At 36.9% G+C, this 244,751-nt stretch overlaps 2 protein-coding genes across 3 annotated transcripts; both read left to right on the forward strand.

Annotated features, from left to right (window-relative positions):
• Positions 1-11,583: 11,583 nt before the first annotated feature.
• LOC137669632 (connector enhancer of kinase suppressor of ras 2-like) lies at positions 11,584-207,950 on the forward strand. Its single transcript, XM_068411826.1, has 25 exons — positions 11,584-11,624; positions 12,502-12,575; positions 83,294-83,457; positions 105,488-105,690; positions 107,031-107,118; positions 114,657-114,698; positions 119,285-119,404; positions 127,991-128,050; positions 131,817-131,885; positions 144,600-144,746; positions 152,834-152,967; positions 153,540-153,745; positions 158,522-158,607; positions 160,055-160,309; positions 171,474-171,508; positions 180,762-180,810; positions 184,370-184,418; positions 185,805-185,980; positions 187,460-187,533; positions 194,679-194,750; positions 203,948-204,018; positions 204,771-204,874; positions 206,315-206,822; positions 207,150-207,349; positions 207,735-207,950. Exons 1-25 carry the CDS (start codon positions 11,599-11,601, stop codon positions 207,948-207,950), a joined length of 3,228 nt encoding a protein of 1,075 aa, XP_068267927.1. The 5' UTR covers positions 11,584-11,598.
• Positions 207,951-215,810: 7,860 nt separating this feature from the next.
• Positions 215,811-232,316, forward strand: APOOL (apolipoprotein O like). 2 transcript variants are annotated; one of them, XM_068412071.1, is made up of 10 exons: positions 215,817-215,863; positions 218,984-219,049; positions 221,782-221,886; positions 222,500-222,619; positions 224,125-224,179; positions 225,122-225,220; positions 226,366-226,457; positions 228,148-228,234; positions 229,899-230,055; positions 231,832-232,316. In XM_068412071.1, the coding sequence occupies exons 2-10, from the start codon at positions 219,047-219,049 to the stop codon at positions 231,927-231,929; spliced, it is 816 nt and encodes a 271-aa protein (XP_068268172.1). In that variant the 5' UTR covers positions 215,817-215,863; positions 218,984-219,046; the 3' UTR covers positions 231,930-232,316. The 2 variants fall into 2 exon arrangements, with proteins under 2 accessions (XP_068268171.1, XP_068268172.1); XM_068412070.1 differs by lacking the exon at positions 218,984-219,049 and having other exon boundaries at positions 215,811-215,863.
• Positions 232,317-244,751: the final 12,435 nt, after the last annotated feature.

The following is a 244,751-nucleotide window of genomic DNA, read 5'->3' on the forward strand; positions in this document are numbered from 1 at the left end:
TTATGAGCCTAAAGGATTTTTTTACTCCAGGCAACAAAATTCTTCACGGACATAAATGTAACCTTACTATGGCAATTTTTAATATAGAATTATATTATTTTCCTAAGCCAACTAGGAAACATGATCCAGCGAAACAACTGTAAGAGAAGGGACACAACCGATTAGGAAGGAATCTTCTAACAGTAGTTATTGTTTTCTTACCACAAGACTGGCACAACAGGCCAATAAAAAGTGAAGACCTAAGTTCTAGAGAATGGAAATCTAATTCTGTATTGTTTTCTAATGTCAATCCTCTCCCTGTCACATCAGTGTGCTGCAGAGTTGGCCCGTTAAATCTTGAGCCTTGTGCTCTCGTTAAAACACTTTTCTCTCAGTTCCTGAAGTGGAGAACTCTCAGACTTACTGAACTCAGGCAGTGGGTAAGCAGGTATGATGCCCCGAAAGCTTGCCCTGATTTTGCATCACTTGATAGGCACTACACTGGCAAAGCGCTGCACGGAACAGGATATTAAAATTAAATAATATTTTAGAGCTATTAACTTGATACAGCTAGAATTGTACAAAGGGGAATGTTTTATTTGCCTGGAACATTTTAATGTCGAAGACATACATTTGTGATAAGTTAAAGTATTTGAAAATGCTATCTCAACAAGCAGGGTCACAGCCTGTGCCTGCAGTGACCCATCCTACATCTCATCAAGAATAATAATCTGGATTTGGTATAAAAAGGCAAAATTCTTCTGTCAGTCAACAGTATGACTGGACCATTGCTGGTTGCCAAAAGACCCCTTCAGTTCAGGAAAGATGTCACAAGACTGTCCTTATGAGCCACACTGCTGGTGCATACGAGTATGTACAATCTCATTTTGTACTTACAAAATGTATTTGTGTTGAAATATATGTGTTGAAAAGTTGCAAAGGCCAGCCAGTGGCCTCGTCAGATACTTCAAGGCAGATTCTGCATCCTACAGCACTGCGCCAGCTGGGGAAGTGTCCAAAGCCAGAATATTCCATTATCTTTGCCTCTCTGTCAGCATTGAAGATGTCCTCAGCAGCCACTTACGCTTGCATCCATGGCTCACAAAAAAAGGTTTAAAAAATTTAGATAGAAAAGCATTCTTCCAGCTCCCAAATTATCTATTTAAAATACTTGGGCAGCATTTAGATAAAATACATAGATAATATTCAGTGCAATTACAAAAATAATTGCGCTGACAGAATTAATTGCTGTATAAAGTTTTCTTTAGGCAACTCCAACTACCAGCTCTCAAAGACTTTTTTTCTTTCTCTGACAAGGTGACTTCAGCTATTGAGACCATGGACAAGTTCATCAAAGATGTATGAGCAACCAGTTTACATGGCTATTTGCAATAAATTGATATATTTCAAAATTAATCTTTTTTATCTCACTTTTTCATGGCTCAAAATGGTACATATTGTTGTTTAAGTGACAAATCATGTAATTTAGAATTTTAGGGGAAAAAAAGCTTTCAACGAAGCTTTCAGCCTAAACTATTTTTAATCCTAGCATTTTCTGTGAATAAGTAAAAATATGAAAATGAATTGTGTTGTGAAAAACCACTAAAACAGCTTTTCCTCTAGGAGATTATAAATATCTGTATATATAGGCAGAGCATTCAATTAACATGAAAAATGTTCTACTAAGTTTCGTGATGATGTAGTGCGAGAAAGCAGCGATACAACAAAATTGGTGAGCTATACAAAAGGTGTAAGAACTTTCTCAGAAAGATACACGATTATAGAAATGTAGGCATTTATTAAAAAGATATGATGCAGAAATGTTGGGAATGTGGCACTTCATCAGTAAAATGTGCAGGCGGCATTAAACATAAGCGACGGTGTGTGTTTTAGTTTAGAATGCAAAATGAATTTATAAATAATAGATGGAACCAGTATTAATAGTTTTACAGAGAGATGAATGGAATCAATATTTTTCCTAACTCTTTCAAATTAATTTAAGACAGCTGCACAGTTACTCCCCTTCAGCGAAGAGCTGAGGATGTTAAATGGGCAGCTTGTATGATGAAAAGTTATTATCCTGAGATTAGCCTTGGAGGAACTATGATGAAGAGTGAGATAATATTGGAATATATGGCTTAGATTTTTATTTAAACTTGAGCTTGGTGCTGCAGGTGTGAGTGATGGTGCCTTCAGCCAGCGCCTTTTACTCCTCTCTGCAGCACCGTCGCCAGACTCACATCACCCGTCCCAAATGAAAGAGGAAATTGGCAGCGAGTTGAAAGTGAGCGAGGAGGTGGAATAAGAGCTGAGTCAAGCAGCGGGAGACCTGGTCTCAGCTAAACCTAGTGAGAAGTTTTTGAGCTACATTTATGATGTTCTAATTTAACCTCTCTAATAATAAAAAGCAGACCCAAGAAGGCACAAGGACTGGAAGCTGAATCCACTCTGAAAATGAAGTGAAATAGTCACTAAAATCATCGAGCTCTTCCAGACAGAAGGCACAGGGCCTTGTCTACAGGAACCGTGAAATAAGAGTCAAGTTCTTAACAGGTTTCTTGTCTGTCTCACCTTTGCACAGCACTGGCTCACAGTGCTAACCACCTACTGAGGGGTTTTGTAGCCAAAAATTGCTGCTGCTGCTGCTGCTGCTGCTACTGCACTGAACTTAGAAATAAAAACACAACAACTCGAACTGCAGGAGATGTTTTCCTTCAGAGAAAACCTCTGTACTGCAGCTGGTGGGCTGAATTCGACTGGAAAACTAACAGAAGCTTGAGGAACAAAACTAGTAAAACTCATTGAGATGGGGAATTGCTGATGGACGTGTAGCGAGGCTCCAAGGGCAAGGCTCGGTCATGGCTGTATCTGTGTTAGAAGAGTCTTGGCTCCTTTTTTGGCATTGGGTATTTTGATACTTGCAGCCATTAGGGAGCATTTTTAATCATTCTTATAGGCAAAACACGAGCCTCATTAAGAGAAGAGCTAAAAATGCAGGTTTCTCTCACTCTGGAGAGTGTGAAAGTGAAGACGGACTCCTCATGGAGACCTGAAAAAAAAAAAGCTGTTATAAGAACTTGGAGAACAAGGGTCCTAAGGAAGCACTCAGTAGTTTGGCTATCATCAGAAGGTAGAGAGCATTTAAAGAATTGCTTCAACTGCTGAAGACCCCTGGAACAAGGCGAGATGAAAAGACTGTTCCCAGATTTCAATGACAGGGCTGTGGATAGTCTTTGTTGGCTGAAGAACATATTGTCGAGACTGTCCTTCCCTCTCAGGGAACAAAAGGACTACGTCTGGCTGCAGAGCTGTCGAGACACCCGGCAGAAGGGAGGAAACGCCGCGGGCTGGGAGGAGGAAGGTGAGGAGGAGGTGCAGATGGCAGGGCGTTTCTGACAGCTATTGGTATGAACAAGGCTTCTGAAGGGCAGGTCTTTATTTTGGAGCTCAGCTCATGCAATTTGTGACTGCAGGAGAGTGAGAGAGAAATGAAAGCTGACCCTGAAACACAGCTACAGAGCTTTCCAGTTCTTGGTAATTAGTTTATACCTACCTTGGCTTGATCAGAGCACTCCTTGTCACCATCTAAAAAGGTTTCAGGCTGTCCAAGTGCATTTTGAAGAGAAAAGGAAAAGATGATGTTGTTTGCTTCCCAAGCTCTTTAAAAATAAAACTACCGTTGCATGTAAGAGAGAGCAGAGCTGGAATGGAAAGAGCAAAGGGAGAATCCTGACAAGTGAATTACAGGAGGAAAACTGGTTGCTAATACAAAGGCTCCTGGTTAAGAGCAAAGAGCATGCTGCCGGGATGTACTGGAAACCACGACAGGACATATCACTGTCATCTTCTTGATCTCTTTAAATATCAAAGCAAGTAAATTTGGGGAGACAGGCTGAAGGGAAGAGACCTTTTTGTTCTGCATCCTTCTTTTGTATTAGTGTTTTACTGTGTCAGTGTATTACTACAGAGAGGATGAAAATCTTCCAGTTCTGCATTTAAACCCAGTGTTTCATCCACCAGTCCTTCACAGACTTATCAAGGGCAGTATAGGGAGCTTCATGTATTAAATTCTCTGAAGTAAACATGGTGAAGGCTGCAGCGGATGTTTTGATGTTAGGCTAGTCTGGCAAGTATTAGCAGTCTACATGAATTTTCATTTTCTAGTTTACAGATTATTGTATCTCTTTTTCTGTTCACAATATTAAGGCAACAACAGATTTGGCTCTAGTCAAGCACTGGGAATATCAATGTAGTCACTGCACAGCCAGTCCTCCAAGCAAATATTTAGTCTAACTAAACATCGTGAATGAAGAGGCTATTGGAGTATAAAGTAGGAGCATAATCTCCGAGGTATTAACCAAGGCATTATTAGAAATACGTAATAATAGCAGGGCTTTGCAGAGATACTAAGATAAAGAAAAAGCCATCTTGAGAATGCCTTCAAGAAAAGCTTTGCCTGTCACCAGTCACTTGGCAACATTAAAGACAAGCTTGGACTGAAAATCATGCAGAAAAATGAAGATGGCATAATAATCATTGTTATAATTTTATGAATCTGACATTCTCCTTGCCAGCATATCCTGAGTGACCCCATCAGATATCTCTGCAAGGCAAAATGACTCTTTTAATATTTAAGCCCATGTTCAAATATTTCTGTAAGGCAAATTTTACTATGGGATGATGGAGAAGATGATGATGATGAAGCACAAAAGAATAAAATGTCTTTTCGCAGTGGAATACTTCTCCACATCATTGCCTGGATTGCACTCCAGTGCTCTCCTGTACGCTTGAACTTGAGCTCGTCTCTCCTGTACCAGCAGAGTGTGAGTGTCCCTCAATGGCAACATAAGTCCCCTTTGCAATGTTGCTGGACTGTTTTCTTCAAACAATAAATGTTACACAGAATACACAGACCGAGTTCCCTGAACACATTAGGAAGCTCAACAGGCGATTTTGTTTCAAAGCCCACTTTCCAGCCAGAAAATAATGAATAACAAGGGAATCTGGTATCGATAGTTTGGAAGTTTTATTACTGTTGTCAATTTTCCCATTATTATTGTTTTTTCCCGAAGTTATATGGTTTACCTAATATAGTGAGAAGCAGATGGTTTATTGCTTATACGATTCTTGCAGAGGAAGTATATTGAACACTTTCTGGTTTTATCAAATAAATTTTTTCCATTTATTTACTAGAAGAAGGGGAAAGGCAAATATAAATTATATTGTATACAAATGCATATGGAGATATTGACAGGAAATGAAATATATTGTAGCAATAAATTTTCTAATATTTTGTTTTCTTAAAAGGAAAGAAGCTAGAGTTAACAGCCGCTCAAATTTTAAAATTCATAAATGCAAAGATTTTAGGGCCAAAAAGAGGAGTTATGAAAATGTAGTCTGATCTAGATAATACCTACATAATACAGGCCACTGAGACACCTGTAATAATTTCGGCATCACACTGACAGTTTCTGTTAAGCTGGAACATATTTTGGAAAGAGATTGTCAAGTTTTGCCTTCAGAAAGTCTCATGTTGACCCTGTGACTGTTGATACCATAAGCCCTGTGTTTTGGAAAACTGAATTAAGAGAGTGAATCTGTTCTGAGCGTAGAATTGTCTGCCCAATGCAACAGGATCCCCTCTGAAGGTAACAAGTTGCATGTGAGACTCAAATAGACTTGCTAAAGATATTTTCCTGTTTCTCTTTAATTTGGGTACACCACCCAGGCAATTCTGAATTTAGCAGAACTTTATAGTTATTCCCAGAGGAATTCTGTGCAGAAAAATTATAACAAAGGATCTTCTGTACTTTTTCCCTGTTTACCAAACTGATGATGGCAAACTGAAGAGATAATTATGCAGATGAGGCACCAGTATTACCAATGCTCTCTGTTTTCCAGCAGCTAAAATTAAGTCTTACCCAAATATCTGCATCCTCATGAAGTTTACTCTTCTGCAGGAAGGAAGCTGTGACTAGTTCTGGTGGTAAAAGTCTCTGTATCAAAGCATCCTTTTCCTTGGCAAGGTAGAAGCGTATTTGACAGGCACTTCTTCAAGGTGCTTTTTTCTTGTATCTCTGCTTTGAAGATTGTCACAGTGATTCACAGGTTTGAGCGTGCCCTCTTATTTGGAGCTGTTTGGAAGACTGTAAACATGTTGGCGATATTAGCAAGCAGACTAAAAACAGACGATCCTGTTTCCATTAATATGAAAACATTCCAGTATTCTCTGCTCAAAAGAACACTTGCAGTCCCAATCAAAGCAACACATAGTACGTCTTCTGTGGGAAAAATTTATTCGTGTTGTAACTTCACAGTGTCTTCACTGAAGTCAATGGATTTATATTAGAGAAGAACTATATTCTTTATATTAATTTTTTGTATGATTTTAGATACCTTTGACATTAATGCACTTAGGGTACATTTAGAACTCTGAATATGGCTGCAAAAAGTGATCATTTTTTCCTAGAGGTATGTAATCTAGAGAATCCATCTTATATAAACCACTACTGATGTCAAGGAATTGTAAAATACCTAAAGGGCAATTTCTGAAAAAAAATAGATGATATTATGATAATAGTGATGGCAAGATGGGATGAAATTTGCACTGCCTCTGTCCATACTATACATGTTTTGTGGCTAAATAGAGGACTTCAATCTCAAGAGATGTCAGAACAGGAGGTTTTGGGAACACTAAAATATAATAAGCAAAAAGCGCTGCACAAAAACATCTCAGCAATGTCGAGACATATTTTTTAGCAAGTGATTATGAAATAATTTCTCTATAGTCCTGAAAAACAGAATATTTATTGCATTTTTGCAATGTTAGCCCTGATTTCCAAACCATTTGCTAAGGGTGTTTTAATACCAAATAAATGTAAGGTATCATATATTATCAGTAACAGACATTAATAAAACAGTTATATCACTTAACGGGGCATGAGAAATATACATTTCTAATGAAGCTCCATGTAAAAACTTAATATTAATACAATACCTGTGACTGAATAGCAGAGACTACAGTGGGTTCCTATGGAAAAGACACTATAAAATGTTGTAACACTAAACATCAGCAGTAAAAATTAGCTGCGCGCTTCCTGTTCTAAGAGGTAAAAGTTTCTTGCTTTTGAAGTTTGATTAAGTTACAGCTTAATCAGGGGAGAACAACCTGGTGGGTGACGGGAGCTGCGCGGTGCCGCCAAGGGCGAGGCCAGGCCCGCGGGCAGGGCCCGGGGCTCCCTCAGGGCGCTCCCCGCCGCGTGCTCCCTCGGGCGGAGCGCGGAGCGCGGGCCGGTAGATGGCGCCCCAGAACGGGGAACGCCGGCCCGGGGCTGTGCGGCCGGGCCGGGCCGGGCCGGGGCAGCCGCCCCCGGCAGCCCCCGCAGCGGTGCCACGGCCGGGAGGCCTGGACGAAGGAGAATACGGGCTCGTGCCTCCACGGGGCGAAAGTACCCCCCCGCACCAGCTGGGGCGTGTGTTGGAGAAGACACAACGTGTGCTCCCTTAGTGTACCCAGCCTATTTTAGCTAAATATTTAGTACTAAATAGGTAAGTAGCTAAATATTTACTAAATATTTAGTACTAGAACAGATCTATCGTATTGCACTTGTTGGGAGCTGGCAGTGGCCTTACCCTTTCCTGACAGCCCTCACATGGACTGCCCAAAGCATGGGAAACCTCCTCCAGCTCTTCTGAATTTGTGTGAGGACAGTCAAAATCCAACCCTTCAGCCTGTAAACTCAGGGTTAGGTAAGGCAAGGGTTTCTGTGAAGATGGGCTGAGAGAGTTGGGGTTGTTCAGCCTGGAGAAGAGAAGGCTCCGGGGAGACCTTCTAGCACCTTCCAGTGCCTGAAGGGGCTACAGAAAAGCTGGAGAGGGGCTTTTTACAAGGGCAAGTAGTGACAGGATGAGGGGGAATGGTTTTAAACTGAAAGAGGGGAGATTTAGATTAGATATTAGGAAGAAATTCTTCCCTGTGAGGGTGGTGAGACACGGGAACAGGTTGCCCAGAGAAGTTGTGGCTGCTCCCTCCCTGGCAGTGTTTAAGGCCAGGTTAGATGGGGCTTGGAGCAACCTGGTCTGGTGCAAGGTGTCCCTGCCTGTGGCAGGGGGTTGGAACTAGATGAACTTCAAGGTCCCTTCCAACCCAAACCATTCTGTGGTTCTATGATTCTAAGAATGTCTGCTGATCTCGATCACAAATGTAAGCTGGCGTTTTACTTCCTTATCACACAAGCTTTACTGATGTCATACAAATTCACCAAAGGCATTTTTCTTGCCCTCCATCTTTGAAACACAAGAGCCTCGAGAATTAGGATGCAAAGAAGAGATTGCCTGAAAGCAGCATCAGCCAGAACCCAGCTGAGAACAGAGCTGATCACAACTAATAATTCAGCTACATTCTGTTTTTTAAAAATGTTGTTTTCCACAAAAAGCAGATGTATAATACGTGAATGTTACATGATAGAAAACCTTAATGATAACCAAGAGTTCAATAGTAATTTCCTTAGAGATTTTTGCTTATATCTCCATTAATAATATAAATTATAAATGTCCTAAGTTATAACATTACATAACCACTTTTTCAGGGGATTCATGACTTATTTAACCTGAAACTGCAAGCTTATGTTTTCCATAAGGGCTATCAAATGCAATGTCAAGATTTTCTTAAACTAACCTGCTTGTAAAGGACTTAGTTCAGAACATATGGGTTATTTCTTCATCAAAGAATATGAGAATAATTGTTACCAAATGAAAACTGCAAGGAATATATTATTGCCCTAAGTGTTATACTAACTATGTTACCAGGTTTGAGCATAATCATTAATTGGCAAGTTATCACTGGCCATGAAATACACAAGAACATTTAACTGCCTCCCACGGTGACCATGAAAATACAGAGAATGATGGTTTAATTAGTAATCCCAGAGATACCAGGCAGTGCTCAAAAGCTAAAGAGCTACCAGCGTTATTGCTGTGAAGAAGGAGGGACTTGAAACCTTTCATTCAGCCTTAGGCCTTTGCTGTCAAAAATGATAGCAGTGATTATGGCCTGAAATTACCAGATTATTTTATATAGGCCTTTGACAACAACGCTGCATCATATAGTGAAAGGTCTGTTCCCTTTCTCTGTTTCAAATGCCTTATTTTGCTCCAATGCCTATGCAGACTTCAGTCAGAAACTATTTCTCATTTACATGACCTAGATAGAATAATAGTGAGAAAGATGTTCCTTGATCTTTTTCTCTGTTGATTTGCTATATTCAGCCTGGAAGGAAAACATAATCATGGGAATGCATTGTTTCTTTCATGTCAGTATTAGGAAGCAATGCAAGGTGGATTGGGGGATAGATCTAGGCAGAAGCCTGGCAATAAATGGACAGAAAAACACATGGAATAGCTTTAGGGATTACACAGTTTTGCTTATTTTTTAAAAAAGTTCCTTGTTTAGTGACTTTTCAAACTTGATTTTACTACAGTGACCTATAGCTGACAATAACTGTGAGCTAGGTGATTTAACTCTAGCACCGCTGTGTTTAGAACCGTGTCAGTAACAAGGACGATAGCTCAGTGCAATGGGTGGCTTATTGCATGATTACTCATTTCAGAGTCATTGCCTCAGCTGGCATACTGGACAGCCTATATTAAAAAGTGCTGTGAACTGACTTGAACTGTGGTTACAGAAATAGTCTGAATGCATCTGGACTCCATCTGGCCTTAGCTGTTGTCAGTTGTGTCCATTACTGTGGTCAGTCGCAGGTTCCTTTTCTGATCTAGACAAGGCTTCCCATGTTTCTGTGGTATTCTCATATGGCAGCGTGTGAGAAATAAATCTTTCTTGAAATAACAAAGCAACAAGCAGAGGAAATACCCAGGTACAATCTCCCATGGACTGCCACGATGAACATACCCGCGAGATAAGTTAAAGGAACATTTGTCTGGGTTTAGAATGATTTGTGACAAACCATGGCTATGTGCACCGGTCTGTGCAACGGATAATAAAGCTAAATAAATCATCTGCTCAAGAAGGAGAGGAACAGAGTTACCATTTTTAACAACTTTAAATATTTCATTCCAAGAAATAGTACAAAAAGTACTACTTTTTATTGTACTATTTTTTGGACGGTTGTCCAAAAGGTTGTAGAATCCCAAATTACAAACTGTAACTAGTAATAACAGAGAAGAAAACAGGACATTATCTAGTAGTCAAGATCTTTCAGATAAATTACAGTTAGTGCCTGAACTAGCACCATGGTGGTGAATAACAGTATGAATAAAAGAAAATGCAAACCATCTTTGTGGTGAGGAGCCTCAGTAACAGGACATGAAAAAGTTTTAAAAAGTTCTCGTTCTGAAAATGGAAGTGCTGATTCCAAAATGATAGTTTTGGCCTTCTTTTGTCATCCAAGGACAATTAAAATGAATGGAAGTATGCCCACTGACATTGATGGGCTTTGAATTCAGGCTCCATCCTCTTTCAAAAATATGTCAAAATATTAAAAAAAAAGCCTGCCCAGTCAAGCACGGGTAGGAAATGTGAGACAAAAGGGCATTGACAGAAGGTCTGTCAACTTACAAGAACTGCAGAAATAGTCCAAACAATCATGAATGAAGATTATTTCATGTAATTGTGTCCAAATGCTAAATTCATACACAACGTAGCTTATCTCAAATCCTTCCATGCTTGTATTGAACTTAAAAGAATTTACAAGAGGTGATCATTTTGTGAAAATAGTTTTAAGAAAGCATGGCCTCAAAGCCAATAGCTCGTACAGTTTCCAATAGCTAACAGAAATATTTATTTATTCTGAGTATCTCAATTCTAGTCCACTATTCCCTAAAAAGAGAAGTATTGTGTATTTGAAATCTCTGTCATTATTATGTCCATTGTAAACAGCTGCTTAGACAGAACTAAAGCTATTGAAAGTGGTCTCCCAAAACTCGTAGAGGAAGCTGACATGCTGTTCAGCTGGAAGCAGCCTTCTTGAAGAACTGATGTGAATCCTTTGTAAAGGAGATCTGTGCTCTGAGCACTCAAAATACATCATAGAATACTAATCACACTACTTCCCAAAGTGAAAGGAAAATAAAAAAGGATAAGAGTGCATCACTGAACTGAGAATGGTACATCTCTTTGGAGACATTTTGAGGGGGAAAAAAAAAGGATGCGTGTGTGCATCCTTATCTATATAGACTTAAAGAAGAGCCCTGAAACAGTATAGCATAAATATTCCATTTGTCTTTTATGTTCCCCCATATGAGAAAGAGAGGACGGATCTCAGCCTGGGTAAATTAACACAGCTCTGGTGGAGTGAGGCAGGCATGGTAACGATGTCGTCTTCTTACCCTCATGTGCTGGTGGAACTTGGAGCAGCACAGGAAGAAAAGGCACAGATGAAATATTACTGAAAGGAAAGGTGGAACTGCTTTGTTCTGTCTTTTTTTTTCTGGAATCTGAGTTTCTCCCCCTAAGATAAAATAGTGGGGCTGCATATCTCGGACAATGGATCAAACAGAAAGCACGTATCTCTTCAACCACATGATGTAGAACGCGTGCTGCATGAGGTGCAGAGAGTCACAAAAGGGTCCACAAAGCGCTGTTTGGCACATCTCATTAAAATGTTTCACCTTCATCTTATGCAAGGGTAGTAAACTTCAGTATTAGGAATATTTCAGATGTTTTTCCCCCCCTCCCTAACAAAAGAGAGAGATTGACTAGTGGTCCCAGTGCTTTGAATCGAAATACTTGCTATACTTGTCTGTGTTAAAGTGCTGTAGTAGTAAAAATTGACTCTTTGATGCTGTCATTCTTTCACTATAAAATGAGCAGCTCATAGGAGGAAATATATTGGCTCTGAATGTGGCCAGAAAAAAGAGTTTTCTTCCCACAGTTTTTTCTTGGGTAGGACTTTTTATACTGTGTTTGACATTCTGAATTACATGATTACACAGTATAAGACTCCAGCAACATTTTGTATTGTAAAGAGGGAGATGCTCAGCATTTTGCCAGATGCCAAGTGATATTGTGATATTTCTATCTTCTCTTTAAACTGAGTGACAGTCAGCATATTCACAATGAAGCCAAGACAATCTGCTATCAAGTTACAGTGCTGATATTTTCCCTGATGAAGATCCCAGAGCTTGTTGGAATAAAGCTCCTTAAAACTCAGTGTCTGGAATAGCTCCAGCTTGAATTGCTCTCTGTGTAATATAATTTTATATTTGTGCCTGTCTAATAAGTAGATCACTGGGTAGAGGCTTTTGTAAGTAAGTCTATACGTACTGCACCATTTCCTGGCTCTGTGCTCCAGTGTGTTGCAGGCTGTGTGCAGTGGGGGAGGTGCCAGAGCTGATCAAGCAGTGTAATTTTATACATTACTGAATCAGTGCAGGAGAAACCTGGAGGGACAAAGCATCATCTTCTCTTTGGACTGCACTGTAAAATTCTACAGCTCTCTTAGCCCAGCCATGCTCTGATACATTTTTTCTCTCCTTTTTCTGATTTTGGTGTGAATGATAAAGTGATCTGATGATGGCTCTCGTTATGGAACCTATTAGCAAGTGGACGCCCAAGCAAGTAGTGGATTGGATGAAAGGTAAGATCATTTATTACCATGTATTGTCTGTACTTTAGATCCTTGCTATTTACATATCTGCTGTTGTATTCTCTGTTTTGGGAAGAGTTTATTCAGTTTTAATAATCCATATGCTGCTTTGCATAGTAGTTTTTGAGACACGACTGAAGAGAGAGGCTGTTTAAGCTGTGCAGCATGTTGTTGGAATCTCTGCCGAGAACTGAGTAGGGATCATATGCGTTTGTTGGTAAATGCAGACATAAAGTGTGTGTGTCTCATGGCTCCATTATGCACTGCACAGTGTAACGTTATTATGTTTGGCTGCTTTAAATTTGCCCTGATTAGGTCTGTTTTGCTCATATCAGGTGATCCGATGCAGTGGCTGTGCAGCACTTGTGTGTAGTTTAGGGTACCACAAGGAGCATACGGTGCCAGTGACTGGTCTGAGGAATTCTGCTCCTTTGGTGACATGTCCTGATTTGTTCAGGCTTCCCAGCCGCTCTGGCTCGTGCCGCTGTTGTGTCCAACGCACCCCCGTCCCCGTCCGTCGCTGGTACCGTGGACAGTGCAGCCCGTGCCGTGCGTGGGGCGCGTAGGGGGGATGCGCAGGGCTGAGCACGGCTTCGCTGGGGAAACTCTTCCCGATAACTTGACAGGAATGATGATTTCCCTGCACACTGGCAGTTTCACAACACAGCCATAAGCTGTGACATGTTTTGCCTTACAATGCTCGGCTGTGCTGCAAACAGATTGGGTTGGGTGGGAGGGTGAAGAATCGTTTGTGATGACAAGTGTTTTAAATTTCTCCAGAGTGAGGAAAGATGTATTTCCACAGTAGGATGCATTAGTGTTGTTATGCATTGCTTCTGATGAGCTGTCTGTCTCAGAGACAAATAATTTCTGCTACAAGGGATCTCCATTATATAAGGAGAAGAAGTGCAAATTTTGTTTGTACATTACTCATGGAAATAATTTCTGTAATGTGATTACTGAACTTATTGGAGGGTAAATTGGATGCCCACTGTAGTATCCTTAAAGCTTTCAATGTATTGTCATTAATAAGGGAATGGTTTAATTTCATTTTGCTGAGATACGTCTCCGTACTTAACTGAAATTGGGCTGTTTAGGTGCTCATCAGACACATGACAATTATGAGCAAACTATTCTTTTACAGCCATATAGTATCATGAAGCTAATGGTATCTAGGGGAATGTATGTAGTTTCTCAGCTGTTTGTGAACTGAGGTTAATTGGGAGGTCTTAAGCAGGTCATGGGGATGGATCCCGAAACCATTAGATAGAGGATGGATTCCCATACTCCTATGTCATTACTTGAAATCAATTCCTAATGTATGTACAGAGGAGGGTTTTCTGATCCACACCTTTATACATAAAAGATTTAAAAAGTGGACAGATTGTTATGCTATTTTAACTTATTACTTGAATTATAATGTAAATGAAATGTCAAAGTGTGTATAATACTTGTTGCTGAATTTAAAAATACTTCCTACTACTTTTTTGTCCTTTTTGCTAATTACATCTTGGGTAACATAATCCATAATGTGTAGTGCATACCACGGGAAGCAAGGTCATCCAAAGAAAAGGTTTTTAAATGTACGGAGTTGCCTGACAGTTAAATTTCTATACAAAGACTAGATACTGCATCCATAGGGGTGTCTGGAGTAGACAGTATTGTCGGTTGTGTGCCTCTGGGCTTAAGCATAAAAAAGTATAAGGCAATGAACACTGAAGTATTCACAAGATGATAGATTTTTTTCATGGTAACATGAGTGCTACAGATCCATGAACACTAAAGTTACACATTTGTCCATTTTTACCATGCTAATATTACCCCTTTTTTATCCCAGTGTTCACCTTTATAAATGCATACTTAATTGTAGCCAAAGAAAAGACTTAACACACACAAATGGAAGCATACCAGGATTAGTTTAAAACTACTTGTAAAACCCTTACTTTACAAAACTTGCCCAGTTGTGGCCACTGTTTACCTGTAATTGATGTTATTTTCTGTATGTGAGCTCCATTAGCTATAGGCATTCTGCTAAATAGCTATTAATGCATTAGAGAGGTTGGAGGTCTGCATGGGTAGCAATATTCAAGTGATATAGTAGCATTTACCTATGTCTTCTATACTGAAAGGCACACTTTGACAGCATTAAAAGATACAGTAAAGACACTGTAGAAAAATTACCACGCTATGAATGTGGAATATTATCTTTGCTATAGAAAGCAACATGTTAAACAATGTAAGAAATATTGCAAATGTAATATACCTTTTTTTGGCTTAAAAATATGTAGTCTATTAGCTTTATTTGTAAAGGTTGTAAATTATAAAATATTTCATAGGGAAATGATAGTAATACGTCTTTTTAACTTGGATTTATCATAATTATTTAAGCTATCATAACTTGCTTTTAAAAACTATTAGCAAAGTACATATTTTGAAATTAACTAGCAGTAAGTACCAGCAACATCAAATAATTGAAGAGAAGATGGAGGAAAGCCACAAAAAAGATGTTAATAGTTTGAGACCTGGCTACCCAGAATGTGTCCTGGTTGCAGTGTGCTATTATCAGGAGCAGCTGTAGCCGAAGTCCCCACCAAGAGGAGACACCCTTCTGTTCTTTTCCTTAAGGAAATGTTACTTGCCAAAAAAAGTAAAAATTGGTAGGCTTTAAGGAACATTATTATGACAAGTTGGCACCTTGTATTTATCCACAGTTCCTTTCTTGGGAACGCATTCAACTGGAATTCAACTTGGGAACTGCATCTGATGGCGTGGACAACCTGAAAAGGCCATGCAAGTCTTTAGAAATTGATTCTTGAGGCTTACAGGGGATCTAGAAGTTAAGACTTTAGATACCTCTGTGTTAAAGACATTGTCTTTACACAAAAATATTTTGTAAAGTTTAGCAAATACACAGCAGAAGGCACTGTGCTTAAAAAGAAAGTTTTCAAAGGAGCAGAAAGCATTAATTGTGAAGATATTTTTAACAACAGTTTTCAGTCACTATTCTTTTTTTTCCCAAATTTTCCAAAATTTTCTATTTCTCTAAATGGTTTTCACTTCAGAAAACAAGCAAGTATTTCTCCTGGTATGCATCCATTTCTTATATAACTTAAATGCTGGGGATATGTACTAGGGACCCAAAAGGTACTTTAAGAGAAAGAACTTTGCCTTGCTCAAATTCCATTATGGCACTGTTGGACAACAAAGATTACCCAGAAAGCTTGTAAGTGCATTAAGAATCAGAGCAGTTTTCAAACTTGGTCAGTTTTTCATTTGATTAATTCTAACATACTAACATGAGTAAATGACAAACTACCCTTCAGTATTTACACCTGTAATGCTTCTGCCTGGAGACTGAATGCTTTTTGGCCCAGAAACCCCTGCATTTACTGTGAGGCTCGGTGACACTTGGCAGTTGCAAACACATTGTCAGGGTGAGCACTCCTAAACGAAAGGCCATCTGATTTAATATGCAGGAAAGGAATCCTGTACACAATTTGGGGGTCTTGGAGGGGCAGAGGGGAGGTACGATGTCTTACTCCTGACTCTTACTTGCACTTAGAGTTAATAAAAGCATGATAGTTTGTGTTTTCATTGTAAGTAGAATCTAAAAGGTATTCTCTGTACTTCTACAAATAACAGCATTTAAGATTTTGTGCTTCCTAAGTGAAGCAGTTTACAAGTAGGTCATTTACAATGTGAACTCATTTACAGTTCAGTGACACCCCTGTCCAAATAAATACTAACTTTTCAAAACAGTCCAATGAAATGAAATTAAATACAATTCAATGAAATACAGCTGTGACTTTCAGAGAATGGAATATTAGACAGCTGAAAATTAAAATAGGAAGCCAGTTATTTCTTAAGTACCTGTAAGTAATAACTCCACATGGAGTCAGTTATTCAAAGTCTTGGGGACTGACAGTAAGGTTTGTCTGCCAAAACAGCCTGCAGTGGAGGTTTCTCTCATAATGAACGCTCAGCTTCTGATACTCATTTCGCAACCGCAACCCATTTTTTCCCCTTTAAACCTAGAATTTCTTCACTCTCAACAGGAGATGCAGACATGAAAAAATAAAAATTAATTCAGTTGGTAAACTGATTAACTGTGCTGCACTGATCCTGTGCAGAATAATTATATGTTTAGCTGAAGGGTTTTCCTTAGCATGTAATTCCCTGATTTCAAGCTGGCTCATAAAAGAGAAAGGAAGGGAAGGAGGGGGGGACGCTGGGAGCAGGGAAGCTGATGACGTGAGTGGACTTGTTAGCATTCATGTCACGCAGGGCTCCGGCAACCCCTTCTGAGCCTTCTTTGGCTTTTCATTAGATCACTACCTGTTCTGTAGCAGTATGTCATAACCAGGGAGTCTCCTCTATTGACAGAACGTAATATATAAAATCTTAGAGCATACTGGAGACACAGCTGAATATTATGATCTACTGCAAAGGCAGCCTCATAGGTACTGAGCTGGCTCATACTTAGCTTCCTTGATCCCCCTTCATGACCTTAGAATCGCATAATGCAAGAACTCAACTTCACAAGATGCAATTTGAAACTTGAGTAGACAACCCAGGCCATATCTTATCTAGAAAAATGTAGGGTTTATAACATCTTTCCAGTTCTTTCTGAAGACAAATAGGTTTGGGAGAGAACTGAGAGCCACAAATAGAGTAGCCCTCAGAATTAGCATTGAATTTTCAAGTAGTTCTAAAGTAAAGGTGTCATCAATTTCCTTCTACTCTCACCAATTTCAAAACTGAAGCAAACAGTTTACTGTTGTGGCTCCCCCTTGGATTGTGTTCCTCCAGTACCACATTTCCAGTTGTCGCTAGGCAGTCACTGAGTCAGATTTGCCTGCAGTTCCTCTCCGACTCCTCTTACAAGTTTCAGGCTGTAATACTTTTTAGTAATGTATTTTGGCAACAACTACTCTGTTGAATGGTGTAAACTAATTGCTTTAAAAGGGTCAGCAGAGCACACCTCACAGTTGACTACTTTGCAGTATAAGTGGTTAAGATCAGATTTCAAGAAGCAGGTTCCCAGTGTTAGGTACAGTTAAGTGCTGGAATAAGCTGTCTGGGAAGGTTTGGCCATTTCCTTTGTGGAAGGTTTCGAACACAACTAAGAAGACCTCAGATAAACACCCCTCTGGAATGGTTTATGTACCCAGCCAGTCGACAGCAAAATGACTTAACGTCTTCTCAAGGCTTCTGCCAGTTCAGACGAGATCTTGGGATGGTTTCTTGCATATGTATGACCCTCATCTTTGAAACATGTGAAATGGTCCCAAAGAAATTATAGCTCTGTCTTCCTTCTGGATATTTCATGGATTATGTTTTCCAGAATACCTGTGTGAGAAGGCTGTCCTAGCTGCAGACATAGGTAGACACCTGGGATGAATCTGCATTTCAAATATTCTGAGAACTAATGTCAATGGGAAGACTGGATTAAGGGGGCAACTACAACTTGGTTAGGAGAGGATATGAAAAAATCATACACAAACTGTAATCTAAAAGTTTAGGATCGCAGCTCAGTGTCTCTTGGAAAGGAAGTCTAGCACTGGTGAGTTGCTCTCATGATGAGTAAATATGTTATGAAGATACACTGGAGTTTTCTTCATTCTCTTTCCTTTTTTTTTTAATTTTCTCTTTATTTTTTTGAATTTATCTTCCATTGTCTCGATTTTCTTTAAATTCTTTTTAATTCTCATTTTCTTCTAAAACATTTGCATATCATTAAGAATCAGTATTTTAAAAAGTTACTGGCCAAAAGACCTGGCAAGCATGTCATGTTTTTGTTATCACCTATGGTACACATGGAAAATGAAAGCAAAAGCAGTTAATATTGACTATAAATTGTAAGTAATAAAGGTATATGTATAACTTTTAGACATAGCAGGAAAAATATTTAGCTCTAGTGAAAGCCTAGCAAAAGCAAGTCAGAAACAAAGTGTTTGAGATCAGATCAGTACTCTGTTCCAAGTGTCTAAAGTTCAAAATTCTGTTGAACTTTAATGTTGTCTTTAATTGTTGAACAATTAATGTTGTCTTTTATAAGAAGCTAATGGCATAGCCTCCTGAGAGCAGCAGACATGGTATTCCTCAGAGTTTCAGCATCAGAAGCAAATATATACCCATTCCACTTTTATTAACACTTTACAAAAGCCCTATTACTTTCAACCTGAGAGGTTAAGATATACAGAGCTCAGAAGCAGGATAACTAAGACCTGGTACCCTCAAGGCTTTGACTATCACCGCTTTCAATTCAGCCCGTGTACACTGGCAGCCTGGACGGCCAACAAAACACGCTGCTGAGTCCATTACTCCATTTTCGGCCTTCCCAGTAACCACGCAGCCATATTTAGTGTCATGGCATGCTGACCTACACGCTGAGTAAGGTGTTGTACAAAGACCTCCATATCTCAAGTCCAGCTGTAGTGTTCTATGGAAATGATTTGGCCGAGGTATTTCTGCATCCCTATTGCTATTACTTCATTTTTACTAGGAGCTTTTTGAGGACCAATTATTACTGGTCTATATATCTTCCAAGAACCAACTGGATTAGCACTATCTCCATAAAAGATTTCAGCAACATTTAGCAATTTAATGGTCTATATTTATTATCTGGAGATTTAGGGATCTAGTCTAAAATTTCCCTGTCTATAAAGCAGACACATTCAGACCTTTTAAATACATGTAATTCTGCTTGCAGAGAAAAGTCTGAGCTCGATGAATGTCTCTCAAGTCACATTTATCAAGCGTAACTAATCTTCCAGGTCATTATGTAAAGAAATTTATTTTATTATCTTGAACCTTAATACAGGCAGCCAGACACAATTGTCATGCATTGCTGTGTCTTGTAACCTTACCATATGTTCTTAAGACACATTAAGCAAAATCCCCAACTAACTTCAAATTCTGACAATTATGGGGACAACAAAGTGGCAATGCAAATTCAGAAGAGATCAGCCTTCTCCAGATCTCCATTATTTCACAATGTATCATAGTAGGAAGCAAAATTCAGAATAAATTGCATCCTGTGGATGACACTTTCAGATCACATTAAATGAGGCACTGTATGTCAAGAAACTGCAAAGATACTGGATTCTGCTGAGAAATAATATACTTCCATGGTTTCTTCCCAGACATAATCCTGACAAGACTTTCTTGCCCTACTAATTCTGGGTTCTAAATTTTTCCTTGCTTTGGCAGGAATGACACCAACACATGTACTATAACATTGAGAGCTCCATGTGTAACACTTCAGAGTTACTTTTACAAGTTTATAAAATGCGTTTTTCTTAGAAAAATAGCAGAACATCTCAGTGTTACAGTATTTCTGGCTACCTAAGTGGGAAAGCAGTTTTAGAAATGTTACACTTTGCAGAAAAATACATTGTGAATAGCATTTTAGTGTGTGTGAGAAAAACACTGTCTAGATGGTGGAGTGTCAAAGTTCTGCTCCAGTTCCTATGTCTCAAAACCAGTGGGAAGGCAGCTGCATCCTTTCTGGGTCTGTCCTCAAGGTAGTCCCTAAACATACACTATGGGTCAGATGGACACTTCATGTGCTTGAGTAAAAAAATATTCCTACCAAATGAAATTTCCAGACGTCTGTTTCTGACAGGTTTTATGTCTTGCATTTCTATTTGTAATGAAGGAAAAAATGCATGAGGCAGAATAAATATTACAACGCTTGCATATGCCAGGGAAGTAAAAAGTATGTTACAATTTGTCCTGAGGTGTTTTGCACAATTGTTTTAACACCTACAAAGGTTTAAAAGCTAAAAAGGAACAAACCTATCCTTTTAATGCCATTCTTTCTGAGAGCAGCTGTCCTGCTGTGCTGACAGAAATGGAGGTTGTAGTTCTACTGGTGAAATTAGTGACACTGTTGATATTAAATGAAGCATTGCACTTCATAAACTACAATAGTATAGACTACTGCTGAGCAATAATGCACATTCATCCTCTCCCCCCCGAATGATTTTGTAGATATCTTCTAAATGCTACTTTTGTAGTTTAGTTTTTTTACTCAACATGAAACTTTCCCCTGTTCCCTGACGCCATTGTAGTGATGACAGGAGTTGGGAAGATGGAGCTTCATGAGTTATCATTATAGGATTCAGAGAGAGGAAAAAATCATAAGGTTGTATTTGTGAAGAGCTCTAGTGACGAATCAAAATGAAATTGTTTCTGATTAACTAATACTCAAACAGGTCCCAACAAGTATCCTTGTTGACTTTCTATAGTGATGCACTCAGAAGAATTCAAGGCCAATGCAATGTTTGGTTTTACCTACTCAAATTCTCCACTGTTTTACTGTTTTCCAGTAAAAATGAATTATAAAAAGAGTGTGGTGCATTTTAGTTATAACACAGGTGATATGTTTAAAATAAAAATGTAGCAGACAGTAATTTTACAAAATACATTCAGCTTTGTTCCCTACAAGCGTGTCCATCTTTTTCATTCTAAACATCATAAAAAGCCTAGAAAAACTCTACAGATTTCAGGAGTTCTTAGGGCAGAAAGTGTCTCTTCTATAACTGTACTGAAACTACTACAACTATAGAAAGGACTAATTTGACACATCTGCTTTTTAGTTTACATGGAGAACTACCTCTGTTTGAGTTCAGACAGACAATAGTGTCATCAGCCTGACAGCTCAGACATAGCAATTATCACCTGAATGAAGAGCACGTTAGAGCTCGCTCTCTCCACCAGCTTCCCCTGTTCTCTTTTCCTCTCTCTCCTCTTGTTTATTCATATTATTCTCTAGCGGTATGTTTCTTGCCTTTTTCATAATCAGATGCAGAGCAAGCATCACTTTGTGAAGTAATTCGTTCATTTAACATTAAAAAATTCTAGCTCTGCCCTTATACATCTCAGAGAGGGTTGCAGTGATTAGGAAGTCAACTGCATTCAAAATCCAGGAGAATGTAACAAAGAGAGAGCAATGGGAGAAAAGAGGGGAAGAAAGAATGTGGGGATGATAAATTCCTTTCCTCCCCTCTCCCCAGTGTTCTCTGATCCGTGTCTGGTCCTGCGTGGGAGTTTTTACTGTCCTGTAGTAGGGAGTTCAGGTGTATGCTAAACAACAGAAAGCTCAGCTGCTGTCCTATGCTATCAGTCCCAAAATGTGAATATTTCTACTTTTTCCAAATAGTCATGTCCATACTAAGCATTATAGATAACAGAAACCAAGTGACATATATCAGCAAGTTTTGATCTCAAGCTTGGCAAACTAGGAGTGCTTCTGTATGTTGCAAATCTGTGCCATACCATCAAAATATTCCTTTATAAATAAAGGGTCACCATTTCGACAGCCTCAGATTAATTTGAGCAAGTTGAAAACCACCTGCCTAAAGAACCCTTGCGCAGCTTCTGGTGGCTTTAAGGTGTGGTTGGAAGAGGGCATATGTTGATGTTTCATTGATTCTACAGTAAAATCTACTGTGAATATCAAGGATGCTTCTAACTTCTCTTTCAGGCTATGAAATGTTGCTTCCCTGGAAGACGTGGGGGAGATAGTTCAGCAATGAGATCTGTTTATGAAATTCTTTGCAATGGATAGGAACAGAACTTGTACTAGATAGGAATGTGCTGCAGTGGGCACATTCCTAAAACCAGGAAAGACACACGTACACATCTGTTATTGATCACTCAGCATGAACAATGAGCTCATAATGAAAATGTCCTAAATTACAGAACACTAAGGAGACATTTTAATTGCCCATTGTCAAGAGATTTTAATTGCTTGTTGCCAAGCCACACTGAGAATTTTCCTTAGTTATATAGAAAACAACTTTATGGTTTACAGAGGAAAAAGACATTCAAAGCAGAGAAAAACCACTTTGAAACTGTCATTTGAATCATGTAGTTGGAGGGAACAGGCAGAGTAATGTAAGAGAAGTTCAGAACTAATAGAGAAGTTTAGAATATTCACTACTTGAATGTCATATAAAAAGAAATGGATCCATTTAGTGCAGTAGATCAGGGATGATATTTTCCAGAAATAAAATTTGGAAAATGAAGAGAGCTAGTGAATAATTCATCAAAAATACAACAAATAATTATCTAAGTAATAAAACAGAGAAATTATAACAATAAATAGAGAGACAGGAAATTTTCACATAGGCAATAAAAAGGCACATAAAGTTAAAGGATAAGTTTAAATAATTATAATTTTCTTAGAAAAATGGAGGAAAACACTCTGAGACTTTCAAAAGTAGACTTAAAAACACGAGCAAATGTGCTAAGGAAACTATCACATACTGAAAGAAAGATACACTGGGGCATCTTATTAGCTACTTCTTGTTTCTTTGATAATTCTCAGGATAAATTATCAATAGCTTTTGTGGTAGCAGCAGCAATCATTATTGGCATATCAGCAGTGAGGAAATACTTTAACTAGAAACCAAATTGCTCAAATGATCATTCAATGAAAGTGTTTTAATTCAATATCTGAATCATTCCAAAAGCCATCAATATCACTTAGAATGTGAAAAAAAGCTTTCATATTCCCTATTTATTGAGGGCTGCTCTTTGCATGTTTTCTCCACTGTTAAATTTCATAAATTTTACTATCTAAAGGTAGTTCTGTAGTTATTTCATTAATAACGTCTCCTTTATGAGGTCCTTTAGTGTCAAAATAGCATGCCTTATTCTTAAAATATTTTATATATTTCCATTTTCTATTATGAACAACTTTTTCAATGAAAGGATGTTGATATATGAGGAAATCTGGCATTAGAAATTAATTAATTCCACATAACCCTTGGCATTTTTTCAAAGGCATTGGTTTTCAAAGGTATTTAAGTATCCCATTAACATCTTTGATAGGTCTCCAGCTTCCATGTCATATGTCCAGGCAGAAATTCCATGTGAACCAAAGCTGCCTGGTTCTTCTGTGCAATGTCAGGCTGGCCTGCTGATTGCAGACCGTACAAAATGATTCACCCCAGTGCTTTTTTACTTTCTTTTGTCATCTAATGTCATACTTGATTTGAGCTGCTGAAATTCTCATAAAATTTGTTCATTCAAATCTCATTAATAACCTGTATTTTGAGGGGAAATTATAGACGATATTTCAATTTTTGCTTGCAAACTGGTAAGCTGTCACATAAAAGGACAATGTCACCAGTAAAATAAAACCTTATAGCATACTGTTAAGCCATGTTAATGCCATCCTGGAACAGTCTGTGTTTGTTCTCAGAATGAAGCAAACAATGGTGAAAGAGCAGAGGGAAATAAACTGCATCTATGGTTAACCCTAGCAGGCATTCATGCAAGCTTGAGTTAACATTATCTGTGCAAGTCACGCCTTGGACTGCTGTCTTCATGCTGTTAGGTAAGTTTTGTGAAGATGATTAAGACAAGGCCAAAATTATACAGAAAATTAATAAATTATGTAAAATACTAACATAATTATTATAATTTTGAAGCAGTTCAAGATATACCAGAATGAATTATATGCGTCTATCAGACCATCACTAATTCTTATGGAGCCAATGGCTTTCTCTACTCCACAGCTACCATCCCCAAAACATGGTAATGAAGCTCCATGACTAAGCATTCCCTAAATGACAACAGAATTTGCATGTTTTGGTTTTGGTGCAGAAAAAGAACACAGATTTCTCAGAAAAAAAAAAAAAGAACCATTTAGTGACTATGTTAAAATATTGGCCAACCTCTTACCCTAAAAAAGTATGTTTTGAAACAGAAACTGTGATTCTTTGGAGAGTTAAAAATAAACAAGTTTTCTAAATTACATCCAAGCAGTACAGAGGAGTTTGAAAGTAAGCTTATTCCATGTTATTTCAGTCTGAAGGTCATCTTACCACTTTCTGTAGGCAAGATTATTTGGCAAACTTGATTTATGTGTGTAGATGACCAATTATGCTCTGAGATAAATTCATGTGATGCCTCAAAATTATTGGAAATTGTGCATTTGAAGAAAGCATGTGGTCTTCCTTACGGTCCATCCCACAATCTCTTTATCTGTACTAATCTTAGGAAATGGGCATTATCTGAGATTTTTACTGAAAAAATAGAAATTAAGTAGCATTTCTAGGCTATGGATGCACTATCATCTGTGTTGCTTTCAATCTGAATGACTGTCAATACCACTTGTGCAGCAAAACAGAACAAGAAAGCACATTTTATTATTAAGTTTTCTGCAATAGATATCCTAAAGCTAAGTGAAGTTGAGCTCGTATTAGTGAATCTCACATACAGGTTAACCTGGTCCACAAGTCAGTCTAGTAAATGAGAGACAGCTATGCAAAAATAAATCCATTATTACAGTGTAGCACTCTTTATATGGAAGTGTCAGTAGATCTTGCAGACTGGCTGTTCTGGGTATGATAATAAAAATGATCAAGCAGTGCAATAATTAGGAAATATTCTTGAGGGACACTTTAGATCACAGTACAGTCATGCAGTGGTATATTCTCTTTTTTGGTTTAAAATTTATAGTGATCTACCAAGAGTTGTCTTGATAGAACCGACTAACAACTAGTAAAGAAGCAACGTTTATTAAAGCCGTGCTTATTTCCAATGTTCATTATCTTCCATTTTGCCTCTGCGCAATTTCTGTTTCCTGCTTCTGTGTTTTAACTCATTGGTTTGACTCTAAAAATAAATAAATGCTTACAGACAAGGAGGATACTAACAAGAGTTGAAAAAACCTGCCTAGAAATCCATTGAAAGAAGACATAGTAGTCTAGTGCAGTTGTGGGCAAATGCAGGTATGACTTCTGATAAAAAATGCACAGGCAATTACACAACTGCAACTGTTAATGAAAGTGAAAAGTACTGCTTATATACAGATGCACTGGCACTGGTTTGCAGATACATCAGATTGGAAATGTGTACACTAATGTAAAGGTAAATATGATGTTTATGATTCAGAAAATGATCATTTTCCTAAATCTGTATCAAACCAAGTTGTCATGGTGGCGTTTCCATTTTTATCCCGATGAAAGTACATGCTAATGTGATCTAAACTTGGATTCCAACAGACTGAGGTGATAGAAAGCAGCCAACATGCTTTGAAAAAATGTTGATACTTGTACCCTCATCCGCTCCTGTTGAAAGCTAGAAGGTAGATTGCACGGTCTGTTCTCACTGCTGTTATTGCGTGGTTCACTTCTGTTTTAAACAACAATCACATTTCAGTCCACAGCTGGCATTTCAGTTAAGGATAACATTGGCCTTGTGCAGCTTTTACAACAGAGTTTAAAACACAAAACTGTTGTTGTGTGGTTCGGGGCATTTGTGGATTGCTAAAGAGAATGCCCACAGTGACGGGCAGAGTTGGTAGGGACTGAAAGAGAGATGAGAACTTCAAACCAAGTATGATGCAGATAAAGGCTCTGAGCTTTACAAGTAATGAGTATTTCAAGAGCAACAACTCTTAATAGTGACAGGGAGACACAGTGAAATGCAGAGAAACGGCAGTTATTACCATTAGCATCTGTAGCACATGAAAGTTTCGTTTTGGGTGCTTGCACTTTAGAATCACAATGATTGTTCCACAGTGCAGGGAAACTGCTCCAGGAAAGAAGATCTGGCTAGCAATGGCTTCACTGGGGAAATCACATCTTCAAGACAGAAGTGTTTTTCTGCACACATAGAGCCCATTAATCAAGGGAAAAAAATTAAGCATATTATTCATCATATTTTCTATGTTTGGATTTGAAGTGATGAGAATTAAAATAATGATCTTGACTATTATTATTAAGTAATATGAAATGGTTCGTCTGAAGGAATGAAGGAATAAATACGATTGGGCCTGCGAAGGTTCAGACATCTGCTGCAGGCATATGTGTTGGGAATCATTAGCTAATTGTTACAAAAATACAACAAAAATGTCTGTTTAATGATAGAATCGAGACCTTCAAGAGGACTGCTCCATGTGCTTTCCTGTTGAACGAAAGCTCCTTACTGTCCCTGTTATGCCTCTCAGCTTTCCGTGAGCATACGCAATGCTTGTCAGATTACTGAGTTTACTTATTTTGGAACATGTTCAAAGTAGAAAATAACTTACATATCTATTGTCAAAACTAATTTTCAGAAAATGTTTTCTGTTGCACTGATTTTTGTGTGGTAAATTGCCTTCACTTCTAAACATGTGCATGTTCTGGACTCATATTGCACTGCAATGTCAAGACTTAGTCTGGATTTACTTAGTATGAACGTACTGATGTAAGATTTGGTGCAAATGCTCAGGTGTACACTTAGAAGGTGTAAGTAGGTACGTGACATAATGTAAGCTAGGGAAAGAACAGCAGCTCTGTTTTGTATGGTCCAGCAAGGAGTCTAGAGAACAGGGGAAAAGACAAATGAGGTGATAATTCTGGCATAGTCCCTGAGTCTTCCCTGCTAACTTGAGTTTCTCCTGTGGCCGTGCTTTGCACTCCTTGGGCACTTAGAGAGCAACTTGTTTTGCTGAAGGGACTACCTGTTACTACAAGTACGTGCAGCATGAACATAATGAATCTTGGTTCAGTAATACTCGTCTGATGATTCTTCACCTGATGATACTGTGTTGAGTTATCCCCAAGCCATGACGAAGAACCTTTTTCTTGTGTAAGGCCAGACAGCTCTTATAGTTATCTTTGGTAGATCACATACTAATTCATGCCCAAATATTAGCCAGGAATCATATATGGAAACAAAATCACATATTCCGGTCACCATAAGCCAAGTACTTTGTGAACCAGAGCCTATGGGAAAATATAATATTAATTCTCTGTTCCTTTTTCTTGTGTATTTTGATTTCATCTTTGATTCTGTTAAGCTGAAACATCTTCACAATTTATTCAACAAATATGACTTGCTGCAATCTTCTTTATGCTAGTAATTTAAGAAAAAAAGCCTTGGGCTGCATAGCATTATTAACATTGAGAATGCCTGCTGTTTCTCAGGTAGCTGTCAGTTGAGCATAAGGAAATAGATAATTATTTTAAACAGGTCAGTCAGGAAGAAATCTGAAATTCTACACACAGTTAGAAATCAGTGTCCATTGACTTCAGCTGAAATTTGCCACTGCAGAAATATTGGCTGGAAAAGAATCTATTGGTAAAAATACATACTGCCAATACATAACAATGTGATCTTATCAGGTTTGCATTAAAATAATGCATGCAAATTAGCTCCTTGATTTGCATTAAGATGAGGCTGAGAAGGATGGTGAGGAAAACAAGGAGGTGTGAATAAGAGAAAATAGATCAGACATAGGTGGGTAGATATCCTCTTTCTTGATATAACAACATTTTTCTACAAGAAAAGTGGATAAGAATTATAGAAAACTTCTCAGACACTGGGCAAGAAATCCTAAGTAATTATACTGTGATATCTTCTGTAGTATATTTTTATAAAATATTTATTAATTTTAAAAGGCTTAAATTACACTTGAGGGTGTCAAATCTCTTGGAATTTAAAGGCATTTAAATAATACAGTCTATTTACTTATGTTAAAGAAACACTGCTAGATAAAAACCTCAGAAAATTCTATAGAAACATTAATTTTCTGTATCATGTGGTGCCAAAACAAATTTTAATAAAGGGAAGTATTTTACTATCCAGTCTACTTTTTCCAGTGTTAAATGCTTAGCTTTGATATTTATTTGGAAGGATGCAACAGGTTAGACAATTTTACTTTGCAGCAGGTACAATGGACTTTTTAGTAATTACAGTGTATATATAGGAAAAACCCACTTATAGAGATGTGATGCCTCATTCTCCTACCACTCCTACCAATGTAAATCACCGGTACGTTCTCACTATGAATCACTGCATCCAACTGTTAATGGATTTATGCTACATTGCTTACAAAAACAGCGTACAAAAACAAAGTGGTTTAGAAACAAAATGAATTCTCCCTTATTAAATGTAAAGGAAAGTCCACTTTAGTTTTTCATATTGGATAATTAAAACTACTTTATTCACCTGCAGGTGCCATCAACAGCACATGCACTGAATGGTCCACTTAAATCAATAGGACTGCTTCTAGAATATAGTACTATTTAGTACATTTTTCTGTCTATGAAAAAACAAACAAACAACAAATTGATGGTGTTTGGTGGCACTGAGATGCCCCAATGGCAAAGGTACTTTTTTATCTTTTTGAAAAAGAGTTAAGGTAAAATTTGTAGACTTGCTGAGCCAAAAACCGTGTTGGCTCTGTGAACCTGAAAAGCTCTTGCGGTGATCATTTGTCTGCTCCTGTGTACCTCCAGACACCTATAGGCTTAGCTTGGCTGTAATCCCATAACTGATTCAAGCAGAAATTCCTTGACTCCAGCAAAATGTCATTTAATAGTGGTTTTACAGTTTTACGAATTTTTCAGCTGCATTAGTTCACATCTTCACTGCTTCAAGAGAAGAGTCAGATCCTCAGAGCTAAACTTGCATGTTAAACTACACATTAGACATATGCTTTTGTTATTTAAATATATACTGCCTGAATATATGTTTTAGAAAGAATAACCTTATATTTTCTTTTGACTGTATAAATGGGGTTTTCCAAAAGTAACTACATTCTAAATATGTCTTATGTTGCTCCAGTCTCAAAAGAGATGCAGATACAGCAAAAAAAAAAAGAAAGTTAATCCAGTTAATAAAAATTATTAACTGTGCTGCATTGATTGTGGCTAGACTGATTACACATTTAGTTTAAGGTTTTCCTTAGCATGCAGGTCTAACTGTATTCAAGTTGGCTTGAAAAAGGAGGGAGGATAAAAAGTACAGCAGGGAAGCCGATGACGTGAATGGGCTTCTTAACATTCACATCACACAGGGCTCCGGCAAACCCCTTTCAATCTTTGTGCTTTTCATTAAATCACTACCTGCTTTGTAGCAGCTTTCCTCAAACAGCGATTCTCTTACATTTACATAACAGAAACGCCTGCAATGTGCTAAGTATCACTGTGGGATTGACGTGCATACAGACTGCTTTGATGTTAGCCTTAAAAAAAATTTTACATCAGCATGAAATTCAGAAAGGAGGAGGAGCAGGCTGAGGAAGACATCAAATAAGACGGACAATTCTGGAACATTGTGTTTGAACAGCCAGCTCTTTTGGAAAGATAGAGCTGGGTCTTTGCGATATACTTTGTTACCTTGTAGAATGCATTGGCCTAGAATGTTGATCATTTTCGAGAAGACGCAAAGATCAAATAAACACCAACACAAAACAAAAAATCTTTCCTCAACCAGCATGTACACTAAGCTGATAAACGTAGGCACCACAAAGCAGAAGTAGAGCAGAATGAAAAATCTTCTGCTGTAGAACTCCCTGGACTGTACAAAAGCTCTAACTGTCATCATCTTTGTCAAAACTCTTTAGTGTTCCTTTTTATATTCCCTTTTTGCAAGGAAATACTGAATTTTTAAGCAGAAAATTATTCTAACAGGACAGCACATCTCCTCTGCCAAACTTTCAGTATTCCTTTCTGCATTGGGAATCTAACACTTTATCACGAATTCCAACCTTGAATTCTGAAACCTAACCAAGTATTTAATTAACTGACTTGCATACGTTTTGCCTGGGGTGCCACCCTTGATGTCACAGCAGTAGCTGAAGTCCCCAGGCCACGTGGATGCGGGAGAGGAGACACATGCAAGATCTACATGCCTTTTTGGAAGTGACACAGTTGCACTGTAAAACAGAGCCAGGAAACTTCGTTCTTGGGACAAGGATATCAGGTTATTTTCATATTTCCAGTGAATGGTATTTTTCATCACCATCGGGAAGGTGAAAATAATGGTTTCTTTGTGCATTAATTACAAATGTGGAACTACCAGAACTAAAGCCATGAGTAATGTCCAAAAACATAATGATTTCAGGGGTATGCTGCTTAAAACTTGTCACTTTGCTCATTCTCTTATTTCCAATCTTAAAACGTGGAAGTGAAGAACTGATGCTTCATAACCAGTCCTACACTCAAAAATGTTTGTTTTAGCAATTTAGTAGAGTAAAAATCTATGCTTAATTTCTTTTCAGTTCTGCACTGCACGGACCTTTAAGACAAAAAAATACACTCAGTGATAGGCATTAACTGCATATGTAAAGTTTGCTCATATCTCTCTTGGTACTCTCTGCATTATAGATTTTAATTAGTTTATGAATCTAGAGAAGGCACTTTTTTTGTGTGTTTCAGTTCAAAACAGCCTATCCAGCCTATGTCTTTTTTAATTGAAGAAGTGCATGTAATATTTTTTTCCTTTTGCTGTAATAAATATAGTGGAAAAGATTGCTGTTTCACAAAGACTACAGCTGTCTGCCCTACCGTGTGATGACGCCTCTGAGTCATAAGAAAACTCCAGGCAATCCCCTGTGTTTCTTCATATGCTTTATGATACCTCTAATCACAGAACAGATTTTAGAGGAATTTCCATCCCATTGCTCCCTCTTGATTCTATTTTTTCCTGGCTGATGTAATCGCAGATACTTCCTTTGCTCTTTGTAGGTAGCAGGGGAAAAGAAAAAGAAAAGCGAGAAATTATTCTGTCACTTTTTTCCAGGTTTCTACCATTTGACAGCACTTCCACTAATGGTTGTTACAAAATTAAAAGGCATGGTTAGAATGTGGAACACTAACACATTACATCTGAGTTACACAATTTTCACTTCAGTTTTGAACTTCTAACCAACCGCGCTATTTTAAGTGTTCCATCAGGAGAAAATGAAAGTAAGCAATTAAGGGGGAGGGGGCAAGGAATAAAATTATAATGAATTTGATTCCATAAGACATTCTGTTTGTTTATTTTACACAGATAGAGTTGCAGGCATTCCTTCCTCAGGACATTTTGTCTCAGAAGACTGGGTGCTTCAAACACAGGAAACAGCGTCCCAGAATGCTGCCTAAATGCGAACTGATGTTTATGTTCTCTTCCTAAAATGTGTGATCTTGCTCACGCTGAATTCAGTCTCCCTAGGAGTTCAGCTAAAGCAGAATCAACTCTTGTAATCACCAGTTCATAAAGGTCTTCAGAAATGCACAAAAGTCCAATTAAAGTCACACAATTTTTCCATTTTCTTGGACCAAGGCAAGAATGTCATCAAAGGCAAAGTTTGCATGAGAACAGAACCTAATAAAAACATGTACTTGCTCTGATAGGTGAACACATACATTATAAATGGGATCTCCACTTTGCAAAAGAGGGTTGCTATTATAAGCATCATAAAAGTGATAGCACAAAGCTCTAGGGAGCATCTACAGCAGAAATCAATACATGCAGCAAGTAGGCTTTTATGAGTGAAGCTGCTAAAAGAAATGACAGAAGGATCACGAGGGGAGGCACAGCCAAACAACTGCTGTACAAAATAACTTATCTGTACTGAGAATCCGAAAAAAAAGTGGGTTTCAAATATCAGAGAACAACATCTCTCAGAAATAGTACAGTATCTGGAGTTGGACTTCTCTGGCAGGTCTTTCGGACACTTGTGGTTGTCCCTTCTGATAGATGACAACTTCATGGAAGGTCAGTTCAGAAAAAAACGATAGAATGTACTCTTCTGTACAGGTTTTACAGCTATGTCTTTTCCTAAATCTTGAAGGCTTCCAGCTGACCATGCAATTTATCAATTCCAGAAGAAAACTAACAGATTTAAAGGTAACCTTCAGTACAATTATAATAACGCTTTTCTGTGAAACACTGGCAGGTAAAACAGTATTGTTTACTTCAGATACATCTGGTGCACTGTTGTGGGCAGTAGCTCTTACTGTGTATCTACAACATCTTCACTGTGGTGTTAATTCTTGAGTTAATTTGGCTCAATTAGGAACATTTACAATTCAAAAAAGTACTCAAGTGGTGCAGAAGAACTGTGTTACCAGAGCCCAGTAGCTCGGTCCCCACTGTGTTACTAGTGTGACTGTCAGCAACATTCAAGTGTCAGACCTACACAGACTGGCTTGCTAGCTTGAGTTTGGAGCATCTGGGTATCACAGGTCTTTCATCAGTTGTGGAATAAGCATGGTTGTTATGCAGTGAGACATTTACTACAGAAAAAGAATGGTGAGATCCTCAAAAGAGGTTAGGACCATCTAAGAGAAAAATGTTCCAGTCACGTTTTATGACGGCAGTCTTAATGTAATCTGGATCTTTAATTGCCTCGTGTTTTGATGCAGTCAATGTTATGCAATGCATGTGGTCAAGTATCTCTATCAAGTCATCCCATAACTAACAATAATCACCAAACCTTTTTCTCCCTGACAGCTAACTTTAGCATTTTACAGCCTCCAAGTATGATTTAGCCAATTTTCAGAATATAGACTGTATCTTTTTGCATGAGAAATTACCTTTCTCACCAAAAGGACACCGCTCCAAAGACATACCTGTGATTTAATACTCTCCTGTGGCATTTGGCTCATCTGCCAGGAAAATTAAGATTGGTTTTGCTTACAAGTTAAATTCCCAGTCATCACGTTACCAGTTTGGCAGTTATGATAACTTTTAGTGAATTAATTTCCATCTCCATTTTTCCGTACTTTTTAAGCTTGTTCTGGCTGCTGGCAAGAATTCAGTAATGCTTCAGACATTACTGTTTATTTTTTAAATAAGTTTGTCCTTTAGGAAAAAAATTTGAAGGTACATCTGATTCCTTAAACACCGTAGGTCTAAATGTTAAGTACGACAGCTGAGACCTCTCTTTTTAGTTTTATGCAGTTTAAATTTGAATTTGTTTAGATGGTTCTTGGCCAGTTAATTTGTCTTGACAGCTCTCAGGGTCACATTTAGCTTATCCCCATAGGTGCCTTGTTCTGTGGGAGAATAAACTGCATTTGTCTCATTCATTTGCCTTTGATTTCCATATTTGTGTGGATAACTTCAAAATCGTAAGAATCATAAGAAATAGATTAAATAGAGTGTAAAACAGATTAAATAAAATCCTGTACTTCCCTAAAGTGTTGCCTGAAAGATCCCTTGATGGACAAAATGACCACTGAGTAAACCAAATGCTGAAAACTTCTGATGTTATTGCACCTTTAAAGAAGGAACATATCTTCCTTTACTTTATGACCAGTCTCAAATATTTTCATAGAAATGCTTACATTACAGCTATTGGAACACCTATATGGGGTGGGAGGGGAAGCTCAATTTGCCTAAAATGATGATACCCCAGCACTGGAGGACACCAAGTTACTATAAAGGAAAAAAATCAGAAACCACATGGACTAATAGTAATTAAATTTAAATTCCTGTGGGCAGAAAGTGTTATGTTTGCTCTCTAAAATATATTGAAACCCAAACGAAGCTATGAGGTCATAGAAGATCTTTGAAAAAGACGTGCATGAATATAGCATCTTCTAACATCACAGCTGTTTGTAAAATAAAACCAAATAATAAGTAGAGTTACTTGAGCCCAGACATCGGATGAAGCTTGTGACAACAGGAAAAGGGTGACTAGAATGGACTGGGTCCACACAGTAACTTTGTAAAAATATATCCATATATTGATTAAAAACAAAACAAAGCAAACTGAACTTGATTTACCATACAAGATGGCAGAGGACTTTTCATACCATGTGTATGGAAGTCATTCAGCCACTGCACGCTGCAGCCTTTGCTATTACTTTCAGCTGTGTTCTTCCATATACAAAGAAGTATCATTGCCTGTGACAGCAAACTGCACATCAGCACATGCTATGTAAATCGCCTCCGTTTGAAAACCTCTCTCTACGTATAGGAATATTCAGCAAATCATCTCTCTTAATAACAGGCATCTACGGCTGCCAAAGAGGTCTATTATCATACAACGCTTAAAAGACTTCATAGTGTCTGCAAAGAAGGACCCATGGGTTTGCACGAGTGTCAGTGACACTGGGAAATACAGTCAGGGTAGAACATAAATTTGAATTACAAGGCAAAAAAGGCTTTAGCTCACAGCCCTTCCAACAGTTTTCTTTAAAACAATTCCACACCAAGAACCCAGACAGCTAGTGTTACCATCTGTAGATAAGAAAAGCTGTAAATAGGTTTAAGATGTATGAGTCCCCTGAAACTTAGTGGAGTTAAGGATCTTGCTTACACAGAAAACATGAACTTTAACTCAAGTTCCCACCAGCCTGAATTACACACAAAGTGAACACCTTTCACTTTTAAGCTGGAAGCAAGAGTGAGTGTACTTAATGAAGGTCAGTCAGTTCATATCAAGATCACTGCAGGAAGCAGACAATCCAGACTGTATGCCTGCATGTTTTAAGGGGGAAAAAAATAGACACTACAGAGGACAGACATATCTGGCATTTTTCCGGAATAAAGAAATTAGTAAAAACAGTAACATCTGCCAAGAAAAGGGAACACTAGATAGGTATTAAGAATATTAAAAGCAAGAGAAGCAGATGCATAATGCATGACTGTGAAAGGTGGTAGGCTTAAACCATGGAACAGTAATCAATAAGGTACTGAAAGAGTTGGCTGTAAAGGACAAAAAAAGCAAGATTACATCATGAGGGCAAGATCTTGGCAGTGCACCTAGGAGATTCTAACAGGATCATATTTGCAACTGGAAAAGAACACAGATAAGGTTATGCAGTTAATGCCTAAAATTATACTGCTGCATTAAATTATCAGCCTCGTAATTGAGAAAAGAATGCTATGCATAATACCGAAGGCAATCAAAGAGACAACTGTATTTAATAAAGCAATAATAACAGCTGACAATATCTGCCTGCATGCATTGGTAACTCCTATCAAGACAGACTTTACAGAAACAACTTTCCAGCATTTCAGTCCACTATTTCTTGAAATGAACACCGAGCCATCAGGAGAAGCTATCCTAACTCAGGAACAGGTAACATTCAGCGATGAACTGAAGAACTGCATTAACTTACTAAGGAAAAATGACCTTGATATATTTTATTTCCAGCAGGCACAGCGATTAACATAAAAACTTTAAAATGAGAAGCAGCATGTGAAGAAATACATTAATACTTCAGGGATTACATTCCACAACGGTAAATACATGCTTGTTTAAACCAGCTAAAGAGGAATACAGTTTTCAGAAACAGCTACATATCCTCAGGATCAGTTCCTGTGGAAAGTCAATTCTGCAAATTGTCTGGATTAGTTGAAACACTCTTTATGACCTGGAGTATTTTGACTAGTTAAGGAAAAACCATGCATATGCTTCTACCTAGAGATCTGATGGGGGAAGGATGAATAACCTCTGAAAGAGGGAAAACATGATGAAAACACGATGACCCACCTGTATGCTGGCTGGAGTGGGTGCCTCAATATGCCACTGAAACACCCAGAATTGCACGTCTGACTCTGGACTTGGATCCTAACTCATTTAGATGGTTTTCGAGTTTTACTTTGTTGTTCTAATGAATCTTTAGGTTTGAAGGCTGTTCACAAGCTTTCTGCTATTCATACTAACACTGAAGGTACCTGACCTTGCTGGTGGAAGCTTGAAGTCTGACAAGGATAGTCCCTAGGAAATAATATGGTCGTTTGGTTCATTTGTCTAGTATGTTAGTGGAGATGGGGAATTATTGCAACCACTGAGACAAAAGCGAGAGCTATTACAGGCAACAGTAATATTTACATAAAATATCAAAGGAAGGAGTGGGAACCCACAAACGAAGGAAGAGAGGAGGTGGAACTGATGGAGTCTATGCTGATCTTTTTTGTCAGCTTTCCAGGTAGCATCAGTTAACGAATTCTGACCAGTCTCAAGCTCAGCGGAAGAATGACTCATTGCGCTGTCTTCTCTTAAGACTACAGAAAGACAAGCATGCAGGCTGGCTTTTCAAGCAGATTTCCATGAGAGATGCTATGCACGAATATTATGGAGACATACCTCCTAAACTTCATTTGGATCCTTCAGTCTGACTTGATAAAGTGCATCTCTTTAGATAGCTTTCACAGGTTATTTCAATTCAGTCCAATGGTTTACACATGAAAATTGCTTGCAACAGCCCTGTCACATCAGAGTGGCTCAGCAGGCAGTCTCAAAATGAGGTAGTGGCTAGCAATCAGTAACTTGGTCAGGGCTACATGCCCAAAACGTGTTTCACAGGTTGTACTACCATTATTATACATTTATACCAATGGATCTTCACGATTTATCAAATTATCAGGTTATTCAAATTAACTTGTTAAAATTAAGTCTACTGGAAATAAATGGGTCAATTATTTTCTTTCATACTTTGTTGGCTTCAACCATGTTTCTCTGGGTTTTTAAGGCAATGAATGTAGGTGCTATGAAATGCAAATTCACATACATATGTGGACAATTTTATACAGACTATTTTTGCAAAGCAGAGGCAAAAGTTAATGAACAATTTGGTTTCATAAAGATGTCACAAAAGTAAGGGACAGCTAGCTAATTGTTTAATAATTTTAAAAGCCATTGTCTTCTATGCCTATGAAACCCAGAAATATTCTACAATATAGCCAAGTAGCTTGTAAAATAAATATTGTTTGAGAAAATGTAGTTTTCAAAAGAAACATTTTTTTCTTTCCTTTTGTAGCAATAAAATGCCCCACAGGCTCTAACAGTAAATTTTTACATGTTTACATTAGTTTTGGGCCTACACCCCCAAGACTGCCTTTGAATAGATCTTTTTAGTTGACAGAGCTTCAGGTGGCATAACTTTCAGGATCTTAGTTATTACATGTAATAAGGACGGTATTATTTGCCATATCCTAATGAGTGATAATGTAGAAAGTTAGTAATAAATGATGATCAGCAGGTGCAACAAAGACAGAGGGCATGATGAAAAAAGAGAACTAGAGCTAAGAAGGGTAAAACAAAATAAAATACTGAATTAATAGCAAATTTTTTATATCTTTTTTGTAAACTATTTAATACTTAATCTCATAAAAAAAACCCAAATGCTGCAACATGATAATAAGGCCAGTGTCCTTTAGGCAATAATTGCTTAAATTTACAGCTACATATCAGCAAGTCCCTTGAATAATGCTGAAGTTAGAAAGACCTTCTCTGGGTTAAATAATCTTTATGGAATAGGGTAGAGAAAACAATGAAAATTATGACTATAACTCATTATTCTGAGTCAAATAATGTTTGCTTCTGCTAAATGCAGAAAAAGTCTGGTGAAAAAGTAGTACTTTGGCTTTGATATACACACCAATAGTTAACCAAATCACACTGATAAAACAAAGAAGTTGAAGTTTTGTGGTTTTAACATCAGACTAACACTACACAGCAGCCATGGAAGCAGAAATTATTAGAGGTCAGTACTCAGAGAGTAGACTTATTGCCTTCAGTTGCAAATAACTGAAGGAATGAAATTCTACCTATAATTATCTTTGACCACAAAAAATGAGATTAAGTTAGGGGAAGCATGAAACCCTGCCCCAGTGATAATTCTATAATATGCAGTTCTGATATATGGATATATGAAACTTGGTAAAGGAAATTAGTCCTAAAGATTCATATTAAATTTAAACATAACAAAATAGTTGATAGTTCTCTAACATGACATTCCTTTTTTGAATTCTTTTTTTCTTTATAACCAGCTTTTTATTCCTACAGTGCACTGGTTCAGGTGCCCAAGGTAGAAAAGGAAAGCAAAAGAAGAACAACGTTCAAATAATGTGTCTATATTTAAAGCTATGTATATACAATTCACTCCTAGGTATCATTTTCTGATAAACTCAACTTATACAAAATATTTAATTTAATTGTGTATATATGTATGTCTCCACTCCCTAAGCAGTTTATACTTATGTAAGACTTCGGAAAAAGTGTTTCTTCAAGAAATATCGCATTTTCTACAGGAAAATTGTTTTCAAATTTTCTTCTTCATACTTAAATTTTATTTTATATAATAGTGTAATTTAGAAGAACACATTCTGGTAAACAGGTGGAGTCTTTTTCAGTGCCAAATAAGCACAAAATGGCCTCTAAGAACAATGACATTACTGTTTAGTGGAAAGATTGTTTCTTTTTTACCAGGCTCCAAAAATGTGAACTTCAAATTTTAGGTCTTCAGTCATGACCTCAGGAGCGTGCCAGTGGGAACACATATGGATGATATGGCAGTGACTGTGTGAAGTGCTCCATAGAAAGATAAATCAATAATTGTGAGATTGTATTGCTCCTTGGAAGATACTATTATCTGTAACTTCAATGCTTTCTGCGAAGTCCTTGGCCGTGGAAAAACTGTCAACGTTATTTAGCCGATGATGTATTTTTTTCATAAAACTAGTGGAGAAGTAACATTAAATATGTCTTTACTATTTTTGATAATGTCAGTTAGTATTCCATCTTGTTACTCCTGACAGCATATAAATATTTAATAGCACTCAAAAGGTAAGTTGTCTGGAAAGAAGGACCAACATAAATATATAAGTGAGAGTTGAGTACTAGGCTACCCAGTCTTTGGAAAAAGTCTTAGAGTCAACCTAACACAGTCTGATAATGCAGTCATGCTTTATTGATAACTTGCATAGTCATATCCATATCAGAAACTCAATTAATATCCTTAGAGTTGCACCACCAAAGGACATGTTTCTTGGATTCCTGCAAAGTTACACATATATGTGTGTGTGCATTCTTATATCTCAATAGTGACATATTGTGTGTTGACAGAGATTAATACACATATCCCTGTGATTTGATAGTGTCAAGTGTTTTATCTTCTTGCTTTTAAATTAGGCAGATTCAATTATAGACATGCTAGCACAGTCTGAACTGATCTAAAGGCAGATATGTTTGTATTTGTGTAAGTTTCCCACCATCATCTTTAGCATGCAGGAGCAATGACAATTTGCAGGTTTTACCTTTCTCTTTCCAGTACAATTCTTCCACATAAGAGAGATGGGATGCTTTTGTCTTTTCTGTTTGATAAATTCCTTTCTCCTGAGCTTCCTTCTCCCAAAATAATCTGAAAGCAAACGAAATCAAAGCAAGTGAAACATGAAAACAGTGTGTAGTCTCTATCTTATTTGCCTAGCACTATTTTGTGTCTTGTATGTTTTAAAGTTTTTAAGCAGTATTTTAAAAATCCAAGGAAAAGAAAGTCCATGTCAGGAGTCTGACAGCATTTCTGCATCAGGCTGAAGTAGGTTGCTGAATGGTACTCACCTATCAGCCATTAAATTTCCATATAACTGTCCATAATATCTATCCAGTATGTTGTAAATGTTAAAATTGGACAAATTCTAATTAAAAAGACTTGCTTATTTATTCGGTGTTTATTTTCTTCTCAAAAATAGATTTTGTTTTGATTCTCTCAGGCTTTTGAAAAGGATATGTCTATGTGCAAATAGTACTATTTTAAATATACAACCAAAATTGCTTGGCTCCAATAAACCATATTTTAATGATTATGTTGCACAATAGGTCCCAGACTAACACTGAGCTGCACTCAGGAAATACGAGCAATCTGCTCTGGAGGTACACGTGCCTTAAAGATCCAACATCCTGAGCATATAGACAAATTTCAGAGCAGAAGAGAGCCTGAAGATTATGAACCAGTTCTCCCTGCAGCCTTCAGAAAGCTGGTCTGAAAAAGACTCAAAAGTCTCTTTGATCTCCAATACACAGAGCAACCTGTGAGGGGACGGTTCTGTAAAACTCTCTTTTTCACTACCACCTCCATCTCTTTTTGCAAAAGCAGCAGCACTCATCACTGATTAAATAACACACTTAGACATTTAGTTAATTGTCTAGGTCTCCAAGATAAACAAGACCTCTTGTTCCTGATTTTTATATGGCTGTCAGGTATATGCTGGTGGACTTTTTGTGTGTATATAAAACATAATTTTCATTAAATAATTTACATTTTTTAAAAAAAAAATTATAGTATTGAACACTAAAAAATGCACATTATACTTACAGCAACAAGATGATGTCAAGAAAAGACACTTTAAATATATAAATCTAATATGAATCCCTATGGCCTCAGCATGCTTTTCCTTAAGATTTCTGTTCCTAAATAACCTATTAATGTGAACAATCTCTACGCATTTAGCTGTGCTAAAATATGCTGTATAGGATATGGAAAATACAATAGTGAGTATACTTCAGAAAACATAATGCTGTTTAGAAACTGGATCGCTCCATAAGCAGTTCCTGCCTTCTACAGTTAATTTCATGTTCGTGTTCGGAGAGAAGGGACCAACGAAGAAATTCCACGAGGCCAAACGCACACCTGTCGTAGAAACACGGTGATATTTCTGTGCCGTGTCCCTCCTGGGATGCGGGGAAATGGAGGCCTGCAGTTTTACCAGCCAGACTGCTCACAGGCAGAGGCAGAGGTGAAATTCGGGGCTCCCTTACCTCAAAGGCTGCGTCAAGGGTGCGATACAGATGGCCACCATCACTGAGGCCTTACAGGGACTTGGAGAGGGGTGTCACAGCCGTGCTTCCTGCCTCAGAGGGCATGTTGTGGACAGCAGCTCTGCCCTCTGTGAGGAAGAAGGAGAATGAGGAGGGGATTCCCCTCAGAGTGGCCTGTGGGGCCCTCACACCGGGGACCACCACCTGCTCCTCAGAAAATGGCTGCTCCGCTCGAGGGTCAAACCTGCTGTCACAGGTAGGCCCGAGGGGGCTGAGGCCGAGGCGGGGCGGTGGAGGGCAGGAGGAGAGGGCTGGTGCAACACTCGGAAGGTGAAGGGCGCTGAATGGTGGAGTGATGCTGTGGGAGGAGGACATGTCTCTGGCGATGGCGGGGGCCCACTGGGCAGTACAGATCGGAGAGAGGGCGGCCGGACGGTGGAGGAGAACAGGAATGTGAGCAAAATGGCAGGGCCTGGGGCAGGTGAGTCCCTGCTGCTCTTCCCAAGCTTCCCTGAGGCTTCCTCCTTGTGGTCTGGGGTTGAGGTTCGAGGGAGGAAATTCAGGTTTGAGTCTGAGGAGGAGGTGAATGTATATATATACATTAGCAGAAAGAATGCCAACAAAGTGTAAGGGCCCGAACTGTGCACAAAACGAGCAGGGAGAGCAGCGTAATGAGCGGCTGTGGGGAGGAGGCTTGGACGTGGGCCTGGAGCAGGGGGATGAGCCACTGCTGCGGGTAATGTGTACGTACATGCCTGTCTGTTTGTATACTGTGCTAAATAGATTTATGATGGAGCCTGCTTAGGATGAAATAATTCCAGCAAGTGTTTATGTGGGATGAACGCTCGCTGACATGAGTGGGTGTGAGGAGGACAACAGACGCAATGTGCTGAGACTGAACACATATTTGTGCAAATATGTGTGAACGAGATACTGCTGTTGTTTTCCAAATACTGATGAGGAACTGCTAAATCATAGTAGTCAGTCACATCGCTTTGTCTGTTTAGTTTCTTAAATTGAGTACAGATTGAGTAAGTACTGGCTGTTAAACAAAAACAAAACCCACAGTCACTTCTAACCTCATCTGTACCTTGATTTCCGACTATAATCTTCTTCCCAACAGTTTTATATGCCTTCTTCCAACGGAGCAGCTCACTGAAGTACTTGTAATTTCTCCCTTGGATATTATTGACTAAAAAAATACCTATATTCAGCCCTAGCATATTAGGTATGTGTCTGCTCATATACCAAGTACGAATAACTCCATAATTATCTTATGTCCTAAGAGAACGTATGCAATGAAATTCCAACTCACATTTTAAATTCCATGTTTGTTATAAATATGTGTGTGTATAATTTTCTAGAAAATGATGAGGTATATTCAAGTTAAAATCATATTATTTTTAGCTGTTGAGGAAAGCACTAGTCCATTATTTTCCATTCCTTTTCTAGTTCCTTACAATCTATATGCACTGCAGTTAGGCTTTTGTGATAAATAGCTCTGCAGAGAGTAAAAGCTTGCTCATTTTCTTTGATTTCATCTGCAATCACCTCACAGTTATTCAGGCTGCAGGTGCAGAAACATGGAGCTGGTTCCCCTTGAGCTGCGTGGGTGTGAAAGCAGAGTAGCTGTACTTGATGCAATGCTGCGATACGTGGCTTTCGTGACTTAGGTCAGTGCTCGCTGTGGGATCTCTGCCTTTGCAGTCCATGGCGTTCCTGATTCTTCTGTGCTTTCTGCAGTTTAATATGCATGTGTTTGTGAAACTACTGATTTTTTGCTTCATTTGTGTTACCAGAACTCTCAATTACTTTGGGTAATTGAAAGGTGATTGCATTTGGTGTTCTGGCAATTTGGTATGATTTTGAAACAGATTTTACAGTCATTCTCCCCTGGAAAACTAGTGACAGTTCTTGCAAATATAGGAGTTGTTGTAGAAGGTTTGAGGGAATTGAGCTAGAACATCTGTCAGAAACAGGTGTGCAGCTTGGTTTCAATCTATATTTCAGTTTCAGTGTTTAGCTCAGATAAATATGAATCACGTTCAGTCAATGCACATTGCCATTTTTGCTTCACAAAGAGGTTCCTGTTTCCAAGACAGTATTTTTTCCTTAAAAAGAAATTAAATATACTTTAAACATGAGAATTTAGGAAACAGTCATGTAGAAAAACAAATATTTTTGAAAGTGAGTTGGGTATTAATAGTAAGACCTGAATCTCTTTCTAACTGTAATAAGTAGTATAAATGTTCCAGGACTGACTCATACTTTGTATGCTTGCCAAGAATGACGTGAGTAAATATAACCCAAAGCCAGCTCTTTTTTCAGTAGGCTATTGTTAACTGCCATTTGATATATTACAGCAGCATTCATCACAACTCTTCAGATAAGGTTCAGTCAGGAGTCGAGTTATATTTGGGTGGGGGTTTTTTCCATTTTTTTTTTCAGACTGTCTCATTCAGCTTTGTTTACAAACTGGAGCACTTGACATGAAATGAAATAGTGCCACAAAATTTCAGGAAAATGTTGTTGTTGTAGATATCCACTTAAAGTGTACATGTTTTAGCATTTTTCCAGCCTATATAACTCAGTAGTAGTGAGTTTTTGAAGATGGGAATGCTATAGAGATTGAAAATAAGTTTACTTCATATTAAAGATCCAGAAGATAATTCAGGAGCACTTGTAACTCTATTCTTAGACGTACTTGGTTTCCAGGAGCTCCTGCTGGGGTGGGATTTAGAACAAGGTCTGAGTAAGAAGCTAGGCTACTACTTCACAGAGGCTTTTGGGGCAAAATGAAAAAGTTGCATGTTTTAAGTTCTATTCATGATGTGGAAGTGAAGCAAAAGCCACATATCTGAAAGCTTCTATTGTTAGAGAATTTCTAAAAGATTTTCTAAATTCAGAATTTCTAAAAGACTTCAGTTACAGCCTCAGCATTCCTGGCATGTTGAAGGTGATACAATGCTCTAGTAATATTTTAGGTAAATTATTGGTACAATATCGCTAAAAAGTATTTGTTAACAAAATGAAAACAAGACCTTTGTAGTTTCGGTTGGGGATTATAATATAAATATTTTGTGTCATTTGAAAACAAGGAGTGTTTTTATTTTAAGCAATTATTAAATGTAAAAAAATTGGCAACAGAATGCCAGCATGTGAAAATAAAGTGTCTGAATCTTATATGTAATTCTTCTAAAATTCTGTTGTTATTTCATAAGATAATGAGATGGTAAATCCTACCGAAGGCTGCAAACAATGATGTCAGTTTCCGACTCCCACAGTTACTACAGGAGGTTGTCAGATCTCCGGGCATCAGACAAGGAGCTCTTCTTTGAATCTCAGAGGAGATAGCTTTACAGCTGAGATGTGCCTTGAAGCTGGAACATTTATTCATGGATCAATGGGTGGCATTGCTTGAGAGAAGCTAGCAGCCTTGCAGTCTTATTCCTGTCAGTATGTTTTGATGTTAGATTGGAGGAGATTTGTCTAACACTTGAAAGGAGTCTTGGGATGGGAAAAAAAAAAGGGAAATGAGATCAAACAAAGGCCTGATTATATCTTGGTTAAATAGGAGCTTCCGGGGCATATATATAGCAGTTTTTAAATATTAATCTTATACCCATTATTTTTCTGGGTAAGTAAAAAGATTCTGTTTCTATAAGTAAACAAACAAGTAATGGTCCAAGTGAGCAAGGTGGAGGCCTGATAGGCAAGCTATTAATTTGATGCTCATGTGGGGGAGGAAAGGGCTGTTTTACCATGTGCCTTGGAATTTCGAAGGAACACATTACATTGGCCCAGTTTAAATCCTGGTTAGAGCTATAAGTTATTCCTTTTTATAGGGGCAACATTATCTGGATGTAATTTTTTTGTTATTCCGCTACAGAAAGAGGAATATGGAACTAAAGTGTGAGCACTTTTATAAGAAAATAACCTACTCAGGGGCTTATACCAGCAGAAGTGTTTCCAGCATAAGATCATGCTTTCTGCTGAAATTGGTACATCAGCACAAAAGCTGTGTCTGTGTCAGAGCCCCTGCCAGCAGTCCTGCCAAGAATTTATATTGGGATATTTTTTATTGGAGAAAGTGTATAACAAATAACTGGTCATATTTTGTCTGCAAATATTCACTGATAATAGGTCTGAATGAGAGTTACATAGGATATAAATGTTGCTCAAAAGTATTTCCAGATTTAGCTGTGGTGAAAATCTTCCAAATGCAACATAAGGCACTACTCTTTTACTGACTCTCTAACCATGCTGCTCAGAGAAATAGCTCTTACAAATCAATCTTAAATGGTGTACAAACTGTAAAGCTAAAATAGACAAATTTAACACTTTACAACACTATAAAAAGTATTGTTGACAATATCTTCTTCTGATCATTTCAGCTTGAACATACTGTTCTAAGACCAGTCTTGGCATTAGGGATTGCTTTTGTCTTTTTTTAGTTATTTTTAAAAATTTTCTTGTTTTGGTTTTTAGCATTGAGGAAGGAATCAGTGTAATGTAAATAAATGAAATGTCTGTACTGAAAACTGCAGCATAGTGCACACAAATCCAAAATGACTTCAGATAAATCGGCAGCCAGCAAAGTTAGCTGACCCACAACAGCTAGGTTGGCTCTGTTGCTCTAGACAGTTTTTAAGCTCACTCATTTTATTTCTAGGCTACATTGCAGACATCAGTGCAACAATTTCCAGAAAAACATTAATTATGAACATACAGATGTAGAGAATTAAGACTGTAGTCTTGATTTCTTTAGTCCTAAAGTACAGTTCTCTACCACTTGAACCAGAGGAAAGTTTTATTATCTTACAGTGGTAGTAATTTTACATCTTCCCTATGGATTGATCTGTTGGGAGTAATTTCACTTTTTATAATCAGAAAGTCATCTCATTCCTCCATGGCCACTTTTTGCCTCAGCCCTAAAAAATGACTGTGAACTCACAGAGTCCTAGTACTAATGTTGTTCCAGTCTTGCTGCGTGAAAAAAGAAGGTATATGGTTTCTCATGTGGAATGAAAAATTATTTTGAACAGCATGATGGTAACAAGCTTCTCTTTCTTATTTGCTTGGCATCTTATTCTTATGTTTTTACAGTCATATCTAAGAGTACAAAAACCATTTTAATTATTCAAGAGGTTCAGTGAATGCTAAGACACTCAATCAAATCTAGGTTTGGAAGCCTAAAACGTTTTTGGTTTTTTTTTTAATATTAAGAACCAAATGCATCTTGTTATTAGCATTCAGTAATTAGTGCTTTGTAAAACTTCCTAGTTATATAGCATAAGCAGTTATGTCCAATTTATTCCTTCATAGTAAATAAGGACCATTACATTGGCACAGAAATTAAATACATAAAGCTGAGCAAAACTCATTCCCAAACAGCAAACAAACTGTATTGCTGCTGGTTTTTTTTGGGGGGAGAAGGAAGAAGGGGAATAATCTGCGATGCACTCAGTGAAGGATAATTTAGCTGAATGTAAATATATACTTTGTGCTGCTTGATACACACAGCAGCAGCCACAGATGACAAACCTGTTTTAAAACATTAACTGATAGTTAGAAGCTTCGTCAAGCAGGACTCCAAATGACAGATGCTGACCTAGATATTTTCTGAAAGATCTCTCAAACTTGCTCCCAGTTAGTAGATGGTGGTGATGCCTTAATGGCTTTGTGATTCTAGGAGTTATTCATGCTCCAGTTTTTTCCTCTGTGTTCATGCCAGCAGCGTAGCACTAGTATTCTCTGAAGGGGAACAAGATTCCTATAAATGTAGGTGTGTTTGAAGCAGAGCTTTATTACAAGACCTTAAACAGGAGGAAACATGTAATCTTTATTGAGTTTTTTAGTTTCTCAATAGATATAAACAGAGTGAACCCCAAATTTAACTTCAATTTTCATGGATTATGGTATTTTCTCTATGAATATATTAAAGTAAGAAGGAAAAGAGTTGAGTTTTGAGTAGTGATGCGATTGTTCCAGTTGGTATTTTGACAGAGAAAATTACAGAGAAATTCTAAATGAAATGTAACTTTTCCCTAATCTCTTTTTTACTTTTAGCTTCTTATTTGAGCAATTTTTCAGGCTGTTAAAATAGCTTGAAACCAAACCAAAAAACTTAAATTTCAAAGCACATTGCAAACCATTTCAGATACGAGTTGGCTTGAATCTGAAAGGTTAGAAAGGGGAATGAGCAGATGTTTGATCATTTTAATGCATTTTCTGTAAGTGGACTTATCCAGAGCATAAAATATGAATTAAAAAATTTTACTAAGATATGCAGAATATCAAGTAGAATAGTTCTACTTCTCCCTGCTTTTTTTTTTTTTAATGTAAGCCATTTCTGGCAAAGCTATGGAAAACTGCTGAGTTTTGTTAAGGAAAGCAAATTACTTGGGCAGCTGTTGAAGGAAAAACAAATAACAATTAATACTGTGTAAAAGCAGTTTTTATAGTGTTAAAACTCAAAAATCAGTCATGGTGAAAGTATTATTGGCTGAATAAGACTTTCTTATCTTTTTAGTTGAGAGATTCATATATTTTCATTATTATCTGAGTTCTTGAATAACATGTAGAATCCAAATAAAGGAAAATAAACCTAGCACCTATTATATGCTTTTGCCCCCAAAGGAGAAAATATTCCTGAACCATATTTATTTGCTACATTTTTTTCTACATACCTATAATGTATTCAACCAATATGAACTAGTATTCAGGCTATACATTGTTTGTTTCTCCTGCCTGCTGATACGGCGCTTAATATTTTCAGACTATTTATCTGTCAAACACATAGTGTGGATCATATTTGTCAGGGCTGAATGTAGGATTATTTATTTGTTGCTACTGGAAACAACCATATATTTCTTTTGCTGATAACACTTTTAATTGTAGCCATCAGGCAGGCTGTTCCCCATTTGGAGGTGTTACCAGTTAAAAGCAGGTGTTTAAAGATGCCTTGACTGCTTCTCCACTTTAGAAGTTGGGACAGAAACCTTCTCACTCTATAAATATAACAGTCTTTGAGTTGCATGTAGACTCATTTACTATACCTCTTTATTTTTAAATAAAATTTTAGGATATAAAGTTTATCTTTGTACATTTTTATTATTGGCTTGATTAGTGGAAATTATTGAGTACCCTGTGGAAACAGAAAAATTAAATGTTTTAATTTTGTTGTTGTGAATTATCTACTTTGACTTAAAAGCAGAATAAAATGGTTGTAAAAGCAGATTACCTTAAGGAAAATTTCTGTTAGCTTTTCATAGTGTGTAAGTGATACAAGGCTATATTTTCACAGGGCAAAAAAACTTTAATTAATTAATTAATTAATAATTAATATATACCAGTGCCTGGCATTTATAGTGCATACATTCCCTTGCTTCTGGTCAAGCTGTAAGAACTGGAAAGGCGAATAATCTTGAAAAAAATATCATTCCTAACATATGAGAGGTGATGCATACATTTATATTTAATTCTACATAAATGCAGCAAATCATAATCATTGATAGAGTAATTGCCAATTTAATGTTCATAGTTGGAGCCCTTCTGGAGGGGTCTGTGAATCGGAAGGCGCTCAGGCTGACTTCAGGTACTCCTTTTTAAAGAGAAGAAAGCTTGTTGTCAATATGCTTTAGTGGACCGTACAGCTTTGGAATTTTTTTAGAAGTCAGCATGTAGAAAAGAAATTAAAATCACTGGGGTAGTATGAAGACTCTGGGCAATTTGATAATTTCAGAGGATTTGTGAAAGATTCAGCTGAAGTGGGGAATTGGCGTCGGATGTAATGAAGGAATTCAGGAAGAAAGAGCTTTTTCCAAGGCTAATGGGAAGTTACGAGTGAAAATAACAAAATAGCACAGGGAACTCTGGCATCTTTTCAAAAGCAGAGGAAGACAGGGGTCCTGGGTAATTGATTTTTCATGGCTGCATTAAATACCGTTTTGGTTCTGATTTACAGCCTGATTACATGGCCAGCAGACATCTGCAGACAATTTTGGCAAATTCTACTGACATTTGTGTCCCATATCTGAGGAATTCTGCTGGACATTAGTTTTAATGCACAAGCTGTAAAGCGTTATACTTTGGAGAATTCTATGATGATGTTTATGCAACATTTTCCTCCAAAATAAGGACCACTATGTATAATTTACCAAGTGCCTCATTAGATATTATATTACTCTTTTCTGTGCTTATTCAGACATGGAACTGAACCTTGATTTGTTTGAATACAGTAAACTCTTTCATTTTCCTGCTGAGATATTGACTATTTGGTTTTTGTTTGGTCTTTTTTTTTTCAAAAAAGCTGGCATGAAGTTAGCTTTAGGGATGTGGCTACGAGTATTTCAGATGAATGCAACAAGCCGGTTTTAGATCTCTCTGTTAATGAGAAAATGTATTCAGGAAGTGTAAATAATGAGCTTGCTAATAATGTAACAGGAAGGTTGATGTACCCACTTCTATTAAAAGTTTGAATATAATTTTTGAAATCCTGTTTAATTATGAAAGATGACATGCTAATGATAAAATCCTCCTGTCAGATCAGCTGGAGAAATTGCAGATGTGATAGAAATGAAGGACTGACCTTTCTCAGGTGCAGACTTTTGTCTCCATTATGTGGTTCTGCCTGATCTCCTTTTGTGAGAGGATAAATTCAGGCAATTCTTTGGTAATGGTTGGAACTGCTCAGGTGTTACCTCTTTGACCACTACTAAGTGGTTGCTTGGCTAGGCTTAGACCAGAGTATTTAGGGGCTTGAAGTATCAAGCCCTAAACATTTATATTATAGAAAATTTCATTTTAAAGCTGGTTTAAGCACAAAGCTACTTTTGATGCTAAAAGGGATATTTTGTAAAGCAGTTCCAGAAGGGTTTGGTTTTTTTTTTTAGTGTAATACTTTTTAAAAATACCTGTTTCATTTCTAGTAGAGCACTACATATATATGGCCATAAAGATTGTACTGGTTAGTTTAAGACCACTAGGGAATGCATTTGGTTTTTAGTGGATGATCAGATGAGTTCATAAACAGGAGGCCTATGCTACATGTTCTCTTAGCAGAAGCATATATAGTTCTTGTGATATTTAAAGAAGAAAACAGGTATGTCATGTTAAGTCTTATATGCAATATTCACTAGGATTTTCCATTTTAAATGCTTTTGGTTATGTTTGATAGTCCCAGCTGGTGAACAGAGTAAAGTACTTCTAAGAGATATTTTGGAAAAACTATGAAACTGTCAGTTTATTTTTGGTTAATCACAACATTGGAGTTGTGTACTTCTACAGAGTCTGGATGGATTTTGATCATTTTAATTAATACAATAATACATAATTTCATTACAATTTTTTTGTATCTCTTCAGTTTTAAAAGTTCTTTTTTAAATATACCTAATTTCACTTATTTATGACTTAGTATATACTAATATAGAAAAATCTGTTCCATGATTTTTGAGGTTTAAAATGGATAAATGTTCCTGATGGCTGTGTTTTAGACTTGTCCATGTTAGTTGTATATTCATTACCTAGTAGTATCCTTAAGTAAGAAACTAGCCTTAATAATACATAAAATCATCCAGTATTGCAATTCAAAAGACTCCTAAACTTTCAGTTCTCTGTCTAAATAAAGTTCTCTGCTGCTTTGTGCTTCTGTGACAGCATGCCATGTTGAGTAACTTTTACTCATCACTGCTGAGTATGGGTTTGTAAGATCTGTTCTTTTGATCATATACAATAACTCTTTGATGTTACTGAAATGTCAATGTTTGTAGAGAAGGTATTTTAAATAACAACTTAGAAACATATTTTCCATTGAAAACACCAGTTTTCAAACCAGAGTGACTGCTGATTTAACTAGAAATAGAGATTTTGTTCTATCCTGGGCTATATATCACTTGCATCAGAATGCCCTTACTAACTCAATAACCTGATCAGCATCCACTCCTGTGTAGGGGCTTGTCTGTTTTGGGGGTTTGTTTTTCCTTTAAGAACATGAGTGTTCCTTACAGCTGAAGTCATTTACTGTGGGAGTTTTCTGGTTCATATCACAGTTAGTAGCAAGAAAGGGGTTAGTTAATTTTGGTTGAAATATGAGACACTCAGCTACTGCCTTTCTTGGATGTTTGCCATTATTGTTTTAGATTGTATGATGGAAGTTTTATTGTAACTTTCTTTTAAAATTTTAGATTAAGCTTGTGTTTTGTATGTGTGTATGAAAGGGGATTAAAGCTCTGATTCATTACTGTGCTTGTGAAAGGTCATCTCTAAATATCTCACTAATCTAATGCAGTCTTCTAGCTGGTATACGGTCTCTCTAGAGCACCACAGCTCTTAATGCATTTCATTATTTGGGGAAATTCCTTTTGAGGGTCTGGAACTCAATACCAACTTCACTGTGGCATGTGCTGAATAACCTTGTCCATGTACACCTGCTGAAGCCTGAGGCATCTGCGATATTGTATGCAGTTGGTCATGTTGGGTTCTGTTGTTATTTCATAACTCCTTAGTCTTTACCTACTATTAACCTCCTGAGAAAAATATCTGAAAGTCTCAGCTGTCATTTGTTATTCACTGGTTCATTTTGGGTGGGGTTTTAGATAACTAGTTCATTACCTTGGAACATAATTGTTAATGATATCAAAGGCAAAACAGTGTGATAAAGAGAACATAAACCTGAGGAAGAAGAGTCAGTGTGTAAGATGATACTAGAAAGTAAAGACACAAAAAATCATTTTTCATAGACAGTAGGCCTACATTTAGAACTTAAGTTATGTGTGACGTGTGAAAAGTCAGATGGTTTCATATTTTCTGCTGCTGTGTTTTTAAGGCTTGATCTTATGCTCGGTTTAGTTGGTGGCAAATTGTCCTTCTAACCTCAGTGGGGCCAAATACAGCGTGTAGAGATACTAGATATTGTATTTGATTTCAAACAAAGCTGCCTGCAAATGTGTAGTTCACTTTTTTTGTACAAGGATTTCCTATTCATTATTACATTTTTATCTTAGTGGCAAATATGCACAATTTATGTATTTAGCACCAGGACTATGCATTTGAAATTAAATGGATGAACAAAGAAGGTATAGCAATGAGACTTTGAGGAGACTGGGGTTATAACTGGAAACAGTCAAAGAATTCAGCTAAAGAGAACGAGCAAGCACCCTTTCCAGCTTTTTGCCTTTTATTTACACAATTTGGATTTATTTTAAGTAATATCCGCCAATGAAGTTTGTTTTTGTAATTTTTTTTTTGTGTTATAGCCTAAATAATGCTAGCACTGCTTGATTTTATATGCTTTTCTGCACCTTAGTTATGACATAATGGTGCTTTTTACAGATGATGATATTTCAGGTGGAGATTATGATTATTGATGCTTTAATTAAGGAACTTGGATAGTAAATGGTTTTTTCACATACAAAAATTTAGTCACTCATATTTTCACACAATATTAAACTTCATAAGTATTATTTAATTAGAGTAATTAGTTCCGTAATTGAAAACTCAAAGTTTAGCTGTTTAACAAAAATCATCATCCCTCTCAGTAACAAGTGTAGCTATATTTCTTTTTTGTCATATTTAGTACTTATTTTAATGCATAGATTTTTAGCATGTACATGAAGAAATCTCTGCTGAAGAGCAAAGATCATAGTTTTACTGCTCAATGAACACATAAAATAGCTTCATGTATGTTTAGATGAATCTAATTTAAATTAGAGTAATTAAATTCAGATGAATCCAATTCAATGGGTCCCTCTCTCTCTGACTGTGCTAGTAACAACTGTAGGTAGGGTTTGCTGTGAAAGGAATCACTGTGCTAAAAAAGCCTCTTTCCCCCCGTTTTCTTTCTACAGGGTCAATTTTAAGCTAGATCGTGTCGTTAATCATGTTTGCAACATGGTTCTATGCATACTCTTACCAGCTCAACAGTTGGGTCATGAATCCTCCAAAGAGGGCAGGGACCTTTTTGAGTGGTTTTGCTGATGGAGGGGAAAAAGTTGCATGTAATCTCTTGGAGGAAATATCTCTCAGAGCACTTAAATTCATGGTATGAGTTCTCTTTTATTTTGTGTTTGAATTGCGGGACTATAGATAGCGATGTGCAACTCAGGCTTGTACAGATCCCCAACTGTTGGGGCAAATGGCAAATAGCATAAACTTGTAAGAAAGGCAGGAGAACTGACTCAAATGATAAAATATCTAACAGCTTTTTTTTAATTCTGAACTTCTTGTGCGGCTAGATTAGTATGGTCTGTACATCTCTCTGAGATTTAAAGTACAGCAGAATTTGCTTTGATCTCGTACCACTGTGACGTTTGCTGGTTTTTGCCAAAGATGTGAATTGTCTTGCATACTTCTGCTTGTCAGCTTGACTTCTGCAGAATATCTGCAGCACTAATTAGAGCAAAGTCAACATATTTTTGAGGACTCTGAATTCTGTAAAATTTTGTGCTTCGTCAGCAAATGAAAATTCAAGTTACAGTCTGCTTTTCAAAATCAAGCTCCAGTCGTAACCTGATAGAAAACTCTCCTTCGAGGTGCCCTAATACTGCATCACTCGAAGCAAATACTGGGTTTATAGTGATCTCTACTTGATTTTAAAAAACAAAAAACCTAAACCAAAACCAACTCCCTCCCCCCAAAAACCCTGATTGCCCATTCTGGATCCTTGAAACAATTGTTCACCATTTCAATGTCAAGGGGATCTTGTTTAAGTGGGAGAAAAATGTTCCAAGGATCTTAGAATAAATCCAGATTGTGTTGGAAAGCAATGAAGACAGTATTGTCATTGTAATACGAAGAGAATCTTAACTCCACACACACAGTTTAACACAATGATGATTCATAAAACCTCATTCTCTTATTGCTATTTTTCCTTTCGCCCCCTCTTTCGTTTGTTTCTTCAAAAATAAATCACTGAGTGTATTGAATAGAAGCCAGATTGTTTGGATTATTTATCCATACAACCTTATAAAATACACTAAACGGGAGCATATCTACATGAACGCTAAAAATCTATAGCCTGGGTGTATGCAAACAGCATAACCTCATTGCTCACAGTCCAAATGCTTATTCTGGCATCTGAAAGTTATCTGAATTGGTAGTGATAAATATGGTGGAGCAATACAGTCCCCCTAATGTTCCCCTTTTCAAGCCACAAAGCTGTTTTTTGACATTTAAGACTCCTGCAGGGTTTACCTAACTGCCTTAGTGTGCTGTGTGTTTTGCTCAGCTCAGAGCCTACTACCCAAGGCAAGATTGTATTTACATGGGATAACCTTGCCAAAAGTGTGGCTTAGGATCAACAAAAAGATTGAATCTTAAGTCAGGGAAGAAAAAGTGAAGTTTCTTGACTGACCAAGGTAATGCTCATAAAAATAAAATCAGAACCCCACAAAACCTACAGAGCACTAGTGAGAGCGCAGCAGTTGCTGTTTGGCTATTTCCTTATACACCTGATATATTCTCCATCTTCTTTTGTTTTTTCCCACTCTTGGTTTCCTACATTTTTTTCCTAAGGCTTGCAGCAGTTGACTTTATCTTCCTGCAGGTCTGCAGTAAGAAAAACTGAAACTGGTAAGTACACATAGTATTTAAAAATAGTAATAGTGGTAATAAAATAATAATTATGTGATCAGTAAATTATGAAAAGTACAGCTGATGGAACAGTAACAGTATTCTGAGATGACTGGTAAGGTTTCTATGCTACATAAAATCTGGTACCCATTTGCAAAGTACTGTGCCTAGTAACTTATTTTACTAAAGCAGAGTTTTCCAGAAAGCTACATTTGAAAATATTAAGAAACAGAATATCCATCGCTTCTCCAGGGTGCTTATTCTTCTGTTTAATAACATTCACTGACAGGTTTTCAGTGTTCTGTTGTTTGTTTGGTTTTTAAAGCAGCTAATTTCCATCTTTTTGTCTGGCTTTAACTTCCAGCCAGTCTTTCACTGCTAAAATTAAAGTGCTTCAGTTCCTGATAGTTTCTTTCTGTGAACAGGTACTAATAAACTGTAGCTGTATCACTTAAGTCTTATTTATGATAAGTTAAATGAATTGAGGATATTATCTCATGATGTTCCTCTAAATCCTGTACCACTTTCATGCATCTTCTCTGATTTCTTTTTTAACATCATAGAATTGTAGCCATCAAAATTGCGTGCAGTATTTAAGTACCACTTCACCCATGGTACATCTGGAGGTAAAATCACTCCCCTATTTCTGTCAATACATTCTTACATATTTATCTAAGGATCAAGTTACGTCTTTCACCATAGCATTATATCCTAGGGCTCAAATTAAGTTACTGGGCCATCTCAAGTCTTTTTCAGAGTATCCGATTTCCCTGATGTGTGCCCCCATTCTGAAAGTATGCCCCACAGTCTGCATTCCTGAATGTGTAAAAGATATTGGGCCATTTAAAAAATGCATCTCTTTGAACGGGTCAAACTTATTAAATGATCCAGCTTGTGCTTACAATTGCCCTGACATCATCATTATTTACATTTTTACCTATCTTTCTGTAATCTGTCCATTTTATTTGCAGTGATCTTATATTTAGTACCAGCTGAAATTTTTAATGAAGGACAGAATGAAATTGTGGTAATTGCATGTCAAAAATTAATCACCTGCCAATGGAGAGGAATAATGAAGATATATAAAAACTTGGTTCAAAGGAAGCAATGAAAAAAGAAGATTGATAAGATTATAATGATAGAAGAAAGGAATTAAATGGGGTTCAAGAATGGCTTGCAATGTGAAAATGAGTATTTTTACTCTTGCAGAAGCAGAGAAGGTGTAAATACAGTATGTTGGAACTGGATGGGAAAGGGAGAAGGGACTACAGTGTCTCTTAACTACATAAGAGAGAAAAAATATAAGAAAAACAAATAATAACTGAAATTAGGCATCCTTTGGCCTGCTTCTCTCTTTTAAACATTCATTTCAATGTCACCTTAGTATATGGGGTTTTTAAAATAAATTTAAAATACACCAAGCCCCCCCATTCTTCAGGGATCTTAGTTTGGGGATTTTTAGGTTGTTTTTTTCAGTCATACATTCTATTTCAATGACATTGTGTAAGTTATGTAAGGTTTCTTTCCCCCCCCCTCTGTTAACGGAGGAAGCCTGATGGTGATGCCTCAGCAACGCTGGGTCTCAGAAGGTTGGAGCATTAAGTCATTAGCTTCCTATTTTGATAACTGAATATCATATAATATATTGTATAGGTTCAAATCATATCATGTGGGATCTAGTTTTATCTATGGTGTTTTCTCAATAATCATTTTCTGGATATACTTTCATTTTAAAAACAAAACAAAAATCTTCTCTCACTCTTGCTATCAGATTGATTATATTCTCTTTACGACCAAGTTAGAAAGATTTCTGCATTGCTGTTGAGATGCAATCACGATTAGACAAGATTGTTTCTTAGAGGTGAAGTTTTGCATAATGCCTTGATAGCGTTATTGCTCGAACAGGAATCCCCTGGCTTTCCTTCGGAAGTTAATTGGAGTCCGTGCAGGGAATGAGTCAGACTGAATTGTGTGGCTGAGAGTGTGTGTTGATTACAGAACTGAAACCATACTAATGGCTTCTGTTGGTAAAAGCAATCACTGGCTGGTATTTTTACACTAAATTTAAAGCTGTGAAATGTCATTTGAAGAATTACTTTGTTTGAAGTAACATTATGCAAATAATATACACAAAGAAATGGTGGCCTTCATGCTCTTCCATATTTTATTCTGCATGTGTTTTGGAGATAAGGACTTCAGGATCTGTACTTGGGAGAGACTTTTTGTGAAGGTTTAAAAATTACTTCACTGAAGTGAAAATGCCATGAAGCTGTAAATGCTCTCTAATATTATAGATCACAGAAATGGGTTCAAGATATTTGTAAAACAGAAGGACACACCTTTTAAAGATATGCACATGAAGTGTTTTGTGCCCTCTCTTACTGAGGCAAGCATTGTATTTTAACGCCTGTATTTTCACTTCCATAAAAAAGAGCAAACTCGGAGTTAAAGTGAACCATGAATGAAAAAAGAGATTTTTTTGCAATTTCCTTTCCTTCTGTCTGAGAAAGCCCAAGCGAAAGCCTTTTTAGACTCGTGGGTGGCTCAGTTGCAGAAGTTGTCAACAGGAGATTGTGATGGAAAGCTGAACACAGAAGACTTTGGAGCTGTGTATTTTACAGGAAGATGAGGATAATCTTCCTAGGAAGATTTCACTCACATTAATAATACTTTGAATAATGGTGTGATGGCTGCAGGGCTCTCCCAGATGGTATCAGAGGATTTATTATCCCATTGATACCTGTATATTTTACTTTCCACTGTGTGGTGATTGTCTTTCAATTTGTCAGTTCCTTCCTTTTATATATATCAGCTATCAACAGTGGTTCAACAAAGTGATGTCTATTAGTATATTATCAGAAATTCTTTTTATGTATGCATGTGTTTTCAAAGAAGGAGAGCATTTCTCATCGTGATAGCATGAATTTGCACATTACTAATTTGTTTTTATACTAGCAGTTGCTTGGCAAATTAAAATTTTATTCCTAGCAAAGGGTATTTAGATGATCCTTAGACCATCATGGCTGCATCAAAATACTATCCCCAGCTCAGACACTATGTTACTTTGAGTGCTAAATTGGCACTATACTGCAGACAGGTAGTATTCCTTCTTTGACAGACAATGTCTGCCTTTTGCTTAATAATTGATTAAATCAGTATTAGATGAGAACTCAGGTTTAGCCTTCCTGTTTTAAAGAAGGCATAGCCAACACACAACCAGTAGTGCCAGCCTTAACCATTGCCTCCTGATGTCAGGGCACAGAGGGTGATAATAAACTCTAATTGCCCTGACCAGCCTCCTCTGGGGTTTCTACCCACCCACTGCCCAGGAGCCTGGTGGAAGCCCAGCCTTGGACCTTCAGTCGCTGCCCCAGCTATGCTGTAGGTGTGCTGGTCTCCAGCCACGCTCCCTGGATGGACCTTGGACCTGTGCTGTAGGTAGCTTGTCTCCTGGCTGGACGCCTTGGATGATGTACATCATAATCTTGTCTCTCATCCTGTCTCCTTTTGATCCCGACTGGCCTCCCAGGACCTATTGCATGACTTGCCTTGTCTGTGACTGTTGGTGGACCTTGTTACCAACACCCAGTTCTGCCCATTGCATTCGGATGCTGGGGCCTGTTGGCGAGGGCCCTGCCAGTTGGTGCTGGGCTCACCCTTGGCTCCCAGCTCACCTTCCATTAGCGAGCAGTTGGCCTTTGCTACTCGCTGACACTTGGGAAAAGTAAGAATTACACTGAAGTACAGATCTGAGTCAGGAAGAATCTATAGTTCTGTAGCACTTGTGTTGTTATAATTTAAAGGCTGGAAGATTACAGAATGACAGATATTTCAGATGAGCCACTTAAAGTCATCACAACATAGCAGGAAAGTAATGAATGTAACTGACAAATCCATGTGTTCTTCACAGTGCTGTGATTCATATAAATGCCAGTCAAGGAGGAAAAGGACGTTTTAGGTGCTTTATCCTTAGAAAAGCATATTTTTTTAAACAAACATTTTAGGGATTATCCCAGGTTCATATCAGCGGCAGACTGTTCCCTGTGACGTTTCACTTTGCTGTACTGCTCCCTGCACTGATGATGTTGCTTCTGGCTAATCTCCCTATTTACTTTAAGGAAGAAAAGATCTTGGGGTGGTGATTTCTTTTACCCTCTTTCCAAGCACCGTGCATTGCAGTGTCTTGGCATCTGCTGTAGTTCTTCTTCCATCATGCGATCCAGTGTTAGCTTATGTAGTTGTCATACAACCAACTGCCTATGTCACCCTTTCCTGTTTTGCTTGCCATGTCATGCAGATATAGAATCTATCTCAGAAAAGTTGAGTAGCCTGTATAGGAAAATCATAGTATATAAATAAAATCTTGAAAGGAGATTTAATTTAAAATCATATTTGTGATTCTGCAATGATTGCATCTTCGTACATATGCAGAGTTTGGAGGTGTTCCCACATCTGCACAGATATTTACTTCTCATGTGTTATCTGGGCTAACAGAGAAGCAAAGTCGCAAACCTCTGAAGCCCGTATACTATGATTGTGTCCCACCCTTCACCCTTTGGCTCACAGTTTCCACATTCTGTTACACCTCATATTACTTCAGAATATTACCTGCAAAACCTCTGAGACCTAGCGAGCAAAAAGCTCAATGCTTTGGTTTGCAAAATTTCTGTCTAAAAGTAAGATTCTCCTTGCTTGCTGGAAAAGTCAAATTTCAAGAGACTGCTGAAAAGCAGGACCATTTTAGGGAGGTCGTTACTGTATGGGTTCACTGGAGATTGACTTGCTCTCTATCAAGTATTGATATGAGGCATACACGTCTTGATATTTAAAGCAAAATTTAGAAACCTTTAAACAGCTGAGATTGGTAATATGGAGAACTTGTGTGCTATTGCTTCAGTCTCTGTCTCCTTCCTCTCTCTTAGTTCTATCGTTAGGACAAAGAATCATAAAATAAGCTCAGCATAGAGGTGGGAATGTCTTGACTGAATTTTAGGCTCTTTTTTTCCCCCCTATCTTTTCATGTTCAAACCCTGAAAGTACCTATCTCATGCTTTGCTGAGAAGGTTCCCAGCTTCCCTCTTTTCCTTCAGCCTATTACTCTGATAGCATGTTCCCTGGAAACCACTAATTCAGCAATTAAGTTGCATAGCTGAACCCTGAGATTACTTTAGAGATATAAAAATACATGCAGGTACAAAATAATGGGTGAGTATATGTTACTATGAATTAAGTGCTGTGGCACAAGATGACAGGTCACAGATGAGCTGTTATTAGATTTTCCTGCTGCAGTAATTTGATCCACTCATTTTTCATCTGTTAACAATAGAGTTGCATTTTGATAACAAGTTTAATTTGTCTGCTAATGATTCATTTCAGTACTTGGATATCCACATCCATTTAGGAAGCTGGGGCCTGTACACAGCACAGGAAAAATATTGAAAAAAAGAGTGTGATTGAGTTTAAGTGCAGTATTCATCACAAGCGTTCTACAAGTAATTGCCTAATTTGAGCATTATATGCTCCTCTGTTAAACTGTATTATACATAACATCATTTGTCTTTTGTCTGCTGAGTTGAAAATGTAATGTAAAATAAATAACTCATTACTAGAGGAGATCAAGAGGATATTCTTTATAGGAAATGTGTCTGGAGCATTGTCTGAAATGGAAGTGTTAGCAGACAGTTTGTGTAATAAATTGGTGGACAATAAGAAATTGTTACAAACTGTTCTACTAAAATAATTCTAAAAGCTCTAAAAACAAAACAAACAAAACACCCACAAAACACAACAAAACCTCAAGTGTGAGATGATAACCCAGCAGCCAAATCTACAAGAGTTTGTGTACTGATTATTTTTTAGTGTGGAAGACCTGAGGATCAACAGGTTTAAAAAAACCCAACCAAACAAACAAAAAAACACACAAAAAAACCCAAACAACTAAATTTTGAAATCACCTTTACATAGCTCCTAACTTTTACTGTTGTAAAAAACAAAGCAAAACAACCCCCAACCTTCTAATTATTAACATGCATACTTGGTTAATTCCTCCAATTCTTGTTCTTTACTCACTGAAGCCTTAGGTATGTATTTTCTTCCATGGCAAAGCTGCACGCTCAAGCAAATGGTTTTGCATTTTCAGGTCTGCTTTTGTTAATGTGTTTGTGCACAATGATTAAGACTATAAACATTACCAAGTTTCACAGGCCTGAAAAAAAGCATATTAAAGTTCAATAAAGTCTGAGGTAATAGCAGATCATTTTGTGTTGTATAACAAGTGCTGCAAGCTTGTTAGAAAAATGTGATAACTTTGGTAATCTGATAAAATTGATAAATGTGACAATGCTCAATTTTACACTGTATTAATATAATGTGACGTGAAAAGTGCCTGGTTAACCCAGAAATTATGCTAGCAACTTGCACTGGTAGTTGCATATATGCTAATTTCAGTGGCAGTGAATTAAACATCTCCTAAGGCACTTGAAACTTGACAAGGCAAAGGATAATTCTTATGAAAGCTTGTATGAGCAGATGTAGCCAGAAAACAGAACTGTCCCTATGGGACACCCCACTTGTTATATACAACTCCGCTTTATTATTTTTTTGTGTATAGGTCTATCATAAAGAAAAAACTGTTGGTCAGGAACACTTGAGATTCTGTTGTCACATCCTCAGTGCTTCCTCATTTTTTCCAAAGAAGTTTCTTAGATGTAAACCCAGCAATTTCTGATAAATCTTGAATTTAAATCAGAATTGCAATGAGTTGAGCAGAAAATCTAAATTTTTGAGGTTTTTCTGGAAAATGAGAAAGTAAAAATGCTGATGGAGCAGGATGCACTGCATAAAACATCTAGAAGCAATTACTGTAATTTTTCTGAGTGCTGCTGTGATAAAGTTGCTCTACTGGTTTGATTTTGAACTTAAAGATCTTATTGTCAAATAAAGAATTAAATTTCGCAACCTTTTAGACAAAATAATGAAGCAACATGATTCTGCATCTAACCATTCTGTTAATGGATGGGAGAGTAAGATGCATCTTTTCCCCTGTTTGGGCTACTCTAGATGCTAGTGTTGTTTAGGGAAGGAGGTACTAGAACATGCAGAAAAAATGTGGATGGGTAACACATCTTGTGGGCTCTGGGTTTAAAGAGAATCCAATATGGCATTCCAGACTTTTAAAATAAAAAGAGCAAATATAAAATGATGAAGACAATCAGCTTTTAGAGTGCACTTCAAGTCATTTACGTTTGTGGCAAAGTCTAAGCAAGCATGGTCTTGCTTAGCAGTAATAAAGATGATTATTAAGGAAATTTTGACAGATTTACAATAGAAAAGGAGGAAATTGCCATAGATATTTGACTAATTTTAATATGAGTATATTAAAATATTGAAAATGTATCTCCCAGTTCACTTAAGATTTTACTTCCCTTCCTCACAGCCCAACTTATTGCTGTCAGGAAGCCATCTCTCAGTCACTAGAGTACTCGGGTTCTTCACTTTTCCCCTTTTTTTTTTCCCCCCTCTCCTCTAACCGGTGACTCTCCACACAGGAGCAGTGATGTGTTAATAGTTCCCTGTTGGCATGACCTGTTATATTACTGTATTTCATTCCATTTCTAGAAGTCTACAGGTCTTTTCAGACAATATTTCAGTCTTTTTATTGACACAGCCTTTTAAGTTTATTGTTAATGTGTTTCATGAGCACACTCTGCCTGCTACAGCTATGAAAATGAAAGGGAGCAGTTTTGATGGAATGTGAAAGAAGCCAATTTTTAAAAAGCCAGAAGAAAGGAAAAGTGTGCAGGAGGAAGAGAAAATATACCATGAGACTTGGAAGGTAAGGTGGTGGAGGAGCTATAAAGAGTTTGGAGGTGGATTCCCAGAGAGACTTGATGTTTTTCAAGAGAGAGGGAAGCAAGGAGTGCTTAAGATCAAAAAGGACAGAGTAATTAAAGAATAATGAGAGTAAGAGTGAACGAAAAAAGGTATTTGTGTGCGTGAGAGATAACTAGACTTTACAAAATGGAACTGAAATGGGAGATAAAGGTAAATTTGAGGGAACTTTTAATCAGTTTCTACCTTTATGTTCAAGGTATAGCTGCAAATCCAGCAGCACACAAATAAAATTTGTCTAAGAAGTTCTAAGCAGCCCTTGCTCACGTTTTTAGCATTCAGTGTCTGTGAGCAGGGTGAAATCTTGCAAGTCTTCCTGGAAGAGGAATGTGGAATGAAGAGCCTTTCAGCTGAGGTCTGATGCTCTTAAACACATTACAGTCTGTCACATAAATAGTCGTGATCTTGCTTGCACTTCTGAAAAGAGTGAACTTGCACTAGGGGTGGGTGTACAAGTTGAAAATGAGCTGTTTCTTATCAAGGTGCATGGTTAAGAAGGCACTAGAACTGAAGCAGCAGCTTATCTGCTCTGCTGACTGAAATGAGACAGAAACTAGAGTCTGCTCACATTGTAGTCTGTTTTGGTTTTCAGGTATGGAAACAAGGGTGAAATGCTTCATATCTTTTTGAGAGGTCATAGCTGTGCTTCCTCCTGAAATTTCTCAGAGATTTTGTGCTGCAGTTGGAAGCTGACTCTTCTGTTGACCCATCTAGTGCTCAGAGATTGAAACCATGCAGAGATAGAGTCCTGCAGATTTACTGCAGTAAGAGAACTGGTTGTAGGAGAATTATGAGAACACTTGGGGTTAAAATAATTGAAAAACAAGGACTGAGAAAATTTTTATGCTAGGGCACAACTAAATTTAGGAGAAATATAAAATAGAATTTATTATTTTTGTTTTAGTAACTTGTTAACAAAGCTTTTGAAAGGGATGAATTTTGGCATAGCATTGGCATGCTGTTTTGTGGGGAGAAAAATGGGAATGCCACATTGCAGAGTGGAATTAAAATTGTTTAGAAGGCAACAGAGTGGACTGCAAAAGGAATAGGCTGCAAATTGTAATATGTCTGCATCATTACTGTGCTCTCAGCAGCCACTCAGCTGCACATTAGTAGAAATGATAACAGAAATTGCAGGTTAGGAAATAGGAGTTAGAGCTGACATTGCAGGATGCAAATGGAATAAGCAGAAGGGTAGTCTAAAACCAGAGGTACCAAGATTAAGAAATGGGAGTACGGAGGACTAAACCAAAAAAGACAAGGGTGTTAAGATAGCATTTGCAAAATGAACACGAGATATGTGGGAAAACAAGTAGAGTTGAAGAGCAAGCGACAGAGTGTGTGAATAGATAATACAGAGTCACTTGAATTTTTTGGCGTGAAGAATGTGATAAAGATGTGGTTGACCAAGTGGATGTAATTTTCCATGTCTCGTTTACAATACTTGGTTGAATTTATTTTGAATATGAACACTTGTGAACTAAAATGCGTTAGAGGAAAACGCTGCTTGAACAGTGCTTATTGCAAATATTGAAAAATTATTTTCAAAAAACAAAGGGCAAAGTGTACGTCATAAATTTTCCTTTATTCTCTCAGAGACCATGAAGATTTTGGTGGAGGATTAGGTAGTGTGTGTGCTCCCTTTCACTTCTGGTTAGAGAAGATTCTAATTTTTCCCAGTTAATTAAGCCCATGCATGAAAACCCTGAAAAGACGTGGGGTTTGCTTCTAGTTCTCCCACTGCTCTTCAGTGTGATTTCATGAAAATTGCTTTACATCACTTTAGTTCAGTTTTCCTACCTGTGAAATAGGGAATTATAGTGAGCTCTGAGCTTTGCTAACAAAAAAGTGCTACATAAGGCTGTATTATTATTCATAACACATATAATAATATGTATAGTAATAATATGTATTTTAGGTTTATATATCTGTGCTCCTTGAGGATTTGTATGCTAAGAAGCCAGAGCTGACATTGGAGTGTCTCTGGAAATGAGGCTGCAAATGCAGCAGCTCTGCACCAGGCACCCAGTGGTGCAGGTTCCCTGTCAGTTTAAGCTGATCTAATGCTGTGCCGTCACAGATAGCAGCGGTTCTGTCCTTATCCTGGCTATATGCTGCTCTACAACAGGGTTAAAAAGCTGCTTCTCACCCATACATTGGTGAACTCTTACAACTCACTGCACAGCTTAGCAGCTGTGAGTGTGGATGCAAGAGGGGACCAGAATGTGCAGGTGAGAGCTGGAGTCCAGCACCACCACCTTTGTCACCAGGAAGGTGATTGTAACTGTGGAAGCGTGATGCAGTCTATGAATTTTTTTTTTCTCCTTTAGGTGAATTTGAGTTCTCCCATTGCTTTTTGTCAGGTTTCAAAGAAGAGTGTTGTCATTTCTGCTAGGTTTAAAGAGATTAACAAAAGACCTATCCACTCACAGTGCTTCTGCCTGTCACTGCTTATCTGAGGAGTTTTGTCAGAACTGTCTTGCAGAAATGATGAAGTATTGGGAATATTTTGATCAATATTAGACTTTGAACAGAAACAGTGTTCAGAGAAGCTTGTGGAACTACATATTCAGTTGACTGGAATTTCATGTCACATACATATTCATAGTGAGAAATGAGATCCCTAACAAGGGGTGAGCTCTGGCCATGCCCCTACCTAGCTTGCTTCATCTTCATGCATTTTTAACTAAAATTCTAAGATTCCCTCTAAACTAAATTTCAATATTCTCAAAGGGAATTTACTTCAGTCTGAAAACACTCCTCAAACTGGCATGCTTATGTGTCTCCATACAGCAGCAATTGATGGTTTGAGTAGCTGCTATTCAATCCTCTTGACTCAAGCAAACAGAAAAAAAATGAGAGAATGGGAGGTATCACCTTCCTACTCTCACCTCTGTTTCTAGTCCTTGGAAATGGAATTACCTTTCCCCTGTTAGTATAGCTGTACAGTGCAGTTTCACACAGATCTTTCTGTGACACTGATACAAATTCAGTTTTTTGAATACAGGAGTTCCATTGACTGTCTTTTTTTTCTTCATAAGCAACGGCTAAATTCAGCTCTTTGGGTTAAAAATGAACACTGCGAGAACATGGCATATGGCTGTTTGCCTAAAACTGGAGCTTGTGTTTACTGAAAGAAATTGTAATGTGTTGGCATTCATTGTAATTCAGCTTAACTGGGAGCCTGCCAGAATCAAATCAAAATGTGTTCACAGTATATCCAAAATACAGCACAACTGCCAAGTTTGTAGTAGCAAGATGTAACAACCTGTTTCAGAATGAAACATGAGTTTTCCAACATGCAAAATAAGCTCATTACATGTTGTTTTCAGCCTAGTTATCACATTGTTTCTAAAATTTTTTTTAATAGAACCTAAGTGGCATAGAGATCGTCCTTATCAGACCAGTTCAACAAAATTTAGGGTTTGATTAGGCACTTATAACTGGAAAGAGGCAAAAAAATGCCTTAACTTGTCCCCTGATAAGCTACATTGTGGAACTGCTTGTTCAAACATGTGGTTGACCACTTCAATGGGTCTACTAGACCTAAAGGAGATATACTGAAAGTGTATCAATATTGTGGGACACCTTTTCTGCCAGCACAGTGAACAGGTACTCTGTTCTTCTGTCTTTGAGTGAGTAGCATGAGTAAGAGTTTGCATCTGTTATGATTTGGATACCTGTGTGTCACAGACAACCAGAAATAGATCATCTTTTTGCCCTGACAATATCCATATGGCACGTTCAGTCCTCATCTAAAACATCGATATGTAGCTCAGTGTTCTCTGTATCTCAGCTTACACACAAAACACTGGTGTCCTTGAGGTGATGACGTTTACTGGTGCTCTAAGACTGAAGTTGGAAGATTGGTTTTGTGCATTGTGTATGCATTTTTGTCAGAGACAGTTTTGTGCTAGAATTTCATGTTCCAAACTCCTCTAGTGCTACTTATACAGCTGTTTGGTGGCAATAACCACTGGTACTGATAAAATGGTGTCCTCCTGGCTCTAAAAGGAGAGATGGATGTCTGAACGTGCTTAATAAAACTGGCGAAGAGAACATTCATTTAAGTACTATCAGTTGTCACTCTGGTCTCCAAGGATTTTTCCTTCAGTCCTTGAAAAAGCAGCTTTGTTTTGACCTTTTGTCTTTCCATATGTAGAGCTAAATCTCTTTGGTTTCAATTCAGACTCCGTGTACATACCAATCTGACCTTGCAAAAAGAGACTTGTCTAGGGAAAATGGAAATAGCAATTTCTTTCAGCTCTGTATCTCATGCTTATGTCCCTTGGTAAAGCACTGAAAAGTGTAAAACAGGCCACTTGCACTTCTCTTGGCTCCTCATTGGCTGTAGTTCTTCAGGGCTGACCCAACCCATCAGTCATGGTCTGGGGGAATTTTTTCTCATCGTCTTCTCGTGATCAGTATATTCACTTTGTTGAATGTGACCAGTATTCTCGTGTTTCCTATTTCCTGATTTTTCTCTCAGTCAATTAAAAAGCCATGACTTGGAGTTCCTAAAAGGTTATATAGTGTTTTCGTGATTAAGCTAATATTTATGTACGATTTTAAAGGGTTTTATAATAAATTACTCAAAGTATTATTAAAAGATTATGACAGAGGAAGACAACATATAGATGACGAGACAGAATGAGAAATTTTGTTTAGTGGTTATCTCTTTCTGGAACCAACAAACTACTAGTATTGAAAGGAATATTATTTCGTTACAAGTAGGTGTTAAGTCATGTCGCTGCCTATCCTAGAGTGGAAGAGACATCAATTGTAAGTATCGGAAAACACAAATATGCTACCAAAATGTATCTTTACTGAGGAAATTAGCACACATGTATACCAGTAAGTATCATGGGAGACGTTAATTCTTGTAGAGGATTTTCCAAAATGGAGGAAGCTTTAAGTGAGGTATAAATTTTCTGTGTGATGTCCTTCCCCAGAGACATGTATTTCGATCTGTGAAATGGAATGGGACCATCTCCAAACCTTTGGTCATCATGGGCTCAGTCATGAAATGTTCAGTGCACTCTGGCTCTGCTCCAACAATGCACTTAAGTTTGATTTGAATCATGTGAATATTCCTGTGCAAATCAGTTGGAGGGGAAGCGAGGCAGGTACTTAAGTTCTTTGTTGGATCAAGGCCATACTCACACAAATCATCACTGTAGTGCTTCCTATATTAAATATGACTGGTACCAAGAATAGGACCCTCCATGATCAGAGCAGAATTAATAAAAAGATTATTTTTCAAATAGCTCTGTGCCCAGTAATCCCAGTCAGACTGCAATCATCTGACAAACATCAAATTGGAGATAAATCTAATTAGATTTCTATTTTAAAATCAAATATGCTTGATTTGGTGAGTTATACAATCAGACTGCTGTTTTAGTTATAAAATTAAACATAAGATACATCTTAAGATTTCCTGTAACTCTCAAGGATTTAACTGATGATTTCTTAATTCCTAGTGCAACATATCAAAGTTAACTTTCTACCATCTTAGTTTCATTGACAGTCTTCAGTTTCCTTCTCCTTTCCTTCATCTTTTTTGTATAAAAAGGACCACCAGTCCCAGCAGAGACACTTGGGACTAAAACAATTCATGCCTGTTGGAAAAAGACTCATTTGTTGTGCTCTGTGTTAGTAATACATTTTAAAATTTTCCTGTAGTAAGCTGATGTAGGGTCTTGTACATTAGAATAATCTTTCCTTTCCGAGCTGTTTCATGTAGATGTAGTTGATCAAACAACTTTGTGGCTGTCCTGGTTTAAATGGCTGTTGCTCCATGCACTTGCCTCTACCTCCATGCTTCTTGTGTCTCTGCAGCTTCTCCTTGCCCTGTCTCCTGGGAATGCTGCCTCTGCTTTCTGTGCCTGTATTGTAAACTGGACTGGAGAATATTCACCTGCCAAACAATAACCTTTTTTCTTCTATTTTTTTCTGGGCTATTGTTCAGATGGATCAGTTCCCCAGTTTAGCTCAACATGCAGCCACAGAGACATTTGGAGGTAGCAGCAAGCAGCGAGAGGCAGACGAGCAGAAAATGTCTGCTTTTTTCAAACCAAAGTTGTTTCACAGGCTGGTGACAAAAAAGGTTGAGCTTCCCTTCACCTTCTGCACACTTCACCTTCAGTTTGCTGAAACAGGCTGATCTGATTCACTGTGCTGCCAGAAAATTACTAATGCCAATAGAAGAGGAGGGGGGAGGAAAAGTTGGTGCCTCTTTTGGCAGTAGCATGGTCTGAAATTGGCTTAAGCCCATTATGGAACTGCACCTTTAGTGACATTTTCTATTTGAAAAGATGAGAAATACATCATCTTTAGAAGCATGGTTGAGACATCAGATACTTGAAAAGTAAGAGCTGCTGAGACATAGTGAATAACATAGTGGCTCAGCAGTAAGACAGACATATAAAGTACAAGTTTTGCAAAAGAATAGAGAAGGAAACAGGCAGAATATAGTGCAAAACTATCTCGGCTGCTCAGGGCTAGGATTTCTGGTGGCAGACATGGAAACATTGAGACAGTAAAGTGATCAAATTTGAAGTCTTGAACTTTAGTTAAATTTTCTCTTAGTGTATAAATTCTTTGAATCAGGAACTTGGTTAGCAAGATTATCACAATACAAACTTAGAGAAAAATTAAAATAATATTTTGTCTTGTATATGAGTTTCCTATATGCGTTGCTTTAGAATGTCTTGTTAAATTCTAAATTAATATTAGTGTGGAATTCAGATAATCTTTAGAAAAAGGACTAGTTCTCCATAGGAAGGAATATTCCAAGAAAAAACAAAGTAAAAAATTAATTAACTTTAGCATTTCTAGTAAAAATAATCATATAACCAGTCTCCCTCTCATTTATTGGTTTCTTAGAGTGGTATTGGAAAGTGAGGACGCTAGCCATGATCAGTGCTATCTCTGCACTTAACTAATAGTGATTTTCTTTTTCCCAAAGCAGGAGCAATCAGAATAGCAATGAGCCTTTCTGACCTTTAGTAGTGCAGTCACTTAGTGCAATATAACTCAGATGACTTGTGAAATAATATAGACCCTGAAGCCCTCTAGAGGAAATACTAATTTTTCATCCTGTCCTGAAAATGACTAAAGTAAGTCAAGGGCATTCAATTTTTATAAATCATTTTTAGCATGTTTGCAGGTACCTGATGTGTTTTTTAAGTTAGGATTTGCAAATTGGTCATAGTGAACAAATAGCATCGTTAGACATATATTAAATGTCATTGTAATTTGAATTTTTTCAGTCTCATTTATATATTTTTAGGGAAAAGAAACACTATGAGTAGTACTGTCAACTAATCTACATTATCAAGTTACTTAAACTACATTTGAGAATGTAACTTGTTATCTGACAAAAGGATAGTAAAGGAAATATCCAAATTCAGTCTTAAACAGCTACCGTGTTTGAGATCAAAGTGACACCTTCTTTTTGTTTCTGAAACACTTTAAATTCTTAATTACAGAGCCCATGAGCTAGCGAGGGATATGATGGTAGAGCTGTCTTGTCTAAAGTAGATACCTTTAAAGCATTTAAAAGCAAGAATCATAATATACCTTATATGTAAAATACGTAAAATAATTACATGCATTTTCATATTGTACAATTAACAACCAATTACATTTGCTCTTTGCCTGCTCTTTTGATTGAATATGCCACAGCCAGTTGTGTAAGGAATTCCTCCAAGTAGCCCTGCTCCTCCAGCACTTTGAGTCTGCAACACCTCTACTATAGCCTGTTTGTGAGCACTTAATCATTAGTTGTGGGCTGAAACCCTTTGATATAAATGGCAACGTTTCCTTTATAAATTAGGTATTATAACACTCACGTAAAAGCTTTTCAAGTTGTCTTTTTGCTTTTACTAATATGTAAAAGTTGGAAAGAGAAAATCTCTTGGATTCAGGATGCACTGAGCTTTTTCCATATTTGCTGGAAGAGATTGGAGCGGCCAGATTTACCCATTAATCTACCGAGTGATATCACAGGAAAAAAGAATTGCAGCGATAGATGACACTACGCATTTTCGCTGTCAATTAGCAATATCCTATATCTTTGTTTCATGTCATATTTCTAGAAGTTCAGAAAAATGGCAGTTTAGAAAAAGCTAATCACATAATGATTTAAAGACAAAATGTTTTGTATATATGAAAGTCCCATCTAGTTCACTACTCTGACCTTTTTGTGTTGTCTCAGTCTCACTTCCCTGCTTTTTTTTCTTGTCACAACTATTTTATTTTATACAGAAACATGTGTTTAATTTATTTGTATACTCACCTTTCCCAGTAACTTATTGTTTCTGTGTTACTGTTTGCATAACTTGCTCCTGCTCGAGGTTCAGGGTTCTGCTCCAAGACCAGAAGCTGATGTCTAAAGCGTGTCTGTGTGTCGCAGCCTGGGACTGTGCTATCAGGTGCAGTAGGAAAGTGTGGTTACAGGAGCAAACCACTTCCCAAGTGTGACTTAAGGAGCTGACTAACCTCTCATGTCTTTCCATGTTTAGTTCTCTTTTATTTTATGAAAATAAATGAAAGTTTTCTCCTTTATTTATTTTCATAAATAAAATCTGAATTTTATTTATGAAAAATAAAGCAGAGTAAACCAGAAGAGACTTTTCTTCTTTGAGACTTTACTGGGAATGGTGGCTGGACTACTGCAGCAACCTGCTCCCTGAGAAGCCATGACGAATGTCCCCAGAAACATCATTTCATATTGTGCTACTTTTGCTGACATAGAATTAATTTAATTAATTAAAGTTAATAATGCTCAGTTAATAGAGTGCATTGCTCCGGGTTGTCAGGTCTGTGTTGTCAGTGAGTTAATACATTTACCTTTTCACCAGCAGCGCTATTCAGAGGTTTTATGGACAGCTCTTATTACTGGTGCATTTCTATTATGTATCTCTTACTCCTTGTCTGATGTCTTGAGAAAAAATCTGCACCTGTTTACTTATGGAAAACAAAAAAATAGCTAGGAATGGTCTGAGAACAGTGTTTTCGTTCTCCCATGTTATCCTTTGGTGGTCGTGGGCTCTGTCGCCGCGACAGCGTTCAGGTCTAGGTGGGAACTCTGTAGTACTTCCACGCTGATGCTTCCTTGTCAAGGAGAATTAAATCTCAGGCACTAGTCCTGACCTACAACCCTTTTTGCATGCTGCCATGTGAAAGATTTAATCTTAAGCATATTAAAAAGTAATATTTCAAACATCAGAGTATATGATATCCTATGGTTTTGAAATGGTTTGTAATCACTTAATTTTACTCTTTTGTACTGAATTACCAATAATTTCATTGCTTTGCTGGGCAGTTTAAATTTTTTTATACATTGAGCTGTAATCATATTTTATTCATGGACTTTTGGCTATATATATCTTTAGATATGACAAAATTCTTGCCAGTTTCATGTTACTTCATAGAAGTCTTTAATCTTGGATAAGCCATGGCCAGATCAAATAGCAAAACATTTAGAATTCAGAATTAAACCACAAAATAATAGTGATTTAAGATGTAGTAATATTTTTCATCACGTAGTTGAAGCCAGAGACTTAATCTATCTTAATCTGATACTGCATGAAAAGTGGTAGTGAATAAGAATTTCTAGCTCTCATTCTGTCCAATAACAGCTATAATAAATCTGTCTGGCATCATCACATAACATAAATACGTAGAATAAAAACAGGTAAATGTAAGGAAAGAGAGAAGCTGCTTTCTTCGGTAGGATTTACAGTTTGATTTCTTTCTTCTGTGATTTCTTCCCATTTGCCTACTTTTGCTTATTTCACACAGTTTGTATCGATAAAAATAAGAATTCCTGGTATGGGAATTTCCTGTCAATTAATTGACAATTCCTGACAACTACCTGACTTTTAACTGAGCTAATCACAGATTGCCAGAGCTAATTCCTCCAAACTGCTTAAGTAAAGAACCTAATTTAAGATCATCCAGCTTTATAGAGTTAACAGGACAACGCAAACAAGAGCTGTGGTGCTGCACACGATGTCCTCAGTGTTTCCTTGAGATAAAAGGAATGAGAGGGATGTGTGTGAAACCCCAGATCAACTGATCCACAGCCTTTGCCAAGTAGTCGACCAACAGATGCTATCACCAAAGCTTCTGAAGATCCCTGAAAAAAAATCAAATCCTGGCCTTTTCTTTATTTCTTGCAGCAATCCGAAAGCAGCTTCCCAGCGATTTTTGGCAACTATGTGAAGAACTGTGTGAGGAATTGCCAAGGCCACCTTCTACTTCTAGGATTTGTATCTTGCAGGTGTTCAAACTAAGACTTGTGAATTAGGTCATAGACTCATAGTTGCTGAAGAAATTGTGTTGAGCAGAAATCTTTTTTGTTTGGGCTTTTCACTGTCAATGACTATACTGGATTTGGCTGCTCTTTTGATATCTAGGATTTTTAGTAAAATAAGTCAGTGAAGTCGGAACAAGAATTAATGTATTTTGGCACAGCAACATCTGTAGCACTTTTTGTTTGATTCTTCTGTGTCAGCTCTCTTATCACCACTCAGCTTTGCAAGTGTTAGCACTTGCTGACAGGAACGCGATCTGGGGATTCTGGCTGTGCTGTTACAAGTTGACTTTGATAACGTTTTGCAGTTGTAGATACGCCTCAGAAAATTCCAGTTTCTTTATATGTGTTTTGGCCGGGGAAGCCACTGTTCTGAGGCATCTGTGACACTATGCCTGGATGTCTTTGAATATGTTTATGAACTAAATTTAACGTAGAGCCCTATTGCAAGCTCGTCAGAGATACTTTTAGGGCAGGATTCATTTCATCTAACTTTAAATGTCTGCCTTAAATTATATGAATTTTGTCCAACAAGTTATTTTTTCTCTCTGAGTAGCTCAGACAGACTTGTTATCTCTCTCTCTCCTGTATTTTTTCTTTGCATTTAAGATGGGAACAAGTGGGGCATATCTCTTTATAACTTGTACAAAAACTTGTTTGGCATGATAGTTTTATTTGGTTTTCTATGATATCAAACTGTAGTTTTTTGAAGGTCAATCTGTGATTAAGACTTTTCCATGGGAATTGCAAGGTGGATAAATCCTCAGAAGCTGGAGAAAGGAGCTTGCAGTTACATTTATGTGTTCTAGTACTTTTACTTTTAAAATCAGTCCTTGTATATGAGAACACGGTTAATGCTGTTTCTTCCTTATTAGAATTTCTGACCTTTCTAAAATGGAGACAACAGGGGTCTGAAATAAACTCACCTCAATGTGGTTAGGCTCTAGTGAAGGAAATGATACTTGATTTTTCTTTCCACCTAAGAATGGTTCCTTTTTTTTTGGTAATTTTTCATTTGGTTTATAATTTTTTGGTTTTTATGTTGTGTTTTTTTTCCCCCCATCATCTTTGGCAACAGTTTAATGGTTACTGCAAAAACACCTTCTTGGAAACGGAGAACTGGAAGAGGCTCTGAATCACCTACACCACTGCCCTCCAATCCGGGCAGATGAGAAGACAACCTTTGGTACTTATTGCAAAAAGGAGGAATACAAAACCTGATCACATCAATGCGCCTCTTTTAAGCAACACTACCCCTTGTGCATGCAGGGTAGATTTTATTTCTAACTGTTATTACTGATCCTAGAGATGTTCAGTCACCACCAGAATTTTCAGTCACCACGCAGAGATATTTTCTCTTTTGTGGCTGGGTAAAGAGATTCAAGGATTTAATTATGCTGGTTCTGCATTTTGGCTTGAGTATAAATCAAAAGAGTAGCTGAAGATTCTTCTAAATATGCATCTATTTTTGGTCTTGCCAATTTATTTTATATTTTTAACTATCTCTAAACATTTTTTTAAATTTCAATATGTACTTCAGGATGTCTGAAACAACGGGTGGATGCTGATCATAAGTTTGCAATCTCGGCAAATAAAAGAGAAAATTAAGTAAAGAATTATCAGATGTGGCTTTCTTATGGTGTAGCTTGCAAAGTATGCATGTTGGCAGTGGTGCCAGCATAAGAAACTGTTCTTTCATCCACTGCTGTATTCCACCTCGTTTGTGCCAGTTAAAAATAGCTGGTAAGAAAAAGGAGTGAAGTTCACATAGAGCAGTTTCTGACCCAGTTCACCACATAGCTGCACACAGAGTCGTATGAAGCACGAGGAGCAGGATGCACACGGGTACTGCTCTAAGTTGGAACCAGCACTTCTGCCAGAAGAGATTCTCATCAAACTCTGCTTTACTTTTTTGAGACAGTGTGTTACATGAATCCAGTGCAGGAAACAGATAGAAGTACTTGTCTTGCATTTGGCCAAAGCATTTCTCTCTTAAAATAAATGCAACGAGGCAGATCCATCACCCAAGTGTTCTCATCTTAGTCACGCTGGAATGTGGAAGCATATAATCAAATGGGAGGTATGGATGTGCTGGCTTTTAGAGGCTTGCTAGCACTTCCAGGTCATTCTTCAGCCACGCTGCTCCAAAAATGACTGGAGGCTGTTGTTACATCTTTATCAAGGAGAACATTAATGAGGCTAAGGAAAGACATTTTTATTAGCATAGAGAGCTAATAAAGACACTTCTGTGTTTTATCACTTTTGTGGGAAATTCATCAGTAACAGCATCAGTGACATATCTCAAGGTTAAGATTGTCGTGAAATGTGACAGCAAGGAGCATGCTCTTGTGTCTGAAAATGTGATACACTCTCTGAGTGTGACACTTTTCTTCCAGGAACATCTTTAAGGTCAAGTGTAGTTCCAGCAAGCTTCTTGAAAGTGCTGTTTATTACTTCTGTGATAATACCACAGCTCAACAACACCTGTCAGTTTGTGAGGAAAAAGTTAGAATGTCTTCGCTTCCTATTATTCAGTCATAGGTAATGAAGGCAAAACTCTATTAAGTAATTTACTTCATATATAGGAATGTCAATTTAAGGGTGATGGCATATCATTAAATCAAATCTTATAAGTGCAGCAGTTTGTTCATTTGTTATTAATATTGCTTGACACATCCCCTTACAAAACCTTTCTCAGATGCTCTGAACTCTTAAAATATTAATAATTTCAGCACAGCTGTTGTCTTGATAATATAGTTATCTTGGAAAAATGTTGGCATAAAGAGGTTGTAGTTATAGACACTGAGACTGTGGGAAAGCCTGTTACTTTGGCCATGATAAAAAAAAAATTACAGTGATGGTGTAGTATTCCCATTGGTTTTGCATATGGGATAGAATTTGGGAGGATGGTTTGTGTCTCAGACATGCACTCTTGGTGAAGTGGCTGTGATGTTTGCCCTTATTCACAGAGGAGGACACTTTGGAGGGGGGGCGGGGGGAAGAGTATCATATGCTTAGGAACTTGCTATGGATTTTTACATTTCTTGAGGATTATGTCCCTTTTACAGAAGGTTCTTGTGGCCAAGGAGATTTGTCACTGAAGTGAAGCTCTGTATGTTCTGGGGAGAGAAGAGGAACTGATGTCAGAAGCTTCCATCTCCCTCCAGCTTGTGCTCTTGTAACACTCCTTCCCTGCTGGGACAGAGGCGAGGAAGTGGCCTCAATCACACATAGGAAATACAAGAATAGGGACAGTGTGGAAGGAGAAAAAATGTGACATCTGGAAATGGAAGCTGGCAGTAAATGGAGTTGATGATATGCAGGACTTTGCTAGGGGAAAAAACTGAGGATTTTGTGATAAGAATTAGGAGAGTGAGAGGATACTTGTAACTGGGACTGTTGAGCCAGTGACGTTGGCTGGTGGGTGGGATGTAGCTGAAGGATGAGGATGGGAGAAGCTGAGGAGAAGGGAGCCCTCTGAATGAAAGGCCAAGAGTGGGAGAGCTGCTCTGGCTGGACAAGAGCCCAGTGCTGGCTGGATGCTGGCGCTTGAGCGTGTCTGCAGAGGGCTCTGAGGGGGCAGATGCGGAGCCTGGCTCTGTCAGGAGAGGGGAATAGGAGCAAGAGAAGTAACTTGTGGATCTGCACAGCCTTAGCCAGAGGTCTGAGACAAGTGAAAGAGTTTACATCCAGCAAAGTCCGATCCACTTTGAAGCCTGGAATGGAAGTTAGCATTTTTGGTGTCGGTTGGTGTCTGGGAAACACTCGTTCAAAGCACTCATCCTGCTCTAGTTCCTATTAATGCAGATGATGGATCTGTAAATTCAAGTAGCAGAAGTCTGTCTGTATTTGCATCTAAAACACCCATCTGTAGCTGTGTGAATATTATAGTGACGCAGAGGAAACTCATCCGAGAAGCAACATTTAAACACATTATGCTTGCATAGTCAAGCATTTAAAGGTCAGATAATGCCAAGAACTGAGGGATTATTTTTTTTTCGGAATAATCTTAATTCTTTCTGTGTTTGTGCGTTCATGCTATGACTTGTGATTTTTAATGTAGCTTTTGGACAAAATTTTGTAATCTAGCTCCTCTATTGCTATAGATCAGGTTTGTAACAAGTAGGCTTGAAGATGCAAAATACTGCATGAGACTCTAGTTTTTAGATAGACTTTAAACTTTAGGAAAGTTTAGGTCTGAAACACTCCAAGCCTGGTGTTTTAGAGTGTTTTCAAACACATTCTCTTTGTCTCTTTCTGAATTGTAGGGGTGTGAAGATCCTTTTCTCCAGGCAGTCTAAACAGGTTTTTTTTTTTCCATCTGAAAGGGCTTAAGAACAAATAGTTGATATTTGAAAGTCGGCTTAGTGTGAACATGGTCCTGAGGATTATGCCTTTTCTTTATTTGGACTGAATGATTCTTAAAAAGCTTTTAACATCACTGACAAAAAATACCCACCTGAAGATTTTCATTGTTACATATAAGAATTGGAAAAGATCCACTGTGCCTAAGCCCAATGTAATAAATCAAAGGGGTTTTTGATCAAGAACACCCCTGAATTGATGTGTGCATTCAGTAAAGCTATGTTTAGGAGAAGGCACGCATTCTCCACTTCTCTGTTAGCCAACCAGGCAATTTCTTCCAGATCGTTCTAGCTAGCTGCTAAATATTGCTTTATATTGAAAATTCCTTTTATTTTTTTTTTTAAACGCAACCTTTTTGTCTTCTGTAACTAATATTACTTGGACTGGGCCTGTAGACACTGTTAAACATTGGATGTATTTAAGCAGATCTGCATAAGTAAACTGAAGGTTGTGACAGGAGCCGAAGTTTGTGCTGCCTTCCCCAATTAATTAGATAATTTCCATCACAGAAATGAGTTTCCTGTTTTCCTAATAGTGAATAGCTGGTTTTCTGGACTTACAAGTTGCTTTGTCTAGGAAGAGAAGCCATTGCTGGAACTGGGCGAGGTGTCTCGGGTGCAGTCCTGTTTATTTGGAGGGTCGTGTGCGAGGTCACGTGCAAGAACCAGCAGGAATCCACCCATGGTTCTTTTCTTACAGTTCCAAACCTAACTCAGCAGTCTTCCTCTCTATGCCTTTTCTCAAAGCACACGCAGTTTCTGGTTGTCTTTTACCTTCTCTGTTCCCTTCTTTGCAGTGTTTGTAATTTTTTTTTTTAAATCCTTGTCACCCTGAGATAGACTCAGTACAATCAGCTTTCTTTTGAATTATTAGATGACCCTGGTGGCTCGCAACCCAGCTCACACTCCCGAGACACATGTGCTGGCGCGGGCATGTTCCTGTTGTGCGCTGTGGTCGTATTATACAAGATATCTGCCCTCACAAACTGCAGTCACCGTCTGCATTTATCTTCGTTGAAGGACACAGCAGCTTTAGTGCATTCCCTCTAACATCTAGCACAACAACATTTGAAAATTGGTTTTGTCCCCATTTCACTTTGATTTATTGATTTTCACAAGTCACCATTCTGCAACAACAGAGATATGATTGTTGTCTAGCTTTTATTAGTCAATGAGATACATTAATAAGAATATTAATTTGCTCTTGGCAGACCAATGCGTAATCCTTCCTAACTAACCGAGATCATTCCGTTGACTTTCAGGTTTTGTCCTCTAGACCCAGATTTCAGACACTTGTATCTATACCTCAAATTTGCTGTTGTGTATCAGCCTTTGTGCAATTGCGATTTTAGTATTCTGCTATGAGCTTTTTTATTTTAAAAATTATTTTAATTAGGAAAAATGTTAAATACTTCCTCAGACCCTTAATCAAAGTGGTTTTGACTTCTTTGCCAAAGTGGCTATTAGTGGACTCAAAACTTCCCTGCATCAGCGCTGAACCGCAGAAGTCAGGAGTGGTCAATGTATTTCCACTGAGCTGTTTGCCTTCTCTTTCATCCTAGACCCTGAAAGCAGAATGAGCAACGTTGCATTTTTATAACGGAGCGTATCGTTTTGTATACCCTCTTCTGTCAGAAGAATCACCTCGGGAGAGCAGTCATGTTTGTGACAAGCTGAACTGGCAAGGACCTTTCCTGTCTGCCCTCCTCGTAACCCCTCCGTTTCACAGCCAGTGTTCTCTTCTAGCCAGCTGCCGTACATTTTCCCCTGGGAATAATGATGTAGTATGAACAAAACCATCATTTGATCAGGAATTTTTAGGATAGATTACAAAACCAGCATAGTTTACAATAAGTAACAAAAATCCATTAAAATACATGAAAAGGGAGAAGTGAATAAATGTAATTTATGGAGAGATTTATGAAAAACTGGAAATGACAGACTTTATACTTAGAAATTGCTTTTCTTTTGTGATGGATCACACTTGACAAAGTTATCGGCACCACGTTTCTCCCCTGTGAGAGCTGCCCTGTCTGCATAATTTGACTTCCTCCATAGAGGGCAACAACCTGTGCTTTTCCTTCAGCTAGTTTTATCATAATTTTTTTCAGTATCCCTGTCTAATGCCAGAGCAAAAGGGACAGATCTTTACGTAACAACATGGCAACTACGTTGGCGCTTTTAATGTAAAACAAACCTGATGTTTGTTGACATCAATGCAAAGATTCATTTTAATCTCAGTGGGTCTTATTGCCCCCAGTATGTAGCATCTCTTTTGTAATGTGGGCTCTGAGTTAGTACTTCAATCTGATTTTAGCTCTACGGAGAATTTTTTAATAACATGTTGGTTTCCTTTGTTGTTTCAGTGATCCCTTTTTTCTTAATTATGCAGTTCATAAAATAAACATTTTAAAGCTAACTGGCTCTTATTTTCCTGCCCTTTCTCCCTAACTTTTTTTCTGCCTCCTTTCTTTTTCGTATTTTCTTAATTTAGGCAATTTACTGCACGCCTTATTTGCAAAATCATAGTTTGCGGTAAACATGTCAGAGATGCTCGTTTTCCTCTACTGTTTGAACATAGAGAAAAAGTTTTCCTAGTCCATGTGGATGGAATAAGGTTTCTTTTACTTGAAAATGGAAAGAGACAATATAGCATCATGGATGTTGTCTCAGCTTTGAAATGAAGCATGCATGTTTAAATCCTTTTCCTGGAATTAATTTATTGCAGTATGAAGCATATATCAGTTAGGTGCAAACTGTACCCCCCAAAAATTAAGAATGTGCAGTAACAGAACTGCAAGCCTCTGTGTTTCTTGCCTAAATCTGACACTGGGTAACTTGGGAATAGTGGTTTAATTTTATTTACTTACGTATAAAACAGAGTTAATGCCCCTTACTTCTTTGTAGTTATGAATCTTAACTAATTTAAGTCTTATCTGTAAACAGAAATTATATTGAGAAAATTGCATAAAGAGCACTAATGAGACCTAAGTGGCTTGAGGAAATAAATATTCCATTTGGCTTTGGTGAGTCAAATGATCTCATTCTGTACTCTTTCTAATTGCATCTTTGATATTTTCATGCTAAAACCAATTATAGCCATGATAACAATGAAACTACTGATAGCTAAACTCTTGCTTTGTAACACCTTACACTTAGCAAACACACAATTTTACATTGCAAGAAGAGGAACAATGGAATACAAACCCTGGCTCCTGGATAGACAGAAAAGCAGAGAGCAGTGGACAAATATTTGTGTGTGTGTGTATTTATTAGATGCTGTCATGCTATGAGACAGCCCGGTCCTTTAATGATATATTTCTGTATTCTGTTGTCAACTGCCATACTGTTTGCACTATGAAGTAAACGCCTTCTAAAGATGCCCTGGGGAGCTATTACGGAGCAGTATGAATAATACAAATTTCATATTTTACTCTTCTGTCATGCATTCTCTCTGGCACAAAGGCACATTTAATACATCTGGCTACACAGTTTTCATAGAATGTCATGTTCATTTGGTGTTTTCTAAATCTTTCTGAATGCTACCAATGCTTATTTGTGGCCAATGATACTAAATTTTTAAAATAATTTGCTTCACTTTTGTTCAAAATAATTTAATTTCTGCTATCAGTTTCAGTGACTTTTTCTGGTGAGTTTTAGGCAAATATTCACTAAAAGCACATCTGGAATTCACGGGTTTTGGAATTTGCTCTGAAATTGTTTCGAAGAATTGTTCTTGAGCAAATAGGGAATAGAAATGTGTAACAGCTCTGAATTTCAAATGTTAAATAATAAATGCAGAACTTGCAGTGATCAGTTTTCAACCAATCCAAACTGAAATACTTACATAAAATCATTCATTAAATCATTTAAAAGCAGGAGCAGATGCAGAGAAATAGGGTCCTGTTTGCAGATCATTCCAGAACAGAGGAAAGACTTAGGTATTAGTTAAAAACAAAAAGCAAACTATCTCATACTTATGAATAACAACATAAAATATGACATTTTATATCTCTAACATAGCTTTGTATTGGATATATGTATAAGTAACTATAAAGCTGTGCACATTACTTGATAAATGATAAGTGAGCACTATAACATAACTTAGGACTATCAGTTTAAAGACTAAATAATTGAATAATTTTGAAATATAAGTTAATTGAAGGAAACTGCAATATGTCCCCTTGTATCCATGGAACAGAAGACAAATATATTGTTTTGTTTTATTCAACTCTCGTGTCATCACAGTCCTTGTATCTCAACTGAATTAAGTTGGGTTAATTGAGACTTAATGTGGTAATATTCAGCATGCCAAACATAAGGTGACAGATCTTTTTCTCAGATACTCTGCTTAAAAACCTGAGAATAGAAAAATATGGACAATATCAACTATTTTTTTTCTACAGAGTAATTTTAAATTTCACATTTTCTGACTTCTGTTTCCATAAGCTTTCCCTTCCCCAGCAGGTGGTTTAGTTATTCTGACCAAGTCCTCCTAGAACTTTTAGAAATTCATCTCCAGACACTAGCTAATCCCAGCAGTCAGTCAGGCCCGGCTGTTGCATGTTAGTCATGTGCTTAGATAATTTTTCTATTACAATGAAATAGACCAATTTTATTAGATTGAATTAAATAATTTAATATTATCTAAGAAGGCATGCTTATAAATGGAGTAATAGATTGTAATGTAGTTTTCTAATGTTTTCAGTGAACTTCCTTCATCCTCTTGTTTAACTCATTTAGTGTTCCTGTACTAATTTAGAGGGATATATTTCTGTTCATCATTGCCAAACTCTATCATCTGGTTACTTAGAAGGACCTTTGTGATCCAAAAAACGTTAAAATAACTACAAATTTCTCTTTAAAAAGATACTAAGGTACATGCTAGAATTATCTGTTTCCTTACATTAATAATCCAGGAAATGAAGACAACATTAACTTTTGCTTTATTGCTGTTTATATTGCATGTGTGAGCACTTTTAAACAGACAAATGAGAACAACATCGTTCATATGCCTGTTGCTTCCCTTTTCTCTGTGTACGTTGTGTTTCCTTAGTGCTTGCATACACATTTTCTCCTTAAGTTAACCATGCTGGTAACTTCATGTGTATTTAATCATAGAATCACAGAATGGTTTGGGTTGGAAGGGACCTTAAAGATCATCTAGTTTCAACCCCTCTGCCATGGGCAGGGACACCTTCCCACTGCACCCGGGTGCTCAAAGCCCCTGCATGTAGAAATCATGCTATTTCAAAGCCCTGCCTTCCTTAAATGCCCAAGTTGGTTATTTCTGTGGTTTCTGGATATTTGTACTTTTTATGGATCTTGGGTTTACTTGCTTCACTGTAGGACAAATAATTGAGAAAGTGTTCTACTTAGCTGATGAAACTATTGAAGCTGAATTTTTGTAGGTCTCCAGAAAATCATATGCATATCAGGTTTCCCTTGAATCTAGTACAACTCTAGACAGAGCCCTTGAGGGAACTCTGCAGACCCTCGTGTAGATTTCAAGAGTGAAGAGTCTTGTGTTCAACTAATTCTTCTGGCTGGAAACCTAAAGCATGTGTGCTTCTGAAACGGATTTGGAGGAATTTGGTTAATCATTCCCTTCTCTGGTCTGAGAAACAGAATAATGTGGCAGCTACCAAATCTGTTATTCTTACCACATCAAGTTTCAGGGCAAAATGGAATAGTTCTTTGTGCATGGGCACAAATACAAAATGGTATTAATCAAAGGTTTTGTTACAAAACCATTTGTGTGTTATTGAGTTTCAGAAAGTTGGCTAGTTTGACTTGAAAAAAAAAAATTGGCACTGTGTGTAGCAGTTAGCGTAGGTGGTTACTGAGCCTGAAACACACTCTTCCTAATCAGTGATAGCCACACTGTATGGCTTTGAAGAGTCCTACAAGAGAAATACCAGGAAGAACAAGCTCCTAATCATGAGCTAAAATTATATTTATGTCTTCATGGCTTCATAAGAAAAAGGTTTTCTGTAATGTCTCTCTGTGCTTCTTTGTCCTTCCCTTGCCTCCCTAGTAAGTACAACAAAAGTTTAAAATCAGTATTAAAATTTTTTAGAATGTTGAAAATAATGTCAGTAATATAAATTTTTCTCTTTAGTAGTATGTGCTATACTATGTAAGTAAAATTATAATTTTTTTCCACATTTTCCATAATGGATCCAAACAAGGAATTATACTTTTATTCCTAAGAAATTTCTATATTTGTGAATTACAGAATTATGATTGTTTGTCTCCATTCTCTGAATATGCGTTGTTGGCTTTTTCTAAATAGGCCTTGATGATTGCCTCCAACAATACATAAAAAATTTTGAAAGAGAAAAGATCAATGGTGAACAGCTGCTACACATCACTCATCAAGAGCTTGAGGAACTGGGAGTCACTCGCATTGGCCACCAAGAACTGATACTGGAAGCAGTTGATCTGCTATGTGCATTGGTAAGTGATTTCTTGCATCACTCACCTTAATAACCTGGGTTTATAAATTTCCAAACCAAAACTAAAATAATGTAGGCTGCACTCTACAGCTCTAGCCTTGTACAGGCACAGTGGCTTTGCTTCGTTAAAGGGCAGACGTGTACAGGCTTATTTCAGCTGTAAAGAAACTATATATATCAATTTTGTGATTGTATATGATGGTCTTTTATTGCTCTTCCTCCAACTTTCTTGGTCTTGCATTCAAATACTGTTGACTATCGCTACTGGCAGCCGTATGGTTCTGTAATTATATGCCATATGCCCTCGTATTTCACTGACATTTGCCACACTAGACTAAAACAAGTAGACCTGAGTGCTTTAACCATGCCAGCATTCAAAAGGATGGTACCAGGAAGCCAGAAGGTAATGCTAACTAGACTGGAAGATTGTTTAAAACAAGTTTTAAGACAAGATTGAAATGATAAAATTGACTTTATCTAAAATACAGACATGTGTGTCATTTTAAAGTTTGGGGATTTTTTTTAGCAACCTGCAAGCATCCAAATTTGGAAGAACAATGTTGTTTCACATAACAGGTTATTAATTCAGTTAGCCTCTTAACAAAGTATTTTATATCAGAAAATTCTTTTTTCCTCTGTTATTTAATTCCTAACAGCTGATGAAATGCAATGTATTAACTTCTTTCTAAAGAAAAAATAACTTTGTGTAGATGAACAGGTGAAAGGATATTAAAAATACAAAAAAAAGTAAAATAGTAAAATTGCATAGGTAAATTACATACAACAGTCCCAGTATTTTACTTCTTTATCAGGAGTTCTGCTTTTGCACAAACTGGCTTACCCTGTGGGATTTTGATATGATAAATTGTCTCCAACAAGGAAACTGGCATTTAGCAGTAAAATAGAAAACAAGTGGGGAAAAATGCACTTGATCTCAGCAAAAAGCACTATGAAGTACCTTTTATTATGCATGTGCTGCTTGCAAGTACCTCTCATTATAAAATACACTCAATGTAGCTTGAGATCTGCTCTTACAAACTGAATAACATAGATGTCAAATCAGAGAAATGCTTTTGGCCTTGATGCAGCCGTACCTGTAAACTGGTTCATACTCCATAACTCAAACTTTTGTGTTTTGGAAACATCTAAAATTGAACTCAAGAGTGTTTCCTCTGAAATATTGTTTTCCACATAAAAGGAACCTAAACACCCCGCCATGTTACGTTGTGTTATCTAAAGAGCAGTGCAGTGCTGTGCCTTGACACTAGTCAGAAAGAGCAGACCCGAGAAGTTTCCTCTGGAAAAAGAACACCCTTCAGCCAAGTGTGCCCATTAGGAGGACCCTTGCTGATTTTTTTTATTATTATTTTTTCTTGTTCAAACCAAGAAAGTGTACCTCTTAAATGCTGGCCCTGCTGCTGGTCAGTAGTGCAGCTCATCTCTTACTGTGCCATCTCATGACCTTATTTTTTCTTTTAAAGCAGGATGGGGATTTTCCAGCTCCTGGTATCATTTATTTAGCCTCCTGCCTTTAAGCCCTAACCCTTCCTTTCTCACTCTCTCTAAAATGCCTGCCTTTTTTTTTTCCTTGCTTCTAAGTTTTTTATCTTCCTGCCCATTCTGTGTGCTTTCTGCTGAGTGAGCCCGCTGCCTGCGGCTCTGCTCTTGGGGCTATTCTCTTGCTTCTGACATTTCCCCTTGCTGCTATGCACAACACATTCCTCAGTTCTTGCAGCTTCTTACTGAGCTAGGGTCACAAGTCAAAGTTTTACAATACTAGTTATAACATCTATTTTCTATCTGTAATAATTCGTAAGAATTTTAATCTATGTAAGCAAAAAGCATCATTACGAATTTCTCTTAATTCTTTTAAATAATGACAATAATTGAATGGTGGGAGATATGATGCTGCCTTTATTAACATCTGAAATACACTTCTAAAATTACCATTGTGTTCTTATTCTGTGCTAAATCTTGAAACAGTAATAGAATATTGCACTAAAATCTGCTGGTTAAGTGACTGGTGAAAATTGTGAGTTGGAGTTCATCATGGCAACAGAGTTTTAGACTAGCTAGTCTTAAAAAAAAAAAAAAAAAAACACACCAAAAAAAACACAGAAGAAAAACCTTATTTAAAAAGCATTTTTTTAAAAAGGGGGTATAGGGGTATCTGTGTTTTGCTTATGACACTAAACAGGAGCTAATATATAAGAAATTATTTGAATCAGAATGTCTTAAGGAGGATGTAATTTTACCCCTGATTTCCTGAGTTTCATTATAAGCGAACTTAATACAGTTCATGGGCAGCTAGAATACGCCCCAACCAGTAAGATGTCAATACATTAATGCATTGTGCTTGTGTTTGTCTGTATGGACAGGGTGCACAGAGTTCAAAGTAAGTATTTTTGTAGATTGCTAGATATATATACACTTTAAAAAATTTTTTTCAAAGCTTCTTATGAAAAAAATTGAGGGGAAACATCAGTTCAAACAATCTACTCTAAACTTCCACATGTGAAGGGGTGGGAACAGCAGGAGCAATAATCTGTTCTCTCCCTCGATCCCTCCATTTGGCCCACCCAGCATGGTCTGTGTTCCCAGTCCCATGTTGCCAGAGCACCCACGATGCTATGCACACTGTATTTTCTTCCTATCTGGATCACAGATAGCTGCATTCCTGTTTATATCAATGTATGTCAGTGCTACTTTGTACTCTGCATATCATCCACTCACTGGGCCATATCAATGAGCATTGATTTTTTGTTTTTGTTTTTTTTTCCTGTGCATGGATTTCTTAATTGATTTCTGTTTGGCAATTGGCAGTGCCCAAGTTACGTGACCTATTTCTTCCAGGCAGTATTAGCAGGATGTTCCACTCATCTTAGATGGGTTGTGTAACGCTTAAAACAGAAGCGTCTCCAATGTACTGTAGAAATCTCTCAGGTAAGCTTAGGCTCAATGAGGCATCAGGAATTCAGCTGCACATTGGTCATGAGTTTAGCTGCAGAACAGCTATGTTGCTTCAGGAAACCAAGAGAAATTTGACTGTCTTAGCTCAAGCTCTTGGAACAGGCTGAAAAGTGCACGTTGTGATGCCGTATTTTCCATATGTGCTCCCCAAGGGCCTGGCCATCAGCCCACCGGCTTTTGGCGGGGTGGGAAGTAGTTGTTTGACGGGGTCACACATCAAAGAGCAACGCCTCTGCTTCTATCATAGTGATGCAAACCATTACACAGCATACACATAACTAAAGGCTGACCCATATGAGGGTTCTAAGTGCAAGAGAAAACAAAAAATAACAGAGGCACCTCCTGTGTTTTTTCTCCCCTGTCCTAAACCAACTCTTAGCTAGACTCAAATACAAGCTATTAAAGGCAGGGGAGGTTTACTATTATGCATTTGCACTCAATATGATTTTATATCCACTTTTCACAAATAAACATGAAGAAAAACCACCTAATTTTATGCCTTGGTTAATGGATTCAAACCACCATGTCATTTCTGAACAAAACCAGAAGAGATATTACTAATATGTACAATCACAGATCATAATTTTTCTTTTGAAAGAAGGCTGAATTCAGAGCTTGCTTTAACTAGGCATTATGTATGAGAACCCTATCTAGAAAAGGTTGTACACTGGAAGAAGACGACCTGCAGCAGGAAAGGAGATGCAAGAAATGTAAACAGGGAAAAACAAAAGTATTTGATACACTCGTGCATAACACAAGTGGCAAAATGGTGATATGGACGTATATGTATTTTACCTTAAAAATGAAATAATTTAAAATGTTAGAATAATCTGGTTTTTGAAAGGGTAAAATTGAAGTGCAAAAGGTTGAGGGTATCTTTCAGTGTAGGAAAGAAAGTACTGGCACTCTCTTGGGATTGCTCAGGGTTGAATTTATGTGCTATGAAAGGAAAAGTCATAGGTAAGCCATACTTTCAGCTTCAATCCTTTGCCAATTCTAGAAAGACATTTTTGAGTTGTGTTTTAATTATGAAGAAAATTGGGAATGATGGCTGTGGGGAAAAAATCCTATCTTAATCATCAAAGTCCTTTCTTACTAGTGTGGTCAGAAGCTGCTCTGCAATTATTTGTTTGAAGTGACCTAAAAAAAAAGCTATGGACTAAAAAGTGCAGGCCATTTAGGATTTGGACTGTAATTTTATTAAAGCTGAAATACTAATCTGGGTGTATTGGAGGACTAGTTGCACAAAGGCTGACTCTGAAGAAATAGTAGGACCTGGGGAAAATAATTCTCTGACAGACAGAAAAATATATTGGAAAGAAGAAGAAGGAGTACTTTTGAGGTCAACATGGGTTGCTGTTCAAATCTATGCAAGTAAATTTAATTTAATTAGGCCAGTATTGAAGTCAGTATATTGTTAAAGTCTGCACAAATTAAAATATAAACAGTCTAGTGGGAAGAAAGACTTTGATAATGAATGGAAGAAAAATGAATGTAAAATGAAAAGCGTGCTCAAATATAGATTGTATCTGAAGTAATTGGAAGTACCGTTAATTCATAGGTATTCAGCTAGTGAAATTGGGCACTGTGCTGTGATAGCATTCAACAAGAAAGAAAGATTTGAAAATTTCTCTTTGCAGTTACTGCAAAAGCTAACAGTCCAGGGATGATAGTTTTTCTGCTAGAAGGCAAAATAAAATCACCTGTGGGTCAACGTGTTTATAACAACTGATGTGAATTTAATTTGTTTGCGTGTTTACTACTCTCTCTAAAGCAACGTATGGGAAGTAGCTACCAAATGAATATGCTTTTGTTTCCTAACTTTTTTCTAACATATTCCTTTATTAGGCATCACTTTAACAAAATCGCAACAGTAACAGCATGTTGTTGGTCAGATGGAAAGCGGTTTGCAACAATTTATTTTGAAGTATGTCACGCTGAGGATGAAGCAGCCAGGCTTTCATAGCTGTCTCTGTATCTATTGATAAGGTTGTTTCTCCTGAATTAAAATTATTCAAGTTTTGCTTAAATTAACATTACTTTTTAATGGCCATACCTACAATGATCTCTCTTGGATCCCTTTCATCTTTCATTCTGCTGATACACTTTTTGATTTGTCAATAGTGTGAGTATATTGGGAAGTGTTTTTTCGTACTTTACCTGATATGTAATAAAATTTCATTTCTTAACAAGTCATTCAATATGTCAGATACTTATTTTCCCCCCATATTTCAGAGGTTATTATTCTAGACTAAAATCTTAATTTTATATATATAGATGCTTAAACAGATGGAAATAAATCTTTGAAATGGAATACCATCTCTCTTAGTGAGAGATGAAGAGATATTCCATCTCCTCAGTATACTGAGGAACCTGGCACATACATTATTTTTGTCTATACAAACTTTTATGCATCCAGAGGCTTTATTAATCTCAATTGGAAAAGAAGTTCAACTTTTGGCAGTCCAGTGCTACTTATTATGCTGTGCCAAACCATTGAATTAATACTATTGAATGGGTTAGTTAATTATTCTACATATTAGAAAGGATGTGTCATCATTTGCTTAGTCTAATTAGCTGCTTCATTCTTTTTTAGCCTTTTAAATCATGCAGTTTGGAAAAATAAATTATTTTAAGGGTTGTCTGTTGTTTTTTTCTAATTTTAAAGTCTGTTGCCAATTTTTGCATTTTAAAATCTATTTTAGGATCAGGACATGGGAGGAAGATAATTACCCTTGTACAAACAGTTCACAGTAGCCTAAAGTACTTTTGTGCACAGGTATTTTACACATGCGCATGCGTAATAGTTTTGCCTCACTAGTAAGAAGTAAGAAATTCAAGGTCTTGCTAAGCTGGTATGCTGAAAAAGGAGCATTGAATGTAATTACATATTATTTGTGTTGACTACCGAGTACAAATGGAATTCTTCCACTGCAACATCACCCAGTGCTCCCTTACCAGACGTAAAGGCAGCTGGGTGAGATGATATAAGGAGAGAACAAGGTAGAGGGTAATTTTTCTTGCTGTCTTCTCAGGTTTCTCTTCGGGGACCACTGCCTCTACACCAATTGTTCCATAGTAGCACGTGGTTTCCAAGACTATTGTTTGCACAGTAAGGATGTTTTGGAATACTGTAGCAGTACCACTAATGGTAGTATAAAAGTTCAGTAAGGAAAATTTTTCGAGGTACCCATGTCTGATTATGTGTCTGGGTAAACTCAGTGGTATTCTGTCAAGGAATGTTTCATTCCTTTTCATATTATGAGTTACTGTCACTCACTGGTAGAGAACAGCACACCACAGTGTGCACCATTAAATTGTATTGCTACTTATTAGGCCACTGCAGTAGCAGAAATTTATGCAAATGAATAGGTAGGCTAATGATATGGTGCTGAAAAACCGCACGTGTCTGATGCTGTAGACCAGGGCAGGAGGGAAAATACTGGCTGAAATTCAATCCAAATAGTGTTGGTATACATTATAATTTGTGCGTATTCTTCTGCCCCTGATTTAGGGGATGTTAATGGTACATTCATTTCTGACACCATTTAGATTTCTTTTGAGGTTTAGATCTGGAAGACAATGTTATTGTTTGTAATTTCAGCCCTTCTGGATGTTCAGTTTCTTCAAGGCTGATGCTAGTGATCACAATTGCTACTAGGGATGAAGGAATGGACATTTTCCCTGCACGGTGATAAAAGAAAAACCTATGCAATAACACTCCGTTTCACTTCATGGTTGTTTCTGTTGAAACCAGCTGCCGTAACATTGCATGTTACAGTGTTAAGCGAATATTTATTGCTTCTTTCACTTTGATTTCTTGGCGTTTCAGAAAGCATCCTTTACTGCAGAGCAGTCCAGCTTGCCAAAAGCAGTGGACAGCAATAAGCAGGAAGGGCAGCTTCTGTTTGTTAACCTCGTTCCCCTGCTGCCTTGCTCCAATATTCTCAATTGCTCTGAGTAAGCTCTCTTGCGCCCCAAGCCACAGACTAGCCAAGATTGGAAACTTGATTTGTCTGCAGCAGTGTGGAGATACCCTGTGGTCTCCTAAGGATACTTACCTAGCCTTTGTGGACTAATTAAAATTGACATATCCAATTAATTTGTATGAATTATTGCTTCCCCTAGAATATCGATGTGAAATGTACGGACTAGCCTGCTACTGACACATGAACAAGCTGTGCAGCAGAGGACTTACATTTTCTTTTCTGTCTTTTTCTTTCTACACTAAAGGAGTTAAAAGGAAAGATCTTGTAATAATTGTGACCTGTGTCATTTCTTACCTCATGATAAAATGTATTGCTAGATTTCTACATTGCTTTTGATAACATTAAAGTGCGTTTGATTAAAGCTTGCCACAAAAAGAAATCTTGTGAGAGATTCTCATCAATGCTACTACAAACATTAATCTCTGAGATAAAACAGTGCTTTATGCCATTCTTTTTCCATTTCTGCATGATATTTGTAGTGGACTTTGAGCTGAGAATGCATTTATGTTTTCACAGGGCCTTGATGAAAGTGGGCATTTAATTTTTTGCAAGACTGTAAGTACAGGAATAAAAGGGCCAAGCATTGACCACCTTGAAGGGATGAAGCTCTAAGCTGTAGTGTGGGACTTGGTGCGAGTCACGTTAAACTTTTTAGATCACTCTGTTTTTTTTAATGACATTTATTATGTTGTACTAGTAACAATGCTGTCATACAAAACCACAGGTACAAAACTGGTCAGCTCTCATAGCCTCTTATTTTTACGTCCCTGCTTTTATATAGACTGCCATAGGCTACAGAATGTGATGTCTTTAGTAAATGTGCTTTTCACATGACTGTATTATGTTATGCAGTGCTCAACACCAAGCAACTGCGTCTCCCATTTGTGTAAATGGGGGCATTGATTTGGCATTTTGAGAGCTTTAGAGCCAAAATTACCGGATTCCTGTAAACATATACAGCAAAATTAAGTACAGTGAAACTTTTATGAAAAGTGGCTTAGATAACTGAATCTTGACAAGGGTGTTTGGGGGAGCACCCTCGCTTTGGAGAGCTGTGGAAATAGCACTGATGCTGGACAGTGCAGAAGCTCTGGCCAAATGTGTAAGTCTAGTCAGACATCTTGCTTTGAGATTTGGCTGTGGACTACATCTAAATTTTTGTTAATTTTTTGGTAGGTGCATTAAATTTTGGAACGGATAAAAACTTTTCTGTGGTTGAATATAGTGCAGCTCTGACAGTGGGAATTCATCGTTATTCTGCTCTTTATTGGCTGACATAAAACATAATTACTGGTTGTTGATGCAAATCCAGATTAATTTACTGTGCTCAGACGTCTGTGTGCACTGACTTGTAAAAACAAGACACATGTCAGCGGCTTAGATAGTCTTTATCCTTCTTGTTTGAATTCTTCATGCACAAGAAAGTCAAAACTAGCAGTGGCAAAGAAGTGTTCAGTACTGGTCACTTTTCAGTTCTATCTGCTGTTGTCTTCTGTGTTATACGTACTCATTAGATCATTACAGATGTATACTTCATATTAAATAATTCTTACTGCTGACTTCAAATCATTGTTGCAGTAAACATGTCTGGAAATTGTTGACCTGTTCTCATCATGAGATTTCGAACAGTTAGTGCTCCATTCAGTAAAGCATAAAGAGACAGATCTTGTGAAGTATGCTGTGATTTTGTAAAAATGCCACTAAAACACCGTCCTTTTGTACAAGAGTAACCACGGGAGTTTTAAGTTCTAAATTCTGGAGTGGTCAGTGATGTCCTTTCCATTCTGATCTTTTATTGCAAACACAGAAATAATACTTCAAGCAGGGTATGTGGAAGGAAAACCTATTGTTTTTCTGAAATCATGACTCGCAGCACAGAGGGCTTCTATGCTTTCCGTCGGAAACTAGCATGTTTTTGGTGTATTGCTGCGTAACAACACTTAATTGTATACTATTGTATTAAACATTTTAATATATATTTAAATCCATCAGCCAGCTGAAGTTGACAACTTGGACCTAGCATGCCTTATTAAAAGCCTTTACCAAAGCTGTTTGAATTCCCATACCTATTTGGGTGTGAGGAACATCCAGGTGAGAATTCTCAAAGCAGATGAGGTTTTTGTGATTGCGTTGCCCATGTCTGCACCAGTTCATCCCTGCAGCACCTCTAATAAGTTTGGAAAGTTTTAGCCAATCTTAACGAAACTCGACAGAATGGTATTTCCAGAAGGATTCCTGCGAGTGCTGTGGCAGTCAGTAGGTCGCTAGAGGGGTGTATCCGAAACCAGTGACTTTCTGGGAGAAAATGCACTCGATCTGCAGGGAGAGGCATTGGCCATATGGCCAGTGACAGCTCTGTGCCTGTGGCCTCTGCCGCAAGCCCTGTGGCCCTCCCTGACACCCAGAGCTCGTGTCAACAGCCCCTCTTTGTCTGCAGATTGCACGGGAGTCGTGTGAAGCGGGGGATGTGGGAATGAGGAGGCCACAGACCATTGAAAATCGGGCCTTTTCAGTACCACTGCTCACCGAACGAGTTGTTATTCCTCACACTGCAATTTTAAAGCAGCGTGTATAAATATCTGTGCGTGACCACTGGTTTGCCAGCATTGCAGTAACTTGTGCTCGTGGTGTGCCAGCACCGCAAACCTTGGACCGAGAGTGTGCAGGCAGTGAAAGGCAGTTCATTGATGGAACCCAGCTAATGGAATATTGATTCAGACCCAGGTAATGGCATTAAAGAGTAGGGGGAAGGTATATTAGATTAAAGGGGGTACAGCATGCTATTTTTGGAACAGAAAGGAAGAATAATGCAGACTGCTGCAGGAAGAGATTAACTTTTCCCCATTAGATGAAAAAAGTATTATTCCACTAACATAAAATTTCTTTAAAATAACCCAAAAGCTCAGTGATATACAGAAATTTTCTTGGTTTGTTCATGCGTTCAAAGTCTTAAACACCAAATAAATTGTTGTCTCTCTAACGGTCCATGTGAAATACATTGGTAATTCTTAGTCTTTTAATGAAAAATAATTGCACTACTACTTATAGGGTATTTTAAATAATTGTATAAACAATATTATGAACATTTTAAATTAGCTTTTAATTTATTTTATAAGGCTGTGGATTTTTTTCGCTGGAAAGGATTAAATTTTATTTATTGCTTATGTGTTTCATTTGCAAAATCTTCTTTCCCTTGCAGAAAGCAATAGTTCATTTTTTTATTTAGGATCCTGATTTGAAATCTATACCGAATGATGCAATGCATGTTATACTGCACCGGTAGCAAGCGCTATACCATAGAGGCTCTCTGTGCAAAGGAAATACAGGGAGTACGTCAGTGTAAGTTAAGTGTGATGGTATTTTCCCTATGATGGAAAAAAACCTGAAAAATTGCTTTTCTCATTTTCAAGGAGCAATTTCTTTCATAAATTCCACAGTAAGTTATTTTTCACACCACTGTGTTACAATATCAATTGCTATAAACTGCCTGAATTGCTGAGTGATAATCTGTGATCAGTTATTGTTATAGATAAATTCATATGCATGCAAATACATATATGCACATGAATATTCATGTAATTGTTGTTGAGTCAGTTCCTTGAGCAGCCTTCAGCAAATTGATGATAAAAATAAATAAATGAACTTTTTTCATGTTCTCATTAATGTGCATTCAGAAGAATCTTGTTACTAATTTAATTTTTGTATGCTTCTCTCAGATTTGTTATGTAAAATATCTTTCCTGAATCGATACAATTTTTACATGGAACTACAAATTCTGCAGTTCTAAGCTAAATGTCTGACCTAAGTGAAATGGTCAGTGTCGACATTATATTTCCAAAAGCAAAGCTTATCATTCATCCTCTGAACTTTGAATAATTCACCACTGTTTAAAATTCTAATTCTGTGTGACGTACTGAATCTCTTACCCTCTCTAATCTTGCATTGCTGTCTTATAATTCATTTTAAGAGGTACTTAAAAAAAAAATGAAAAAATTAGACTTCTTATGATTGGACACTTTGTTCTTGCACAAAACTATGGTTATTATGAAATAAATAGCAAAGTTTAATTGATCACAAGGTTTTAGCAGCACATAACACAGGTTTATGGTTATTGAACAATGTTCTACGCATGTACGGCTTCATTAGATTTTGCTGAGAAGGATGCAGTACCTGAATAAAGATCAGAGTAATGGAAAGGTCTAGTAAAGGCTTGAGACGTTTTGTCCTTGAAATAAAGCCAGTGGAGTTCTCTGGATTTGCAACAGGAGATCTAAAGAACATGGATGTAATTTAGGTATTTCTGAGGGACATAACGTATTGGCAGCAGCATGCAGCATGGCACCCCCTGGGGAGCAACAACTGCAGGCATGGTAACCACTAATGCAGGCACTATTTGGTAATCATTTTTAAAAGAGAGCAGATCATGGTCTAATAAGTTTTTGGAGGTAATATCTCTTAGGTCATCCTTTGGTCTTGTCATGGTATCCCCAGTCAGCATATTCCACATAGCTTGTTTTCATACACGTATGGAGGAGGTCAAGCATCACAGGTGTCCGGCTTGCATATGTTTTTTTAATTGAAGCCATATGCAAATCAGTCCTTAATTAATACTGAAGTAAAGTAATTGGAAACAATTTATCTTGTGATGTGAAAAGAAGCCACAAAATAGATTAACTTCCTTCATCCTCTCAGGTCTTGCTTTTGTGCGTATCAGAAAAGAAGCACCGCCACAACTTTATTTTCCTACTGGTATTTTTTTCTGAGAGTTGACATCAAAGCTATTAAATATCACAGCTGTCAGCCTGACAGAGCACAAAGGATGTATGGATGGTGCGGTACATTCACCATTTTATGTTAGTGTGTTTATGAGAAAGTTTCATTATTTCATGCCACTGTAATCTTAAGGTTTTGCTCAAAAAATATGAGAAAACATTCAATGCATTTTGAAATGGAGAAAATTTTTTAAATGCAAGTTCACCTGCAGGGAGTTTAGATCTAAACTCTTTGTGAAGATAGAGTTGAGCAGAAAATGGGAATTAGAAATACAGTGGGAGAGCAGTTACGAACAGCTCAGAGGGATGCTGCTGACATTCAAAGGAAAAGGAGTAAAAGCATTTGCTTTCAGATAAACCAAAGTACTGTTTTAAGCAAGGTTAGGATCAGGCTCCTGGTTCTGAAACTGCTGGTTCATTGCTTCCACAGAAATAAATCTGTTGATGGTTCAGAGGTGTACATGGCCATGCTCCACTTCACAACTGAAACGAGACATGAAATCTCCTTTCAGAGGAAATCCCTTCTTTTAAAAATTTCCTTTTTGAAAGCTTTTGTGAGAATGGGCATTAAATAAACAAATAGCTGTTTCAATGTTTTAGATGATTACGAGCAAAAAGTAGAATATATAAACCAGCTGATCCCCAATATATCTTTAGATGATTTCAATATAACAAATCTCTTGTATCTAGATCATATATTTTGATCTAGAAAATACAAAAGTTTGTTTTGACTGCGTATTGTTTAATAAAATCTTAAAACCTCATTTCTTCCTACTCTTGTTCTATAGTCCAGCTACATAACTCCAGTCCAGGTTACAATTTTAAGTAGTTGTTTAATAAACAGAAATATAAATATATATATATGATAGATAGCAAGGTATAGGTATTAAGACTATTTAAAAACGGAAAAAAAATCAAGTACTTGCTGAATGAGTAATCTAAAACTGAAAAAGAATATAAGAATGTTTTAGAAGCTAGAAAATAAATAAATAAAATCTCTTCGAGGGGTGGAAAAAATAAAAGTAAAAAAGCAGAGAAAACATGGAAAAAATGAAATTAAGCTATTCCTTGAACACGGCCAGCAGACTCTGAGGGAGAGTGGCATGATCTTTAAAACATATATGGATGTATTACAAAGTGAACCTTCTGTATGTGGAGAGTCTCTCAGACCAGTGGCACAAGTCATCTGGGACCAGATGTTGTGACTGAGGCATCTTTATTTGCATAAAAGTACACTTTCTTTATACTTGACCGTTATTATGGCAATAAGCAGTCTACATAATTGAATAGCAGATTTCATGTTTTTACGGATCTTAACGAAAAATTACATTGATGGTGTGTCATGATGTGCTGGATCACATTCTGTGACCACATAGTATGGCGAGATACAATTTAAAATGCATTTTAAGAAAATGCACATTTCTCGCACCGATTTGCCTGGCAGAGGTACTTCTGTACTGGAGTTGTTTAATGTTGTAGGACCTTTTTAAATGTCTGTGCTGTATGTAATGAATTTAATTTTCTCAGACCTTTTTGTGTTTTAGATACTTGTACATAGCAATATATTCTTGCTCTCTCTCCATATATATAGGTGTGTATACAGACATAGAAACATTAAGATGTTCTGGTTTATTCAAGCTTACCCAATTAGAGGCAGTATTTGGATATTACAGAATTTACATCACATCGACTTCATTAGGATTAAGCAGGCCAAGAAGGATTTACACAGTTTGCTCAGAGATCTGTAGCAAGAGCTACAACATAAAAGCTACTTTAAAAATGTTTAGGCAGGAGATAAGAACACGGGTTAATTCTTGATTATCCGAACCGTTTCATAATAGACACTAGTATACTGTGCAGTTCTAGCCTGGCATATAGTGGGTCAAGTCTTGTCATAATCAGTGACCCTTCTGAGGTCCATGAACAACAAATCTACATACCATGTCTGTGGTCTTCTCTTGATCATCTTTTTTGCATAGTCATGTCAAGGTCCAGTCTAGCCATATATTTTTCATGTTTTCAGAGGGGAGATATCTGCAGGAATATAACCTCATCTGCTGCTTTTCTCTAACTCAGTTCCTCTTACCAGGTGTCCACTCATTTAACTCTCTTAACACTTAAACATAATTTTAGCTATTTATTTAAGTACCATATTCTGAAACAAAATCTGTTTTTATGGTCTTTTTGACTCTAATTTTTAAAGGAAAGACTATCATGTTCTAATTCTTATCTGAAATCAGAAACACGTGGCTTTTTCAATAAAATTACTTTTCGAGGCACCTTAATTATGCTTGATTACATTTATAGACATCAATTAAAATGGAAATGCTAAAGCTTCCTCTGGAAGTTAAAAATATAATGCAAATGTTAAGTTTTTAAATAAGGTTAAAATATTTAATCTTGGCACTATCTACTGAATGTATCTATTTACAAGATAATAGGAAGGTATATGAAGTGCTTAGAAGCACTGTGACAAGTTCCAAATTATAGACTCAGGAGACAAGAAAGAATTGTGACACAATTTGCTGTGAAAGGTAGGATAATTATAATGGAAGGGAGCACAAGGGGGAGGAAAGCTACACACAGGAAAGAATTGAGGTGTTTCAGATAATATACTCTAATTTGTATTATGATGTTGCATATTTGCATAGTATTACCATAGTTAGTAATAAATTCCATGCTGTTATTTTTGTGAAATATCATGTTCTGTGCACATAAACTAGGCTATAATACTGCAGTTTAACTGTCATAATAAACTGATAGGCAAATGTTATTAAAGATAGGGAGAAGGATTGTTTTTATTATATAGTGTTGCTAATTTACTAATTTAGAATGAGAAGAGCTTTTAAAGAAAAAGCTGAAACAAATTCAGAGAATGTTTTATTTGAACTGCAGTTCCCAGCCATTAAGATGGAATGTGTCTTCTTAATACATTTATAGTTTGCAAAACAACAGCAGCTAGGATTTTATATTTTTTATAAAAATAAATTATTAAATATTTTAAATAGCACATATCCAGATGTGCCCTCTATTTTTTGCTTTCCCTAATGCAGAGCAAAGCATATTTAGTAAGCTAGGCTGCTTTTGTACCTTGGGAAATTGATTAATATCAAAATGCGTATGATTTTGTGTGTTAATATATTTCAGTGTGCAGTACAGTGTCTCCTTGCCATAAAGTAACTGGAACAGCCAATAATAATAGTAATTCCACTAGACGTTTACTACAGACAGCTAAGTTAAACCGTGCAGAAGTGGGGGTTTGTGATAAGACATTCTGAGAATTAGGTCATGTTGGTTCAATTGCCTCTTATTCAGAGGCCTCACTACTTTGCTCACAGTGTGTGATTGTGATCATTACCCAATTAAAACACGACTGTGCAATGACAAGTCTGACATTGTATGAACTACATCTGACACAGAGTTTCCTTAATAAAACTTACACTGTTTCTTTGATTTATTTTGTTTAACTTTTCTTTAAGTGTTGTGAAAACTTGCACGTTATTATAGTCATTGTCCAACTTTTAGCATTCAGGAGATGTGTTCAGTTTTAGGTTCCAGTCTCTAGACCTGAACTTCTGTACTGATTTGTATGATCACTAATGGATTTTCTTACCTGGTTTTAGATGGAGGACATTTTAGGCATCATCCAAGGCTGCTCTTAGGTTTAGCTTGGGAAGAGACAGATTTGGTGGATGGACTAATTGTGAGCAGATGCAAGTCAAGTAATTTTTTTTTCTGTCTGCATATCACTCCAGCAGAACTTTAACGCTACCAAATATAATTCTGAAATTACAAGGTACAATTTATTCTTTCTTTTAGCTCAATTTACATCACCTTTGTTTACATAGAATACCAGTCTAGACATTTTAGCGCTTTGAAAACTGTAATAAATACTTAAAGTGGGTCATATTCTGTTGAACCAAGGTTTAATACATACTTTTAATTTAGTATTTTGAAAGTTATAGTAAAACTTGTTTACTTGTTCAGATAAATTCAAAAGAAGTACCTTTGTGATTTACATGAAAAATCTGTTTTATCTCTTTCAAATTGCTAGTCATATAAAGGACATTCAGCTTGTAAATTCTTTTTAAAGAGGAAAAAATTACATGCCTGACTGAAATTCAATCCCTCACATACTTTGACTTCATGGTATTTTAGTAACTTCAGTTTTAAGTTGTATCATAAAAATATCACCACAAAATTTTAACAGATCTACCTGATGAAATCAAAGAAGTGTTTACAGAGATGAGTGTTTTCGAATAAAGTTTCTACTGTGTTTTCTCTCAGGTTCTTAACCTTTAAAAACATACCTTCAGAAAGGAATTTAAAAAAAAAATAAATAAAAGCTGGATTTGATTGTTTTCATTCTGTTTAAGTTCAGAACTATTCATGCTAAAATCAGTGTGTGATTATTTTGGATTTTTGCTGTTATTAAACAGGCTGTGTTTGCCTGGTTGTATTCATTAAGCGCTAAATGACTCTATGCTATCACAAACACCACAATTTTCACTGCGAAGCTCTGGCCTTTGCAGGAGCAGCACGCGCAGCGATGTAGGCAGCGGGGCGTTGTGGGATCCCATCTGGCACGTCGTGTTTTCCCAACGGAGATTCTAAAAGCTCAGAGCTGCTTTGGGTGATTTTCTTTACTAGTCATCTCGGAGCCCCATGCGGCAGCTGTACCCCAGGGAGCCAGGTGGGGAGAGGTCTCGTGCTGTCATACCGAGAGCGCGTGGGTGCGAGCCCGTGGGGAGCAGGAGGGCTGGTGGGGCGAGCAGGTGGCCTGGAAGGGACCAGACCTGCTTCCTCAGCAGAGGAGGGGCAGCACATCCCCACAGAGCTGCATCAGGTGGTGCAAGCCCACAATAACTTTAAGTCAATTTATGTGTAATCTGAGAATGGGTCAAAACCCAGACTGTAGTGGGGAAGGCATGCCTGAAGGTTCAGTTTTTAAACTCAAGTCCTAATCCAGCTCACTCTGTAATGGTGCTGAGGGAAGAGGGCATGGCAGCGTCTCTCTGTGGCGATTCACAAATATGTCGCTGATCAGTTGTGGGGATTCTTTAAGCTTATGCGTGAAACAGAGAAACGGAGTGTAGCACAATACTTAGGTTGTGGTATTTTAAATACTTTAATGTGGTGAATTTCATGCAAGGTGCTTGAATTTCAGTCAGGGTTGTTTCCTTTCATCCCCTCAGTCAGATCTACTGCTCCGCACTTGTCTTTCTCTGAATCTTACAGTTCAGTGAAACTTGTAACATTCTCAAATATCACCTACAGAAAAAGCAGTATATGCGTCTTATTATTTTTTATCTTAATGTTTGCTACAATTTGGCAATTCAATAGTAAAAGATACTTAATAGTAAATAGTTTAATAGTAAAAGATACTGTTTTATCTTAGTAGCCAAAATTTTCACAGATAGTTTAATTAGCATAAAATACTGATTTGTGATGCTATTACATACATGCAATAAGTTATGAAAACACCCGAAGCCATAACTGAAGATTTTTTTTTCATTCCGCTTCTATGAATATGTAAAAAAACCACAGGTGTTATAGGCAGATGGATAAAAAAATTACTCAATTTTCCCATTGTCTTTTCAAAATGGAACTTCATACCAGAATGTATGTACAAAACAAGCAGAGTTTTTAGCTGGAATTGTGATACAGACACAAAGTGAGAGGGTTCATTGTCACAGTATATTTAGCTATTTCTGCATTTCGGATTTATGACATAAAAAGGAAGAAATATCTGTTTGGATGCAGATTTCCTGTTTTTCAATTTCCAGTATGTATATTTAACTATTTGGAATATTCAACAAGTTCTCTCTTAAACCATGTCTTCCACACTGCATTAGTAAAAACAACAGTCTATTTCAGGTTGTTCAAAAAACCTGGTATTCTCTCCTGTCTTCTGAATTCTAGCACTTCTGACAACAGCCACCTGGTTTTTCTGTATTTCAAAAAAAAAAGAGCAACTGCAAGAGCCCCGGAGGCGATCTGTCCTGTCGCATCCCTCTTGCCACCTTACAACAACCCTAATCGCTAGGAACATGGAAGCAGGCATCATCAACAGGAGAGGGGAACTAGGGGGATGGCAGGAATCCTCACTGATAGTTTGAAAATTGGAGAATTAGAGAATGAAATTGCTCGAGTTGAAAACTGTTTTACAGACAGCGAGCAGACATCCTTAGACCCAAGTCAGTTGTACACCTCACTAACAAGTGTCGCTTTGAGCACAGCTTCATCTCTGCATTATTACTAATGATATTCCTCTGTAATAAGCTTGTCTGACTCTGATCCCACATTTGCATCTAATTTCTACCTCTTGGAATCCTTTTTCCAGCTCCTGTCATTGAATAGGACATCAGGAATTGCTGAGCTCTGACCTAAAACGTACTACTGAATCAGTCTGTCACTGAACAAATCAGATAATCTCTATGTAACTCTTTTCTGTGTGAAGGTAATAATGCTACCATATATTGCACTCAGTGCGTATACAGAATTTCTTACTGTTTGAAAAGTGTTTTTATGTGAAGAAGCTTAAGTAAACATTTAATAAATTTACCAGTCACATCTTCCTGTGTTCATGCTTTGGCCCTTTCTTCCAGCACTTACCCTTTCTGCACTATACCTGTCAGGCCTGTTTTACTGAAATGGAGTGTAGTCAGCTTCAGTCTACTTTCTATTCTCACTAAGCAGTTTCATGCCAGATTTCATGATAATTCAACAAACTCTATGGCTGTCTAGTTCTAGACAGCGTTTGGGGTTGCTTTAATAGTCAGTATTCATTCTCTAAACCTGTATGTCCATTTCCACTAACAGAGTCATTTGGTAAAAAGTACTATGCAACAACCTTAAGCATCATGAAGCAAAAGTGGGGAACAGAGCAAAACTTCCTTGTTTTTTTCCCCTATTTTTGGTATGAAAAATACTCCTGCCTATACTAATGGCACCCTTTTGTCCCTTTTAGAGGTTTTTTATTTTTTTCCCTTTCTTTTTAAACCAGAAATTATGTCTAGGATTTACTGTGCAAGAAAGAAATCACCTGCCAGCACACAGAATTTTACAGGCTCAGGAGCATCATTTCTATGGTGTGTCTCACAATAACAGCACATATTTAACGCAGTGAGAGCAGAATACATGGCTGTGAAAACTGAAGGCTGATACGGTAGCTGTGATAATGATTTAGTCTGGCAGGTCTGAGACTGTCGCCGTTAGCATCATGCAGATGAGATACCTACAAGAATTAGAAGAGATCTGGATACTTGCAGTGTCATGTACACAGAACAAGGCTACCTACCTACTCGCTCATTGTCATAAACTGCAAGTCTTCTGTCTGTGTTTTCAAGCACGTTCACTGAATCATAATCAACGTGGTTCAAATTTGCGTGTGTACCCACCTGTTTGCTCTTTGCTCCTCTGGAACAATCTCTTTTATATCCCATCAACTTGGTTGCCGACTAGGGAAGCCCCAAAGGGGCCATCACTTCCTTCAGCTGTTTTCTAATGCGCTGCCACAGCGGGGCTTGGTGGCACCAGAGCTTCAGCCTGGCAAACGGGTTGTGCGGGAGGTGGCTGTGGAGAGGGAAAGTATGCAGCTGACACAAGGTGAGCTGTGGCACTGTAAATTAGGATGAGGTGCTCAGAGGTGATACTTTCCAGGATTATTTTTAACTCTTTTTCCCAATTTATAGTTGTTTATGGTTATTTCATTTAAAAATTAAGATCTTGGGTTTGAGGCAAGCTTAAATTTAGAGCAATACGATGTCTCTGTGTTCTATGGAGATATTGATTCACTGTCATTCTTGTAATATTTTTGTCTTTTCCCCTTTATTGTGTCTTGCTAAATCTCAGCTAAACTGCTACCTTGCATCAGCACTTTTACTGTGCTGAAAAACTTCCTTTCATTTCCTGATTATCTTGATGGATATATTTTATCTATGCTTTGCTATATTTTAAATTTTATATTGACGTTAATTGAGGTTGCCATCGGCGTGTTAATTAATTAATTACTTTAAGATAAAACGAGGAACTTGCTTACAAGGTGGATTTCCTCAAACATATTTGCTGTTCAATTCTCTGTGTTTTCCAATGACTTGAGCAAGATCATTCCAGTTGATTACACTTGCTAGTGTCTAGCATACTTTCTTCAAAATTCAGGTATTTACTCTCTGGTAGAAGTGTACTGGCTCTTACAGATTCACTGGTCAAACGGTTTCCTTTCCTGCTTGTCTTGAAAGTAAACTGACAGGTTTCCAGAGCTTTTATGCACTGATGAATTATTGGGAGAAACATTTTCTGCTTGTTTCCACAGGGATAAGCAAGGTTGGACTTAGAAATAAAAACAGGAGGATCTGGTTTATCATCCTTGTAATGTGGTGTTGTGTGCAAAATCAAACTCTTTCTGAGGGGAAAGTGAGCACTGCCTAGCTGGTTACTAGCTGGTAAAGGCACCCCAATACATCCACATCCACTTACTCATCATCTTGCTACAAGTAGAAGTTGAGAGAAAAATGGAGTAGGGGAAGGAATTCCTTCAGTGCTTTAATAAAAGAAAGTTTAGCTGCAAATATTAAGCAGATAGCACACTAATATCAAATACAACTTTCTTTTTAGTGTTAAACTTTTTCAAAATAGAATAACTTACTTTAGTGATGCTGTTGCTAACTGTACAGTATTTGCTCTGGAAAAAAGATGAAGAGAATTGTTCTCATCTGTAGCAAAACCAATGTAACTTTCGTTTATTTCACTAGTCAATCTCAAACTGGATGCTTCCAAACATCATTGATTGTGATGCTCTAGGCATGATATGTATATAACAATGAAATTAATTCTGTCCTTAGAATTTAAAATTATTTTAAAATCTAAGTTCTTTGCAGTGAGCTAACTAAGATAGCAAAGTGTTTCCATTCCTTTTAGGTTGCCCTCCAAGCTGGAGGCAGGGGCTTGATTTATTTTTCAGAGTGAACTTTGAGAGGGAGAATGGGTGGCAGAGAAGGCATGGTCCTAAGTACCAGCTGTAAGTGGTCCAAACAACTTCACCAAGTGTTTGTAGTTTGCTTGACTTCCATACAATCCCATTTCATAAGCTTGTTATTAGTAATACATTCTGTAGTGTTTGTGGTTCTTTATTCTGTTTTGAGGAAGAAGTTTAGGCAGAAAAATTAACGTGATATTCATGATCCTGTGTAACATATACATAGTTGAAATTAATAGTGGGCAATCAATTCATACTCTGAAAGTTGATTTTGTTAAATGCTCATTAAATTCTTTCATAGGCTACATCCTGTTGTGGCAGCAAGAAATCTGGGTTCTGTTCAGTCTGTTTGAGACTTCGTATGTGAATTTGAGTGAATTATTTAATGTATATGAGCTATCTGTGTTTGTTATATGTGTCTAAGTGGGGAATTGGATTGGTGATAAAAGGCCAGAGACATGGATGAAGGAATGTGGGTAAAGGGAAAAGGGACTTGTGTGTGGAAAACTTAGATTCAACCGCCTCCCCATCAGAATTAGAACAATGGAAGAAAATCCATTAAGAACTGTTAATTATGAAGACGCTGTCACTGGCTGGAACTGCTAACAGCTGTTACTACATGCCTGCTCTGTGCTCAGATTCTTCCCTACGCAGTCATTGGAAACAGGAGCACCACGTCTTTGCTCTGACCTGATTTGACTGTTCCCATATTACGTTACATGTGGGACAGCTGCTCACCAACAATAGCAGGGTTCAGGCAGGAATTTTCCTGTAAAACCTGTCACCAAGGCCGTATAAAATTTTATACCTTATTCACAGCAGAAGTGAAAGGGAAGTTCTGCTGAGGCTAAGTTACTACAAGTTAGTAGAGAGACTAACACAACTCTGAGTGAGATCCAGTGCAGCGGGACTGCTAATGACCTGCTCTCAGAGGTAACAAATACACCAAAGGGCTGGTTGACCTTGAACCGTGGCAAGTAGGGGATAGTGGACTGACTCATCTTCACTTCTTGAAAATGGGAAAGACCTTGAGACCCAGCACATGGGGATTCTTTTAGCTTTTCCCTCGGTGACGTAGTTGGACCACTGGGTTTGGAGACTTCAGCGGTGTGAGTGTTGATGGCAGCAGAAGTGGTTGTGCTAACAGGATGGATGCATCCTGTATGTTCTAAACAAAGTGGCCTGTTGCTTAGTCTAATACCAGGTGTCTATGTCTATCCTATCCTCTCAGCCAATACCATTCAGAATGTTTAACCTCATAGTTTTGTTCATGTAGCTGACAACACACTATTTCACTTAATTGTGTATCTTCTTTCCCCTCAGAATTATGGTTTGGAGACCGAAAACCTGAGAACTCTATCTCACAAGCTGAATGCCTCAGCCAAAAATCTTCAGAACTTTATAACGGGTAGAAGGAGGAGTGGCCATTATGATGGCAGGGCCTCCAGGCGACTGCCAAATGATTTTCTTACCTCTGTAGTTGACCTGATTGGTGCTGCCAAGAACTTACTAGCCTGGCTGGACAGGTAATTTACTATTCCTTCATCCTTTATGCCTGACAATAATTCTTTGAGTTGTTTTGTATTTGTTCTTTCTTTTTCTCTTGCACCCTTTTATTCTAACATTAAAATGGCAATTCTGGAGTTGTAGCTCTAAATTTTGTTTTGCAAATTTCTCAAATATTGGACGCAAAACGTAGTACCCTTTTCTGTCAGGAAGATGTTAAAGTTTTCTCTACTTTTTCAGATTCTTTTCAGTCTGATAATATTTTGTGCGAAATGAACACTTTTGTGTTATTCCAAGTTGACACCTCACTGCCACAAGTGGTAACGTCATCAGTAATTTCAGAAAGAAGAGTAAGGAAGAAAAGATTGTGGAGTTTGAACTGTCCTTCAGCCATCAAAAAGACCCCAAAAAGCTGGAGCTGAGCATATCAATGAAGAATATTCAAAATAAATTCTAGTACTTGCTTAGTCTGAAAATTATTTTTTTTTATTAAAGTTTTTATCAAGAGTAGGATTGATGTATTAAGTACAGTTGTGGTGTTGGTTAATGCTCAACAATCAACCACTGTTTATTTTTTTTCATTTATGAATTGAGAATTTGATTAAAAGTATCTCTCTGAATAAATGTAGTTAAAATTTTGACTGTGGAAAGACAGAAACCAAAACACAAAATAGCATCAGAGCATTTATGTTTTGTTTCTCTTTCTTTGGAGCTATGGCAATGGATAGCTTCATCTTAAATCTGAACGCTCTTGAGTGTATAAATGGCACCTTAGAAATCACAGTGAGAGTGAATCACCCTCCTTTACAGGGTTTCTACAATCCTGGTGACATCTTCCTAACCTAATGCCAGCAGCCATATTCTCTCTGGCTATGACCTTGCCAGTTCTTATAAATTCAAATGGGGTCAGATTCAGCTAGAATTCAGAAAGCCTGAAGAAAATCCGCATGTGCAGGAAGCTGTTGGTGACTAAGTAAGCATTACTTTGCTCTCTGAATTAAGGTGCTAACTGCTGCTGAAGAGTGATGTCACACTAGAAATGCTGTCTCTTTAATGAGCCATTCAAAGGAAATCTGGACTCTTTACAATTATTTGGAAGCTCCTATTTCTACTTCCACAAGAATGATAACTTCTGATGTTCTGGCCAAAATCCAGTTTACATCCTTTCTGCTCACATTGTTTCTTGTTTCAGAGGCATATTTTACAAAAGTTGTTTAACTTGCTGCTGGAGATTGTCGTGATTTGGTGTTTCACATTTGTGTGGTGTAGAACTGATCTCGATATGACATATATCTGCTTATATTGTAAACGGGAATTACAGTACTTAATGCTGTATAAACCTACCCTTCCTTTGTCACAGGTCTCCATTTGTCAGCGTGACAGAATACTCACTGCTGAAAAACAACATTGTTCAACTGTGCCTGGAACTAACAACCATTGTGCAACAGGTAGGGGTGGTTGTCTTTCGCTCTGAGTCCTTGTCATACTCTTGCTTAAAAATTGCAATAGTGAGAACATTGCCAAGCTTTTGCTTCACCAGAAAAACTGTTGTAGCGTTACCTCTCTGTTCTTTGCATAGTCTCTTTCTGGAAGATTTTGGGACTTTGGTTATCCTCATATGCCTGGATAGAATGAAGGACAGTGTGAAGTTAAAAATAGTCCGCTTTGCTTTTGAGTAGACAATTTCATGTCAGGTCATCTACCACCATGCAAGTGTTAAACAGAAAAACAAAGCCACAGTGGGAAACGGCTTAAATACTGCTAACAGTTTATTACAGATTAAAATATGAATGATCAAAAATCTTTCAGGGACAAGTTCTTACAATACACACAAATATATCCAGAACCTGTACTGTGGCTTTTTCACTTAAAGGAGAGCCAGTTACATGAAAGTTGTTTAGTGATTAACATGAAATATTTGTAACATTAAACAAATCAAATAAAGAATGAATAAGGGTAGTAGTATTATAATCACTGACATTAATTAATTGTAATATAGTACAGTCCACAGCTACATAAAATTAATTTATCTGGTCTGTAGTGCTACATAATATACAAATAATAATAGTCTCTGACAGTATCTGCCCCTGAAGTAAGACAAGAGGTGGCACACAGGTACAAAAAGACTGAGTGAAATTAATTTTAGAAATATTTACAGTGAGCTTCTCTTGTGAGCAGATAAAAATATTGATGAGAAAACAGTGTTGCTGGAACATGTGGAGAGGTTAGAGAACAGGCAGGGCTGTCTTGGAGTAAAGCAAAAGGGAAACATGAAAGTACTGTAGGAGGGAAAGCAAGAAGAAAGCTTAGCTAAAGCTGTAGATTTGTAAGCACCTGAAACTGGCCCTGCCTACAATACAGAGGGCTGCACTGCCTGCCTCTGGCCTGTGCTGGCACGGTTTTCCATGTAACCTCACAGCAGGCCAATCATAGAACTCATTTAATTTAAAAGGCTTCCTGGAGCAGTAGCATTCTGCAACTTTTTTTTTTCTTTCCTCTTCAATTTTGTTTTAATTCTCGCAAAAAAAAAAAAATAAGGCTGATAAATATGAATCTTTGTATTTTGTACTATTATTCTTCATTTATAATATTCAGCTTTATTCCTTTTATAAATTTTGTCCTTTATGCATTTTTGCAGTGGAAAAAAAAAAAAGATCCTTTTTCTCTGTTCTTGGTTTAAAAATTCCTATGTAGGCATTTAATTATTTATGTCTCTTTATTAATCTTTCTCTTACAAGGTGTTTATAGCACTAGGCTATTTTTGATTTACAGACTAAGCAAAATGAACTTCTCTACCATATAAAAAGTTCAGGTTCTGATTCTGCCCTTCAGCTGATATTGCACTTTGTATGAGTTTGACTTTTCCCTGTGGTCTAGGTGAAAACAGTATAATTTTGAATTGCTGTCTCCACTTCTGTCGTTCATTTCACTGCTTTTGGATGATGAAATTCAGTTCTCCTCTGACAGCAATAGTTTGGTTCTTTTTTTTCAGTTCTTCAACTCCACTCCCAAAGCTGTCCTCCTTTTGACAACTCAAAAACAAGCTATCTTCTGGCGTAAACTTCAAGACATACCAAGATGAAAAATGTTTAGTTAGTTCTTCAGATCAGTTACAAATCAAGTTTTGTCTTTTCCTTATTGTCAGATCTGGGTTGTTTGATAGTTATATATTAAGATCTTTTTATGGTATATTAAACTTCGCACCAGAAAGAGTAGATAAAACAAAATCATTCATAGAAAGACCGTTTTGCTGTTACTAAAGCTGAGGAAAATTGATCTTAATGTGTGAAAGCAGAAATGTCCCACCTAAACCAGAATCGCAGTCTTAACTGTAGGCTAAAATAGGAATTGAAATGCATAACTAATAGAAACCTCGATCTCAGATCCTTTCAGATACTCCTTGTTTTATGAATGATATAAATTTTAGATATGTAATTTAGTCAGTGTGAAAGCAGCGGTCAAGGCTATGTGTTTGGCACATTGAGTGAGGAATGTCTTCAACCTGAAGATTTATTTTGTGCAAAATGAACATGCTTCATGTGCATAACTTACAGCTGCCACTCAAGGTGAACTTCCAGCTAAATCGGGGGCATTACTATGTAATTTAGTTTAATATGGACACTGCTTATGAATCTTCTTGCTAGGATGTACTGTACGTATCTAAATGACATACTCTTATTTCTAAGAAGGAAGCAGATTTTTTAGCTTTTAGGTCATATTCTCTGTGTGAGTGTGAAGATGAGATCTTCGTTCAAAATTTAAACCAAATGGATGAACTACGATGTTGGGTATTGTTATTTACATACCATGTAAATGCTATGATGAATAAGCAGTCACTTGTTTATCTCTAAACAGTATCTTCTCATACTGGTTATAAGAACACTGAAGTTTATTCTCTAGTTCTAGAGGAGTTTTATACCTGTCTATTTATGCTTGGATATGTGCTTTATTCTACTCAGTTTTCTTATCCCTCATAATCTCACCTTCACTAAAATAAGTAGGGAAACTATAAAATAATAGCATTATGCAGAAAGCTGCAGAAACATCCCTGTTTTGAGGCGCAGTGTCCCATCAAAATGTGTTGACAATAATGTGCAAAAAAACCATGTTAGATCAGAGTATTGCAAACGTCTGAGCAATCTGTTGACTTAATTTTGAAGTATAGCTCTACCTTCAAGGTAAAGTAGCTCTCATTTTTGCTCTTAAAATGAATCCACCAGACTAATCTAACTGAATTTGGATTTGGTCATGCTATAGTGTCAAGGCTACCCTTGGGGAACAATAAGTGGAATAGCTGGGGAAGAATAGGTTTGGAAGTTGGTTCAAAATTTTCTTCATAAAATGTAGCCATTGGTTAATATTTCATTGAGTAGAAAGAGTTCACTAGTTCTAGCAGAAGTTGGTTTTCTGATTATTTTTTTTTCCTGCTTATGTCAGAGATGTTTAAACTTCTGATAGATGCTTTTGATACATGCATTAAACTGCATGAACAAACATTCTGTAAACAAGAAGTCGGTCTGTGTCTTACCAAAGAATGTCAGCACAACTCAGGCTAACTTTTCCAACAAAAGCCAAACAAAATGTTGCTTATTTTCCCATTTATTAATGTTAATTGACCTCACTGACATAAATTCAGAGACCATATCACAGATTTTTACCCTGTTTTTAGTCAAATTCTTTGTGTTTAAGATGAAGTATATGTTTTTTAAAGCTATCTAGTTCATACTGCTATTGATAGGAATGGTTGTTTCTTAGTAGTTGCCTGTACCTGGTCTAACTTTTAAACCAGCCCTCCTCTGAGCTGGTGGTTGGAGTAGATAACCTCCACAGGTCCCTTCCGCCTGAATTATTCTGTGGTTCAGCAACTGCCGTTAAAAACGTGGGTGTTATTTTCAGGTTGAACTTTGCAGACGTCAGCTTTCAGCCCCTCAATCTTATTTTGCTTGCATTTTCTAAAGAACATTTTGTTATCAAACATCTGTTCACTGTTTTCTAAATATAGATTACAATCGAATCTTTACCTTAATTAAACAAGTGAAATAAGTTACTTCAGTGTATTTACCAGGGTATATTTGCCTAATTTCAGTCTCATTCTTTTTAATGTATGAATTCCAGAAGAGTGTTTGATTTTTATGTATGTAAGCAATATATTTTAAATATCATTTTGTCATATCCACTATTCAAAGGCTGCAGTAGATCTTTACCGCAGTGTTATATTGGGAAATGACATTCAACTGGCAAAAACCCCAAGGGTTTATGTTCTCTACTGAGCTGCTCCTTTATAGGGTCTCTGTTTCTTTTCAGTAGTTGACTTAACCCATGCTATTTTATTGTACTAAGTTAATTAACTAAATATTTTACATGTATTAGTGTTTTTATGGGTTAGTTAACTGTCCTCAAGACTTTTCATAAAACATGCTTTATCTGCAAATTTCAGTAGTACTTGCATTTTTTTCTTTTGGAATTATAAACTAAAATTATGAATACAGTATGGCTGAGCACAAGTCCTGCTGACTTTTTCTCTTTATGAATATTCAAAAGAATGCTGTTTTACTTTATCAGAGTTATGAAGGTGTACCGTACCTTTGAAAGGTAGGATGTTCTGGATAGTGCAGAAGCTGGCTTGTGTGTAATATTGCTGCTCTGACTATTTTTGTAATTCCTCTATTTTACCATTTTACAGAGAGGAAATAGAATGCAGCTACTAATTTTTTTAAGAGTTTTTTAAACTCTAAGAAAAAACATTTTTAACATGTCATCTTGGTTATGGAGAATGAGGAAGAATATCACTATAACTAGCATCTATTTTCTAAGAAAAATAGATCAAAATTCTATAAATGTTAGTCCTGGAAGATTTTTTTTTAAATGAGATCCCTAGTGCATTGCTATGTATCAGAGAAAAATAAATCAGAAGAATAGTGACCTACATATCTTAATATTTTAGTATAATATTGCAAGTGCTTTTAACCTCTCAGTTAAACTAGACTGATGTATTTAAAAAGTCAATACACATCTATTTTGGAAGGAATCCCAAAGCCATTAACATTTTTAATGCTAATGTAATCTTGAATGTGCAACATAAGTATAGCTAACATTAATTCTGCCCTACAAAACAGTAAAATTTTAGTTTGACTATACATAAGTCTCTATTTTTTGACCTGAAGTAATTAAGTTTGTTCAGAATGAAGCTTATATTGTAATCTAGCACAGAAATTAAAGGAATAATTTAAAAAGGAGCATTAGCTCTGAAGTCAAGCTGTAAGCCCTGCTGTGATCATGTTGTTCTCTTGGTACTTGGAGGGTTAAAAGGAGATGGTGGATGTGCTGTTTAAAGCGTGCAAGACTTGTAGGAAAAACTGCCTTGGGCATTGCCAACCAAACTGACTAATTGAATTCTTTTTTTTGTGGTGTAAAAATAACAGTATGAATACAGAAGAAAGATCAAAGGGATACTTGACCATGAAATGCTAATATAAATTTTTCTCTGTGTTCCTTTGCACTCAGAGTCTTGTGATTTTAACTTTCTTGTTCTGTAACAATATTCTTTAAACTGTATTCACTTAGAAATGAATTTCTCTACAAAGATGCCAATCCTCCAAAATAAATATGACCCTCAGAGCTCAGGGTGTGATGGTTACCTGTTCTCCATGCCGGCACCCAGGGCTGAGTGGCTCGGACAGGCCAAAACTGCTCTGCAGCAGCCTCAGACGGGTGAGGGACAAGGTCCTCGAAGCAGCACCTCAGGAAGAAGGTTCGAGAGCTGGCCATGGCCTCAGTGATGGGACACAGCCCAGGATTGGAGCTGCTGGCCAAGAGGAGCAGAGATCTGCCAGTTAGCTGCTATTTCTGTCACAAAGAGCACCACAGCCTAAGCCGATCCTATAGCTAATTTACTTGTAGAGCAAATGGGAGTGAGGATGTTGGAATTATTTTATGGGAAGTTTAAAGCAATTAGCTGTTATTGCTAACATGTTCAGATCCAGGAAAAAGGAAATATTGAGAACTACAGGGAATCCTAGGTTACTTGAGGGGATCTTTTAGGTATATCAGTAAGTTAAATTTTACGTGAAAACTTATTCAAGGAAAAAAGACAAATAAACAAGACATTTTTTTTACTTGTCATATCCTCATCCTTAAAAATATGTCCTGAAATCCTTATGTTGCTTTGTAGAAAGCTTCCTGCAAATGTGACATAGTACTTGGAGAAGTATTTAGCAATTTTCCGACATAATTTTTCTGTTATTAACTATTAATTCACTTAAATGTAAATAATCAGTGCCAGTATGGCTTTATAAACAAGATTCCTATGATAAAGGAGGCCCCTGGCGAGGCGAGGATCCCACCCTGCCTGGTCCTCAGTGTGTTTTGTGGCGGCCTCTTCGCTCCCTCCCTCACAGGGCTCTGGGATTCCCGCCAGCCACGGGGTCAGGCTGTCAGTCTCCCTGAACACAGGGAGATGCCTGGATGCCTCAGACATATTTTCTCCTCAGGTTTTGTTACAGAAAAGCACCCCTTTGATGACAGATAGCTGTCGCAGGCCGGTGCTGACTGGGTTAGGAGTGTGGTGGGCTGCCTGCCTTGTGCCAGTGGCGGAAGGTTCTGGAGCTCTGGGGCTGTGGGGGCTGCAGGCCCTGGCTGCGGCTGGCCTCAGAGGTGACCAAGGCTTTTGGGGAGTCTATTCTAATCTCAGCCTGTCTGGCAAATTTGAATTTTCTGTATTTTCCTTTCAATTTTATGTTTTAGTAAAATATAGCTTGAGAGCCGGTGTGGTGATCGGGAGTGCTGACTGGTGGGGCAGAGCTGCCTTCGCGCACTTGGGCCCTCTCCTGTAGGGAAGAGTTAAATACTGTCCTGTCACGACTGTGCCTTGCTTTATAGAGGATTGTACTGAGGAAATCTTCAAAACATTAAAAAGCAGTAGAGGCAGTAGATCTCTTTTAGGAATTTGTATGCTTTGTTTCATGAAGGAAAAGTAATATTCTAGTCACTGTAATATCACTAAATCAAAATGCAAGTTAAGGGAGTAACGGCTCTTAAGTTATGTAGTGAGAAGATCTATTATTCTTAAATTGATAACTAAAATAGGAAAATGACTGCTCTAGAAGTTACACATCTTAAGCAAATGAAGAGGTTGATCAGGAATATTGTTTTTCAGGCCTACTTTAAATTGGTTAATAGCAATGTGTAATGGAAAGCTGGGATGGAGTTGTTCTTTGGGAGGCCTTGAGGCAGTGAAACCCCCTGGATATCCCTGGACCAGTGCTCAACATGAGCAAGCCCGTGTCCTTTCTCATCCCTTTTTGGTGTGGCTTGTGCCTTCCCAAGTCCAAAGCTAGAGCGGTTATGTGACTTCTCTCAAGAGATGGGACCACTTCTTGTCCCTTGTGGAAGGTGTAGACAATCCGGGCCTTGAAGCAAAAGACAGAGATCCAAACTGACAGTGTGGACACACCATGTTTAACATCTTTAGCATTGTAGTTGTTGTCACAATATTCTGTTTATTCTTCCTTCCCATGCTTTATAGTAACACAATCTACCTAGTGATAGGTCTGACACAACTGTCTGCTCCCCACACAACTTCTAGAACAGCGAACAAACATTCTGCCTGACTTTAGGCTGGGCAATGTATCTCTCACTTTGAACATCATTGAAATTCTGATATGCCAGATAAATGATATTCACTTACTTTTTTCTTACTATCATGAATCTGTTACCTCTGTCTTACATTTATATTATTGTTAGTATTGAGCATGAGAGTTTCATGGCTGTAAAGGGAAGAATAGATCCCTGAGGTTAACCAGGTACAAGAGAAGTCAAGTTTCCTAAGACTGTAAAGTAACCTTTTGGACATGACAAAAGTCAAGAGATCATTTGTCTTTACAGGTACATCTATAAGAGATAGTTATCAGCATAAAGCATTATTCTCTTTCTTAATAGGAAATTTAAAATAACCTACATTAATTGTTTTTGTTTTATTTTACCACAGGATTGTACAGTGTATGAAACAGAAAATAAAATTCTTCATGTGGTAAGTAATCTAAGTATCCTGCTTTGGTATTCTCTAATCCTACCCCATCCACTTAAATGATTTTTTTTTTAAAAAAAAGAAAGCTACCATAGGAAAATAAAGTTCCTTACTATTTCACACGACTTCTGATTAATTATATCAGTGGCTAAAAGTTAAAGTTTTCATAAATAAGATCAAGTAGTTAAAAGGTTAAAATTTATTTTCAAGACCAGCAAGGGAGATATCAGCTTACCTGTTTTCTGAACCCCTGAAACCTATTTAGTGCAAGTTAGTTGTGCCTCCTACCAGCCAGTTTAATGACTGCCCTAGTACTCTAGATTTAACACTCAATATCTTTTTTTTTTTACATCAATGTAAAGAAATGGAGAGATGCTACCCAAACAATATTAACAAAATAATTTTTCACCGAAGATATTATTTCCAGTTTATCTGAATATTGGAGGCTTATGGAAGATGGTGTCATTCACTTAAGAACCATTCCTACCAAGCCTTTTTACTCTTTCCTAAATTGGAAGGCTTTCAAATTTAAGGCTTAAGAATCAGCTTTCTTCTGGCATTCCCTAACTTATGCTTGTTTATTTTAGCAGGCAAGGTCAGATACTCCCTCTCGCTCTCCCCTCTCACACAGTTCCCTGGAGTAATGCTCTCTGTTATATCTACAGTTAATTACAAACACATAATTATTGTTCTTAGATTGTTTTGGAAGCTTCACAGCACTCTTACTAGTGTAATACTCTTACTAGGGTTGCTGGCATGGAATTCCAGCAATGGATACATCAGACCTGGTGCATTGCTAGCTGCACTGGTTGTCAGACTTTGTGCCTTCAGCACTCAAAAAAATCTAATGACAAAGGGGAATGAAAGAATCTTATACAAATGTATTGATTAGATAAGCCTTTAAGTTCAAATACTTTATGTTTTCCTGGTACCAGCACTGAAAACTTGTACTGACACCAAAATAGGGTTAAAACCTATGGTGGAAGGGAAGTCTCAAAGGATTTACAAGTTCAGATAAGCTTTTGACAAGCTCTAACCAAGTGCCTGACTCTTTTCTTTTTTTTTTTTTTTTTTTTTAAGCCTTTTACACATACTGTGCTTCCAGCGGGGATTAAAATCTGTTGTAAAACATTGATGTGCTGTTAAATTCAGAAAGCATGCAGTGACTTTTTAAAAAAAAGCTTACAGTTGCAAACCAGATTCTGAAAAGAACTAAAAGCACCTGAAATCTTCTGGGTTTTGGAGTGTGTGTGTGTGTATATATATATATATATACACATCTTTTAACCCACTATTCTAACTGCACATGACTTCTAGAAATACATCTTTAGCAGGAATGTTACTTTTGACTTTTCTACCTGTTCTGGCTGGAAGCCTGAAAAAGGAAAAAGAGAAGAGAGAAAAGGTTCCACTTTTAAGTATTCCATAGGCTCAGCAGTGAAAGTGTGATGAACCTTAAAGAGCCTGGATCCCAACGCAGTAGAATTTGTCGTAGCCTGAGCAAAATCACCTGATCCAGAGCATCCAGGCTCTGAGAATCAACCTGTTTATCATTGTAACTCTGGGTGAAGTGAGAAGAATCACCATCTTTCTCACACCATATCAAAAAAAATAATAATTACTTCAAGGATACTGAATTCAAGAATAATTTGTAAATTGTTCATTTCTTTTATGGTAATTTTATTTCTAAAAAATAAAAACTAAATTAAATTAAAGAAAATACTCAAGAAAAATAATTGTGATACTCTAAAGTAAAATTTTACATTTGAAAGAGGTAGAATCTATAACTCTTAAACACCACATGGTGTTTTATTTCTGAAAGATATTAAGAAAGATATACTTAGAAATAAAGACAGATTTATAAAATGATGATCCATGATTGTCTTTCTTTGCTGGTTACTGGAGAGATTCACTGAGGTGTAGATTTGTTTGGAAGAGCTCCACATTAGGGCAGTGTATGCTCAGACGATGTGAGTGCCAGTGCACAGTTGCCGTTCCCTCACTAGTTGTATAACTGGGCTGTGTCTACTCTGCAACTCAGGTGTTACGGGAAAAGATAAATTATGAAGAATTGATCTTCAGGATCACCTAACCTGAATGTCTGAGAGTCAGGATTCTTTTTTTTATATCTGTTCAGCAAAATGTGGTTATCAGGACTGCATCAGTTCTTTAGGCTAATACAGTATACCTATGATAACTAAAAATTACAACCTGCTGGTTGTTCTTTCTCTTGGCAGTAAATATAGATTATTAACTTATACTCAGTGTACCGACCCAGCAGTGGCTGCCATACTAAAAATACTTTGTGACATTTAAGTTCATATGACTTGTTCAAGACTCAGCGGTTTCCTAGAGATCCTCTTCTTGTCCTGGCCCATTGAGAGAAATGTAAGAAATGGGTTTAGGTGTTGACAGCCTGTAAAATTGTGTGTAGGGTTCCTCTGCAACAGGTACTGAACTGCTGGAAGAGCCCATTTTTGTTTGAGATTTTCTTAAGTGCGGTAGTACTGCGCCACCTGGAGCGCAGGCACTTGGCTTCTCTGAGGGTTTGTTGTACGCAAGACATTATTCCTTTCTGTTTTTTTATGCCAGAAATACTTTAGCATATGTTAATGTATCATCTCATATTGGTAGTGCCATATCAAACGTTACTTCCTGACCTTGTGCTATTATTCACAAACTGCTCAGTCGCTCCTATTTATCCTATCTTGGCATTATTCACAACTGGTGTCAGGCCTCTCTTGTATCTCCTGATCTACTTTTCCAGCAAACTGATATTTTTAATTATTCTAAAATAATTTTATTGAATATTTTCCTGGTGCTAAAATCCTACACAGATTTTAGTTGACTTTCTGAATCATGGGGAGATCTTAAAGATTTGTGAGAGTAAATTTGATTGAAAACTTGTTTGCTGTATATTTCATTCCAAAGTTTATTTACTGAAAAAGCATTTGCATGTGACAACTGTAAAGTTAAAACATTACATCAGAAAGTAGAAAGCGGTGTCTCTGGGATTTAGTCTACATCTAATATGTACATATGATCTTAAACGTTAAGGTGTAAGAGAGGACCTCAGCTTGAAATCATAGTAATATTTTGATTTGACTAATTCAAAAGCTGGATGAAAGAATATACTCACAGACCATCGGTTCATATGTCGAACAGCAGTACAGAACATGTTTTGAGCAAGCCAGTTTCTGTATCTCTGGTGGGAGAAGACAAAACCTAAAGTTTTGTTTAGGGATTCTGGCCCAAAACTGAAACTGCTAGAAATATTTCTGGGGTTTGGTGACCTTTAGATGCAGTCATGCACACCTGAATGGGATGCTTTGCGTCTTTCAGCTGGTACAAAATACACATGCCACATCCAGTACTCCAGAGCTGTACTTGGATTTCCAGATGAGTAACTATACAGTGAATGGAAATATAATCTATAAATTCAGTCAGTTAGTTTATTCATTGTGACAACTTCTTTTGTTTAACTTATATGTATAGTGTCAAAAGAGATGTTAGAAATCCTCATGCTTTTGCAAATGTCTGAAATAAAACTCCCCTTAAGGGATTTCACCAGAATTTGCTGTAATTAGGGAAAATGAGAGTATACTCCCCAAAGGAAAATAGATGCATGCACTCTATAGATGCACAACTTTGACCAGAAGACCATTCTGAAATTAATCTAAATGAATGCTTTCAGATTAAGTTCAAATATTTTTAGGCATAGTCTTTTTGAAGGAACACTTTAAGCAACACATACGAACTTGGAAACAAATCTTTACACATGAAGATTTTCTGAGAGTACAGATCAGCTTCTTTCTGATCCACAGCCTTGCTGTTTGCCTTTGGTGGACAGGTTTAGTCTGTCAGTATCACTGTTGCCATCTGTGCAATGGGATTCCTGCTTCGAAGGCATTCGTGTGGATTGGCATTAAGATTCTGAGATCTTTAGCTGGAAGGCAGGATAACAAAATTATTGCGTGGTTGTAGTGATCTAGAACATCAGTTAATGGATGTGTTCAAAGATGCATAAGAATTTTACTTCAGGAAATGGATTCACTACAGCACTTTTCTGCCAGTGTAATTTTTAACAAAAGAAAGATTTTCTAAGTTGTATAATGCAGAATTCACCTAATTCTCTACTGTTGGTAGGGTTGCTCTCGTTATTTGGTAGCCAAAATAGGTTGTTACGTTGATGTATAAGGCATTTATTTTTACATATTTCACTCGACTTCCGTTGTATTTATAATGATACTTTATAATGACAGATAAGATGAAGTTCATCAGGTGTTTTTTTTTTTTAAAAAAGTGCATACAGTTGGAGTGGAGAAGATAGTTTAGATATACAGATGTTCTCAGTGCACAGTAAAATCTTTTGATCAGAAAAACTGTACATGCATGTACATTTTCTGGACATTTATTGATATTTTCCGTTCCCTTAACCTCTTGTTCTTGACTTTCATATACCTGTAGTTTTTACAATGCTAAGAAGTAAAATTATCTGTTTATTCTCAGTTAGTTCTCAGAATAAGAACTTCTTTGCTAGTAGTGTCAGTTTAATATGAGGAATTATATTGACTTGTTTTTCTTCGTAGTGTAAAACCTTGTCTGGGATTTGTGACCACATCATTTCGCTCTCATCTGATTCTCTGGTGTCACAGTCAGCACATCTTGAGGTAGTTCATCTCACCAGCATTATGCCCAGTGAGGGTTTGGTAAGTAGCAAAGCAGTTTAAAGTTGACTGTTAGAATGCAGAATACAAGCCTCAGTTCTTTAGGGTGATTTCTTTTTTTAATTTACCAAGAAATCAAAATGTGTTTTCATACAGTGTTCTACTTTCTTAGTAAGTTGAATTGGATTTCTGAAAGTAGTTTAATTAACATTTATCTAAATATAGGGATTATAATTTTTTTAAAAAATTAAAACCTATTTTACCGTTTCATATGCAACTGGTAACTATATGAGCAGCTAAAGAAAAGTTATAGTCCTTTGATCGTCATATTGCAGTTTTTGGAATGTACCAAAGAAATCCACAAATACATACATATACAAATAAAATTAACTAAATTACATTAATTATTGTGCTTTGAAAATGATTAGTGGAGGGCATGTTTCTGGGGTTCGCACAAAGATAGTTATATGCCTCCCTAGTGATTCAGTTCAAATAAAACTTTCAGAAGTATTGTCCCAGAAAAAAAATAAATCCCTTATATTTGTAAATTGTTCACTGAGCAGACGAGTTAGGTGTATTCTGACCATCCCAGTTTCTCAGCATTAGTGGTAGGTCACATCATTAAAATGTTTCTTGTTTGTAATTCAGTGTGATTTATAGATTTATATTAATCTCTGCTAGTTTTGTATTATTTCAATATCTTACTCTTTGTTCTGACATTGAATAGCAATGAACATCATATGCAAATCCCATCAAAGTTACAAAAGCATAATTATTTTGAGGTATGCATATTGAGAATGATATATTCTAATAACGAGGGGGTTTTGTATGACTACATAAGTTTACTTTATTCTTAGACTGATTTAGTCAACAAAGAACACTACAATTGCATAAAACACATTTAATTTTAATTCTGTGGCATCACAGATGCTCAGCCCAGTATGTAATCCTGAAGACAGATACAATTTGCTTGCTGTGCTGCTGTATCCCAGTGGCCAAATGTGTTCCCTTTGTGGCCCAGTTTCCCCTCTTGATCTGATTTCTGGGTTAGTGCAGGGATATCCAGGAAATAACAGATCAGTATCATTTCCAGCTGGTGTAGTGTATATGCTGTAAATCTGTCCGTGCTTTTGACTTGCATGAAGACTACGACATCCTGCATGCTGGCAGTCCGATCTCTGGATGGCTTTCCCTTCTATCCAGAACTGTGATGTATTTCTGCTGGTCTGCTTAGAGGGAAGTTCACTGTCAGTGCTGAAGAGGACATGAACACAGATAAGATGTATTTTCCTCAGAGATGATGGAGCATATCAAGCAGGGCTTGGCATCGCTAGTGTTTCCCATTTAGTGATAGCTCTAGATCTAGGACAGGATGGAGAAGTGGTGGAGGACAGAAAGAGTGTAGCCTGCTTCAAAAATGGCATGTCCTATAGTGAGCTGAAAATTTAATGGTGCAGTATCAGGCAGGTGTCTTTCAGGAGTTCTTGGGTATGAATGGTACACTTTCTAAGCAGCTTATCATAAAGTGTCGGAGTACATTTTAAACCTTGAAGGCATGAGTGACCAAGATGAGAGTTGTTCGCTGTGTTGTTGTGGCCTGTCATGTAGTTCACACTTTCCTCTGGACCGCCCTCTTTTCTAAGAGCACATCAAGCAGACAGGGCCTGTGCTGTAATAGTGCAGTAGATCAAACTCTATCACTGGGTGGAAGAACAATGCAGTTCTCCATCCATAGTGTACCCATAAGTTTATAGCCAACAAAACTGCGGTAAGTGGGCACTGCTGACAGAGGACATGAGACAAATACTGCAATCAACACTGCCCGTCAATTTTTTTTCTTTTTTTTTTTTTCAGATGAAGTGAAATCACAGTGAATGACTGAGCTTTCTGTGCCTAATTTGAAGGCGCTGTAACATGTTAGGTTGGAAGGTTCCTTATAATCAATTTTGCTGACACTGTGTTCTGTTTAGAAAAAAATATGAAAAAGGACTATAAATGGGAATAAAAGAAAAGTCATGTGAAAAGGAAAAGAAAACATTAATCAGAATCAAATATAGAACAGAGTAATGAATGACAAATGGCTTTCTCATGATTGTATAGCAGTTTTTTTCCACAGGATCTCTGCTCCATTCAAGAGAAAAATGAGTGCTATTCACTGAACGGAAAGTATTCAGAGTTCCATTTTTATCCGTATCATTCAGCGTAGGGGTTGAGGTCTTATTTACCACACTTCAGCTAAACTCTGCATTCCCTTGAGTTATTAATTTCATAGTGAGATATCTTTTTTGTATGGCCTTACTGAGTGCTTAACAGATGCTAATTAATACATCCTCACAACACACTTGTGAAAATGATATTGTAATTTTATTTTTTTGGATAGCAATCTAATGCACAAAGCAATTTGTGTCAAAATCACCAAAAATCTATTTCTCAGGAGTAGCTTACCATACAATTTTTCAGAACGCTTCTTACTTTCATAGCAGAAGTTTAAAACACAGTCTTTCTTGATTTTAAGTGTCGCTAAGGTTTTCAGAGATACTAAGAACTCTAGCTTCAGCTTCATACAGGCTTGGCACCTAGAAAATGAACACCATTATTTGCCATTGGTGAAAAATGTGTTGTAAGTTACTGAGATTTATGCAAGAATTCAGTTATCTGGAATGATATTCAGTTGACTTAGTTATGAGTCTTTCTCTATTTTCAAAACTCCATTTGCAAAACTGCTTTTATTATCTGCCTTCTAATTCCTTCAACAAATGAGCCAGAAATCCTATAGACAATGCATAAGCTTACACATAAACTGAATTAATTTTCACGTCCAAGTCCATACAGTTAGTACACAGAATCAGAACTCCTGTGGGGCAGTGTTTGTGTGTTTAATTGTTTAAATAAATTCTGTGTCATAAAGCGTTTTCACAAAGGGACTGTAAGTCATTTGAATGTGTGCCTTCAGTCCTAGCACTTTCTGACTTTCTGTCCATGCTTTTACGAGCTTAACAGTCTTCTTTTTCTTTTTTTTTCCTCTCTAAAGTATCTTCTTTTTCAGTCTGCTTTATTAAAAAATAGTCTTATCTCAGGCATTCCCCAGAACACACTCTCTGCTGGTAGTTTCATAGCAGTTTGCTGGACAGAAGAATTTGCATTGGGAAGCACACATTTTAGGTTCCGTTCCAAGTTCTGATGATTGTGTTTGCATCCCAATCCCTGCAGGCATTTGCTGGCCTCCAGAAATATACTGATTTTTTTTCCTCTCTCTTTCCATTCCTTCCCAAGCTGTACCAGTCACACATACCAGTCAAATTGCTTCCTTCTTTTCCCTATTTAGCCACTGAATTTTCAAATACTAAAACACCCTCCATATATTTTCCATTTCATTTTCAAGTAACTTTAAAGATTGTAAAACAATTTTTCTCCTGAATCATAGTACTGAGTATGGTAATACCATTCACATCTGAAGTGCACCTCATGATCAGCCTGAATAAGATGTCTAGAAGGCAAAACTGTTTCAAACTACTCATTTGACAAACTTGAAATAAACTCCTGTACTAAAAAAGTATTAGACTGTGAGAACCACTGTGAGCTCTGACAGAAAGAGAACGTACATGTAGGTTTTTATGAAATAGAAAAGAATAAAATAACTTCATGATTTAAGAAAATTCCCTTCCTTGGCTTTTAGTTTTTCAATTCTTTCTTATTCGTGTTGTATACTGTAGCATGACAAAGGAAATTGTATAATTTCTATACTTAAAAATGCTTTTTTAAAATTTACTTTTCTTTCTGCTTAGAGAAAGATACATTTCCATTCCATTGCATTGCACGGTAAACTTCCTTTTGAAGTTACAATAGCTTGTGGTAAATGAAACTATGGCATGATTTTGATTTTTAGACAGTGCACACAACTGCTCGGCACAAGGCAAGATTCATCTCAAAATTGTGATATTTGAAAAATCTGCTCCTCTGGAATTTATTATCTTTCCAAGGTCCATAGACCAAGTTCTGTTTCGTGATGAGGCAAAGCTGGTGCAGCAGCACTCACTTGAAATTTCTTGGCTTGATGGACCCGGCATAAGCAATAGGCCCTTGAGGCAAGTTTGTGTTACTGTTTGCAGGGGAAGAGATGCAGCTCCTAAGCTTGCTACTACATCCTTGAGGGTGAGGCTAGGTGAAAGGCTGTGCAAACCTTACTATTAATTAGCTCAGACTAAATCCAGAGCCAGCTTTGGAGGAGTTTTGCTGTCAGATAAACAAAGGCAGGCTGAGGGAACCAGTGTTTTATTTGAGATGATGGATATAGAGACCGTCCATAACGTGGAAGCACGGGGGGTTTTTTGAGGTTTGGGGTTTTTTTCCTCCTGCTGCTCTTGGATGATCAGGGATTGTCAGCAGTGGAAGATTTTTTTTGTATTAGAGGCAGTATTATTTTGGACTAAAGTTTTTTTTTTTTAATCTTCTGAACTCGATGTGCTGTACGTATATTTAAAGATAGTTCTGTGTAATGTGCAACTTTAATCTTCTTTGATGAGATTAATGATTACTCTTAAGCAGGAGATTCTAAACAGGCAGGCTGTTGGGTTGTTATTGTTTGGTTTTGTATCTTCTGATGTCTGAGGAATGTTTTGCTTCTGGAATGCAGTATCACTTTATTCCTCTTCCTTTCACTTTTTTTTTTGTTGTTGTCTCTTGTGTCTGAGCTTCCTACTGCTAATAGAAACAGCGTAACCTGTCACACTTTAATTAAGATATGCACTGCTTATATCCACAGCTTTGTTAATTTTTCTGCAGAGGGAACTTTTCCTGTTTCATTTAAGAATTTAAGGGAAGCAAAGATTGTGGGAATAAATCTTTTTATAAGACCGGCTGTGTATCATTGGAGGAAAAAAAAAAAACACAAATCAGACAAGCTGTCAGATGCAAAGGTCTTTCTTTATTACGGTTTATTCATCTATCTAATGTACAGCTACCCTTTCAAATAGTACTTCTCTTTATGTGGAATTTGTAATTTAAGGCAATGGAAGCCAATCTTTTCCATTTTTACAAGAAAGGAATTGCAAGCGAATGCAAGAAGAAAAAGTAGAATATGAAGGCAGCTTTTTTGTGGAAATACACATGGCTGTCCTAAAATTGTTAGTGTGTTAATCTAATTATTTCAGATTATTTTTAACGGCTTACAGAAACTTTGCAAAGGTCATGTGGGTCCTCTTTTAATAAATTAATTTACAAGTTAATTAAAGATTATGCTTATATAAAAATACATTATTACAGAAAAAAACGACTCTTGAATATGCTGAATCAATATGACTGCTTAACGCCACAGGTAACATAGAAAATAATTGTAAACAAAATAACTGTTTCTAACAGTTCCAGAAGTGTTAGCAGTTGTCATAGCAGGATCTACTTAGCTATTCATATCTGGGCTTGGGAAAAGAGACTTGCTGCTTTAATTCTTCAACTGCAGTATTAAATCAGTATTTGCCTGGAACTTATGTTATCTGACAGAAAAATTTTCAGAATGTATTTCAATTTTGGGGGGTCTTATTAGCCATAAAAAATGCTTATATGAGTGGGAACAGAATGAAACAATGAACAAAAACAGCCAATAGCCCATTAAACTGAAAGCAAGGTCCAGCTCTTTTGCCTAATTCAGGCTGTGAACACTTGTGTGCTTTTTCTGGGTTCAGAGAACTAACAGCTCTCTAAATGACTAAGTTTTGCAACTTTGGGTATTTCTTATACACCAGCGTAGACGATTTTCATTTTTCACTGGAAGTTTGATGAAAGTGATCCCCTTAAAGCCTTTCCTTTATATCAATAAACTACTTTGTGTATCTATATGAGCAATTTAAACTTTTGAGTGGTGCTGCTAGCCTGTGCCAGCACTGCTTAAAATATGCCTGGAGATTCTAGTCTTTCTCTTTACAAATGCTGATTTTTAAAAAGGAAAGTGAGGATGGGGGTGGGGATGAAGCACACCAGTCACTAAAGTGGGGTTGACACAGAGCGTCCTTTAGAAACAATATTTTTCTAAGTGTCAACGTCTTTTCATGTTGGAGGATAAATTGTCCTTTAAAAATCTTCCTACCACAGAAAGCAATTGAGAGCTGGACTGAACTGTACACGCTGTGTTAGACACTGCTTTAGCTGTTGTAAAAGGATAGGCAAGTGCCGGCAGTCAGTGTATCAAGGATGGGTTTTTTTTTTCAGGAAAAAGTCTTTACAGGGTTGGAAAGAGCAATTTGAAGGCCTGTCTTTCAAGCAGGGCCTTGAGAACAGATGACATAGACTAAATAAAGCCATTTTCGGAAGCAGTGTATGTTTTTCAGGGGGTTCTTTTTAAGAATACTTTCAATTTTATTTTGAGTATTATACTCAAAACTTTCTCCTTAGTGGAAAAATATTTTTGGACCTATTATTTTGTATGATAGACATGTAAAATATATATATGTAACATACACATTTTTATATAATATGCCTTGCATTCTGAATTGTATAAAATAAAAAATGAATAAATATTTTTTAGATAGCATGTAATCTTTCAAGGCTTTGAGGTAACACAGATGTGTCAAGGAGATACAGTGCTACTGTAATGGTCAAGAGGAAACAAGCTCTTTCTTTATTTTTCTTTTGGGAAAACAAGGATGGAAGCTCTATCTAGGATAATTTGAGGGCTATGAGTCATTCACTAAAATTGTTTATTTTTATATTTTTTGTTCTTAAAGATTAATAGCTAAGATGAAAGAGCAGATAGCAAACTGTAGGGTGATTCTTAGTGATTAGTCAGGTTTTATGTCTCTCAGATGGCATATGTTAAGAGATAAAATAGTAATTTGATTTTTTCCAAAATACACAGCTTAACAAGAGGCTATGAACTTTATGAAGAAATATGTGATAAAATTTAGTGAAAAGTTTAGCACTATGTTCTCTTTTGGCTTTAAAAGTCTTAGTCTGTTGGTTTGTTAAGTGGGGAATGAATCTTGTCAAAACAAGTAGGATGTTAGAACTGTGATATTAAATTTAATATTAAAAGTGTGGCTGGAAATGTGTTACTGAGGTCTACTATGCATTAAAATAACAAACTTCTGTGATGGATGCAGCACTGTTGTGTAACGTTCTGGCTAAAAGTTCACTGTGGCGATCCAGTGTAACACACGCTAGATGGATTTAAGTATCCATCTAAGGCTTTTAATGGAAACTCAATGTCCCATTTCTAATGAGAACCTTCAGGGCTTTTCATGATCTAGTGCTCTTGTTTATGGCTTCCAGTTGGCAAAGAGAAAGAGAATCAGATATTTGTCAGTAACAGTTGAAGGTACCATAGAGATAACAGAACAGCAAACACTGAGAAAATTAAGCCAACTGTATAGAAAGAAATAGTGGAAGACTCCCCAGAAACGTCTTTCTTCCAACTGATCACATTTTATGAAAGTGATTTCAAGACTTTCAATATTTAATATGGACATCTTTGGTTTTCACAAATGACATCGCTTATAAAGCAGCCTTGCCAACCTGTTCCAGTGGTTTGTCATCCTCAAGGTAAATAAATAAATAAATTTTTTTTTTTTTTTTTTTTTCAATTGAGTTCCACCTTGTGTCCCTTGCTCCTCATCCTCCCACTGTGCACTCTCAGGAAGAGTTTAGCTCCATCTCCTCTATACCCTTCCAATTTAGGCAGTTCTAGAGAGCAATATGATCTTACCTTTGTAGTATTTTTACCTTATATTTTTTTTTATTGTGAGGGGGGCATGGGTGTGTGAACACCTAGCCTGAAGATCTTCATTAGTGATCAGGAATCTTGAAATTGGTTTCTCTGAACAAAATGTTCTTTCTTATTGCTGGGGGCTCTAAACTTCCTTTTTGACAGCACAAGGTGATGCAGAATTATTGAAAGAATAATGAATCAGCAGCACAATGTACCAATTAGATTTCAGAAGATGATGGATAACTACACTGTATGGAGAGACGTGAAGCTATGACCTTACTGCGGAGAGGGAAGAATACAAGTGATTGAGTCTCACTGGCATTTTAGGCTCTTGTGTGTGTGTACAGCTAGACAGGTACCTACTTAGGTTGTCTCTCTGTACCTTGTCAATTGCCTCCTTGAAGCAGAATTCTTGCTGGACTAATTACAAAGCTCCTATTAGTTCACCAAGCTCATTTTTCTCCATCAATCGGCAATATGAGCACTGGCTCATGTCTTTTCTCAGTTAGGCTATGGCTTCATTTTTATTGAATCAGCAGCTCTCTGAAGATGGGGCACTTGAGTTTAAACACTATTCCTGTTCTGGTTTGAGTTTCAACACTTCTCTTATGTCACTAGTAATAAAAAGAGGTCATGTTAAATATTTAAAATACTGAATAGAAATGGGCTTTTATGCTGATGCTCAGTGTTGAATTCTGTCCAAAACTGTTTGGAATAAAAGAAAAGCATTAAGTGAGAAACCTGTACTGTTTGTAATGGGTCTTGATACATATTTGTTTAACTTGGATTTGCAAATGTTAATTGACCGTGGCTCCTTCCAGTCTGTTCAAATGTTATGGTCCTTGAACTGGAATAAACATACTATTTTAATTATCATGCAAACATTATTTGTTTCCTACAAATGTTAATTACATTTCTTGCTCTTTTTTCAGGGAATGTATATCAAATCAACATATGATGGACTACATGTAATCACAGGAACAACTGAAAATGTAAGGTTCTTTATTCTAAAAGACTTGTATCATGCATACAAGTATTTTCTCTATATCTGCAGTGATTTTGTAATATGAAAACTTGCTTTAATTCAAGACACTTTTTATTAATACTTTTTTTCTTTATCTTTTCTGTACATATATCATATTACCTTTGTAAAATCTTGGAACCCTTGAAAACAGACATAGAAAAATATCTATGATGAAGTCACTAATAATGTAATAAAATGAAAATCTTGAACGTCTGTCCTCAATGGTTCTTCAAATACACCTTTCTAATAGTGTTCATATATATGTTTTCTCTGGCACAAAAGTGTTTTCCTTTATATTAAGTAAATTTTTCTCATGTAAGAGCATCATCATTAGTCTAAAATAATACCTGTTGTATTTAATTTTTTTTCTCAACTTTAGATAAAACTCTCAGAACATGGGGCAGTTCAGGTTCATATAAAATAGAGGTATTTTTCTGTCAACAGAACAGTAGAAATAATATAACAGGAAAAAAAAATCTGTCTCAGGTGTTTATATTGACCAGAGTAATCACAAAGTTGCAGTTACTGATAAGCGTAGCTTTCCTCTGAGCAGCTCTTAATATGTACAGTCAGCTTACTTTATGCAGTGAGTAAATATCGTTACACAAAAATCAATACTTTTTTGCTAAGTCCTTTTTTTCCTTTTAGAATGGATAGTATTGTTTTGTTTTGTTTTAATTACCAAAATAATTTTAAAAGAATGTTAGAAAAATTAGACTTTTGAAGATGATGCCTGTCCTAGGATTGACTCATAGAAAATGAGCAGCTTCTGTATGTATAAGCAATTCAGTAAAATAGATTGTAAAATAATAAATTTTAAAATAGTTACAGTATCAGCAGTACGGGTGGATGTAAAAAACGTGGGTAATGGAGAAAGATAACTTAAGATATTATATTCAATATCAGACAGGTTATAGAATAATCTTTGATGAACTAGAAAGTTTTCAAAGCTAGCAGTAATTACTGACAGGACTATCTCTAAGAATGGAGAAAATGTGGAAAGGAGCAAACAGATTTTGGTACATGAGTGGAAGGGGATGGATGATTTGACAATGTTAAAAAACCCAAGTTAGTTAACAGTCCAAATGACTATTGTGTGAGGATGTATACAAAGTTCTTTTATGAAAATAACCATTCCGGAAAGAATTGTATCAGGACAAGTTAAGCACCATTGTATTTTCATATTTTTCATCATTTGTAGTAAAAATACAGAAGAGACCAAGAAAAATGTGTTAATTATCATTTTCATTGTAGTCCCAGAAGTGTTAGGCAAATCTGAACCAAAAGCACACAGAAATGCTGCAGCACATAAATCAGTATGATTGATCACAGAAAAACTAAACAGTGTGACAAGAATAACAAAGTAGCTTCTAAACATCCTTCTTGTTATTTAACTTGCAATTCATAATTATAAATTTGAAAAAAATAAATTGACTTCAACTGCTGCAATCTAATTACTATGACAGACTTCATAATAGGACCCATCCCTTCTGTTTTTCATATAGTGTTTTAGTCACTGTTTTAATTCAGTCTTGGACCTGTTTAACAGTGTATAGCTGGATAAATTGCAAGTTTAGATTTTATAAAGCTAATATTGAAACTATGTAATGCTGACACCCAAGGAACATAAAATTAGCACTGTGCAGCTAGCCAAAGATGTAAATACTTGCTGGCATACATCAGTGGTATGCTGGCCCATATGGGTGAAGAAGTCTTAAAATAACCATATGTGTATCTTGAGTCCTGAAACTTATGAATGATCCATCTTGATTGTGTTGCCACAGATTTTGTTCATAGATTAAATTACTCATGCTATAATTAATCCACTTTTTTTACTGTGGATTCATTTTAGAAACATAATGCAGTTTGTAGGGAAAATATTTAGATAACTAAAATTCACAGGAGGAGTTACTAAATTGCCAGCCACTAAAATTTTTGACTAAACTTTGGGTGTCAAAATTTTTTGATAAGACGCCACCATAAGAAGTTGCTTTTTGTTGTTTTTACTAAAAGTGTAATCACATGTGCAGATAAACCAGCTTCAAAGGCCCTTAATTTCTGGTATTTCAGCAAACTGATTTTTCACTCCTTTTGAAGGGATAATTGACCTCAGAGTCAGTGTTTAATTTTAAAAGATAATTAGCTCAGACTCATCAAAATCTGAAAAGGAGCTAAAAAGAGAAAGACCCAGGCCTTTGCTTTGCCAGCTAACATCAACTGAAGTTAAACATTACGAACGGTGGCGTTTACTTCAGTTTCCTGCTCACCGCTCATTCACTGTTTAAAGCAATCAAGTTTGTATTCACATTGAATTCTAGAAACATCTTTGTTACATGTTTAGTTTTGTACAAAAGAGCAGTCTGCCAAAGTTCTGCAAGGTTCCACTAAAAGGAGAATGTGACCCAGAGCCAGGTAGTTCTTACACCATCCTATAAAGTACCCAGGTAAAATCTTGTTTCTTTTAGTGCAGAAGGACTCAGATGGCAGGAGCTGGTATCTGGCTGTAATGACTTCTTCAACAGTGTTAAAGCTAGACCACTCTGTAGCTGCAAATGGCTCTTTTTCTGCCTTTCTTAGCAGTCTGCTTACTTGGAGAGGGAACTTGAACTGTTACTTGAAGAGCATTCTGTTTTAAAGGTTTCTGCATTGTTTAAGGTGGGACAATCTGTCCTTTCCTCTCTCTGACTCTGTAACAAGTAGAGTAAACATTCAACCTTGTCCAAGTCTCCTGGCTGGTCTACCTCCTTAATAGCTAACTTCCACTGTGACTTATTTCTCAAGGTGATGTCTCAGCTCTTTCATTCTTTTCTGGTTATTTTCTGTCGAATTTCAAGTCAGTGTACTCTGTGTCAGCAGAACACTCTTGTAAGCTAGTGCACAGTGCAAGTAAGTTGCCATGAATTCTCACGTATTCTGATCGGTGTGACTGCTGATCTCCTGCATGCCTTACAGATTTGTGTTACAGATTTAAGATCTGGCTTCACTGAAGCATTTAAAAATGGTTTGCTAAATAGCAGTTGACCATGTTCAAGGGAGTTTTTCAGCTCAGCAATCCCAAAATTATGTGAATGGTATATATAGAATAGTGTGTACGTATATATATGTGTGTGTGTGTATAGAGAGAGAAAAGTCTCCTGAAGAGCTAGTCTGTCACTGACATTATCCATTTGTAAATTAACACTTTCTGTGCTCAAATGGTTAATCTAGCACTGTCGTGGAAGTGCTGGACCTGTAGTGTATTTGCAGAGTATCTTCAGTGCACTTAAGCAGTAAAACTGCCATGTAAAGGACTATGAGACCTGCTTTTCTGTCACACGCGTGGCTGGCCCAGCACTGTCCCTGACCATGCAGTAAGCTCGGTATTTGTTGACTTAAGAGTTTTACTTCTATGATGTGTAAACTCCCTCGGTGTGTTCCCAGCAAGATTGTGACTGCTCATACTCCCTACAGAAAGGTAAAGAAGCTAGAATAGTTCAACCAGTCCAAAAGGCTGTTCGTCACCAATGGAAGTGGGATTCTAGATTACCTCATCGATTTGCCATCTGTAACCAGAAAAAACAGTTTCTTATAAATACAGTTATGATAAATATGACCAATTATTGTTATTTAATAACAATACTACTTCTTTGGGGACAGATTTCTTGCCTCCTTCAACATTCATTGTTTTAATTCCTGCTCTTCCCTTCCCCCTTCACACCCCCCATGTAAAGCTAATTATTATCTCTTGTCCTTAGTCTCCTGCTGACCAGTGTAAGAAAATCCATGCTGGTGATGAGGTGATCCAGGTCAACCATCAAACTGTGGTAAGTATTTTGGAAACTCTGCTCTGCAGGCTTTGACTATTCCCACTGCTAAAAAGGTAATAGTTCTTCTTAGAAGGTAACTTTGCCAGACTAGACTATTATTTATGCCTTTTAATATATCATAACCCCTGCTTATGCCTAATAAGAAAAGGCATGAGTTGAGTCAGTAACCAGCCCAGAAGGATTAAGCCGAATTTACATTTTGCACAGCTGCTGTTCAACATCATACTCTTTCTATACGGAGATCCAAGAATATTTCATTGAAGTTCTTAGGCTTCTCATTACGGATATGACAGCTGGTTTAACTTTTTCTCTTAAACAGAATTTTGCATTCTGTTTAATACAGGATTCAGATTAAAAATGCAGAAGTGCTGTAACAGCCATATATTCTGAATCTGCTGGGGTGAAAAAACCATAAAGACTATTAAAGTGTTGATAGAAATCTGTCAGATTTTGCTTTTGTGCATTCTTGCATGCAGGTTTATTTTTAAACAGATGAGCAGTTTTATAAAACTAGTGAAACTATTAATCTGTTTAAAAATCACGTAAGCCTGTGGATGAAGAAGTGCTGGGCCTAAGGTATTGTACATTATTTACGTACATTTAAACACGCCTTCCATTGCACTTCTTTCACAGCTGTATGATGTATTGTGTAACTGCGTGTATATAAAACTTCATTTCATTTTCTGTAGAAACGCAGAAATGTTTCTGCAGCATTCGTAGAATTGTATCCTGACTTAAAACACATGTGACTTCACTTGAAGAATTAATAATTTTTTTTCACATTATTTGTAATTGAGCTCTAAAAGCCTATCAGAGTACCTACCTGAAAACCTACAGAGCCAAGGTTGAAAGATTACATTTTTCTTCCTATTTTGTGATGACACAAGCTGCTGCCTTCTAACTGATGGTAGTTCCAATGTTGACAATTACTGAAAAAAATGCAGTCAAATTTTATCCCAGTACTATCTTAAGTCATACAGACTGTCCCTTTAAACAAAATAAAATTGTGTGTTGCAGAAGAATGGAAGCAGTGCTGCTGGCACTGCAGGTGAAAGCAACACTTGTATTTTTTGCTTATTATCATGAGTAGCATTGTGACAGTGGCGATGACTTCCTGAAGGGCTTATAATTTAGCCATTTAACTTTGTCTTGCTGAACCCCATCTCCAAACACGGCAGCAGCAAAATTAAGAAATCTCTCTGTCATTTGCATGAGGGGGAAACATGAAAGTCTGACTATCAAAATCTTATGATTAGAGAGCAAATATTTTCTCTTGAAAAGAAGCATAACTTATTCATTTACACTTCAAATGCTACTGCAACATGCAGCTCTTATCTATATTAGAGGGCTTCTATGAGTTGTCATAGTTACAAGTTGAAATATGCATTAGACTGGCTTTCTCCATCAAACATACTCTTGAAGTGACAGACCTGATTTAATCTTTACTCCCACAGGTGAAATCCCCTCATTTAACTTCTCAAAAATTGGCTTTCTGGATAGCAACTCTTTCCATGTGTGTTACTACAACAGGCCCAAGGTGTTTGATACTTGTGATCTCTTTCCAGCTAAGGGCACAGCACCAACAGCTGAGTCAAGTGGCATAAAATACATTTTTTCTAAAATAACCCACTATTAATTATTCATTCTGAAGTTTATAACAAGCTAAGAAAAGAGATAAATGGCAAGCTGTTTCTTTTGGAAATTTATTCTTCCTTTGAAATGGCTGGGAAAGTCTCATTCTGTCTTTGCTGTGACTTTGGACAGTCAGACAGTAATACTGAGCGTTTGCATGTTCAGAGGCATGTGTCCAACCCCCTTCCCCTCCTGGACTGGAAGTGTTAATGTTTTAAGTATCCCTTTGATCTTCAAGCGTGCCCTTTAAGTCACTTCTGGTACGTCTTGCTGCAAACTACACTTAGCTGTGTTCCTTCTTCACCCAAGTTATCACGAGTTGTGATGATCAATACCATGCTTGTAATTACCATTATTTCCATTAGAGGACTAGAATAATTCAAAGGCAGCAGCTCATTAAATTTCCATGTAATCAATATTTTAATACCAGCAAGACCAGCTCATAAAATTGAGGTGTAACCCATTTGAAATTAATGACCGGAGGGGTAATTAAGTAACCTGAGAAAAGAAAAGCTTGCGTATCTGTGGTGGTCTTACAGGTTTTCCAGAGCTGTAAACTGTTGCTCACCAAGCAGAGGAGCATGGATTTGTGCCTGCACAGAGTCCTTGCTAGAACCCAATGCTTCCTCATACCAGCCTTTGACTCCACAGCTTATCAAAAGCAAGTGCCAGTAGAAGTAAAATTGCAAAAGAGAAAAATACAGAGCAGTTTGAAATTCTACCTAGCCAAAGTGTGCTTGTTCAGCTGCTTTGTGTTCTCACTTCTCACAAGGATCTCCAGCCGTTTTTCTTGCCTGGTAGTTGGTAGTGCCATTTCTACCATTAGTTTGGTTTCTGGACTGGAGATAAATGCTTGCTTCTTTCTGCCTCTCTGCAAAACTTTTATTCAGTATTTTATCCCCTTTTTAAAGTCACATGTCACATCTTCCTACCCTCTAAAATAAATGGATTGCATTTTCCCTTCACCTTGTTCTGGAGCTGAAAGAATTGGAGTGTTTATTTCTCTAATGTATCATTCAGTTCAATTTATTCCATATGAAGCATTTAGCATTGCTCTGTGAAGAGGCAAACTACTGCATTTAGTATCCTAAATACTTCCTGGGTTGTTACAGAATTTTCAAGGTAGTTAAAATATTATTTACAATATACATATCCGGTGAAATCCATGATCTCCTGTCTCGTGTTGGTTTTTCATAGAGACTCTACTTACAGCATTAAAAGCCTAGGTGATAAAAATATAGGTGTTAGCATTATTTCTTATTCATACTTTTATGTATTCGTTGGTAAAGGAAGCTCCGTGCTTTCATAAAATGTATCCACAGCTTAAGTTATACAGCGTAAAGATGGAGAAATGTGCTTTCTTTAGATATTTCTATGCTTCAGAGATTCTGCATCCCACAGATTTATTTTTGTTGTCCTACAGAGACATTTTCTTAAGACTGAAGTCTCTGTAGCATTTTAGTTGTCTATCAAATATAAATCCCATTCAACACATTGTGTTTTGAATGAATCTGTTCTGAAGACGATTACATACAGTCATTTTGTATTGCCAATAGGGAAAATACTTCCCTGGTTAGAGAAAGTATGGATCTCTTTTAATAGATTCCAATCCTACAACTGACTACTGGCATAATTTAATCTGATTTTGACTGAACTAGGCCAATGTATTTTCTAGAGAAATTCATATTCACTCATTTCATAAGATCATTAGAGTTTTAAAACTTTCATTGATGTTCCCACAACCTGTAATAAATTGTTCCGGTAGTTAATTATTCTCATTGCTGGGGAAAAAAAAAAGTCATTTTATTTGTAGTCTACATTTGTCTGGCACAAGCTTACAGTCCTTTGATCTTGATATATTTTTATCTATTAGATTGAAGAGCAGGTTTCTCATTTAGGTATTTTCAGGACGCAATCAAATTACCTCTTCAGCTTTTTTTGGTAAACTGGATAACTTGAGCACTTCCAGTTTGTCATCCTAATGCATGATCCTCCTCAACCACCTCTTTAAATTCCCAACTGTAATACTTTGCATATTTAACACTGAGTTGCAGAACTGTACAGTGACAGCATTCATTCATGGGTAGGGCAGTACTCCTGTGCTAAAACAGTACAAAGGAGACTACGTTAATGTAGCCATTACCAACTAGCTGTTACAGAATCACAGAATCAACCAGGTTGGAAGAGACCTCAGGGATCATCGAGTCCAACCGTTGCCCTGACACCACCCTGTCAACTAGACCATGGCCTAAGTGCCATGTCCAGTCTTGTCTTAAACCCCTCCTGAGATGGTGACTCCACCACCTCCCTGGGCAGCCCCTTCCAATGTCTAATAACCCTTTCTGTAAAGAAATTCTTCCTAATGTCCAACCTGAACCTCCCCTGGCCAAGCTTGAGGCTGTGTCCTCTTGTCCTATCGCTGGTTGCCTGGGAGAAGAGGCCGACTCCCACTGCGCTACAACCTCCCTTCAGGTAGTTGTAGACTGCACTAAGGTCACCTCTGAGCCTCCTCTTCTCCAGGCCAAACACCCCCAGCTCCCTCAGCCGTTCCTCGGAGGTCAGACCCTCCAGACCCTTCCCCAGCTTGGTCACCCTCCTCTGCACTCGCTCCAACACCTCAACATCTTTCTTGAAGTGCGGGGCCCAGAACTGAACACAATACTCAAGGTGCGGCCTCACCAGTGCCGAGTACAGAGGGCACTCTTTTTAAAAGGCTTGTGTTCGTTTTTCATTCGTACATAGGCAAAAATGAAACTAAGAGGACACTTTTATTATTTTTTTCCTTTAAAAACGAAACTGTAATTTCAGTTTGACTCTTTCCATCAGGAAGTCCATTTTCAGAGGAGAATCATTATCCATTTTGAAACTGAGAGAGGAGTAAGCTTTTAAACAGGTTTAAGAAGATATAGACTTGGAAATAGTTGTACTGTCCCTGCATTCGAGTGGAGTCAGCACAGATAACAGCATTTCTAATCCTGGAGGCATTGCTCTGGGATTGTGTAGCTGTAGCAGAGGATTAAGTATGCTGATGATGTCAGTCCCATCGAATTGCTGGATGTGTGGACTGAAGCATTTTGGGCTTGACGTGGCTAGAATATTTTGGCTGTATGTTTTCAAAATTATTCTTATTACCTACAATTAATATACTCATTTTATATAAAGCATTATCTGTATTAAGTAAGAAATATCACATAGCTGGGAGGTACCTATATTCATACTCTTTTTTTTTATCCCCTGAAACCAATTATATTAACAAATATATTAAAAATATTAACAAAATAGGACCACTTGTTTTACATTGCTTTTCAAATAACTTTTCAATGTAGGTGAGAGGTTGTGGTTTTTTTTTTTAAAGAGTTGAGAAATTATCAAAGGAAAGCAACTTACAAATTATATAATGTAACAATTGAAAGAGTTAGAAATGAAAGACTACGTGGAATCTGGTCTAACCAAGGAACACTGTAATACAATTATAAAGATCAAAGAAAAAATAATAGTACTTTAGGCAAGAAATTAATTAAATCAGGCGATTCACCACTGCCTGTTAAGATCATTTAATCATTATCCAATTTCCTTATTTGCTTTTTTGCTTGTCCTTCTTGCTTATTATATTTTAATAAAACAGCATAAGAAACTTTAAAAATAAGTTATACGTTCTGAATTACTGCCACACTAACTTTTTACTTTTCCCTACAGTAACAACAGGCAATAGTGTTCTGCCAGTGCCTTGTAGATCTTTACTTCGTCTCTTATAAAATTACACAGAAGTGCTGAATATGTCACTGTACATTTATTTGTTTTGAAAATTAATAATTACATCTTAGGTTTCATGGGTAGTATATTTTCTGTGGCTCAGTTGAAATAGTAAATTTCACATTGTCTTTTTTTTAAGCTGTTTTATGTATGGGACATGATTCTTTAGTCAGAGAATTGGGACTGTCATGCAGTTAAAATAGGGTAAAATTAAATCTAAGAGAGTCACTAACCAAGGAACACTTCTTTCTTTCAATTTTGCATAACAAGGATAGTATCATAGAGCAAAGAGAAGAAAACCAGTCATAACAAATATATACACATATTCAGGATGGAGGCAAAGTTGGATAATTTAATGCTAAATCATCTACATCTCAGTTTTCTGAAGAGAGTGAAACTTTCAATTGCAAGTCCCTAAGCAAGGATTTTTAATGAATTGTCTGCTTTGGGATAACATTGTGTGCTGGGGAAATGTAAGAAGGCAAAACTTACTAGTCAGTACTGCACAAGTTCTGTAGGTGCTTTAGAGAGGAAAGGATAATGGAAGACATGAAGGAAAATGTCATGTAAGGTGAAATGAAGCATAAATTTATGAAAAGTAAATTGTGTTAATGTTCTACGTTTGATAATTTTTCAGACAACAGAAATCTTGCAGGTCCAAACAAGTATTGATCTAGATGCCTGACCATCTGTAAAATATTTGATCCACTTCTGTATAGAAAAGTGTTTGATAAACTAGGGAAAACGGAAAACTTTTTTTTTTTTTGAGGATTAGAAATTGAAGGTCATTTAATAGGACAGAGAGCAATAATAATGCTTTTAGTAATTCCTCTTGAAAGCTAGATGTTACTCAGGAGCAACTGGCAAGACTCCAGAAGTCAGAATGCAGTAATTAATCCCAAATCAACCAAGCACTGTAGAGGTGATGTGACTGAAAATGACAAAGATGAACTTGGAATTAATCAGGAACACATTTCCAGGAGAAATAGTTTTAATGCCATTGTCTTGACATTGGTAATATCTTGTCTGAAATACTGTGCGATGTTCGGGTCATTTACAGTCATCAAAGGTGTGAAGTTACATATGAACATTAAAAACTGTAATGGGTAAAAAAGAAAATGTATCATCTGTCTCATATGAAGAGAATTTTTTTAAGGATTTCAATTTGGTTAACCCAGCCAGCTAGGTCTGAGACAGAATTCCTCTTTCTTAACAGACAGAGGCTATAAAGACCAGAAAGAGAAAGAACTCTTTAAGGTAATAAACAATGTTGTGCGAGAACAAGCATCCACACAAACACCTGTAAGTAAATCTCTGGTAGAATTTAAGAGGTCTGCCTAGGATGGGGGTTGAAGGACTGATGAAAATGATTACGTTATAGTTGCCTGCAGCTATGTAGAACAGTAAACAAATGGATGTAGTAGCCTAGAAGTGCTCTTTCAGTTCTAACACCTTTGCTTTGTTGTGTAAGGTGTTTGTTCTGGTATCTCTAAATAGCTGTTGTTTTTAACTAATGTAGTTGCATTTTCATACTTGAAAAGGTTATCCTTTGGAATGATGGATGCTATGTGCATGCATGGTCGGCAGCCCAGTACCCTTTCATACTGCTCGTCATCAAATCACAGACTTTCAAGATTACAGACATTGTCAAGAGCCCTGGCACAATGAAATAATTTCAGCACTAAATTATTGGTGTCAGGATATTTATTGTATTAACATCCTAGATGTATGTTTGTTGAATTGTAAATTTGAGTCTTAATGAGAGCTTATTTTAGATGGAGGTAAAGCTGTAAATGTAGTGCCAGGTCACACCATCTGTGTTTCAGCACACTGTGTGTTGTGAAATACAAGTAGGAAAAGGAAAGATAAAAACCGAAGGGGAGATGTCATGAGAATTACTTCTTCCCCCAAAAAATGTCATTCTGTTTGCAAACAAATTGCCATGATACTTATTCTCAGGATTCTGCCTTTCGAAAAGACTTAATAATGCATGTCTTCCAGTAGCAGATCTTACATCTTCTTGGAATCTTGTTGTATTTCTCCATTAGTTAATGAAAAAACTACGTAAAATAATGGGAGAACATTTGTTTTTCCATCATCGATTGTTGTTAGTAACAGTTAGGATATTAATAAGAAGAGCTAATCGGCTACAGGTGTTAATGACAAGCTTCCCATTCAGTGACAGAAAGTAATCTTATGAATTTCCAGCATATTTTTGTTTAATAATAATTTTTGATTTCCATGTTAATCAAACATATTCCCTTGATTAATTCCCTAACAAGGCGAAAGGAATTATAGACTTAAAATACAAAGTGATGATACTCTCTTTCCTTAACAAAAAGTTGAGTTTACACAAGCCTTTTTTTTTTTTAATGCAAATATGAAGAGAGGTCATACTCTTGAGGTTCGAGTAAGTATCCAGATGGCTTTGCTTATGTATTTGAAGAGCCTTGAGGGGAAACATCTGTCCTGGTTCATATAAGGGTTACTGCAGTCAAAGCAGAATTACGTGTTTTCAGGTGGGGTACAGTATAGTATGTTCTAAATATTTAGAAAATATTGTCCTGTACAACTGACGTCCAGATCAAATGCCTAACAAAGTAGTTCTTAAATGCGTGTTTAGTTAATGCTGTCTCTCTCCATCCTAGGTAAGGTTAAAGCTGGCATATGATTCAGTGAGTAAAATATGCACAAGTCACAAACAAATTAAGGCGTAACCTACCTTCCTTCTGTGAGATGCACTTTGTATTTTTGTATTACTTAGAACTTTTTCATTCTTTGGAGTCCTGATAGGTGTTTGGGGTTTGATAAGGCAGTGAAGGAACTGAGGAACCACACTTCTGCCTTTTTTTTTGTGTGTCGTTAAGAATTTTTTGTATTAGTTTGTTTTTCATACAGATCATCAGTGAGTCATGATCAGCCAGGTGTAGCCTCTATTTTAAAAAAGGAGAAAAGGTGCCTGTCCAGCATGAACAGTTTGGATTTCTAAAAATCCCTATTGCTGGTAGTGGGCATTCCAAATCACATTCATACAAATCTAGATCTTCTAAATAAGAAGGAACAAAGTCAATATAGGGAGACTCTAAAGAAGATGTTGGAGAACTAGAAAACAAACTAGTTTACTGTAGGTTAATGAAAGTGAGTTATGTTTTTCTGGACATTAGTTATGCAGTCCCAGCTTCAAAATTATCAGGTTTAGGTATACAAAGTTACTACAACATTGTGGATATTTAAATCATTATACTTTTATGGAAAATAAATTTAGTATCATAGGAATTAATATTTTTTGAACTACTGTCTTGTACGTTTTATGAGAAAACTAACAAATCCTTTAACATAGACAGTAATACACATTTCTTTCCCTGGAGCCCTTCTTTCCACACTGAGAATGTAAAAACCAATAAAAATTATTGATTAGAGTGATCCTTAGTGTAAACCAAAATCTTACACTTCTGCCTGCCTCTTACCATTTTCAGTGAGGTTTTTTTTGCATTCTTTGAAGTTTCTTCCACATTTAGCATCTAAATTTTTTTAAAAACACATTTTTTTGCTAAAATTAAGAAATCAATCATTTTAAGGCAGTAAGTATCAAAGTTTCTGTGATCCTAATCTCGTGTCCCCGTGGTAGCAATTCTGTTGCTGGCATCTGACTGTTGTCCTTTGAGTTATGAAGACAGACAACAGCAGGCATGTGGCTTTCCGTATTCTAGGTTTTGTAGGCCCAGTTTATAAAGAGATAAAAAATAGTGCACTGTATTTCGATAGGCAAATATGTTTAGCAGAGAACAGTGCACCATGACCAGAGCTTTACTATGCTGTGCAGAGATCACATAATAATGTCTTTCTGAATTTGTTGATTTGAATGTAATGGGTATCCTAATTGCTTCGACTTCATTTATTCAGGAAAATAAAAAAAGTATCACATTAGTCTTTTTTTCCCCTTCATTAGTCTAATTTTAATGTTAACTTTCATTACTGAGTGAAAGATCTTAACCCATATTGTAGAATCTGATCAACTGAATGTATATGCTAAAAATGTTAAAGGAGCAAAATACCCTTTTGCTGAATACATCTCACCGTAGCTAGAAGTTAGCAATTGCTATTAAAGACTGATTCTTTAACAATAGATGTCAAAATCTGTCTCAAGGACTGGTTTTCAGCTAAGATTTTTTAATCCACTGTAATGACTTCTATTTTTTCAAAGGTATTTTTAGTAATACAATTTATAATAACATGTCCAAATTCCTAAGAGCATTTTATCATCGCCTAGTAGTAATGACTGCAGACTGTTCTCTAATAGATCTTGGTATTTAATGGTTTTGTCATTAAGGTTCTCATTGGAATAATTTATCATTAACTTAATTATTTATCATTCTTTTCTAAAAGGAGCTCATGGAACTCTAAAGATTTCATCATTCTGAAAATCACATCAATCTATAAAAATCAAAAATAGTTCATTCTTAATTCTATAATTGAGTAAAAAAAAAATATAAATATAGCCTCTGTCACTTTATAAACAAAGCACAAACTGGAAGAGTTCATTTGGAATGCAAGTTAACATATTTGCATTTGTTTGGCTGTGGCCTGTTTAGAATCAGTACCATTTTCTGGTTTCCTGTGGCCAGTGCATTTTCAGAAATTTTTCAATAGAACAGCAACATGAAAAATAGAACTTTAAAAAGCTATTAAAATCCTTTTTAGAGTTACAACACATATTGCAGTCCTTTCCAAGCCAAATGTTCACACTTGGGATCCTGACTCTGTCCCGCTGTGGAGACAGGCTAGAACCTCACAGTTTATCTCTTAACTTCTCTTCAGCCCTTATCAGAGGATTGATTTTGACTGAAATCTCTTCAGGGTTGCCTTTATTGTTTTCCCTCCATCTTCATGTGTAAACAGATATAATATTCCTCTAAGAGGAAGTAATTATAAACCATACTTGATATACTATGGTGATATATGTAGGCTGCTCTGCTTCTGAGCACCTAAATATTTTTCTTTTTTTTTTTATTTTTCTTTTTTTTTAATAGCAGTGGGAATACACATTTTGGTGAGAAGGGCAATTATGATTAAAATGTTACAGTGTACTCTGACAGGTCAAACGTAGTCAAAAGGCATAGTAAATACAAAAGCACTTAATGCTTGCACATACTTGTACAGTTACTGCTCTGGTATTCCTTAAGCTTTTCATTCTTAAACGTTCACTTTGAGGCTGCTGCGATTTGGCCTCAGAAAGGTTGTGGCCGGAGAAGTGCTGTACGAACACAGCATTCTAATTCCTGTTCAGTACAGACCAGCTTGACACTAGGGCTTAAGACTTGTAGTAGTTATAACACTTATGACAGGTCTTTACTGTGGTCATTTATTGCTACTGTAAAAAACTGCCGTGTTTGGAATAGAAAATGGAGGAGAGAGTCTAATACAGGCACTTTTAGAGGTGCTGGGGGCTCAGCTTTCCTGTGAAAGAAATTGACCTTTGAAAACTATATTCCATGCAGGACTGGATCCATACTGCTTTGTTTAGCAGAACTGTGGGTAGAAAGTAACCATCAGTGTTCAAATTAAAACCTGACTCACTTAAGCAATGTTTTAGAAAGGATGCAATATTTAAAAGGGTAAGTGGAGAGTCTATCCTGCACCTATTCACTTTCCTTGAGTGGCAGATCTGGAAATCATGTGTGAAGTGGAGAAGATGCAAATAAGTAAGGCTAAGAAAATCCTCCCAAGTCCTCCCTAGAAATACTTACGCATGCCTTGCTGTTCCCCAGAGCTGAATACGAACCAGTCACCTAATTGTCATGTGCAAGGGGTTACTCTCTCCAGTGATTCCTTTCTAGGTAGGCTTGTTCTTGTAGTTGGAGTTACTTCAGCACGATCCTTGGTGTACTTCCCCAAAATAACAAGATGAGACTAAACAGAGGCAATAGCTTCGACTTTGAGACCAAGATGTGAATAACTAAGAGTCTCCTTTAGTCGTACCTTTGTTCTGACACCAGTGGAAGAGAGACAAATTTCAACATCTGTGGTGCAAGTCTGGTTATCTAGAGCAGGTCACAAGTATATTGACAGAAAATACAAGCGTTAGAAGCGGATGTTAGCAAATCCTATAAGCATTGCAAGTATTTCTGTCTGTCAGTACTAACCTGGATATTACAGAGTATCATTTTTTGAGACTGTATTATTAAAGAAGCTTCTTCAATAATAATGTTACTCAGTAAACAGGGCAAACCAACTTTAATGATAATTCCCTGTGAAGTGCCAGGTGGTAGGAATTCCTTGTTTTATTCGTAGTGAACAACCTAATACATTATTTGCTTATAGGAAAGGTAAAAGGACTGCTGAATGGAGCCAAATTTATTCTCTTATTTACAGTAGTACAATTTCACTGATTTCAGTGGTGTAACTTGGAAGATTGGTTGAGCTTTAGAAAAATGTGAATTTTTATGAATTTCACTTTCAGTTCTGAATTTACGTATCTGACTGTTTTGATACCTTTTGTTGTTGTTGTTTTTTTCTTGTGTGCCTGTGGAAATATGGATAGAAATTCAGCAGCACTTAAATATGTTAGAAACTACTTCTATCGTAAACATCTTTATGTACTGTCATTTATATTATTATTCAGTTTTAAAACCTCTTCAACCATTCAGGATAATAGGATAGTGTAAGCATTCATTTAAAAAAAAAAAAAAAACATAAAAATACATTTTCTGTTTTCATGTATAAACAGTTCATGGTAAATTCATATTTAAATAATCAAGAGGATTAAGAAATGTCTCTAAGTAGCTTTTTGTGAGCAGCACATATAAAATCCTTTCAGCACTAGTGATATTCTTTTTTTATGGCTATGTTTACAATTTATAGAAACTTGAATTACTCAGCTCTATCCAGGGGCTGTATAAATAAATCAAGTAAATGATCGTTTATCTTCAGTTAGGATCTTAAAGCTGTTGCATACATGTTACATATGTTGCTATAGCACAGTCTGTCTTCCTCCTCAGCAGCGAATGTTTCAACTGAGGATCCAGACTGAAATTATTTCATGACTGCTAGTCCTCATCATTTGATTTAAAATGTACAGTGATCTCATAAATTATTAAAAGGGAGACAGCGTTCACTGATGCCTTATTTTGTTGAGAAATGTAGCTAAAAAAAAAATCCAGCTTCAGCAGCATCATTTCAGTCCAACAGAAGTAATCAGACGCAGTTTATAAAAACTGCTTATGTTTGCAAAGAGTAGGCTGTAACAGACCTTTTCAGTTAATAGAAGACTTCCTTCACATTTAAAGTTAAACGGAAAGCTTTCAAAATTCAATTATTTTTCCTTAGGTTGGCTGGCAGTTAAAGAACCTGGTAAATGCATTGCGGGAAGACCCAAATGGAGTGATTTTAACCTTGAAAAAACGTCCTCAGAATACTCTGGTTTCTGCTCCTGCCCTTCTGAAGAATGTGAGGTGGAAACCTCTTGCACTTCAGGTAAGGCTGTTGCAATGCTGGTGTAAATGCTGGTAAATCCTTTGTTCAAGAGAAAACACTCGAATTTTTCCTCCCAGTGAAAGGAACAGGAGCCTCTAGAGAGTCCCAAATCCCTTTGAAGCAGGGTGCTGAGATAAGTTTGTGTGGCAATACTGTATGTGGCAGTAAGATTGTTTTCCTCCATTTTTTTGTGAAGTTGGGAGCCGCAGGAATTCATAGAAGGAAAGAACATTTACTAATAGGGTTACTGAGGAACAAGGCAGTGGAACGTTCAGTAGCTTGCTTTGACTGGCAGAGGCAACATTGCCACCCTGTTTCCATTATTTCACAGTCTGTCAAAGCTACTTGTTTGTAATCGAGTGTGTCAGACCTTTTAAATTTCAGGAAAAGTCTGCTTCTGTTCCACATCTCTCATCGAGGCTGAGGTTTTGGTAGCAATTCTAATAGAACTCTGATACTTTCTGCATACTTATTCCTTGAAATCCTGTTGATATGAAAAAAATCAATTGTGAACGTCACAACTGGTTCTTCCTACAGCATCAACATATGACTGACAGTAAAAATACTGAACTCAAAACGTCATTATTAGAGGAAATTTTTTTGAGTAAGTTAGTAACTGTGCGTGTTTATCTTTAACACTATATAACATTCTGTAATAAGTTTATGCACTTTCATAATGTGGAGGCTGCACAGAGTTGGTTTTATTTGGATCACATCATAAACAAATGTGTTTGTGCAAAATTTCTAAATTTTGAAATGAAACAAAGCAAACCCTTCAAGCCTATCTAGGCAAATTTCCTTTCTGCCTGGCACTTCTTGATTCTGTCATTCCTCAAAATGCCTAAACCCTACACAGCTGCTTCACTCAAGCAGTTTGTGTAATCCTTGCAGCTCAGGAGTGCTGACGCTTGAAGGGTTTAGTGCCATCTTTCCTGTCTCTGTCACTGCCTCTGCAGGAGAGGAAAGGGGCATTGTGACAGCCCGAGGAGATTCAGAACTCTTCAACTTTTTCTGTTATAAGGGTGTAGGAATTAACATTCTTCTCTCTAGCCAGATGATTCTGTAGCTACTTGTCAACTTCATATGAAGCCTCCAGGGGCAGCAAAATGGAAGTTGCATCTGCAACAGGGCTTCCATAGAGATCCTCTCTTTGTATTAGTACATTAAAGGATCATAATTCACAAGCAGCAGCAGTTCTGGAAGTTCTGTCAGTGTGAAAACGATACGTACTGTATACATGGCACGATGTTTTCCACAAAACATGCCAACCTTTGTCATGGTAGCCAGATAAGTGAAAGTGCACCAAGCTGGTTTTGTGGAATTATCAACAGTTTCTATTTTTGTGATGTGTCCTCTCCTGTTGACCCAGAATGCAAGAGTCCCTGAGGGTCAAAGGGTGCTTTAAGTGTCGTTCCCACTAGGATATGTTTCTTCTATATCGGAGAATAGTGCAGTGAGGGATATAAATAAATCACTTTGGAAAATAAAAAGAGCATTGAGAGTGTTACTTCTTAACAGTGGATTCTGTAGTAAGATGTTGAAAACCAACTTTAGGTCATCTTTAGTCTTCATGCCACAGAAGCAAGCTCAAGTATTAGGACCTGGATCCATTTCAGGATGCAGTTCTTTGTTTTGCCTGTTTCCTACAGTTCTCACCTGGATCTAGTATTATTTATTGTTGTCATTAATGACTTGGAACTAGCATGATTAAATTTCAAGATTGAGTTTCCTGGACAGCTGACATAACAGCTTGATGCTGCTGGAAAGCAGTGATCTCACTTCCCCCTCCCTGTTCTTGGCTGCACAATGTCCTTGCCTTTGTTTGACTTTGGCATTTTTTTAGACTCTCTAGATCAGTTTAATTTGTTGAATTGGTAGGAAGGCTTCTGGTTTTATTTATTTGTTTTTCTGGAGTTTTCTACCACTAATGGATTAAACTGGCTCTCACAGAACAGAGGCTGTCAAAGGCTATTGACACACTCACAGAAATAAGCAGAAAACATTCAGCATAAACAGAAGATTTTGTACTTAGACAAAAGTAACCAGCCGCACGAATGTAGGGTATGGAATGTCCAGTTAAGCAACTATCTGTAGAGAGAGATCTCAGTTAAAGTAGATAAAAACTGAAAACAATTCAGCAAATGTCACACAAAAAGGATAATGTATACGGATGTGTTATATTTCATGTTGTGTAACACATATGGATTCATATATATTGCTCTACATGTGTTATTTGTCATGGTGTGTTACATATATGGATACACATATGGATATATGTAACGCATCATGAAAAATAAGACATGCATAGCAATTGCTCCATTCTGATTCAGTGTTGGTAAAAAATAAAACAAAAGCAGTACGTAATTAGGGAAGGAACAAAGGAATTAGGATTTAAGAACTTGAAATTCAGAGGCCAGAAATAATATTTGTTAACTCAAGTTGGTGCACAGCAGGAATGTTTTAAATAAAAGTTGTCATGTTTTCTATTATTGCTTAAGGCACTTAAAGATGTTATTAATAATTTTTCCACCATAATTATGTTTAAAATTATACCACATAGTTAATTTATTAATTACAAATGATACAGAATCTGTGAATCCTTATAAATTTATTTCTTGGTCTCATTGTAGTATTCCTTTGCTGTATGTAGTTTCCTTTGATGCTTAATTAACAACAGCAGAATGTTGATATATCCTACAATTATCATTCAGTGAGACAATATGTCAGTCATACTATTTTCTCATTCTGTCTCTAGTTGGCATTACGTGGTAGTAGAAGACTATTTTCATTTTTAAACTCTAGTTATCTTCCCATTCAATATAAAATGGCTCTTTCATCTGCAATGGCAAACAGTGCTCTGGTTTTTATAAAAGTGAGCACACTGGCAACTTCATTCAAATAAAATACAACATTTATTGTATTATTTTCTTTTTATTTACAGAAATTTTCTAATTGGAATAATCCTTCCTGTTACAACTGCTTGATCTAGAACATTAAACTTATTATTTATCTTGAGATATAGAATCTGTCTGGTGATATGAGTAGTAAAGCTTACGTCAACAGTGACAATTTTATCATAACTCTTATGTATTAGAAAATGCATGTTACGCTCTGCAGCTTTATAAGTAGCTTCAGAATAATTCTAGCCAAGTAGTTCATTTCAGATTTTCAAAACCATATGAAATTGGAGAGATGCTGCTTTGCACAAAAGAGAAATTCTATAGTGTTATGAGAACAGATGCTTGTAGAGAAAAAAAATGAAAATAACAAGTTGGTGTATATCACCCGAGTTATTTTGCAGTTCATAGCTTGGGTGCTGTACCCTGATAGAATTGCTCAGATGAACTCTGAAATTATCTTCTGCCCATTTACTTCACTACTTTACTATCTCAGTAAGAAACATCTTGGGCAAGGAAAGACTTGTAACACCTCAGACAAAGAAAATGCAGCAAGTAAGGAAGTTGTGTTTTGTTCTCTTAAATGTCTTGTATCAGAGGAGATGGTGAACAGTCATTTCTTTTTCACCTTAATGCCACTCATGCTTTTATTGACTTCTGTCACGTTCATATGTATTTCATTGTATCCTCTTGCTCTGAGGACAAAAATTATTATTTACACGTCAAAAAAGGTATATATTTCAAATTTCAAAATAGTAAAAATCCACAAGACTTGAAAACACTCTGAACATACCTGCTGTTTTACAGCACAGCCATACCAATTTACCAGGATGTGAGAAATACTCAACAAGATTGAGAGTTCTGTTTCTTATTGCGAGTAGTATTTGTATTGTTGAACGTTTAATTTTTCTGAATAGCAGCTTGTCCAATTAGTCATCTGTATCACTGGCATGAACTAACCTGTTCTGACAAAAATTACACACTGTAGGAATTTATAGGGTGATACGCAGTTACAAAGCCCCATTTTCCCTCACCGCAGGCAATCCATGTAGAAGAGTGACGCCTGTGTGTTTTCTGTGAATTCACCCATCAGGGGAATTCTGGGGATTGAGTTTATTCCTCCAAGGGAGAATGCAGAGACTCAGTACCCCATCCTTAATCTTCATACCCCCTCAAAAGGTAAGGGATGTCCATGCTCAAGCCTCTTGTTGCTGTACCACCGGGCTTTACCAGCTTCCTGCAGCTTGTCCTGCTGGTTTTTGCAGGATGCATGGGGGATATGCATTTGTTGTTTTGAACAGCACTTTTTAAATAGATACAATATTTAATTATCCCCGATATTTGCAAAACACACTCAGAATCACAGCAATGTATTTTGCTTCTGAAACACTTTGATTTTTTTCTGTTTAACAAACAATTGTTTATTTCTGAGTGTTGAATTTACTATTTGTCTTTTGTTTTTATTCTGGTATTTCAGGATGGCTTAATCATTTTACTGATAATTAGCTATTCTCATTAAAAACTTTGAATAACACACAGCAGATAGAAACCTAGTGCCACTTTTCGGAAGTCCTCTATAAACAAATATGTTTTCCTTGGGATTTTTTTTGCCTGTGCATGTATTTGCACACACTTCATCAAACATAACTTGTACACACACACAGTCAGCATATTCACTTTAAGTAATTTTATTGGAATTGAGATATAAGACTTAAAGAATTGACTATGTCTGTTTAATTGACAGTCCTGGCTGGGACAAAATTTACTATTTATTAAAATTACCTTTTTGGATTTGGTATAATACCAAAATTTTACATCAAATACCCTTATTAAACTATTTTTTTAATAATATGAAAAGACCCCTTCGCTCTGAGCTCCGGATCACAGAAGAATTATATTTGCTGGAAATATCTGAGTGATGATAGAGGAGGAGAAAGCAGGTGCTCTTTTCAATAAAGACTCCCAGGCCAGATGAGTGAAGAAGGTTCTTGTGAGGAACTTGCAGAATCACCCAACATGGTTTATTTGGATTGGGTGCATCCACTGAGAAAGGGATAGAAAAAGGCATTGTTCCAAAGACATGATGGCTGGCAAATTCTTGGAAAGCACTGAAGACAGGTATTTTTCACAAAGAAGGTGGAGGACATAAGTAAAGCTGAGAGGGAGAAGGCAGGAGACAGTTTATCGGAGAGCAATCATGAAGCAGGGTGTTTTATTAAAAACTTACAACCCTTATTTAGGGCAAGTGACCTCCCAGAGCACGCATTTCTGTAAACTCAGTGGATGAGCTCTTACAGTCTGCCATTTGGAAAGGCAAGAAGAGGAGCTGGTATTTCCAGGAGGAGTGGAGGTGGGGAGCGGAGCACTCTTTGACTATTATTTTTCAAACTTATTTATTGTGACATTGTGGGATAGACGAATTAGAGTAGTTAGAAAACCAAGAAGTATAATGCTTGTCTTCAGAAAGGGGAAATGCAAGAGCCAGGGAATTATAGACCAGTCACTTAATCTGCCCAGTTTGCGAGCACTTGGAAGATAACAGATGAGTAAAAACAATATGAATTTATTATGAAGAAATCATTGAACAGATTTAATGCTCTTATGTGAGCAGTTAACTGGCCTGGTAGATAGGAGAGAAGCTGTATATCTTACTCTGATGTTAATACCTTTTCTCATGACATTCTCATCAGTGTGGCATAGAGAATTACTGACTAGGTGAAGATGAGATTGAATGGGTGGAAAATTACTGGATAAGCTTGCCTAACAACTGCTAATGGTTCACTATCACACAAAGGACCTATCATTTAGTATTCAACAGACAGGTGATACATGTGGGTTTGTTCCATATTTTCTTGACAACCTGAAGAATCTGCTTACTGAATTTGCATATAGTGCTAAACCAGGAGGGCCTGCAAATGCAATGGAGTCTTGGCTGGTAATCATAAATTAGTTTGAAAAACTAGAAAAAAAGCTCTAAAAACATAATGAAATGAAAGAGGGGCAAGTGTGAAATATTCTACTTGGAAATAATCAACTGCAGTTATGAAGAATGTAGCAATTGAATATATGGCAATCATTCAAAAAATGTGGAAATTACAGTAAACAAAAAGCTGAATGTCATGTTGGAAGGAAATCAAATACCTGACTGAGAGACAAACAGGAATATAAACCACAAGATAAGTGAACTAATTGTTGTGCCTTATTCAGTATTAGTACAATCTCAGCTGGGTACTGGGTACACCCAGTGTACACTGGGTACTCCCAGTCTAATCAGTTGGAGAAAGTACAGAGCATACTACAATTCATTGGTGATTTAGGAAACGAGCCCCGTGAGGGAAGAATTAGGGGGGTTTTGTTGTTTTCTAGCCAAAATACAGGAAAACAGATAGTATTCATAATGTGAAAATAAATAAAAAGTTAAAGAAGAGTGAAAAGGAAAGTTATCACTTTCTGGGATGGGTAGAACAGGAACAGAATTACATTGAAGCAAAAAAAATTACACTCCTATGAGGTTAGATTTTTAAAAAAATCTATTTGGGAATAGCAAGGCTATCACCCTCTTTGGGGGCAAATTGAATAGTCATATCATCTCTCCCCTTGCTTTTTTTTCTATTGTCAACTTCATTGACTAACCTGTAACCTTGACAACTGCTGAATACTGGTCACAAGAGACTTGGTAGAGGTAATTTCTTTTCTGATTTTGAAATGGAGTTTCTGCTTGTCTTTCTGTGATGGTGATAATTTGTTTTGACCTACGGGCAACTGTATCCAGCTGCAGGTAATTTGAGGAATTACTAGAATATCTTGTATTTAGTCTCTTTACTAATACCGCCATGCCAAACTGCAGAAATAATGGTAGTACTCTGAGTGTAGTGGTTGATATTGTGTGTAAGGTGGCAGGTCCTAATTTCCAAAGATATGAGAAAGTACGTAGTGAATGGTTCCTGTCTGGCAGTCACTTATCTATTTGCATTGATAATACAAAAGAAACCTGAACCATTTCATCAGAGTATAACAGGCTTAACAATAAGCATAGAAGAGTAGTATAATTTGGACCCCTCTGCAGACTGATATTCTCATGAAAAAACATCTCTTTTTTGGTATTTAGGATTGCTTTTACTTGTTGAATCACATAAAAAGAGTTTCAGTGCTTATCTCTAGAAGATAGAAAGCCTTGTATTTAGAAAAAGGTTATAATTGGTCTTCATAGCTTTTGTGCAATTTCTAGGTCACTGTGTTTTCCTTCCACCTGCAGAAAACTAATTGTATTTATTTAAGCACAATTTTGTATTTGAATGGGACTTTTTAATATAAATAATCTAAACAATAACACTAAATAAAAATATTTTCTATTTCTTGAATATAAACACGGACTGTACCTTGGTAGAAAAATATTCTTTGTATATATATATATATGTATCCTTCACAGAATATTCAGTTGTAGTCCTTATAACCATTGACTTGGGCTTCCCTATGGCATTTGAGTAAAAAAAAATTGTGTTTAACTTCATTTAAAAATTTTAAAAAGCAAAAATCAAAAAAGACCCCCATACTTTATTAATACTTTTAATATTTAGATGCTCATATTCATTGCTTAGGTTAATTTACTGCTGGTCACCATAGAACCTATATTTGTATCATCGTGGTACAAGCATCACAGCTATGGTTTCAGTAAAAAATAAGAAACAGTAGATGACTATGAATTCAGTTTTCTAAAAAAAAATCTAGGTATTCTGTCCTTGTTAACAATAAATCTTCTACTGAAATCAACATTATGTCTATGAACACTTTCATTCAGTGCAAGTATTCCAGAGTTCTGTAATTAATTTTTATATTAATGGCATTTAATAGTGTATATCCTTCCTCCTGTTTTAATTCATGTTCTGCATTGGTTAAAAATCATATTTTGATTCTGAGTCTCAGATTTTTCCATGAGATAGCTTTCAAATTAATTTCACTACTGGTCTTTTATCAGTTTCTTTCATAACTAGTTTTGAATTCTTTGGTAAAAGTGTGTTTCAGTAGACATCTTTTTGGAAGAAACTTCAGTAATTCGAAAAAATGACTAATCCAAAAGAAGAGGTCAAGAGTCCTAAAACGACGAACATTGACTTTGTTGTTACTTGTAGCACAGAAAACATTAATTTATTCTTCATGTGTTGTTGTTGTGTTTTGCTTTTTTTTTTTCAGCCTGTAATTCCAACCAGCCCAACGAACAGCTCTACAACACCAACAAGTACAATGGGCATATCCTCAAAAATGGAAAACTCTGCACTCCAGGATGTTTTCATTCTGTCTCCTATGTCAGGACTTTATGGCCCCAGGTATTTACATTCTAATGAATCTGAGGTTTTGAAAAGTAAAATTTTACACTTTAATTTCACTAGATTAAAAAGCCCCACAATCAAACTAAATATTTAGTAAAATTAAGAGCTAGAAATACATTAAGCACTATATGATTATTTTGAGAGACTTAACTTTCACTTACCTAGATACAATTTGAGCAAAGCCTGGTTTTATTCCTAAAGTCAGAAAGCATTTAAAGACATCTTTAATAATTTAGTTTTATTTACTTTTATGTGACCACTTGTATCTTATTCTAAAGCATGCATTTCTGCAAGGGAGACCCTTGCCTTCTCATGTTATACCAATTCCTTATGCTCACTTTCAGATACTAGACAACTTCTGAATAACTATGTTTATCTTACAGTTAAAATGGAACCTAATGATGATTTCATTAATTTACATTTGTTGAATCACTTTTATGAAAGTTCTCCCATATAGCATTTCAATTAGAGGACTTTTTATTTGTAGTGTTTGGAAGAGACAGTTGTATGCTTTAGCTTTATCATAAAGTGGTTAATTTTTCCATAATCTTCTGGTTTACTGTTTTTAGGGATGAAATTGGAATAATGTCTTGTGATGACATCAGCAAATTTGGAAAGTCTGGAATGAAAGGCTCTGAGTCTCCAAGCTATTTTCTGGAGCATGAAAGCGGGAAATACTACACCTTAAATGAAGGTGAAGGGCACCCTGTGGGCTCTGACTATGAGAGAAGCAGAGCTACAGGAGTGCGGAGAAGAGAAAGAACACCCACTCACGGTAAGCTGGATTTCTTTAACATTTCTAAATTGACCGGATTTACAACTGTGCTGTTAACACTGCAACATCTCCAAATATCTGTCATTCTTTGTTAGACCATGACCTATTGGCTCTGAATACTAGACAAAAGTTTATGTGAAAGGATAATTTGTGTAATTACAAGCTAACATTCAGGATCAGGAGTGTGTAAGTTAGTTATAAATTTATTCTGCAGTGCATACTTAAAATTTTGAATGATACTTAAGTTCATATTATTTGGATAGCTAGCGTCTTGATTTACTCAATTTCATTCAGAAGCTCCTGGAGATTATTCTAGTTGCAATGATCTGGACTGTTAAACTTCAGTGGAAGGCCTGAAAAGACTTACTTGTGGTATGAAAGTATCTGTAAGATGTAAGGCCCTCCAAAATTCAGTGCTGTATTAAATGGTTATAATTACATGAGTAGTATCAAAACAATGCATTTGTTAATACTGAAAATATATTTCAAAATCTGAGAACGGGGACTGCTTAAATATATAAGATGCTATTGAAACAATAATAAACTCTGGGTTTATATAGAAATTTCATGTGTATGTAAATCCATATGAGCGTACAGGTATACAAACATATATGTGCTTGTATATGAGTATCTGTATATAAAAGGTATTGCTGAAAATGAATTGACTGATTTTTTTTTTTTTTTTTTTTGGTTATCTGGTAAAACTGATTTGCTTGGTGTTTGGTGAATTTTGGAAGAATATTACTGAAATACAGCAGTGTATTCTCCACATATTTGCAGTGGTTTTATTTTCAAGGCAGAAAGTTCTTTTTGTAAAGTTTACAGACTTAAGATAAAAGATTTCTTTTAAAAAACTGCAATTACATCTGATTTTGAAACTGGCATTACTTCTGAGCCTCAGAGAAAGCAGGGACTACTCCTTCCGATCATAGCATTCTGTACGGGCAGGTTCTATCTTTTGAGATATACATATATATATATATATATATATATGTGTGATGCCATCCATTAGTACTTCATTCACCTACTCTGAGACTAAGGTTTTTTTCCTTTCTCTCATTTTGTTAAAAAAAGGTTCCTATTTTTTTTTGTCTTTGATGTCTAGGAAAGGGAAAACCTCTCACAAGCTCAGAGTAGTAAAGGAAAAACGTGTCTGTGAAGAGCACAGGCAATAAAAAGATGCTGCAGTTCAGTGGAGGTGATACCAAAGGCAGTTACAGTGGAAGATCCAGTAACAGCTGAGGGAAAAAAAGAAAAATCTTTGAGCACTCCAGGCACTGATTCTGTTGGTCTGCTGTAAAACTGGTTAGTCTCTGGTGCAGGATTTGATACCATGGTTGTTAACGAATTTAGCTTCCCATGCTGCTTTCAGTTGTTAGTACTTAGCAACCATGCGGCTTTCTTTGCCCTGTTCTCACTGAGATGTTCTTACCACCATAAAGGTTAGGAGACAGGGCAACTGACGGCCCCAGATGCCAAAACAGATTTTGATATTTAAGATGTACAAGCATTTTCCTCTGTCAATAAATGTTTGCTGACGTTTTCTTATTAATGAGAGATATCTATGGCATAGTTTACATAAATTACCTGGGTTAAGGTTTCAACTGCATTACTTTTTGGCTAAGATCAGCTAAGGAGTGACAGTTAACTGATTTCACCTGCTGTTTTGAGAGCTGAGAGGGTAGAATTCAAGTCTGAAAACATGCCAGTTGCGAGAATACTTCAAATTACATCAAGCTGCAGTGACTGTTCACTGCAGCTAGAGAGTGATAATTCACTGTAGCGAGACTTTCCAACAAAGGACACCCAACTTTCCAAGTGTTGTTCTGTTCTCGTCATTTTAATAGTTTGAAAGAAATCTTAGCTTACGTTTCAAGTAAACTGAACTTTTGTCCTGTTTTTGTATTTTGCTGACTACAGCTGAATTTATGTTAAAAAATGGCAAAATATCAATTGTAAAACGGACAGGACCATGTGTATATATACAGTACCTTTTCAGAGTAGGGAAATTTTAATAGAACTTTGTTATATGTAGGATAATTTTAGTAACTTGTACAGCCATATAATTGATGCTTGAAAGAGCTGTGACCCTGAAGATTAGGATTCCATCTTAAGACTAGTAATACTCAGTCTTTATCTCCCTGATAAGTGACATCATTTTATAATAAAATTAGAATGAAATATAGATCTTAACTGTGATTAAAATTGGAGCCAGATGGATGTATTTGGCTTGCTTTCATAAATTCATGCTTCATGATGACTTAAAATGTTGGGTTCTGTGCCTGATCCCAGTAATACGCAAGATTTTTCTTGTGTTTATGATGGACAGTTCTGATTTTCTGTAACTTTGAAAATCTTGAAGGAAATTGATTTTGAAGTCTCAGGAATATGGCTTTGTTTCAAAAACAATTGTTAAACCAGAATTTTTTAAACTACAGATTAATCTGTCAATTGACAGACTTCCAAATCCAAATTTTGTTGTACTGTAGTAGAATGTTTTGTACTTTTTGAGGTACAGAGGTACATTTGAACCGTCAAAGTGACGATATGGCATTTGGTGGAAAGACAGGATATATGGTAGATCCAATAAACACGTATCTGGTGCTGGAACCAGATAGCCATGGGCAAAGTAAGGAAAATAAAACTTCTGACGTCTTTTGTGGTTGAGCAGATGCTTTCATTATTGCTAGAACTCACACAAGCCACAGTTCAGAAATTCCTGCTGTGGGCTTACCAGAATTAAAGCAATTCTTAGAAACCAGTCTCTGTTGCAGCTGGTACGTGGAAGGATACTCAGGCAGATGAGACCCTCAGTACTGATAATATACGCAGAATCCAAGAAGGCACAAAGTAATCCATTTTCTCAACCCATTCCTGAAAATTAAGCTCGTATTTACCATTGCTGCAGTGCATTTTTTTTTAACAAGCATCACACTCTATTATTAGTCCAACGCTAACATGCTATAGTATTTAGAGTTCTTGTGGCAATGCATATCAAATGTTCTCTGTTCATGTGTTAGAGGCAAAACCATCATAAATAAGTATTACTTATTTCTTTCAATTTATACCAGTATGCTTGTACACAATAATTTTCTACTCAGAAAAATATCCAAGTTGCAATGTTAAAATAGTTTATAGGTTACATTTGTTTAGGAAAGAACTTGGAAGTAAAATAAGCAGTATGCAAAATCACTAGTTCCTTTGTTTGGCTTGTGTGCTTTCTGTCCTAAATTTCTATTTTTGATGTCAATCATGCTGTGGCATCTGGCGTTTGTGTTACAAATCTCTTCAGAGCTTCAGACCTTTCTTCTCTTTACAGAAATACTGCTAAGTTTTATTATGTTGATCTTCATTTGTTATGTGCATTCTTATTTTCAAATTTTTGTTTTTAATTTATAATCTTACTTGTTTCACATTCTTTTCCATATTACTGATGCTTCCTTTTGTTTGATTTATTGGGGTTTTTTTCTTAATTAATATTGTTCATCTAAGGCCAAATTTGAGATTAGGAATTCAATAATACATTTGTAGTTAAAAGTAGTTTCAGCTGTTAGACAGACAGGGAAACTACATATATTTTCCATACAATTAGTTATACACCAGATTTTATGGTATGAGGGAAAGTATGATATGGGAAAATCTCAGTACGCTAGGTATATGTTACCCCTCAATTTTCAGAAAACCATGTTATCCAGAAGTGTACTTGTCTTGTATACCTGTTTGTTCTTAAATGCTTCTAACATTTTGGTAGGTAAAAAGCAGCATTTTGGAAGAATGGTGAATAAAAAGCTATATTAGCATACAAATAATCCACAGAAAATACTTTGTCACTCTAATCAACCTGGGGAAATTGATAATGAAAAAGAAACTCTTGTTTACATTTAAATTCTATAGTTATCCCAGAAACAAAGCAGTAGCAAACTACTTAAAAGTTTGCTCGAGTGCTAAAGAAACACACTAAATTTAGTCAGCTGGCAAACAGGAAAAGGAGTCTTTGGCTTTGTGGGTCAGACAGACCTTAACCCATAATCTAGAGGGTGCGTTTCTGTGTTTTGTGATATTAATGCACACTGACAAGGCCAAAGTGCTAATGCTTTATAGTCAGTTTGTAGTATTCCTCGTTTAATGGCCTGCTATCCGTGTTCTGATCCTGTAGTAGGGAGCGAATAATGCACATTACTATCTTACAGCCATAGTGCCATAAAATCATATTAATTAATAACGCTGAATCTTCTTTGTTGTTGTTACCAAACTGCACTCCGTGTTTTCTTTTTAAGGCATTTGAAATTAACGTTCCTTGAAATGAGGTTCTCTCATTACTCACAGTGCGATTTTCCAGATCAGATAGGTTTTACTGTTCAACTGATAGATATGTAATGTTGTATCTGTATTAATAGTCGTTCTAGTTTTACTAAAGCATATTAGTCCATTTAAAAACTGCTTTTCTCATTATTCCAAAACACCTATTTAATGAGTGAGCAAGCTTTTAGAGAACGGAGTTTAAAAATAAATTTCTAATCTGCTTTACATTTACAAGTAACTTCACCAAAGTCAGTGGTACTTTCCTTCAGAGTGGTGTACAATGAAGAGGAGAATCCGGCATATGTGGTGTTTAATTGATCCTGAATGCTACAGCTTTAATAATGTATAGGTGCTGATATAAAGGATTGCTCTGACGGGTCATGTCATGCATGTAATTTATAGGCACTACTTACTCTACCGCCTTCTATTTTTAGTCTTCAAAAATTATATTGGTTTATCTTGAATTGTTTCCAGGAGATTTAAGGCCTGTTTCTATGCCCACTGACTACAGTTGGATAGGGGAGGCAAAAGAACAAAACATGTACAAGAGGGGAAGCAGAGGTGAGTATTTTCTTTTTTCTCTGCTGTTCTCCAGGATTTTTTGTTGTTGTTGTTACTTAAGAAGCATGAAGATATCATCCAGGAACCAAATCTATTTTTCTGGAGTGTGACAGAGAATATAAAAGAACCGGTTTAGTATCTGGGGTTTTGCGTTTCTATTTCTGAAAATTAGAAAGTTTGTATCAGTAGGAAGGATTTAGTCTATCTAATTCTAGTATAAAGACAGACAAACATCAAAGGAAAAAAGACTTACAAGATTCAGATATATGTTAATAGCAATCAGTTCTTAATCTTCACAGTTCTAGAAAACAATAAGTGATGTTATAGATGTAAGGTAATGTCCTTTGAGACACATTTTGATTAACAGGAATGAATATTTGAAACAAGGATCAGCAATTGTACTGTCAGTGTTCAAACCAACAGTCCTAATCATAAATTTGTATTTATTCCAGTGGGAATTATGAAATTTGGAAGAAGCATGGTGATACTAAAGTTCCTTTTTTCCTTTTTTTCTTCTGCTAAAAAACGATTATTTAATTCAAAAGAGTATTCTTCAAATATGCAAATATGTTTATTGTTATGCCAATTGTTAAACATTCTTAAATAAATACTATTTTTTCAGAATGTTTTAGGCACAGTGTGGGTAGCTGACAGGAGTTCAACCTCACTGCTTATAATGTGACAAGAATGGTACTCTTGAAAATTTTAAACTACCTTTTTCAGTAATCTTCCATTCCAAGAGAAAACAAATTTCATTTAAGGCACAAGCCTTTTCTGATTTATTCCAAATCTGTTGATTTATGTTGAGTTTGTATTTCACTGTTACAGAGAGACTCCTTTTCTCAGACTTGTCGCCTGGCTGGTTCCCATTTGAAATTGTGCCTAAGTAGACTGCACGTCTCCATAAGACCATTATTCCAGTTTGTCAGGTTCCTTGAAATTACAATCCTTATTTCTGGAATGATCCCAGAGATGCTTCCTGCTTCATACAGTTTATAAATATTTGATGAGTATGCTCACTTTCACCTCAGATGGCAGGGGCTGTCAGTAAGGGTGGTGCCGAGTCCAGTGCAAGCCCTCACAATTCACTTGACGTTCACATGACTGGTTTAACAGTACCAAGTGATGATCTTTGACATTTCACTCAAATCTTTTGCCTGTGTTTATATTTTCTTTGTTACACAAGCCATATGATGTGGATTAGCTTCATCCTATCTGTCATGCAAGGACCTAGGTATGCACCACCATCTTTTCTGTGCCTAGGTTTTGTGCCAACTACTTCGTTTGCTCTTCACTGGAACCTTGGTACAAATAAGTTTGCAGAGGAAAGAGCCGCAGATGAAATGGGGAATTAACCAAGCTGACAATACAGATGCAGCCAAAATGGTTCTCTGTTTGTTTTCTCTTACTAATGTTTCTTTTTTCTTTTTTTCCCCTCCAACAACTGACTCTGAGAATTCACTCCTGCGATATCTGAGCGACGACAAGATACTGGTTATCCAAGAAGAGCCTTTGACACAAAAAGACAACAAAAGGGACACAGGTCGTCGGTCAAGAAAAAAGGGCAAAACCACAAGCAATTCAAACTACCCTATTAGTCCATCTGTATTGACATCTACTATTAATGTTAGGTTTGAACCTGGACAGCAAGATGTCTTGAATTTCTCGCTAGCAGAAAACAATACAGTTCCACTTTATCACGTAAGTACATAGCAAAAAACCTTATTACATAAAGTACATGGAAAACACTGAAATGTTTTCCTTTTAGGACCAATACAGGTATAAAGGCATATTCTTCTAATTTATGTTTTAATGTTGTATTTTATAGTCAAAAAAAGTTGCTTAATGTCAGTATCACAATAGCTTTCACATGAGAACAGTCTAGACAGAATGGAAAAATGCAAGGCAAAGACCATTTGATATCAGATGCTTTAAGTAAAATAGTGCTCTTAATTACTCAGTCCCTCTGAGTTTAGTTTAATTTGACCATATTATTTTTTCAAAGGTTCATAAGGATCCCATACTCAGCCTTTGATAATAATTAATTATAGATTAGTTTCTATGTTTTTGTATTTCCATTTCAATCACTATGTCTTGTAAAAACAGACAAGCTTAATGGAGTTACTTTTTATTTAAATTGTAGTACCATGGCCACAGTCTAGTAATGTGAATTTGTTCATACTGATAATAGAGGAAATACTTGGGACTAAAAACTATGGAGATGATATGATCCATTGGATGAATGACCGGCCATTTCTTGTAGCCACCATGAAAAAGCACTGGGTTCTCATGACTGTTGGCTAGTGCAGAATTTCACTGTACTGATTTGGATGTCCTGAAATAATCAATAGCCTTTCAGAGATCAGTCCTCACTGTTCATGCATTGTATGTGTATATTGCCTTTTATAGAGGCATTCTTAAATTATACTCATGGTCCTACCATTTGAGAGCAGACTGCTCCATTCTCAGGACACAGAGTAGTAGCTTCAAAGTATTTTGTGCTCAAACCTTAGTATCTTCAGGGCAGATTTTTGCTGGGAAAAAAAAAAAAAGCCTATTTCCTCCCCACATTTTGTATGGAAGCTTTCAAAAGTGTATTTATGTTCTAATCATGGTGAACTTCCTCCTAGAAAGACAAAAAGCAGGACTTGTAGTAAGTTTCTTTGGACTTTTTTTGCATTTGGGGCTTCTACTTGGTGTTCCTCTCTCTGAGCAAAATCTTGGGAGGTGACTGTATTTGCATCAAGTCTGAGAAGGTTCACCTCAGGGGTGAAATATAGCCAGCGATTCATCTCTGTTGCTGCAGGCTGTCAGCATTTGATAGTCTGAAGATCAGATAGTTCTCTCCTGTCTTCAGGAAATTTGAGTTTCCCTTTACTGTGCCACTTTAAGTCAGTATTTTTGGAAAAGGTGGAATATAGTATCTTGCATGATTTCCATAACATCATATGAGCTTTGCGTTCTGTATGGCAATTTGCAAATCACTCTACACATAAAAACAACCAGTTGCACATTATAGAAATACTATTTTGTCTTAAAGGTCTGCAATATTATAATAAGCAGTTCTAAATTATTTTTGTCAGCTGTTTTGTGTTTGTAGGTCACAGTGACTAGGAGCAGTTCTTCATTCTGTGGCTTTCATTGAGCACTGAAAGAAATGCAACTATTTGAAACAGACCTGATAAATTAGTAATATGATATTGCATGATAACATAATAAATATGAAAAAAGAACTTAATGATGTAATATGTCAGCTCCAAAGGGTCTGAAGGAAATGCAGGAAACTAGAATAAAGGCATTATCATGGGAGGAGATAACATTACACGTAGTGGTTGGTCTGTCCTTTTGGGTCAGTGCAGTACCTGTTTCATAAACTTTATTATAATGTACAGTAATGACAGAGGAGGACATACGTAAAATGATTATTCATGGACAAAGTGGTATAAATTCTTTTATCACCATAAATTTTCTGAACATTAGACACAAACCTTTGCAGTCCTTCAGGAGATAGTCATAGGAATCGGAATATCTCAGGCACTTAGTCAACTGCCTTATAAATATACAAGAGGAACTGAGTCGACAAATATACAAAGTTGCTGACACAGGTTTTGTGGGTTCTTGCCAGTACAGAATCATTCGTATTAACATCTTTCCACTTTGAATGCTGAAAGAATTCTGAAAAGCGAAGCAAAAAGTTGTTTGGCGTCTCTATCCTGAAAGACAACTACCCAGAATGAAAGTTTTAAATATCAAAGAACATTTAATGGCATTTTGATATCAAAAAGGAAGAGAAAAATAACAGATAGTTGTGTTTCTAAATAGAAATGTTTTGTTTTTTTCTCAGCTGTCTGGAGGCAATACTATTCGATGACAAAACTGGTTTAGTTTTTTTGTTGGTTTGGGGGTTTTTTTATGGAAGTCAAAACTGCAGAACTGTTATAATGAAATTTCCATTAATTCCTCTACACTTAACACATGCCCAGAACAACTTTTGGATATAGGTCAAAATTTCAATCCAGATAAAAAATGCTTTGGAAAATGGAGATGATAACGTTAAATAGGATCTTAATCAGCAAAGGGAAGGTGATAATGTCTTGTAAGCAAACAAGTATGGCATGATAGAAGGAGAGATTGAGATACGCGGTGTCGCTTAGCCATTGCTTTATTTTCTAAGCACTTATATAAATATGTACTCAAAAAAAAAGGCATTTATTTAACAGTAGTTTAAATTACCAGACACATACGTAAAAAGTTTTACAAAATTGGTAATTGCATGGATTCACCACTAGATTAATGCTTTGGAAGGCATGTTGATTTGGAACCTAAAATTAAACAATTAGACTGATTTCATAAGTTGCTGTGAGGATGCAGAGTTACTATATAAAATGGATATTTAGGTAATGCAATATTGGCAGTATGCCCAGGATATAAAATGATGCATAAAGCTATGTTGCAGTAAAATATTACTGTCAAGAAACATTGCCCCTTTCAGGATATATTTATAACTTTAATTTAATTGATACACAATTCTGTGATGCATGTCGCAGAATCGGAGGAAGAGTTAATTACAATTAACAAGGCTGTTATAATTAATTATTAATCAATAGACTATTTCTTAGAACATGACTTCCCATGTTTACTAATGCTTTGCTTCTGAAGTGACATTGTTTACCAGGTTAAGCCTAAATAGTGAGGCATATGTAAGTATCACAGGAATATATCCATTATAACCTTGCTGAAATACAGTACTGGAATAGACTCTGGGCTTACAAGAATAGAGTTAGAATTTGAATATGTTTTTATTTTGTATTACCAGAGCTTATTCTGAAGAAAATTAACTTCCCAAGTAGGACTCCTGCACAGCAGACCAGATGTACATGATAAATTTTTCATTCTGCATTTTTCCCCATAAAACAAACCACAAAAAATCTTGAATGGAAAACACTCTCCATCTTGAAACTGATGTTCATGATTTTAAACAACTTTAGCGAACTGTACATTTTCTGCTGCTCAGTTACATTTTGCACTATGGGAACCAGCTTCTGTCTAAAAGGAATATTGAAGTTCTTATTCCAGATCTGAAAATCCACAGAGTGTTCAACTTTGTGGTTTTACTGCCTCAGATTTGCACTAGTTTCTGAAGCTCTGAAATTTAATTTGCTGGTTACTACATTAAATTCTCAAATAAGATAACGATCTCTCATCTGGTTTTACTTGGCGATAAATGTTCTGGACCTATTATCTACCAAGTAATTAGGTATTTTGTTTGGTAGTATCATATATTAAGAAATTGGATTATAAACTATTGAATCTTCTAAATTTTTTGTGAATTAGAATTCAGTGTGTAGAAGAGATTTAATTTTTAATGAATTTTAAGGTAGATTCTTTCATTTCAATATTTCCTACATAGTAAAACAGAAATAATGGCTGCTTTAGGGTAGTCATTGAGAATGTTATGGCAGTATTCACTTTTTATTTTAAAGATAATTTGAAGCATTATAGTGGTTTAGGGTTAGCCATTTTTTCACAGTACTTCCCTAACTGGCTTTTTATTTTCTTCCTGCTGATCACAGGCAGTTGGTAGTGCTGCGTGCCTTCTAGCACAGAATGATGTAAACGCTATTTAACTGTTCTTGAGGCTGCAGAAGGCAGCTTGACAAATTACATAGAATTTAATGGTACATGCTGAGAACTAAAATGTGTGCAAAACCAATGTAGATCTGGTTTTTGTGTAATGCATGTGTGCTGGGATGTGCCAGACGTTCCAGACACTTTTTTTGGATGATAGGCAGTCTGAGTGCTACTATGATAAGTATAACAATTAAGAAAGTCTAGGAAAATCATACGTATTCAGCTACCTATGACTGAAGGAGGAGTCTTCTATTGCCAGTTTTGTAGGAAAACTGCTCATATTTTATTTCTTCCTTCCTGGCTTTGCAGGTAGAAAGAAAACTGTGCTAACTGTCAAGGATGAGAACTACTTTCTTCAGAGTTTTATTTCCTTTCTGAATTGCTGAATAAATTCTATCTTTGTTTTTTATTTGAGTATCTGTACTGTGGAAAACATTCTTTCCCTACCTTGCAGGTATGTTGAGAAATCACTATGAGGATGATGATGTGGAATCTAGCTGCTCAGATAACCTAATATAAGTCTTTCTAGCTTCTGTAGCTTCAAACTGATTCTGTCCAGTTGTACTGACTGTAAGATAAGATTATCTTGCATTTGTACTGTCCCATAACTGTGTACATGAAGGTTTGAGCTGACAAGTGTCTAGCTAGTATTGTAAGATGGATCCTTCAACAGCAATGTCCAATAATATATTTCTTTACAGTTCAGTTCAGACATGATCCTCTAAACTACACTCTTCATTAATCTATAAACAGTTCAAAAGGGAAAAGGCATTTCATAGTACAAGGGAAATAAACTACAATTGTCCTTAATTTCTATAAAACCCACCTAATTCAGTAAGGAGGAGCAAGAAGGCAGTCAGATTTGTGCTGGGTTTTAGTCCTGAGCAACTTATTCCATACAGTAAGTTTTGTCATATGCTGAAATATTTGCCTATGAGTTCCATTGCACTAAGGAAGGGAAATTACCATTGAATCAGAACTTTTGCTACCGTTTATACTCTGTCTGTAATACAAAGTGAAAACCACGTATAGATTCCCTAAGTTAGACCAGATTTAGCTTGTGTATCTGCACAGCGCAAACCAATGTTTGTTTCAGAGACACCTTTTTAGATCCAGAAGCAACTTAGAAAAACGGTTGAGCTTACTCCTGAAAGAATATACTGCACCCGGATCCAAGCACAGTATGTCCCTCCGTCTTTCCAGAGCACTGTGCAGTCGTGAAGCTCAGCTGAGGCATGAGCATCTCCGTTATTTGTTGTAGACCTGCCCTGGGCTCCAGTCACGCCGTATTTCAGGAGAGGGCCTGGGGTTCTGCGTTGAGCACACCGCAGTGGTCAGGACTGATGCGTTTGCACTGGCCTGTGATACTTGCTTCAGCAATTCAACCACGAGACAGGCTACGCGTTAGTGCTTGATTCCAAGTGTTTAGGCTACCTTGTTTGTTTTGAATTTGTTAAACTGGTAGTTATATTAGGATGCTTTAGAGCAAAGCAAACATGAGGCCATCTTTATCCAAACATACACAATGTTTTCATAAGTAATTTTGCTGTATTAGAGCATATTTAAATTATGTAATTCTGCAGTCTACAAACGAACACTACAAACTACCGATGAAAGTTAGCAAATGAAGCATTCCTTAACCTATTGTATCGTCATGTGTAAATTGCAGTTTGTAAAGCCTTCTCGAGTCCTTTGACTCCAGAAAGTCACAACAGAGCTAAGATTTACTGTATTGTATTATTTTAGCAAATAAATTTATGGCTTGTTTTTATTATTTCTTCAGGCTACCAAAAAAATTATTTTATTTCTGATTTTGTATATGTAGTCTAAAGATAAATTCAACAGCCATTCGGATTGATATGATTCAGCATTTGTTAATAAATGTTAGCTATAACTGATATTATTGCTACACTAATTGCAGTATTTATCATCCAGAAGAATGCACCACAGTTAATATGCTGTTTTTCTTTGACAAAAAAAAAAAAAAAAGCCACCCATTTCTTTGGAATGCAGTATTTATTCTTAGTTTTTGAAATAAAGAAGAACTTTTTTTGTTGGGATTTTTTGGAGGGGTGTGTAGGTATTTTTGGGTTTGTATTTTTTACACCTTTGTTCAGATTAGACGTCCCTTAAATTTCTTTAATTTCCCTTAAATTAAAAGAGTGGATTGATTGAGGACAAGGGTAGGCTTTGGTCAACACAAAATATAGTTTATCCATTGTTCTGATTTGTCCTTTTGGACTATTTTTTGCGTACCTATGTGAGATAAATTTTGTTAGCCACAGAGCAATCTTCCTTTAGACATTCTTTTAGAATACTTTTTTAACGTCACGTATAATCTAGGATAGCTTCACTTCTGGATGTAACATTTTTCCAAAAATGGAACTTCCATTCTGATAAAAATTTTGCTGCTTCTTCTGTTTACCTACTGTGTGCTGACATAATGTTCACAATGTACCATGTAATTAAAAATTCTGAGTGGGTATTTTTCGTCTGTCCTTAGTTAATTTTGTCACCTGTCATTTTTGGTTTTTTCAGCCTAAAAATCGAGTACCTCTGAACTGTACATGGATGTGGCTTCCATGAGATTATTTCCTGCCTCTATTATCTCTCCCCTCAACGAGAGTGAGTGGAAGAAAAACCTCAAAGGCTGCTTTCATTTTTAGCTGAGCATAATAAATTTGCAAGCGTATTCAGTGGGTTAAGCATCAGTCCACTAAGCTAGAGAGATAAGTAAAGCCCCTGGCAACAAGGCTACTGTTTCACTTTTGAACAAACATAATGTAAAGAAATGCTTGGGATAATGAATATGTGAGTTAAGGAAGCAGGTGAAGAAATAAGGTTTGTAGGGAATTCAATATCCGAGTATAAAAGAATGGAACGGTATTTATAATGAAGGTAAAAGAATCTTTTTTGCATCTAAATAAAAGACATGCCTAGATGGAATGAATGTATTGCATTGAGATTAGGAACTCTCAGTATCAAACTATTCTAGTCTCATTACCAACTATTCTAGTCTCTGCCGCTAGTAAACAACAACTAAACAATGACACCTGAATGTTTTCACACTGTCTCCGCAGTTCAGGGTTCTTTAGTTTTCTGGGATTTATGCGACTTCTTTACTTCTTAGTAGAAAAATATTTCTTTTCATTATGAAATCCCGATTCAAGAAAACAATTTTTTTGGTTTATCAGTTATTTATAGAAATTTCAGGTAAATAGGAGTTTCTACAGCATTTGCTTTGGGAGAGGATCATCAGATCTGCTTGTTAGACTGTGTAGGCCTTATTCTCCTTTCATTTCTACTTCTGTAAGGCAGAAGCAGATCCACTACAATCCCTAGAGCTACACAAATGCGAAGCTGACTCTAAAGAAGGCTGATAGGTGCCAGTGACCTGAATTTCACAGAATTTGTGCTTTATAGTCTGTGACAGCATGACAAGGCTTGTGCCTCGTGAGCCTCCCACATGTCTACTAGTCATGGAAGTGGCCTTCTAGTAAGAGGAAGCAAAGTTTTAGTTTGGGAACTAGGTTAAGGCAATTTGTTTTCTTAATATACCAGGAACATAACACTGTTAAGAAGTAACTGTTCAAAAAAAAAAAAAGATACATAAGGCTGCCGAAATTGCAGATAGGAGTCTACAACATATAAGTCGTCGTCAGTATTGTATCTGCGTAATTACAATTACACAAGGAAATTAATTATAGCTATATGTACACATGTATAGAAATGCCAGTGTGGTTTTTTTCCATATATGCTATCAGAAATCCTTTTATAAGGTTGACATCTCAAGCTAGTAACTAGATTGTACTCCAATGATAGCTTCTTTGGGGGAGAAAAATTCAAATAAATTCATACAAAACGTCACACATATGTACATGTATGTAAATCTGTAGTAATCCCTAGTGTCCATACCCAAATACTGGTAATAATATGTATATCATTAATGAGTTGTTCAGGAGCAGAGACTTTTTTTCTAATAAATTATGCATTGATAAAAACTTAAAAGTTCATAAATAGGTTTTCTACTGCTAGCATTGTAATTATATTTAAAACAAATACCTTTCAGGTACTCTTAGCAACTATTTTCTCCCTCTCTGTATTTATGCAGATATTCTCGTTTGCTCTTTTCTAAATTGCAGTGAACTAATACTCAGTTACAATTTGCATAATCTATGAGTAGTTAAATGGTTAACTCATATTTTTTCTTTTTCCCCACTATTATAGAGCCATTATAAAATTTCCCTACTACAGACTACTCTTTAGTTAATTAGATTAGATTATTCAATATCTTTGAAAATTAGTGCTCATTAATGCAAAAAATTAGTGGTGTTGAAAGAAAGACCTCTGGAAAAACATGTTTTATTAACAGAAGCACATTTTGCTCTAGTGTGTCTTTTTCAGTGTAATATATGCAAGTTCACAATATCCAAACAGTTGCTTACAGTCATACTAATGGAATGCATCTGATCAAAAGGAATCTCAGAACCACAATCCAAGGTTATCGCCCATGATATAGGTGTTCTTTGTGCATTTTTTTGGAAGGAAATAAGTAACTGGGTAGTTCTGTAGTGGTAGGGAAGGTCTGTAATGCAGGTGGTGAAAAGACAGCCAGCACAGTGTGAACAAGGAGGATGATCTTAGCTTTGTCAGGGAAGGGAGTGTGGGATGAGCCCCGCTTGGGAGAGAAAGTGAATAAACCCTGATTTGGAAGACACTTTGCTTTTGTTTTGGGAGCAGCTTTGGAAAAGAAAGGCCCCTACTAATTAAGAAATAGAATGGGAAACACTTAAAGTGACTAAATTATTTTTCCCACTTTTAGTTGCTAAAATTAGTAACACTAGAAGGCAGAGGGGTGTGAGATGAAAATCTTTGAGCCTTCTAGTGTGAACAAATTTTATTTTTGTAACAGTAGCATGGGTAGTGCTGCTGTGTCAAACTTCTTTTACTTGGCTGGCCACACAATATTTTATTAGGCCATCCACAGTATTTTCAGGGATGATCAGATTGGTTCATTCATATTTAATAGTGCATTAGCAGCAGCAGCAATCTGACATTTATTATGCAGGATTTTACTGAAGCTCTTCAAACAGATATTTTGCTGTAGATGTATGCTGTTATCTCTTACAGTCTGCTTCAAGAAAATATGAATATTTCTAGATGGTATACTTTTGTTTTTGTAGGTTTTTTGGACTAGATTTCAGTGTACTCTAAGGAGGATTAAGTTGTTTATAGCACTCAGGAAAGCCTGTTATAGTTTTGTGTACTCAATTACTCAATGGGGAGCTCCTACCTTTGCTTGGTTTCAGCAAGGTATGTAGGAGAACTCCCTGCTTTTAAGTGTAAGGGCACCATTTCATTACATTTCATCAGCTAAGTTGTCTTATTTGAATGGTAACCATCTCTGACACATTTGCTAGGATCAGCTGAATCAGTTACCAGAACAAGTAAAAGGCAAATGTTTTAGTAGTAAATAGTATTTAATGCAGCAACAAGAGTTTCTTGTAAAATACGTAGCATCCTAATTATTGTGGAAGGTAAGAGACAGGAAAGCCTATGGAAGTAAAAACTTTTAAGTGCATGTCATTTATGCTGTATTGTAGATAGTTTTGCCATGACATAGCCTCTGGCTTGAGTGTGGGTTAACTGTGGCAATGTTTTATTCAAAACACGAACGTGTCACAGAATGTACCAGCAGCAAAATCAGGAAGAGCGCTTACCATTCTTTAATTTGCAGCCCTATGATCATTATGAAACTTCATGTACTGATTTAGTGCTCCCCTTTTGACTTTATATAGGCTGTCAGTACCTTCATATGCTTGTCAGTTTGGAAATAAATCTTTGCCATTAATAAACCTACTGTATGTTCACCATGTTCCTGCAGCAGGCTGATTCTCCTTTGGATATGAGGAATGCTTAAGAGAAAAGAAGAAAAAGTAACCGTGTTGATCTACATGGTCCTGCTCAGGGGAAAATGTCTTTCTGACCTTAGGTTAGATAACTAGTGTAATCATATTAGATGCAAACAAGTGACAAACAAGACTCCTCAGATGTTTGAATATTACTGTGGTATCATCAACCCCTCCAAACTTAGGAGTTATTACTGGGGTAACTTGATCACTTAAGGCCTTTTTTGCCTGCCTCAAGTAGCAAATCATCTATTACCTGTAGTAGAAATGGCATGGTAAAAGATGATAAGTTATTCTGTATATGGATACACCAGGGGGATCTGTGAAGGAGGGAGGTGGCACAATCTGTGCTTGTCCCCTGAACATTTTAAAGCTTTCTTAGAAGTGCGTGCTGTTAGAATATACCTGTGTTACAGCCCATGTGGTTAAACAGACCCTGCAGACTTCCTGCCTCTTACATGTACAACACGCATTTCAGTTTTGTAACAGGTCTCTGAAGTCACGTGTGGTCAAATGTCTTACAGTATGCCTAAAGGAGCGATATTAACACACAAACATTATATTTCAAAACAAATAGTGTTTTTCCTATTTGGTTATTCAGAAAGCATTTGGAGTAAAAGATTTTTCAAGTGTGAATTTCTGCATTTATAACAAATACACGTTAATTTTAAAACATACATTGTTGTCATTTCAAGATGAGAAACTCGTTTTTAGCTGTGGAAAAACCTCTCCATCATAAAGCTTGGTTTAAAGTAACAAAAACAGTCTGAAGACTTTCTCTTTAATCCTGAATCGCTTACTACTAAAAGACATGTTCATTTCCAAACGTCAGAGGAAGGACCAGTGTAGTAAATGAAGTTATGTAAAGCTACACAAGAATGGTATTAAAGAAAGTTTTGATAATAGGTTCATCAGTGTTCTTAAAATCTTAAGATTTAAAAAAGTTCATTCTTCCAAAATTCTGTATTCTGTATCATAATATTTGTCCTTTACACTTAAACTCCCTTTCAAATATTAACATTTTTGCAAACATTGACATTGTAACACATTTTTATCTCCCTTCTTTTAAAGCGCTTTGATCACAATTATACAGCAGCTGAAACTATAAATGCAGATGAAAGTTGCTTTAAATGTGATCTTCATTGTGAAATAACATTTAGTTAGAAATTGAAATAAATTTTCCATTTCCTTTTCCTTAGAGTTACAGAATGACTGCTGTGGTTTACTTCTGTGACTTCTTTCGCTGCAGATACCGCTATGTTGAGTGCACCAAGGAAGTGTGTAGTCTTTAGTCGTGCTTAATACTATTTGTTTTTCTTCTACAGAGAGCAGGGGACACAGTCGGTGGAGATACTGAAAGGTAATTACTTGTTATTCTGTAGTTAAATATAAACATAATTATCTATGAATTATACTTACTTGTTTACTTTTAGAAATTTAGTTGCAATATTTGAGGAATAAATTTTCAGGGTTTAGTGAGAAAAGCATTAATATCACTTAGCAAATGTCATAACTTTCATTTGCTAACTGCATCAAATATAAATCACAAAGGTTGAAAAATTACTTCAGATGTAAGTTTATTAAAGATTACTAGGGGAAAAAATTATACTACTACAAAGTAGCAGATGTTTCCCCCCATCCTTTTTTTTTGCTTTTGAAGTTTAATGTTCAGAATCACTGTGAGGATGAAAAGCATAACACATGTCTAGCATGATTTTTTGAAATAACAGGCAGAATTTTTCAAGGAACACCTAAATGCTAATTCAGTCTGTATGAAAGTTACTGTTTGTATTTGTGGCTCATATTTGGTAATTCAGTTGTCCCTTACAATTGAATTTAATCAATTGTAATGAATAAAATAGTGATTTTTGGTTTTGTTTCCGTTGCAGTTTATCTGATGAAGTATGTTCATATTATAGTTGAATCCAATAAGTCATATTAAAAGAATAAGTTTGAAATGAGAGATACTTGGGTATCATAGAATGTCGTAATTAAGCTTAATTGGAATCTGTTCATACGGATAATTATTCTTTTTTACATCTTTCATCCTGTATAAGGCCTAAACCTGTTTAAGAAGTTAAACCATGCACTGAATATAAAATAATTAATTACATTTAGTGCTTTCACCAATCTAAAGGATTTGCAATTGATGAAGATTTTCTTCCATGGTATAAATACCACTACATTACAGTTGAAAGTCTGAGGTACAACAATATCAGTCATTGATCACCAGACACAAGTCACCTTGTGCTAGATTTTTCAGGATTGTCAACATTTTTACCTCTTTATATGTGTATTAAACATTGTAGTTCATTTCAAAGGCAGTTGTAATGGTAAGAATTTACTGGTGTTTTCCCAGTTGTAGGGTGCTGTGCATGTTTAAAATGGCATTCAACTGAATTGAGTAGCAGTGTTATCACAGATGAAAGGGAGGTAAAGATGGAGTTCAAAAGACTTTTTCTAGGGTAAAATTCTACTTCATCTTATAAAAGACAATCTCGTCTCTCCATTGCCACCATTGTAGTAGTCCATTACCTCATCATCCATTACCTCAGCTAAATGTAGATTCTTATTTTTACAATAAATTAAGTATAGTCCCACTGAGTACTTTGTTCCATTTCAGAGCCAAAGCAGCATCCATCTTGTATAAGGCAGGGGCTGCGTGTGGGGAAGAAGTGTGTCATTCTCAGTCTCTTTTTAAGCTACAATTGGATTTCGCCTTTTGCCCTTACCTCTTCTATTGGAGTTTTCAGAACTTACTGTTTTCTGTAAATCTTACGTATTTACTGTTTTCACTCCCAACTCTTTCACACCAGGTGCTATTGTCCTGTTCTTCCCTCACACTTGTTTCTCCTTTTTTTTTTGTCACTCCCCTTTCTAATCCTCCTTCATTCCCGTATGGCTGCTCCCTCCCTCTGGTCCGTCCTACCTGACTTTCTCAAACAGAAGAAATCACAGACCCCTCCCCAAAAAATGTCATTCTTCTCACCCCTTTTTGTCTTCCTTCTCCACACACATATTTTCTTGCAGTTGCAAGAAAGAGTTGCAAAGGAATTTTGCTCTCCCTAGAGGAAAGCATGCCTAATTATTCTGAGTGGATTGCACATGCTCAGTTTGGCAGGGACATCACCATCCAGATGGAATATCCTGGGTGGACAGGACACGAGTCTCTACTGGGCGTCTGCCAAGACATATTTTCCAGGGACATATGACTTGATGAAATTTTGGCAAACTTTCATAGCAGAAGGCTGTTCTTTTATATTCTTTTATAGAACGACTCTTCCTTTCCTAATCCTTCTCCCGCATATTTTAAATATTGGGTCCAAAATATGACCATATTAGATGTTTTCAATATGTTGATAAATATTTTAAAAGAGGCAGAATTATATCTTCATGCTCCTAAGAACCTTCTCTTAAGTGGTTTAAACAGCTTAAACCAAAATAAAAATATTTCAGATATTTATCTCATATAGTTAGGTTTTGGGGAGCAGGAGACAAACTGTGTGGATAGATTCACATATTTGGATGAAATAGCATTATCTTCATTAACTGTACAGTTGCCTATTGAATTTCCAGGATATGATTGCATCCTTTAAAAAAAAAACAAACAAAAGAAAACAAACTAAACAAAAAAACCCAAACTAAACAAACCAAAAACCAGAAGTTTCTTGCACATACTAAAATGTACCGCGTGCTGCAGGGTATATATGCCGAGAACACTAGCAGCTATGTGAGAAACACGAGCCTACAGAATGTTCCTATGAATATCTAGCTTTTCAAACTCTTCAAATGAGTAGAATGTAAAGCAAGTCTAGCAGCTTGCTTTTAGCCTGGAGCAGAATAAAAGCTAGGTATTTCTGCACTACAGCTCTGGTTTCTTCCAAACTCTTTTGGTACATCTACATCTCATATTTGCCACAGCGCTAGGCACAGGGCTAGACTTTCACCACATGTGCAGAGCACCCACACCCCTCATTATACGTTACTGTCCATTCACACGTCAGACTCTGCCCCTGTCTCACCAATGCAGAAAATCTGAGCTCTGCTTTTAAGCAGTCTTGTGGCTAGAAAAGTAGGGCAGCCACAGGCAAGTTGTGACTCTTTACTTCTGAGCAGGTGTCATGATTTAGGAAATTACACTCTGCCATTGGAGGTGGAATCGCTAAATGTGTGCGTGTTCTGAGGTTTCAGGAAGGCAAGCTAAATTAAATGCTTCCTGAAGAAGCAGCTGATTTGTTTTCCTTTTTACTGGAAGCAATTTACCCTGATTGTTATTGTTTGACAAATAAGAAAGGGGTAATGGGCATCTAACATGTCCCTCCTGCAGCGTTTTTGCAAACAAATATCTGACTATATGCGTCGCAGGGTTCACTGTGTTCTTTGATCTTCATGTTACTTTATGAGAAATTTGTTCTAGTAATAGAAAACCTTGACACGTGTGGATGCTAGAGGTGTGTGCGTAATGTAACCATGACGTCCTTACAGGATGGGTTTGGGTCTGAAGATCTTGCTCTGCTTAGCTAACCACACAGGCCTGCAAGGGAAGGAGGAGGCAGAAAAGAATTGTATCATTCATGCATTGCACAACTGTTACTTGAATAAACAGTTTTTATGACTATTTGCACTTAGGTTTCCATGTGAAAATGCTGCTCGGGTTCTTTTTTCACAACAGGTTTTGTCTTTGTAAATATTAATGCCTAAAAATTGTTTTAATCACGTCCACAGTGGCATGCTTTGGAAATTATTTTTTTTTAGTTGTGGTTAATGCTGGAGAGGTAAGAGAGATAAATATTTTGAAAATAACTTTTAGTCTTGACACTGTTTTGTCAACTTTGCACATGCACATACACCTGTACTGCAGAGATTGCAGAACAGTACAGATGCATCTGAGCTAGCTGGCTGATCCTTGAAGTATCAAGCAATAGCCTGTAGCATCGTTCTGAGCCTGTAGCTGAGCCAGCATGGAACTGAGAAGGGATTTCAAATCTCACTACAAAATACTCAATAATTAATTTGCAGTGAGAATTTACTTGTGGTGACAGAAATATGCTACATAAGCTATGGAGGTTCTAATAACCAAAATATAAATCATTAATCCAGGCAAGGTGGTTATAAATGCACTCCTGTGACCAGATAGATAAATCCAAATTGCTACATATGTGTTCCTGTGAACCAGCCATAAGGAAATTTCACATTGTACCTACAATACTTTTCTGCACAAATATATCTTCTAATATGCTGATTTTTTTTTCTCTCAAGTTAATTATGGCGGCCTTGACCCTGAGCTGCAATCAGACTGCACTTGAAGTAATTCAGAATGTGAGACATGAAGGCTAAAGAGAGCTTTGCATGCCCCTTGCATCTAGAAATTTACATCTCCTAGGTATTTGCCAAGTAAAAAAGAGCAGGACGATAGGTGCTGTTTTCTAGTTGTTCATAGCTGCTGTGGATCAATAGAGCTCTTACTCAGGCTCTCTGTGTTTCGAATCGCCATATGCTTCTAAGTATCCAGGTGGCAGCAGGGACTAGCAGTATATTTTCAAATGCAGACTTTGCTATTGTCTGTGATGTTTAACCAACAGCTTTGAAGCTCTCTCTTGATCATCTGTGCTGTATACTTGAGCTCCTACGTTTATGTAACCTTATGAAACAGGAGCCATGCTACAGAGGACTAGCTAGAAAAGCTCTCAAATAGTCTGTTTATGGACAGTGCATCAACATGGACATTCCACACAGGCCCCCAGTCAGAATGCTCAGAGCATGGACTACCGTGACAGAACGTGAAATACACTACCCAGTCGTTTATATCCAGTTATCTCTGTTCCAGGAGTAAATTCTGGCAAATAGTCTTCTTTTTTTTACCTACTGGAAACCTTTATAGATTAAAAAATTATTGCAAATTGGAATAGTCAAAAGGTAAGTTTGAATTGCTCTGTTTGGTCAAATAAATAAATACAAATCAAATCAATTATTAGTGTCTAAAATTATTATTTAATCAATGGTAAATACATATTAGCAGTTTGTTACAACTAGAATCATTTTATATTACTTCTAGTTTAGAATCCTATCCATTACTGCCAGAGTAGGAGCTTTAAAAAAAGTCAACAATATAGATTGTAACTATTACAGATTCTAAAGATGAGGTGAAAGGTATGTAACACTCAAAGTAATCATACTTGTTTCTAGACTGTAGTCATTCGTTAGGATTTATTATCTGTATTCTGTCACATGTGGAGAAGCCAAAATGATAGTAATCTAGTAAGTTACATGAGTTTGTTCTGATACAGTTACAACTTTCATTTAGTGATGGATCTAATGACCACGAAGGTAACAGAAAGAGAACTGGGATGTTATAATTAAGAGTACAGATAATGTGTAAGAGCCATTTTATTTGATCTTCTTTCTTGAGCATTGCTTATGTCATGAAGGGATGCTTAATTTGTATGCAGCTAGTTTAAATCAGTCCTTGTTTTCAGTAGATATTCTGTAAATTTTACAAGCTAAAACACTATTCCTTACTAGAGTTTATGGGACAATTAAAGATGTATTGTTATCTTTCTATGGCAGAAAATGAAAACATGTTCCTCAAAAGGAAAAGAGGAATGAGTGTCAACATGGAGGTGGTATTCACAGTTGTACTTGCTTAGTGATACTTGTTTCGTGAAGAAATAGCAAGTCACTTCTGTTAACTGTAAGAGGAATGGTATGAGCAGAGAGTGCAGGATACTCAGAATTCTGGTGATGCTTTTAGATGGATATAACTGCTCTGACAGCAAAAATGCAGAGATGTATGCAGCTACACTGTTGATTTCACATATTCAGTATTTGGTAGGTGACAATTCTCAGCATTCATTAGAAATCTTTTACCAGGTATGCCTTTACATTCTGATTCTTACAGCTTTTATCAAATACATTAAACTGGAATACAGTACTTCTGCTATCCCCCATACTTCTAGGTTTTTCCATTCTAAATTGTTTTCTAGAAATTCATTATTGCTGCTTTCTAATCATCCAACACTGTTCCTCATTTGAAATCCGGATTACAAATCTTATCAATAGACTTGCACTTCATTTGCACATCCTTTAAGATGTGAGTTTGAAGTTACTTGAGTCCTTTAAATTCTCAGTGTTTTCCTTCCATCTCGGGTAAAAGTCATTTCCATGTTTTTTTAGCTCGTTCTTGTTAACCTTTCTACTTTAGCTCTATGTTCAGCATCATAATTCTGATTGAATACAGAGTCAGTATGCATCTAGTGCTGAGATCAGAGACAGATTGTATTTAACTTTGATCTGTGCTTGCTTCTTAGTACCTGTATTTCTCTAATTCTTCTTCCCTTTTTATATATGTTTCAGTTTGCTTACAACATATAATTTAGTTAAAGTTCTGAAGAGTAGATAAGGAGGGAGGCAACCCTTTTATCCATAGAAATTCCAATACATGACACACAGCTAGGCAGAGCATATCAAAACTCAGAATAGACATTGCTAAAGTCCTTTGTATTTCTGTCAAATAGGAATACCCCAGAAATCCATCTGAGGAAAATTGTATGATAGAATAAGTATTTTAGAATGAGTTTTATTACAAAAGTAAATTTCATTTAAGGTTTTGCAGTTATTTGCTGAGTAGCTTGCCTTTTTTTATGTCATGTTATGCAATGAATTTTTCTAGATTCTGCAGTTTGTTTCAAAAACAGTATTATACATGAACAAGAAATCAAGTGTTTAGTAGAATATCAACTGTTTTAATTGATTTGAGAAATATCAGTCCAGGCCATTATAACCATATCACTGCACATGCCTTTCCTGCCCGCCCCCCCCCCCCCCCCCCCCCCCCCTTCATTCATTTCCCTTTCACTTCTGTAACAACTTTTTTCCTAAAAAGAAAGGTGAGGAATAACTCAACCAAATATGATACAGAGTATTTCAACCAGAATAGATGACATATTGGGGTTCCTCTATGTCTAAATAATTGGTTCTGTCACTTTCACACAGATAATTTACTTGTTTAAGGAGAAGAAAAGATCAGTATTTCTTCTTCTGTGATCTGTAGATCTGAATATTTGAGGAATAATTAGATTCAGGGAGGAGTATTTAATAGATATAAAATCTTTAAAACAAAACAAAAACCTCCTGCAGACTGTTGAAAACTGTTCTCAAATAAAAAATATTAAGCTCATTGTACATTAGAAGACCCATTCCTGACCTTTCATAGGATGGCAACTTTTGAAGAGCTTTCCAGACTGCTTCTATAACTTTACAACATTTTTGCTGGTAAGAGTCTGTGATTACTGTAAGGAAATGCGTTAGTGTGTTTGCATGGAAGCAAATAAAACTTGACTAAGAACTTTTTAGATAAAAACACAGATGTATTATTCATATTGTATATTGGCTGAGAGAAAGAAAGGAAGCATTGAAGCTGACACGTTCCAGATGGGCCAAAGCCATGATTAAAGAAACAGACCAGAAATCGGGGGGGATGCCCAGCAGGACTGAAGTGCATTTATGGCATTCTCATGGGCGGACAGAAATACAGCATTCATGACAAAATCTGCCTTGCAGCGGCTTGGGTGTCTGTCCATTCCTTTACCAAATGTTTTAAGCTGAACTTTTTTTGGTTTTCAGTTGTTTCTTTCAACCCTTGTAATCTACAGACAGCTCAGAACTTTTAAGTCTTGCCTATTAACTTTTATTTTAATTTTAATATTATGCATCCCATCTTTTCACTGCAGTCTGGAAATTTCCTTTGACTCAGGACTGATAGATGCTTTTAACTGACAACACAGTAGTTGTTTCTACTGGTAAATTTGATTTCTTGTAACAATGGCAATCATCAAATGAGAAAATGCCACTTTCTGTCTTTCTGACTTAAGACAGATATTATGACTATGACCAACAGAATTTGGGAATATGTTAAAAATGGCCACAATCCTTTTATTCTTTTTTAATTTTTCCCCTCAATTCCTTTCCAATTCTTACACTCCTTTTCTATTTATACAACATATGCACAAACATTCACATTTTTAAGTTTTTCCCATTTCTCCTTTTTCTTACTTTTGAAAACATGAGGGGAACTTATGTGTCTAAGAATTTCTGTGCAAGATCAAAGTTGACCCTGATTTCAGTGTCCTGTTTCTATCAATGGCCAATACTGTTTGTAATTCCCTGCTTTGTTCTCTAGCCTTTAGTGAACTCCAGGAGAAAGCTCAGATACACCATAGACAGTATTTTTGCATTTTAAAGTCTGTGTAAATTTTTGGTATCCATGGCATCCTGTAGCAAAATGTTATGGAAACCTTTGCTGCAGGATGCTGTGAATACAGAAAAAATTTATTGTGTGTGTTAATGAATGAAGGTTCAAACCAAAAGAAGCTAACTGCTAGTTCCTCTAGTACAGGGATACTGATGTTAAAAAGCCTAATGACTAAACTGTGGCAGCAGTTGGAGCCTACATCGAAGTTAGTTTGGGGAAGTTTACTTGGTGTTCTTTTTGTTGCTTGGAGTTTCTGTTCTGTACATCAGGATTGTTTCTGGGCACACGAAAATCGTCACCACACTTCCTTCCCCTAGCAAATGGAACTGTTGCATTCCTTGTTTGCCAGCCAAGAAGATACTGTTAGGATATCAGTACCACAAAAATATTACTGGTTTTCTGATGATCTAAATTTTCTAGTTAACTGCTAAATAGCTGTGGTCTTTATGAATTTCCTGTTTTTAAGTGCTTCCAGAATATGAAAGAGGAGGTGGTGGGGAAAGAACAGAACAGAAGAACATATTAGGCTTTCCCTGTACCTGGCAAACATATCTGACAGTCATGTCAAATTTGGCCTGATAGTTACATACTTATTAATGTCTGGGTGTTTATACACATCCTTAAATACTGCTAACGTTAAGATACCCAAAAAGTAACTCAAAGGAAGTCATATACTAATCAATTTGGTTTATCCTTGATTTGATTCTGTGATGTCATGGGAAGGAACCAACTTTACAAAATACGGAACATGTATGAGTCTTTCTTAAAGGTCAGAACATCAGTTCAAACACATATCTGTAAGCTGTTATGTTTTAAAATGCAAATTAGATTATTTCTTTGTATTTCTACCTTTTTCCTGTTTAAAAATCCTTATTCTTTCCCATTTTAGTCTGGACACTAGGAATCCACTATACCTGTGTTAAACGTTGTTGCCGCTGAAAGAACTGCACAAATAAGAGTCAGCCCTGCAACAAAGAACCAATGATTTATATGTCCGAAGACTCTAGTCCCTAGGAGGGAGGAATTGTGTTGGTTGCTTTTGAATCTTAGCTGATCAGGGTTGAGTATTTTTAGGCCAGTAATTGCATCAGAACCAGATATTCTCAGGTGATTTATGTGTGTTCTTAAGACAAAATGTTAAGAATGGTTTTGTGTTTCTTAATAACATTAGCACTGTTCATTGAAAACAGTGGTTAAATTTCCAAAGGGCCTCTTGTTTTAAGTGCTGTGTTTTAAATAACTGATACGTGATTACATCTGTAAGCATCCATTTTGAAATGCATAGAGTGTGTGTGCATATGTGCTACTTATTCAGATTTTTTGTTCTGTAGTTATTTAACATCTTTCTTCCTTTCTGTCCTAGATATGCAAGTTCTGCCATTGACCGCCAAGGAAGCACATCCATGAGGAAGGTGATGATTTACGAATGTACTTTAAAAAACAAATCCCCAACAGTTCAGTTCATTCTCATATTTTTAAAAGATACTTAAGATGTCATAAACCTTGAAATTTGTCTAGATTATGAGACATCTGAACAAAAAATGCTAGGAATAATTTCTGTATTCAGAAAATTGGCTACTGCAACCACAGCAGGTCAGTGTGTATGCAGTACTTTTAGTTAAGTTTAGTAGGAACCTTAGTATGTGTTCTAAGGTATATGCTAGTTTTGGGAGGAGAATCACAGAAAATGTCTAGGTCGGAAGGGACCTCTGGAGAGAAGACTGCCCTGAAGGTAAAGAAAATTTTTAAAACTCTTAAAATATTTCAAGAGTATGAATACTATGATAGGGAGATATGGGATTAAGATTTTCAAAGATTTTTGTGGTACCAGTTTTGAAGGTCTTCAATGGAAAATATCTAGACATCATTTTATTATTTAGTATTTTGCAAATATTTCATACAAAGGACAAACAACAGACCCTGCATTTATGGAATGCCTATTTCTTCATTCTGACTTAGCACTTTTTTCACTAAGTAGGTGCTAAATAACTTTGCAAAGTTGCCAGATGTCATTCTGCCTCCCAAATATTTACCAAATGAGGCTAAAGAGCAGTGACAATAGCAGATGTATGACTCAGTTTTCCACAGTTTGTGAAAACCTGCAGTTGTGTTTATTGACATGCTGCCTCTATCTGCCCATCCCTACCTTGTCTGCTGCCTCCACTGGAAAACACTTGGACCTCTGGCTGTTCCTATGACTTGTGTACTTTGCTAGTGAATGCACCCATAGCTGTGTTTGGAACTTACTAATTGTTTTCATTAAAAACTCCTAAGGTTCAAAATAGCAGAGATACACGCAACCAGGTTTGCATTAATAGGCTTGGTTCCCTTCATCCTGACAGGTCACCGAACCTCTAGTCTCCAGGGCATTTTTTAAACACAGCATAACTTTTCATTTGGTGATTCTGTGACAGCACTCCTACCACTACACTGTGATTACGTTGAAGTCTCATTAATTTAGCTTCATGTAGCACAGATTCAATTCTATCTTTTTTTTTTTTTCATGGTGTGCTTCTTGTTGGGTTGGGGTGGGAGGGCACGCATTTTTTTTGACATTCTGCTTTGTGTTGTGGTTTTGAGATGAGAACGTAAATGCTGACAACCACAGTGTGTTCTCATATCATCTGTCTGTTTCCCATAGCAACTCTGAGTCATTTTGAAGTTGCAAGTTCTGACTGTTTTCTTACAGCGTTTACCACAAAGTTAATTATATGGTAGTTCCTTTATCTCTCAGAATATAAAGCTTGATTTTGTAAGTTAGCAGTGCTAATTAAGTACCGATTCCCAAGGTATTGCAAACCTTTCACTTTCTCTAGTTTTCTTGCTTTGAATACATTGTATGTCTGCACAAACAAAACATAGTAAGACTAATTAACTCATGTTTTTAGAAGAGCTAATATTTTCAGCTCTCCTTGATTTGGTGTGCTTGTATTTTCACTATTTTAAAAACTTTTACATTGAATGATTCCTACCAGTTTCCGGTGAGTATCCTAACGCGTATATCCTCCAATTGTTCCATTTTTCTTGCAATTCTTTAATCACATATGAAAACTGTAATTTAATTATAGGGTTTTATTTCATCACTATATTTTTTAGCCTAAATGGTGAACGAATTGGGTGAACTCTTTTTCAGAAACAGATACCTGCTCTGTCCTAATACATTTTTATGCAGAAAGAGAAACATTGAACAGTTTCAGTCACAGTCACTGCAGAACTCCAGTTGGCACAGTATTGACTGACCAGTACTGCTGCTGTGGCTTACAGTACATTGATAAAAACCCCAATGTTGCTATGGGTCTTTAATACTTTCTCACAAACTTTTGTTTTTTCATTTTCTGACTTTTTTACTATGTTTCCTAGAGCACAGGAACAAGCATTAATCTTTGTCTTCTCTAGTGTTCGAAACAAAGAGATAAATTTTCAGCTATCAAGTAAATGGAGAATATGTACTGTCGCACGGTGATACAATGCACATACACTCACGGAGCTTGTCACCTGTCAGAATTACAATGTTTTTGTGAAGCATCCATGTACTGTGACTGACTGGGAAAACAGCCTGAGATAAACAGAACACAGAAAGCTGGTGTTCTCTGAGCCAGCTCTCACAGGAGTCAAGAATTACTGATTTCTGCAAGTCACTAGAAAGTGTCCGTGCTGTTCAACGCTGTAAACTGGCTAAATTGCAGAAGGGTTACAAATAGGCCTGCACACGTACTAAACAACTCTCTCCTCCTCCACTTTTATTTAAAATAAAACTTTGCCTCTCCAATAGCTGGAAACTTGTTTTCAGTTGTTGCTTTTCTATAGTGCTTAAGCTGTAATCCTTCATTATCCTAAATGTTAATTTAAACAATTTTTTATTTTAATTATAATCCTCAGTTATTTTACATATTAATACTGTGACATTTAGCCACTTACTTAATATGTTGTACTACAGTTGTTAATAAGGACTTTCGTAGCACGTGTTTGCTTTTTGACCCCAGGAGCGGCGGTAAGGCAGGGTAAGCAGTCAGATGATCTCTGGGAGAAGGTAAATCTGGAGTCATACCACTAGCTAAGGTAGCACAGAGATATCCCCAGCAGGGACTTCTAGGCCCTCTACTGAGCTGAGTGTTCTCTGTTGCAAAGGAAAAATCAAGAAAATTAAAAAGATGGCCCTTTCTACACTACCCCTTGCCTGGGTCTGCTGGTTTGTCACGCTGCGCATGTCTGCTGGCTTTTCTGCTGGTAATGGCAGCATCTGTTACCAATCAGGCAGCTACTTCGTCGTGTTGACCTGTAATTTTTCCCCTAGCATTTACATGTTTGAGGGAAATCCTTACAATCTTTTGAGTAGTATCCCTGTTTTTAAAAGGTTTAAACAATGAGATGCTTTTAGGTTTTTCTTAAGATTCTGTAACAATTTTATAATGCAGCCGCAAAAGTTAGAATTTGTTTTTTCCTCCTCAGAGTCATCCTGTCAAACTACCAACCTAACAACTTAATTGTTTCCTATGGTTGGAAACAATTAAAGAACATGACTTCAATGTGTCATTGAACACATGATTTTACACAGTAATTATATCAAGTTTGTGGTGGATATTTCTTTTTGAATGAGTATTTGTATAACTCTCTCGCATATACTTACAACTTCAAGTATCTTTCATTTTCTTAGGTCATTCATGTGAGTTTATATCCTTAGTTTTCAAACTACTGCATAACCATTCATGCAAAGAATCCTTAATGATTTGATTGCAATTGTAATTAGTAAATGAAAAAAAGGGATTTTAATCTGCAGATTTAGCACTGTGTTATTTTCTTTATGATGTTTATTATAGTAGTAAGAGAAAAATGACAAAAATTAGATCCTATGATAAGTGATCCTATGATAACTAACCCTAAGATAACCATGGAGACAGTAGTGAATGCCAGCTGTTTCATGTTACTGCTATTACCTGCATTGGTTTTTCATATTTTTTTTTTTCCTTACAGTCATTCCATTACGCTTCCCTCAGGGTAAAAAGCAGAAAATGGTCAAAAGGTAACTTATTTGAGTTAACATTTTGAAACTGGAAAATGAGACTACTTCTCTGATAATAAGTGGTCTGGATCAAATGCCAAAGTTCAACTTAATCCAAATATTTCTAAATTTGATAGTAAACACCAAAGTAAAATACCAAATTAAGATACCAGATAAATGTGTTATAATGTAGACTATTGCTAGACTCGATGGTAAAATTTCCTCTGACTTCGGCAGAAGAAAGGTAGTATCTGTACATTTTGCCATTTCCTTCTGCACTGTTCCTTTATTCATGGCCTATTGGAGACTGTTAAAACAATAAACATATGAAAAATAGTTACAGCATAATAAATTAGTATGAAAGTACATGGCCAGTGAGCTCTTTTTATTCTATTTGTGGTCTTAGTCTCCTTTCTATGAAAATTCTCCTTTTCTTGTACTATACATTTTTAATACTTCTAAACCTGGCCAGGACACAGCACAGTATGTTATTCTAAAATGAGCAAAATGTTAAGAACTTGGTTGTGGAATGTTGCAGAATAAAGGATGGTATTTGGATGTTATCTGAATTTCTTCACTGTTTCACAGCTCTAGGACAAATATAATTCTTGTAGCAATATAAACCTGATTTTTCACAGAAAAAATGTCTATATTTTAAGGAAATTTCCCACAGAGTTGTCTTCAGGAAAAATGATACCATAATTAAGAAAAAACCTGTTCTTATTGACATTTACAAGGCACACTAAAATTTTAAGCCTTTTGATTAGGATATATTGAAATAACACCAACAAAAAAACCTTTTCCTGGTGCTGTGCCTTTAAACAGGATGCAGTAAAGTTAAAATGTTGTTCAGTTAAGTTTAGGATAGAAGAAATATAAGCATGTGCATTTTTATGGAAGTGGATGATCTTTCTTTTTTATTGACTATAAATATTGACTATAAAAATTGAGGTTAAAAGTTCCCAGAATTTGACAGGCTTTCTATTGCTAAAAGTAGTAACAGAAGACTATGGAAGAAGGAGTGTTTACATCTGTACACAGATTATGTCATACTCCGAGTTTCAGACTGAGGACTAAATGAATATGTTTTTACTTTGGAATGATGATGCCCATCTCAATCAGATAAAAATGCAGCCCTAAGAGGAATGAACCCTCTCGAGATTAAATAAACCATTACATAAAACAGGCCTTTTTTATTTTGTATTCATGCTGAAACCAAAATTGCAGAGCACTGTGGAACTGGGAAATCGTTCATTCAATCTCCTCTCCATGGAACTGGAGAGGATTTGGCTTGAAGGATTTTTAATTGAATCATCATTAAAAATTAGTAGTGTGTTTCTATTGAGAAGAATAGTTCTGTCACTCTTTCATTCAGTGAGATGTCTCACACTATTGTCACGATCTCAGGGAGCTCTCTAACGAGTGGGAGCCGAAGACGGATCTCCTGCAAAGACTTGGGGCACGGAGATTGTGAAGGCTGGCTATGGAAGAAAAAGGATGCCAAAGGGTATTTCACACAGAAATGGAAAAAGTACTGGTTTATTCTGAAGGATTCATCCTTGTACTGGTATACAAACCAGAATGTAAGTAAACCCTGTGTTTGGAGCAAGCCAAAATTAAACCTTAAGCTTTATAATTCTTTTGAATAAAGTCTTTTTTTACTAGGTGGTAGGATATGTTAGTGAACTGCCACTTTAATTGCCAGGTCTGGGTCACTCTAGCTGGAAATATTTCAAATGTAATTATTTTTTAAAGTCTCCAAAGTGCATGTCCAGCCTCAATGAAATAGCAGATGTTCATGGCACTCTTAAAGAAATGAATATGTCAGTAGTTAATACTTCTCCACAGATAGTATTTATTTGGACTAACACAGTGTTCACACTCAGCTCTCCTTAGTTTCAGTTGTGTGGGGAGATGCATACAGTGTAACCATTCATGTTAGCGAAGCATTATGTGAAGCAGATGGGAAAATCTGAATTTGGAGATCTCTGCAACTCAAAGTTATTCTTATATAGATGATCCTCTTGCTTTTTGCTGAATGAGTCTGGAGTTTGCAGTTTCTCATGTGTAAATCGCTGTTCTTGGCGAAATTTTATTGAAAACCACTAGGCCTACGCTTGTGCAATCTGCATATATGTAGGAAAAAATAATGGAGGGGAGAAGCCAAAAATCGTTAGGCTGCCATTCTTCCATTTGTATGCATTGAGCCTCAGCGCCTGATCTAAACTGCCTGCGTACAGCCTGTTTTGATTACTGAAATTTTAGTCCATAGTTTCCATTTTCTTCAAGAGGACAATTTTACTAGCATAATTATCATCAGTTTTAGTATTTTCTTGTCAGCCCAAAACAGTATTGTTTCAGACTGTGGATGATAAAGACCTTCAGGTTTTGTGTTGTATGTTTTGTTTGTCTGACATCGTTACATGCAAGGTGGTAGTCGTTATGTGTCCCACTGATTTTCAGTCTGTTGTTTACAGCCAAGCCATAATTCATAGTACACTTGCTAATACTTTTCAAAAATCTGACTGGTGTTAATATGTCTTTTCCTGGTAAATTACTTCAAAAGGAGCAAAAAGTGACAAAAGGTACTTTCTAGTTACTACTTTTCCATTTAATCACTGGTGAGTTTGCCGTAGGAACCTCCTCAGAGCCAGATCGTCTGCACAATCGTGACTTTAAAAGGAGGCATCACAAAACAGTTTTAAAATGTAGACTATATGATGAAGAAACTGAGAATTCTCCTCTGTAGCTGTTAATATCTTTAATGCTTTTTTAGGTGCTGTATTTGGTGCTGAAAGGTTTTCTGTAATCTTCAGCAAAGGGGAATTAGGATGACTGCAGCTCTTTTAAGAAACTGTCAGTTTACTTCCTTCATAGAAGTTACTGACATTGTATGATGAAGTAAATACATTTTTAAGTAAAAACATATGGGGAAAATATGTTCAGTATTTCAATTGATCGGATGGTTGTTCTTAGTATAAGACCCAAATGGCTACTGTGCATTTCTCTCTTCTCTAACTCTATGTTCTTCTTCACCATGACTTTTTCTTCTCTTTTGATAGGATGAAAAAGCAGAAGGCTTCATTAGTTTACCTGAGTTCAGGATAGATAGAGCAATTGAATGCAGGCGAAAACAGTAAGTAATGTGTCAATTATGTTTATAAATTAAAGGATTGCTCTTGGAAGTATACTGTACATAGTAGTGAAAATTTGCAAAGTCCAGAGAAGGACACAGAAAACCTTGAAATCTGTAAATACATGACAGATCCACTTAAGATTTAGTGTTTCTCTTTATTATAAAAGATACAACTTAATGTAAATTCCATCAACTGTCTTACAAAGAATTGGATAACTCTTTGGTCAGCTTTCCAGATAGCCCAGTTACAACAGTTAAACAAGTAATGCAAAAAAAACAATGAACACGTTAGCCAAGAGATAAAACTTTCTTTGGCTCAGAACAGTCATCTTGATAAGAATAAAGTGTGCAAGAAACAACTCCCATAGGAAATACTATGAAAAATATCATAGCAAGGGATGGTGAATATAATCTCCATTTTCTCTATTATGGAGGAAGCTTACATACCCAATATTGTGTTATTTTCAACTGCTAAAATATTTAGCTTCCATATGCAAAATGAACGTTGCATTATTGCTTATGTGCATATTGCTACTACAGCATTATGCTCCCAGTGAAAAGCACTGGCTAAGCTTTGCCACATTGAAGGCACGTTTAATAACAGACACTCATTGGAAACGGTTTGCAAGCAGGGTTGGGATTGGAATGCAGGTTTAAGAGAAAGAACAATTCACATGCTTTGAGACTAGCACTTTGCCGGTACCTCCTGAATTATTTGCATGTGTCTTCTGTATGCTGCATCTGGATTTTTAAAACTTGCTGCCATGAGGAGCTACATAGAACAGTATTAACGATACTCTCTTACTAAAGCTTTCCTACTTATAACTAAGCACGCTGAATTTTTGTTGTGCTTTTCCAATGACTAAATGCAGTTTTGGTCTCAGGAATACAAGTCCTACAACTATGAACACGTGTACATTAAAATTACTGAAGATATGAATTACAATAGAGCCTGCTCATCAGAAAATCAAACCTCTTCAATTGCGTGTTCTTGTCTGGAGGTATTATTACTGTCTGTCTCAGAAATAGAATACAGTGTAATTTATATTTCTATTACTCCTTTCAGCTGAGGGTATCACTATGGAAATTAAACATTAACTGAGTGCTATCAATCCCTCTGAGGAACGAGTAGATATTAATAATGATATTGAACAAAAATACAGGAAAAATAATACCCTTTTGCTAGACTATAAAACACTTAACAAATTCCAGTGAGTTAACCAAGATCAAACAGAAGGTCATTGTGCACAGCTAGAAATAGCTTCCAGAGTTTTCCTCTAAGCATTAGAACACATTTCCTCAAACACTTCTTAGAGAACAGTTTCTGTAGGGTATATGCACAGGAAAAAGTCCAATTAACTAAAACTTCACACAATACTGAAAACTGAGTCCCTTCAGGCTCTGAGTCCTTTCAAAAAGAGGTAGGTCCAGGGTAAAAGTAGAGAAAGTAAATCCAGCGTTACGCTCGCTCACGTTTCAGTGTATCCAGCCTGTGATAACGGAGGGCCCCGCTTGTGCTGCAGCCAGCTCTAACCCACAGCCTCTGTGAGCACGCTTCTAAACACCCACCCATCCTCTTCTAGGCTGTCTTACCAAGGACAGGACTGAGCATGATTGCCATTGCCTGATTCCACTGGAAAGCTATGGCTCTGGGAGCCTAGGGACAACTTTCTCTGGTTTGCTGCTTCTGCATTCCTTTTACAAATAAAAATAAGGTGAAGGTGACCCATTTTGACCCAGCATATTCTGGAAAAGTTCTAACTCATTCTTCATCTTTCTGTCTGCTAGAGGAAAACATTTCAGTTAAGATTTTCTTGCTTCCTCTTCAGGGGGCTAGGCAAAGACAGATTTTACTGTTCTTGCTTCTTTCCACTTTAGGATATCTTTTTCATTTAATAGGAGGTTTTTAGTAGGTGCTGGAATGTAACCTAAAATTAATTGCAACTTGAAACGTGAAAGTATAAATCTGGTTGTGTTCTAACTCACTTCTATATGATTGAGTCCATTTCAACATTAATGCAAAAGCTAGTAAAGCAGTTACCTTGACAGTTAGTAAGGACAGGGGAAAGAAACCTAGTTCTTTCCTTTTTTTTTTTTTTTTTCCTCCCTGGTAGGTTCATTTGTTTTTAAGTTAAAATTGCCTGAAAAGTGTGCTTAGTATTTTAGTGCATAAAGAAGTCCAGCTAAAATCACAGTGTTAGTTTTCCTTCAGCTCTCTCAAAAGCAAAACTAAGAACATTTTGTTACTCAGCTTGGATTTCTCCTCAAATTTCTGTTATTTTCAGAGCCATCAATGTGAAACGCTCAAACCTTATTGCACAAAAGAATTTGAAGTCTTACTAAGAGATTTGTCTTTTCCACTGTTCTGTCAGATGGAGAATGCTGCTTTATCGAATGATTGTTACTGATGTCCACATATTGAATGAAACACCCTTAAGAAAGCTTTCACAAGAATATATATTAGTTGAATGCATTATTCTGTATGGTTTGATGATTTGCCTCACTAATGCAGTTAATGAAGGTACTCTGATGATTATACAAATCATGGCATTATCTCAGACTGGTTTCACTCTCCAGGCTATATTTGGATGTAGAATGACCTTGCCCCTGCGAGAGGAGGTTTCTTGTGTTGACACTGAAAAACTTTCCACTGCTTTTAGGAAACACTGTCATCTTCATGATTAAAAATGATAACACTGTATTAGAAATCTTAGTTATTTAAGTTTGTGTGATGTGGCATGATGTGAATATCATGTTATTTTCAAAGATACTGATAATTATAATGCCCCATGATGAAGCTGATCCACAAGACTAAAGATTAATGGAACTACATATATAATTAATCACTATTAACTAGTGCTTTGCCTGAACTTCCAAAAATCTCCACATAGTGAAAATTTTCATTGCATAATTAATGCAAATTTAGGTCTTAAATTTATGAGAGCATACGCCATACTATTGGAAACCGTGCAGCCAGAATTCTACATAAAGTGTCATTGATATAGTATAGGTAGACATGAAATGATATCTTAAAAGTTGCTACAGTTTCAGTAGTTTTTATTACTTCTTCTGAAATGGACTTGAAGGTCTTATTAGACAGAAAACCAAACTTGAGCCACTGGCGGGCCCCCACAGGAAAGAAGGCTAACAGCTTCCTGGCTGTGCTAACTGGAGTGCAGCCACTAGACGAAGGAAGTGGTTATTCCCTTTTACTTGGTCCTCATTACAGCACGTCTAGATTACTGCACCCAGTTATGGGCCCTCCAAAACAAGCCACAGGTAAAAATATAGGTATCGTTCTTCTGCGTTATTCATATGTCTTTATACATCTAGAATTATTTCCCTAGAGACTTTTCTACAGTTCTTAATGCTAGTGTATCTAAATGCTTCTCTAATAATAATCGTTGTGACACTTCTGGGAAATGAAGATGGATTTATTGTCACGTTTTGCAGCCTAGAAACAGAACTGAAAAAAAAGTCTCCACAGAATTTGGATCTCTATTTCATAACAATAAAGAGCTATTTTCTTCAGAGTATGTAAATATATAACAGTACAATACATTATTGCAGTTGTAAGTGCTCACCATTTCAGTAAATTATCAGAGTATCAGGCAAAACGATATTAAGGAACATTCGTGTAGTCACCAATTATTAAGTCTGTTTGCTGTGACCTAGCACGTGAGAACTCCATTGCATAAGCAGGAAGACCTGCAGCATTTAACTGATCTACCCTTGAAAAAATTCTTTGCATTTTATGACACATTGACAAATTCCAGAACAACTAAGAAGGAGTCCTACAGAAAGTAGCCTTATCTGTTGCATAATCCTGATTCACCTCTCTAGCAAGTCCACTCTGTAACCTAATTGAGATCTGGTTCCTGTGAGAATGTAATATTCAAATACATAATCATATATTTATCCATTAGAAGAGCACAGTGGAACTTAATTTAAGTTCTGTTTATCACGCTAACTCTGACATATTCTAACTTTTAATGGGTTGACTTTGAAACCCCAATATTGGCGTGTTAATACTTTTACGTATGTAAATTTCCTGTCTAGGAAAATAATCCTATTTACAAGCAGAAACTCTATCATATGATGTTCTAACAGGATTAATCAAGAGGATTAGAATCTTTAGATCCACCACATAATCCTCTCCAATTCAAGCTGATACTTAAATCTCAGAACTGGGAGACGGTTGGGCAAACGGAACACTAGAAGGTGGAGATGTTGCACAGAGTTCAGACCAACTGAAAACAGGGTGCTGACGTTGCAGCAAAAAATACATCCGTGAAACAGCATCTCATGCTTAAATAGTATAACAATGCAGGAGTGTTTGTTTAGTAATGACTTTCTATTTTGAGCATTAAAAATTAAGTTCTGTAAGGAGGTACCGTATTTGTTAATTAACAAAGTGTAATGTACCGCTCTAGTATATGTGTGTGTGCATAGACACATACAAAACTATTTGACATTTCTTATTCACAGACAGATACAATCTGTTTTGCTAGAGCAGTTGGAGTCGCTGGTCATCAGCTGGCATAAGGGGAGTAAAAAGTTTCGCATTAAGAAGCGGGAGACTAAGAATGATAAGAATAGTTGACACTAAAATCATATTATACTAATCGGATAAAAGAAATAATAAATTTTATCAGAGTATACTTAAAACTATATTTACATAATAATCAAAATCTCTTGCATTAAAATCTTAACTCTCAATCCGGATAATTAACCAGCGCGTGCCATCTAGTGGGCACCAGCGAAGCCTCCTCCTCTTCGGGATCTCCCGTGTACTCACTCTTCCCATTTGCAAAACACAAGCAGCCAGGGAGAGGAGGATCTGCAGCTGGAATGATCAACGTCCAGATGCAAAACCAATACGTAAATACCTCTCAAGTCTCCTTTTATGGAATTAAGATGCTTTATGATGACCCTCTGTGCAAAGGTAAACTTACCCTTAATATACTTCTAATCTCACGGAAAAGGAAAGGGCACATAAATGCAACTCTGATGTTAGGAAAGTCTGTTACTGCACGCATTTGTGTTAATAATATATGTAAGAAAATCAGTGTGCCCAAGTGAAACTTCTTCAGCTTTCATTTTTGTCTCTGAAAACTGCAATAAATCATAGTAATTAATAAAACACTCATTTGCATTTAAACTATTAATAGCAGAAAGGTTGCATCACAGGTTTTTTATAATGCCATGTGTAATGATTCCTAATCTAATTCTTACATCTGGTAATTACCATATAAATGTCAGTATTTTAACGTAAATGCTATGAATGATAGTGTGGGGTTTTTTTAACATTTGCCAACTAATCAAAATAATAGTCTTTAATGACCTGAGTTTGTGGTTTCCTTGACAGCAATACTCCTTTTAATTATATTCACACACAAAAAATTGTGAAAAATATGATTATTGTTCTTAGCAGTTTTCAAATAACTGCTCAGCTGAGGGAGAGCTTAGGGATTATACCATATAAAAGCATTAATAAAAAGCATTTTTATGTGAACTATAATCATCCATGCTGTCAGATTTTGAGCTTGGTTATTATCTCATGCATGTAGTCTGAACAGACTACAATGCCATGTAGTGATGTCTGTACGTAGCCAGCCTAAAGTGAGACTCAGACCTTGTCTCATGAAATCAGTAATACAGGAGTGAACCACACTGGCCAAGTGGCTGGGGAAGGAACTGACATCTGAGGAAGGAGAAGGAATATCAGCAACGCCCAGAGCAATGTCACTCTTACAGCTACCTTTTGTCATGCTCCTCCTATTCAGTACCTCAGCTCCGTGCAGCCAAGAATATAGTATCCCATTCTACTAATATTGTACTAGTTACACAAGTAAAACAGTACAGACTTCTAAAATTAAGTTAAACCTCTTGTGATATGCTTTTGGAACTATTCCAGTGATTTCTAATTTTACCTGCACTTTTCAAAGAACTTCACTCTCTACATTAACCTTTGCATAAATTCAAAATCACCAAAGGGGAAAAAACCCCCAACTATGACTTCGTGAATCAAAAGCTGTGAGAACAGACTGTGCCATAAATAAAATAGTGAGATACATAGAACTGACCGTGAACTATAATGTAACAAAAAATATAAGGTTTAAGACTAAATATTGGCAACTCTGCTATTTGCTAGGTGGCAGATGAAGAAGCATTAACTATTAATTAATTCAGGGTGATTGCAGAAAAAAATATAGCAATGATTAGTAGATTAAGAACAAAAGTACCTGGGATATGGCTGCTTTTAGAGTAACTTGACAAAGCAATTCCTGGAATTAGAAGTGACTACTTAGAGTTAAGGAACTTTATTATTATCTACTTCCAAACAAAGCAAACCTGCCACTTATATTCCCTAGATCATTCCATATCCTCCTATTAAGCTCAAATCGAATGAAAATTATAATTACGGCTTTAAAAATATTGTATAAAATTTAGGAAACATTCATTTATTTAAGCTTGTTCTAGAGATCTTAGTCTCATGACTAAGGAAAGAGAATCTGAGAGTGGTGTATTTTTAATGCCATCTCCGGGTGAATGCAGTTACTAGCTGGTTATTAATTTTCCTTCTCTTCCTCATTTATAAATAAAATATAAATAAGTAAAATTTTGGATGAATTCATGTATATCTTCAGAATCAAAATTACAATAAAGATTGTAATTGTGCGACAGTTACAATGTGTAAATTGGCAGTCCTCTATATTTCTTTAAGTAGGAAGCAAACCACAGACGTCTAAATATATGAGAAGAGATAGTAGGATCAAACTTCTATTCCTTTAGAATAGTCGATCTTTGGAATACAACTAATACGTATTTAAATATACTCAATAAGGTTTTCAAATTTACCCGAGAAGTTTGTAGATGTGTCACAGCAGTGGTTATTGAAAGGCTTTACATTTCTAAGTCGTTCAAGGGCTTTTGAAATTTTTACAAAGTACCAGTGAGACTCCAAATGTAGATGTAACCAGATCAGTAGGAACCCGTCCATAAGTTTATCCAGCAAGATTTAGGCTGAAGATTCAAAATGCCTATGAAACCTGTAACATGCTGAAGAATTGTACAGCAGGTCAATCTTATTTGTAGACAAACTGAAAGAAAAGGTATCTTCTATTTTTGTGCTTATTTTATAGTGCCTTCAAAGCATGCCACCCCAAAATAAAGAGCTTCTACTTTGCAACAGACTGTCTTGAAGAAATGAATAGGTAAGTTATGGATTTTTTTCATGGTACTGCAATAACTGAAAATAATATTTCATCTCACATAGACATATACTCTTGGAGCATGATGTAATGCTGATTGACAGTGTTCTCCGTTGTTCAGTTATGTAACGTGGCTGAGATTTGTTTGGTCCAAAACTCATGTGAAGATCTTCTGCTATTTTTAACTACGCATGGTTTCTCCCTTCATTTTAGCTACTTAGCTAGCTATGATTTGTTGAAGTGCCACTGATCATATCTTTCTATTATACCATAAAATGTTCCGACTCAAGGAAAACCAGGAAGCCTTGACATACATTCAATAAACTGCTCTTACAATATTCATTGATTTTTCTACACTGGGGAGCCAACGAAGCTGTCTTTATGACAGTTTTACAGCCTTCGTGGAGAGTAACAGTTGGAAAGGTGCCAGGATGTATTTTCATATCATACTGCCATGTTAGTTTGGAATTTACGAGAGACTTTTTCCTGACTTTTTGGGTCAGCTTCCCATGAGAGAAGACAACGGGTGAACTACTTCTCGAAGTATTTTTAGCAGCATTTTTCTTTCAGAAATATTGTTCCTGCAGAGCAATTGTAATTCCCTCCCCAACCCAAATGACGGATTACTATGCTACCGCTGTAAAATCCCTGGGCATCCCCTGCAGCCTTGACATGCTTCCTGGAATTCCTTCTCCCAGATATCCTGTGTGAAATTTGAAATAAGTAAGCAAGATTCATAGGTGAAAAATGCATTTAAAATACTAATTTCACAAACCTCTCTCTTCCCAGCAAATTGCTAACCATGTAATCTGAAGAAATAGGGCAAATACTCTGCATGGTATCTCACACTCCTGCTGTCACCGCAAAATTTAACTGGATTTTCTGTGCTGACAGAAGGGTAGACCTTTTACACTGAAGAGTAAAGGAGTTCTAATATGGAGAGGAACAGAGCAACTCTTTATTCACTATGTAGGGAGCATATACCCTTTCTTCAACTACATTTACCACCAGCTTTTGTTTTAACAGCTGTTTTTACAATTTCTTACTTCAGATTCACTGTTTAATATTTTTTTCCACTCCAGAATATTTTAATCTGCCTTTAATACTGCATTGCTGTTGAAAGAATTGTATACCAATGGGTAGTAATTGATTTGTATGTAGCAGATAGAGTTACTCTGTTGTAACTGAATTTTGCCTGCTGTGTTGCATGGTGCAGACAGACTTTGATTTGCAAAATTAATGCTCATGCTGTTTTGCCAGCTCTTACATGAGCATAGTTGTGTTCTTAGAAATGAATTAATAATGAAATTGATGAGCTCATCTTTCACTTGCCACGGTCACGGGGTACTCCAAGCTTGTTAAAGGCCTTATTTCCCAGAAGTGCTTCATCTATTACCATACCACACATAACCTGTTTATGGCTTTAATACTCCTAAGGAAATTAGCATTGAATTTAATATTCAGTTGTTTTACAATATCTATTTAAAACTTTCATGTGGTTGAAGTATACAGTGCAGTGCATTTACAATCTCCTCATGGACTACAAATATTAAATTAAAAAAGTTCCTATTTTAGGCTGAATAGTTTGATCATATTTGATTTGAATAACTGGGTTAACTTTGCAATTTTAATAACTCTCATGTATCTTTTGCATTCATTCGCGAAATATAACAAATACCTGCTACCCACTGAAACAGAATGTTTGATTTTGTAGGGATCACTTCCAATACTTTCCAAGTAAAGACGAAAGATTCTAATCTTAAAAAGAAACTGTTCGAAAATTGAAGTATTCTGAATTAAATCTGTATTGATCATATGTAAATTTCAGGGTGCATATCCTCTATATTTTTATGTATGGAATATAACCAAGCGAGTTACTCAAGGTTTCCCCCAAACCATCCTGTTTATCGCTCAAGTTCATTCAGCTGTCTTCCTTAAATTTGGGGCATGTTAGTCTCCTTGACAGATCTTGGCCAACTCAGATGGTGGGCCAGCATTAATGCATCTTTTACAGTTTTAATTTTCTTTCAAACTTCACTTGCAAATAAGCTAATACCTAGGAAAATATCTTGGCAACTAAAAATTTCAGACATGTGCCCCTATTAGATATTGCCCCTCTTAAACAAGAGTTCCTGGAGAAGTGACCAGGAGAGTAATCATGTCAGATCTATCTGTCCTAATTTAACAGTTTGTTAAGAAATAGAGACGAGTAAGTTATTAAAGAGCTCTTACTCCCCAGTCCCTTACCTGCTGAAAAGAAAGGAGATAATTTTGCAGAATATGAAAGGCACTTTTCAGGTAGAAATCCCCGAAATGGAGCTTCCCAATGGTGTTGTAAGTAAACAAACAGCCGCTTTTCCCCTTCTTCCTTTATGTTCCTATAAACTTGTTTCAAATCCAGGAAAAACAGTCTGTGCCCCAGGCCACTTCAGTCCTCTAATTTATTGTTGTCACATAAAAGCTCCTAAGTTGCAGCACAAGTAAAACAATTTTCTGATCAGAATTAGCTACAGACCCCAGAGACTGGATGAAACCATGATGTGTGTGGGAGTGAACAGTGCCACAGCAAAGCTACGGTGCTCCGTCTGGGGAAAACACTGCACCAGGAAGTACCAGTACAGAGCTGTACGTCTTCAAAATCTCCTTTTTTTGGCTGGCCACCTAACTCCTCCTGTCTACAGTTTATGGACTACTTGCCATAGACTTGTGAACTACCATTTCCTTAATACAGTTTGAGAACCGCTGGCTTACAGCATTACACTAGAGGAGTTCAAAGGAGTTTGCAATACACAATTGCAATTATCCAATACACAATCCACATTAGCATTCAGGTGTGAATTGATCCCTAATGCGCTGCAGTTGGGATTTGCATCGGCTTTCTGTACTACTTTAAATTACAAAATTAACTTAATCAAATTCTGCTGTAAATACCACCATTGTGAATTGGTATAGTTCTTCTGGGAGTCAAACGGTTCATCTGCATTTAATATAGCAGATTTTGTGATTACAGTGCTGTACCTCTCAGTGATGAATGCACATGCACTACAGCCACATATTGTGATGTTATACTGGAGATACTAAGTCAACACTGCAAAATCTGAAGTTTTTAGTAATAGAAATAAGTAATAGACATAATTAAATAAGTCAGGCATTTAACAGAATTGTTTGGCCTATTTGATCTGATTTCTTTAAGAGTATGTGGAAGTAGAATTACACAATTTCACAAGTAAATCACCCATCTCTTAAAAAATTCCCTTCTAAAACCCAAAAAACCCCACCCATACCTTTTCAGGTCACACTAAACTCAGTTCTCTTGCTCATAAAGAATGTTTCATTTCTCCAAAGCTTTCTTTTGGGCCAATCATTCAGTGAAAGCTAGGGTAAAAGCTTGAATAACCGGGTAAAATTACAGCATGCATTAAATGTTAAGAAATCCTGCCTTGGATTCACTTCTACAGCTTTTCATCCCTTACCTGTACTTTTGTAAGACTGATAGAAAGACTGGAGCATCTGGAGAATGCTACGTGGTTGCACATGCTGAAGCATATATAATGTCACGGTGTAGGAAGTGGTAGGTGCATGCAGCAGCTAGTATGTGCCTGCAAGTGGATGCCCAGAAAGTTTGGTGAATTATCCAGAGTAATATGGTCTATAAACAGGACAAGGTTACAGCAGGGTGAAATCCGGTAGCTGCATTTGACTAATGAAGAAAATACCTTATTGTCATCTTAATAGATTCCTTTAAGTACCAGTTGAAACTCCAAGCTTGACATAACAATGACTATTCCTTTCTGGTTTGCCTAAGCGGTGTCAGTGCTGCCACAAATGTGGTTGTAAATGCGTTTGAAAATTGGCAAGAGAAGCTCCAGTTGAGTGACTTTTTGGAACTGTTTTAGTAGATCTCCATAGGGTTTATTATTGGTTTTATTTGCAATTATAGTGTCTCATAAAGTTATTGTGTGTATATTCTCTGTAATACACAATTATATTTATACAATAAGATGCTATTTCACTTATTACCAGAAGGGTAATTTATTTGCTACAGAAGTAGTGAACATTTTTGTCTATCACCCACCAGGAAACAAAAAAAAAACCAGACCAAACCAGACTTCAGATTACAAAGGCACAGTTGTGCATTTGGTTGATGAGGTGAAGGGGAAAAAAAAAAAAACACAGCCAAAAAAATCCCATTAAGTGCATCAAGTAGATGCACATGCAAAGAGGGCATAAATTGCCGTGGTTCACTTGTCAACTCTTAAGTTCTCTGGGGCTTTTTTCATATTTTTCCAGCCTGACAAATCTAAGAAGACAACGCATGAAACAAGATCAACAGAGTCATGTCAAATTATCAAATCAGAGTACTTAGAGTTTATCCCATGAATGATTTTACTTAACAAATTCCAGCAACTGTGACAAATAAAATAGTAGAAATACAGGCTGCTGAGAGCTGATATATTTGGAGAGATGAGCTCACTGAGAAGACTCTGCTCAGCATTATATTTCGATGTGAGACATCAGTTACATCTTTGGGCTTCTTTTGTGTTGAGAAAAATAAAGGCATTGTTTTAGTCATACCTATTACAGGAACCTTCATTCTGTTAAATGAATATATTACCTGTGCAACCTTAGAAAATAGTGAAAATAATGTACCTTAGGAACCAAAATGGGAAACATATCAATTTTTTCAGTGTCCAGTAAGAAAGACTGGTCAGGAAGAAGCCAGCATAACAAGTACAAAATCAATTTTAAAATAGAATTCTGTATTGCAAAGAATTTTACAGTGAATTCTGGAATCCAGTTATCCCACTGATGTAAAAAAATATAATACTAAGTTTTTAATCAGAAATTAAATATAAATTTCACTGAATAAATTCTATGTATGAAATAAATTGTTCAAGGGAATCTATATTTTAATAGACTTAAAGATAACTTGATTAAGTTGAATTTAACTCCCACTTCCGTTCTGGTTTTTCCTTTTAACCAAATGATCTCAAGTGTAGATGCAATCTCAAAAGCAAAGAAAGATACATTCCTGCTCTGAAATATTTATAATACAAACCTGAGATGACACACAAGTGCAAGTATTAATTGATGAAAATACACAAGAAAGATAGGAAATTTATAACTATTTACTTATTCTATCCTTTAATGCTTCAGTATTCTCCTACACTAAATGTAATAGTTCTCTCAAATTTATTATAACTGAGATTGTCCAAATTGCTTTGGTGTTTTTTTGCTTGTGCTGTTATACTGTGGCTGTAGAAAGGAATAGCCAAGTGGGTGAAGTGTGATGCCACGATGAAAACTGTTGTTGCCTTCAATCCCAGAAGCTCACACTGACCTTGGACTGGCTCATCACCATACTCGGCAGGAGCAAATTATAACAGTGAGCAAACAGAACCTTACTGCATTTGTACAATGAGTAATGGCGTGTTCTTGCTTTTAATATAGTGTGCTAGGACAGGGAAGCTGTACGAAATTCTTTCCCCAGTTGTTTGGTCCACTTTAACATTTCTCCACTGTTTTTATTAAATGATCAGTAAGAGAATGTGCTCCTGACTCCTGACAACTCAGGGCGTTTCAAGCATGACTCACTCTTCAGTATCAAGTTTTGATTATTGTCACAACTACTTAGGTCATCACTGCCCTCAGTGCCATTGTAATCGTCACTTTCCAGGCCTGGGGGTAGAATCAGACTCTCAGAAGAGGCCCTGGGCTGTAATCACCTGGTACTAACCAGAATTATCTCAGTAAATTTAACTTAACTTCCTACCATGCAGCTCTATTTTATCCCAAAGCAATGACAACAGTGCCTGTTTGTAATCAATGGAATTAATTAAAGCCAAGTCTGATTTATTTAGAATTTAAACCATTGACACAAAGTACAAAAATTACTTATGTATTTAGATGACTTTACTTGAGGTTTACCTTTCCTCCCTGCATTTAGTTCACTAAGGTACAGGAAATAAAAAATAATTAATACACTTGGTCGCTTGTAAGTTGTTACAATGTACCTCAGTAAGACAGATATTATATCTTATGGGGATGTTGTACAATATTGAAGGTAAAATGTTGTAGCGAAGTATCCTTGGGATATTTAATATGGCTCCATGTGCATCACAGCTAATTTCTATCTCGAATGCTAACTCTGTGGTTCGTTGAGTGGCCTAGACTCAAACTTAGTGAAATGTACTCCTTAAGTTGTTTCATTATCAAAAGAAAAGAGCTGTTGAAATTACCAAAGAAAAAAGGTAGGCTCTGGGCAGGGGGAAGGAGGCTCTGACTTTCTGCCTCAGGGGGCCAAGATGTATGGAGATGTACACGTGAGATTGCTGTACATGTACCTGCCAGGATATCTCATGTCTTTTTGTGATCACGTGAAATTCAAAGAGCTCTTAGGGGAACAGCTCTATAAACCAAATTAGACAAACGAACTCCTGGGGTTTCTTCACTATAGGCACTTGTCAGGTGTAGCGTGTAGTCTTGCATTGCATGACCTTCAATTAAACATGCAGTCATCTGTCCCTGAGAGAGTCCAGTTCTGACACACGCTCCCACTGCCTTCCTGAAACCTGACGTTTGCCTAGAAGGCAAATGAACTCTGCCAATGCAGAGCTCAGAACCAAATGGCTGAGTTTCCAAGCTTTCCACAGAGAACTTTTTATAACCTTGACTGCCTGTTTTCTTAAAATGAAAGTGGTTTGCTCATCAAGTAAACTCATCAAGTTTACACAGCGTTCCTTTTGAACTGAGTTTGCATTTCCTTGGAAAAAAAAAAAGTGTTAACTGTAAGAAAAGGATCTGTAATCTCAGCACTTCTATAACTCCTGATTAACCTCAAAAACATTCACTCATGGTTTTTTTTAAAAAACAAAAGCTAAGATTGAGATTCTTTTTATTTTATCAGAAGAGATTTTATCATTGTAAGCCTCTGAATGTCATCAGATAACCCTTTTTGTTGTCTTGACAAAGAGGTAACTCTAAATTGTGGTAAATGACGTAAGAAAGTACTTGTAACTATAGCTGGGGATCTTCTTGCCCTTTGGAACAGAAAAATCTGAGCAGTCTTAGAGGAGGAAGATTGCCTTCTGGTAAATCCAGATTTGGACATTGAGGCCGTATGAGTAAAGCTGATACTTTGTGTATGCTAAGAATATCCGTGCTCTCTTGAAGGTTAATATTAACACTTTGACTGTTACCTGTATATGCTTCCAAGATTTGAAACTCTCAAATTATCAATGAGCCACAAGATAAATTTGGCAAGAAATTTAAGACGACGTAAATTTCTATGCACTGACTACCTAAACGGCTGAGTCTGTTTTAACTTTGAAAATGCAAGAGTCCTAATTTATCAATGGTGCTTTAGCAGAGCCTAAGCTGAAGTTGCTGAGGCATTCTGCTTAATTGCCAAAGGCATATGGTAAAGTATGACTAAAACTATTTTGCTCCAATGCTGATGAGTTTAGAAATTCAGGAACAACTATTGAAAAAATAGTGAATACAAATGCATAATAATGAGCAAGGGTATGATGTCATTTCATTTCCTGCAATAAAGAATATGCCTTTCAAGAGAAGCAAATGTCAAGTGATCAGCATGCCATTTGTTGAATGAAATTATGCTGGTGAGCACTGTAGAAAATAAGCTTTTCAGTAAACCTGTTAATTTATTTGAATTTTACCTCCCTCACGATAAAGATGAGTTATTGACATGTTGATACAATGTCTCTGTAAGCAGTCTGAACCCTGCAGTTGGTATTTGTGAGAACTAATCATCATTTCCACTTTTATTGCCAATTTGCTTACTTCTGTTTTAATACTGAAAGGCAAAGCAATATTATTGTACCATTCTGTATATTTTCATCGTTTCGCAAGTAAATTAAACCCTATAACAATTCCTTATGAGTAAGAAGTAAATGTTGTTGTCCCCTTTGGATACTTATGAAAGTCATGAGATAGGCAGAACGATTTGCTGAAGGCCATACAATGAGTCAGTGTTACATTCAATATTACAGATTAAGATCATTGCTCTGAGCAACTGCAGAGCGTTGCTCAGACCAGGAGATCGATTCATGACAAACTGTGTGCTATTTTTAGTGCAGAGGTCACTCTTCCTTCATTTTCTGCCTCCTTGCTGTGTATAGCATCTTCCATATACTATGCTATTACACCAATAAGACATTCACATGTGTCCTTACATATGTTCTAGTACAAGTGGGAAAGAATTACCCTGAATAGATTTCTTGTTTTAATCTGCAAAAACCTGGTCCTTATGACACAGTGTATATTGTTTACTCATGTCTTTCCCGAAGTCTTTGAAAGATGTTTTTATCATGATATGATTCATTAACCAAGAACATAATTATTAACAAATTTTATGTTGCCACGTTAAAAAAGAAAAAAAGAGCTGCTTCTAGAAAACACGTGCAATATACTGGGGAGTTAATGACATAATAAATAATTTAGTCACTGAGTAAGGGAGTACTTAAGAATGCATCCCAGTCATTGCAGGTGTCTATTAATAGGGCTTTTTTCTTCAGTTATATTTCTTTGTTGATGAAAATAAGCTGATTCTTGATTTTCCATTTGCTGAACATTAAGTGACTTTCCTCTCTATGTGTTAATTTCCTTTTTTCCTATCTTTCAATTATATATTGTATAAACATCCAGTAATCTTATATAAAGAAGACTCTAAAGGTATTTTCCCCAAAATAAGCTATAATATTTTACTAATGAAACAAAGAATCTTATTTTTGAGCAAACTAATTTATTTTGGGACAAAGAAAGAAACCGGTACATCCAATGTGAAATGCAAATATCAACATTTTTTCAATTTACCAAGACTTGTTTTAGAAACCTAGGATTCGGTATTAAAAAAGTCAAAGGAAAATAATGTTGATATTGCAGCTCAACAAACCTAATCATTTACATCACCGGTATCATGTGAATAGATATAGATATCACCGGTGAATAGAAGTCCAGAAGTACATCTGCACTGTACATGAACTGGGACATCCTTCAATTGTGAAGGATTGTCACTGAACACAACTGAATCATGATTTTTAACAGCCTGAACATTGTTCAGTTCTTGGACTAAGCATTGTCTCTGACTTTTCCCAGTGTTAAGAACGTGTATGCCCTCCCATTTACACTAGATGTTCCTTTTAAGTATCTCTCTTCCTCATTTTTTATTGTTCTATTAGATGGATGAACCGTTTGGGTCTCGCAGCAATTGGTTACACACCTGATGACAAGGATATTCATCCAGATGAAGGTAATGCTTCAGAGATTATAATTAGGAGAAGAGAGCAGAGAGCACATCTCTGTTCATTATTTAAACAAAGTTGGAGATGTCATAACTGATTTCTTTATTCACTTATGTGCCATAACTTTTAAAATATTAGTTTTCATAAGAATCCATATCCTTGACGAACTATATTGGTGCCCCCACCAAAGAAAATCCTGATAATAATTTTAAGGACTATTTAAAACAAGTGATAAAGAGAATGCAAGGTTCAGGGTGAGGTATGATCTCCCAGATCACAGCCATCGGGTATGTTCATCACCCTAGAGCCAGTGCGGACATCACAAACACAGGTCAATACGTGCTTTAGAATCGGTTTTGCATCTCCGGAGCTCAGGTGCTAGCCTTGCCTTTTTCACTGTCACCCATGGTGGAACCTGCTGTGCTAACATAATTCAATTAAGTGCTGAGGCTCAGCTCTACTTTGGCATCTAGAACGAGGTTTCTCTTTGAAAGTCTGTGACCAGAAGCTGTTTTTGATGTACAGTGGGGGTTAGGTGCCTAACGTGCCTTCTGTAATGCTATCCTAAAACATCTGAAGGTTCCTCCCGTATCTGTGTACCTCAGCCGCCAGACATTTTCACAAGTCTGCTCCTTAGTGGCTGCCAAGCCACCCAGGGGACTCGGAAATGTTTTCCTTTGAGTGCCAATGATATTTTGAAAATGTGGGACCCCCTTTCTTGTGGAAAAGCACACGAGTGAAACCCGGAATGCTTTGTTAGCAGATTACTGGAGTGAAAGCGACCAGGATGACATCGATGGCTCTTTAACCCTGAAGCAGGAAGGCTCTTCAACACTGTGTGACACCTATCATCGAACACCCTCAGTGAGTTATAAATGTTGCATTTGACAGTAGGTCACCAAGAAAGATCTGTGTGCCTTGCTTTGTGTTTTCCTTGTTTTGGAATATTTAATTACCATAAAGGCAGAACAAAGATGGATCTCACTGTAAGAATGAAATTACTTCTGTTCCTTACGAGCTAAGACCAATGTTTCCATAACAAGTCAATTACAAAGGACCGAGAGGTAAATGTCTCCTTACACAGGTATGTCGCCAGACGGTAAATATGACATTTTTTGTAGGATTTGGGAGACTCCACCTAATAATATGAACAGAATATTCAAATGTTGACTTTACTGCAGAATATGAAAAGAATGTGGTGGATGGGATAGTTTGTATTAACTGAGACTGTTTTTCAAGTATGAATGTTGGATACTGAATGCTAGAGATGAAGATCAGTTCACATTCATGCAGTAGTCATGTTTTAGTAGAAACACTTTAAGAATGTATCTTTAGAGGCAAGGGGCTTTTTTACAATATGGAGCATTGTGTACAGTACTATAGTAGTGACAGTATTTTCTGTTCGTGTCATAAGATGTTAAGTAACTGATAAAAGTACTTCTAATATATTGTGTACAGACAGGTTTTGATAACTGAGAAAAAACATTTTGTATATGAAGAGGCTCTAGTAGCAAATAAGAACATTTCTGTTACACAGAACATAGGCTGTGATAACTATTCCATGTTTCTGAGCGCAGATAGGACTGTTCTCTATTTTTCTTTCAGATTTTTCTTCAGCGTGAATGACACGATCCTCACACAGCCAGAACCAAAGACAGAGTGACTGAGACAACAGCATCACATGGGTGAAGTTCAGACTGATTTTCACCCATGTGATGCTGTTTTACCAACTGAGATACAGGTTAAGCCCCTCCCTTTCTGTTTTTCCACTTTTTTGCCTTTCTCTTTGTTTTTGAATTAAAATTTTACACAGACCCAGCAGAATTAATTAAGATAATTTTAGAAGTTCAACGGTCCCCCAAAATTAAAAAATCTTCCTGGGTGCTGAAGTTGTTTTTTTTTTCTGTTTGGCTGGATCCTTATCCCCTGAAAAAAAAGAAAGGAAATCTGATTATGATTTCTTTTGGGGACTTTCATGTTTTCACATCACACTGCTGGACTGAGTGCAAGCTGGACAGCTCTTCAGGAAACCTGTACCAGTATTACACTGTTCTTTCCAGCAGGAGTTTCTCACGGGCACAGAGTGTGCAAAACAAGAATAGGGAGCGGTTAAAACACAGCTCTTGCATAAAAGTTCTCACTGCTAATTATGTTCTGTTTACAGAGGCTCATATTATGACATACCAAAATACACACATCAGTCCATTTTATTACTATATATCATATAATGTTCTACACTACAGTCATTTTCTTGGGTCTATTCAAAACATTGTCTTATAGTCAGATGCTTTTGTATCTTTTCAGGTGAATTCTTCAAGTCCATTCCCTGAAGCCACACACGGCCGACACTTTTCAAGTGAATCAACATATTCCCATTCTTCTGCCGAGGATTCTCGACAAGATGTAGCAGGAAGCACACACTCATCGGGATGCAGACCTCCCTACCGAGAAAGACGCTCATGGCAGGATCTGATAGAGACTCCATTAACCAGTTCAGGGCTCCATTTTCTTCAGACTGTTCCTCCTGATGCAGAGTACACGAGTGGCCGGCCTGGAATGTCACCAGACAGACGCAGACAAGCAACGCTACCAGTACAAAGACGACATAATTATGAGCAGGATGGGCCTTTCCCTTTGGTGGAATGCCAAAGGGGGCACAGCTCTCACAGCAGGCCACAGAAGCAACGTAGTCAAAGCCTTCCCCGAAACAGAGATGTCAGGGGCAAGGGACGTGTAAAGTCCATAGAAGGAACAGATGACAAGCTAGAAGAGAAAGTTCCTATTAGAAGGCATAATAGTTTCTGTGTAGAAGGTAAGCTTTTGGAGATGTTCTGATCCCCTTTACCACCATTGAGAGCCAGAGCAATATTGCCATTATTCTCAGCAAGGATTCTGTGGTTGAACTGTTATGTTGGCAAATTCATCAGCCACCACACAGGAGTTTGCACTTGAAATGCTTGGATGTAGTGCTAAGAATATAGCTTTGGGGCTGATCAAAATATTCTTGTTTTATCAAAATAAAAATTGGAAGACTCTTTATAGAGCTACTTTTTACATGAATTTGCAGTATTGCTTGCTGGTTTTAGAGACTTCATCTGAATTATTAGATTTGTTGTTAGGTTTCTTTATTTTCTTTCAGAAAATGTAAAAGAAATTGGAGAAAATACAGACGGTCTGCAAGAGCTATACAAATCTCTGGAACAAGCTAGTTTGTCAGCTTTTGGAGAGCAGCGTCCTTCCACCAAGCAGGAGTTCCGCAAGTCTTTTGTAAAGCGATGCAATGATCCAGTTATCAATGAAAAGCTTCACCACATCAGAGTTCTCAAGAGCACTTTAAAAGTAAGGCTTTATCATTAATCTTGTGTATAAACAATATAAACTAGTGAAAGTATAATCTCTTAATGTTTTCCATGGATGAGGCTGTCTTTGTAGCTTTAGAATCAAGTTCCAAAGAAACTAAAAATACCTGGAATCAAACACGTTCCAGCTTAAGGAAAAAAAAATTATCTGGCACTATTTATAGGCATGCTGTAGAAAGTGCCAAGGACTGAGCTGTCAAACAGTTTAAGCCGTAATCGTTCCTGAACACAGGTAAAAAATTCAAGTGTCCATAGTAGCTTCCCTAGCACTTTGCATTAAAATGAAAGCAGAATAAAGTGCTGAAATACAAACTGTGGCATAGATTTCATTTTGACATGAACTGTGTCTTTCTGGAATTTGATAGGCGAAGGAAGGAGACCTCACAGTTATAAACAGCCTTCTGGATGATCCCAACTTAACATCAAAGAAGTTCAAAGATTGGAAACTAAAGAACTATGAGTTTTTCCTGGACATTTGTGAGTACAGTGCTGCTGTGAAATCTCAAAATGGAGCCTCTGAACTTGCAACCTCAGCACCAATGCTGACACATACACACTCATTCATTGAAACTCACGTGTGACAGGACTCATCCTGAATAATTGCTGGGTGCCATGAAAAATCAAATAAGACAAACACTGTAATATTTATTGATAATGTACTCAGCAGTACTGTAAATAAGTTGGATAAGAGAATAGTGCCACAGGATGCCTACTACATTGCATGAGAAGACAATAATATTCTTTATGAATTTTTTTGTTTGCTTTTATCAACCGATGTCCGTATCAAGCTCTGCATTAGAAAGAAGCAGTGCAGAAGTGTAACTGAAAATAAATACCAGTATATTTAAAGTACTGTACTAAAACTAAGCTTATAGTATGAGCTCCTGCAATCATTTTATATATTTAGATATACATAAAGACATATCTACGTATATAAAATGTAACATGGTAGTTGACATCTACTTTTAAAATGCCCTAAAGTTCACATTTTCACACATTTTTCTTGAGAAAAATATAAAGCCAAAACATAATTACATTGGCCACTCTTAGAGATGAACGTTTATTTTTGCAACATTTCCAGGTAGTGACCATCTTTGCAAATAAAAGGACAGAGTTATCAAAATGTAAACTCAATCCCTATAGTGTGCCTTAAAATGTACACTGTACATCTAGCAAATAGATCCCAACCTGGCCCTATGGGCGTACTGTACATGCCATTTACATACTGTGTTTGTAACATACTGTGCCTGCCTTTAAAATGAATGAATACAAGCAAGCAGGTATGGCACAGTGGTTAAGATACGAGTAGAACAATGTTGGTTGTTCACTAATGCTGCAACTTAAACTGATTTTAATACAATTTGAAGTATTTCATGGTGAAAGAAAACCATCTGCGCTGAATATGGTACATACTGCAGGTTTTCATATTTTCTTCACTGTGAATTTAAGTGACACATGACTGAGTCACAAAATTCAAAAAAAGCTCTGATGCTTCAAGGATGAGAATTAAGTGGAAAAAATCCTGAACTAATCAATTAAATTCTGTAATAGACTGACAACTAGAGCTGAGTAAATTATTCAAAATTATATAATGTCTGGCAATAATTTTTAACTGTTAGTAGTTACATTAGCAAGTGGGTGAAGTTATTCAATACATCATTTGAAAACCAATCTGTATTGATTGGTTTGGGAAGACACACAAGTCACATAGTGTATCTCACTTCCTTGCCTGGATGAGAATGATTTCTAAGAATCAGATTTTGGAGAAAATACTTGTATTCTTGGGGGGAAAAAAAAAAAAGATTGCTCTGAATGGTACTGAACATAATTTTCACACACTCACTCACAATTTTGACTATGCTTGCTAGAATATTTCTAGAAAGCAGCACGAAGGGGATGTGAATACAGTTGACGTCATTTCACCTAAACACAGATATTCACTGATGATTTTTTTACAAGGTAAACCTAATTGTCTCTCATACACCAAGAACTGTAAAATTCATACAGTGCAATATAATATAGGAAAAAAACATTGTCTCAATGAGGTCCTAGTATCCAGGAAGAGATTTAATTATTCACAAAGCCAGAGCTGCGTGAAGGTATCCTGTCTGTTTAGTTCAGTCTCCACAAAGCAGCTGTGGTGGGCTGACCTTGGCTGGCTGTCAGATGCCCACCAAGATGCACTCAGTCCCTCTCCTCAACAGGACAGGGGAAGAAAATACGATGGAAAAGCTTGTGGGTTGAGATAAAGACAGGGAGATCACCTACGAATGACCGTAGTGGGCAAAACAGACTCGACTTGGGGAAAATTAAGTGAATTTATTGCCAATTAAAAATACAGTTGCATAGTGAGAAATAAGACAAAACTAAAACCACCTTTCCCCCACCACGCCCCTTCTTCCCAGGCTCAATTTCATTCCTGTGTTCTCAGCTTTTCTACCTCCTTCCCCCCTCAGTGGCACAGGGAGATGGGAAATGGGGGTTGCAGTCAGATCATAGCACTTTGTCTCTGCTGCTCCTTCCTCACACCGTTCCCTGCTCCAGCGTGGGGTCCCTCCCATGGGCTGCACTTCTTCAAGAACTGCTCCAGCATGGGTCGTCCCATGGGGTACAGTCCTTCAGGAACAGACTGTGTCATACCCCTTGCATGCGTACTCAACTCCATACTACAGCCCTTCCGTCCCCACCACTAGTTCCTTCTGTCTGGATCTAGGTACTAATCTAGCTGTTCTATGGAAAGTAATGTACAAAGTCAGCACAGCACAATTATTTGGAATTTCACGATCTTTGAAATAACTGGAATGCAAAGTGCAAACCAGATATTGTATTTTAAAATCCATGCACCAAATCCTGCTTATGTATTGAAATATGTCAAATTCTCCGGGACCGAAAAGTCCTTAAACACACTGTACAAAGCAGCTGAAATTATTATGGTAGTTTCAATCAGACACTTATAAATTATTAAAAAAAAATTCTTTGCTGTTGAGTTCATCAAGGGAAATAACACCAGAACAATAAGTTTATTAACTTAGAATGCTTAGATACAACTTGGTTCTTAACATAGACAACTACTCGAAGAGACTGTTTGGACATGTTTTATTTCTCTGGATCTTGTTACAGTTATTGTCTTCAGCCAGAATTCCTGCAGGTGAAATGTCCCTCAGCCAGCAGAGGGGCTTTAATGCTCCCCCTAAGCTACTGATTCCCCTCTTTTTTAATACTGTTCTGTATTCACTGAAATCTCAGCTCTTTGAAAGCCAGCATAGTAGCTATCTCGGCAGCACTTGCTGAGAAAACTGAGACCTTTTACTTTGTTTCATTAATTTAAGTGAAAACTTTCCTGAGCTTACTCTAATCAATAAGAAAAAGAATCCAAGGAGGAGGAGGAGGTTCTCATTAGCCCATATGTCCACATTCTTTAACAAAAATAATGCAAAAATACTGGGCCCACGCTCTGTGAGAGCACAGGTAGGACCATGTTTGCCCTCACAGTACTCAGCCCGTGTTGGATTGTACAGGGCGGCTTTGCCCTCCACAACACAGGAGGCTGCTTCACTTCATTGGCAAAAACCACCCTGCTGTTTCATCAGCTTCTGATACGGTTCTACTTTCTCAAACACGTCATGAGCACTTTAGCATCACGAGGAGACTGATTAATTGCTACTAAAAGGTTTTGGAGGATAAGATTTTCCATCTTTTCCAAGCAGGGGTTTCTGAATATGCCAGTTAATATTCAGATCTGGACTGCTGTCTTTTAAGCTAGTAATGTGGTGCACCGCTTGCTTTTTCCAAGGAAAAAGAAATGGCCACCTAACTTTATTCTTACTGTCTTCAGCAGTTCTAGCTTTCCAGACCAAAATACTCTCTGATCCAAGGTTTTGTGAAGGACGGTAAAGGTACCTTTGAAGGGGTTACTTTACAGAGGCATTGGGAAGTGCTCAGCCTCATTTAAATTTGTAGAATTCTACTGCTGACCTTTAGAAGATTTCACTTTGAATGTTAATAGGACTTCTGGAAGAAAAATGAAGAATGTGGTAGAGATTGTTTAACTTAACAGAAATCTGAGGAGAATGAAGAAAATGCTTGAATCCCTTATCTTCGTCTCAAGCAATACAAATCAGACCTAAGCCCATCACATACCTTATTCCCCATATTCCTTCAGCATGTAGTCTTACTTGTCTTCCAAAATAACAAAAGTGTTCTTCTCTGAAAAAAAACTAGTGGTACTTATGACCAAGGTGATCTATCTGGGGGCTGTTTACATCCTTGGCTGTTGGCCCTTGGAGGAGGGGCAGCTCTGCCAGGCAGAGCTATTGCTTGACATTTCACCAACAGTTTGGACAAACTCTTCGCACGACTGGGGCCAAAGTGCTCCAACGGGGGGTTGTTCAACACAATCCTTGGCTAAGGCAAGACGCAGCACAACTGATCAACAAAACTTAAGCCCCATCTGCAATGCCTGTCAGCTACCCCCAAACCTGTGATACAAAGGATGCCGACCATACAATGTTATTTACAGTGTAAACACTAAATCTACTCACATAAGCAAATCTTGTATCTCTACAGAGATCCTGCCTGCTGTCTCTGGACCCAGTCCTGGAGAGATTCCTTAAGGAAGAGAGCAAAGTTCTGCTGGTATTACTGGGCCCCAGCCCTGGAAATACCATTTATAGTGCACCCACGTTCCTGTAGTGTAACATTAGAGAAATAAGCGCTAACTTGGCCTCATAAATGATTTTTAATTTCTCCTTAGTTTTCACACTAGGGAAATGGGGCATTTCTAGGGAAGACAGAAAGGCACAGGTTACAGCAATGCCTTTTTCCTTGGAGTGTAGGTTTGTAGATTTTCCACATACCACATGCCTTAGACCACTGAGCTTGTCCCTGTTGACAAATGATGTTTATTTACCACTAGTACAAAAAATGGGTAATAACAGAAAAGACTGAAGAAGCAATATTAGCTAATTAATTTATATTAAATAATAAAACCTTCTTTTTCTTCTAGAATGCTTCCCTCATTAAAACTAAGGTTCAGAGTAGCTTTTTCAGGCAAGCTCCTGCAGGGATAGGTTCCCCATCTCCTTGTATCCCAGATGGATTCATGCTGCGTGGCTGAGGCACTAACTGGGCATGCATCAAACCTGAGCCCTATCAGTTGATGAGTGGAAAATACGTTGTTATTTAAACAAGGAATAGTAAATAGAATTTTCTTAGTTGATTTTAAAAATTATTTTCCTTATTCCCATTACATATGAGTGTAATGTTGTACTTCTGATCAGTTCCATTCATGAATGTGTAGGCAGGTGACTCTATTCTTGATATAAGTAATAGACGAAGAAGCATTTTTTTTAAAGCTTAGTTTCTATGTTTTACAGTTTATACCATACTTCCACATTCAGAAGGAGGATTACAAATAATATTGGTTAAGCTTTTATCAGGTTTTGAGATAGCTGATATACTACTAGGACCTACTCTTAATAAAAGTACTAAAAAATTCCAACAGATATTGCCTGTCGTTATCTTCAGGAAAAGAACCATATTCATTCTTAATGCAGGCCAGACAGATATATCTTTATTTTATCAAGCACATACAAGTGTTAAAAGTGACAAGTAGGGACTTTGCTGTTTGCATTAATGCCACTGTACGAGCAGTATTTGAAAGAAAGCAATGTTGTAAACCTGATAAAATACATCAACAAACCGCTGTTTGACCAGCTAGCCCTCTGGCTCCTGTCCTCACATTTCTCGAATATTGTTCATTCTCAGGCACTAGTGAGGGTATCGACACAGAGCTTTTTACTAACTCTAAATGCATCTGTCTGAATGCTGCAGATTAAATAAGGACGACACATTATACGTATTAACTTTATTGCATTTTTTTCACTAGCAACCACGAAGCAAATACGTCTTAACGAATCGTGTTCACCGGCCAAAATACCAGTAAGACCCTGTTACCAGTTAAGACTTCTGTTTTACTGAGAAACAAGGATTTCAGCTTAAAAATCTGAAAAGAAAACAGGTTAGGATAGAAGAGAAATGCACTAGTATTAATAAACTTTTTACATTTGACACATACTGTATTACAAAAAGTCCTTGTAAGACCATTAATTGCTGGGCCATAGGTGACTTCTGTCTAGTTTACTAACGTAGCTAATACAACTTGTATAGAGAGCCTTTTTTAGATAATGCTTACATGTATGAAAATGTATGACACCCTTGTACTATGGCTTGCACTTTACTTGCATTAAACTGTGAAGTAGGCTGTAGTAATGTTTTTGTATATTCAGGGGTTGAAATACCAAAGCACTAGAGTATCGTACTGCTGGTGTTCAACCTGTACTGTTAATTAAATCTGAACATGCTGACAACGTGTAGTTTGAAAACCCTGCTAACTTAAAATCTTTAGCAAATAATGCTATGGGGTCTCCATGGTCTTTGTTTCTTTGTAAATATAAACATTCTTACTGTTCCTGTAGCAATAGGAGGTTATAAACCAAACTTTCACTAGGACTGTTTTCAATAACAAGCAAATCTATAGCGCCTTGTATAAAAATCATGGAGACTCCATGACCTGTGGGCATTTTTTGTTTACAAGCAGTATGTATATACGTATTAGAGGCAGAACTGTTATTTATCACAAAGTTACGTTGTGGTTGATTCTTTCTAAAATAAATATATGTTTTCTGTCATTATGAAAAATAAGTATTTTAGAGCCATCTTGAAAAGTTTGAAGTGTCAAAGCTTCAAATACTAGTAATCTTCCATGTTTCAACCTTGTTTTTCTAATCAGCTGTGAGATGAACTGGGAGGTCATGGTAAGCCACCTGCCTATGCCAGGGAAAATGTCTGAGTTATATCACAGTTTATGAGCGCTCTGCAACTTTTCTATAATCACCACCTCGCTTAAGCGCTTTCATGAGCAGATGCTCTACCAATACCGTAGTGAAGTCCCTCAGCTCACTGATGCTATAGAGAGAGAAAATTAACTGCTCTAGACTATTACAGGTAAAACTAGGTTTCAACCCCTGGATAATACAGTATTTCTTCAGTTTCACAACAGTATTTTTAATTTTATACTTGTCTATGCTGAGAGATGACCCAATAGTTTATATAGGCAATGAACATTAGGTTTCTTTTTTCCCCTCTTTTCAGATGAGTTCTGTGTGAATTACTGTAACTGGCTGCGTTTTTTCTATCACGGATTAACTTGGTAACTTTTTGTGTGTCTACAATGAAAATTTATGAATGGAAAACTTCACTGTGTGTTGCTCACTGGGCATATACCTCATGGTACATTGCACAGACGTGTAAGTTGTAAGTTGCACTGCAACATTAAAAAAGGAACATATTGCTCTTTTTTCAAAGATATTAACTTATTTAAGAGATATAGTCTGTACATTATTGAAAAGAACATTTATTCTTCCTAAATTCAAACAAAGCTTTTGTTTTGGGAAAAAAAAGTTGTAAACTTCTGTTGTAAATTTGGACTTCAATAAACGAATTATCTGCACTTAAATTTTGTGCGTGTGTGTGTGTGTTCTGTAATACCTGTAATTCAGAAGAGCAATTGCAGTCAAGCGTCAGGCCTGGATCTGAACTGGGCAGACGCAGAGCTCACAGCCGGCTTGGTCTGACGGTACCTCCCATGCCCTTCGCATGGCTCAAGCTGTGGTTGCTTACACGAACAGCCCTCAGAAAGTTGTTCTGGCCGTTTCCTTGGTCAAAGCAAACACCGCTGGCACGCGTTTTTGTGTTCTGTGTTTTAAAATGATGACACCGGGATTTGCGCTTTTCTGACTGAATCAGAATTAGTATCTTCTATGCTGGAGTAGATGTTGGGGGAGATCATTTTCTAGGAGCTAAAAGGAAAAAAAAAAAGTATCAGAGAGACGTCAGTTCATGACAGGACTGAAGACTCTGCTGCTGTAGTCTGTGTGCGCGCTGGCTCCGCTGAAGGCACCGACACCGGCACGTACCTCAAGGCTATTCCAGAGGCCGGGCTGACCGCGACACCACAAAACTGGACTTTCAAATGACAGGCACTTGGCAGTGCAGGGCTAAATAAAGCTGACTGACGGTGTCTTACAAAGCTGTCAGAACACACCCGCTACTGTAGGCGTTTATTTAGTGACACTCGTAAAGCCCTTCGAGGCCCATTTCACTCCCCTCACGGTGCCCTCACGCTGAGGGAACCGCAGGGCTCGGCGCCTTCGGGAACTCCCGCCCTTTCCCCTGCGGCGGCCCGGGGCTCGCGCGGCCCCTCACGGGGCACCCGCGGGGCGCAGTCAGGGCGCGCGCGGCCCCTCACGGGGCACCCGCGGGGCGCAGTCAGGGCGCGCGCGGTCCCTCACGGGGCTCCCCCCTGGCTCGGTGGCTGCCGCCCGTCCCGCCCCCTCCCCTCCGCCGTGGCGGGGCCGGGCCCCGCCCCGCGCGCCCGGCCCTTCCCTCTCGCCGTACGCGGCCGCGCGGGGCCGTCGCTAACATGGCGGCCAAGGTGAGTGCCGCCGTGCGTGAGGGAGGGCGGCGCTGCGGCGGCTCCCTCGGCGCGGGCTCCCCCTCCCGCCCAGAGACACCCGCGGCCCCGGGGGGAGCCGGGGACACCCCGAGGGTGTCTCTTGCGGTCCCCCCACCCCTCGGGAGGTCCCGGACCGGAGCTCCCCGCCGGCGCCGCGCGGCCTGCCCGCACACTCACTCCTGTCAGAGCGGGCCCGCCGGGCCGGGGGCTCCGCGCCTCGCCGGGGCACCCCGCCGGCTGGGGCAAGGGAAGGAGCCTCTTCTGCTGGCGGGGCTGCGCGGCGCAGGGGCGGCCTCAGCCGGCGGGTCACGCACGGAACTGGCCGGGCCGGTGTGTGCGGCCCAGGGCCGGCGGCTGCTCCGGTCGGGGCCTCGCTGGGCTCGGGAAGAGAGCGCGGGGCGGGAAGCGGAGGGGCCCGCCGCGCTGGGCAGCTCGCCGGGGTGATGTTACCCCAGCCCGAGCCAGGCCCCCTGCACAGCCCTTCCCCAGCGCCGCACTCGTGCGGGCTGCACAGCTTCTCTGCTGCAGCACGGGGGATGGAAGATCATAGTTTCTCGGCGTGGGGACATCCCTTCAGCCTGTAACGGAGGGTTCAGGTGAAGGAGGAGTAGGAAAGTAAGAGGTCCCAGTATTGCAGAACTTGAGGTAGAAAGAGCTGGTTCGAGAGAGTGGTTAAATGGTACAGCAGGGAATAAAAGAAGTATTTCTCTTCTGGTTGTGCTCCGTCTACTTACAGCTTCTAAAACACCTTCCACTCCTTACTCGAGAGATGAAATATCAAGAGACTAGTTTGGTAGCAGCGCGGTAAAGTGTAGTAGTGTTATATGTCACTAAAACAAGGGTGTTAAAATCACACTGTTGCAAGCTAACAGGGTCACAAGTAGTAAAATATCTTTTAATTGTAGAGATAATATACTGTCTTTAAACAGGGAAAAATGTGCCTGTAAAAAGCTGGGCTTTCTCTCAAATATTTAGACAGGGTTTCCAGTTTTCATAGTCAAATTGATGAGTAGGTTGCTCTCATGTTAATCTTCATATTTACTTTTGCAAAGCATTTAAATTGTGTATACAACTGCAAAGAGAAAGATGATGCAAATGAGAACACCCAAGGGACTGAAAATGAAGCATTTTGCCTTAGTTTGTTATGAGACAAGTACCTGAAAGAAGAAACTGTATTTGGCTCCGCTTTATCGTTAGCTGATGTTGAAGTAGTATAGTTCAGTACATACGTTGGAATGATTCAGTGCCTTTGGTGAAGTGACGTAATGTAATGTGTTCATTATTATTTAGTATGAAAAATTAATAGAGTTTTAGTCGTTTTAAGTTTTCACTCTCCGTGGGGCAGGCAAAGATTAAAAACAAATCTGTGGAGTGTCTGTAGTTGAGTTGAAGTGGAAGGATGCTCTGTTCCACTTGTGTGGGTTTTTGTAGTTGGCATTAGAGACTTATAAATACATAGCCAAATTAAATGCTGGATTTGGCCTAGAAACTTCTGATAATTGTCACGTCTCATGTAACTTCTGGGAAAAATGAATCAAAAGGATCAGAGACAGTTTTCTCTTCTACCTCAAGACATCTAAGTGGTAGCAGAAAACCATAAACCTGTGCTGCTTATTCTTTGAGTAGCAGCTCTCCACTGAAAATAGGACATGCAGTAGCTAATAAAATTTTAATCTTATTTTAATCTGACTAGTAGATTCTGATTTTGTGATAGAGAAGGCATATATATTTTTATATATATACACATATCAGGTTTTTGCATATAGCCTGCTCCTCTGATTACCACTTTTCCTTTTGAGGCTTGTTCCTACCCTCAGGGCAAGTTTCCTTATTTGTGCTCCAATTCTTGAAGCAAGTATACAGAGTTTGCAGTTTCAGTGATAATACTTAACGTCTTGGAGATTAGCATAAATTAAAGATATGGTTTTATTATGCTTTAGTGTGTATTCTGTATCCTTTGAGTTGAAGACAGAGAATTCTTTGTAGTGATGTAGCTTTTTAACTTCTTTATAAAATCTGTATTTTTGATCTTTGATAAGGTTCTAACAGTTTGAAGTAGATTGTTTGAAATGCAAAGACTTAAAGCCAAAATTATCCAGGTACATTTGACAGTTTTATTATTGTATTTTGATTAGTTTTACTCTAGTTCTACCATTAAAAGGCATAGCTGTAACAATTTTCTGCTAGAGAGCATACAATAAATTTCTTCAGCAAATAATTGCTCTTCAAAAATAATGCTGTTCAGAGGGCTTAGGTCCGAGTGTTAATTCAGATAAAGGCAGAACTAGTAGTAAAATGCAGAGCAGATATTGAATTAAACTCTTCCCATTAATAAGAAAAAAATAAATTAAAATATTTCCTGAATTTATTAAAGAGAAGGGGGTTTTTTTTGTTTGTTTGAATCAGTTATTGACTGATGGTCTGGAGTCATTCTGCTGGCTGACCACATAATTCCAGCATTTTTTATGGCTCGAATTTGTTGCAGATGTTTTTCCCAGTCTTTGATTTAACTATATGATCCTGCCATTTCTCAATTCTCAGTAACTTCTTTTAGAAGATTTAATAGGTAAAATACCTTTTAATTTCTTTAGCTAAACAATAGGTGATTTCCCTTGTTTAATACATAATATCCTTTGAAGTAATTTTCATAAAACAATTTTAATAATAGGAAGCAACTTAGCTAACTGAGATATTTTTAATATACCTAGTCATTACATAAAGGAAGAGGATGGACAGCTCAGTGTAGTGGAGCCTCTTTTATTAGTCATGGTGATGTTGCTTTTTTTTCACCTCAGTTCTTTGTGATTTCAATAGAAAAGAGTGAAACCTTCTTGGAATAATTGTGCCAGCGCAAATGTTAGTACAGCTGTTCACTTGGCTTTTTAAACATCTATGCATTTGTCTTCAGGTGTCCAAAAGTAAAGCAATTACTGTCAGTCAGGAACTGGACTGCTTTCATCATTCCCAATAGAGCTTTCTCTTTTACATTTAGCACAATAAACTCCGTTGTGACTTTTTAAAACAAATTAATCAAATTTGTTAAGTGAGCAATGTAACTTTTTCATGCTTTCTCACTTTTAAATTTTATTTTCCTTCTAGTATCTACTGAAAATTGGGATGTTGTCTTGGTAGCATCTTGTATTGAAATAAGCAATCTGAATTATGGTATGTTTTTAATAGTTTAATAATTCTTAAAAAATACAGACTTTGAGGACAGATGTCCCTGTATAGATAATCTTCTGTAGCTCAGACTGTGGCATTTTGCTCTAAGCAGCACTATCAGGAAGACACTTACTGTGTTAATTGGTTTGTATTTTGATTATTGGCATCCTCTCTCCCCTGTTTTCTATCCCCTGGGGCTGTTCAGGGCTGGGAGAGCCGCTCTCCTGTGCTGGGGCAGGGCTGAGCCAGCAGAGCCTCCTGGTGACCTGCTGCGGGGGGCACGTTAGGCACTGAAGGGAAGAACGGCAAGTACTCCTCAGTACCCCAGCCGTAACCTAAGTTGTACTACGTGTGTTAGGTCATTGATGTTTAACGTTAATTAACATTATATGTTAAACCTTTTGTCAACATGTGACTAACGGAACTTTTTCACAGTGCTGGTCAACATAGGTGATACCAGCTTGGCTGTAGGGCTTTTCTGTCTAGATTTCTGGAGGTGGTATCGCCTCTATCTTCCTTCTGACCGCATCCACGCTTGCCAGCACAGCTAGGTCAGCTTGGGGAAAGCACAGTTCCCTAGTACCATGATTTTTGGTATCTCCCCCTCTGCCCTGCTCCAAATCCAGGCGTGTTGTTGCTGTAACTTGCACAGTGTCTGCTCCCACGCCTGCGTGTGTGTGGTGCTGCAAACCCTCCCTGCCAGGTGAGAGCTGGGCAGCAGCTACCACGAGTTCCTGCCTTTGCATCGCTGCCCCGACTGTCAGCCTCTGGGGGAGAGGAGCTCGCTCAGTCCCTGCTTTGGTGCTGGCCCCATCTCCCCTGGCTGGGATTCCCGATGCGGCAGGTTCCTCAGAGCTGTATCCCCAGCTTCCGGCTGGTGGCCGTGGCTGGCAGTTCTGTATCGGTGCTTCCCGGGCCTGTTACACTTCATCTGCAAAGGTAAAGTACTTTGGGGTGTCACTAGTGTAAATTAAGGGAGTAGGACATGCTGGTCACCATGATTGTGCCTGCAGTGCTGGCTGTGCTGGAGGCATGGCGGGTTTTGACACTTCCAGCTGATGCAGCTGTGTTACAAACATTTCATAACATCAGCCTGGCCTGAAGAGAAAGCAGTGGGGTTCTGCTTCTTGAAGCAAAATGAGCTCAGTCGTACACATTTTCCTACCATTTCTATATTGAAGAAAAGCATGAAATAAATAGTAGCCACTGGCAGACTTTTAGGGTGGTGCAGTAGTTGTGCTGATGTGAAGGTTGTATGCTCTGAGGAGAGGAGAGAGGCATGTGGCTGTATGTTAAGAGCAGGAACACTATATATTGATAAAGACCTTTAGTGTAGAGAAACTTTAAGTAACCCTCACCTTAGCCCCCCCATGCCAAAAAAATGCAACTGAAGAATAATTTTTAGCTTTATCCTGCAGCTTGGAGCTCCAGCATTGTCTGCCTGCCCCTTCTTTCATAACAGTCCTCTCATCGTTGCAGCGTCCTCCTTGGTTCTCCTGCAGCTTTGTGTTTCGCTGTCATTGTGTGGTCTGCAAGCTTTGCTGTGATGATCGCACAGTTTACTTTAGAAGTGATGGTGTTTTGCTGTCTTCAGTAGTTTAATCTGCATGTCATTGATGTCTCATCAACCTGAGCTAATTCAGGGTGGTGCTTTTGCCTTTCTTCCTGTTCATTGTGTTTTCATTATTATAACTAAATGCTCTGGAGTAAGTCCCGCTCCTTTGAGAGGATATTTCCAATTGAAAGCTGAGATAACAATGAGGATATAGTAGAGTTTTATACTAGGGATTTAAGCTATTTCCCAAAATCAGGTTGGTTTTTTCCTTGTTTTTTTCTGGCACTCTACCACCATCAGCTTTATTCCAGTCCTGGTAACGTTTTTCATACTTGTTTTCACATTTTTAAAGTTTCAAAAATGCTTCAGGTGAAGAACAGAACAAAAAGTCGTTACTGATATAGAAGAAACTGTAATCTACCAAACTTGCAGATGCTTCAACACGTTGTGGCAAGTTCTTTAATAAATGGTATGCCAGTGTGCGTAATGCCAGCTGTGATTGGAATCTTAAGGCAATCATTTAAAAAACACTCATGTGAAGCTGTATTTGAGTTTAAGCTTTGTGTAATATGCAGTGTTTTTTTCCAAATTAATGTTCTAACTAGACATCAAACTCTCATGCCCAAACCTGTAATTTACGTTGTAACATTCACGATTTGAAAGGTTAAGCAGGTGATTCTTAATTCCAGTTATTGCTGTGTGTTTTCATTAATTGTCGACATGCAGTTATTCCAAACAGGCAGGAGCTGAACCGTTCTCTGAATTGGAAAGGAGATGACATTTTGTCTGATGTCATGGAGAATTCCTGTAAATGAAATTGAGGTGCTTTTTGCTCAAACAAGACATTCATTGACTTGGAGTACCCGTATGTTGTATAGATCAGAACTTAATTTACCGTAAGGGATGATGGAAGCATCAACAGGGCTTTGAAGACAAAATTTTTCCTGGTATTTTAGACATCACTGTTGTTGTCACTGATACCCAGCTTTTTCTTTACCATTGTAATTTGAGAAATAAGACAGAAGAGGTTCCTAAAAGGCATACCATTTTAAAACGGGTTTAGAAGAGACTGACTTAATCCCATGTTTGATCAAGCATGACACAATAGTAAAATCCAGATTTTACTGGAGTGAAATTTTTATTTCTGTATTGACTCCCTTTTTTCATCTGTCTGTCCCAGGTGGCAAAGCTGGCAGCTGTTTCTTCTGGTCTGCCATTTGCATGTATTACTGTATATGCAGCAGCAGAAAAGGAATCAACAGGCCAGCTGGTGAAGCCAAATCAGGTAAGAATCTTACTGTTTGTCAGTCTTTAAAATAACACTGGAAGAATCTGCAGAATACCATCTCTTTCCATTGATTTATATTACCCAGTAAATAAAATAGATAGCTAATATGTGATAATAAAAATTACCTCCTAAATAACTGACCACTATAGCATAAATGAAACACAAAGTGTTACAATAGTAAGTTAGTAACATTTTATCTCATTTTCATTGTTACATTATTTCCAGACCGAAGCCAGAAGAGGTAAGAGAGTATCATACTTACTGATAATAATAGTCTTTTTCTGTTGTACAATTCTAGTAATACATGCATGCATCTTCCAACTATTCTTGCTCATGCTTTTTCTGAATAAAAGATATTTTTATCATACTTGGTAATTCTGCTTCTTAGAACCTATACAATACTTTCAGTTTTCATTTCTAAAGAACTAACCTGTAGTCACACTTGTGTAAAGTAAGTTTGTAAATACAAAAGAGCATAATTGGATATTGATGTTTTGTTTGCTGTAATGGGAACACTAAGGATCTGCAGTTTGAAAAACACTGTTCAGCATACATACTGATCAGTGTACAAAACTATCCTCCTGCAGTACAGTTTTGCTTTTCTTTCCAGCTTCCAATTTACTGTCCACCACCTCTGAGATCAAAATACATTGAAGAACAGCCTGGTCGCTTGCAGAAGCAATTTTCTTCAGTGAGACAGACAACCGGCCGCTATATTGGGTGGTGCAAGGTAACAAATACCTGCGTCCAAAGTTTCCTACAATTCCTGACAGCACTTGACTAAAACATTATATTTTATGATGCAAAAATGAACCCTTCTCTCATTTATCTCCACTGTGCTTATAACAGGGAACACGTGCGTTCTCCCTGTTTTCCAAATCAAAAGGTAGTGAGGTAAATAGGTCTAGGCCAACCCACAATGTCAGGTTCAGAAATACCTCCTGGTTAACTTCTACAGCAAGAGTTACGTAGGTAAATTCTTGCTAGCAGAACTTGATAGCATTTAGGAGTCTGAAATTCCAGGTGCAGTCCACAGAGCGAGAGAGAGAGAGAGCTCCTTCCAAAGGGCAGGTTAAAAGACCTGATTTAGGTACTTCAGGAAAGACAAACTGAGTGCATCCAGTGTAACTGTTAAAGCAGGCCATTGGTAACTAGTCACCAAAAATAACCTCACAACTCTCTTACTGAACATTCTAGGCATAGAAGAAAATGTGATACCTGTCACCATTCTCATAACTGCTGGTAAATGACAACTTCACCCTGGCTGTTAGTATGAAATTTTATGCTTGTATTTTTCTCTTACAAACAAAGTAGACCCTGTTGTTTGAAAAAGGCAAAGAAATCAAAATGTCTTCCTGTATTTTCTGTAAATTTTGATTCCATTGGTCTGTGAAAATTATGTCAGTGACTGCATAACTGAAATAATTTGGTTATAAATCTGCATGAAACTTTTCCTTGCCCTTAATCATTGAGTGTTTCCGAGGTTGACGAGCACTGACCTCTGGTGGTACAAATTCTGTGTTACTGCAAACATGGTTTCAGTTTGCAGTAGCTCAAGATGTAACTTTAGTAACTCAAGATGACATTCTTTTTCATTAATTGCCTAAAGAATGTGTATTTACACAATTTGCTTAGCAATCTGAGGACAATGATACTAATGATAGGCTAGCAGAAGGTTTTTTTCCTGCGTAAAGAAAAACTTGTAATTAAATAAATGGACCAATTTGAAAGGAGTAATGCAAATTAGTTGAGCACAAATCTTAGACCAAATCAGTGTTGTTTATCTTTAGTAAAACTGAGCACTATTTTTACAAACTAAAAGACAAAGTCAGTTTTACTGGGTAAGTCTCTCTAGGGAAGAGGAGATTGTATTTTATAATTGAATTTTCTTATGTTATACAGTTGGTGTCCAGATGTTTTGCTACCTCACAGTTTTGTTCCTGAGATGTCAATTTTGAAAGTGATCTTACTATATTAAAGATATTTTTTTAAAATTGAATGTGGATGGAAGTTTTAAAAATAGAAATATGGTAGTCAAAAGGGGATAGATCTCTGTAGCACAGCCTCTGCAGAAGTTCACTGATCTGGTTTGGTTTTTTTGAAGTTACATAATATTTCTTTGTCTCATTCTGCTGTGCCATATTATCAGACGAGTAGTTTTGTACTGAAACCATCTACTTCTGCGAAGATTTTACATTTATTTTGTTTTCTTTTTTGTTTGTTTGGTTTTTGTAGGATGCTTTTGTCTTTATTAAAAATGGAATAATGGATTCAATTCAATTTGGAAAAGGTAGGCAAGTCACATATTGCAGAACTGAGCATTTTCTGTTGTTTCTCCTTGCAACTTAGAAAGATGGTTGAAACAGCACATTCTAGTTAGAGGGGGGAGGAGAGGGGAAGGGTGGAAAGGGAGCGTACTGGAATACTTTCTGCAGGCATGGGAAAAAAAACCTGGGACCACTGTTAATTCACTATGGATTTTCATTTCTGTTCTTAAATGAGAGAAGTGACCAATTAAATAGTATTTATCATTCCTTTGATTTTAACTTTGTTCTTAAAACCATAGTATCACAGAATCATTGAAGTTGGAATCTATAAATCCATAGATCTCTCTGTAGAGGCACCTCTTTAGATCGGCTAGTTCAATCACCTGCTTAAAGCAGGGCCAAAGCAACTTGTTTAGGATTCTGTTCAGTCAGGTCTTGAACATCTCCAAGGATGGAAATTCCAAACCTGCCTTAATTATAAAAATGGCTTCTTAATTCTAGCACAAGTAACAAGCAGTATTTGCATTCAAGTTCAGTATGAGAAACTATAGATAAAAGTTATTTTCCTTAAAAATAAGATATTGGGAGGTTCCAAAACGTGTGTTTTCTCATTTAATCTATATTAACTCACAGTAAAATCAAAACTTAAAACTGTGCTTTCATTTTCCTTTATTAAGGACTAACATTTTACAAAATATAGAGAAGTACCTAAGGAGAAAAATTCTTAGCTTTGCTGCTGCATTTTGAGGACTGAGATTCTGGTTCTGTCTAACACAGACTGCAGAGTGTGCACTTGGGACATCAGGCATCTTCGTTCGTTAATAAAATTCCAGTCTTGGACTCTTTTCAGTTTTTTATATTCATAATTTTACTTCCGTCTTCATTTCTTAAGTGGGAAGTAAAATAAAAGGATTAGTATTGAGTTGCTATGCCGCTTTTTTAATCTTCTTTTTTTTAATTCTAAGATGCTTATGTTTACCTGAAGAATCCACCACCAGAATTTCTTCCCAAAGTTGGTGTAATTACAATATCAGGCTTAGCTGGTGTAGTGCTGGCAAGAAAAGGTAGGGTGTTTTGCTTATTTTCATTATTGGTGTGTTGAATATGTAGCATGTAGTACTTCTAACGGTCAAAAGATTTTTCTGAAAAATAGGCAAAAACCTATGTAACTAGTATTAAAAAAAATCCTTCCTGATAAATTGAAGGGTCATTGTTAAATAATTCTTGTAGAAGCTGGCTAAGACCTAATAGATAGAGCAGGATTATATAGTCATTTTTAATGGTGGAATCAACAGAAATTCAAAGACAGACACTTGTTTTGAGTTTGTTCATTATTGGCTTTCTGAAACTGTGTGTATGGGACGAAACTGGTGACAAATTAATAGGTAAGGTTACTGAATATAGTGAAAACTAAGGGAATTTAGAGGGAAGAAGCTAAAGAATGTTGGCCTTTGGATACATAGGTACAAGAGAATACATGTTGGGAGGCATGATTTCAGCAGCTTTGAAGCCAAAAGGATAATTTGATAGATACAGCCATTTCTCCTTTCCAGATAAACAGTAGGAGAATAATGCTTATTAAACTGCTAGAAGATACTGTTCAGAAAATGTTAATTTGCAATACCTGAGGGTGTGTGTGTCTGAACATTTCACAAAGCAAATGGGTTAATCACAATATTGGGAGATTAGTAAAAGCATTCTTCTTGTACCCCTGTTACTTTTTGGTGAACGGATTTAAAAAAAAAAAAGACTTGGGCTTGAGAATCTGTCATCGGGGCTCGTTGTCAACAAACAGGAACCTGAGCCTGGCCCAGCCCTTGTCACGTTTGAACAAAGAGGCCCCAGTTTCCAGGCTCCTGGCAGCTCCAAATGCTGCAGTCTGTGTCCTCAAGAGAGTGCGCGTGGGGCTAGTGAGGAGCCACAGCAGCTCCTAAGTGACACAGACATTCTTCTCATTTTTCACAATATTGGAAAATCTAATTTGGGGTTATTTCTCATTCAAGAAACCAACGTTCAGAATACCAGTATCTCCTGCAAATGTGACTGTACTAAACTATAATCACACTCTGTATTCTCTCTTCCAGCCGTTATGGGGATAAGTTTGATGCAAACAATGGTTAGGAGTTAAGCAATTGCATTTAATTGATACAACTGCTTAGCTTTACATTTCATTACAGTCTAATTATTTTAAATGTTTGTCTTTTTACAGATTCTAGATTTAAGAAAATTGCTTATCCATTGGGACTTACTACTTTAGGAATTTCTATTTGTTACCCAGCTCAGTCAGTGGTAATTGCTAAGGTGAGTTTACTTGTATTTTAATATTGAATTGACAGTGAATTTAGTCAAAGCATTCTCATTTCACTTGAATTAAGTGTCATGGGACTAGGAGTCAGAAATCCCATGCATCTCCATTAAAACTTATAATGCATCACAGGTGTTAATTGCATAACTATAAAAAAATGAATAAAATGACTGAATTTAAAAATGCAGTTGTAGAGCCTCTCAATTTTTAATCCTCATTTCTCAAATAAATGAAGATTATTTTATCTTGCTGAAATAAAAGTAAATAAAAATAAAGCCTTGACAAACTTGATATGCAATTTGAGATACTGTACGATTGCATCTCTTGTTAAATTCCTTGTTTTCCAGTTACTGTCATCTTGCAGTTGTCTACCTGATTAGAATATATCTTAGCTGTTTATGTGGAAAAGCAGAACTACACTTAATATTTTTTATGCAAGAATTGTTTGCACACAGTACTTTTCTACACAAAAAGTTAATTGAAAAGCAGGATATAAGGTCTATATATCTCTTTCTTCTCTATAGTTCTCCAGTGTTTCCCTATTTAGAAAAGCACATACTGCTTCATAAGAATTCTTCATAGTTCCTTGATGGACTTTGTATTTATAGTTTCAAAACTGCACTTCTATGTTAAATTGATTAGAGAGGGAAATCTAGTTTACTTAGTTTTGTTTGGTTCTAGGGCTTATCAATCTTTTAGTTAAATGATTAGATTTAAGTTTTGACAGGAAGATTTATGGAACATTATCCTGAAATCTGATTGAAAAAACTACTATTGAATCTCTAACTTTCCATCATAATGAATCAGCTGTTATTGTTATTAATTTTAGTGGGGTGGTTTTGTTTGGTATTTTTATACTTCCAGAGTACTTAGGAAGATATCGCAAAGATCTATGCTGTGGTTAAAATCTTTTGGCAATCTTATGTTGCTAAACTGATGCGTTGTTTTTTTCTTATATGCAAATTAATGAGGATTACGGTTTCTCAAGAGGCAGTGGGGTTTCTTGGCTTATTATCATAACACTTAAACGTCAGGGTTGGAAGATGGAGAAATGAGTAGCAATGCTACACTGTATGTTATGACCTATCTCAGGAAGTTAAATCCTTGTTTCTTATCTCATTACATTATGTATCACCTTTTTCACAGTTTTTTTGTAGTTGCAGCTGTGAAGTATTCTGTTTCTACAGAGCATTTGTAAAGGTACTCTGTAGTTCTGCAGTATTATAAAATTACTTTTCGAAAATAGACTGAAGGATTTGGCCATTTGTAAAGCAAAGCACTGCTCACTAACACGAGGTCATCTTTTGGGGCTTTTTCCTTTGATGTTACTGTCTTTGATCATTTCCAACATTGTGAGACGAGTTTGTATCCTTTAAAACTGCTTCTCTGGTCTACTGTGCTCACATTGCCAAAACACTGTTTGCTGATCGGGTTTTGATTTCATTTTGAGTAGGTGGATGTAGCAGGTGACTGCTACCTGTGGATTTCTAGTACCAATTTAAACATTATTTAGGATTCGCTTGATGTAAGAGAGCTATGTGCTAGCCTTTGAAAAGTAGATGATTGAAATATCTTAGTATGGGGTCAAAGATGTTCTCATGCAAATAAGATGCATTTCATTTGAATAGTCTGTGTATGTTGGTATTTTTAAAGCTGCCATTAAATTACATTTTTCTAAAAAAATAGGTAACAGGGAAAAAGTTATTTTCTGCAAGCCATCAAACCTACGAAGCTGTGCGATCACTATGGGCAAAAAAGGAAGACGTCACCAAGGTAGGCTTTCTGAAGGAATGACTAACTCATAAATTCAGAGGGAGAAAAGAGTAAATTAGAAGGTCAAGTACTACTCTGCTGATACTGTTTAAGATTATTAATTGTGTTAAGTGAGGCACAAAAACCCCTCGGATATTTTTGTAACTTCAGTGTTTAATTAATGTCATATTTGTGATACCTTTCAGACCAATAGATACTGAGATCCCCTGTGTAGTCCCACGACACATGCAAGATGCACAAGAGAAGACTGAGTTTCTTTTATAGCTCATTTTTAATCTTGACAAAAATAATCCATTCTGATTCAAGCTTTAGTCCTAAGTGGACCACTGAGTTTAAAATAAAGACACACAGAATTACAGTAGGCATGACTAGCTTATTCTTAAACATCTCAGTGAAGGAAATTCCACAACCCTTCCAGGCAGTCTGTTTTAATTACCCTGTGATATAAATTGACTATGTCTGATTTTTTTTTTTTCTGTGTCCTGTCCTCATTGCAGCCATAGTGAATAAATGGTCAGTAACTTCTTTATATTGACCTGTTACAGGTGGAAAATTTATCATGGTTTTTGACATTATTGTCTCCCCAGTATAACCTTTTCTTATAGAGCAGACTTTCTGACTCTTACATAATTCGTGTTATCTTCTGAGCTTTCTCTAGTTTCTCTCCTTTTTCTGTTGATAGGGGGTTTTGTGTGTGGTTTGTGTTGTTGGATTTTTTTTAAGTGAAATGGTCAAAATAGGACATAGTAAACCAGCTGAGGCCTTGCCAGCACTAAGGAGAGGGGAGTATTAACCTCCTGTAAATTACATATGGAATTTGGGTTAGTACATCCCAGAATTAAACATGTTGTTTCTGCAACCTGAAAGGATATTTTTCCAGTGGAAATCTAAAAACCCCTGACAAAAGTAGTACTTCCCCGAGTAAAATTTTGGCTTTGCAAAGTGATTTTTTTTCTCTTTTTAAAGAAAATGAAAGTTTCTCATTCATATTAACATTTAGAAGTATTTTGCTATAAATTTATGGTCGTCATTTGTATGCAGTCCTCACCTTTTATTTCCACTGAGGAATGGAATTCTGAATTTTGAAAATGAGATTCAGATAAATGTAATTAAAATGATGGCGAAACAAGAATTGATGTGGCAAAGACAGTTTCTATTGACTTTATTTTTTCCCTGAGTGAAGCCTGTTCCCAAAACAATGTATTATTTTTCATTACTAAGGTGTTACCATGGTTTATCTTTCCATCTTCTGTCAACTAAGGGTAGTAAGTATTCTCTAAAAACTAAATGCTGTTTCAGTCTTGTGTAAGACTGTAGGTTCCTTGTTGGTAAATGAGCAGTGACTTCCTTGTGAAGTACTTTGAGGATCTCGAGTAAAAGCACAGTATCAGACTTAAGTATACACTCGTGACAAAGTAAACTTCCTTACATGTGAATTTGAAGTTCTTGTATCTGAACTGTGGGGTTCTTTCATGCATTTTATTTTTTCCAGCTGTGTCCCTTACATGCAGCTGACTTTACCATTACTAGTTGAATATCATTGTATAATGTCATATCTGAAAATAGTTTCATAAAAGATAAGCTTTCAGACTTGAAAGTTTATTTTGCAATAATGTATTAAGCATGTACCCATGTGCATTTTTTTATTAATGTTTGGTTCACAGCTGCAGCAAGAGTCAAAATCAGTTACACAAGAAGATAAGAAAAAGAAAGAAGTTTCTAGTACAAAACCTGAGTCTGCTATCGAGTCAAGATCATTGAACAGAACAGAATCTTCTCCAGTAGAGTCTTGGAGTAATAAAGATCCAGTGCCTTCCTCAGGTGAATTAAAAATTTCAAGTGTAATTTCAGGGCAACTTGCAAATCCAAGGCAAATTCTGAATTACTTGGCTTAATTTTGTAGTTACCCTTGCTTTAAAATGGAGCAGACTGTCATAGCATATTATTCTTGAGAATATATTGTACACACTGTTGTTTAGTATATACTTCAGAGCCTCAGGGAGGTGATAATTTTCTCACTGTGGACCCTGTCACAGTATCAGAGTTCTTGCATATTTGTTGTTCTTTCTCAATAATGTTTTCTTTCATTCCATATGGTGTGGACCATATCCCATATTGATAGCAGTGAGATGATATCATCAAGTACTTCTGTTAATACCTACTTTAAATTATCCTTCTGTTGTCAGAATACCATAAGTGTCATTTAAAGGATTACTGCTGGATTTTGGGGAGAACAGCTGATTTGAATTACTGTTCATATCTCTGTACGGGTTCTATATCTTCAGATTTTGGTAAAAGAAGAATGTATAACTGACAAATGAAGCACTGGATTTTATTTTGCTAGGTTTTTTGCAGTGATGTTCTTTGTGCATCTTAAGTGGTTGAGATAATCGACTAGATCACGTAACAGCATATTTAACATACAAATATTTTGATAAGCCAATTGCTAAGAGAAATAGTGGAATTACCTATTAAAAGAGAACTACATTGGTTTTAGAATATTGTTACCTTTTGTACAGGCAATTTCCAAATTTTATTCATCACTTAAACTTGCTTACTTCTTTTTATTGTGTTCTTTAGCAGAACACTTTTTTCTGGAAAGCAAGCAGAACATATTTGGATGGGGTTTTTAATTTTTTTTCCTTTATTTTCACCATTAATATACATTCACATCTTTCTTTGCTTTGCCCCTGGATTTTTTCTGATTTAGTTTGTGGAATGCTTTGATCTATTTTTACATTCGCTTCAGGCCAGACTGTCTTCAATGGTTTTATGTACATAGATAACTTCTGTCTGTGCTTTCATGGGTGGAATTAGTTCATGTCCCTAATACAGCCAAAAATGTCCATGCCCTAAATTAATCTGTGTTGTCAGAGATGTTTATTTTCACTAGTCCAAACAGGGCAAAGCTTTCAGGAGAACATAGCACGCGCTTTGTGCTTTGTAGCTGGAAAAGCAGCAGACTAATAGTAGGAGGCACAGTCCTAGAAAACCTGCCTTTATATTCCCTTAGATCTTCTGGAATTACAGCCCATTAAATATGTCAGCCTTTGTGCATTGTCACTGTGAGGGATGAGTGTGAGGGCTCAATGTTTTAGTAAACTTAGTTCATTGTTTTTGGAAGTCCTGGAGTGAAACTAGGTAAGAGTGTTTGTCTCAATTTGGAATTCTTACCCTCTGGCAGCAGCTTCAGGGAAGACACTGATTGGTTTTGGGGGGCAGCTCTGCTCCTGGGACCAGTGGGGAAAGAAAGACTGGAGGTTTTTTCCCATGTCCCAAACTTTCCCTTCCTTTCCGTGTGTAGGGCAAAGCATCACTATTTCTTCTCTTACCCTGCTTGTTCAGGAAGTAGTATTAAAGTATAGAGAGTAGGAGGAAGACCTGCTCTCCACATCCACTGCTCTACACTAATAATTACAACATGCCTTCATGCTCCCTTATCTCTTACATAGTTTTAACTAGAACGTACACATTTTGATCTTTTGTGTTTAGTAATACAGTAATTCTCAAAATGTGTCAATTAAAAAAAAGCTTTTTTTTTCTACAGCTCAAATAGATATATTTTTTTAAAATAAATTTGTTTAATATCTCTAACAGGAACGGTGAAGACACCAAAATTTAAGCCTGATCCAAAACTTATGGACCATGGTCAGTCCAGCCCAGAAGATGTGGATATGTACAGTACTAGAAGCTAAAACAAATCTGCTTACAAATCTTTGCAAAGTATTGCAGATAAGGGGGAGGGAAGAAGGGGAGGAATAATCCTTACAATGCATACTCTGGGAGGTATCATTTAATCAGGTATTTTCTTATGTCCCAATTTGTATTATTGACTTTCATGATTCTGTTTAGTGAATATTTTGTTTCTCACTACTTACAAGCAGTGAGAATTCACTCATTGTCAGTGTCATTAGTGAGACACTGAGAAAATGAGATTTGTCAGTGTCTTCTCACAATGAGGTTTCTCTGTGCCAAGCTTGTTAATAAATGTCATGTCACAAAGGATATTTGAAAATGTAAACATATCTCTCTACTTTGGCTCAGATGTTCATTGATCTGAAAGAAGAATGTGATGGATGGGATTTGCAGAGGCTTCTTTGTCTTTTTTCTCTCAGTTCTGGAATCGAGTGCAACTTCTTATTGGACTGAGTACCCTTAAAAAGTCAGTTGTTACATCATACGAATAGCATTATCTGTAATGCTTGTATCAACAAGTCACTTTTTCTTCATTGCAAAGTCGTTTGCTGTTGTTTGCCTCTTTCACAAAGGTGAATGGAAACAACTTGTCCTCCGTGCTTCTTGTGTATTTAAATGTCACTTAAGTTAGGAAAAAACACACAACTAATCTCTAAAACATCCTTTATAGACTATGCACTAGTTTTCACCTACTTCTAATACTTTGAAGAACTGTATGCAAATTGTTTAATCCATGAAACTGATACTGTTTGAATTTATATAGAATGCATTAGCAATGTTAGGAAGTTGGAAACCTTCTGTAGTTTTGAGATTTAAAGTGCTGACAAATATTAAAAATGCAGAAGTAATAGGCAGCCAGCTTTTTCTCCCCAGAAGTTTGTGTGCAATACCCAGTCATCTTGGTAGGATCTCTGTGAAATTCTGTCTTTTTCATAAGAATGAAATTAGATATTAAGTTTCCTGGGATGAAACTTTCAAACACCACTTTTATCATTGTGTATATCACTCTACTGCTGTTCATCCTCCATTTCTCTTCAAAACACTCTTATAAGGGCTGGAATGATCTGGTGGTCTACCTTGAACAAAGTGCAACTCATTATCAGTACACAATGATAATCAGGTGGCTGCCTAGAGGTAACCTCATCTGTATCTACTGTGGCACTTCCCTAATATACAAACTGAAAAAGGACACTGTGCTGGTAGTTTGTCGTTCAATCTGTTGAATTCTGTCATCTTTCAATTAATGAAAATATGTGCTGTGTTGTAAAGTTGAGGGGGAGAAGCAAGAACAAACTATAAAAACAGATAGTCTGGTTGGAAGACGTAAACCTGAAAAGAAATGCTGCTTCATGTGAATGTATTCTCAGCACTGGGATACGAAGGGATCTTTGCTCCTTTTCTCCAGAAGAAGAGATTTCACAACCTGATTCCTTCTTCTAAGGCTGCTAATGCAAAAGCAAACGACTAGTGAAGTACAGGCAAACAGTATTCCCAGCGCCACTGTGGCACTAGCAGAAGTTGTGAGGAGATACTGCACAATGAAATGTGCACCAGGCACAAATGATGAATGAGCAAAAGAATAAGTAAGGCTTTTATGATAGTTCAGAAATGGATAAGTATTGATATTTTGGAATCCAGATTTCAGGCAGAGTGTTGGACTTTGTTATACAGAGTCCAACGGAAGGTGAAGTCAGTAAATGTGAAGTTTAAAGAAGAAGAATTCTATTAGTTAAACTTGCTTGGGACAGCTGACTTAAAATTTAATGTGTTTTGTTTCTTTAATCATTTCTTAAGGCCCAGGAAACTGTCAGAATTCAGGCAGCAGTCAGAGGATATTAAATCAGTCTTCACAGAGCTCCTGGACAAGACATGTTTAGTGTTCCATCAGAGAGAGGAGTAGAAAAATTAGATGGCTGGGCTTCATATACCATTTCCAGGGAAACAGATGAAGACATAAGGCAGGAAGTGAAAATGGTGAGGAAATTATAATTTTCAAGTGCGAGACCGGATGGCAGAAATTGTGTTATCTATCTCCCTTTGATCAGATTCTACATAAACACAAAGGAAAAACCATCTGCTCTACTCCTAGATTCTATTTAAATTCTAACTTATGTCCTTTGAGCAATACACTACCACAACAAGTCAACAAGAAAGGTAAGGTGATGCAGGTTTGTGTGGATTTTGTAGGGGTTTATTGTGGTGACATTTTTCAGTACATAGTGGAAAACTATGCACAGGAATTAGTCTTCTGGAAGCAGGGAGAGAAGCTACCTCAGATAGCTGTTAAGGAACAGGCATCTCTGCCCTTTCCAGGTGAGGGTAGGCCTTCAAAGACTGCCTTCTGCCCGCAGTGCCAAAAGCTAGTCTGGCCCTTCCCGTACGTTATGGGCATTACCACTCAAATTTCATGGTACAAATGAAGGTGCCTGGTCTGCAAAAGGTACGCTGGGCTCCTTGGTGGTTAGGCAGTCAAGAAGTAAATGTTTCGTGCAAGCAGTTTTATTACAACTCCTGATTTTACAAGAAGTTCATGCTGTAATACACAAAGCTGTCCCTAGGCTGTATTTCATTCTCAAATTACTCCTTAGGGCAAAATTGTAATAGACCCATACCTCAGAGTTAAATCATCATTCAGAAGACTTAGAAACATTTTCTGGGACGTAACTTAAAATTATGGCTCCAACCCACTTTGATGAATGAACAGCATGAGGAATACAGGTCTGGGGCTCATAAAATGGTCTCTGTGCTGCGTCATTTCTTCCTGGTGGGCAAGAGGAGTGAGCCAGCACAGGTTTACTCCAGTACAGGGTTTGCCTACTACTGTCACTTTTTAATTTAGTTTTTTTGTCAGTTGGGATTTCTCTTTCTCATTCTTTTCTACAAGACAGAGTAGGTTTTTTTTGCTTGTTTTCTATCAACAGTTTTTGTTTAATACCCCCACACAGCTGAAAAGCTGGGACTGAATTTAGAGGGTTGGGTTTTGGCACTGAAACAGATATAGCTAAAGATTACTGTTTCCCTATCTGCAACGAAAGAAAATGAGACAAAAAAGGTATGAAAAGGTTTGTATCCTGTCTGGGTGTGTTCTCTGCTTTCAGAAAGACCATAATCTCTCAGTTGGTATTTCTCTGTCCTGGAGCATAGATTTATTAGTAGTGGGAATGAATTTTTTAGTAAAAACTGGAATATGATATAATAGTTCTTTGCAATCATAAACTTCTAGTAGAGTCAGTTGTTGTCTTGTCCACCCATGTGAGACACATGATGAGAGAAATTTCTAGAGGTACCAAAAAAATGCAGGTTATTGTAGAGAAGTTTGGAATGTATTTGCTGAAATGAAGGCAGCCCAAATCCGATTACTAATCTGCTCTTGTACAAATATTGGAGTGGTGACTGTGAATCTTTGTTACTCAGCTGCCGTTTTGTGAAGTGTTTCTTTGTCAAATCTGCAAAGGTGCCTGCCCTCTTCCCATCAGACATCTGAACTTCCACATTTTATATAATACTCTACAGATGGCTTGTTCCAGGTGACTACAAGGAACTGTAGCCACATCGCTGTATTAATGATTTCTAGTAAAGGTGCTATGCAGTGGCTTTAAAAAAGCAAATGCAAATCTACATTATGCCATGCTTGAGTCCTCATTTTAAATACATGTGCCTGACTTGATCTCTTTTAAGATTTCAGACCCCAGTACACAAACCTGTTAAACAATGAAAAATTAACACAGGAAAAGTTGCATTGCAAGGCATGGTTTTATTAATTTATAGTGAAACACTTTGAAATGCCTCTCAAATGTATCATTAACAGTCACTTAAAGTTTCTGTCATAATGCAATAATACAGTAACATAATAAAAGTAAGAATGTATATTGTAATTTTTATATGATGTAAGTTATATATTTGTGAAGAATCCAATGTCTTAAAGAACTGGGTCACATGATATTTTATAATATAGAAATAGTTTTGTTTTAATGCATGTTTTTTATTTATGGTTGATTGTATTCGATATACAGAGATTTGGAACTTGTTGATATTAATTTTTTATTTACATAAAGCTGATTGTTATACTTTATTTTGTCATATCATTGTGAAGCACCTGAAAATAAAGGGTGATAAGACACTTTTTAAAGAATTAAGTTTAACTTTTGTATGTTGTCTCATCTGTAAGGCAAACTGTCAATTCCTTTTCTCTAAAGAACATTTTTAAAGTTAATTAGTAAACACGACGGAGTCACACCTGTTTCCCTAACTTTGGGGAAAAAAACTTCACCCCTGAAGTACTGAAACATACATTCCTGGAAGAAATCACCGAAGTAACACGCAGGACATATTAATGCTCAGTATTCAGTTGTTCATGCGTCTTAAATTTTGATAAGTGCTTCCATTTTCTTTTCTTGGTAATTTCTTCTAAAGGATGCTGTAGCTCAGAACTTGGAAAGAAGGTGGCTTTTATCCGTACTGGAGGAATGGCACATTGTTAAAAAAACAAGGCAGATAGATAGCAAATATATTTACCTCAGTATGGCTCCCTGATAATCTTCCAGGTAAAGTAATTTGCCGATCCAAGGGTCATAAATAATGTAATACATGGTGTAACCTACAGTGTAACCACTTAAAAGAAGAAAAATTGTGTGAATAAGTAACGTGGCTATTTCAATGGCAATTTTAATGGCAATTATCATTATGATTCTTGAATAATTTATAACTTAGGAAATATTGTAAAGATTTTTTAATGCATCAGTATAGCTATCTTGTAATAAGAGTTTGGAGTATTTCTGAATAACATTAAAATACAGAAAATATATTTTAAATCTAAAAAGAAAGTGGGGTCCTACAAAGCCTATACTTTTTAAAAAGGAGTATTAGTATGCACTAGACTGTGTGTAGTTTTTATTTTAAATTCTAAGAAGCAAAGCTCAGATGTGCTGGTAGTAAGCTACAGTCAAGAAAGACTGTAATCGAAACCATTCTAGAAGTTATACTATTTGTATTGCCACAGTATTGATGTGCTTTTCTTGTAGACCAGAGCAAGTGTACAAGCCAAACTGAAATGCTAAGGAGAACGAAATCTGAAAGCTGGAAAATCTTCTTGTTACAGTAATTTTTTTAAGAAACTTTTTTATGTTTTCAGATCTAATGGCCAGATCTATTTTGTGTTGCAAAAAAAATGAGTGTATCAGTACATACTGACAAGTTGTAGAAGGAGAAGAGAAAAGAGAGGGAAATAAAAGTTCCATCACTGGCTGGGAAGCAGTGAAAGGGACGTGCATGTGGGATTTCTGAGTGTACTGCGGGGCAGAGCCACACCACATTATTCAAGGTGCAATTAGTTCTTTGCCCTTTTGTTTACGGGCTGTAGGAGGTTGCTTTTACTGAAACAACTGAAAGAAATTCCATGTGTTTGCCTTGCTGTGATCAGATAATAGGTCTAAATGGAGGCTATCACGGTTTTAAGTATTGGTAACTTTTTTTGTGCTTTATTTGTAGCAGTCCTAATATCAGTGTTTGAGAAATACGTAGCTTGCTTTCTGTATGGATGTATAAATGCATTTCAAAAACAGAAAGGGAAATATGAAATACAAAGAAACATGAAAGGGAATAGATTTGTTTGTGGGGGTTCATTTCCTCGGTACTTTAAGTGATTATTTTACATATATAAGGAGTGTATAGTGTCTGAGAAAAGAAAGAAAATAATCTAGTCTGATACATCATTTCCCATTAAATATATTTGTAAAGTATTGATATCTTGGAAATGCAGCGGGGGAAAAAAAAAATGAGGCCTGAGCCTACCTTCACCAGGAGATGGTGCTGTTTAATTTTTAACTCATTCTGAATTTCGTTCAACTGATGCTGTCGTTTTCGAGGTGTGAATTAGACCAAATCCTGCACACTTTGTTAGGGAAGAAAACCTACTGTAAAAAGAGCAGCTTTGGGTTAAGGGCTGCGGTAGTGACTGCCTTCTCCTGCTCCCGCCTGCAAGGGCAGCCCAGAGGCAGCGTGGGGACGTTTCTGCCTGTCCCATCTCCTTGCTAGATGTGGTGGTCATGAAAATGTGAGCTTGTAAAAAGCCCATTGTTAATTGTCTGAGCTTTTGTTTTCATGCCAACAAGGCAGGCTGGTGCCGAGCCCTCACCAAAGCTGTCTGAGAGGCAAGAGAGGCAACCGAAATCTGCGACTGATGGCATCAGCTCTTGCAGGTGAACTACCCTGAATGTTGCTTCTCTCCTGAGGGTACCTGGTTTTGAAAATTACTGCAGGGCATTATATTTTTAAACAAAGACACCTTTAGCAAATGGACATCATTGATTAGTTTTATGAACACTATAGACTGTTATTTTGTTTCTTCATGATGTTTTCCTTTTTCCTTTAGCAATATGTTTGGCAAGAGAGCAGCCACTTTAAATGGCAATATTCAATTGATCTCAATTATCAATCATTGCATTTAGTTCAGTTTTACATAAATCAGAGGTAAAACCACTGTTACTTATGGAGTGGCATCTTTCTGAAATGTTTAATCATAAAAGACTCAACAAAACTTCCAGGCCCTCATAAGACCCATAATACCTGGTTTACTTAATTGTGCACAGACTTACCTGGCTGAGTGTTTCTCTGTTGTATCTTAGAGATAGATTTTTCTGCTTTATCCAAATATGTAAAGATTTTTCTTCTACAGAGTCTTTTAGATAAATTGAATTTATACATTTGAAAACGTGTCTGTAACAAACAATATATTTTGTAACTGATAAATCGGTTTATACAATTTTTTACACCAAAACCAACTGCTAACATACTGCACCTGGTGAGCTATTTTTGTAATTTGTTGTCATTTTGCTCTGTGTAACCACCTGATCCCCTACATATAGGATGTCTCTGTTGGACAAATTCCAACAGCTACCCTGAGAAGACAAGATTTTGATGATGTCCCAACACCAAGTCAATTAGAGAATTACAGGTATGCTGCTGTTTTTCTGTCTTTTTTTGCTCATTTTTACTTCATACTGTGGTTTGGAGACTAAGAATGACTTTGTAGGTTTGCCAGTGGCACGGCAAACTGACAGAAATCCAGTCAGTGGTGAAGCTTTAGACTAGATTATTCACATACATTTTGTGGCTTGGGTCTTTGATACAGGGAGGTTATTTTTCTGAATTTTTTCTTTATTCTCCTCTACCTTGCATAATTTTAACAGCATTGCTGCAAGAATTCTAGGACTATTTTGCACATTATTACTAACTTTGAACTAGCACACAGGACTAAATTTATCAGCTTGCTGTGTAAGACTTACTTAGTCCGTTCTCCTAATGTATCACCAAAAAGTAAAAGTCAGTGTGTATGTCTCTTGTTTCTGAAGCTAAATCCTAAAATACTGATTTATCCAAAGGCTTGTATGGTTTTCCTTTAATAATTACAAATGTATTCATTTTCATTACTTTTTAGAAACGCTGTTTCCTTAATTGTGATTCCACACTTTAATCCTCCTCATTAACACCAGCCAACTGGTGCGGCTCCTACCTGCAACTTTTGCAGAGGACTTGTTTACTGTGAGGCAGCTAAATGATGGCAGAACATTTTCCTCATAAGTAGCAGGGTTCAACTACAGAAAACAGACTGAAGCTTTCTGATATTTTGGTCCATCAAGGTCTGTTTTTTTTAATATAAACGTTGAAAATGTTGAAGGTCTACCTATCATGAATGTAAAACATTTTCAAAATAATCATAGGAGTATAGAAAATCAGATGTTATGGCACTGTTCAGTCTAACAGTGATAAAAAAAAAAGCTAAATGAATATGTTGCTGCTTTAAATTCACTTTTATCTGTGTTTGCAGGATGAGGGTTTGACAGTAAAATGAACTTAAAAGATGGAACATTTACATGTCTTAATGTTATTGCCTCAATGCCATGCATGCAGTAGTGAGCTTTATTATTTTTATATTTCAGTATAAACTAACACTTTATGTAATTTGCAGTATATTATTATGCATATTTTTTACAACCTCCTTTTTCTCTTTTGCATAGTCCCATGCATCCTCAGCCATTAAGGAGACCAGATTCAGCAATAGACCATTTTTCTAACTGGTGACCTCAATATGAGAAATTTGGCTATCCAAGCAGTAATTTGCCTTATGCAGGTTCTGCAGAGGGGAGACAGTATCAGGTATGTATTAATAACATAGCTATGTGTATATGTTATATAAACCTCCATCTTTGTACTGAGAACAAATCATCATAATTCAAATTGGTAGTATTTATGTCACTAAGTAAAGATGTGAGCTAATAAGAAGCCTAAACCCACTTTTTACTACACAGGTTTTTTTCTTCAGGGATATTACATACCTGCTAATTCCGTTCTAGACTGGATAAATTTTGCAATGTTTTAATCATTTTCCGAGTCATTTACACTTAGATACTACAACTCATCTAAACAGGGTTTTCACCAAACTGAGGGTTGGCTGCCCAAGACAGCCCCTTAAGAACACACTGCAGTCAGTACAGAGATATCCCTGCAGCTCTGGCAGAGGAATTACTAGAATTTTGTCTTCTAACTCGCTGTACAGTGAAGGAAATTTATACGGCTGACGTGAAAAAATAAATGCCTAAAAGCTCTGTGCCCATTTCACCAACACTGCTTTTTCATGCCAGCCTTCTTGTGATTTCACTGGAATCAAGCTATTAGTGAAAGATCAAGCTATTAGTTTCCAGCCATGCTGAAAACTTCTGTAACGGTAATATAAAAGAGTGCCAGCTCTCATGCAACAGCTGTCTTGTTACATTTTAAAAATTATAATTTTCCAAACTCTATCCTGAATAATGATACAACCAAATTTCCTCTGAGGTGTGAAAAATATGACTGTTACAGTTCTCCTAGTAGTTTCCTCTTACGAAGCACCTTTCCTTTGACACTCTGGGGTTCCTGTTCCTCTCCCCACGCCACTTCATAATTCAAACTTACTCAAGCTTCATGGAAAGCTGCTATGATATGTTTCATGTACAAATAGATTGATGCACAGAGAAACTAAATTATTTATTCCAGAACTTACGAAATAGTTTATATGACTAAGTGTTCTAGCAGGCTTTTTTTTCCCCCTTAACAACTGAATCATTTGTAGATGGATTTACCATAAGACCTTTCTGTGCCAAAAAAATCAGCCTCATCAAAGTTGCTAAATGTGTCACCAATGTCTTTCTGGCCCAGATCAGTATTTTGTGATTACAGGGGGTTTATGTAAATGAGCCTTTTGAGTTATTTCTGTACAGGAGGTACCAATAATTGATATAAATTATCAGTAAAAAACAGATATTTCTCTCCATAATGCGAGTTTTGAAAAAGACAAAATGGGTGAAGTTTATTGTAAAAAGAAAAAGGTTATCTTTTTACAAAAAGAAAACTCACAGTTCAGGAAGGCGGATGTTTCAACTGCAGAAAAATATTAAAAATCTGGGGCCTTTAGCTTAAGTGGAAAAATAATTAAATAAAGAGGTGTTGTGACGTGCTTTGACTGCACTTAAGAGACCCATGTATTTTATTGTACAAGTAAATCTGTTGCCAGTCATGCATTGGATCAGAGCCTGCAACATAATTTACTCATCTGAGGTGTTCTTTTTTTTATTATTCCCCATGTCATGTAATACCTACAAAAATAATTCTATAGGTAGAAAAATTTTGTAAGTATTACAAGAAGTATGTGTGTGATGAGTCCTGCATTCCTCATTGTTTGCCATTAACTCAATGGAAAAAAGATAAAGGAAAGAAAATACAGGATTTTCCTTCCAGAGTAGTAGTTTTGGTTTCTGGATTACTTGCAAAGGATCACTACAAGGTCAAGAGAAAGATAAGTGGCCTTGTCTGGCCATGTTTTGTCTTCCACAATAGCTCTGTGATTTCTTTGCCCCTCCTTTTTAGGCCACAGAAACTTCCTCCAGTTTTTTAAAAAAAAACCCACCTCAATAGCAACAAAATGTTCTGCTGTTGCTGCTTTCTAGCTGGCCCTGCTGAAACTCTTCTAAATATTTCAAAACCTGTTTCAGTTTGTGTGCACAAAGTCTTAATACGTTCAGTTATTTGCATGAAAATCATCTCCCAAAACTGTTGGTGAGTACAAATTCAGAAGAAGCACATACATTCAGATACTAATAAAAGACATATATAAATGTAGTTTGATTAGATGTAGATTATTTTAATAGCAAGAGTACTGGGGAGAGTCTGTCGTGTTACTGATTTAATTCTAATCTCTTCACAGAAATACTAAGTACCAGTGCTTCCTATATCTGAAATGTCTTGGAATGCTGCGTGATCAATGGACGATCCAAATGCTGAGAGACGGGTAAGACCTTGTGGGCTGGGACGTAGAGGAAATAGCCATAACTATTAGAAAGCACTAAAAGTTATGGCAAAGAAAAGGTATTGAAGTTAATTCTAAAACAAAACATGATATTAGCATCTGATTTGTTTCCTGTGTAATTGACGACAACTTTCTGTGAATACCTGATTTTACAGTTCACGTAGCTGCTTATAAGTATTGCTTAAATGGTTGCACATCTGTCGGGACACAGGGTTTTTTGTGATTAACCATATGTCCTGTGCCTAAATGACAAGAAGTACCTATCACAAAAAGCTGCCCTTCCTCAGAAGAAACTCAAGAGAAAGGAAAAAGTCTTCTCAAATTTCAGCATGAGAACTGACAAATATGGTTGCTAATCTTTATTCTTCCTTGTTTGCTTCCCAGGATTGTTTAAATCTGTACCACAGGGAAAGGGGGGTAAGGGGTTGCATTTTCTCTTGTTTCTCAGGAAAGCTTGTCAAAGACAGCTTTTGCCAGGTACAGTTTTTGTTTCTCAGTGTCCATTTGGCTCACCCATTTATTTGTGATGTTTGCTCCACTCTGTGTCATGATCTCCCCCGCACGCTGGTGAGTTATGGTTCCGAATCTAATACTGTGAGTAGGATCATGAGTTTCTCTGAACTATAATTATGAAGATTCTTCAGGGCATTGTAGCATATAGAGCCTGTTGTGCCCTGACTGACATTGCTTTGTTTTTTCCCTTAAAAAGCCAATATCTAAAGAAGGAAAACAACAAATTATATACAATTTTGAACTGTGTAGTAAGAATCTGTACTCTTGTTACACCAATCACCTGCAGAACTAGGTAGAAGGGAAGGCTCTGTTCTCAGGCATAGCCTCTTAGTCTCACTGACATTGTACAAACGTAACCAAGGCACTTGGCTTCCCACTATCCCAAGATGCATCAAATACTGAAATATTGACTAATGTAGTGTCCTGGTTTTGTGGGGATAAAATTTATAGAAACAATCTTCTGTTACATGTTTCAGTTTGTGGCCAGCTGTGGGATGGTGATCAAGGCCATCAGCAGTTAAATCGAGGGCAGCTGCCCCAGGCTGGCCCAGAGGTGTGTCCTGTAACATTAATGTCAGGTTCACTGTAAAGGGGAAAGCTGCTGGGGATCTGGGGCTCTTTGCTCTGCTCTCCTCTCTGTATTTCTTCTCTCTTCTCAACAGTTGTGATCCCTGGAGGAACTTGCCACCACTCTATGGGCTGAGTATAATTTTGTGTCTTTTGTATTAGTATTGATATTGGTTTTCTTATTTTATTAAATCTGTTTAAATTTCAACCCATTAGTCTCTCTGCTTTTCCCAATTCCCTTTCTCAGCTGGGGAGGGGTCTTGGGTGATAGAATGACTGGTTATTGTTCAGCCCTGGGTGTGGACATGTAGCAACCTCAGCTTATGAGCTCCTTACGCTGTCCCTTGTTTCTTTTTCACCTCATCTTCTGTTCTTGTTAAAGCACAAAGAATCTAAATGTTCATATTAGTAACGTCTGCACAGCCAGCTTGAAGAAGCACCTTGCTCTGGCATCACCAGAGGACGGAGCATGGAAGAATGCCATTGCTTTTACTTGTCTCACCCACTGTTCTCTGACCAGGCATGTTCAGTAAAAGCATCCTACTATCATCCAGTTATTTTTCAATTTCTATCAGAAATAAGAGAAGCAAAAATTGTTCTCTCTGTGTTATCTTCAGAAACATATAGAAATGGTGTTAGCACATCTGTTTAGATCCTAGACTACCAGTTTAAACTATTTTGACCCCAGAAAGTCAGATCCTCATGTGTGAGTGAATTTTGTCAGTAATTGCCTTTTTTCTGTCACTTCTTAACCTCCAGTAGTGCCATAATTTAACAAACTCTGGTGGTTGTTGACCTCTAGCTCTCTTTGCCAAGCTGAAAGCGATCATAGAATTTGAATGTTCAGTTTGATATCCCACCACTCCTTTGAAAAGGAATAGGAGAAAGAGATAAGGCAATCCTGTCAAATATGCATGGTGCTGGCAAGAGGAGAGCTATCTGGAAGGTATGCTCTCGTGCTGTTTAAATTGAAATGAATACAGTTTCACAGAGAATGAAGCTTTCCTCATCAGACTGTTGCTGTCTGCTGTTTAGTTTCAGGCAGATCAAGAGATGCAAGATATCAGCCACACAGATAGACACTGCTCCTGATACACGTAACCGCTCATGGTCAGGTCATCAATATTAGCATCAGGCAGTTGTATGTGAAACAAAACAGTGAAGAAATGTCTTGAAATACTCTGGTGTCACTTCTAACAACAATAATAATATTAAGGGGTACCTTTTTGAATATGCCATCTGCCCCGTATGGTGCTTTGGTTGTTTGCCTCTTATCTGGAGAGCAGAGCAGCTCTGTAATTCTTTGACAGGTTTGTGTTCTGCACTGAAGGGTGAGGAGCAATTCTCATCATCTGCTAGGTGTCATGGGTATGATGTGCTGCTTCCCTGTCAAGTATAAACA

This window comes from Nyctibius grandis, chromosome 13, assembly GCF_013368605.1.
Source record: "Nyctibius grandis isolate bNycGra1 chromosome 13, bNycGra1.pri, whole genome shotgun sequence".
In the NCBI taxonomy this organism is placed as follows: domain Eukaryota; kingdom Metazoa; phylum Chordata; class Aves; order Nyctibiiformes; family Nyctibiidae; genus Nyctibius; species Nyctibius grandis.

Excerpts from the sequence above, each read along its gene's own strand:
- LOC137669632 (XM_068411826.1), top strand. The coding sequence starts at position 11,599 with ATGTTTCACCTTCATCTTATGCAAGG. Across the intron at positions 185,981-187,459 it reads ACTGGTATACAAACCAGAAT|GATGAAAAAGCAGAAGGCTT; the intron begins GTAAGTAAACCC and ends CTCTTTTGATAG. Across the intron at positions 194,751-203,947 it reads TGTCTTGAAGAAATGAATAG|ATGGATGAACCGTTTGGGTC; the intron begins GTAAGTTATGGA and ends TTGTTCTATTAG.
- APOOL (XM_068412070.1), top strand. Across the intron at positions 225,221-226,365 it reads TGTAGTGCTGGCAAGAAAAG|ATTCTAGATTTAAGAAAATT; the intron begins GTAGGGTGTTTT and ends GTCTTTTTACAG. Across the intron at positions 228,235-229,898 it reads AAAAGGAAGACGTCACCAAG|CTGCAGCAAGAGTCAAAATC; the intron begins GTAGGCTTTCTG and ends TTTGGTTCACAG.